The sequence below is a fragment of the Pangasianodon hypophthalmus genome, chromosome 8, assembly GCF_027358585.1.
Source record: "Pangasianodon hypophthalmus isolate fPanHyp1 chromosome 8, fPanHyp1.pri, whole genome shotgun sequence".
In the NCBI taxonomy this organism is placed as follows: domain Eukaryota; kingdom Metazoa; phylum Chordata; class Actinopteri; order Siluriformes; family Pangasiidae; genus Pangasianodon; species Pangasianodon hypophthalmus.
In genome coordinates this window covers 11,162,013-11,391,212 of record NC_069717.1, presented here as the reverse complement: position 1 = coordinate 11,391,212, position 229,200 = coordinate 11,162,013, and the positions used below count along the sequence as shown (strand labels likewise).

Here is a 229,200-nt window from a genome sequence, read left to right as displayed (position 1 = left end):
CATCTACAACCGCAATTTTGCAGCACAGGAATCAAGCTTTTTCCCACGTCAATGGATCTGAACCTTGGGCAACGTCCCCTGTGATGGCAGTGTTCAAATTAGCCATCAAAATAATATTTTCTGTCTATTGATTTTGGAGATTCCTTTAAATATAATGTTTTCTACCGTTTAAAATGGACAAAGTTTATTGTTAATGTCAATAATCTCAAGTTTTACTGCATTACTAAGCAATAGTGCAAACAAAAACTGACAGATAAACACAAATATGCAGGTTAGCATAGCCAATCCACCAACCAGCATGTTTTCGGGAGGTGGGAGAAAACTGGAGAACCCAGAAGAAACCTACACAGCCGTGGGGAGAACATACAGTAAATGCAATTGTATTCTTGTAATTGTAATTTTGTATCCTGTAAATGGATCTTAAAAGTTATCATTACAACTCTGTCTCTTGTCTGTTAGTGTTAGTCTGTCCCTACATACATCAAATAAAATTAGTCTTTCAAATGTACATGTTGAAACCCGCAAACACGCAACTGGAATGTGCCTACCAGTCGCGTTTTTCAAGTTCCAATCCGGTTTTGTGCAGATATGTGCAATCAACTAAACATCTGACAATGGTACAGAGAAATTACTGTAAATAAATAAATAAATAAATAACAGGCTCAAATCCAATGATTCCCAGTCTTTGGCCCAGGGACCACAATTTCCACACTGATAATATTTCCCTTCCATTAAAAGCCATCTTAATTGCAAGAACTGTGCAGAAATTAATTTATTATTTAAATCTAACCTGAAAATTAACAACAGCTAGAAGATAAAGCTTCTGTATTTATTGTAAAGACTACTTTGCCTAAGCTGTCTTTACATTGTAGTAGCTTTTACTAAGACAGATGGTCTTAAAAACAGTATTTAGCAACTTAATAGGTCTGGGAGGTTCATGAGCTCAAAGAGTTTTGGCAAACTGGCATATTTTGATGCTGTCACTCCCAATCCACTCTCATGTATTCACTCAGGTTTATTGATGGTGGAGTGGCAGAACGCATTTTGTCGCAGGGTGCCCTCATGCCTGTGTTACCTTCGGGCTCACGTTTTTAATTATTCTGAGTTATGCTGTCATAGTTAGACCTGCCCAGTTTGCAGAATGGGCACTGTCTTAAACCATTATAGAACAAAAACCTAATAACCTGTTTTCTCTCTCTCTCTCTCTCTCTCTCTCTCTCTCTCTCTCCTGCTGCCTGTTGGGACATGCCAGCCAGGTCCATCCTGACACTCTACTTCTGCTTGAAGCTTCCTACACATGGTCCCACATGGATAGCCTAAAGATTACCCTAACCAAAAACAGTTTATACCCATGTTTCACCTGTTCTTCAGCAGACAACATCACCTGGATACTTTTTGAAGCTAATAACTACGTCTGAAATCATATAAGAAACAGATTTTCATACCGAATATCCTTTCAACACACTCAGTACTGTATGACTGTTTCAAACTGAATTGATTTGAAAATTTCAGCATAGTTCAGCTATATTAACTAATCAGGAAACTTCTCTGTAAGGAATTTACTGACAAGAACTTATGTCAGTATTTCAGATTCCAGATATCCTTTACAATGGGACTCATTTATCAAGCTGGATACAAACAGATTTATTCATAACTCATTCATTCATAAATATAAATTTATATAATATCAACCTGGTATTCATGAAAATCCCATAAATTTGGAAAAATGTTCATATGCTACTCATGCTCCTGTCTATATGTAAATTTATGCATAAGATGACTTGACCATATAATATTCACAGATTACTGCACTTTTATGTATGAAATATACTGTAAAGTTTAAATTGGTTAATTTTGATTAAGTTTACAGCATTTAACAGATGCCCTTTTCCAGAATGACTTACAGAAGTGCTTTGGAGCATCTATCAAAAACACATCCTCATTGCTAGTTCAGTAGGTCTGGACTAAGAATACCATCAAGAACATTTTGGGAAAACACATTGTTTTATATTATTGGCATTCATTTACACAAATTCATAAATTAAGACAAATAAAACTATCACTTAATTATGACTAAAGTAATGCTACTGTATAGGCGGAAGACAAGCAGGTCTGACTGTGCATAGCCGTAAACAAATGCCTCATCTGACAGAAGATTTAGCCCTTGCTTACTATTATTAATATTATATATTATTAGATATATTTACTGGAGTGGAAGTGAGTCAAAATAACTTCCACGTCTGCTTTTCAGCTTTTACTCTCGTCATTCATTTCGATTCATAATAACTTCCACTTCTACAGTGTAGTGTAAGCAGAATTTTTGTCATGCTAAATACTTCTGTTTCACTGGATGCCTTTTCTTTTCTCCTCTGTGCTTTTTGTCTTCTTTGTAAAATACTTATAGCATTCCCTGCGGAACCCAATATTAGTTAACACATCCAGAATCTTGTCAAACTTCTATTTAATCAGTGCATTTTTAGCAACTATGCTTGCTATTGTGTAAAAGGTCCAGCCAATGCCTTGTACACTGATAAAACTTGGTCCAGCAAAGATGTTAGGGTTAGCATGCACATTTGGAAAGAGTACAGCTAGATAATCTGGGGAGTAATAACTGGAAATTCTTATAAACAAGCACAGGTAAATTTGTCAATAAAATGCAGAGTTTGCAGAGTTTGCATGTTCTCCTCGTGCTTCGGGGGTTTTCTCCAGGTCCTCCGGTTTCCTCCCCCAGTCCAAAGATATGCGTTTTTGTCTGGAGTGTGTGTGTGCGATTGCACCCTGCGATGGGCTGGCCCTCCATCCAGGCTGTCCCCCACCTCACGCCCTGAGTTCCCTGGGACTGGCTCCAGGCCTCCCCCGCAACCCTGTGTAGGATAAGCAGTATACAAAATGGATGGATGAATGGATGGATAGATGGCCCGTATCTGGTCTATAAGGTGACACTATGAAACTCTTAAAGATATTTAACACTGCATCTCAGATACAGTGTTGTGCGCTTATTATGTGAAGACTGGGTCTTGTGTTGATGGGTTTTTTTGTCGTTCTATAACAACAGAGACAGCCTGTTAACAACAGCCTCTTAATCTGAACCATGTTCAGTGTACTTTGAGAATGTCCATCATTTTCATCAACACTTTGCAAAACTGTGGGACAAGAACAATTTTCACAGTAATTCAGTCTTTCCCAGATGTAACACAGAAACTAAACGGCTCTCTTTGAACAAAGTGCACCTCTCATAAGCACAACTGATAATCCCAGCTCTCACCTCTAGATGGCACAGTCACCAGGATGCTGATCAGTTGCTATGGTTACCGAGCATCCTCTTATACCAGGTGTATTTTAGTCTGGTGTTTTCAACATTTCTTTGCAAGGTCTTGCTGAATCTTATTTTTTAAAACTACTCTTCTTTGATTCATTTTTGATAGGGTTGCTCCTGACAAACTGTTAATCCAGTAAAGTTCAGTTAGTTGTATCACTGGTTTGCCTCCAAATTTAATAATAACACCAAAAGGTGTTATTAATAATTTATTATTATTAACACCAAAAGGTATAATACTTAAATAACACTTCCTCAAAAGCAATTGGTATCATAAACAGACAATGAATGGTTTAGTCTCAAACACATGGCACGACATGTTACAATTTACCCCATACTATGGGTTAGTTATAACATAGCCCAGGGTTAAATGTAATTTTATGAAATATGAATAATGACAAAATGTTTTATTCAACACTTCAAAATAATCAAAATAAAAAAGTGTGTGTGTGTGTGTGTGTGCGTGTGTGTGTGTGTGCGTGTGTAGTAAGTGAGTAATGTATCATTCATTATATGCTATATAATTTGCTTTTAATTGGCAAAGTGTAAAATCTATAGTTCAGTCAACTTTCTGATAATAGTCTAACCAATTATCAAACCAACTAGCTGTATATGGTGAATATAAAACATTTAACTGACACAGCTTTCTATTTTTATTTCATCCAGCATTATAGGGTTGTCACCACAGCTTAAAATAAGCAGTTCACTGACCTTTAAGTAACCAATGGGTCACTAGAAGATTTTAAGTTGGAGAGGTTTGAAATTTTTTTCAGTGTCTGATAGGTTGTAACACTTTATCAAATATTGTTACAGTTAGCCCAGACTGTGGTAGCCATGAACATGCTTACTTCTAACAGCAGCAACACTGACACTTACTGGCATGAAAGATATTTAGATAGATACATAATAAATGATTGATTTATTGACAAAGGAGATAATGCTATCACAAAAGTTGAAGTAAAAAAAAACTTTCCTACTTAGAATTTTTTTTCTTATAAATCTGGTTGTGTTTGCTACAGGATGCTGCTTCCTCACATAAGCACTAAACTGAGCATGTGCAGCGTGAATTGTGTGATTGATAGCTTGTTCTTTATTGGAGAAATTGAAAGTATTACACACATAGTGATACACACATTAAGTGTTAGCATCCACAAATACTGTGTAGGCTGTAGTTCGCAGCCCATTGTTACATCTTTTTTTAATATTTCTACTATGAAATAGCCATTTAAATAAAAGCTTTTTAACTATCTAAATTGGAAGTGTGCCTTGGATTACTTTTTTTTGGTTTACTGTGTAGGCTTTAGTTTTGACACTGACACAAACAATCAGGATTCCTGAGTTCTGAGTTTCAATTTAAGGTTGAGGTCATAGCTCTGTGCAGGCCTCTCAAGTGCTTTCACACCAGCCTTGGCAAACCATGTCTTCATTGACATTGCTTTGTGCACGGGGCATTGCCATGCTGGAAAATGTTTGAACCTCTAAGTTCCCGTTGAAGGGAAATTGTAATGCTACAGCATAGAAAGACATTCTATACAATTGTGTGCTTCCAGCTTTGTGGCAACAGTTTGGGGAAGCCTACATATGGATGTGATGGTCAAGTGTCCACAAAATCCATTTTAAGACAAATTAGACTAGCTGTTCAAGAAATGCTGCCATATGAAATAAGGGTGGGCTGGTTTGTGCATACAGTAGCTGTAAGCCAAGGCAGTGCAAATGACAGAATTGATATTACTGGAAGAGTTGCCCACATGCTGCCCATAGAATGGAATGGATACTTAGAGACCAGTATGGTTTTTTCAGAGGATGAAATTCAGTTCAGTTCCATTGCATCTTCTTTTAATACTGTGCAACACTAGAATTAGCACTAGCATTGACTATGCTGGTTACACTGCTAAATAATATTTTTTATTCTTATAGACACGAGTCAAAACAAGTAAACACGAGTACCTCCACTCCCGAGAAATTCTTCTTTACTGACTGTTCATTGTGTGCTTTCCATGCTGTGAGCTTTGCCTTTTATGGAGTTTTCTGGGCATCACGAAATGCAAATCAGCTGTGCTGAGATTACCATTTATCAACATGAATACAAAGAAATTCTGCATTTCCAAACCTTTTGTAAATCTGGTGGAAATTTTTAGTTCAATTTGACTTACGCAAACATTTACACACAACTTTACTAAAAGATAAATGAGGCCCATTGTTTCTCATTTTTATGAAAGGTGCCAATATTTCTGGAGGGCACTCTATGTGTAACATTATAATAACTTCAGTGATTATAATAATTTTTACTGATTTTAGGGGTTTATTTACAATTTATTCACAACTTTTAAGTTTTTTATTTGCAAATAAAGATGTAATGTAATGGGTTTTTTAGGTGATATCAATACATTTGTGCATTCAGAATGTACCTTTCAGATAAATGCAGATAAGTGAACACATCTATGAGGAGCTACTGATGTGCTGATGGTCACTAAACAGTTTTTTTGTTTGTTGTTTGTTTGTTTTGCCCAGCCCAATTGACATCAGACTAAGTGTAATGTAGATCATTACACCGGCCATTGGATACAGAGTACCACTATAGGTGCAGAGTTTCAACTAAATACTATAAGTAAGGTTAAATCTAGAACCCTTTTAGAAAGCTAGAACTACTAACTATTTAAAGAAATAGGGGAACCACTTTTTCTAAGAATTCCTTAAAAACTGAAACTCATTTTTTGTTAACGGCACTCATCACAGAGCTGTATGTCAGCAGGCCCTTCAGTGTAAAATATCCATTTAATGTGGCTTTACATCTTCCTTAGCATATGCATCACAGTTTATTATGGTTCTACTGTTCTACAGTTTAGTTTGGTTCTACTGTCTCCCTACATTAAAATTGGGGGTAGAGCCCTCAATCATGTTTTTGTGTAGTGTAGTGAATATTCTAAGCCATGTGAGTATTATTTCCTATCTTCTGTTGCTCCCTCCAAACCCCTACTGACCCAACTTGTTTCTGTATTGTATACAGATGTCAACCTTGGTGTTCATTCTCCTACACTTTTTGCCATTGTGCTTGTACATTGTGCTTTACTATGACCTTAACTTCTCCTTTGCTAACTTCCTGCCCTCTCAACCTCTAATCAGAAGGGTGGGAGTTCAAACCCCAGCACTGCCAAGCTTTAATGCTACTTTAATGTGTATGTGACAATAAGGATGCTCTTCCCTCTTTTTCAACTTTTTGTTATATTATTTAATAGTCTGGCTGGGTTTGCTTCATTGTAAATACATTTTTCATTAATTTCGCGTTTAAAAAGTAAAGCAGAATTAGTTGGCCTACACAGGGCATATTCTACATGAATGAATGAATGAATGAATAAATAAATAAATAAATAACGCCGAAAACCTGCAGGTCCTGACCACTAGAGAGCAATAGCACAACTGTAAACCAGCGGTCGCATATTGATGATGTCACCTAATGCTGACGCTGGTCTTTGACCGGAATATCTACCGTTAGCTATAGTGCGGTAATATAATCACCCATTTATTCAAAATGAGTACTATGTTCGCAGACACAATACTTATCGTCTTCATATCTGTTTGCACTGCGTTGTTGGCTGAAGGCAAGTAAACGTTACTATATTTTACTACTTGTCACGAGTTGAGGAGATAAAATGCAGCTAGTTAGCTGACTAGATGATTGGACCGGTTTAGCCATATATGTCTAGCTAGCTATGTTTGGTGCATTTATAGAGCTTGATGTCTTCCTTACTCCTTTCTTTTTGAAATGACTAGGTATAACCTGGGTGTTAGTATACCGCACAGACAAGTACAAGAGGCTCAAGGCTGAAGTAGAAAAGCAAAGCAAAAAGCGTAAGTATGAACTGAGTTGACTATCTAACTCTAGTTCTCAGTACAGTGACTAATGCCAGGTCATTTGAGTTTATTCTTTTTTTCTATCTGTTTAAGTGGAGAAGAAGAAGGAGACAATTACAGAGTCTGCTGGACGTCAACAGAAGAAAAAGATAGGTGAGTGAAAAGCTGTACATTTACATTTATTTATTTGACAGACATTTTTTATCTGAATGCAGCTTGCATACAGTTGAGCTGAGCAGATGAGGGATGAGAGTCTTGCTCAAGGATCCAACAGTGGCAGGCTTGATGGTCCTGGAATCTGAACTCACCCTTCAGATCAGTACTCCAGAGCACTAACTGCTGCATCTCCACTGTGTAGTTAATATTGCATTTTCCTTTTGCCATATTTGGTGTCATATGTTCTCTTCCGTAGAATGTCAGCTGTACAGAATGTTAAAATAGGTAGAAATAAATGTGTTTTGTTTTGTTTTGATTTTGTCAAACAGAGAGGCAGGAGGAGAAGCTCAAGAACAACAATCGAGACCTGTCAATGGTGAATTAATCATATTTGATACAGCTCCCATATTTGTCATTTATATCTTAGCAGGAAAGTCATTTTCTTTATTGCAACTCTCGGCCTCATTTTTATCACAGGTCCGAATGAAGTCCATGTTCGCCATTGGTTTCTGCTTTACAGCATTAATGGGCATGTTCAATTCGATGTAAGTGGGTTGAATGATTACTGTTTAAATATTAAAGACCATGAATGAGTGGTGTTTTTGCTTTGTTTTTGTCTTTTGTACTATTGAGTAATATGTAGATCTTTTGAATTGCTTGTCAAATTTTCTTGCTTTTTTTCTTTCATCTCAGCTTCGATGGGCGAGTTGTAGCAAAGCTGCCGTTTGTTCCCCTGTCCTACATCCAAGGCCTTTCTCACCGCAATCTTCTGGGTGAAGATTACACTGACTGTTCTTTCATCTTCCTCTATATCCTGTGCACTATGTCTATTAGACAGGTAATGCTCAACACTTGCTCAAGAGAAGAGTCAAAAGAAAGTTATTGAACAGCATCAATTAGGTGTTGACTACAATCTCTGAGAAAGTCTATATTTTGAAACTGCACATTACTGTTACAATTAATACTACTACATTTGTATAGAGTAGTTATTATCTCAGCCGTAGTGAAAAGTACCCTTCCTGTCTCTCATTCAGAACATCCAGAAGATGCTGGGTCTGGCTCCATCTCGTGCTGCCACCAAACAAGCTGGAGGGTTTTTGGGACCCCCTCCACAAGCTGCCAAGTTCTCATAAACTCATTAGGCAATGCTTTGGACAGACTTGATGCAACCAAAAACAATCTTGACAAAAGAGAAAACAATATTTAAATGCAGCAGCTATCAATGCCTGTTTTGACCTCACTGTATATATTTTTTCCATGTTTAGATTTGACCTAATGATTTTACTCAAGCTCTGCATAACTAAAATGGTTCAACACTGGCAAATACATTTTCTTTACTTTAAGCTGTGTTGGATAATTAATCACATTTTCCCCCTACATACAGTTTGAAAGTAGACCAGCTAAACATAGACGGTATCATAAAGGAAAAACTGGGTCACCTGCTCTTAGCAAAAGCAGGGAAATAGATCATGCTTTTAAAATACTTTGATATTAGTTATTTTATAAAGATCTTCTTTATAGGAAATTTGAGACATACTGACCAGAGACTCTTCAAATGTGAATGATAATTGTGCTGTATCAGATTAGAACAGTATTAGAAATAATTGTTTCTTCTAAAAGTCGACATTTTAAATGCCATGTACAGTTTTCTAAAATACTTAAAAATAATTTAAAGACTGTTGAAAGCAGCCTCCTTGCTTTTAAAAGAAGCCCACTAGCTCAGTGTTGGACCCCACAGACTATCCATATTGTTCCGTTTTCTTGCCTCCCAACACCTGTAGCAGATATTGTCTGTTCTTCATGGTTCATTTTAGGCATGAGGTCCCCAAGGACCAGTTTGGGGAACACTGTACTAGTTGATCCCATAGGCTTTGATTTACATTATTTCAATCTGCATGCTACAGATAAGAAGGAGTACTCACCTGGGTAAATAGAATAAAAATCACCAAATGTTCTTTTCATTTTAATTTGAGTACTTTGGTTATGTAATTCTAATTCTTATTTCTATGGGTCACTACATAACTGCACTACATAATGATCAGAATGTAAGTATGGTCTTTTATTAGAGTTTCTAGATTAGTGACCTGACAAACTACTATATGTTCTCCAGTTTCTTTTTTATTTTAAATATAAGACTAATTCTTGGTTAGGACTTTATTTATGCATACCTGTGAATGTGTTGACTAGAATAAGAGAGTAAGCTGTATGGATTATATTGCTGTAAGTTCACTTTTCTAATTGTTTTATGGTGCTTACACTTGGTGAATAAAGTGGTATAGGTATCTCACATGGATTACTTTATTGTCAGTGAAATTCTATTTAAAACAATGTTTGAGTCATGCTCTTGGTCAGATTTACACATGGCATCATCTCATTTATGATGCAGCAAAGATGAAACAGTGGGTTGGGAAAAGCAACAAATATTAGTGTATTAATGCATTTGCATAATTCCTAATATACAAGTCAACATAACAAAGATAGATGACACAAGCATGGTGTCTGCACACTTAAAAAGGATTCGATCAAGTACAGGTTCCCAGCCCTGGTCCTGGAGTACCCCCTGTCCTGTACATTTTAGTGGTTTTTCTGCTCTAACACACTTAGTTCAGGAAGGGCTGTTAATAAGGTGTGTTGGAAGCACATAATGTGCAGAATAAGGGTCAGGAACAGGGTTGGGAGTCTGTGCTGTAAAGGGTTACACAAAAGTTTGCACAAAGAACTCTACATCAGAGGGTTAGGTTCCACAAAAGGTTTCAAGGAGAACTCGTTTAGCAAAGCCCTTTTTTCCCCTAAGAGTGTACATTTGACCCATTTACGACGTGCAACTTCTTTGAAGACGATAATGCAACTGAAGATCATAAACCAGATTATGAAATTGCAGATTATAAAAGTGTAATTTGGCTGGATGATTGTGTGTCAAACCCACAAGTGCTCACGTGCCAGACAGATGAACCAGTGAAAGCGCCTGTTCAGCTTACAGCCCACCCCATTATATAATCACAGCCTGATAACTGGACTGCTGACTGCATGTAACGGGTTCACACACAAGCTGAACAGACATTTCAGCTCCACACCTGCTGACTCTGTAGTTCCACTACGAATCCAAGTCACTTCACACTTCAAGGTAACGTTAAATACCTAAACATTTAATGCATAATGAAACCTGTGCTCGATGCAGGCTGTTATTGTGTAGCGTAATGCGAGCTAGCTTCATCCTGTGAGACTACTTCCGTGCTATATTTCCACGTCACACTAATGAATGTGTACTGCTTGGGGGTTTTGTTGTTGTTGTTGCTGTTGTTGTTGTTGTTGTTGTTGTTTTCCGTGTTTTGGAGAATGAGTAAACTCACTTTTTAGCGACTTTAGTTGCAGCGTAGAACAGAATGGGGGCGTGTTTTATTGCAGAGAGAGAGAGAGAGAGAAAGAGAGAGTGAAATATTTACATTTTTGTACGAATCCATAGAAACGAAATTAGCTAAACGACTGGAAGTGCTGTTCATACCAAATGTAGAAAATCTTAGGAAATCTCTGCTCCCTTCTTGGGTTCACTTCAATAGAATGTAGTGGAAATACTGTATGTAGTGTGCACTTAATGCACTATAGCCAAAATATTTACCAGCTTTATTTAAACAGTTAAGGTGTATATCAAAAAGGGATAAGGCACAGATAATTACTCATATGCTGCACTTCACTTAAAGTGAGGGGAAAACAAAACTTTACACCATACTTATTAGATTTGAGACATTGTGGTTATTTCTTGTCCACACCCTGCTGAAGCCCTACATGCCTGACGGGCCAGGCTGAGGAAGGAGAGAGGGGGAGATAGTTGGACATGGGGCCAAGAACTCTAAACAGAGAAATGCTCCATGCAGACCAAAAGGAACAGCAGTTGTGCAGAAGAATGAATGTTTTCTTGGACGAGGTTGTCTTAGGTTACTGTCAGCACAATCTGTTCCACAATAATACACTGCAATAATTGTTAAGCGTTCTTGGACGGCACTAATAATCAACACTTTCCCTGTGCGCAGTTTAAAATGGCTCAAACACCACTTCTTTCACTGCCTGAGTTTCGCAATGTCTCTACTGGCTGTCTGGTTGTGAAAGAGGCTCTGAACTTCTGGGGTGGAGCTCGGGTTCAAGGCAAGGACACAAAGAACTCTGAGCCAGTGTATGAGCCTGCAACTGGTAAGTGTTTGGCTTTTTTCCATGTGTAGCAAAGGATAAATTTACAGCCATTTCGCATGATGTAGCGTTTTGTGCAACTCACTTGCAACTGATTAACTGCCATATGGCCCATTTTTAAAAATCATTCCAGCCAGAGACAATATCCTCAGTCCTGTGTGAGTTAAACAATACTTTACTGTCTCCAGGTCGTGTGCTCTGTGATTTAATACCTTGCGGGGAGGAGGAGGTAGATCAGGCCATAAAGAGTGCACACTCTGCCTACCTGAAATGGAGCAAACTTGCTGGTATAGAGAGAGCTCGGATCCTGCTTGAGGCTGCACGTATTATTAGGGTAAAGACACTAAAGTGATTCATAACAAAACTCAAGATCCCAAAGGTCATAAAACTCATATCTGGATGTATATTTAAGCTACTGGATAATGTATAATGTATTGCTATATTTATGTATTTCATAAGAAATATTTGTAATGTTAAAAGGTCAATGCAAAAAAGCATTAATCATATAACTGAACAGTATGTGGTTCCTTTTTAGTGAAATACAGTCTCCTCTGAGAGTATTGGAACGGCAAGGCCAGTTCTTTTGTTCTTGCTATACACTGAAGACATTTGGGTTTGAGATCAAAAGATGGATATTTGACAATGGACCAAAATTTCAGCTTTCATTTCCTGATATTTACATCACACATAACACATAGATGTGTTAAACAGCTTTTTGTTTGAACCCACCCATTTTTCAAGTGATTCAAAATATTGGAACTGACAGGTGTTTCTTGTTGCCCAGGTGTGCTCTGTTAGATTGATTTTTTTAAACAGTTAATAGCTCTGAATGTCTACTCTTGGTTTGAGTAGCTATAAATAATATATAAATAATGATATATCACCTCATATTCATCTTTTGATCTCAAACTCAGATGTCTTCAGTGTATAGCAAAAACAATTGAATTGGTCTTGCAGTTCCAATACTTTTGGAGGTGACTGTATTTTACAGGGTAAATATAGTCAAATGAAAATCTGCTAAGATAATTTAAACTTCATGTCTACAACAACTGACTTATGCAGATGCACATGTACATAGTTTCTTTGGATCTAAATAATATACTTAAAACAATGTTAAAACACGGCTTTAGATAAAACAATAAATGATTGGTTCTAGCCCAAAACTGGGGAAGGTATATGGTCTCTGCTACACCACTATTGATAGTGAATTTAATATTTGAGTTATTGTCAGTTAAACTGGCCTAAGGTTGTACCAGCACATTTGATAACGCCATGTGGCTGGCAATTCAGTAAGGTGTAGTGTTGATACACTATGCAGGAATCCCACTGGCCTTGCATATGTAATCTTCTTTTAGGTGGGATTTAGCATGCTGCATTGTAAACTTTATTCCATGTTGCCTTTAACAGGAACGCAGAGATCAAATCGCTATACTGGAAGTGATCAATAATGGAAAAAGCATCACTGAAGCTAAGGTGGACATTGATGTGGCCTGGCAGTGTATTGAGTACTATGCTGGAATTGCTCCCACACTAGCAGGTATTTTCAGATGTAAATTGTTTAACCACTAATGCATTTCTTTATAACAGAGTATTCAGAACATATCTCCTGGACCAAAATAATGCATTTGAAAATACAAGAAAATTTGTCCATAGTTGAGTAATAAAGATTTGTGTGTGTGCATGTGTATCAGGCCAGCACATTCAGCTTCCCGGAGGCTCTTTTGCCTACACTCGTAGAGAGCCACTGGGTGTGTGTGTGGGAATTGGAGCCTGGAACTATCCTTTCCAGATTGCTGCATGGAAATCAGCCCCAGCACTAGCATGTGGTATGTGAGTAATTTTACATGTTAGTTACTCTAGACTACTGCAGTATATCCATTTCATAATTGTGCTAGGTTATATAAGACTCCACTGTGCTTGCCCTTGTTGAACACTGGTGTAGCTGGGACTGACTTTCTCTCTGTTGCATGTTCACTTGCGCAGGTAATGCCATGGTGTTTAAACCATCTCCCATGACTCCAGTGACAGCAGTCATTTTGGCAGAGATCTATAAAGAAGCTGGCGTGCCAGATGGGCTATTTAATGTGGTGCAGGGAGCAGCTGAGACTGGATCACTGCTGTGCCACCACCCCATGGTAGCCAAAGTGTCCTTCACTGGTAGTGTGCCTACTGGCAAGAAGGTAACAAAGCTAGAAGGTTTTATTTATGGAAAAGATTTTGGGGTTCTGTTTTGGTCTGCCTCTGTAGTAATTAGGAAGAAGATCATATGCTGAAGTAGTTACTGATCATTATCCCAAGGGCAGCAACATTCAGTCAACATAATCAGTTATGGTGATTATGAAAAATGTGGATTTTTATATTTAACACATTCTTTACTTAAGAGGTTTACTTATATAGGCCTCTGTTTCTGTGTAGAATGTAATGCTCTGGTGCACCACATAGCACTGTGCACAAAACTGTTTTCAGGCAGCCCAGTTATCACATAAACATAAAATTAAACAAATTAATAATTTAAACACTAATTAAAAAACACTGTTAAAAAAACAGAACGACTGGTTCCAGTTGCATTATATAGGATTCTTGCTTGGGTAAAAGTAGCCAACCAAGTTTTAATGTGCTTTCATGCTGACTTTATGTGAACTGAAGCATAGCCGATATTATAACATATTAAAGTGAGTCGTGCTGTCTTCTTTCCATGCACACCTGCAACACCACAGAATAACTTGAATGACGGCAGTATCAAGAAGAGTCAATAAAGCAATGGTAGTTTCACTGGTGGTCACTAATACACTGCTAGTTTCAGTCAAAAGAGTAAAAACATGATACAGTGCAACATACGGAAAGTGGAGATGCCTTTCAGAGCAGCATGGCGATGATGCACAAACATTTAAAATGAAAACACTCAGAAACTTCTGCTTGGTATACAAAGCAGTTGATGTTATAGCCTCATATTACATTTCATTGAAGGAACTTGATTTTTTTTTTTTTTTAGTTAAATATGTGCAGTAATGTCACAGTTTAATAAGCCTGTTAAGATTAATGATGAGGCATACACAATTTAATACAAATTTCATATTAAATTCCTTATTTGTAATTTAAATGGGTTTTTACTGTTGGGAACAGGGAATAATCATTAGATTAGCCCCAGAGGGAAAAAGTCAGTAACAAGATGTTTCCTAACCCTAACCCTAACCCTCAGTAAAAGTTGTTTCTCATATTTTTTTTACATAATGAACAAATCTGTACACAAACATACATGCCAATTGATTTGTTTCAGCCCCTCATTTATAAGCAATATTTAATATGATTCATTTTTTGTAGTTTAACTCACATGAGTAATCAACTTTTAAAATATTCATTATGTGCAGCCCAAACATCTAGACAATTCAACCGAATATCCAGGGACACTTTTTACAGTTTATCTACTGCAACACAAGTGATTCAGCCCAGGAGCTTTTACTATATATGCTTGCTAAGAGATGTATCCATTGTTAAAACTTTGGATCTTTAGAGAAGTTTGAATTTCATTGAAAGGTAATCCCATATTTGTAGGAAACATCTGTTGAAAAACCTATAAACTGAAATCTTTAAATGGTGTTTATGTGGAAATAGTATGGAGTGGATTTGAGATAAGCATATATATCACTAGAGGGTATGTATCTCTAAGGTATCATTATGGAATATTAAATTGCATGCTGTATTCCTTTGTCTGTAAGGTCATGGAGATGTCCGCGAAAGGCGTGAAGCAGGTGACACTGGAGTTGGGAGGAAAGTCACCACTTATCATCTTTAAGGACTGTGAGCTGGAGAATGCTGTCAGAGGGGCTCTAATGGCTAACTTCCTTACCCAGGGAGAGGTAATTAGGAATTAATATCAGCTTGCCTTAATGTCTAACTTATCATGTGATCACATTTGGGATTATCTTGGTTAAAATACACTATATGGCCAAAAGTTTGTTTACACCTGACCATCACACCCATATGTGGTTCTTCCCCAAACTGTCACCACAAAATGCACACAATTGTATAGGATGTCTTTGTATGCTGTAGCATTACAGTTTCCCTTTGCTGAAACTAAGATTGCCAAACATGTTCCAACATGACAGTGGCCCCTGTGCACAAAGCAAGATCATTGAAGACATGGTTTGCCAAGGCTGGAGTGGAAGAACTCGAGTGGCCTGCACAGAGCTCTGACCTCAACCCCACTGAACAACTTTGGGATGAATAGGATCACTGGCTGTGCCCCAGGCCTCTTCGTGAAATGTCACTTCACCTGACCACACTAATGCTCTTGTGGCTGTAGGGATTTGCCCATTCAGCCACAAGAGCATTAGTGTGGTCAGGTGAAGTGAAATTTCATAAAGACCTTTCACCAAAACCTACTGGAAATCCTTCCCAGAAGAGAGGTGGTTATTATAACAGCAAAGTGGACTAAATCGGAAATTGGATGTTCAAAACTCACATATGGGTGTGATGGTCAGGTGCCCACAAACTTTTGGCCATATAGTGTAGGTTGTTTGCCAGTTATTAATGAGAATCTAGTAAGTTCCCAATTGCCCTTTTTTAGTTGTTCTTGTTGTCGTGTTTTTATGAGTGACCTTAAATAAGTACAGACACACTGCAGGTGTCATAACAGTGTTCTGGCTGATGCAGGTGTGTTGCAATGGGACACGAGTCTTTGTGCAGAGGGATATTATGAAGCCATTTGTAGAGGCGGTCGTGAAGAGGACCAAAGCCATTGCTGTTGGAGATCCTTTACTAGATGGGACACGGATGGGTGCTCTGATCAGCAAACCCCACATGGAGAAAGTGCTGGGCTTTATTAAACAAGCTAAGGAACAGGTACTACTGCACATCAACTCATCAAGTCTTCTTAATAAAGATAATAAATATCTGTGAAAAAGACAGTAGAACACCTCACAGAGTGTGGTATGTGATTCTGAATGTCTGCTCAATATAATTTGACTTGTCAGTGACTTGATACATGTCTAATTTTACTACTACAAAAAGCAAATTTTAGAGAGACGACTTTTTAAAAAGTTGTCATTTTTTAAAAATCACCCCCTTTTCATCCCCTTTAGATTAATGTTAGCATGTAACAACACTATCAGTGTTTTAACTTTCTTTATGTTTAAGATTTACATAGCAAGTTGGTTTGAACCTACTATGAAATTCTTCATAATAGATCAACAAGTTACTATCAGTGTTCAGCACACACAACTGATGAGGATGTGGTTATGTAGAAATTATGTATACTAGAGCATCTCTGATTGATACTATACATAAAATCAAATTGAATGAACTGTGCATTAATATGTCTGATCGATAATAAAATAGAAATCTAATGAGAACAGGTGACTGTACACGGTGGTGATTGTAACAATATAGAAAATTTGAAATGTAGCTTGAATGACTCGCGTCTTGTTTTAGGGAGCTACGGTGCTATGTGGTGGAGAACCATTTGTTTCCAGTGACCCCAAACTGAAAGGAGGCTACTTCTTGTCCCCTTGTGTACTGGGTAAGTAGTGTTTTTATTTGTTTTGCTGTGTCTGGTTTGGCCTCTAGTTTACAACACTAACCTTTGTGCGTGTTACTGGCCAGTGAGGTTGGTTCCATTTTCATGCCTTAAAAGTAGTAACACTGACCAAGTCTACCACCAGTGATGCTGCACATTGCGTTTTTTCCTTCAGGCTTCTTACACTTATTCTGTTCTGAAAATATTTTAGATGTACTGGTATTTCACACTCTAGAGGCATATATTTCTGTCTAAACCTTATAAGAAAATATGAGCAGTCAGACACTGGGAATTTATTCAACTGTTTATGTCTGTTTTTGTCCTTTATAATAATCCCCACTACAATGAAAAAGCAATTATTCTCCATTGCCATTCATATGAGTAATGTTACATGTAATGTTAATTTAAAAAAATATATATCCACTGCCAATTAGCATGAGAAGAGTAATTGGCTTTTTTCACATTATAAGCATGAAACCAAGGGCCCTAATTTAATATTAAATACACTTTCCAGCAATAGACAAGTGAATGTTTGATTTCTTTTATATGTTGCTCCATTCATAGATAACTGCAGGGATGACATGACCTGTGTGAAAGAGGAAATCTTTGGGCCTGTGATGTCCATTTTGCCATTTGACACAGAAGAGGAGGTTTTGCAAAGAGCCAACAACACAACTTTTGGTCTGGCATCTGGTGTCTTTACCAGGTAAAGTCTTGCACCAGTGTCACCTTCAGATGTCAGCATGATCTATGTAAGAAAACTTTTTTTATGTAACCTTCTCTTCTACATTTCAACATTTTGTCTCACATGCATATAGGGATATTTCTCGAGCCCACAGAGTGGCTGAAAACCTTCAAGCAGGAACATGCTTCATCAATAATTATAATGTGAGTCCAGTGGAGGTCCCATTTGGAGGCTACAAGATGTCAGGTAAAGCTGCTGGGAGTTCATTTTACTTTCATCAATTTTACCATAACAATGGCAATGGACAATGGTCTCTTTGTAAACAAATCTTCACATTCACATTTTCTCACTGTGTATACACAGATACTTCTTAAACTGTTTGTTTTGATTCATGTAAATTGCTGTCATGAGACTCAGCAGATAACTGTTTTTTTCTTCTCTCAAGGTTTTGGCAGAGAGAATGGAATGGTGACCATTGAGTATTACTCCCAGCTGAAAACTGTTGTGGTGGAAATGGGAGATGTCGAAAATTACTTTTAAAAGACCATGTTGTCTTCCTGCAGTGTGAAAGTCTTGCCATTCAACAATAAAGCTGTGCTGATGTTTAGTAAATATGAACCCATAGGTGATAGTATAGTAAACTTATACTTGATCATCCAGTTTCAACTAATTCAAATAGTTCTGAGCCAAAACCTATCACTAACATGTGCCTAAAACACTAAGTTCATATTTGCATTTAAGATTACCTTAATGCATTTCTACAGTACATCATTTAAGCAGTATTTGTAGCAAGTTCATTTGTTCAGGGTAGGGAACATCTATGCATTAGTGGATGAATGCAGGCTGCTGTGAAAGAACTCTCCACTTGTGTAAACTGTTTGTTGTGGAATGTCACCTCTTTTTTAACTAAAAATGAACACATTTCTCTTCTTTGGAATTAAATGTGGAAATGTTACAGTCTTGTGTATTTGACTTACATTAATATATACACCTCAAACTTCTAGACCTTGGGCATAAGGCTTTAGACTGAGGAAGACAACATTTGCAGAAAAGAAGAATTGAGAAATTTCAAAAGATAGCCATCTCCAGCTGTCCATTAAGCAATTTAAAACAACTGGTGACATGGTCACCCTGCCTAGAAATAGGCACCTACGTGTTTCATATACAGTGAAGATGATCTAGAAAACTCTTCAGCGTCCAACCATACAGTCATTGGTCATGTGATTGCATCATGGGTTTACCAAGTCTCCATACAATGACACATAATTGCTGTACAGCACAGTGATATTTACCAAGTCTCCATAACTACAGTAAAAACTAAGCAAAATAGTTAACATAAATATAAAGCCGGATACAGGAGGTTGCAGAGCTTTTCCAAATACTTTAAGTTTCTTTAGGCTTACACAGTGCCATGAAAACAAACAAAATGTATAAACTGCAATAAGTGATATTTTGAGCTTAAAAAATACAGGAACATTTTATAGTATCATTAAAAAGAAATTAACACAAAAAGCTTTTAAGTACAGCATTTTATCTACAAAACAGTGGTTTCAAAATTATTGCCCATCCCTCCTTAATATTTTGTGACTCTGCCTTGGAAAGAGTAACAGCACTAATCTTTTTTTTTTTTTTTAATCTTTAATGTCTAATACAGTTAGAGACACTTGTGGAGGGATCCTGGTCCACTATTCCATGCAGCTGCATTTTGTAAAGGGCTTCTTTCTTGCAACACTTCCAACACCAACAGCTGGTGCTTCTGAAAGTTGCATTTAACAGTTGATTTTGAAAATTGACAACCACAAGAATAAGCTACAAAACTACTTTTTTCTGGCAAATTTCCACCTGTTTCATGCATTTTGTTATAGTCCTAATTGTGCTTAATGATATTTTTAACTGATTATGTATTTTTATATCCATTATCTAATTTGTGCAGATCAACAACTGTCTGTCTCTATCGTATTCTTTGATTATGACGAATGAAAAAAGAAAATTCATTCATATATTAAACAAAACACTCAAAACACAAACCACTATTATTTTAAAAAGAAGTTCTAATGAGAGTGATTTGTGTTAGAACAAAGATAAATAATTTATCGTATTGTTTGTGTGGAAATTTTTAACTACTGCGTCTAATGTTTATTTTCTACAATCATTTGTCCACGTTTTTCATGAAAAGCGCAAATCCATCATGTATCCATAAGTTTCAAGAGAGACCAGTGAAAGCCCCGCGGAAACACGGGTCCAAGTAATACGTTCCGCCCTGTTTAGGAAGGACGATACCTCAGAGATATTAATGTACGTGACTAGTAGTTTCTAATAACTGAATTCCTATGAGAAACACTAATAAGCGCGACCCTAGCTTGTGTAAAAAGACCTTTGAAACCTTTGTAACTTCCGGTTTGCTGTCACTCCGAAACGGAATTCGCCCCGAACGCACCAGCGCAATGACGTCACCAACTCGGTTCAGTCCTGGGAATATTTGGTCGGTTAAGGCAAAACCGAAAGCAAGCTCTGCTGAGCTATTGATGTAGGAACAAATGGACTTGGTGAGTATATAATAATTTTTACAAATCACTTTGTCTAATTTTGATCATATCTGATAATTTGGAGTCAATAAACGCGCCTAAGCAGAACCAAATTAACTGTCAAGTAACCTAGCTATAGCTAGCCCGAGTACGTTAGCTGAAAGTGTTAGCAAAGTTTGCACAACATTACATTACCGATGGCAGTGAGACTGAGTTAGTGAACCATATTTACACAATATGTATTCTTAGTAATCTTTCTTAATTATATAAATGGGCCCAAATCAGATAAGATCAAGACTTTTCATGGCATTCGTGTCGTTATATTTAAAATATGAATTATTTAAAATCCAGTAAGATAAGTGAGCTTTATTTATACACTGTCCTCATTAACCTCACTGCTTAGTGGCTGTTTATTATCTCAGCCATGGCACAGTTAATGGTAGCACTTTGCCGTTCATAGCTATGTTTGTATTTGTTTTTATAACAGCAGCTACACAGATTTACACTGAATTGAGACTTCTCTCCTAGACTGCTGGATAGTGCTGAAAAAATGAATGGTAATTACATGTTTTACATTTTTCCCCTTCTCCTTGTCATCATAATCATCACTAGGCTTTCACCACACCATCTACTCATTTTTACTTCCATTTCCTGTATGTGTATCATTTCTTCTTTCAGCATGTCCCCTTTTTTGCATACGGTAGATATAACATTTAAACCACATGATAAGTCTAGATCTAGATTGTAATTTGTTCCCCCTCTTCACTAAGAGGGTGCTCTTAGTCTACTAAGTTGCCCCTAAACCAGTCTACTAGTTCTAGAGAAAATATGAAGATACAAACTCAGATTATACATGAAGTATGAATCATACTTTATTATGATTCATACTTCATGTATGAATCATGAAGTATTCATGATTCATACATTTATTAATAAGAATATATCCAATTTATGGATTTTATTTATTACAGCTTCTACTGATTTTTATTCTCCCACTTAAGAGTTATGTGTATTTCAGAAAGACTATTTACACACATACAAACATAAAAGAAGATAGTCTTAACATGTGCAAACTCTTCTAGTACTGTTGAGGACTAGAGAGATTTTTTCCCCACTGTCTGTCAGAGAGTTTAAGAACTGTCTCAGGACTTGTTTTTGTTTAATGAAGTTGTCAACATATGGTTGATCTGTGGGATTGCAATTTTTGTGTGTTTGCATTTGTAAATAATGAACCAACTAATTAAAACCTATTGAACTTTTTGTATAGAAGGGGATACGAACCAGCCTATGGACGATGACATAAGACAGCATAATCTGCCAAAGAAAAGCAACAACGGTACCTAACATTTATTTATTACTAAATACTCTAGGTTGACATGAGTTTAGCAAATTTAAGATTTAAAATCTTTAATAGGTTCTCAAGTAGGGTCCCTGGAGGACTATTGGTTAGGCCACAGCGCTCTCACTGCTGCAACAGTGTGCTTTCAGTGCCAGTCCCAAGCCGGATAAAATTGGGGAGGGTTGCATCAGGAAGGGCATCTGGTGTAAAAACTGTGCCAAATCAAATACGCCGACCAGTGATCCTCTGTGGTGACTCCTAACGGGAGCACCCAAAAGAGGAACAACAACAATAGGTTCTCAAGTACTTTTGCCAGTCATGTCTGGTTTATCCCAGCTCCCATTGCATTATTGTCTATAGAATTAAATTTTGAATTATTCCGTTTGTATTTACATTCTTTCACTTCACTTAAGCCTGTTACCTTTCTTTTAATATCCAGTAGTGATATTAACAATTTAATTATATCTCTCCATTTGATAGGTGAAGATGCAGACAGTGGTAATTCTGAAGAAGAAGAAGAAGAAGAGTGTTACACAGATGATGGTGATTAAAATAGTGGGATTTTTCTGTTCCATTTGCATTTATTTAATCCACCACACCTTCAGTAACATTACAGCTAGAAAAATAGATACAAAATGAATTACCATCATTTTGCATTTTGCGTCCTTGTTTAAAATGTGTTGTCTACTATATCAAGGCATAGATGAAAGAAGTCAGGACGAGGACTGTGGTGTTGCTTCTTCAGAAATAAACCAGAGAGTGAAGAGCTCACAAAAGAAACATGTTAAACGTATGTACTGTTGAATATATTATGTTATTGAATGTATGTGAGTTTGTTTGTTTGTTGTCAAGCTCCATTATTTATCATAACCTGTCAGCTAAAACAGATTTTAATTACAGGATAAGTTAGCTGTCATCCTGAACATTTGGTAGTCTCATCTAAGCCCTATAACCAGTTATCTACTGAATGCTCTGTGTGGTCATTCACAGTCAGGCAGCTGCACAGCAGATGAATACATTTCTGTTAGATTAGAGGATTTGTGTATATGATGACGGTAGTGATGGAGGACAGAAGTGGGCAGGCTAGAACCAGCGGTGGTTGTAGTCTGTCGTGATTTGTAGATAACCTCTACGTGCATTTCCAGAAAGGCTGTTTTCATACAGTGTATGTATAAACATCAGAAGCTGTAGTCCTAAGACATTTGCAGTTATTGGAGTTTCATTTTTCTGTCCTTGAATCCATTCTTGAAATAATAACCTCATGTTGCATCTTTAATGTAGGACTGGACATTGAGGAACCTGAGGACACTGATACAAGAGTGCATAACCAACAGAAGGAGAGTAAGAAAGGTGTCTAACTTGTGCATAATGATTTACTGAATATACTGTAGGGTGTCTACACATATTACATTACTAAAATGAAAGTGATTTCAAACAGTGATAGAGATTTTGAATATATTTTAATTGATAGACACAGCTGGAGTCAGTGGTCAGTCTGATGCGGAACGAGAGGACCTCGACACAACAGATGGGAAGTGCATCAAAGGCAAGAATGAAAACAATGAAGTGCCACATGCTGGGGAGGGCCCAAGACTGAGGAGGTCCAATAAGAAACAAAAAATAGGTATAATGTACTGCAGTGTATTAATGATTCGGCTATAATATTAACACCACCTGCCTTATATTGTGTAGGTCTCTCTTGTGCTGCCAAAACAGCTCTGACCCATCGAGGCATGGACTTCACAAGACCTGTGAAGGTGTGCTGTGGTAGCTGGCACCAAGATGTTAGCAGTAGGTCCTTTAAGTCCTGTAAGTTGAGAGGTGGGGTTTCCATGGATTGTACATTTTTGTTCAGCACTTCCCACAGATGCTCGATCTGATTGAGATCGGGGGAATTTGGAGGCCAAGTCAACACCTTGAACTCTTTGTCATGTTCCTTAAACCATTCCTGAACAATTTTTGCAGTGTGGCAGGGCGCATTATCCTGCTGAAAGAGGCCAGTGCCATTAGGGAATACCGTTGCCATGAAGAGCTGTACTTGGTCTGCAACAATGTTTAGGTAGGTGGTACGTGTCAGAGTAACATCCACATGAATGCCAGGACCCAAGGTTTCCCAGCAGAACACTGCCCAGAGCATCACACTGCCTCTACCGGCTTGCCTTCTTCCCTTGGTGCATCCTGGTGCCATCTCTTCCCCAGGTAAGTCATATACACACACTCGGCCGTCCACATGATGCAAAAGAAAACGTGATTCATCAGACCAGGCCACCTTCTTCCATTGCTCCATGGTCCAGTTCTGATGCTCATGTGTCCATTGTAGTCACTTTCAGCGGTGGACAGGGGTCAGCATAGGCACTCTGACTGGTCTGTGGCTACATAGCCTCATATGCAGCAAGCTGTGATGCACTGTGTGTTCTGACACCTTTCTGTCATAGGCAGCATTAACTTTTTCAGCAATTTGTGCTACAATAGCTCTTCTGTGGGATCGAACCAGACGGAGTAGACTTCACTCCCCACCTGCGCATCAATGAGCGTTGGGCGCCCATGACCCTCTTCAACAGTTGTCCTTCCTTGAAACACTGATCAGTGGCTGATCGGTGTATATATGTGCGTGTGTGTGTGTGTCTGTCTGACTGTCTGATAGCAATGTTTCACCTCTTCTTCTACTTAACATTGTGAATGCAGTATTTGGGGAAAAAAATAAAAAAAATTTTTTTTCAATAAATATTTTGTGAGCACCCATGATAGATGGTTGATTAAGACTTGTGTTTTGTGCGATTGTACTACAGCACATCTGGGTGAAGGTGACATTCGTGGTCATGTTGAAACAGAAAGGAGCCCAGTTGCTGCTGATACTTCCAGTAAGTATTGTTTTTGAAATGGTCTTATATGGTCATATGGTAGCTTGCCTTATGTAAACAGCAGTTGCTATGCAAATTATGCAGAAATAGCATTGTTATTTTTTAATATAGCATTGTTTTCTCTTACACACAGGGTGGTACATATTACTTCTGATATTACTTTTTCTGCTTGCTGTTGTGGTTTTCTGGTTCCTGAGAACCCCATCTCCACCCTTGCAAAAAGAGTTGAACTTGCTGGAGGTGTTCTCTCAAGAAATGGACAAGGTCCAAGCCAGTTTCCCCAGCCAGCACCGTGAACTGTGGAGGAGAAGCAGGATCCACCTCCAGAGACATCTCAGTCTGACCGATCCAACTGAACCAGTGAGTCTCATCCTAACCTCTGGTCGTGGGGCTGAGAAGTCTCTGGGCTGTCTTGCTCATCAGTTAGCTGCAGCGTTTTCTAACGCTCTCAACTCCTCAGTCCTGGGTATTTATGGGACCACTAAAAGTGCACAAGACAGCGACCTGGTTAAGTTGGACATTGATATAGCGTTGAAAGAGGCCTTTGAAGGCGGCACACAGGCAGCCGTTATTCACCGTTTTGAAGAGCTTCCTCCAGGATCTACACTCATCTTCTACCGCTACTGTGATCATGAGAATTCTGCTTTTAAGAAAGTCTTTTTGATTTTCACTGTCATGCTACAGGAAGATATGGATTTCCCACCTAATGTCAGTCTGGGAATGGTGGAGGAAGTGGTGCAAGAGTATTTAAAAGAGAAGTTTGTCTCCTCTGACAGGACGGCTAGGTTTAACCAGATGGATTTAGACAAGCTAAGTGGGTTGTGGAGTAGAATCTCCCATCTCATCCTACCGGTAGCTGCAGAGCAGAAGATTGAACAGCACGGCTGTCAAACATAAAGGTGACTTTCTGTGAACTAAACTGGAGGCTTATAGTTAATGTACAGAAGTGGTGGGGGAAATCTACAGGGATCTACTGATTCATAGTTTCAACATGTGTGTGTGTGTGTGTGTGTGTGTGTGTGTGTGTGACTGATAATACTTGAATTAATTTGAAAATATGCCTTAAGGTGACAGATTAAAGTTTTTATAGCTTGAAATTATATAAGGTTGAGGAATTTTTAATGAATCATTAGAAGATATGTCATTTGAAATATTGCAATGGATCTGGCTAGTTTAATCATTTCTGGCTTCTGACTACATTTTTCTACACAGCTCTTTTACCCTGAAAGGCGATTCAGAAGGCATAAGAAGTGTTAGGAGCATGTGGAAGGCTAATCAATGTTTTCATTGCAGTTGCACTTCACCTTGCAGGCAGCAACGAGCTCAACAAATTACAAACTGCTCCTATGTGGGAAGAAATGGCACTGTAAATGGACTATTATTCACTGAAAATATTTGGAGCAGTTAGCTGTCTTAATATGTAAAATAACATGACTAGATTTGAAATAAAAGAATAAACATTTTAATTGTTTAATTTCACTTGATCGTTGATTTTGTTTCTGCGGGGTAAATTAATAAATGCAACTTTTTATTTTACAATATATGCCTCAAATTACTAAATGAATTATATGTATGTGATTTGGATATTTGGTTGATGATGACCATAGAATCATTTTCATACCAAAACTCACACTGTTACAGCAATGCAACAAGTTTGATTAATTTCTAAAATACAATGCATAAAACTTAAGTGAAAAAGGCAAAAGTAGCATCCATCTCTAATGTCATTCCTACAGCAGAAGCAGTTTTATAAAAATGATTGTATTTTTGTTCAAGAAATCTTATTTTATCCTTGTATAAATAAATGTATAAATAAACCCATGTCTGGATTCATTTAAGAATAAGCTGTGTTTAATATTACTGTTTTTCACAACTGTGAAAAGCTCTTTATTCATTAACTGGTTGTGAGGTCTTGATGCATGATATCACAAATATCCAATTACTGTATTTATTCTGCACTTCTGTTTTTTTTGTTTTTGTTTTTTTTCTCCCCTCCTTTCTTTCACCTCCTTGCCTCATTTTTGGATTTAACCACTAAATTCTAGCAACTGAAGAATCTGAGTGTCCACAAGCTAATTTGACATGGAACCATATGAGTGGTTCTCAAAGTGATGTGTGTGATTTTTTTTTATATGGTTACAATGGAAATCACAACCCACCTTTATCATAGTCGGTATATTTATTATTGAGTTCTTATAGTTAGCCTGTTCGACTAGCCACTAAGTAAGTCTAATCAGATCCTCAATAACTGTAATCCTTGAGAATTGGTGCTTCTTCTCATTTTGGTGCTTCTTCTCAGTTTGTAAAAAATCACCACACTGTACAGTATACACTGGCCCAGTATGTGGTATACAGTGTATATGCGTGCATTGTGTAGTGTACAGTATACACTGGGCCAGTATGTAGTATACAGTATATACCTGTGCAGTATGTAGTATACAGTATATACTAATGCAGTATGTAGTATCAGTGTATACGAGTGCAGTATGTAGTATACAGTATATACTAGTGCAGTATGTAGTATCAGTGTATACGAGTGTAGTATGCAGTATGTAGTATACAGTATATACTAGTGCAGTATGTAGTATCAGTGTATACGAGTGTAGTATGTAGTATGCAGTATGTAGTATACAGTGTATACGAGTGCAGTATGTAGTATACAGTATATACTAGTGCAGTATGTAGTATCAGTGTATACGAGTGCAGTATGTAGTATACAGTATATACTAGTGCAGTATGTAGTATCAGGGTGTACGAGTGCAGTATGTAGTATACAGTATATACTAGTGCAGTATGTAGTATCAGTGTATACGAGTGCAGTATGTAGTATCAGTGTATACGAGTGCAGTATGTAGTATCAGTGTATACGAGTGCAGTATGTAGTATGCAGTATGTAGTATACAGTATATACTAGTGCAGTATGTAGTATCAGTGTATACGAGTGCAGTATGTAGTATACAGTGTATACGAGTGCAGTATGTAGTATACAGTATATCCTAGTGCAGTATGTAGTATCAGTGTATACGAGTGCAGTATGTAGTATACAGTGTATACTAGTGCAGTATGTAGTATACAGTATATACTAGTGCAGTAAGTAGTATCAGTGTATACGAGTGCAGTATGTAGTATACAGTATATACTAGTGCAGTATGTAGTATACAGTATATACTAGTGCAGTATGTAGTATCAGTATATACTAGTGCAGTATGTAGTATCAGTGTATACTAGTGCAGTATGTAGTATACAGTATATACTAGTGCAGTATGTAGTATACAGTATATACTAGTGCAGTATGTAGTATCAGTGTATACTAGTGCAGTATGTAGTATACAGTATATACTAGTGCAGTATGTAGTGTACAGTATATACTAGTGCAGTATGTAGTATACAGTATATACTAGTGCAGTATGTAGTATACAGTATATACTAGTGCAGTATGTAGTATCAGTGTATACTAGTGCAGTATGTAGTATCAGTATATACTAGTGCAGTATGTAGTATCAGTGTATACTAGTGCAGTATGTAGTATCAGTATATACTAGTGCAGTATGTAGTATACAGTATATACTAGTGCAGTATGTAGTATCAGTGTATACTAGTGCAGTATGTAGTATACAGTATATACTAGTGCAGTATGTAGTGTACAGTATATACTAGTGCAGTATGTAGTATACAGTATATACTAGTGCAGTATGTAGTATACAGTATATACTAGTGCAGTATGTAGTATACAGTATATACTAGTGCAGTATGTAGTGTACAGTATATACTAGTGCAGTATGTAGTATACAGTGTATACGAGTGCAGTATGTAGTATCAGTGTATACTAGTGCAGTATGTAGTATACAGTATATACTAGTGCAGTAAGTAGTATCAGTGTATACTAGTGCAGTATGTAGTATCAGTGTATACTAGTGCAGTATGTAGTATACAGTGTATACGAGTGCAATATATAGTATCAGCGTATACGAGTGCAGTATGTAGTATACAGTGTATACTATTGCAGTATGTAGTATCAGTGTATACTAGTGCAGTAAGTAGTATACAGTGTATACGAGTGCAGTACGTAGTATACAGTGTATACGAGTGCAGTATGTAGTATACAGTGTATACTATTGCAGTATGTAGTATCAGTGTATACTAGTGCAGTAAGTAGTATCAGTGTATACTAGTGCAGTATGTAGTATACAGTGTATACGAGTGCAGTACGTAGTATACAGTGTATACAAGTGCAGTATGTAGTATACAGTGTATACTATTGCAGTATGTAGTATCAGTGTATACTAGTGCAGTAAGTAGTATACAGTGTATACTAGTGCAGTATGTAGTATACAGTGTATACTAGTGCAGTATGTAGTATACAGTGTATACTAGTGCAGTATGTAGTATACAGTATATACTAGTGCAGTATGTAGTATACAGTATATACTAGTGCAGTAAGTAGTATACAGTGTATACTAGTGCAGTATGTAGTATATATTATATACTAGTGCAGTAATTAGTATCAGTGTATACGAGTGCAGTATGTAGTATACAGTGTATACTAGTGCAGTATGTAGTATACAGTATATACTAGTGCAGTATGTAGTATACAGTATATACTAGTGCAGTAAGTAGTATACAGTGTATACTAGTGCAGTATGTAGTATACATTATATACTAGTGCAGTAATTAGTATCAGTGTATACGAGTGCAGTATGTAGTATACAGTATATACTAGTGCAGTATGTAGTATACAGTATATACTAGTGCAGTAAGTAGTATACAGTGTATACTAGTGCAGTAAGTAGTATCAGTGTATACGAGTGCAGTATGTAGTATCAGTGTATACTAGTGCAGTATGTAGTATACAGTATATACTAGTGCAGTATGTAGTATACAGTATATACTAGTGCAGTAAGTAGTATCAGTGTATACTAGTGCAGTATGTAGTATACAGTATATACTAGTGCAGTATGTAGTATACAGTATATACTAGTGCAGTAAGTAGTATCAGTGTATCCGAGTGCAGTATGTAGTATCAGTGTATACGAGTGCAGTATGTAGTATACAGTATATACTAGTGCAGTAAGTAGTATACAGTGTATACTAGTGCAGTATGTAGTATCAGTGTATACGAGTGCAGTAAGTAGTATCAGTGTATACGAGTGCAGTATGTAGTATCAGTGTATACTAGTGCAGTATGTAGTATACAGTATATACTAGTGCAGTATGTAGTATACAGTATATACTAGTGCAGTAAGTAGTATCAGTGTATACTAGTGCAGTATGTAGTATACAGTATATACTAGTGCAGTATGTAGTATACAGTATATACTAGTGCAGTAAGTAGTATCAGTGTATCCGAGTGCAGTATGTAGTATCAGTGTATACGAGTGCAGTATGTAGTATACAGTATATACTAGTGCAGTAAGTAGTATACAGTGTATACTAGTGCAGTATGTAGTATCAGTGTATACGAGTGCAGTATGTAGTATCAGTGTATACGAGTGCAGTATGTAGTATACAGTGTATACTAGTGCAGTATGTAGTATACAGTATATACTAGTGCAGTATGTAGTATACAGTATATACTAGTGCAGTAAGTAGTATCAGTGTATCCGAGTGCAGTATGTAGTATCAGTGTATACGAGTGCAGTATGTAGTATACAGTATATACTAGTGCAGTAAGTAGTATCAGTGTATACTAGTGCAGTATGTAGTATCAGTGTATCCGAGTGCAGTATGTAGTATCAGTGTATACGAGTGCAGTATGTAGTATCAGTGTATACTAGTGCAGTATGTAGTATCAGTGTATACTAGTGCAGTATGTAGTATACAGTGTATACTAGTGCAGTAAGTAGTATCAGTGTATACTAGTGCAGTATGTAGTATACAGTATATACTAGTGCAGTATGTAGTATCAGTGTATACTAGTGCAGTATGTAGTATACAGTATATACTAGTGCAGTATGTAGTATCAGTGTATACTAGTGCAGTATGTAGTATCAGTGTATACTAGTGCAGTATGTAGTATACAGTATATACTAGTGCAGTAAGTAGTATCAGTGTATACTAGTGCAGTATGTAGTATACAGTATATACTAGTGCAGTATGTAGTATCAGTGTATACTAGTGCAGTATGTAGTATACAGTATATACTAGTGCAGTATGTAGTATACAGTATATACTAGTGCAGTAAGTAGTATCAGTGTATACTAGTGCAGTATGTAGTATCAGTGTATACTAGTGCAGTATGTAGTATACGGTATATACTAGTGCAGTAAGTAGTATCAGTGTATACTAGTGCAGTATGTAGTATACAGTATATACTAGTGCAGTAAGTAGTATCAGTGTATACTAGTGCAGTATGTAGTATACAGTATATACTAGTGCAGTATGTAGTATACAGTGTATACGAGTGCAGTATGTAGTATACAGTATATACTAGTGCAGTATGTAGTATCAGTGTATACGAGTGCAGTATGTAGTATACAGTGTATACTAGTGCAGTATGTAGTATACAGTATATACTAGTGCAGTATGTAGTATCAGTGTATACGAGTGCAGTATGTAGTATACAGTGTATACGAGTGCAGTATGTAGTATACAGTATATACTAGTGCAGTATGTAGTATCAGTGTATACGAGTGCAGTATGTAGTATAGTGTATACGAGTGCAGTGTGTAGTATACAGTATATACTAGTGCAGTATGTAGTATACAGTATATACTAGTGCAGTATGTAGTATCAGTGTATACGAGTGCAGTATGTAGTATCAGTGTATACTAGTGCAGTATGTAGTATACAGTATATACTAGTGCAGTATGTAGTATCAGTGTATACTAGTGCAGTATGTAGTATCAGTTTATACGAGTGCAGTATGTAGTATCAGTGTATACGAGTGCAGTATGTAGTATCAGTGTATACTAGTGCAGTATGTAGTATCAGTGTATACTAGTGCAGTATGTAGTATCAGTGTATACTAGTGCAGTATGTAGTATACAGTGTATACTAGTGCAGTATGTAGTATCAGTGTATACGAGTGCAGTATGTAGTATACAGTGTATACGAGTGCAGTATGTAGTATACAGTATATACTAGTGCAGTATGTAGTATACAGTGTATACGAGTGCAGTATGTAGTATCAGTGTATACGAGTGCAGTATGTAGTATACAGTATATACTAGTGCAGTATGTAGTATACAGTATATACTAGTGCAGTATGTAGTATCAGTGTATACGAGTGCAGTATGTAGTATACAGTGTATACGAGTGCAGTATGTAGTATACAGTATATACTAGTGCAGTATGTAGTATACAGTGTATACTAGTGCAGTATGTAGTATCAGTGTATACTAGTGCAGTATGTAGTATACAGTATATACGAGTGCAGTATGTAGTATACAGTGTATACTAGTGCAGTAAGTAGTATATATACTGTGGGACTCTGGTGTCTGACGCATGTTGTTTCCGGAAATGACTGGTGTTCACGCAAATGTGTCCCCCAGAAAACATTTCTCACTTCCTTTTTATCACTAGTTAGTTGTGTCGGATGGAATTAAAGTTTTATTAAAAGTGGTCTGATTTCATGTGACTCAAATGGATCGCGTCGATTCGGAAAGTGACAGTGCTGACTTGACAAGACCAACCAGACAGCTGCGGAATAAAGGTTTGTCTGTACAGAGTTTAAACCAAATTATCATGGTTGACCGTTAGCTTTTTAGCTTGCTTATAGTTTGTGCATGCATCTGAACTTTATGTGTGGACTTAATTTATGTAAGCTAACTAATGGCGGCTCTGTTACTTATTGAAGTGATGGATTTAGTGAATATGTGGATGGAACGGTTGGTCTTTAGAGATTTAACTGTATGTTTGCGATCAGAAAGCAATATGAAAGGGCTCGGCGAATAATACTGGCGAATAATACACTACTGCGGTTACTTTCGTTTTGCGCTTGCTCGCAATAGCTTAAGCCAAACTTGTACAGATGAAGAAAAAAAAAAGCCCAGGGCGCAGTTTGTGTAGCGAAGCCTAGCAGGTATTGTTGATTAAACTGAGTAAATAGACACTTGCGAAGAATAAAGATTAGTTGTTTTTGTGTTTAGTAGTCTTTGCGATTGATCTGAGACCGAGAGGAGCGCTGAAGAGGAAGAGAGACATCGCAGCTGTTCCCACCAATGAAGAGAGTGGCACAGATGAAGGTAGACATGAGTCAAAAGCTTGTAGATTCATTGTTGATTCAGCGTATATCGATCAGATATAATGTACACTCACCTCCATTGTAGCTATTGACCATTTTATCACCCCCTTTGTAGGTATACAAGTAGGTTTCTGACTGTAGCTGCTATTCACATGCCAGCCCTCTAATCCATCCCATAATGCAAAGCGATCATCATGTCACTGCTGCGATATATTCTATATGTATATTCAAAGAAAATCATATTTGTTACAATTATTGGTTCTCTCTCATGGCCATGTCAGAAGCTTGATTCTATGGACCATTTTAGTGTGGATTTGGACATTTGTTTTGGGACATTGTCCAGGCGAAAGCTCCATCGACAGCCCAGTTGTAACAGCAGGCAGATTTTTACTCTCCTTCATGGGGGCCGTGATGCCACAGATCCTAACACAGTTCATATCCTACACACAGATCCTAACACAGTTCATATCCTACACACAGATCCTAACACAGTTCATATCCTACACACAGATCCTAACACAGTTCATATCCTACACACAGATCCTAACACAGTTCATATCCTACACACAGATCCTAACACAGTTCATATCCTACACACATATCCTAACACAGTTCATATCCTACACACAGATCCTAACACAGTTCATATCCTACACACAGATCCTAACACAGTTCATATCCTACACACAGATCCTAACACAGTTCATATCCTACACACAGATCCTAACACAGTTCATATCCTACACACAGATCCTAACACAGTTCATATCCTACACACATATCCTAACACAGTTCATATCCTACACACAGATCCTAACACAGTTCATATCCTACACACAGATCCTAACACAGTTCATATCCTACACACAGATCCTAACACAGTTCATATCCTACACACAGATCCTAACACAGTTCATATCCTACACACAGATCCTAACACAGTTCATATCCTACACACAGATCCTAACACAGTTCATATCCTACACACAGATCCTAACACAGTTCATATCCTACACACAGATCCTAACACAGTTCATATCCTACACACAGATCCTAACACAGTTCATATCCTACACACATATCCTAACACAGTTCATATCCTACACACATATCCTACCACAGTTCATATCCTACACATATATCCTAACACAGTTCCCAGGGCCTTTGGAATAAAAACAGTCCCATAACATCACAGATGTTTACTATACTTAACAGTGCAGATTAGGTTCTTTTTGTATAACCATCCTTCTTCTTATATCAAATGCACATTTAATGTTTTTTTTCCCAAAAAGTTCTGTTTTTCTCTCATGTGACCATAGAACCCAGTTCTAGCCAAAGTACAGAATGGCTAGAATGATATACTTGATATAGGATATCATTCTAGCTAAGTATGTCATTTAGCAAAATCCAGGTGCTTACATTTGTGATAAGATGAAAGAGAAAGCTTCTCTTCTGGTACAACTTTGAGAAGAATAGTTTGTTGACATGGAGGTGGTGTCTGATTGTAGATTTGGATACTTGGTGATACCTAAATGCTACCATTTTCTGCAAATCTTGTAACAGTCATCCACAGAGAGATCTTTGCCACGCTAACCATCATCCTCACTGTGCGTGGGGGCAAAATACACTTGATACTCTCCCAGGCAGGTTCCTTTTAAACTTCTTATTTGTCACCCTATCAGTGGATATTGGAATTTTCAGGCATTTTATAAACATTGCCTGATTTACGAAGAACAACACACTTTTGTCTCTTTTGATTTGTGTATTTTCTTATCTTCCTCATGTTGATGAATGACTAAGGGAATTTGGCCTTTGTGCATTGTACCCTAGTGAAACAGGAAGTCATGGCTAAGTCTGAAGAATGTCAAAGGCTGCCAGCAAAAAAGATATATTTTTTTTACTAGGATTTTTAAAAAATTATTAAAATAAATTGACTTCATTGAATGGCTAATTGACCTCAAAGACTTTTAACAACCCTTTACCGATGGTAACAATAAATCTGGAGTTGACTGTAAATAATCGGTTAGATTTCTCTTAGTGAGTGTATGTTCTACAATAAATGTATTATATTAAATATACAGTATTACAAAATGAATATTTCAAACAGGATCTCCTGACAAGATCTCAAAGCTTCAGACTGCAAAGGATGCAGGAGACGGACATGAGAATGGGGACCAAAATAATACAGTGGAAATGGATGTGGAGGAACATGAAGATCAGAACCAAGATATGAGTTCAGAGGATGAAAGGGATAATTGTGAGGCAGTCATGAAGAGTGAGACTTTTAATACACTTTTATATTAAAATTGAGTTAAATCATTCAGAAACCTGTTGGAGAGTTATTGAGAGGTAGGGATCAAACTCACTGTCTCTGTGTCTGTACCAGCAAAACCTCTCATCCAGGAGAAAAGGGTCATCAGAACACTGCGTGTGGGGAATCTGGAAACAGAGGAGATGAGGGCATTCTTATGGCAGCAAAGAGACACACCTCAAAAGTCACAGGTGTCAGAGCTGCCCAAACTGACAGGGTGTGGAGACAAAGTTCATAGTTCTCAGACTTTATCAAGAGGTTTGTCAACATTCTGTCTTTGAGAAATAACTTTATACACATTTCTTTTATAAGGCTACCATATGATTGCTCCCTAAACATATTTCCATTGAATTTTCCATTTATTTTTCTCATGGCCATTCGATCTTCTCCACAGAACCCTCCAGAACAGGTTCTGCTTCTGTCAATCTCAAACCAGTGGAGAACAGGACAGACATTTTGACAGTGAGGAGCAGCATAAGAGAGTATCGGAACAAAATGGAGGAGAAAGCCAGAGGTCAGAATCACGCTGCATTCAGACTAACAGGCGACAATTTCATTAATCTCACTCCCAGATTGTAGTGACCACAACTATTCTAGCTTGTAATGTCCTGTGTTTTTATGTTCTGAATATTGTGGTGCTTAAATATACACTATATCATACACTATAATTTTACGTAACACTATGTTACCTTTGTCTTGTTAAAATATGTCTAAATTGTTAAAACATGAAAGTTTAATAACAGTGTCTCTTTCCCACCAAGCACAGCTTGGGAGCTAGGTAGGAGCCGAAGTTGGGAGACTAGAGAATAGACATAACATAATCCCTAACACTTCATAACTCTCCAGTTGTGCTGGACATCTTGTACAATATGGCTGGTCTAAGGAATACATTGGAGCCAGACTTTTGGATTTGTTAGTTTAAAGCATCATGATTAATTTGCATAAAATTGAGCAAAATTTCAATTCACTTGTCACTGTAAGTGTTAGGAGGTTGCATAGAAAATAAATGGTCATCTGTTTGCTTTCATGCTTGCTTGTGTAAATGCATGATTAGCCCTTTCATTTCACAGGTATATCTTTAAGTATTTTCTTTTCTTTTTTTATCATTATTGTCCTTTACTTTGTTTTACTGTAGGTGTTTCTGGTGCTGATCTTCAGGGCAGGGACAGGTATCCATATGTGAAAGGTCACACAACACACACCCACAAGACAAATAACCTTCCTGCTGAAAAACAGTCCCTACACCACACAAACACAGGTAGCACATCTCAGCTCTCAGCTTTGTTTGACTGCAAATAGAGATGAACATTTAACATTTTGTCTCTTCTTTGTAGAATTGAGGAAACAAATTATCACAAAAGCAGGTTCAAGTTCCCCCTCAAGAGGTATTACCTCCATTCCACACAGTCAAACACAGCTTGTCTTTTCATTATGTTTAATTAAGGTGCAATAACTGGTGTTATTTCTCTCTACAGCAGATGTATGGGGTGTATGCAGGTGGCTTCAGTGGGCTGTGTTCCTGCTAGCCTCACTTGCATTGGGCTTAATGGGTTATCAACACTTTCCATCCTCTTCCAGAACAACTGAACATCAAAACAGATTGTTGTACAGTGCAACTTTTGAAACCAACTTAGCTGAACTAAAGCCATTATTCCCTAACCAGCGACCGGAACTCTGGAAAAGGACTGAGATCCATCTTAAGCGCCACCTTAACCTGACCGATCCAACTGAACCAGTGAGTCTCATCCTAACCTCTGGTCGTGGGGCTGAGAAGACTCTGGGCTGTCTGGCTCAACAGTTAGCTGCGGCCTTTTCCAGAGCTCTCAACTCCTCAGTCCTGGGTATTGATGGAACCAGCAAAAGTGCACAAGACAGCGACCAGGTTAAGCTGGACATTGACAATGCACTGAAAGAGGCCTTTGAAGGCGGCACACAGGCAGCAGTTATTCACCATTTTGAAGAGCTTCCTCCTGGATCTACACTCATCTTCTACCGCTACTGTGATCATGAGAATTCTGCTTTTAAGAAAGTCTTTTTGGTTTTCACTGTCATGCTCCCGGTTGCTGAGCTAGACTTCAAACTCAGTCTGAATGCAGTGGAAGAGCAGGTGCAAGAGTACTTAAAAGAGAAGTTTGTCTCCTCTGACAGCACTGTTGAATTTAACCAGATGGATGTAGACAAGCTAAGTGGGCTGTGGAGTAGGATCTCCCATCTCATCCTACCGGTAGCTGCAGAGCAGAAGATTGAACAGCATGGATGTGGGGCGTGAAGGTTCTAATAACTGAGGGTTTTCACACCAGTATTGTGTCACTGGAGTGTAATAATTGTATTTGTGCAGCTAAATGGCTGGTGATATGTTCACTTAGCCAGGTTGGTCTTGACCTCTGGAACCTCTAATTGTCAAAACTAAATCTGTGAGGCTATATTTAAAAGATGTTCAGGAATCATATGTAAAATAGTTGTAAGTTTGTTTTTTGTTTTTTGTTTTTTGTTTTTTCTTCAAACATCTTGGACACATACAGTGGGATCTCTGGAAGATGATGCACTTAATGTCATGGCACCGGTGTTGGAATAATGCCATGTTAAATATTCTTTAACATAAAGTGCAAATATATTAATTGTTTTTTAATGCAGATTTCCATAAATCAAGGTCCAACATTCCTTCTTCATTCAGCTTTACCTCTGATTTTTGCTATATCTCTAATATACTCTCTCCAAAATAGTCATCAGGGATATTTACAAGGCTCACTTTCAACTGGAGTGCAGGTGTAAGGGTCAACTCCTTGGACCAGATGATTAATTGACTGAATTTATATTGTGAATTTATTTTTAGTGGTTCATATTATTGAATTTAGCACAAGCTATGTTGAGGTGAGGCTGTTTTTTTAAGCTTTGTTCTGGTTTAATATTGTGCACTTCACTAAATTTATAATGATTAAAACTAGAATGTATTTTTATGTGCTTGTTGGGTGTTTTTCTTGTTGCTGTTATATACTCTGAGAAAATGACTTGTTGAAATAGAGATGTGTTTACTTACAGATTAAACTCCTTTTTCATTGGATCAGATGTGCAGTTTAAGGAAGAAAAAAAAAACTAGGTTCTTTTCTAAGAGTAGAACATAAATCTAGGGTCTAAGACTATGAACGAGATTCTATAAATCTTTAGAACGTATCCACATCTGTGCATCTGTAGCAACGAGCAATTAAAAACGTTCCCCTGTACTCAGAAAACTAGATTTTTAAAAGAACAATTTTTGAACTCAGAAAACTATCTATATCCTGCACAGTAAAATTAACTAGCATGATAACTATTGGAGAACAAACTTATATCATCCCAGCTGCTGAGGGAAATATCACATGAGAGCAGTGGGAACCGGGAATATGGTCACACCCAATAAAGGTTAACCTAACTAACGTATGCTGTGTACAAGTTATCTGAATTGCACTATTGTACATTTGCTGAGACTGAAGTGAACAGTGTAATTTGGTCAGTATCAATAAAATATTATCATGTTGATAAGAGTCTTCCAAAGTAAGGCCCTTGTCAGGTATAACTTACGGCCACCCCCTTATATTAGATGTCTGAAGTGTTTGCTGTTATATCTGTTTAGACTTCATTTTGTTTTATATGCCTTCTTAAGAAAAAGGGCTTGTGTAAGTAGAATAGAATAACTACACTTTCCATAAAAGAAAAAAAAAAACATTTAAGTTTTTAATCTGTGGTGTTATAAAAATATGAACTCAAGCTCAGAAAAAAAAATTATTCAGTAGAATGTATTCACCCTTACAGATATAAGGTCAAGTCCAGAATTTGCTACCCTTCATGAAAACAGGCAAAAATGGATATATATAATGGGGACACTAAAAGCCACACACTGAAGGTGAATATGGCTATTTTTTAAATAATAGATATCATAAAATAACCTTTGTCAACTGATTGCTGATATTCTTACAAGTGTTCAAAAATGACATGCAAATTTATATTCATGCAAATGAGCCTCCATTAATAATGAGGCGCACTCACAAGTGTGTCTGACCCGTTGCGTACATGCCGGAATCACTCCAAGGGCCATACCTGTTCATTTGCTGTGGTCCGAAGGATAGCAGGCAGGGTGGGCCCGTCAGATAGCATGCTCTGTTCACCCACTCTATTTGTCCTCCACACAGCACAGTATAGAAAACTCATCCTGGCCCAAAGTATCATCAGATGTTCCAGTGGCATTGATCCTGAAGCTATGAACCATCTCAAACAATAGGCTATGGGTTTAGTTCCCTGACATAGTCAATCATGGTAAAAATAGCAATAAGTCAGCTATTAAAATTACCTGCAGCACAATGTGCAGCAACAAGCTCTATGTGATGGTGCACATTTAAAGATTAAATTACAATATTAACAAAGATCAAAGGATTAGTGTGTTATATTCAGCATCTTGAATCTATTTCTTTAAAAGGAAGAAAATGGGAAAGAAGTTTGACATAGAGGGAACCTTTTAAAGGCTGCCCACATGGGGTCATGGCCATGAAATGAAGATTTCTTCAATCTTCAACAATTTTATAAATACAGTGTGTTTTCCCATTTAAAAAATTTACATATATAGCCAGAAACAAGCTTTTCATAACATGATGTGACATTTGCCAAGTGTGGTGGAGCTAAGCCTTTTTCAAATCTGAAAGTTTTTCAAACACAAGTATTCACACATGGACAAGAATACTGAAATTAACATATTTTGTTGAGCTGTAATATTTTATTTAGTATAAGAAAAGACATGTAATTGGCTGACCAAAATCATTGTTTCTACTTGTATTCTATCTTAGAAACTGCAAAAGACTGGTTGCAAATTTATTGACGCTTACACAAATTAATAATTGATGAAGCCTTACCAGTTTACTGGACAAATGGTTCTGAGTGCTAAGGGATGTACAGTCCCCTCTGAAAGTATTAGAATGGCAAGGCCAGTTCTTTGTTTTTGCTATACACTGAAGACATTTGGGTTTGAGATCAAAAGATGAATATGAGACAATAGATCAGAATTTCAGCTTTTATTTCCTGATCCATCCATTTTCTATACTGCTTATCCTACACAGGGTTGTGTGGAGCCTGGAGCCTATCTCAGGGAACTAACACTTAATATTTGGTTGCATATTCCTTGCTTGCAATAACTGCATCATGCTGGCGACCCACTGACATCACCAAACTGTTGCATTTTTCTTTTATGGTGCTTTTCCAGGCTTGTACCACAGGTTCTTCCACTTGTTTTTTGTTTTGGGGGGTTTCTCCCTTCATTCTCTGCTTCAGGTGGTGAATGACTTGGCCAGTCTAAAACCTTTCACTCTTTTCCCCTGGAAAAGAGGGGCAGTCGTGGCCTTATGGATAGAAAGTCGGACTTACTACCCAAAGGTGAACCTGAAGGTTGGGGGTTCGAGTCTCGGGTCCGGCAGGGATTGTAGGTGGGGGGGAGTGAATGACCAGCGCTCTCTCCCACCCTCAATACTGAGGTGAGACCCTTGAGCAAGGCACTGAACCCCCAACTGCTCCCCGGGTGCTGCAGCAAAAAAAAAAAAAAAAAAAAAAAAGGCTGCCCACTGCTCCGGGTGTGTGGGTGTGTGTGTGTGTGTACTTGGATGGGTTAAATGCAGAGCACAAATTCTGAGTATGGGTCACCATACTTGGCCACAAGTCACTTCACTTCATGAAGTCCTTTTGGCAGTGTGTTTTGGGTCATTGTCTTGATGCATGATGAATTTCCTCCCAATTAGATTGGATGCATTTCTCTGTAAATTGGCAGACAAAATGTTTTGTAGACTTCTGAATTCATTCTGCTGCTACCATCGTGAGTTACATCATCAATAAAGATTAGTGAGCCCATTCCAGAAGCAGCCATGCAAGCCCAAACCATGACACTACCTCCACCATGCTTGACCGATGAGCTTGCATGTTTTGGATCATGAACATATCCTTTCTTTCTCCAAACCTTGGCCTTTCCATCACTTTGGTAGATGTTAGTCTTGGCTTCAGAACTTTTGTGGCTCATCTCTGTTTTTTTTTTTTTTTTTTTTTTTTTGTTTACAAAATCTAATCTGGTCTTCTGATTCTTACTGCTGATGCGTGGTTTGCATATTGTGGTATGGCCTCTAGATTTCTGCTCTCGAAGTCTTCTTTGAACGGTGGATTGTGATACCATCACCCTTGCCTTGTGAAGGTTGTTGGTGATGTCACTGACTGACTGACTGTTGTTTTGGGGCTTTTATTCACAGCTCTCACAATGTTTCTGTCATCAACTGCTGTTGTTTTCCTTGGCTGACCTGTTCGATGTCTGGTTGTTAGTACACCAGTGGTTCCTTTCTTTTTCAGGACACTCCAAATTGTTGTACTGGCTGTGCCCAATGCTTGTGCAATGGCTCTGATTGATTTTTTCCTCTTTTCTCAGCTTCAAAATTGCTTGCTTTTCTCCCATTGATAGCTCTCTGGTCTTTATGTTGGTTTATCCTTTTTAACAACAAATGCAGTCTTCACAGGCGAAACCCAGGGCTCAAACCAAGCTCAAAACTGTTTAAACAGTCAATCTAACAGGACACATCTGGACAACAAGAAACTCCTGTCAGTTACATGGTGCCATGTTTTAAGTTGTTTAACACGTCTAGATTTAAATATCTGGAAATCATATTGGTGCTGAAATTCTGATCTATCATCTCATATTTTATTTTTTGATGTCAAACGTTTTCAGTGTACAGCAAAAAATAAATAAATAAGTAAAAAATTGGCCTTGCCATTCCAATACTTTCGGAGGGGACTGTAGATTCTCTCTTTTCAGAATAAAGATATATATTTCTCTACAAATACAAAATCAAAATCTACATTGATATTAAGCATTGATAACAGGAATAATACATTAATAAGATATGATATATAAGAATATATGATGTGAAAACACATTCAGAACCAAATCTCAGAAAGCCAATATATATCCTGTACATACTAAATGGAGACAGCTTGAAATTATTGATGTAGAAAAGTAACAAATAAGTAAAAAATTATACACATAATTAAAATATGATGGTCTTTGACTCTTCAGGTATCAGTCGTACAATGGCACAAAAATATTCCTAATACAAGTGCTATAGTAAATGCTATATTCATCCCACTAAAAATTACCAGGCATGTACACCAGTAAGAAACCTGAAAAAGCAAAAAGAACACCATAAACACCTTTTATTTCATCTTCTAATTCTTAGAAGGAAGGCTAAGTGTATAGAAATTAGTGCTAATATGGTAAGGTAGAGTTAACAAAATTATTCATGCTTGCTATCCAACAAACCATAAAAGCATAAGTTCACAGATTGTTATCTTACTCCACAGAGAGTACAGTGTATTATTATATGAAGCATGATTAAAGATTTTGGAATGGAAAGTAAAAGTTAATCTTACCCTGCAATTCTGTTTGCTTGATGCAGTTTGTTGTCGGTTCTTTTGTTTTAGTATGCCATATAAAAAAAATGGACATGACAGCAATTGGCATGCTAAATAAACTCCCATCAGTATGGCAGGCCAGAAGCAGGGGTTTTTGGAACAATCCTCCACAAGACCAACATATATTGCAGCAACTTTAAAAAGTAAGAAAAGCAGAGATGTAAGAATACCAGGAAGGTCAGTAGATAAATGAGACTGATCACGAAAAAGAACTGAACTCAAATCCTCAAACATCTTCTCTGGATTGTGGTAAAAAATATATATATATATATATGGTTAAAGACCAAAAGATACATTTATACAAGACTTATATGTAAGATAATTGTGCTGGCTATGAATTTCTCTAAGACAAGAATCAAACAAGGCATTCTTACTTGTAAAACAAAAGTTTATGGATGCAACCACTCTGAGCACCCAGCAGAAAATCTTCCTTCTGAAATTTGTAACAAAAAAAACCATCTTTCTTTTGTTCTTGGATAAAAGATAAAGATAAATAGACAAAAGAAAAAAGATCAATTTTGATTGCCCTAACTTTTCGTTTTTACAGTGGCATAACCTAGTAGTGTCACACTGAAACAATTTAAGGAAACTCACAATTCATGGCTCGGTCCACAGAGAAAGAATATTAGAATAGTTTGGCACAAGTTCAGGCTTGCTGCCACTCCTGCCAGTATTTTGCCCTCAACCTATACATGTACAGATTCATGTACACACACAGACAAATACACATAGATGGAAAGACCATCGAATTGAATTTTCAACATGAATGTTACTGGACATTATTATGGCTTAACATAAGTGAACACATGATCTTTGACATCTGATGAGCTTACTATAGGTAATTATTTCTTGTTTTGTGTTTTTGTATTTAGTGCATCTATGATATAGTATATTGTTAATAGTAACCTTTGTGTATTTCCCAAATCTTGAATTATGACTATACATTATTTAAAGTTGATGTGGCAGATTAATTGGAGATTGGACAAATGGGGCTGAAAGAATATACCAGTCTGACACCTAGAACTAGCTGGAATAAATTTAGGAAAAAATATTCTTACTTGTTTGTTATCTATCAGTAAGAGGATGAAAGCAGCCAATGAAAATGCCAAAGACAGAAATGATGTCACCTGTAAAAAAGAGTTTTTGAATTTCTGTGTATGTAAAAGAATCATTTTGCATGTAATGTATTTTTAATGTTTATTTATACTGTGTACTTGGGCTAAATAATTTGTTGGATGTGGAATGCATATGTCCTGATGTTTAAAGTAAAAATATTTAAAGAATATTGTAGAAGAATTATAGATTTTACCTTCATCCATGCACATACATGGGTTTTCATTAGGAAAAGACCACACTCAGCAAGAGAAAGGTAACTGAGCAAATGTAGAGTTAGAGATGACTCAAACTAAGATACAGAGCGAGAGAATGATTATTAACCAGGAAAAGTTATAAATACACAATACATTGTCAATACAAAAAACTTTCTGATTTTCTGCATTAATTTCTTAAATTGGGACACCCAATCAAAATAGCAAATCAAAGTACTACATAACTACTAATGACACACTAATGACATAATGTCAGCATGCTGAGATGATCATGAACATAAATAATACTTTTGGACTGGCCTGTTTGTGCTTATTATTGCTTTGAGATTGTAAATGTCAAACATAACAAATAAATATGCTCTTCCCTTTTCACCACTGAATTTGATATCAATGGAAATGCTGAAATTAATATTCGCTATCTTTCTTGCTTAGCTTTCTGCTTCCCTCTGAGTTCCCAGGAAGAAACAATGAGGGAAAAAAGCTTAAAGTCCCACCTAATGTTATTATTGCATCAACAGCTTATTGTGGATGTGATTCCCTACAATATCTTCTTTCCTACATGAATTGCCTTCTCTTTTTATGGTATGCTGTAAATTTTGCAGTAATTTACTGGCAACCTGAGTTGCTAGTAAAGTGCTATAAAATGTACAGTAAACAACTGTAAAACATAATTACAGTAAAGAGCTGTAATATCTTACATGGTATAAAGTAACACTTAATCCAATACATTTCTTCAATCCAGGATATAACTGAGCTGAAGGATCTTGCTCTAGGACCCAATCATGGCAGACTGGTGCTGCTGGGATTTGAACACATAGCCTTCTGTTCTGTGACACCACTGAGCCAACACAACTAACACTATTAATGCAAAATTCTGACAATACCCTAGAAGCCAAAGGCTCACAGTTTTCTACATGCTGCTGTGTATATACACACTGCCCACTTTATTAGGAATACCTGTACACTTACCCTTTCATGCAATTATCCAATCAGCAAATCATGTGGCAGCAGCAGCACAATAACAGCAGCAGTGCAAGAACAGGAATCGAAGGAAACACAGGGGACACAGGCTCCCTCAAACTGGACAGTTGAAGACTGGAAAAAGACCGGGTGATGTTTTTCCAATCTTCAAATGTCAAGTTTAGGTGAGCCTGTGCTTACTGTAAGATTCCTGTTCTTGGCTGACAGACGTGAAGCCTGTTATAATGTTCTGCCAATCCGTCTCAAGATTCCACTTGCTGTGCATTCTGAGATGCTTTTCTGCTCACCATGGTTGTAAAGAGTAGGAGTGTAAAGATTATTTGAGTTACCATAGCCTGCCTGTCACATGGAACCAGTGTGACCTCTCTCATCAACAAGGTGTTTATTGTTTTTGTGTTTTTCTTGTAAACTCTAGAGACTGTTGTGGGTGAAAATCCCAAGATATTAGCACTTTTGGAAATACCCAAACCAGTCACGGAAATCACATTTTCCCAATTTGACATTTGAACAATAACTGAAGAGAGAGATGTAAAGGCACAGTTGCACAGTTGCAGCAGGACTGCATTTTGTCTGGTTCAAATGTTATTGCCAGAGTTTGGTTTAAAAAAAAACAACAACAACAATTTTTGCCACCTACCGCTAGAGACACATTTTTGATGCATAGGCCTGGGAGGCACTAGACTGTCGTCTCCTTTTGTCCAAAAAAAAAAAAAAAAAAAAAAAGGTATTATAAGGCATTAGGCTAGGTTTAAGGTGCTCTAAAGTCTCCCATAACTTCAAATCTGTATGAAATAAAATGCCTTTTTGTTAGAAACAGAACTGAGCATTATTATATTAGATATCAAAGAAACATTAAAATATAATTACACTTAAACGCTGATTCAGTTGCACAATGAAATGTACTGAAATGCACTGATGCCACATACTGAGGAGATAGCACTATACACTTTTTCCAATTTTCCCTAAGACTACTGGTGCAAATCTTACCAATTAAAATGTATTTGATTGGATGCGTCTCTGCCTGTATGAAATTGGGTATTCCACTGAAAGGCAGAACACGCCTATAGAGTGCATGGGATACCATTTTTTTGGTGATACCTGGAACACATTGCTTGGGATTGGGAACAGGTGTGCTTGATTTCAAGGCTGGAGATCTTGAATGGAGTTACTGTATGTGTCAAATAATGCGGTTTGTAATTCTTGACTTAACAAAGGATGATGAGACTTGGAGTTCATGCAGTGACATTACATTCACAGTCCATTTTTCTCTAACACAGCTATCACGGGTGCTGCTGTGACAATTTATACCACTACATTAGCTTACTGAACAACTGAACTATCAAAGCTTCCTGACTCATCCTGCTAAAATCACATTCCCAAGTCTATTTGCATGTGGTGGAATACCTGAAATCTACAGCTCAGAGGGAATAAACCATTAAACCAGTGCCATTTTAACACATTTCAGTTGGTGGTTTCATTTGTATAACATACAAGTTTAAGAAATATAATTTCCAGAATATTATTATTATTATTATTATTATTATTGTTGTTGTTGTTGTTGTTGTTGTATTAAATGCAGTAGTATAAATACACAAGATGAATGTGCATCAAAATTTACATGCAAGAATCAGGGATGATTTTAAATCAGGAAATGACTCCACATTTTGCTGATTTTACCACATGTTTCATTTGTTGGACATGCACAATCAAAACAGATAAAAGCAAAGCAATATGAGACTGGGCAAAGTGAAAGAATAGAATAATAATTTGTAATTAATCACATTTGTAATTAAAGCACATAAATAATAAGAATCATTTAGAAAAATCTGCCTGTCTAATTCAAATAAATGAAATATTAACATCATACCAAAAAGGTTTGTGGTGGAGCAGTTGTTGTGACTATATAAGTGAGAAATTAGAGAGAGCATTATTCAAATTTTGGAATTTTTGGAAAGTAATGCAAAATACATAACAGAACTACAGAACTTAAGTACTATTAAGGTTCACACAGTTCCAAAGGTTTGGGCACCTATGGCCAAGTTGCGTATTTTGTTGATTCTTGAAGTGAAAAGAAATAAACATAACCTCTGCAGCATATTTTTAAAAATATTTTTTCCTGCAAATATTAATGTGCAATTACTTTATATTTTATGAGCCTATAAAATAGAAAAAATATATATATAGTAATTGTTGCATGTGCAACAGTTTGGACACCCTACAATCTCAGAACTTAATTAACTCATTAGGCCTTATTTGATTCATTAGGACTCATTAGGCAGGTGACAAATAGTCATTAAGAATAACAATTCCAAAGCATAATAAATTCTCTGATGCTTTAAACCTTGTGCTAACATTTAATAACCAAGGGGCTCCTCTAAGCAGCTGAATAAGGATCTGAAAATGAAGCTCATTACTGCCTACAAAAGAGGGAAAGGCTATAAAAAGATATCAAAGCACTTCCAACTCACATTTTCCACTGTCATTACGAAATGGAAGTTAAAGGGGAACTGTAGAAGTCAAGCCAAGATCTGGCAGACAAAAAAAAAAAAAAAAAACCTTCAGACAGAGCTGCTTGTATGGCAGAAAGGCAAACAATATCCCCAAATGCCACTAACGGCCTAACTGACACAGGAATGGTGCACCATTTTACTGTGCAGTGCTGCTTGCACAAACAGGATCTGCATGGAAGAGTCTTCAGAAGGAAACCGTACCTGCTACCTCATCACAGACGTGAAGGAAAGTGGCCACAATCACCAAAGGTATGTTTGTAGAAAGGAGCAGCATTTCATGAAAAGAACATCTTGCCTACTGTTAAGCATGGGGGTTGATTTATTATGCTTTTGGGTTCATGTGGCAGCGAATGGCACAGAAAACATTGCACAGGTAGATGGAAGAATGGATTCCAGTAATTATCAGAAAATTCTAGAAACAAATATGACACAGTCAAGAAACTGATGCTATAAAGAGACTGGCTTCTAAAACAGGATAATGATCCAAAATACCTCGAAATCTACTGTGAACTCCTTCAAGAAACACAAGCTGAAGCTTATGGAAAAGACCTCACAGTCCCCTGACTTGAAAATCTGTGTGTTGGTCAGCCCAGGAATATCTCAGAACTAGAAACTTTCTGCAAGGAAGAGTGGGTGAAAATTTCTAAAATAAGAATAGGAAGTATTTGCAATCTGTGATATCTGCCAAAGGGGGTGTTACTAAGTACTGCCTCCATAAGGTTATTTTTTTTAAATAGTTTGAGGCAGAGGTTGTTTACTTCTTTTCACTTCAAAAATTAATAAAATGTGCCGGGGTGCACAAATATTTCTGAAAACGATAGTTTTGCATTAAAATGGATAGATATTGTGTATTAAATGTTGTATGTGTTTACAAAAGCAAACCATTATGCTTATTATTATACGTATCTATGCTATTATAAACCTATTTACAAATATATTCTGTATATTATCTGTATATATTCTGTAGAATAAAATATAGTATATTCTAAATAGGCCATTAAACAGGCCTATTTAGACACAACTATTTAAAGCTCCCACAAGTATAGATAAGCCAATCAATGATTTCTCATTGAATTTATTTGTAAAATAATATGTAAAAGCACAGATGTTTTAAAAGTCCTCAGTTATATTGTGACTTTCTGAATGAGCAGCTATTTCTCTGTATTGTAACAGTCATAGGTCTGTAACTAGTGACTTTAGTAAGAATAACACAGTCTAGCAGAGGTAGGTGTTGTGGGATTGCCTTGAATTAACACACCTGAGGATAATGTTGTTGATGTTGATGTTGATGCCGTTGATGTTGATGTTGATATCGTTGATGTTGATATCATTACGGTGGTTGTTGTTACAGGGTCTGGTGTAGAGGTTGGTGTCGGGGTTGAGGAAGAGATGTCAGCAAGCCAGAATGTATTATATGTAGAATAAAATATATTATGCATTATATGTAGAATAAAATATATTATATTCTAAATAGGCCATTAAACAGGCCTATTTTGACACAATTATTTACAGCTCCCACAAGTATAGATAAGCCAATCAATGATTTCTCATTGAATTTATTTGTAAAATAATATGTAAAAGCACAGATGTTTTAAAAGTCCTCAGTTATATTGTGACTTTCTGAATGAGCAGCTATTTCTCTGTATTGTAACAGTCACAGGTCTGTAACTAGTGACTTATTAAGAATAACACAGTCTAGCAGAGGTAGGTGTTGTGGGATTGCCTTGAATTAACACACCTGAGGATAATGTTGTTGATGTTGATGTTGGTGTTGATGTTGATGGTGATGGTGATGTTGATATCGCTGATGTTGATGTCATTACGGTGGTTGTTGTTACAGGGGCTGGTGTAGAGGTTGTTACCGGGGTTGAGGAAGCAAGCCAGAATGTACTATAACTCTTAACGAATGTAGCCCTGAACAAGCACATAAATGACAGTAATCATAACTCTTCTATAATTTGCTCTTCTGTCTATTGCATAATGTTTATAACTAAACAGAGAAATAACCTGAAAAAATATACTCCAGTTTCAGAAACATTCCATTTGACCTTTACTTCAGCCTTTCGTTGGTTATTTGTTTGTGTGACAGCTTTACCCTGTATAAAGAAAGACGTAAGTATGTATTTTAAATAGCCATATTATTCTTCACCTACTATTCTTCAACAATGATCTTTTTATCAATTTATAATAAAATTACACATAATTACACATGAATTTACAATGTAAACAGTTACGGACAGTTATGGTTATGTCATACCTATAGTAGTGGTACACATGCTTTAACAACCATAAATTATTCTTATTACAATTAAAAAAAAAAAACAGATTTCTTGCTATTAATTGACGGGCTTTCTTCTATTTTGATGCCAAATAAAGTGTTGGGAATAGTATTGTAGAATAAGAATTTTAAGAATGTTGGTCACATCATTACATCCTGCTGTTGTTTTGGTTTCTTAACTAGTGGGAAATTGAGAAGGATCACACTCACATTTATACCATCGCATTGCTGAAGTCTGCTGAGGTTTGGGTCCAACAGAGAAAAAATCCCCTGAGGTGTTGGGTTGCCTGATTTTCGTGCTTCCAGCATAAAACCTCTGAATGTTTCACCGCTGTCAGCTTTCAGTGTTACTTTAGATAAAAATAAGATACATGAATGTAAAAAAATATATAAGAGATGATGTTCTGATGTGTGGTCATGGTACTGTACAGATCACACAAGTCATTATCTTTGTATATGTTCTCAATCATCATGCACAAAATGCAGCATTAAGTGTTTTTCTTTTCACGCCACATATGCAGTATAGTGAAACAATTTTGTAAGAGGGTGTGATGGCCATACAATGTGCTCTTTAATTCTGTACTGTACCTATATCTGTCTACTTAGTTGTTATTATCCACTGAACCCTTGCTACAGCTCATTAAGACACATGTTTATTAATATGACAAAAATATAAACGTAGAAAAGTCTCACAGTTAGGACAAATGCCAGACTGAATTCATGAAGCAACAAATTCGCACGTGGTGATGAAGGGATAATTTTGTGGTGGATTTGGAAATTTGAATTCATCCTTCTCTTTTGGTTCCACTTGGTGACACGGTGATGGACATTTACTTTTTGGGAGGGAGATGTTTTCATGAGAATAATAGTTCAGCCAACAGTGTAATGACACAGCATATATTATTGACTTTTAAGGTGTAGTCTTAAATCTACCTACCTACCTACCTACCTACCTAAGTTTGTTGTGATATAGGCTCACTTCCTGTTTGGCATCATCACCACTTTGTTAAGGTGTCAATGGAAAACAGTTATAAATATCAAAGACCCTTTTCATAACTTTTGTGACAAATAGTCACACTTATAAGTTTAATGATAATGGCACCAAATTTCTAGGACTAATGGAAACAATATATATTTTGGTACCCCTTGAACTGGCAGGATAGGCCTTAAAGCTAAGAAAAATTCATTGGCAGTAAAAGAGAGAAAAAGACACCCACCATCAAAGGATTTTCCCACATCTAGAAGATCAACAGTGATATTATCTGGGTCAACTTTAAAAGGTGGTTCAGTGTCCTGAGGCTGATTGTTGCCGTGACGAACTTCCATTGTTTGACATATATCTGGATCGTTGTCAAAATTACCATTGCTGTAACATTTCACAAAGTGCAATATGGGTCCTCCGAAGTAAATAAAGATTATAACTCGGGGTTTCATCTATAAAGCAAAGAAGAGAAAATAAGATATTATTTAAATGAATGTTGCATTAATTTAAAATTAGATCAATACTAAAACATTTCCAGCTGTGTATTAAAGGCCTTCCTTTTAAGTTTAGAAAAAAGCAAGGTAATTTTCAACTAAACAGTGAACACAGCCAATTTTGTACTTCCAGCCATGGACGGCTGTGATATCATCTGGATTTGAACTTGTGATCTCCAACAGAACAAATGCTTTTTTGTTGCTCTATGTTAGGTCTAACCACTAGGATAAATGTTAAGACCTTCCACAAGTTGTGCACTTCTGTTTTGTCAGCTAGATTTATTAGCTAAATTATATATCGTAATACATATTGTGTGTCGTGCAAATGTTTTCCAGTGCTGTGATATGATATTTTTGTCACTTTTGAGGTTTCCTGTGTATGTGAGCATGCAGATAAGGAGATATTCAAGTGCTTCTCACTACCTCCACTGTATATATATATATATATATATATATATATACATATATATACACATATATACATATATATATATTTCATAACCTTTTACTTAGATGCTGGTTGCATAACAGCAAGTAGCCTGTTTAGATGAATAGATTTGAGCTGTTTGACTTGTTAAACGTGTCTCTGTACCGAGTAGCCCACTTTGAAACTGTTTTTAAACTAATTTTGTTGTGCCATCTGAATGCCTCAAGGTGAAATATACTTGTGTATTACAAAAATACAACACACTGAGTAAAAAAAAAAACATTAAATCTTTTCCTCAGCTAATCACAACATTTTGCCAAAAGGTGGTGACATATTTATCATAGTATGTTTTGTTCCAGTTCGAGGCTACTTACACCGATCAGCCATAACATTAAAACCACCTGCCTAATATTGTGTAGGTCCCCCTAGTCCCACCAAAACAGTTCTGATCTGTTGAAACATGGACTCCACAAGACCTCTGAAGGAGTGCTGTGGTATCTGGCACCAAGACGTTAGTAGCAGATCCTTTAAGTCCCGTAAGCTGTGAGGTGGGGCCTCCATGGATTGGACTTGTTTGTCCATCACATCCCACAGATGCTCGATCGGATTGAGATCTGGGGAACATGGAGGCCAAGTCAACACCTTGAACTCTTTATCATGTTCCTCAAACCATTTCTGAAAATTTTTGCAGTGTGGCAGAGCACATTATCCTGCTGAAAGAGGCCATTGCCAGTAGGGAATACCGTTGCCGTGAATGGGTGTACTTGGTCTGCAACAATGTTTAGGTAGGTGGTACGTATCAAAGTGACATCCACATGAATGCCAGGACCCAAGGTTTCCCAGCAGAACACTGCCCAGAGCATCACACTGCCTCCGCCGGTTTGCCTACTTCCCATAGTGCATCCTGGTGCCATCTCTTCCCCAGGTAAGCGATGCACACACCCTGGCTGTCCACATAATGTAAAAGAAACCATGATTCATCAGACTAGGCCACCTTCTTCCATTCCTCCACCTTCCAGTTATGATGCTCACGTGCCCATTGTAGGTGCTTTCGACAGTGGATAGGGGTCAATATGGGCACTCTGACTGGTCTGTGGTTACACAGCCCCATATGCAGCAAGCTGTGTGTTCTGACACCTTTCTAGCATAGCCAGAATTAACTTTTTCAGCCAAATCCGTGTGCATCAATGAGCCTTGGGTGCCCATGACCCTGTTGCCGGTTCACTGGTTGTCCTTCTTTGGACCACTTTTGGTAGGTACTAACCGCTGCATACCAGGAACACCCCACCCCTGCTGTTTTGAAAATGCTTTGACCTAGTCGTCTAGCCATCACAATTTGGCCCTTGTCAAAGTCGCTCAGATACTTACGCTTGCCCATTTTTCCTGCTTCCAACACATCAACTTCGAGAACTGACTGTTCACCATCTGCCTAATATATCCCAACCCTTGACAGGTGCCACAGTAATGAGATAATCAATGTTATTCACTTCACCTGTCAGTGGTGTTAACGTTATGGTTGATCAGTCTATATCTTCAAGGTAAAATAGTTATGGACTAATATAATAATCTTTTTAACCCATTATCTGATGATAATGATCATAGATCAAGCCTGCAATCTCTTCACGGATAAACACATTTTTTTCCACTTTTTGACATTATAAAAGTTATATTGTTATATTGGATGTAATAGATATAAAGTAAAATACTTTACCTTGAATCAGAATCTCTTGGGAATGGTAGGAGTCTTCTCTCTTGTTTCAGGAAGTTCATCTTTAAGTTTGCTTGATAGACCCAGCCCTTAATTATTTTTTAACCAGGGTGACTGTGTACTTTGTCCCATGCTGCGCTGTGCTTATAAGTTTCTGCAGTGTGAGAATGCAGTGATGTGAGACAGGTGCAATCAGCCATACATCTCTAGATGCAACAAACATGTGAAGTATTCAGCAGCTACTATATGACTGGCAGATGAAAGTTTCTCTGAGCTTTTCAGATGACAAATCTATGGCAAAGTTAATGTCCATTTATTGCTATCATAACCATTGTGTACACATGTACAGAAGGGGAATTTCCCTTGATATGGTTTTACTGGTATGGGCAATAATAATAATTAAAATTAAATAGTAAAAACACTACACTGGGGGTAATACTGAGATATTAAACATGAAAGTGTACCTGTAAAACAGTATACCATTACACTGTGAAAGACAAGGATGTTGGTGTAAACAAAATCACAGAATGCAGCCTTAAAGGTGTAGTTTGTAACAATTAATGGTGTTTTCGGTCCTTTAAAAAGTTCAGGAAATAAATCTGAGGGGTCCGTGGAATTTATTTTACTGTTAAAGGGATCCCCGACTACAAAAAAAAAGTTTGAGAACCATTAAAGAGTACCTGCAGACAACATTGCACTGTAGAAGGCAATAACAGGGAAATATTTTATAGAATGTCCCTATATAGGGTGTTATACATGGAATATGGACAATACTGAGGTTAATTAAACATTAAATATTAAAAATATATATGTCTACACTGACAGTAATAGTCATTAAAGTCTAAATATTAAAGTAGCGCTTCTCAAAGTGGAGTCCATGAAATGTAGCCAAAGGGGTCGTGATTTTTTTTCATTTCATAAGGTGGAAATCTCCACCTATTATCAGTTATTATATTTATATTTGAGTTCTTATAGTAATTAGCCTGTTTGTCTGATCCCTTGAATAAACATATTTAATCCAAACCTCAATAATTCAAAAACAAGTCAGCCTATGAATTAGGAAACTTGGACCTAAGGTGTTCGGTTAGTGGAAAAATCAGAAATAAAAAGCTGTATGGCTCCAATAAATAGACAAAATATTACTGTACACATTTAAATAATATTCCTGACATAAATCTGTAGTGTGGGGGTCTGTGGAATTCCTTTTACTTTTAAAGGGATCCCTGTCTACAAAAAGTTTGAGAACCCTTGCATTATAGAGTAAATGTAGACAACATTACACCATAGAAGACATGATGTTGAGCAAAATGGTGTTTATTAATCCTTCAGTAATTATATAATTTCAATGATATCTTAGAAAAACTGATTTGCAAGAGTGCTTCACAGTGGTTCTGGTGATTTTTGTTGTTGTTGTTTCATGCTTGTGTACATTTTCTGATATATACTACTGAGAATGACTCTGAATTGGAGTTGAAATGTCACCTATATTATAGCAGAAAAGAGTGGAAGAAGGAATGTTTCTATATTAACAGAATCAGTACCCTTCTTGTGATAACCTTAATGCCAATCATGGTTATAACCTCAGAGAAATATTCAAATGTTATCATATTTGTCCCTGATCTGTTGTTGTTGTTCTCAACATTCTGCAATGATTTGATTTTTATTCTACACTGCTGAACGTTTCAAGCAAACATTTTTTTTTCCTCTCAGTCATCCTCTAAAATACTCCTCACACTTTAATCCTCAATAACTATTTCTTTACATTTATCATATGCTGACTGATATACTCAACAGCAAAGCTTGTGCTATAGGGGAGATCTGGCATGGTTCTAACACTTTTTATTTAGCCAGTTTCATGAAAGGTAGGCTATAGACTATGATTCCTATACATCTGCATGTGTTACCCCTACAAAGGAAGGAAACCTAGAAGCAGAGCTTATCTAGTATTTATTAAATGACTTCAAGACTTTCCATCCATCCGTTTTCTACCGCTTTACCTACACAGGGTTGTGGGGGAGCCTGGAGCCTGTTCCATGGGGGACTCCCTGGACGGGGTGCCAACCCATCGCAGGGCACAAACGCACACCCATTCTCACACAACAGACAATTTGGGAATGCCAATCAGCCTACAATGCATGTCTTTGGACTGGGGGAGGAAACCTGGGTATCCAGAGGAAACCCCTGAAGCAAGGGGAGAACATGCAAACTCTGCGCATACACGGTGGAGGCAGGATTCAAACCCCCAACACCGGAGGTGTGAGACAAATGTGCTAACCACTAAGACTGCAAGACTTTATAAAAGTGAATACAACTTAAGTAGCCTAAATGTAGGCCACATTCCTAAAGTTAGAAGACCGCTTTAGAGCCAATGAAACAGGAAGTTAATGAAGTTAATAAAGTTAAAGACACCTGTTAAAACACTACCCCACTATTGATTGTGAACAGTGGTGATAACAGGGAGATCTGACTGCAAGAACGTCTAAAAATGCTAAGAAAAGTAGTTAAATGTAGAAGTTTGTATACTGAATCACCAGCAGTGCTGTAATTCTCTATCTGTCCAACAGGTGGCAGAGTTGTGTTTAATCTCTATGGAAGGCGAAGTCGGTCACGTGTCCAAACAAACGCTCCAATCACAATGCACCCGAGCGCAGCGGTATCATTTCAAACAGTCGGTTTGGTGTGCAGAGCAGCAGCCATGTTGTGCGCTTACTGCATGTCTGCATACTTTAAGTAGCAAGCTGTGGTTTTGTCTTTTAGTTTGTAGATGTTATGCATTTATTGTGCATTAATTAAACATAGAATCTTGCTGAATGTGTCGCTGAAGGTCCTTTTGTCTCGGATGTCAGTGGTACAGACTCAATGGACTCGCACATTATCACACCAGGTCCTTACAGAGCCACTAAACTGGTAAGAGAGAGAGATATAAAAAATTTTACATGCTTTGCTCTTTTTGAAGCAGTTAGACTGTTCTTGCATGCTTCTGATTTTTCATTTACAAAATTTCCTGTAAAAACCTTCCTCTATGCATGTAGTGATTTTTTTGTTATTATTGTTAAAGACCCAGCTATTCACACTACACTACCATCTTAAGTTTTATCTTTTTCTGTTGCACAAGTTATCCTGTCTTCCTTTATCCTGGCTGTCACCTGTTCATGTCTTTTGATTTTAACCTGTTTTTGTATTGTATTTTTATGTATTTTGTTTATGTTGTTTTATGCTTATATTATTTTTCTATGTTAAGTGTCCTTGGGTCTGAGAAAGGTGCTGTATAGAATTAACTTATTATTATTATTATTATTATTATTATTATGCTGTGCTGGAAAGGATCACTACATGGAAAGTATCAGGCCAGGTCGTCATCATCAAACTCCTCTAACTTTAGTCTTCTGTAAATCTAAAAGTCAAATTTTTTTTATTTTATTTTATTTTTGCAGTGGAATGAAGTAACTAAGCTTTTCCGGGCGGGGATGCCTGTGAAGAAGCATCGGCAGCACTTGAAGGCTTATCCGAACTGCTTCACCGCCACCGCAGCTGTAGACTGGTTGCACGACCTCCTCAGAAACAACTGTAACTTTGGACCTGAGGTCACCAGGCAGCAGACTGTCCAGCTTTTAAAGAAGTTCTTAAAAAATCATGTCATTGAGGATGTAAAAGGACGATGGGGTGTGGAGGACTTGGACGACAACAGTCAGCTCTATAGGTATTCCAGATTAAGAGGCTGGCTGTGTTGTGCACTGTTTCCATTCATTTTCACTAACCGAGTTATCCTGGTCGGGTCGCGGTGGATCAGGAGCCTATCCTGGGACAGAGGTGTGAATACACCCTGGATGGGACACCAGTCCATCACTGGGCACTGTGCACACACATTCACACCCTCAGTCACACTTGGGGCAGTTTAGAGTTGCCGATGTGCCTACCAGCATGTTTTTGGTAGGTAGCAGGAACACAGACAGAACCTGAGCTGAGGGTTGAACCAGGGTCCCTGTGCCACCAATCTGTCCTCATTGTAAATGTTTTCTACTTGGCATGGTGGTGCGGTGGTGCAGTGAGTAGTGTTGCCGCCTCATGGCTCCACAGTATATGTGTGGAGTTTCTATGCATGTTCTCCTGATTTTTCCATGGGTTTACTCCGGATTGTCAGGTTTCCTCCTTCCTTGCAGAAACATACTGATAGGTGAATTGGCTAAGATAAATTGCTCCTGGATGTTAATGTGTGTGAATGTTTGTGCATGGTGCACTCTGATAGACAGGCATCCCTTACAGAGTGTATTACCACCTCACACCCAGTGTTCTTGCGCTAGGCTCTGGATCCACTGTGACCCTGACCTGAATAAAGTGGTTACTGAAGATGAATGGACAAATTAATTACTTGGTATGTTCTTGAAATGTTTTGCAGGTTTCCACCAACATCACCGCTGAAGCCGATCCCTGCTAGTTCTCAAGGCACAAGGAAAAAGAGTTTGTCTTTGAAGGACAGAGACAGCTTCTTCAAACTGAGAGGTTCCAAGAAATTTGACAAAGAAATCCAAGTGAGTTTTTAAAGACAATGTGTGTTTATTGACTTCCCATATGTTTGGTTCTACAAATTTCAAATCTTATTGCTTTCTAAAGGAAAATATAGCTCCAGCTGTAGAAGATTCTTCCAACGGCTCATCCTCAGAAGATGCTGTACACTGTAGAGAAGTCACAGAGGAAGAAATTCAGGATATTTGGAAGAATGTAACATTGACACAGTAAGCTTCAGTGGTTTTTTTTTTGTTTGTTGTTTTTTAATTTAAGATGTGATTTTGTTGCACTGCTCTATAAAGGAATGTGCAAGAAAGGGCCAAATAATTTTTGTTTTTCCAGTTTACAGAAGTTGCTGGGTTTGCCATCTCTGGAAGATGTTTTGAATCCAGCAGAAGTAAATTCTCACTTCATTATGTATAACATGACCAAAGTGAACAAGCATGGAGTTGTTACTTTGGAAGATAAGACGGGTAAGAAAATCTGTGTAATAATTAAATACCACTGCTTAAAGATGGTTATTCTGATCATGTTTTTAATGTGGTTCAGCTTAACTATATGGCACAATGGTTTTATTCACAGAGGATTTGCCCCACTGGGTTTTGTCAGCTATGAAATGTCTTGCAAACTGTAAGTATGAATGTAACTGAGATCGCTAATGAGTAATTGGTTTATATCATATAACTATGCATTAAGAACAATCAGTGAAATACATTTACCTTCACTTAATTGGTGGTGCCTCTTTAGTTTGCAGTATAATCTGATGTTCTTTGGTTAGAAAAGTGTTGATGCATCTCAGTGTGTGACAAAAAAGCACAACACACTGAATGATGTTTAGTTTTGGGAGATATACCTTCCTTTGAAATAACAATGCAATATGGTTAATGGTTAAGGCTAACATATCTAATGCTGGAAGTTTTCTGATTATATATTTGTTTTTTCTATCTTTCTTGCATTCTAAAGGGCCAAAGTTTGACCAGCCATCTTACCCAGGCTTTGAGAGGGATGTCTTCAAATCAGTGTCTGACTATTTTCACAGTCTTCCCCAGCCAATGCTGACCTTTCAGTACTATGAATTGTTTGTTAATGTTCTGGGTATGTATGAAATTTAGTTGGGATTTTTTTGATCAAATAGTCATATATCCAGTTGTTTTTCTATACCATCCAAAATATATATTGCAATATTTTTCAGTTGTAAATAGGTTGCAATGTAGGATTCAGTTGTAATGGTGCTGTTGGGTTCTGTTAATGTGTCCTTTGCAGAATAAGGGGAACCTACCTAAATGGTGCTTTATACTCATGAAAATAATATATCAGAATTTCATCCCTCTAAATCAGGAATCTGGAACCTTTTTTGTTGGCAGAATTAAACAAATATTTCCCAGACCCCCTCCCTTTTTGCCAACTATAGCCAACACTGGCGTACACACTTGATTGAATTTCTCTGATTGTAGGTTTACCAAATTTGTAATGTTGTTTAATAAAAATATAGCCCTGTGGTACTGAGAGGCTGATTAGCCCCCATACTTGAAAATAGAGCACTCTCTTATTTTGGGAATATAAATATTTTAATGATATTGGAAGACCTGTGTTTTAAATTTCAAACAATGTCACCTTATGTATTATTTAAAATAGATCACACTGAACCTCATTTTCTCCAGTTTGGTTTGTATACTCATGGAAAGATCCACCCTGAATAACTGCATATAAATATTTATAATTAATATGTGATATTCCATGGTATCCAAGATTTATTTTATGAAATGAAATTCAGTATTGGATTTTTTTTTAAGCTTTTAAAGCATTTAAGCTTTAATTGACACATTGGTCTATTTTCACATTCGTTAATTGTTTCCCACGTTACCCAAAATACTGCATGAGCAAGCAATTTAGCACCAAGATTGCAAAGCACATCACAAATATTTTGTGTCAGGGTGGAAATTTTCTATACTACTGGAGTAGCATATAGAGTCCTGAGAAGTCCTATGTGACTGGCAAGACACTGGCTCTTGACCATGACCTAGGCACTGGCTGTAATCACAGGGGCCAAAACACAGAATGAGAGGGATGAAATAATGGCTGATATTTAACTTCTCTTTTCACTCAACGGCAGAAAGTTCAAGTTCAAGTTTACTCCTGGTCCTTTTGTTAATGTGAACTTTTTAAAAACTAACCCTCCTATGTACCCTGACTCCTAAAAACGTCCCCTTTTTCCTCCCACACTCCTTGCCTGCTTGTTTGTTGCTGATGTTGTCTTGTCTGATCCTTTGCTAGTTTTGTGCGGTTATGCCACTGCTCCCAGTACTCAGCGTGGAAAGCGTAAAAACCTGGAGGAGCTGAGCTGTCCGCAGCCAGCTAAAGCCCCTCATCTGAACTCTGCCAATGCCTTTAGATCCACTGAGTGCCTCTTGCTGAGTTTGATAAGAAAGGAGTCCTTTGAGGAGACTGAGTCCCCCATGAAAGAGGTGTTTGCCACTAAAATTAAGACCCAGTTTGCGGGCTCAAGGGCACACTCCAATGGACGTCCACTTAACAGGTTTCCACTCAGGAGTTGCTCTTTGGAAAGAATCCTGGATGAATCTGCAGATTCATGCCCAAAATGGGAGCTCTTCAGGTCTGCTGAAAGTCTAGCATCCTTCAGGACTAACAGCACTGACAGTTCCTCCCCTCAAGGAAGTTCTCCAGCAGATATGGAGTCTAAACCTGATGGTTCTTCCTCCGTGTCCTCTAACACCTCCCCAAGTGAGACTTGTCCCACTACAGAGACTTCTCAAAGCAACAGCAGCTCAAGCTCCCATCTCTCCTCAGAACGTCAACCCACCAGTCAGAGAACTGCCAGGCTTCGGCCCAGAAGCATCGGGAACTGTCTTGATATATTGGAGCACAGAGAAATGTCAGCAAGTTGCTTTAGCATCAATGCTCCAATAGCAGAAATTACTATGAGACCAGACTTGTCCTCCTCTACTGTTAATCTTAGAGGTCCTGGGTTCGTCCGTTTGCATGGAAGTTGCTTGGATGTCAGCACAGGGCCAAGCAATAGCAGACGTTATCACAGCTCTCTAGATCTGTGCAAGCCTGTTGTGCCGTCTCGTCCCTCAATGTCTTCTGTTGCACGTCGCCTGAGTCCTGAGCAAAGTAAGGCCTACATGTGTCTGTCCACAGCACCGTGAGTCTTCTGCTTGTGTTGGTGTGGCTTGTGATTGTTGTGTGTATAACCTTGCCTTTAATATGCATGCGTCTAACTTCTTAGCATTCGTTTTAACTTTATTTTCCTTTCTTTTGCATGCTGTTTTTCAAATCGGCCAATTTGGTATTTGGGGAGAAAAAGGTTTTTATAAATGATCTGATTTCAGTTGTTTTGAATACATCATAATTTTTGATGTATGGATATTATAAATATAATTTTTTTTCTTCTCTGTGTGTGGGTGTGTGTTTATAAAATGTATTTCATTTTCATGTTGAGGATTCAATTTATGCAAAAGAGCCCATGAGATTTATTTTTTGCAGTCATGCATGCAGTAACAAATTAGTGAAATGCACTTTTGCTGTAATTTATATGTATATATTCACATTACACTTAAATCTATTTGTGGGGCCCTGGAGGACTAGTGGTTAGGCCTCAGCGCTCTCACCGCTGTGGCCCGAGTTCGATTCCAAGCCAGGGAACCGACCCCAGCCACTGGGGTTGCACATGACAGTGCACTCCCAGTGCTGTTCCCAAGCCTGGATAGAATTGGGGAGGGTTGTGTCAGGAAGGGCATCCGGTGTGAAAACTGTGCCAAATCAAATATGCGGACCAACGATCCGCTGTGGCGACCCCTAATGGGAGCAGCCGAAAGAACAACACATTTAAATGTATTTGTATTTGCTGCATAAATTGATCTCCTTGATTTATATATAAAATCATCAAGATATATAATATGGAGAGAGAGAGAGAGACAGGGAGATCATGCAGCAATGGAACAAGAAAGTTAGAAACCGAAGGTGTGTGTGTCTGAAGCTGAAATATAGGATTTATGTTTTTGAGCTGTTTGTATGACTGGTGTGCTCTGTGTTCTGTGTGATTGGCCATGTTGCTAAACTGAGATTGCTATTTCTGTTTTTGTTGCATTTGCCTTTATATGTTGTACTTCACTGTACTTTTGACTGTGGGGTTTCGCAGGCTTGCTGCAGCCTTCGTTGGAGCGTCTTGCCATTGAGGCACTGCAGCTCTGCACCCTTCTCCTTCCTCCGGTTTCTCGCCGCAAACTGCAGCTGCTACTGCGCATGATCTCACGCATGAGCCAGAACGTGGACATGCCTCGGTTACATGACACCATCGGCACACGCACACTGGTAAAGAACAACTGTGTAGTTCAGCAATGTAACTAATAATTTTTATACATTTCATGCAGTAGCAGTTACATTCTCTCGGCCTCTCACGAACGTATTATATTCTTGTTTTATTATGGGAAGTTCAGACACAGTGTGCCCCTTTTTCTGTGTGTGTGTGTGTGATTACAGATGGTGCAAACGTTCTCTCGCTGTGTGTTGAGCTGTGAGGAGGAAGTAGATCTGGATGAGCTCTTGGCCACCAGGCTACTGTCCTTTTTAATGGACCATCATCAAGAGGTACTCCAGGTACCCATGTACCTGCGCAATGCTGTTGAACAACATATCGCCTACCTCAGATCACAGGTGAAGAATCTCATCCTTTTTCACATCACTTAGAGAAGAAATATGTTGCTAACCAGAATGAAATTAGCGTGTTACTTTTTCAGTGCCACTGTTAGATCTTGGTAGTATAATGTGTCACAGATCATGCTTCAATTTAAGTGTGCTGCCTCAGAAATAGTTAAAAGAATATTGAATTCCTTCATATGTTGCACTATTGGCACAATTCACAAAAAATGATTGTATAAAATACAGTAAAGTACACTCAATGGTATAATAAAAAAGTTCCACATTTTTTCAAAATTTGCAAATTTGAAAACCCAGCAGTGAGCCGGATTGTAAAAGAGGCAGGAGTCAGGTTTCAAAATCAACTATTAGATGCTAAGTGCCAAATTGTGCTCTGTGAAAAGATCAAGAGGAGGAACCACGGCATCTTTGTACAAGTAACCCGATAAAACATCTTAAACATAAAGCTTAAAAGTTACAATTTTTAAAAAGATATGCATGAGTCAGTAAAAGCAGTTTAAAGCCACAGCGAACGCTGGTTTTGTGAGAAAACAACGTCTACAGACAATGCTAGATGAAAGAAAAAGAACAGCCCTTACCTTGTGTATTGTTCTTGCTGATCAGCCACTATCATTCTTGACGAGAACACAATGAAAACAAAACCTTACTTTGCTCACAGCTGTACAAAAGTGCTTTTCCAAATTTGAACAAAACCTCTTCTTCACTGCAGCTCTACTCGATGCAAGGTAACTAGTGTAGCTAGCTAATGCACTTCATTTAAAATCAACTAATGTTATAAAGAACCTAATAGCGTAACACATGTATGTGCTTTTCATGTCCACTATGTAAACTGGGGAAATATAAACAGAGCTAAATAAAATGTTCTGTGAGGCCAGTGATTAATACTAAGAAAGTTACTTATTTCAATGTCAGTATTTGGTATCAGCAAGTACCGAAAAAACATGTCTGAAAAAATGGTATCGATGCATCCTTAGTAGTTGATGTTTGTATCTCGATTTTAACTGTATTTAAGACATACCTTGATCTGATTCTTTTTCTTCCTCACAGAAGAGACTCCCTCTTCAAACCTACGCATTCTGCAAACAGATCAGCACTCAGGAGTTTGAGGAGCAGAAGCTGTCTTTGTCTCAAGCAGCTGTTGCAGAGCTGCTGGAGAGCATCATCAAGGACAAAGGCATGTCAGTCAAGGAGAAGAAGAAGAAGCTTAGACTGGTAATGACCCTACAATTGCATTTTTCATAAATTTTCCTGATGGAATACAATGTGAATATTTAAGCGGTTGTTTGTATTCATAGACATGCATTCGTCGGTTTTTAATAATTTTGTCTTCTCAGTTTCAGAAGGAATATCCTGACATCTACTCTCGCCGCTTCCCCACCACAGAGAGCGAGGCACAGCTTTTTGCAGATAAACCAAAGATCAAACCACCAATGTTGATTGGCATGAGGAAGGCTAAAGCATTTAGCATTCGAAACTGAATACCTCTGAAAATACGTGTTGTAGCGGTGTGTACGTGAGTGTCATGTGGTTATGTCATGGATGCTTTAGGAATAGCTCTTCATTGTTGGGGGTCAAACAAACATATATGTTTTTGCGTTTGTGTTAACTCGCCTAGTAAGAGCAGAAAGAGCAAGTGGTCCACATGACTGGGATTACCATTACGTTGTACTATTGCCTGGGATTGAAGTGTTTTTATGTCATGCCGTTTAAGGGACGACAGTTGTTGTTGTTGTTGTTTTTAATGAATTTTTTTTCCCTCACTTTATATATTTGTTATTTATTTTATGCACATAGTTGCCTTGCATTCGTGGGAGCTATAAAACAGTTTCATTTTCCATATTCATAAAATAAAGGGCATTTCAGGGTTAGTTTTAGTGGTTTTAGCATTCTCTGTTAATAGTTTGGGAAATTTTAACTCTGGTGCTTTAAACTAAGCCTGTCTAACTGGAATCATAGGTGAGTAGAATTTTACATGAAATGTTTACAAAAGGATTAACAGCTATTCATTTAAGCAAGGTTGTTTATAAACCAAATGAAGGTTTGTTTAATAACATTATTTGTTGGTCTGTTTTATTTATACTTTATCAGTGTTCCCCGTCTGTTCATGTAAACATTTTTTCCCCAGATTTTAACTAATGTGTTATTACTAGTTTGATTGGTTTGTTGTGAACTCATTTCTGTTTTACCATTTAATATGAATTCAAGCTCAACTGGCACCGTAATTCCAGCATAGTAACTTGAAAACTAAATTCACACTCATGCTCTAGAGGGTTTTTTTTCCCCACTGCAGTTTTTCTATCAGTTTTTCTGAGTGTATGCTTTATAATGGGATACATTTTTAACTTTGCTAGGCAAGTGAACCTTTAGTTTCAACCTGCTATGCAATAGAAATGATTTTTGCACTATTTATCACATCACTGGCCTCACAGAACATCAGATTTTGTCATCTGATGTCTATTTAAATGTCATCATAACAGTTTATCTAACCATTTAGAAAAGTTTTTAGCCTGACAGTCTAGTATTTTTAATATAATGTTTTAATATTTGTTTGAGTACATTGTTTTGATATTAAAATATAATTAAAAATAAATTCATTCAACCTGCTACTGAAGTCTGCTCTGGGCCAGGCCTTCCAAAAATTATTTGCTCTGATTGCTACTGACGTCAGTGTTGATGTGTGATCATGAGCAGTATTCATGATGTGATGCTTTTGTTTACCACACCATTTGATGGTTATTAACCATGCCAGGATTTTCTGTGATGTACAGTTTCTATGGATTTTATGCTATGCAATAAAAGAAAAGGAAAAAAAAATTGTTTGTGCCTTTTGTCCCCAATGAATTTGCTTTAGTGTCACCCAACAGTGGGTTACATGGGAAACAACGTTTTTGGGTGATATTCATGTACAGAATATCTTTATCTTATCCACCCAATTTGTATATGATGTGGTTTTTGTTTAACAAGCTGTCACAAGCACAGGGAAACCAATTTTTACTATGTTAACCAAAGAGAATCCCTTTGGCCTTTCTGGATAGTATAATTAACAAATACTTGATTTAATTTTGCAGAACTTATTTATCTGTGCACATAGCATGTGATGCTTACAATTCACTCCTTTTGACAGTGGGCTCAATTTAGTTAAAGCAACCCAAAAGCCGTATGATACACTTAACAGCCTTCATGACAGGCTTACATGTGCATTTTATAAAGGACTTGAGAATATGTGACAGGCTTACATGTGCATTTTATAAAGGACCTGAGAGTATTCTTTGTAAAAGTTGTTTCCCTCAGGTATAATTCCAACATGGCTAAATGGCAGTCTGCTTTTTCATAGCCAGGCACTCATGCACAAATTTGAACTGAAGAAGTTACGTCACCTACTATTGCAAGTAACGTCATCTCTTTCTGTCTATGCATTATCAGTGTTTCCCACACAGGTAAACTGATGACTGCCTAAATATATTTTGTACTATTAAAAAAACCACATTGTATTTTTTAATCTGTTCCTGGAAAAGAATACGCATTACATCTTTTCATTTTGACAGTGACATGAACAAAGCTTGGGGAAGGGGGAACCAGAGCTCTCCAATCACCCAGCTCAGGACAATAAACTGCCAGAATGTAGTCATGATGAGACATGTTCATGTGGGAACTTGCTTTCCTCTTTATTGGTAGCTAAATACACCAGTCTACAACTTTACTGATAAGTTTTGTTTCCGTCAGCAGGTTTTACTCTTGCATGAGAGACCTAAGTTCTTATGGGAACACACACTCACTCTTTTTCAACACTTGGATATGGTCAAAAAAACACCTTACAGGGTTCCCTCTAGGGAGCCCCTATGGTAGCTAAAATGTGATAAAGTGCCCTCTGTGGTGCCCTTACAGTGGAGAAAACATGTTAGGGGGAAAAAAAAAAAAAAAAAAAAACAGCTCAAATGCCATCCAGGGAAGCGGTGACTCCACATGGGGTCTCATGATTTACAAATGGGCAATGAGAGAAATTCACAATCTCCTCTTTTGTTTTATTTCTTTATTTTAAAAATTGTCATTAGAAATATTGAGGAGAATTTTGTGGATTATTTTCTGTGGATTATACTAGTAAATTTTACTACTGTGTGTGCTATTTTAGTCTTTTTTGCTATCCTGATAAGTTGCACAAGCTTAAGAATTCAGCAATAGTAATGGACAAATTTCCCTGTTCATCTGTCTCAAATTGCATACTTAAACCAGAAAATTCATAATGTCCATTTGGGGTTGTTTGCCCAAAAAGTTCGGGAACCCCTGCTGTTAAGTGATACTTAGGTGATAAATTAAACATTTATAGATGAATTCTTTAGTGTCAGCACTTTGTAACATTCATTAAGCTTCCACCATGGGAGATGGGGTGGGGATGACTGTTTATAGCTGCTATAATGTAAGTGGCAACAGGCACTAACTTGTTTCACGAATGTTCCACAACATAACAACATAATTAAAATGATTTTTTTTTAAAGTATGAAGTGATATTCTTTAATTGGCAAATTGTTGTGGTATAAGAGGAACATGCTGTTATAGAAATATAATCAACTTAGCTGGCACTGTTGTGTCCTTGAGCAAGACCCATAACCTTCTACTTCCCTGTTATATCCTGTTTCAAATACTCTGTTTTGGATAAAAGCATAAGCCAAATGAGCATATGTATATTCTTTACTTGTATGTAAAGAACGCATACTCTTTATTTATTACACACAAGCCTGATAATCTTCTCAATTCTATTTGCATTTGCATAATTATGTTTCAATGTGGTTACTGCACACCCACACATTGAACACAGTGTATAACATGCAAAACAACATGTCATTGGTCTACAAAATTGTTAACACAGAAAGGTTAGTTTTCTTACACATTAATAGTTAAAAATAAGCAGAAGTGTAGAGACTGACTTCCTGCATTAGTTCTGATTTTTAATTTATTTTTATGAAGACTGATTGTTGACTTTTGTCAACAATCACACTTTTGTTTACACATAACAGCAAGGACAACTGAATCCTTCCCATTTCTTTTTGTGACAGAGAATTACTTTTTGAGACCAAAATAAAAATTAATCTTTTGAAATTCTTGAGTCCTTGTGACATTAGTGATTTCATTGGCAGCCAAATATTCTGGTGAAAATATCACAGATTCAGGACAGTCACCTTTACTGCCTTGTTATGAGGGTCAAGAGGTTAGTGGTAAACCTGTAAACCTGGAAAGGGTGAGTTTTATTGATCAACATTTTATTTAAATATTTTATTCACTTTTGCTCATGGAAACCAACAATAACAACAAAACATAAATATTGTGCAGTTGTACACATAAGCAGAACATAACTTTAACAAAACAGCAAATGCTAGTGCCACTTAAAGGCTATGAATATTCAGATCAGTTTTGCACAAGAACTTGCTTAATTTAACTTTCAGAACCAAGCTGATACTATCACAATCAGCGTTCAGTACTGTCACACCTTTTACTGACAGGCATGAGTGTAACTACTTGTACTTGGAGAGCCTGAAGCAGAAATAGGACAAGAAGAAAGCCGTCTTGAGAGCGCCACAGACAGAAGTATGAAGATATGTGCTTCCTCTGGATATCTACCGGGTAAGAGAAGAATTTCTGTTTATTTTCTGTTTTGTTTTGTTTTGTTTTTCATTCCATCCCTCTTACATATTATTGCCTATTATAAAATATTCTAGAACTGGTATATTCAAAATGCTTTCAAGTACTTCACCTGAAGCAAAGCATGCTTCACCTGCTTTGGTTTCTCCTAGATCATCCTAAAAAGGGTTCTTTTGCTTCTCAAGTTATACTCTAATATATTGCCCTCTGATTTTCTTTGTTTGTTTGCACGTTTTCTTCTGACAGGAAGAGGCTGGAAAGAACCCAATCTCACTGCCATACATCATATACAGATATAGCTGTTATGTGCAATGATGGGACGATTTGGCTTGAGCCCAAGATTCTTTTCTCCACACCATGACAGGGTAAATATTCAACATTCAGTGTCAAACATGAACAGTCGTACAGCTATCAATGAGAGTAAACAATTAAAATGACCCAAACAGGTATTTTTTCAAACAAGTCATTAATAGAATACTACTTCTCTATTAAGAACATGTTTGCTTTCCTACTGTATTTCAAAGGAATTTCCTCAGATCAACTGCAGTAAACGCTGTGGAAAAAAAACTTGTGGACAATTCCCACAAACAGTTTTGCATTCAAGTCTCCATCAGTGAACAGTTGATAACTTCAACAAAACAGGCTTCATGTGAAAACTATAAAGAATTTTCCTAGTTACACAATTGCACACTTTGACCATACAGTATACACTGCGTACACATTTATTAGGCAAATGGTATTTCTCAGCTGAATTTTACTGGTGAACAAATACAATGGTCTAAGTTGATCCTAAATATTTATTTCACATAAAAATATAATGTTTAACAAGAAAAAATAAGATTTGTCTTTCTCACGGAAATTTATTAGCATGCACATTTATTATGCAACTAAATTTAAAAAAAATTTCCAATCACTTGTTTATTCTTCAGTCTTAAGTATTATTTAACAACTACCCAACATAAAATAACATATAACAATTAAAAAATAAAATTTTGGTCCTTCACAACTCTTTAGTGAAGAATATAGCCACCATTCTTTTCAATAATGGCCATGAGCCTTCCATCCACTGAATCTGTCAGTTTCTTGATTTCTTGATTGTTCACAATCAATTTTAGCTGAGGCAGCCACCACAGCCTCCCAAATATGGTTCAAAGAGGTGAACTGTCTTCCCTCACTGTAACTCTCATGCTTGAAAATGGCCCAGAAGTTCTCAATAGGATTTATGTCAGGTAAGGAAGGGGGCCAGGTCATCTTTCTGTCATCTTTGATGCCTTTGCTGGCTAGCCAAGCAGTGGTGTACCTTGATGTATGTGAGGGAGCACTGTTCTGCATAAAGATCATGACCGTCTTGAATGTTGCTGACTTCTTCCTCCAACACTGCTTGAAGAAAGTGTCTTCTAGAAACTGGCAGTAGGTTTGGAAGTTGATTTTCAGTCTATCTTCAACCCGAAAAGGTCCAACTAGCTCATCATTATTGATACCGGCAAACAGCAGTACCCCTCCTCCACCTTGCCGGCGCCTTGCGCGAACCAGTACTCTGCGCCCATTAGTGATCCAACCATGAGTCCACCCATCTGGTCCATGTAAAGTCACTCTCATTTCATCTGTCCATAAAGCCTTTGAGAAATTGGTCTTCAGGTATAAGCCTTATTCAGTGTTGGTTGTATTTCAGCCTTCCTTACCTTAGCCATGTCTCTAAGCACTTCTGGACACTCCTGGAAGGTTGTGAAATGTGGTGGCACTAGACACTAACGGGTTCCTGGTAATCTCACGTTTTATTCTGCTTAAGTCTTTTGCAGTCAACTTGCACACATCTTTGTGACCGTGTTGAGTATTCGTAACAAAGCATTTGATTGTCATGCCTCAGTAGTTTTGCAATCTGCAGTGTGCTGATAGGCATTTTAAAAGTTCTGACTTTTCAGTTTCAGTTAAATCTCTTTTTTGGCCCATTTTCCTGAGGTAGAGAAACTGCCTAATAATTATGCACACCTTATATAGGGTGTTAATCACTTCAAGCCACAACGTCCCTCAATAAACAATTAAACTTCATCTGAAAATAATTATATCCAGTTAGCATTCAGTTTGACATAGTTAAAAGTTGGATAATATGCATAGAAATAATGATCAGTGATCATAATACTGACTTGCCTTATAATTGTGCACACAGTGTGTATATTCCTGTAAAGCTGCTTTGTGACAATGTCCTTTGTTAAAAGCACTAAACAAATAAAAATTGAATTGAATTGAGCATAGTAGAAAAGGCAGCGGCTTTCCAAAGTCCAGGCTACCTTCTAATGCTCATTGCCACAGATGTAACTGAGATAGCACATGCTGAGATTGATGTCATCATTTCCACCACTTTCCATAGTATGTACAAGGCCTAAAAAGCCCAGAATGGTATGTATCATATCTCAGAACACCAATTTGTTACTTAGTTAGATATCCTAAAAAACATAATTTATAGGGTCAGGAGGATCACACCTTATAAAATAAAATTTCTAGGGCTCTGCCCTATAGTGACAACCAGACAGAATGTCAGAGACACACAAAACAAGGTTAAAATCATGGCATTTATATACATACCCTTACAGTCGAAGTATCGGAGATTTCTGCTTCTCCTGTGAAAGCTGGTACTCCTTTTGCGTTATGATTTTCAAACATTTGCCCAAAACCTAGTAAAATGTGTAAAGTTACCAAAAAAGTCATTATCTGGAATTTTATTTCTTTGTTAAATATTTTTATATACCTTCCTTGTGTCTTGTGGGAGAATCACTCCATCATCCCAAAGTCTGCCTGATGAGAAGAATGCTGAGCTCTCTACTTCCAGCCTTCACACAAACATATTATACATAAATTCTAAATATTGCATGCACAATCCATACCATTAAATTCAGATCTTGTCATAAAGGAAAAATCCACCATGAAAGCCTTGACTCCCACCTCAAAGCCACCATACTTATAGCTGCAATACTTACAGCTGCTAGAATCCCTTAGCACAATTAGAAAATATTTCAATATAAAAAACATTTAGCGTGTCTCATGGTAGATGTTTCCTTTAACAGCATGAATTCAGAACAGTGATTGCCTCTTACCGTTCATTAATGTGCATGGCCTCTTCTTCATCCTGCACCAAACCTCCTGCGTGGCCTGGGGCCAAAATTGACACTCTAGCATTGGGCCACAGAAATAGGAAGTTGGGGTCAAAGGCCCTTCCACACTGAAAAAATAATAAAAAAGAATAATAAATAATAAAGAAACTGAGATTTTTTTTCTTTGTGATGAATGGTTGTAGACAATATAATGTTGTTAGACACATTAAAACAACATTTTGTGGTACTGACCATGGCAAAGCTGTCACCACCATGGCAGCCTCCAATAACCACAGTGATCTTAGGAGTAGAAGCACAGGCCACAGCAGACATCATGGATCCCTGAGCTTTGAGTAACTTAGTATTGGACTCTGCCTGCAGGGGAAACAATCAGTTATATGTATTTAATCAAAGCTCAAATATGAGTTGTGAAACCAGATTTTAACCTAAAAAAATAACTGCACTAACCATGGTAAGCACAAATAACCTGTTTACACTGGAAGTTGATGTACCTTGTCTTGGGAGAGAGTGTGCAAAGGCTCTGGGGCCGTGTTCTGGAGAAAGATGAGAGGGATGTCTCTGTGCTCACACAGCTGAACAAAATGGCTTCCTTTCAGACAGGCTTCATATTTCAGCTCCCCATTGCTGGCAATAATGCCAACCAAGTGTCTGATGAAACAGGAATAAATCTTTGTGTTGCTTTAAGCTTGCTTTTCTTACAATCTTTTGCTCAACTATTTATGCCAGCCACAAGCCTGATATTATTGCAGCAGTCACTGAACAGGACATTCTGCTACATAAGAAACAGACAGTCAACATGTTAGAAAAGACAAAATCTCTTTTGAGGGAAGGTATGCTCAATAAGCATAATCTAAACCCTCATTCAAAGATGTTTAAACCCAGTGCTTACTCACAGACCTCATGTAATCAGCCTAGGCAACAGGCACAGCAAACTGATGTGTAATGTCACCTTAGATGTAATAATTCAGACGAAATTACTTTTCTCTAAACCCAGAGCTTCCTTACTAATTAATAACTAGAATTTGTAATAGACAAGATTATGCCTGTTGGACAAATTACAAAGATTACACAGATATGTACAAACGTCCATGTTCTTTATGTTCTTAAGGTCAATGACAAACATTTCTATCAGTGTGTGTGTGTGTGTGTATATATATGTGTATATATATATATATATATATATATATATATATATATATATATATATATATATATATATATATATATATATATATATATATATATATCTCAACATAGCCACTCCCCCCTGACATATATATGTGTGTGTGTGTGTGTGTATACCCTTCAATTTTGGCAAAGCCAGTCACGAGAGTGGTACCATAGTAAGCTTTGAACTCCTGGAACCGACTGCCATCAATCAGTCGACTCACAATCTAAAAAGATAAAGAAAGAGGAAGAAATGATATATGTGAATAAGGAATGTGCATGTGCATAGTGTGTGTGTGTAAACCTCACCAGTTTCACATCCATGCTGAAATTGTAGCTCTTTGGTGCGAGGCCCATAAGCTCCTCAGCATTATACAGGGGCTCCTCAATCTCAGCACTGTCCTCCTCTGGGAGCTTGAAGTTCAGAGTGGAGATGACGTTCCTTGTACACTCGTATGCCTCACGCTCCACAGCAGCAAAATGATCAACACAGCCACTCCCCCTGGCATTTGTGGGGTTTTTGTTTGTTTGTTTTTAAAAATTAAAGGCAAAAAGTTGCAACTGACTATGCACTTTATTTTTCTAAAATAGCTGAAATGCTTGTTTTTTTAATGCACTATGTACTCTGCATATATAACTGACAAGGATATATTTTTGGAAATATACATTTCCGTGACATGGTGACAGTTCACAACCTTAATAAGATTCTTGCACTTTGGTTGAAAAGGTTAGACCTTTTACTTCATATAATAATTACAACTGATCAGTACAAATATATGTGCCGTTATCAGATCTTGTAGATGAGGCAGGTATCCTGTCTTTTGACAGTGAAGCACACAAAAGCTAAGTAACAGTAAGAGTAATAATAAAATCTAATAGATGTCAAAATCAGGCTGTATTCCCACCTCACACCCAGTGTTCCTGGGATAGGCTCTGAATCCACAGCAGCCCTGACCAGAATAAAATGGCTCATGAAGATGAATTAATGATGAGTGTAAGCAGGTTCTACATCATTTGGCAGTTACCCCTGTTGTTAAAATAATACATGAGATGACTTTCAAAATTTCCATTCATTGAAAAGGAAAATGTAAAATGCTTTAAGAAAAATGGACCACAACTTTAAATAATTCACTTACTCTGAGTGCAACCTGGCCCCTCCAAGCTCTTCAGGAGTCACTTCTTCACCTGTAGCAGCTTTAACTAGGGGTGGGCCAGCTAAAAACAATGTGCCTATCCTGTTTACCATTACTAACTCCTCCGTCATTACAGGATTATAGGCTCCACCTGCTGCACAGTGGCCACATACCACTCCTACCTGTAAGTCAAAGAAACACATCTTAAGTGACAGCTCTTGTTACTGTTAGCCTCTTATGCATACCAGGCTGTCAAGAAATAAGTAAAAAGTAGGTAATGACTAATTCTATGTAGATGTAAGAGAGTACTCAATACATTTCACCCTTTCCCGGTAATAAAAATTGCTTGTCAATCTTGTATTAATGAATGAATTTTCCCGTCACTGTTTCTGACAACTGAATAAGTTTTACAAGTATATTTTTAGCCACATCCCCTCCTATACACCCCTCAGGCAACATTTTTGCTTTTTTAATTTGTTTAATTATGTGCAAAGTGAAACTAAACCAAATGCAATAGCAAATGAATCAAAAGTATCAATTTCAGTCTAATTAGCAAATGGGCTAATAGCTGGGAAAACAGGCATATTTCACATATTAAATATTTACTTCACTTGAATCTAACCCTGGTGCATTTGCCTCCTTGGTGTGGTGAGGACACAGCAATCCTACTTAAGTGCGGACCAAAATGACCAGTCCACAAATAACCAAGGTGGTCTTGGTCGCTTCCAAGCACACTCTACAGTTTGTTTGCAGTGAGAAAGTGATTTGAGCCTGAAATGGCCCAACTGCAGGAAATGAAACACGCTATGTATTATGGGTTGCAGGCAACATTTTTTTGATGCTAGCCGTTGAATGGACCTGCGAGGCACAAACTGAGTCAAAGGACAAAGCAGTGTGAGGTGTGAAAATGCCCAGAAATACGTGTAAAAATTGCAAAATTGCTTTATTTTACCTGTGGAATCTTCAATGCTGACATAACTGCCTGGTTGTAATAAATACGACCTGCATGATTCTTATCAGGAAAGATGCCTGCCTATTGACAGAACCACTATTTGTAATTAATGTAATGAATAATGACATAACATCAGGACACTGGTGTTTAAGACTTTTTACAAGTGTGTGTTACCTGAAGTGGTAAGAATGCACCACTGCAGTCTGCCAAGTAAACACAGGGCAGACGATTCTGTATGGCGATTTCTTGTGTGCGGACATTTTTTGTTACTGTAATAGGATATGCTGAGCCTGCCTTAACTGTAGCATCATTAGCAAAGAACACACACCACAGGCCATTTATTTTACCAATGCCTGTAAAGAAAAACAAGCAAACAAACAACTTTCACTGACTGTTGTAATGAAACACGGGGAGCATACACGGTATGTGAAGCAGATCATCATTTAGTAAAAACCACACAACCAAGCATTTTTTAATGATGACCATGTACTGTACCTGTGAGACAGCCAGCTGATGGGATGTCCCCATAGGGTAAACCCATTCCAGCAAAGGGAGACAGCTCTAGATATTCATCATCATCCAACAGCATGTGGAGCCTGTCTCTGACTAGAACCTTGCTCTGCATTTGCGTATGTCGGGCAGTGGCGTTTTCCCCACCTCCCTTCAACACTTTCTCCATAAGCGCTAGATACCTGAACAGGTTCAGAAATAATCACATATGAAAGAGGTGTTCACCATAAACAGATTCAGTAAATTACTATTTAGTTAGGATCCTTCACCTTTACCTTACTACTTTAGTATTAAGAAAGTGCCCTGTGTCAAATGGCAGAAATGTAAAAAAAGAAGCTGTTTAGTATACAAAACTCCATCATACCTTTGCTGACATGCCTGGCTGTTCTGCAAATTGGCTTCAATTACATGTCTGTGAATTGGCTGACAAGCACCATCTATTATTGGAAAGGCACTTGGCAAGCTTCTTCTCCCTGCACTTGAGCTTATGCACCGGTGTAATGCCTGGTGTGTCCAGCTCCTCTGCTGAATGGATCTTAAGTGTTTCACTGGTCTGGCTGAGACTAGCTTGTTAAAAACTGTTGGTGTCTGTCTGTTTCCTTCAATCCATGACAGTGGTTGAGAGAAGAATGTGTTTGTGAAACATCTCCCTCTATTAATTTGGAACATCCTGTTAAAGAAATGCACTGTCATCATACTTCACAATATAACATCAGCATATGGCACTTAATATAAGCAGTGGTTAAAATACTGTCACCTTTACTCACCAAATTACTGAGTACACTATATGGCCAAAACGTTTGTGGACACATGACCATCACACCCATATGTGGGTCTTTCCTAAACTATTGCCACAAAGTCAGATGCACACAAATGTACAGGATGTCTTTTTGCTTTGATGTGCTTGATGAACATCCCATTCCAGATTTAGACTTTTACTATTATAATAACCTCCACTCTTCTGAGAAGGCTTTCCACTAGATTTTGAAGTGTGGCTGTGGGGATTTGCTCATTCAGTCACAGGAGCATTAGTGAGGTCAGACACTGATATTTGGCGAGGAGGCCTGGGGTGCAGTCGGCGTTCATCCCAAAGGTTGAGGTCTGTGCAGGACACTCGAGCTCACAGGGACATTGTCATGCTGGAACATGATTGGGATAAGACCCTTAGCTCGAGTGAAGGGGAACTGTAATGCTACAGCATACAAAGACATCTTATACAATTGTGGTTCCAGTTTTGTGGCAACAGTTTGGGGAAGAACCACATATGAAAGTGATGGTCAGGTGTAAACAAACCTTTGGCCATATAGTGCATTTCTCATAATTATGGTATTAAATGTGATATATGAGCTGTGCAGCAATCCATTTCTATGTTAATTTTACCCATATGCTGAATTAATAATGTAAATATTAATAACATTAAGCATGCTGGTACAGCTAGTTTTAATAGAAAATAACATGGTAATGAAAAAAGTTAGGTTAATCCGCAACATAAAGAAAATGCAGAACAATGGCAAAATTGGTAATACATTTTACTATGTCTCATATTTCTATCAGGGAAATATATAAAATGCATATTGTATATATTTGAAAAAATCTAAATATTCTGGGGAAAATATTCAGGGAAATATTCAATTACCTAGTTAGCTACTGTAAGCTGGAAATTAGATACAGAAACGTGTAGAAACGTCTAAAAATAGCTTGGTTAAACATTAATGTCACCAATTAAATAACAAAGTACATTTATTAACAAAACATTTGTTAGCATGTAAAATATAACATAAAATCATTTTTTTTTAAATACCAGGCTAAAATAAGTGTATAATTTTTTTTTTAAATACCAGGCTGTAATTAAATGTGGTATTGCCATCAGACACGTGGAGTTTCTTGGTCTCGCCATCAGACACTGAAAAGTACGTCAGCTGGAGCAGCGAGTACGGAAAGTCAAAAGGGTCACATAGATTCAAAATGTGTTTTTATGAAATTAAGTAATATATGCATTCTAATTGATGAGTTTATTCATTTAACGCTAAGATGTACATTACTCATAATTAATTGGCTTTATGCCTTCCTGTTACAGGTTAATATAATATGGTTCTCTGTGTAAAAAAAAAAAAAAAAAAAAAAAAAAAAAAAAAAGGTATCTAAATTTTTTTTCGTCACATTTGAAGTTATGGGATAGAGTCACTAGACAGAGGCGATACCACTGACTACCTTTTCAGTCCAATAAAGTAGTACAAAGACCAGTGTCCTGATAGTGATACTCATACTTGGAAAAGTCTTCTTGTGTATGTAAAAAGGGGAAACAAGCAGTTTTTAGTGAGAACACGGATATCAAGACTCTGGCATCTCTGACTGTCTGACTCTGTGTGTGTGTGTGTGTGTAGGTGGGTGGGTTCCTACCTTACACATTAATCACGTCCTACAACACTTCATATTTTTAGGGTCATACTCTGGCACATTAAATAAGCACAGTGTATCGATTCTTATATTAGACTCGATTTTTAAAGGATGTATCCATCCGCCTGTCTTTACTATCCACTGTGATTTGAAGGTAAATCACTGCGTGCTCGGTCTCAGAAACGGGTTTGATGAAGAAACACAACAATAATATCAGTTTATATGTAATACATGGCCAGCATGCATTTACTGTTTTAGTTAGAGGGGAAAGTGTACAGAATGCATCGCTCTTCGGTTAGCTAACAGCTAAGGCTGCGCTTAGCAGAACGCTAAATAGCAAACTACTACAAAACACACTGCAGGCTATTCAACTTCCTAAAGAACTGTTTAAACAACTAAATATCATACCCCATGCTAATGTCTGTGAGGTGTATTACCTCTTACCTCAGAAAGTAAACGTACATGACTCCCCTGGAACAAGCTTTAGTCGTATTTTATCTTTTTTCTGTTGTGGTGGATTTTTCCCGCCATCCGCGTGAGCGCGCGCACAGTCACGTACACCTGGGGCCTTTCGTAACTCCCCAGATGGGCCTGGATTTGTTTACAGGCTGCTTTCTAAATGCTGAAAGACTGCAGATTCTGCATCCCCTTCTGAAATCTTCCTGCACCCTTCTTTCTCACGTCTTCAGTGAAGGGATTACATTTTCTATGAAGACCACTTTCAGTCAGCTGAATCTGCCCTCTTCATGTTAAACACACTGTACACAGGAGGAAAGAGTGGAGGATATTTTGAAGTTACATGTATGAGGAAAGAGTGGAGGATATATTGAGGTTACATTTAGGAGGAAAGAGTGGAGGATAAATTGAGGTTACATTTAGGAGGAAAGAGTGGAGGATAAATTGAGGTTACATTTAGGAGGAAAGAGTGGAGGATATATTGAGGTTACATTTAGGAGGAAAGAGTGGAGGATAAATTGAGGTTACATTTAGGAGGAAAGAGTGGAGGATATATTGAAGTTATGTGTATGAGGAAAGAGTGGAGGATATATTGAGGTTACATTTAGGAGGAAAGAGTGGAGGATATTTTGAAGTTACATGTATGAGGAAAGAGTGGAGGATATATTGAGGTTACATTTAGGAGGAAAGAGTGGAGGATAAATTGAGGTTACATTTAGGAGGAAAGAGTGGAGGATATATTGAAGTTATGTGTATGAGGAAAGAGTGGAGGATATATTGAGGTTACATTTAGGAGGAAAGAGTGGAGGATATTTTGAAGTTATGTGTATGAGGAAAGAGTGGAGGATATATTGAGGTTACATTTAGGAGGAAAGAGTGGAGGATATTTTGAAGTTATGTGTATGAGGAAAGAGTGGAGGATATATTGAGGTTACATTTAGGAGGAAAGAGTGGAGGATAAATTGAGGTTACATTTAGGAGGAAAGAGTGGAGGATATATTGAAGTTATGTGTATGAGGAAAGAGTGGAGGATATATTGAGGTTACATTTAGGAGGAAAGAGTGGAGGATATTTTGAAGTTATGTGTATGAGGAAAGAGTGGAGGATATATTGAGGTTACATTTAGGAGGAAAGAGTGGAGGATATTTTGAAGTTATGTGTATGAGGAAAGAGTGGAGGATATATTGAGGTTACATTTAGGAGGAAAGAGTGGAGGATATTTTGAAGTTATGTGTATGAGGAAAGAGTGGAGGATATATTGAGGTTACATTTAGGAGGAAAGAGTGGAGGATATTTTGAAGTTATGTGTATAGATTGAGGTCACATGTATGAGGATGCTGTGTAGTCTTACTTGGGATCCTCCCTCCCCTTATACTATGTATACTCAGTGTTTCCTCTTCCTGGTAAATTTTGAACTCTTCCAGATTTCTTAAACTTTTTATTATTGCCCCAGGCACCCCAACCCCTCCATCAGGGAAAAATATGTACCTGAGTTTATACCTGAGCCCAGGCATTATCCTTAAAGTCTTCAGGCCTATTCTGCTGAACTCTCCATGGCACTACAAAACATGCCTCTTCTTTATGTTACTGTCTTTAGTTGATGAAACATTTCCATAGGAAAATAAAGAATCCTGCATGCCTTTACATCCTTCCTGTCATCTCTGATGACTGCATTATAAAGTTACGTTAACAATGTTGTCACTGAATTAGAAAGAATATATATAATAAAGGATATAATGTCTCTGATCAGAAAAAGTACTCATAATAAATCAGGAACACAAATGGCTGGTGCATTTGTATAAGGGATAAAATTTAGATTTAAACTTTTTGGCAAGAATCCATGTACACGCGTCTATAATTTCACAACATTACAAATTAGTCTTGCCCAATTTGATTCAGGGGCATTTAATAAAACTTCAGCAGGAAGCCTACACTTACTGAGCAGTTAGAAACACTATACTAATTCTGGGTAGGGCCTCCCTCTGCTCTCAAAACAGACTCAATTCTTCATGGCATGGATTCCACAAGATGTTGGAACCATTCCTTTGACATTCTGGTCCATGTTGACATGACTGCATCACACAATTCCTGCAGATCTTTCGGGTGCACTTTCATGCTGCAAATCTCACATTCTACCACATCCCAAGGTTTTCTATTGGATTCAGCTCCAGTGACAGGGAAGGCCACTGAAGAGCACTGAACTCATTGTCATGTTCATGAAACCAGTTTGATACAACTTTTGTTTTGTGTTATGGTGCATTATCTTGTTGGAATTAGCCAGTAGTTAGCAACATGGTTAGCAACAATACTAGGCTGTGTCTAGGCTGTATCATTCAAGCAATGATTGATTGGTATGAACAGGCCCAAAGTGTGCCAAGAAAGCATTCCCCACACCATTACACCACCTGCACCAGCCTGGACTGTTGACACAAGGCAGGTTGGGTCATGCTTTTGGTGCCAAATTCTGACCCTACCAACTGTGTGCCTCAGAAGAAATCGAGATTCATCAGACCAGGCTACGTTATGGTGAGCGTGTGCCCACTGAAGCCTCAGTCAGGTATCTGCATGATTTTATGCACTGCACTGATGCCACATGACTGCCTGATTAGATAATTGCATGAATGAGTATGTGTACAGGTGTTCCTAATAAAGCGCTCAGTGAGTGTATATAAGCCTGGAAAAAAGGTCCACTAGCAAGCAAAAGGCAACACTTTCAAATTACAACCAACAATTTAAAAGAGACAACATTGGTTCAAGACAAGAGTATGTGTATTCAAGTAAGCTAACATTTTTCAGCTTTATTAAAAGGTAAAATTCAACAGACATCTACTGCATTTCTTCCACAGGAGAAATTTTAATATTATTCATGTACAGAAAAAGTAATACAGCAATTAGTAACTGCAACACACACTCTTAGAAAGAAAAGTTCAGTCTAGCACCATGTTTCTTCGTTTTATCGTGAGGGTTGAACATTAAAAGACTCTCTGCAGAACCATACTACTGAGAGTTTGGGTTTCCCTATCGGAGAGGGGTTCAAGTAAACCCATTTAGGAAGGCAATGATCCTTAACTTTCCAAAAAAAACCAAAAAAAACACAGGGAACCCTTTTGATTAGGAGCGTATGTACAACAGTTACTAAGAATGATAGTTTTATAGAGCCTGATTCTGAATAATTTTTAGCGTTTGTCATTTTCATTCAGTTTGTTTTGTAAAAGGCATACATGTCCAATACATTAAGTAAATAAACGGCTGTGCCTACACCTTAAAAAAGGTTACAGCTTTCCTCGGTTGGTGTCTCTGCAGGAACCATTAAAGATTCTACGTAGAACCCTAAAACAGTGTGTTTCCCTTTAGGAGCAGGTTCTACACTGGATGCTTTTAGGAAGCTAACCATCTAAAAAACTCTTAGAAAACACTTTTTTTTCTGGGATTGTAGAGCAGGATTTCTTAATTTATCTTGGGGACCCAATGCCCTGCACAATTTCAAGTTTTCCTTACTAACCATTTATATTTCCCCATACAGGGAACCTGTGCAGATTAGTGGGTCCTCAGGACTGGAGTTAAGGACCCTGGCCCTAGAAGGGCTTCTTTTTCAGACACAATAACAAGCCAGAACAGCATCCTCTACACACACACTCTCACCCTTGAACAGAGGAGGCGATTAAATTTGCCTGCAGGTGATTTGGTACTGACCAGCTTGTTATGAATATCTACAGATACTGTCAAGTGAAAAAATAGCTGCATATACAGTATATCCACACCACAAATAAACATCTCATATTCAATTGCACAGATGACGCCATAGTTTAGTTGGAAGACACTAAAAATTAAAATTTAAAATTAAAAAGAATTAAGCTTTTAAAAAATATTGTTAACAGATATGAACCATGGTAATGCCAGCAAAGAACTCTTTCCTATGCTGAGAGCACTTGATGTTCACAGTAGCATAAAATACATTTATATGTACAAATATATATATTTTTTTCTCCATGCAAAAACAGGGCTCCTGCCTTGCTGGTTTACAGGGGTATTCCTCATGATTGGAAGTAGCCCAAACATTTTTAGTAAGATGTTTTTTTCCATAGATGTTACATTCGAAGAGGGATAGATTTTGGTTTTCCTCGAGATAGCTGGTACTCCTGTTGCTTGATGATTTTTAAACATTTGCCCAACACCTAATAACAAAACAGAATTTCAGTCTAAAATAAAAAAGTAATTATATACACTGTATGTCTATAAGTTTGTTTACACCTGACCATCACACCCATATGTGGTTCTTCCCCAAACTGTTGCCAAAGTTGGAAGCACACAATTGTATAGAATGTCTTTGTATGCTGTAATATTACAATTTACTTTCACTGGAACTAAGGAGCCCAAACCTGTTCCAGCATGACAATGCCCTTGCGCAGAAAGCGAGCTCCATGAAGACATGGTTTGCCAAGTTTTGAGTGGATGAACTTGAGTGGCCTGCACAGAGCTCTGACCTCAACCCCACTGAACAACTTTGGGATGAACTGGAACACTGACTGAGCCCCAGGCTTTCTCGTCCAATATCAGTGCCTGACCTTAAGGTTTTATGCCTGAATGAGCAAATCCCCACAGCCACCCTCCAAAATCTAGTGGAAAGCCTTCCCAGTAGAGTGAAGGTTATTATAACAGCAAATGGGGACTAAACCTGGAATAGGATGTTCAAAAAGCACATATGCATGTGATGTTCAGATGTCTACAAACTTTTGGCTGTATAGCATATATGCCAGATAGCAAGCTATCCTGATCTGTTACCACCAGGGCTCCTATAAATAACACTGTAAGACTTGGATTTATTGGTTAAAAAACAATTCCTCACTTGCTATGCCCTGCATCATCTTATAAAAGTATGTTTGAAACATTAACAGAAGTTTTGTATTATGATTATCCATTTATGAGAAACATGGTATCGAATTTAGTGTGTTTTACCTTCCTTGTATCTTGTGGAAGAATCACGCCATCGTCCCATAGTCTGCCCGATGAGAAGAATGCTGAGCTCTCTTCTTTCAGCCTTCACATAGATATGAAAAACAATAATCCCTTAGTAATATTTTTATATTACTACTAGTTTATAGCAACATTACTATGCAACATTATATGCAACATACAATACAGCAATACTGTAAATCCTGAAAAAAACCCACCAAATTCCAAGTGTTTTTGTACCTCTGCAACATTTAGTAACCAATAATTCTCTAAGTACATCAGAGTTCATGATTGAAATAGTTTATTATAAGTAAATTATAAGTATATAATTAACATATACTTACATATATTAGAATATATATAATGTTTCTTACTGCTCATTAATGTGTTTGGCCTCCTCTTCATCCTGCACCAATCCACCGGCGTGGCCTGGGGCTAAAATCGACACTCTAGCATTGGGCCACAGAAACAGGAAGTTGGGGTCAAAAGCCCTTCCACACTGAAAAATGAAGATAAAGAAATAGATTTTAAAATAGGAAAGATTTTCTTTGTAGTTAAAGGGTTATATGCAGTGTTTTATGTGTGTGCTGTCACACACATAATATACTAAATCACCATTTTGTATTACTGACCATAGCATAGCTGTCACCACCATGGCAGCCTCCGATGACCACAGTGATCTTAGGAGTAGAAGCACAGGCCACAGCAGACATCATGGATCCCTGAGCTTTGAGTACCATAGTGTTGGACTCTGCCTGGGAGACAGAAACATAGAATCAGCTTAAGAAATGGATTCAGTAAATTAATAAAAGATACTATATGGCCAAATATATGTGAACACCTGACCATCACACCCACATGTGGGCCTTTGCCACAAAGTTGGAAGCACAGAATTGTCTAGGATGTCTTCGTATGCTGTAGCATTACACTTCCTTTCACTGGAACTAAGAGGCCCAAACCTGTTCCTGCATGACAATGCCCCTGTGCACAAGGCAAGGTTTATAAAGACATGGTCTGCCGATCTTGGTGTTGAAGAACTCGAGTGGCCTGCACAGAGCCCTGACCTCAACCTTTGATCACACTGATCACCTTTGGGATGAACTGGAACACTGACTGCATGCCAGGCCTCCTCACCCAAAATCAGTGCCTGACCTCACTAATGCTCTTGTAGCTGAATGGGTAAATCCCCACAGCCACTCTCCAAAATCTTTTTTGGCAATATAGTGTACATACATGTCCTGGCTGGCCTTTTCACACTATGCTACAAACACATGGCTAAAGCTGAATTAAATTTGTGTGCATGTTAAAATGTGACTTCATGTGTTTTCATGTGTATTATATACAAATCAGTACAGAATTCCTGCACATACTGATCATACATTGATAAAATGGTAGTGCTACAAAACGATTATTATAATACATTATAAACCTGTCTGCCAGAATTCAATTTGAGTTGTCTTTTTATAACTTTTCATTTGCTCCTCAGGGCATACATTAGCAAATTCATGAGAAAATTGCTCTAATGGCAGTTCATTGTGTCACAACTGTCTCATCACAAGAGCTTGATTCTGAATATAAATTTAATATATTGGCATTACGACTGTACCTTGTCTTGGGAGAGAGTGTGCAAAGGCTCTGGGGCCGTGTTCTGAAGGAAGATGAGAGGGATGTCTCTTTGCTCACACAGCTGAACAAAATGGCTTCCTTTCAGACAGGCTTCATATGTTAGCTTGCCGTTATTGGCAACCATGCCAACCAAATGTCTGATAAAACAGGAATAAATACACTGTGTTGGTAGTATTTTAATATTCACTGAAAAAAAATTCCTCTACCACATCAGGACTTCAATGATAGATTATTTTGGTTTATATAATTGACTGGTCTGTGCAAAAATAATCCCATAATTTCAATTAATTGTCAATTTTCAGTATACCAGATGCTTGTTTTACCCTTAGGAAACCCTTGGTTTCTTACCCTTCAATTTTGGCAAATCCAGTCACAAGAGTGGTACCATAGCGAGACTTAAACTCCTGAAACCGACTGCCATCAGTCAGCCGACTCACAATCTAAACACGTAAAGACAGAACGAGAAATGTTTTTGTGCCACAATTTTTTTCTGCAGTGTTGATGTGTGTATGTTTGCGTATGTGTAAACCTCACCAGTTTGACATCCATGCTGAAATTGTAGCTCTTTGGTGCGAGGCCCATAAGCTCCTCAGCATTATACAGGGGCTCCTCAATCTCAGCACTGTCCTCCTCTGGGAGCTTGAAGTTCAGAGTGGAGATGACGTTCCTTGTACACTCGTATGCCTCACTCTCCACAGCAGCAAAATGATCAACACAGCCACTCACCCTGGCACAAGAGTAAACTAACACATTAGAAACGGCAGCAGCTCATCATATCATACAAGCTTTAACTCTTGGTTTTAGTACATACATACAGCATGCATGGCAGTAATGCCACAAACACAGTATAAAATTATTGTTGTTGTGTATTGACAAAGAAAATATTGCAGTAATGTACTGAGGCAAATCCTATTATACTTATTAATAGCTATTGTTTCAATGTTTCAGGGCCATAATTATCAACGAATGTAGTTAATACTAATTGAATGACTGACACCACATAGTAAAATCATCCTGGCTATATGCCACACACTTGTCATTCAATTGGTATCACCTATTGTCTAAGTTGTTATAGATTATTAATATAGTTATTATAGTTATGAACTTAATTAATCTAAAGCTCAATAACTTACAAGTAGTAAATAAAAGACATAATAGTAAGTAAAAGTAGTAAAACAAGTAGTAATAACCTTAAAATATCTACAATTTTAATCAAACAAGAGCTGTTAGTATGACACATGTTACAAATATAAAACACAGTGTAACTGGGAACTGGTCAAATGAAAAAAAAAAGCTCTTATGGTTACATTAATTCAATATGATGCTTCATATTTTCTTTAATGTGCCAAATATTTGAATTCTTGAATTATATATTTAAAGTTTTAGAAAACTGTTTAGTGAACTGATGACACACAGTGTTCACTTCTATAAGAATTCTTGTTAATGAATAATTTTTAATACACTGCCATTAAACATGCTTAAGGTTAAACCTACACAGCTATTAAGGTGCGATACATTAAACTAACTGAACCCACAGCTCGATTAATTAATTCACTCACTCTGAGTGCACCCTGGCCCCTCCAAGATCCTCAGGAGTCACTTCTTCACCTGTAGCAGCTTTCACTAGTGGAGGGCCACCTAAAAATATGGTCCCTATCCTGTGCACAATGATCGCCTCCTCTGCCATAGTGGGGACATAGGCTCCACCAGCTGTGCATGACCCACACACCACTGCCACCTACAGGCACAAAAATAAAACATTGATCGGAGGCTCTGACTTCACTTCGCCTCTGACAAGCACCAAATTGTGAAAAGAGCTACATATTATGATGGTTATACACTGGGATATAAAAAAAGCTTTTATAAAAAAGATGATACCTGTGGAATCTTCATTGCTGACATTATAGCTTCATTGTAAAAAACACGGCCACCATGGTTCTTATCAGGAAATATATCTGACTGTTAACAGAATTTTTATAACCATTATTGCAACCATAGTGGCTTTATATTGATAGGAAAGCTTTGGAGTTTTACAGTGCATCTTACCTGAAGAGGTAAAAAAGCACCCCCACTGTCAACCAAGTAGACACAGGGGAGCCGATTCTGTACGGCCACTTCCTGGGCCCGAAGCTGTTTCTTTACTGTAATAGGGTATGCTGTGCCTCCTTTCACCGTGGCATCATTAGCGATGAACACACACCACAGCCCATTTATTTTACCAATACCTGTTATAAGCATAAAAATCATTGTATACTGAGAGAAAAGGGGGGAAGGAGTACAGTAAATAGATATGGATGATCAAATTACATGTTATTTCTAGGTTCCTCTTCTAAAATTATTATTAATACTGGGACCTACTTTTTTTATTCTAAAATGTAGGCGTACAATTAAATTGTTGTTCTTCTTATTTATTAATCTTTGTACATTTTCATGAAGAGTGATAATAATTGTGGAGGGCACTGTAGCTGCTAGTGTTGACCAGTTTCATGAAAGATGGAAATCGGTAGTGGCTTTCAGACTGAACAAACTAAAGGTCAGATTTATTTTAAAACATTGGTAAAAATATCGGAAAAAATCCTCAGCTTGGCGGTTCAGTAAAGTACCTGTGAGACAGCCAGCTGATGGGATGTCCCCATAGGGTAAACCCATTCCAGCAAAGGGAGACAGCTCTAGATAATCATCATCATCCAACAGCATTTGAAGCCTGTCTCTGACTAGAACCTTCTTGTTTCTCTGTGTATGTCGGGCAATGGCATTTTCCCCACCTCCCTTTAACACTTTCTCCTTAAGCTCTAGATACCTAAACAAAAAAAAAAATCCCGCTTGAATCAGGTGTTCAATATTAAATCATTCATTTAAAATCCCTGAACCCCTGAGATCACTGAGCCTTAACATGCATTTACTGAATAAGTCTCAAATAATTCTCAAATAATCTGGAATAAATCAGGTATTTTTTTTTTCTATGACACATTTAGTTAGATATCTCTTACCACACTAATGACTATGTAGCAGAGGCATAATTGGGGTGGATTATTATTTAAGTTTGGTTGACGGTAAATCATGCTTTTGCTACCACCCAAAATGGATAAGTGTGTTACACTTATAATTGTATACACTTATAATTGTATACACTTATAATTATTATTTAGCACATTTCCTCATCTCCCCTGAAATTCATGGTTACACCACTGCTACATAGTGACATTGACTAAACACTCTGTAGACTGTGCAGCAGGAAAGGGGTGGTAGAAATGTAAATAATCAAGCTGTTTGGTGCAAATAACTCCATCATACCTTTGCTGACATGCCTGGCTGTTCTGTAAATTTGCTTCAAATACATGTCTGTGAATAAGCTGGCATGCTCCATCTACTACCGGAAAGGCACTTGGCAAGCTTCTTCTGCGTACACTCGAGCTTATGCACCGGTGTAACACTGCCTGATGTGTGCAGGGGGGCTGCAGACTGTGTCTCAGGTATTTCAGTGAACTGATATGAGTGCACTGACATAGACAGCAATTCTTTTCTGTGGTCCTTGACAGTCTTTGGGTGCATAATTGGTTTGTGAAGCATGTCCTTCCATTTACTCGAAATAAGCTGGCAAAATAAAAATACATAAAGTTATTATAGTACAGCAATTTTTGCTAGATTTTCTGATTTTCTTCTGAGCTGTCATCTGGATTCACTGAAGGTTACAGCTATCGGTAATCAAATAACCCTTTGAGCTGAACTGCGATTTGTTTTATGCAAGTGTGTCAAAGGTCATTCGGGTTTTGCAAAAAAAATAAATAAATAAAACTCAGACCTGTTTGATTAAGTGGCCTATACACACACAACACATAATTTATCCATTCTGCATAACTGTCTTACCCTGACATACAACGGTACATGGCTGCAAGAGTCCAAAGTTGTTTTATTTTTGCGCCGTGATACATTCAAACGTGTCTGGAGGGAAACAAAACACCACACGGAACGTTCCGGACCACGGTACGTTAAACGGAACTTTCAGGACATGACCAACAGAGGGCAGTGTATCCTTGTAAAGTGAATGACAACTCTACTGCCATAAGAGTGACATCTGGGTGTCACTCCTACTCAGCTGACAGTTATTGGTTCCCGTGTTTGTTTTTGGTTTCCGAAACGTTCACAGAACAGACGTTTTTTGTTCCCATTTGATTTTCCAGGAAAGTTTTCTTTAATTTAATATAACGTTCGAGTTTCTTTGCGCATTATGGCCCAGAGAACGTTCCCCTAACGTTTCCATAACTTTTAGATAACTTTGCGGTAACCTGCAATGGATCGAAGAATGTTCCCTTAACGTTAGAGAAACGTCCTGTGTTTGCTCGTTAACAGTCCGGATTTAATTATTCTATAACCACAGTGAGTGTATACAGTTAATTTATGTACAGTTATGGTGTGAACGCATGACACACCTTTTAGAGCGTGACGTAACACCTCTCGATTTTGCTCCACCCCCTCAACCTCTGGTTGGTTTAAGTGCAAAGATGGCGTCCATCATGGAAGGGCCGCTGAGCAAATGGACTAATCTTATGAAGGGTTGGCAGTATCGTTGGTTTGTTTTGGACTATAACGCGGGACTGCTGTCATACTACACTGTAAGTATAATCCCAGCAAACGCATGACATTAGTCAGGACGGTAATTTAGTCTGAGGGAGGGGTACAAATCGAGATGGGAGAAAGAGCACTTGAGTTGGGAATCTCAGCTGGGTGGGGCGGGGTTTTTTGAGTGACAAAGACAAGGAGCCAATCGCGGGTTTACTACGGGGCACGATAGCCAATAAGCAGCCAGAACGAGCGATGTTGTGCCCTAGAATTTCAGCGAGGCTACGACGCATTTAATATGTTATGGCTAGATAGTGTTAGTTGGAAGAATGTGAGGGTGGTGGTCTCAGCGTCATGTGACACTTTTTGTCTGGTCTGGACGCGTTACAAATGGCAAAAAATTACATTCCCAGCCTTCAAACATGTCACATTTACAATTAAATGTAGATTTTAGTACAATACAGTATCTAACGTTAAGATAATACCTTAACGTTAAGTTGGTGGCTAATAGAGCTAGCTAGCTATAAAAGTGATGAAGAAGTCTCGCTAGCTGGCTACAGGTTCTGTGCTGTCTTTTGTCTGATATCTGTTATCATATATGTTAGCACTGCTAGTTGAGATAAGAAACGACATAGCTGAAACTCTTTCAAATGCTTGCAGAGAGTTCTGTCACTTGTTTTCAGAACAGATGTTTAAAATGTTCTTTTTTTGCACGTTGTGAATAATTTACTGGGAGACTGAACAACATGTTTAATGTTTGTGAGCAAGCAGTGCTGGATATCTGATTCACCTTTAATGGGAAAGTCATTCAGGGTTAGATGGATAAAATGTATAATAGTTGATGAAAAGAGCAAATATGAGTAAACAGAATCCAAATAAAGGCTTCTGTAAGGTTTAAAGGGGTACATAAGTGCACTTTCTATGTATACAGTTAATATCTATCTGTTGCTGTGCCCAATTTTCAGCCCCCAGTATAACAGAAGGAGGCCATTTTAGGTATCTGTCCAGGTATTATTTTGGTGGTTGACCTTTTTCAGCAGTGATATCAGCATGATAGTGGCTGTTAGGTTTTTTTCAACACTATTCTTTCTGGCTAGTTTAGTAGAATCGTCTACTTTGTTAATCCATCTTGTAAGTGTACAGTTAAAGGCTCCAGCTCATTGCTCCATGCACTGTACGTGGTAATCATCCTTTAGCCCTTCCTGTCAGTTTCTAACCAGGTTGAACCAGGGTGACACTGAGGTGACAACACACTGCAGTTCCTGATACGTCTGTACCAGCATGACACCTCGTAAGATTGCTCTATTGTGTCCATGCTAGTGCTGAGCTGAGGATGGTCCACCACCTAAACAGTGCCTTCAGTAGCTCAGTTAGTAGAGCAGAGCAATGTAGGTGCTAAAATGGCCATCCAAATCTGGCACAAAGGACACTTAACTCTTGGACAGTGGTGACTCAGTGGTTTAGACTCTGGGTTACTGCTCACAGGGTCGGGGGTTCAAGCACCTCACCGTCATGCTGCCACTGTTGAGCCCTCGAAGAAGGGTGTATCATGGCTGACCCTGCACTCTGACCCCAACTTACTGATAAGTTGGGATATGTGAAGAGAAGAATTTCCCTGTACTGTAATGTAACAAGTAAAGGTCTTCTTCTGGTCAGAAAGGTGGTCCATTTCTAGTAATGAATCAGGTAGTGTGGGTAGATGAACCAGTTAAATAAATGTCAGATATTCAGTGTGTCAGGATGTACCAATAAATCTCATGGAAAGAGAGAAAGAAAAACAGCATAACTGAGGGTAAGGTGTTGCGTCACCACGTGCCTTCAGTGCACTTTGCCGTCTGTCAGTCTCTGACAATGTACTGGGTTTGAACACCATTCAACCTCCGTTGGCGTTTTGATGATGATGGTGGAGAGCACCGTCTAACACTTTGCTCAAAAATCTCCCATAAGATCTCAAATGGGTTGAGCTGTGGTGACAGCGAATATGCTTTACGTCATTATCCCACTCATCAAACCATTCAGTGAGCTCTCAGGCCCTGTGGATGGGGACTTTGTCATCCTGAAAGAGACCATTCCCATAAGGATAGAATTGTTTTGTCATAGGACAAAGGGGATTAGTCAGAATGTATTCATTTGCGGTAACCTTCCCTGTAACTGTATCCAAATCCTGCCAATAAAACAGCATAACAGAACCACCAGTTTTGTCACCCATGTGTAGGTGCACCTGAGCTCCAACTGAGCATACCAAAACTTTGTCATACGTTGTACAATCCTTGTTAAGTCAGTTGTAGGGAAGGAGTAGCATGTTGCAAATTCAGATGTCTCTTCAAGCGAAAAAGACATTTTTCATTTGCTCGATTAAATTGCAAAGCAAATCTGTGTCAGACCCAGAGATTCTTGTGAACAATGTGGTGACTGGAATTTGAGGCTAATCTTATTCCAGTGGTTTGCTCAAGAATATACAGTATGAGCTTATAGGTCAGCAATTACTTTTCAGCTTTTTCCTTTTCAGCTCACGGGTTGGCATTCGATTATTTGGCATGGATGGCACTCACAAAATATTAGGATGGATCACTAAATCCCTGGCAGTTTGCAGCCATAGTCCTTTCCACGTCATCTGTGCTGTCTGTTTGAAAATTATTAGGACAGCGTAATACCCATGTGCAAAGGAGTGCAGGACAGATGAAACTAGACATGCATCCATCACTTAATAAGAATTTAATGGATAGATCCATATTTTCAAGTATATATAAGTTGTTGACATGCTGCTCATAATTTGGGAAATAATTTAGTCTCTCTAAAGTTGCCTCACAGAGATCAATATGGCTTTAACAGTGAAGTTAAAAGGCTTTCAACTTTTGCACATTTGTGTATCTAAATAAAGTATTTGTAAGTCACAGTGTAACTTTTGCTCATGACTGACATGAAAAATAAATGCACTAATGTTCTTTTGTCCCTGGTTTTTATTACATAGTCAAAAGACAAGATGATGCGTGGCTCCAGAAGAGGGTGTGTCAGGCTCAGGGTAAGCAATCTGCTTTCACTCATGCTTTGGGCTAAATATGGCTTTTAGAAAAATCAATATTTTTGGTTTGAACATGCATGTTCTTGCACTTTCATGAATTAATTGTATGGCTAATAAAGACAGGACACTCTTTGCAGAGTTTTTTTTATTATTTTAATTTATTTATTTATTTATTTATTTTAAATCTGCTCACCCAGACATGAGCTTTTTCTGTAGTTAATGATAAGTCTGAAAGATTAAAAATGCAAGTTTATTGAGAAGTGAACAAATATTTTCTAGGCCTGTATTGGTGTAAGGAATCTTGACCACTAGGTGGCATACTTAGGGCTCAGTAATATAAAACATTTACAACCAACAAATGAGAGATTTTATTTTATTTGTAGAGTATATCTAACTTCACATTAGGTGTCAAACATTGTTAGTTGACTGTATGCAGGTGGAACATGGAATACATGTGATAATTGATTGCGATGATTGACACGTGATAATTCTTTTTAAAATTAATTTATAAAAAGTTGTTTTGGGAAGGATTTTTGGGGTTCCATCCCGTTAAAAATTGTTTTAACAATTGAATAAGTTTAAAATGTCAGCCTACACTGTTTGTCCTAAGAGACTGAGCACAGCAGTTTCAGGTGTGAGCGTTCAGGTCTGGCCCTGTGGCCTCTCCTGATGCAAAACAACACAGACGAGTGCATTTCCAAATGAAGTGGATTTTCAAATTAAGACCGCAGAGAGGAGAGGCTTAGATCAGCGAGACGAGGGATAATATCGAGGAGCTTCTGCTTGTGTCATGTATTTTGGCTCTGTATTCTTTTTAAAGATATGTGGCTTAAGTCTGTGGTGCTTTCCTTTACAACATGTTCACTGTTCCTTCCTCTTTCAAACTTGCAGAAATGTTGCTTTATGTTTCTAAATACCTTGCAAACTAGGTTTACATGCTGTGTGTGTGTGTGTGTGTGTGTGTATATGCTGTCTAAATGGTTTCTTTTAAACAAACTTCCTCTTAGGAGAGATAACAGTGTCACAATCTTTCCTGTTTTTTCAGGCATGTTCCTACATATCTTTGCCAGCTCATGTTTTTGCTAGTTCACATTTTTTTATTCAGTTCCTCAGTAAACACTTGGCACACTGTTATTTTCTTTGAGCAAGTCAACGCCTCGTTTGGACCCTTGGATAATTATCTGATTTCTGTTTGATATGATCTTCGCTGTGTTAATGAAAGAGTTGCAAGTGTGCAGTTCTGCAGTTCCCAGCCTCCCCAGCCACTTTTCAGCCTTTCCTTTCCATCCCTCATGTTCTTCCCCCTCCTTGTTCCTTGTCCCTATATCCCATGCTCCACCCATTCTCCCCCTCCTCTGTGTGTGTGTGCGTGTGTGTGTATGTGCGTGTGAGAGTGTGTGTGTGTGTGTGTGTGTGTGTGTGGGTCTGTGAGGGAGCAGAGCAGAAAAAGCGAGAGAGAATGACGTGGCCCTCTGTCTGACAGTCTCTCGCTCCGTTTTGCTTGCTCAGGGAGCGGTGATTGGAATCGATGACGAAGACGATAGCACTTTCACCATCACTGTAGACCAAAAGACTTTCCATTTTCAAGGTAAGCCCTCCTCTCAGCACATCTTTCTTTCCTTCTCTTCCGCCCTTTAAAGCTTTTTCCATGCTGCTGGCTTCTGCTGTTTTTGTTGAAGCAATCACATGCTCTCGAACATTGTCTCCAGTGCACCCGTTCCTTTTCACTCGTATGTGTGTTTAGAGCAGATTCTGCCAGCAGAACATCTGCAGCCTTTACTCTCACGATGTCACGCTCTCTCGTACACACATTTGCATTGCTCTCGCACACATCCGACACATTGCGGCTGGTGCGATTAGTCAGCGTATTCCAGTGTTTTGGAAGTGCAGCTCTCCTGCAGCACTGGAGGAAGAATAGCACAGACGATACTTTCCTCTTCTGTACTGCACCGTGGATTTCATATTTGTAATGGCAGTGTCGCAACACCACCCACTGCAAATTCTACAGCTGCGTGGTCCTTGCTCTTGCACAGCTGAGTAGTCTTTAGGCTTTGGTCTAGCAGATGAAGACGCGCACTTCTCGCCACTAGGCGCTCACATGCTCTACCTCTCTCATCTTTCTCAGACCTCCTCCTCTTTCCTTTCACCCCTCCCTTCATCCGGTGGCACTGGGCCGGGCAAGCTGGCAAGAAAAGGGCGCTGAGATCCAGGTCTTTAGCTTTTAGCCTCCACCCCCTCTCTTTTCATCCATTTTCACTCCACACCCTTCCCCCGGGGGCCCTCTCGCCCTCCCCATGCCCTCATCCATTGCCATGTTTCGACACTGTCTGCTGTGGCTGTACAGTAGGAAGGGTAAGGTGATGCACGTCTGCATGTTTGGCTGGAGCTAGTAGGAATAATGCTTTTGCAGTCATAGTTTTGCGCTCACTGTTTGCACTACTGAGCAATAGCTGAGTCATTCATTTATCATCGTTAATGGGACCAAACCTCTGTATGTGCCTATTGCTTATGCTTGAGTTCAGAAATGTGACTGATGTAATGTGTTTCGTTCTTTAGAACGCTGCTGTTCTTATTGGTTGTTAGGAGAGCAGCAAGTAGATGTTTGGAGGTTGTTTTTATTGCATAAACATGCCACATGGATTATCCCAGCATCAGAATACAAGTTACCTGCCTGTTTGGCCACTGTATAGAAAGGCATTTTACAATCTCATACATGGCTGTGACTTTCTGCTTTTATGACATATCTGCTAATAGTTTCTGTAAGTTATTTAAGTTGTTTTATACCTTTCCTGTTTGTGCATGCATCGCTTATTTTACACAAATCTAAGGTCCTCCCTGTGAATAGGACCATTACAGTCAATGACGATGCACATACAAAAGTAATCCTGAAAGTGTGTAGCATCATCCGAGCCCCTCTCTCTGCATCTTTGAATTCCCCCGGGTTTGCAGCTGAGGTTTGGCTCCCAGAGAGCAGTCGAAGGGACTTGTTCTCTCAATTTCTCTATCCCTCCAGTTGTAAGCATGCCCCCTCAGAGACCCTTCGCTAATCCATCTTCTCTTAAAAAGGTACTATTTGTTGCGTGTTTCTTATCCTCAGAACTGCTGTCTCATCAATGTATAACAGTTTGGAAATGGAGAGAGTGTGTGTTTGGGATATGTGTGTGTAAGACTAAATGTAGGATAGTCAAGCTCAGCAGAGACACGTGTCTCTAATAGGGATTTATAAGTGCTGAACAGCATTGAGCAGGTGTGAAACGGGTGTGATGGCAGGATGCAAAGCTACCTGTAATTAGATGAAGCAGCCATCCAGCACTAATAAGATGAGCTGAGGAAGAATGAAGAGATGTACAAAGTGGATGCAATGTACAGGACTTTGGTATTGACCAAAATATATATGGAGCCTCTTGTTTTATAATAACTGTAAGAATATTGAAAAAAGCTATATGATTATTTCTCTCGGTGGTGGAAATTTTTTTTCCCCCCAGCAGTTGCCACAGAGGCATCTCCAAAGAACTATATTTGCTATTTACAGGACCATCTATAATTCATTAGGCTCTTACAGGGCCTGATATTGGCCTGCCTGAAAGCTCCTTTATTTCAGCAGTCTGTGCTGAGCAGTAAGGACTGCCCCATGTTATCGAGAAGCTACTTGATTCATGGAAAACAGCGTGTGAGCTCAATGGGCTTGCTGCAAAGATCCTTTAATGATGCCCTTGTTATTGAGGACATAGTTAACAAGAGGGACTCTCATTCTCATCAAGAAGTTGCGAAATAGAGAATGAGAGGGAGGGATGGATGGATGGATGGACGGACGGATGGACGGACAAAGACACATGGTTATGGTGTAGAGGATGGAGTGTAGGTCTTCTGGGTTATTTATCAGTGACCTTTATTGCACAAGACCAGGGCTGTTGGAAGACAAAGATGGGATTGTAGCATATCCAATCCTGAAAACCTGTCAGTGCTTTTATCCTAGACAATACGGTTAAAATCCTGTACTGAAGTTACTACATACGAAAAAAGAACCACTGCATTTAGGACACCCTTCAGTGTCACAATACTATTCGTAACATTTACTCAGTCACATTCTTCCTTCGTAGCATAAATTAAAACACGTAGAGAAAAAGGGTTTCTCAAAGGTTCTACGCTTGCTAAAATGTTTCTTCCTGGAACTTTCTTTGAAAGAGAAACTTTTGTTGTAGTGATTGACACATGCTGCATTCAACTTAATTCGGAATTGGGAAGTCTGAACTCAGAATTACATAATTTTCAAGCTCTTGCATTTGAGTTACAAAAAAACATGAGTTTAAGTCGTGAAGTGGTGTTTTATTTACCATTGAGCAGCCGTGTTGACATGACGTCATATGAGACTCTGAGTAGGAGGGGGGTGTTTTCTTTAAACTGAATCGTCTTTCTAATAACAACCACCACATACCAGCCTGTGTTGTGCCACCTAAACTGATAATGTCTTCATTCTAAGAACATAAATATGAAACGTGGCAGTGAAGAAAATGATAGAAACAAGACAGAAAGTCTGTCCACCATTTTTTCCCCCCAGATGTTCATGAAACTATGTCCACTTTTTTTTTTTCTTAAGATGTTCATGAAGCTATTGTTCACAACATATAATTATCTTTAATCTTGTGGAGAATGCCTGCAATGATACCTTCAAATTTGGTCAAAATAAATGAATATTTATATTTTTTTGCCTTCAGTTATCATTGTATTAGCAGATGTATAGGACGGTGTATAAAATACAGAATGCGTTTGGCTCTCTTTCTCCTCCCTTTCCCTCAGTCCTTATCATTAGTTGGGTACATTGTGCTCCATGCCCTTATTCATCACCCACCTATGCTATTACACTCTTTCTCTATCTCTGTCTCTTTCTGTCTCTGTCCATTAGATGTGCTCTGTTGTGCTTATAAGAAAAAGGAGAGGTCCAATTTTACCTGGAATATGGTTTATGAAACCTATCTTTCCTGCTGTTTCCTCAGAACATTGTGTAGCCTTTATAATGTTGAGTCTTTGTCTAGAATTTTCCTCCAGAAATCTGTATTGAGCTACCATGGCCTCAAGTCAATGCTCCTGCTCAGATTTCATTTGCATTCATTCAGTGAAGCCATGCTGTTATTGATTTATCACAAATATAGGGAATATAGCATGTTCTTTTTTGCTGACAGGCTTGTAGAATAATCCAAGTTTCATAAACAGTGTAGTAGAGAAGCCGATCATACGATCTATAAGCCATTAGTGCCTGCTAGTACAGGGATGGGCCGTATTTTGTTTTGGACTGTAAATACCACAGGGATCTAGGAGATATTGGTTTTTGATAGGTTACTTAGGGAAGCTTAAATGAAGTGAAATGTTGCACTGAGTAGCATAGAACATTTTTAAATGACTGATTAGTCTTTGTTTGTGATGTTAAATTCTCCCTTAGTTAATGTGACTCATAATGTGATGCTGCATTCTGTTGCATCGCTGTTTTTGTACTGATCATACCTGGAAGTAATGTTTTGAAAGATGCACAGGAAGAAGCTGAGAGGCCTTTTCCTTGTAATGTAGAAATGGATCTGAAAATTTTCCCTGTGGAGCTGAATGCGTGTATGTGAGTGTTTGTGCGAGGGGGCTGTATTTGGCATGCACCATGGATCTGGTTAATGCCTTTAAAAGCTTTGAGCTGTTTTTGCTGAGCTAAGTGTCAGCTATATTTCACATCTTGTTTACTAGTTTTTCTGCCTTGAGAAAATAAGATTGCGAACATGGAGGAAGAACAAAATTGAAAATTACAAAATTGTACTATTTCAGTAGCTGTTTTTGTGTATACCTGATGTCTGGATTTATATCATTAAGTTTAGTTTATTATGTATAGCTGATGAGTTTAAATAAATAAACTCACACACACAAATATTAGATAACTATCTAAATGAAATAAACAATAAATAAAGTAAATTAATTTATAGAATGTACAGTTTAAGCAGAAACAATGTAATAGAGAAAAATAAGGTTGAAAAGCTGAAGATTGAAAACTTAAATAGATCCTAATATAATCCTTAAATAGACGCAAACTGTGTATAGTGCAAGATAAGTGAGATCATAATCCAAGCATTTACTTCTCCCTTTCTATGATGATCAAACCATAAAAGGGCTCACATTTTATTGCAGTGATAATGTATGTTGTCTTCAGAACGCTGTTACATTTTAAGAATGGTTCTAGTTCTTGGGAAGGTCTTTAGTCATGCTGCAGTTTCGGCTTTCTGTCTCTCAGTGAAATTTTGTGTTCCTGTGTGTGTGTGTGTGTGTGTGTGTGTGTGTGTGTGTGTGTGTGTGTGTGTGTGTGTGCACGCGCAAGTGTGTGTTCATCATCAACATTGAGAGAAGAGGTTGCATGTGGATGTGGTTTGGTGTGGGTGTGGGTGTGTGTCTGTAGTCCAGTTTAGTCCTCAGTTCTCTCTTTCTGTCTTCTTGAAAGCAAACAGAGCACAGCCGAACCTTGGTCATCTATCACCTTTACAGCTATATTAAGCTGTGGCCCTGTTGGCCTCGTTCACTGCTGTACCTTGTGCTACACTCTACCCCTGCTTCTCTTTTTTTCTGTGTGTATTCTGTCTCTAACGGGTTATGTTTTGGATGTTCTGCCCTGGCAGCCCGAGATGCAGATGAGCGGGAGAAGTGGATCCACGCATTAGAGGGGACGATTCTCCGTCACGCTCTCCAGCTACGGGTAAGCGCTCAGGCTGCTTTCTGTCCATGTGGAACATTCCTGAAGAATTCTTTTGGAGAAACAAAGTCATTCATCAGGCTTAAACATTAAATAAAAGAACATTTGTGATGAGCCAGCCAGAAATAGCTGCATGTTCCTGTTTAGTTAGTAATAGTAGTAATAGTAATAATTATATTGACCTTACTGCTATATTTTTGACATCTGTTAAGCTTTACCATAATACACACCTGAGATGTCATTATTACACCTAGCTGTGGTGCTCTGCATCTCCCACTCGTGAGCTGAGCGGTGATTGGTCGGTGGAGAGGTGTGTCCATTTAGGTACCTGGAAATCAAATTCAGGATAATATGGCTCAGTTCAGAGTAACCTTGTTCCACATACATTTCAACTGTAAACAATAAATTTTTCCCTTGTCGCATCCAGTACTTTCCATCTTCTATAGAAGTGCTCGTGCTCCTCAGCCTTTTTCTGAAAGTGTAGTCCGTTAAAACAACAGCTTGCAGCAGAAACGGTTGAAATCTCAGTTTAAACATATCCACTCCATGAATAATATTTTACAGAGAAAGTGATCTATTAAACGAATATATTAGTTTCTCAGGATGGTGTCTTAGGTAATTTTTCTCCACTGTGATAAAACTCTCACACTGAATAGCTAGTATAAATGAACAGCTCAAGCAAGTAGATGAGTGTTTATCTGTTTCAAAGTTTCATGTTTGTTTCACACACGTCAATCACAATATTGTTCAATGGATTTATTTACAGAAAACATCAGTCACGACATTGTGTTAAATGCATATGAATATAAAGTGTGAAGCTTTATACCAGCCATGATTCATTATAATGGGCAATTTAATCCTGCAGGATCGTGCACTTTACTTTCATTTTTCTTTCAGTGGACTCCCAATACATGCACAATGTAGATGATGTAACACAGTAACAGTTAAAATGAAAGCTAAAGCATTGTCATTCTGTGATTGGCAGTTGCTAGAATTGTGAACAGCTTTGATACAAGAGCTGCTTGAGACGAGTGAAAACGCTGCTGAAATCCTTTCAGTGAGCCTTGACTTGGTTTATAATTGATCACGCAGGGTTTCTGTTTTTTCCTAGCACTTCCATAGCACACAAAACAAAGTTATGCCTGAGTAACCTTCTGTTTATTATTTATACAGTGAAGCACAGAACTTCCCTTTGTTTGTGCTCTTTCTTGCTGTCTCAATTCTGAAAATTTTGGTGCGGGTCATTTGACTTTGCTCCTAGTGTACATGCTCATATTAAATGCAAGTATGAAGACTTCACCCTATACCAGCGTTCATGCCTGATGCTGTGAGGTGCATGCAGAAACATGCTTGCAGAAGTATAAATCAACCCTAAAGTGCACAGTTGAGAGAGTGAGTGAATAGTGAGTGAATAGTGAGTGAATAGTGAGTGAATAGTGAGTGAATAGTGTGTGAGTGTGTGTGTGTGTGTGTGAGTCATGGAATCCAGGAAATCAGAGCACAGAACTCTTATTTACTGCCACACGACTTCTCTTTTTCCCAACTAAGTTCTTTTCTCTCCTTTTTAAAATGATTTGGTTTGCTCTCTCTGCCTCTCTTGTCATCCCCTCTCCTTTCCTTTAGTCTACTCCTTGTGTCCTGCTCTCAATGTGAATGATTCTGCTGACTGACTCATGCGTGAATCTACTTGCCTGGCAATATGAAGCTTTCCAGTCACATGATACTAAAGCCCCTAATGAGCCAATCCCAGCTCTGCGCACTTGGCCAATCTTCTGTCTGCAGCAGACAGCTATCCAACCAGAGCAACTATTCGTGTTTGTTTGACCCCTTTAGGGCGTTTCTTATCTTTTTTTTTCTTTTTTTAATTTGAGGAAGTCTGTACTTCCTGTCATGAGTTACTTGAAACGGTGTGTGTTTTTCACGTAGTAGTTGAGGAAAATTATTGTAGCTGTTATTGTCTTGGAGGTGGATTCAGAGGTGGCCAATGAAGGAAAATCTGACTTGGGCTAACAGCTAGGGGGTCATTTTTAGTTAGAACAAAGACAGGGAAACTTCTCTAATGTCCCAGTTCAGCAGAGGCAGCATTGCTGTAAGTATGTATGTTGTTGTAGATTCAGTGTAAATGTATCGTATAGTAGATTTATGTATTTTGTATTGTGAATGTGTGAATTGTGTATTTGTTTTGTGTATGACATGCATGTTTAAACCTTCGAATCCATGCAACACACTGTACTATCTGTTTTGCCTTGAGAATGTGTGTGTGTATGTTCTAGTTCTTGTGTGTACATGTGTGTGTACATATGTATGCCACTGCCGTACATTGCATTTTGATTCGATTTAAGTTAAGGATGGTGTTCGGCTCAGGAAACATCCTAAAGTGAGTTCTTGTTTTAACATGCTAAGTAGAGACCAAATTCAACAAACAGCAGTGTTAGCACACGTCTGTTTGATTAGTTTGATTTGCTATTAGTTTGATTTGCTGTGTTGACTCTGGCTTGACTGTGTCTCAGGCTTCTTACTGTTAGGTGTCACAGCCATTTCCTGTTTTTTCTTAAGCCCTACAAATGCAAGTGTTTAAACTGGTTAGTCACTAACATTCTGTCAGCACATGCTTTTGTACTCAGGGTAAAGCATGTTATAACCAAAACATTATGAAGTTTAGACATGCTTCCAGTGACGTTGTTAGATTCAAGCCACAGACTGTATCTGTGTTGGCTGATGACATTCTGAATTATTTGATGCTTTATTTGATCATTATTGGATTATGTTTAAATTGGGTGAAGTAATTTCCTCTTTGGACTATTGCTTCCGACCTAGTTTTAGTGTTTTAGAATTTCATTTGTTTGTGTGTGTTTGAGAGATTTGAGAAAAGAGGTGTGGTCATAACTCTTGACTGTTAATAGTCATGTAGTGTGTTCTTGTGATAAACCCCACCTTATATACACCGATAAGCCATAACATTAAAAGCACTGACAGGTGAAGTGAATAACATTGATTATCTCATTACAGTGGCACCTGTCAAGAACAGCAAGTGAGCAGTCAGTTCTCGAAGTTGACATGTTGGAAGCAGGAAAAATGGGCAAGCGTAAGGATCTGAGTGACTTTTACAAGGGCCAATATTAGGGGTGTTCCCGGTATGCAGTAGTTAGTACCTACCAAAAGTGGCCCAAGGAAGGACAGGGTCATGGGCGCCTGGCAACAGGGTCATGGGTCATGGGTGCCTAAGGCTCATTGATGCACTTGAGAAGGCTAGCCCGTCTGGTCCGATCCCTCAGAAGAGCTACTGTAGCACAAACTGCTGAAACAGTTATGATAGAAAGCTATGATAGAAAGGTGTCAGAACACACTGCGTAGCTGCAGACTGGTCAGAGTCCGCTACATACACCCTTTCATGGCAGCAGTATTCCCTAATGGCAATGGCCTCTTTCAGCTCCCTGCTACACTGCAAAAATTGTTCAGGAATGGTTTGAGGAGCATGACAAAGAGTTCAAGGTGTTGACTTGGCCTCCAAATTCCCCAGATCTCAATCTGATCAAGAATCTGTGGGATGTGTTGGACAAACAAGTGCGTGTATATATATATATATATGTGTGTGTGTGTGTGTATGTATATGTATATCCATCTTACAAACAATCCCACACGTTCCCTGATGAAAATGTGCAGTGTACTCTTTGGTTGAAAGCTTGTGCAATACAAGTAGCTGTGTATCAAAACTACACACATGAAAGACAATTAAGAAAATCAAATGTGTTATATGTGACATTTTTAAATAGTCTTTGCCTCAGATGTTCTGCCCACAAGATACTTAGTGTCCGATATTTCTTTTGTACTTTTCTGACCACAAGCTTCAAAATCTTGAAGACTACAATCTGATTGGCTCTCCACATTTCCCTGCATTAGTTTTCAGTGTACAAAATACACTTTTGAACAGCACAACACAATGGCTATATTTACATGCTACATGATCCGTTAATAACCCGCCTCATGGTTCAATCGGAATAAAAGCGTTCATATAGAAACCTCAGTCAGAATAGAGAAAACTGATCCAATTAAACTATCCAATTAAATGAGGTCGTGTTAATCTATTAAATAGAAGAATAATAGCTAATAACATCTTTTGTAACTGAATACTTTCGCTAACAGAAGCAGTGTGTATGTTCTGTACAAGTGTGTTTGAGTCACAGAACGTTCATTTTAGAATAAACCGATCATGTAAAAAAAAAAACACATTAGACAGTTCATTCATTTATTCATTCATCTTCAGTAGCCAGTTTATCCCTGGAGCCTATCCCAGGCCCAAGGTGGGAGAATTCACCCCAGATGGGACACCAGTCCATCACAGCACCATGCACACACACACACACACACACACTAACACACACACACACACACACTAACACCTAGGGGCAATTTAGCGTAGCCTATCTGCCTACCTGTATGTTTTTGGATGGACAGTGGAAGGAAACCGGAGAACCCTCACAAACATGAGAGAACATGCAAAATTCCAGACAGACAGTTACCTAAACTGTGAAGTGGCAACACTACCCCCTGCGCCACCATGCTAGCTGTTTCACATTTTAATACTTTTAAAAGTAAATGTAAGGTTGGATGGACAGTGGGGTGTGCATCAAATTAAGATTTAGAAGCAGATGCTGGACAAAGACTGACCTCAGTAAAGTTTAGTGTACAATATTTGCTAGAAATTCAGTGAGGATGCAGAACATGCAGATGGTAAAAATGGGGTTAAAACTTTAATAAAGCCTTTATTTCTTGTGTTATTCCCAAACAATGGCTTTTACTGTTGGTAGCAGTAGAAGGTGAGTAAAGGCACAATACCGATGGATAATGTGTGCATTGTGTGTTGTTTTCAACAGCGAGCCCATCCTTTGTCAAGCAAATATGAAATGCTGAACAACTTTACAGTCACAAACTCTTTGACTGTCCGTTTGTCATACTTGTTTGACGTTTTGCTGAGATAGAAATGATTTAAAACTTGTTAACAACACAAGCAGAGTGACTAAAAAGCTGAACACTTTGCTTGGACTCAGACCTCTTGTTGTTGTAGTAATGTTGACACTAAACCACTCCACATGCGAGATAATCTTGTGTGTTTGCTGACGAGCTATGACGAAAAAGTATTCAGTTGGTCAGTCAGATGCCTTCTTTCTCGAATTTAATGACAAAACATACCAGAGGTCAGGCTTGTGAGACTAAATTGTCCCTGAGAAGAACTGTTTCCTGATCCCAACCCCATCCTTAGCTCAGCCCACTTTTGCTCCTAGTGGAGACTGGTGTACTCATGCAGCAGAGAAGACTTTGACCCCTCTTATAAACTGTTTTCAGCTTTTATTAGAAGTGCAGTAAAATGGCAGGGAAGTGTCAATGGCTTTCCTTCATGTCCCTGTGACGAGGTTCCGCAAGGCCAGTTCCTGCCCTGGAGGTCAACATAAAGTCGCTCGAGTCCCTCAACGCAGAGCAGAGTCCAGATTGGGGAGTACTTTATATTTTACTATCAATATTTAGCCAAGCTGTTGCACTGATTCTTTTTATTATAGCTGCTAGTATGTTGGTTAATTTAGCCATGTCTCTGAAACTATACATTCTGTACTGTGTACTATTAGAGCAGGCAGTGACTTACTGACAGACATTTTGACACTTTTTGAACCAGAGAATTTCCTGTTTTTCTGTCTTTTTATGTCTTTTTTTTATGACATTTAGAACAGTTTACTATTTGCATGGCTTTACTGGAGTAAGTAGGTTTGGTATACAGAATTTTAGAATGTGTGTATGAAGATAGAATAGTGTATAAAGTGTCTGTTTGTACCTGAGCTCAAATAGAAATGTGTACTTTTGGCACACGGTTTTGTCATTGCCAACTCCCACCAGGATAGTGGTTTTATTTATATAGTAGTTATCCTAATTTTAACTAGCTTGCTAACAAAATCAGCTACTTGTTTTTCATAATTAGCTAGCTTGCTAGTAGCCTAAACTACTGGATTATACAATATAAATTAGCTTAAAATTAGCTAGCTTGATAGTGTTTGGTTTTAATCACAGGATATACTTGGTCTAAAATTTGCTAGCTTGTTAATAAACTTGGCTAGACATTAAGTTAGAACTCCAGACCATTCTGTTATACAAAATAATGCATGCCTTGGGGATGTGATGTGGCACGAGGCAGAAGCTAAGTGCTGCTAACCCTTGTAAGTGCATTATTTTCATATAACATCACAGTCTGGAGTTTGTTATTCTGCTTATACCACTGTAATTTGCCAATGATTACAATGTTTGTGGAACGTCTAAGGGACAAGTGCTCCCAAGTTAAAGCTGCGGTAAACAGTCTCTCTCGTTCTCACATTCTCACACACATGCACACAAACTGCAGCCTGTCAGTTTACCCAGAAAGCGGTGGAAACTGGAAGGCAGTTTACCGAGAGCACTTACAATTGGTACTCCTTCCATAAATGTTAAATAAATGTCTCCTAACAAAAAAACTTGAGCACATCAGTTATTATAAGAGTTACTTTTTTAAACAACTCATTTTTCAATCCATTTATTAATAGTCTTAGGTTATGTGTAGCGTTCACCATACAAGTCCATTAATATAGAACCAATAACATATCAGTACGAGCGCATTAATATTAGCGTTCATGTTACAATCGGAACTACCTGTGCTGTAATACGAAAATAACGCACGCCTTCTGACAGTCATATTCGAGCATTCAACTGCGCTGTGGAAAGTCAAATGGCTCTTGCTGAAAGGGTTGCATTATATTAGCTACCTACTTAGGTGGAAACGTTATTGCTTAGCAAGTGATAAATTGTGATTTCTGTTTTCTCTCTTCTTTTTGGTTGTTGGCCTTGGTTTCATCAGTGGCCCTTTTAGATCTTGTCATAAAAAGCATCACAAAAAAATATTTCTTAGGTATTTGTATGCACAGTTTATTGAGTGTTAGCACACATCAGTTAGCATTACAGGAACTGTCATTACTAGCAGAACACCATGTTTATTTCTAAGGCAAAAGGGGAAGAGAGTACAAGTGATGTCCGTAACAGCACTGTGTCACCACTGTAACTAAATACCGCACTCTGTAACTTACTGTGTATTTAGACAAGGCTTGTGTGATATTTATTTTTTCATTTATTTATTTTTGGCCTGCTCATTATTATGTACAAAAATTGTGATGATTGTGATGATTTCATCATCCAGAACCAAAAAAGATAAAAAAAACAAGCGTTTCCACTATATCGGATTTAAGGAGAATAAGGGATGGTGTAAAAATATTACCAGCTAAGCAGTCTGTCTATGGCAGACATTTTGATTGTTGTTCTGCTGCTGCTCAGAGTGTTTTGAATGTGTGTGCCAGGAGTGGCCCATGAGAGCAAAATAAAAAACAAAAATCTCTTTCTAATTTCAATTACTTTTCAGTTCCAATTTCATTTATTAAAATTATTTGTAAAGTGTTGGATTCAAAACTTCTTTGTAAACCTATTTCATCTTTTTTATGTCAACTTTTTCTGCGGTCAAAAACAGAAAGTGCCATTTTGACGATTTTAGGCAAAAAAATGTTCAGTGCATCCCTAATAAATATAGTTAATCGATGTTCACGTTATACGTGTCTAATGTTAGCCAAGTCAAACATACACTGATAGATTTTATTCCAGATTAATGAACTGTGAACTCAGAACATTCTGTATTCTCCTTGACAGAAAGCGAGGGCGCTGAGTTCAATCCAGAGCAGAGCATGTGAGAAGGCAGAAATGGGTGGGACTTTCAGGCAGTGTTGGTTAATTTCAGAGTATTCGTCATTACAGATTCATATGTGTTCTGGCTCATCTGCCTTTTCTACTGGGGGAAAGGAAGACTGCTTTTCTGGCATATTTGTATGTGATAACTCGTAAACGCCGCTGTTAATTTAATTTATGGAGCTGCAAAATGTATAAAGGTCTGGAAAATATAATATAATTGCAGTAAACATCACTGGATACTGTGGCAGCATAATATTGTGAAGAGATGATGAAATCATCTTTGTAGAAGCCTTGTTTCCACTTTGAAATCCCCTTTTGTAAATTTACTCTTTTCCAATGGTTATTGCCTTTTTTCCATGAGGGTATGAGGGAACACTCAAAGTCTGGTTCCCAGTTCCCAAGTAAACGTCAGTAGTCCATAGGTGTTATTATAGATGCATTCCACCTTTTGATATGATTTGTCATGAAAGTACACCTATTTATTTATTTATTTTTTATGAGTTACATCTTTTATCCAGTGTATTAGCCTCTGTTCTACAGTTCTGTGTAGCAGGGGTTGCCTTTCCTCAGTTTGATTGCTGTTTGGATGCTATTCTAACTGTAATTAAGCTAATCTCATTAGGGTGTAGAAGGGAACAGGCTGTGGTCAGTACTTCTTGCTCTACTGGCCACTTCTTGAAAGTGGAAAGCAGAACATGGCAAAGGGAAGCACAGCATGGAGGTGTTTCAAGATAGTACTGTGACTCAAAACAGTCTCTCCTGCTCTCGATTCCAGGAGGCAGAGACGACGTTTGTTCCAAGCGTTCAGGACTTTGACAAAAAGCTTGCTGAAGCAGACGCGTATTTACAGATTCTGATTGACCAGTTAAAGGTAAGCTTCATCATCGTTTGCAGGCATTTGGATGAGGTTTGTGATACAGGTTATCTGTGTGTATGTGTTTTATCAGAAAATTACATTATTAGCATACTGTTATTGGGTTTTGTTTTTCATCATCCAGCTTGTCTGTTCTGTTTCCCCTCTCATCTTGTAGCTCTTTGATGAAAAGATAAAAGACTGCAAAGATGACGAGTCGCGCAGAGTAAGTCATTATCATCATCTCGCTTCAGACATCTGGTGACATGTTTATTTTATACAGTGAGGTTTTTTTTTTTTCCTCTGAAAAACTGAGACGTGTGTGTGTGTGTGTGTGTGTGTGTGTGTGTGTGTGTGCGCGTGCGCGCATGAACGTACTTGGTCTCTCGTAGTGGTGTGTGGCCAATGTTTAGCTAAATACTAATTCTGACAGTTAAAGGGCGTTGTATGCTGCATTTTATGTTGCTAAACAGCTTTTACATTTAGAGGAGCCTACAAAGTTTCAGTAATCTGGGAATCACACTACTTTCCACTCTGTACCTTCACCTTTTCACTTCCCTTTTTTTTCATGTGAACTGTTGTTCATGGTTCCTTTATAAGTAAAGGCATTGGTATTGAAACAGCTTTAGACTGTTTGTCCTAATCATGCCCTTTTTTTTTTTTTTTGGTTAAAGAAAATCGAGAACCTGAAAGAAACAACTTGTGTAAGTATGTCCTAGTGTTTTCTCCCCTGTTTGTCCTTCAGCTTCTGAGTAGAACATTAGTGCCAAATTGACACATTGTTTTTTGTATTTATGCTTTATTTTGTAGAGTATGGTAGAATCTATCAAGCACTGTATAGTACTGCTTCAAATTGCCAAGGTAAAAACTTTTTCTTTTTATTATAACTCAGTAGTGCTGTGTGATGATGATAAATGTGTGTGTAATCCTTTGTAACCATAGCGATTAGAGATGGCACAATACAACTTTTTGTTTTCTGATACTGATGCCGATAATGAAACGGATATCTGCTGATGTCGATCTGATTTGCTTTATGCTTTAAAATGAGCGATTTCTGATTGGAAAAACCTCACTTAAGATTGCTCATCTGAAAGAAACATCTCGCCATTAACATGACTTGAACAAAATTGCTTTTTTATTCAAAGAAACACTTTCAAACGAGCAAAAAAGTGCAAATGTGTGCAAAATCAGACCAATTAAAACTGCAATTCCAATATAACACTTATTTATGCCAAATATAATAAAATCTATAGTTAAACATAACCAGTTTTAGTTGGAAATGGAAATTATACTATATGGCCAAAAGTTTGTGGACAGCTGACCACAACACTGTGCTTTTTGAACATCCCAGTTCAGATTTAGTCCCCTTTTTGCTGTTGTCATAACCTCTACTTTTCTGGGAAGCCTTCGTACTAGTTTTTAGAGTGTGGCTGTTGGGATTTGTGCATTAGTGAAGTCGGGCAAGGAGACCTGGAGTTCCAGTTCATCCCAAAGTTGTTCAGTGGGGTTGAGGTCAGGACTCTGTGCAGGCCACTCGAGTTCTTTCACTCCAGGCTTGGCAAACCATGTCTTTATGGAGCTCGCTTTGTGTACGTGGGCGTTGTCATGCTGGAACAGGTTTGGGCTCCTTAGTTCCAGTGAAGGCAAAGTGTAATGCTACAGCATACAAAGACATTCTATACAATTATGTGCTTCCACCCTTGTGGCAACAGGATGTGGGGAAAGCCCACATATGGGTGTGATGGTCAGATGTCCACATACTTTTGGCCATATAGTGTACCTGTAGAAAATATCTAGTCACTGTATAACTTTAACATGAAATTATATAGCACATTATAATAGCATGTTAGATTGTTATTGAATTTGTTCTTTTACTTCTCCGATATCTGATCCAGCATTTTCTCCTGATATTAACCCGACACTGCTACTGGATGCTTTACTGGTGCTATCTCTAATGGCAGTAGTTTTCCACTTGCCTGTAATTGCTCAGATTAGTTTGCTACATTCCTACAGGTTCCATTGTAATGGTTTGGAGAGGGGCTTCTCACATAAAGAGCCAAGAGCCTAAAATATTTATAAAAATATTCCTATTATTGTATTGTAGCATGATGGTATCTCAGTAACAGAACCAACTTATGATTATTTATTACTGACAGATGAGGGAGTAGAGTTATGGAGTAAGTTGTTAAGTAATGCTTGAGTTGGTTCACCCCTGTGACTGAGCTGCACATTCCTCAATTCATGTTTTCTTTTCAAAATTTTAAGGATCAAAGTAATGAACAGCAACACGCAAACGGACTGATAGTAAGTTGTGACTTTCCTCAACCATGGATCAATCTAATTCGACCAATCTTCTGTCTCTTTGCTCTGGAAACTCTTTTTCACATTGGGAAAATTTTATCTGGCATCAAGTGCATGCTTTCCACTTTTGGAAATTGGCTCTGCCACATCTTTCTGTCGCTCTCACTTTCATCACTCTTTGTCAAAAATGATAATTTCAATATTCTGTGGAGTGTGATGTTGCTAGCATCTGTGATGATGTATGACTGAGCCAGTTCTCAGGACATATCCAATGATTATATGACCTCCACATGCACATGACCAACACATAAAAAAGGTTATTGATCCTTCCTTCACTATACTTGCTTACTCAGCCATCTCAGGACTAATAGATCAGAGACTATTTAGTGGCTGTCCACCCCAAACCACATATCACGTCAGTAACAGTCCATATTGGTCCTGGAAAGATCCAATGTTCACATTTGATTTGACACAGATCAGGAGTCTTTGGCATTGCACTCAATTTTGGCTTTAATTTACCTAAGAAACTGCCATTCAGCAATATATCTCTAGATTCCTTAGACTTATAGTAGTTCATTCATTTATTCGTTCATCTTCTGTATCTGTTTATCCTGGTCAGGGTCATGGTGGGTCCATAACGTTAGGTGAAGTACACCCTGGATGGGACGCCAGTCCATTGCAGGGCACCACACGCATACACATTGCCACCTAGTAGCAATTTAGCAAAGCCAATCCACCTCCCAGCATGGTTATGGGAGGTTGGAGGAAATCAGAGAACATGGAGGAAATTCACACAGACACAAGGAGAACATGCAAAACTCCACACAGACCGTAACCCAAGCTCAGGATTGAACCAGGAATCCACTGTGCCATTTGGTTATAGTAGATCTACCTCATATGTTAGAGCTATGTGCAACATGTTACACGTACAGATTATGTTGGTAATGTTACACTATCCAGAATAATATTCAATGCAAATAAAAAGCACTTTTGTGGTAGAATCCTCTAGAACAAGCTACAGTGTTAAACCAATCCATTTAACCTCTTCTCTCTGCCCTCCATGTCACCTTGTTGATTTAATCCAATCTCACCTGCCTCCCATCACCATGGGTCTAATTTTTCTAATTGGCTTTTAATTAAGAACGACAGGCGCTTTCGCCATATGGGGAAACAAGAGACTGTTCCAATTGCAATCAAATAATCAGGTTCGAATTCTTTGAATGTCCCGGAAGAGAAAAACCTCTCCAAATCTCATTCATGTTGATGGCTGCCATCATAACGCTGCATCAGTAAACAGAGAGGTTTCACTCCATGCTAAATTCCCTTCCATTTTCCTGCTGTTGCATGTTTTCCCTTTTTTTCTTCATTTCTTGTTTGTATGGCTGCGTTGAGTTCTGCACTATGGATTCAGCAGGAAATTATTTACCTGCATGATACGTGCAGTCACAGTATTATGGTCTGTGCTTGTCACCATGGAAGCTGAGCTTAACAGCCTTTATATGAGTCTCCTCTGCTCATGTGTTTGTGTGTGTGTGTGTATTGGGGCATTACAAATGTAGAGTGTTGCTGCAGTGATTGTTGTATAATTAGATTCAGTGTGTCTAATGCCATGACCCAAACAAACCAAACTGCAGCTTTATAATTGACCACTGATGTGACACTCAGCAGAATGCAGAATGATTTATGCCAGGTGGATCTCTTAATTGTCACACTGTTTGGTGACATAATCAAGTCGTTTGTGATCTGTTTACATAAGCTGTATATGTTCAAACTGCATATCAAGAATACATCAGTGATGTTAAATTTAGCTTTTTTTCAATTTTAATAAACCTGTTTCATGCTGCTGTGTAGAATAGAATAATATCCCACTATTCTTGTGAATAGAATCCACTGCTTTTTTTATATGCAAGCCAACTTCTCAGGATAGAAATCTGTCAGCCCCAGAGGAAGTGAAGTCCTCCCAAATGAGGAGTAACAGAGTAGCAGAGATGTCCTCTGAGTGTGTGTGTGTGTGTGTGTGGTACCTGTGTTACCCTGCAGAGCACCATAAACCCAGTGGATGGAGTTCACCAGCCCAGCCCCCTGGATGCCTCTGTAGTTAGTGCCGTTGCCATGCCAACGCAGACCACCCTCCCCACAGGTATGCGATATTGCCTTGTACTCTTTCACTTTCTCTCTTTTATGCACGCTATCACTTCCTCTCATTCTTGCCTTGCTGTGAACAAGTAGTTCATGTACAGTAATCCAAAACACATATAAATACACAATTATTCTACTTAAAGTTATAGAAAAACAAATCTATCATTGTGTTTTGGCCATATGTATGCAGCTGTGTTAAGTGGATAACAAGCAATAAAGTGCTTGACCTTTTGTTGAATTCTAGAAAGCCTTTGTGCTTTTCAGTTACAGGAATAAATGTTGTTTTATTAAGCCAATTATATTTTGTGTGCATGTGTGTGTTTGAATGTGTAGATGGGGCTCAGGTGTGTAAAGCAGAACAGAGGCCTTCTTCTCTTCCCATGGGTCCCGTCGTCACGGTGATGGGCAGCCTTCAGACGCCCACTCCCAACAGCACAGGTACAGATGGCAATACCAAGATGTTATGTAAGGGAAAAGTGCAGACATGAGATATGATTAGATGGCTCTACTGCCAGCACACTATGAAAGTGTAAAGGAGTGATCAAAACCATTGCTTGGCTAACTCCCTGAAGAAGGAAAAAATTTTTCAGAAAAATTTAGATTATATATTAATAGATTATATAGAAATATATAGAAATAGAGTTGTATTTCATATTGTTACCCTCAGATCAAAATGATCTGAATCTGATCAAAATGTTCAAATTGAACTCCAAGGAACCATAGGCTTTTCCAAACTTTCACTCTTTCATTCTTTTGTTATGTGGCAGTCTGGAAGGTTTGGTCAGACGTCATGGACTGACTTCTGGCAAAGAGCCAGAATTGTGTGGGGGTTTTTTTTGTTTGTTTTTTTTTTTCCCTGGCTATAGCATACTTCATATTTCCACATCAATGTAGTACACATAAACTTCATGAAATCAACCCTGTTGGTAGAAAACGTTGTTTCTACTTGGATAATTGCTGGGACCATATCATCTACACCCGAATAGGCCACTGGGAATTGCTGAGACCATATCATCTACTTGCCGAATAGGCCACTCCAGACTCACTCACTATTTATTGTTAATGGGTGAAGAGCCTCCTTTATGCCCTTTTTTTTAATTTGGTTGATTTATGTGAAAAGATTTTTAATGAAATGAGGCCAGATATAGTTTTAGATTTTAACCTGTTTCCCGCCATGAAAATAGCCATGGTAGCTGGCATGGCATTAAATTACAAATGAACTTTAACACTGCCATAAATATATTTGACCAAAATGACATAGATATATATGATGTACTCACACACATAGTAGAAGATTGCACCAGAAGATTGAGGGGTTTTCTCAGACTGCCACAGATATTAGCTTAAACATGTTGTTACCATGCAATAAGCCCAAGCATACGTAAAAGTGAAGGAGCACAAGTGGTTAAACATATTTTTCAAAAATTCTTCACACTCATTAGAGAAATTGAACCAAGCACATAATGTTTCATGTTGCAAAAAAATAATTTCTTTACTTTTAGTAAAAAAAAAAAAAATTAAATAGATCATTTAGACCCTAATGGAGTACAATAACTGGGTCTTTTACAAAGTCCTTCATTACAAAGGCTGTCATTATATGACTAGCTGGTAGAACATGAGTTTCAGAATTTTAATGTTAATTCTAGGACTAGTTCTTTTTTTTGTTTGTTTGTTTCTAGTTCACTTTTAGTATCAGTATTACTGTGTTTGATCAGTTCCTTGCATTTGCACTTTCCCATGCCATACAAGTATTCATTTTTGAATCATGTGTAATATGAGTGTGTAGCACCTCTCTGCAGTGAGTCTCAGCTCCTTTCTAACAGTCATTAGTGCTTGCTGAGGCACATTCCCTACACTTCTGCTGAGGTCGTCCAAGAAATTGTGAGCTCGGTAGAAAGTGCAGCTCAGCAGCTCTCAGTGCAGCCTGAGAAACTGCAAACTAAACGGTCGAGGAGGAGATGAGTGGTCCTTGGGTATGCATTAAGTAGATAGGTAGAAGTAGGTGTAGTCCATGTATAATTAATGTCATAGATTATGAAGGCTGTTTTTTTTTTTTCCTGCCAGAACACACTTAGACATGGTTTGCTGCAGCCATGTTGCTTGTATAAAAAAGAATGTTGGTGGTACAAATTGTACAAATTATAAAAATTTAACACTGCAATGCCATATGGGGATTGATAGCCCATCAGACAAGGTTCTGAGCAAGTCGCTAGGTGTTTTTGTGCCACTGTTGGACCCAGGAAGCAATGCCCTTAGCTGCTCAGGGCATTGCTTACTTGGATAAAAGTGCCCGCCAAATGTAAAGAATGTAATGCGAAATATGACTCATTGTATTTAAAATGTTCCATTCCTTTTAATTTTTGGCGAATAGGGAGTGGTCCTTCTGCACCCAGTAGCAGTGTCACTTCCCCCAGTCACATGAATGTGCCGGCCCACACTGTCCCAGATTTCTCCTACTCTAGCAGTGAGGATGAGTTTTATGACGCTGATGAATTTCACCAGAGTGGTGCCTCACCGAAGCACTGCGCTGAGTGAGTTAGAATGTGCACACACACACGTACACAGCTGTTACTGAAATAGTGCATGGAGATAATTACACATTAATCCTACACAAGATATTCCACACACAATGTGATGAACTCAATTACCAAGTATAGTTAAACACAGACCTCCCTAATTACAGCATGATGTTACACACATTCTTGTTTCACACCATATGGCTTTGCAGACACACACTGCGTAGGCAGTAGTGTGTAGTAATGTTTTACATTTGTTGTTTTTGGCTACAGCCCCTCCAGAACCCCTGGTGTTAACAGTGAAGGAAATGCAGCTCTCAAGCGACCTGACACCAACGAATCCCTTAATTCCTCCATGTCCAATGGCACAACTGATGCAGGTATTCAAACAGATACATGTATGGCTAATAATGAATTCTTGTTTTCAGTACCACTACTGATGCTGTACTTGAAAATATATGAGAGAGTCCTTGCTGCAAAACCAAAAGTCCAGGGGGTGGTGCTGGATCTGATCCAACTCCTCCTATAACCCCTAACCCTAACCCACACAGTGCTGTACAGCAATGAAACAGCACATTCAACACACTTATCCAGCCTGGCACACACACTCCACCCCCTGGACTTTTGGCTTGACTCCATCCAATTCTGCCCTGGTAGGAGGAGTTGGATCAGGACCGACTCCACCCCATGGATGCACATGTAAACACACACAGTGACAATGAGTGCCCAATAAGCAACATGGTTATGAAGTTGGCCAAACTGAAAATGTTCACATTTATGCAGTAGATGAAATTTTGAGCATCTGGTGGGACAGTGTTTTCATTATGAACACACCTCCTCTTCATGTTTCAACACACATGGCCAGTGAATTAAAAAACTGCCTGGTTATAGGTAGGACTGTATACAAATATTAAATTGATGTCATTTTTAATCACTTAAAATATCTGTACTGAAAAATGATAGCGCAGGCAATAACTGTAATGTATGTTCAAGCAGCCTCAACTGATTGTGCAATACTGCATGCTGCACTGCAGTACATTTGCAGAATACAGTTGCATCTGCCAGATGGTTTATATGATAAAAATAGGAAATGCATGGTTTCAAGCAAGTTACAGATCTGTTAAATACCATTATGTAATATGTATGCATATGTAAATGCAGAGTGATAACTATAATAACAAATATATTACATTGATACAATAGCCCACACTTTCAAGTTCAATTTTTAACCATACAGCTACACAACATATACAGATAATGATAAAGAAGGTCATTGTGCTCAACACATAGCTGTCAAATACCTCAACTACTCCCTCATAAATCATCCAAATATGTCTGTAAAATGCATTTATTATAAAGTCAAATTTGAGGAGATATATTAATGTGAAATAAAACTTTTAGTATTGATAGCCAGTTCCCAGAAATACTGATGAGATGTGTAAAGTGAGATAATAATTTGAGCCTTGCTCCTTTCACTAATATGAGTTAATATAAAGGGTTAAAGATTGTACAGTAGCCAGTCACTAGAGCATGTCGGAGACATTTTTGGCTTTACTTTTTAATCGCTATCATGTACACCAGCATGCGTACTTGTGAATACCTGAACACAGTGGAATCCCCCTTTTTCATTAGCATAGGGAAAGAACCATTCATTTATTGTGTAACTGGATCCCACATAACAGCATCTTGCATAGTATCATCTTACATCCCATGTATGTCATGTGATACCATGGAAAATGTACACACGCACGCACACACACACACACACACACCTACCCCTAATCCTAAACCACCACCAATGACCTCTTCACCTACATGAATACTTACAGCCGAAAATTGCTAGCAAATCTCACACACATACAAAGATACACACGCACAGGCAGTGAGACACACAGGTACACTGAACCTTGAATATGTGGAGCACATGGTTATATACACTCAATGTTTTTGCTCAGCAGTCTGAATTATTGTGTGCTTTGTCTTGCTCAGATCAGTATGATAGTCATGATGAGAGGGATGACGATGGCGAGGGAGAATCGGTGGAGGAACATAAGAGCGTCATTATGCATCTGCTTTCACAAGTCCGGCTGGGAATGGACCTCACCAAGGTAACTTTTGACTTTACTTCTATCTTCCTACTGTTCTCTTTCCTTCTCTGTCCTCTCTCCATGAGCATGTTACTGTCTTCCCTAGGTGGTTTTACCTACGTTCATCTTGGAGAGAAGGTCGTTGCTGGAGATGTATGCAGACTTCTTTGCACATCCTGATTTGTTCGTGAGGTAAAGTGTTCAGCTGTACTATTCAGAGGATGTACAGAGAATGTGACAAATGGGGTTTTACTGTGTGCTATATATAGTGTGGGCCTAACAGCAACATATTTGATCCACACCAGAGCCATTCTCTTTTACCCAGCATACACTAGATCAGGGGTTCTCAAACTTTTTGTAGCAACTTTAACTATTAAAAATAAAAGTCAATGGACTCCCTTGGTATAGATTTATTTCCGTGCATTATTTAAATACTGTATGTGCAGTGATATTTTGTCTGTTTATTAGAGCCATGTAGCTTTCTATTCCTTTCCACAGTCAATGCACATTAATTTTGTATTTATCTCGTAACAAGTACTGAACACCCCCTCAACTGGGAGTTCCTACTTATAAACTCTTGACAGTTTCTTCAACTCCAAGTTCAGTAAATAACATCGTCAACATGGCTGTTCACGGCATCAGCAGTAAACAAAGTAGCACTTCTTACCTTTAAATTATCGTGTATACAGGTATCTGCTTTCGATCACTCAACATAAAGATATATCAGCTTATTAAATCTTTAACACTGACTTTACAGTTTGCTGTTTTGAGGAGGTAAATATACATCATTCGTCTGTTTTGTTTTTTGTTTTTTTTTCCGACTTTGTAGCTCAAATGCACAGAGGTTGAAATTTACATACACTATATGGCCAAAAGTATGTGGACATTTGATCATCGTACCAATATTTGCTTGGTGAAAATCCCATTCCAAAACCGTGGAATATGGAGTTAGTACCCCATTTGTTGCTATAACAGCCTCCACTCTTCTGGGAAGGCTTTCCATTGGATTTTGGAACATGACTATGGGAATTTACTCATTCAGCCATGAGAGCATTAATGGAGGCTTGTTGTGCAGTCAGAGTTCAAGTTCATCCCAGAGGTGATCAGTGGAGTTGAGGTCCGGGCTCTGTGCAAGCCACTCGAGTTCTTCCACTCCAACCTTGGCACACCATGTCTTTTGGAGCTTGCTTTGTGCACAGGGGCATTATCATGCTGGAACAGGTTTGGGCCTCTTAGTTCCAGTGAAGGAAAATCATAATGCTACAGCATACAAAGACATCCTAGACAATTGTGTGCTTCCAATTTTGTGGCAACAGTTTATGGAAGGCAGACGTATGTCTGTGATGGACTGGTGCCACATACTTTTGGCCATATAATCTAATTTCCAATTCTGACTTCCCACTTCTGAGGCAAGTCAAATGCAGCATTAGTCCATGCTGATGTTTGGAACTATAAGAACTCAATAATAAATATAACAACTTTGAAAATGGCAGGGTGTGATTTTGTGACTAAATTAAAAAAAAAAAAAAAAATGCTTCATGAACTATTGCTTATAGGGCAGTGGTGGCTAAGTGGTTAAAGGCTCTGGGTTACTGATCAGAAGGTCAGGAGTTCAAGCCCCAGCACCACCGAGCTAGTGCTGTTGGGTCCTTGATCAAAGCCCTTAACATGATGGCTGATCATGTGCTCTGACCCCAACTTCCTAACAAGCTGGGATATGCAAAGAAAAGAATTTCACTGTACTATAATGTGTATGTGACAAATAAAGGCTTTTTCTTCTTCTAAAAAATCATATATTTTAGTTGAAGCCTGTTGATTGGGTTTATTTGCTCTTATTTCAGCTACCCCGCTCATGTGTGCTCTTTTATTATCATGTTTGATTATTTATGCCTGATGTGCTCTTGTGTATGACTGGGTGAATCTCATGCTGGTGCGATCTCATGTTTTCTTCTGTCTACATTCAGCATTGCAGAGCAGTCAGAGCCCCGGGAGCGCATGGTGCAGGTGGTGAGGTGGTATCTCTCAGCCTTTCACGCTGGCCGGAAAGGATCTGTGGCTAAGAAGCCGTACAACCCCATCCTAGGAGAGGTATTCTATTGCCACTGGGACCTTCCTTCAGAAACAGAGGAGCCTGCTTCTGGGGTATGTGTGAGGTGATATGAAATATGTATTTAAAAACGCAGCAGGAATTCATCCATTTACATGTTTATTACTGTGTTCACATGTTAGTGGTTAATGGTGTCTAGCTGATGGAAATATTTTAATAATCTTATTGAAATATTTTTCAATAAGATTATTATGCCATCACAGATGGAACTTTGTCAGAGATTGAATTTTCTTGACTTAAAATTATAATAGTTGGATGACAAATTGGATTTGTTTTTCTCCTTCTGGAACTTAAAACACTCGAAATGCGTGTGATTTTAGTGGATTTAGTGTGCTTTGTTCTATATAGCAAACACATAAAAACTTGGCATATGAGACAAAAAGACTTGAAGCATGAACCCATTTCCATTTTTGATTACCCTTGTGTTTTTAGGTAAAGTAACACCCGCAGGTGTATATGTTGTCATGGTGATTTGGAGATCATGATTTTACAGTATCAACTATTCAAATTAAAGCTATATCCTGCCAAAATACCATAGCAACATTTACTGGTTCACCTCAGCAGTTATAACCTGTTGCACTATCTCTCGCCAACATGTGAACACAGCGTAACACTTTAAATAGTGGCTTTTCTCAAACGGGCACATGTGGTTTTTGGACAGGAGCCTGTGTCAGAAGGGCCAGTGCCATATTGTAGCCGGGGTAGTGTGTCATTCGTGGCAGAGCAGGTTTCTCACCACCCACCAAGTAAGTGCTCCATATTTACACCCACAAACCAATTTAATAAAAACAAACAAGCTAGGAAGCCACTGAATTATTAATCGCATTGTGACTAACTCTTGAAATGGACCAAAAATTTTTTTTTAAAGATGTATACATCCAAACATGTATTATATTAATTATTTGGTTAATAATAACACAACAATAATAATAATAATAATAACAATAGAGTTCAGGAGTTCACAATTAGTTAAGAGAAAGCATTAAGTATTAATGCCCTCTCCATTACATGCCTTCAACCATATTGGTAATTGTGTGTTCAGTGGGTTTTGTGGTTAAAAAAAAAATTAACTTGACATGGAAGGATCAGTATTATGAGGATAGATAGTCTTAGTCTTGCACTCAGGAAACTGGAAACTGTTGTTATAGGGACTGTAAACCACTTGTATAGACTTAACTTACAAGAGCAAGAACAGATGTTTTGTCTCTTGAGAACACCTCTGCAGTGATACTTATTTCTGGCTTCACTGTTGCAGTATCTGCCTTCTACGCTGAGTGTATAAGCAAGAAAATCCAGTTCAACGCACACATTTGGACCAAATCCAAGTTCCTTGGAATGTCCATCGGAGTACACAATATTGGCCAAGGTAGGCAAAGACACACACATTGGGTGTCGGTGTTCAGGTATAACAATGATAATGTATATTCTACTGATATTTTCTTGTCTGCTGCAGGCTGTGTGTCTTGTCTAGAGCATGATGAACACTACATTCTGACTTTCCCCAATGGCTATGGCAGGTGAGATTCAACCTTTTATCTATCCGTCCTCTCCTGGCATGAAAAGATGTCCTGTGTTTTGTGTCTCAGTGGGATGCTGTCTTTCATTATCCTGCGTGTGTCCTTGCAGGTCGATTCTGACTGTTCCGTGGGTGGAATTAGGTGGAGAGTGCAATATTTCCTGCTCCAAATCTGGCTACAGTGCCAACATAGTGTTCCACACCAAACCCTTTTATGGGGGAAAGAAGCACAGGATAACCGCAGACATTTTGTGAGTCAATATTAGTATTCTTCAATGCACATCAATTGAAGAATGTGTTTAAAAATAAATATTAATCGTGGTGATCCTGGTATGAAAGCGTTAACCACTATGTTTGTGTTTATGTTGACTCTTACACTGTACTTTATGCCTGAAATATTCACTCCCTTGCAGTGGCCCCAATGATAAGAAATCATTCTGCTCCATTGAAGGGGAATGGAATGGAGTGATGTATGCAAAATGGGCTTCTGGGGTAAGTCAGATGAGAGACCTTAAATAACACACCTGAGTAAATCTAAGTAAAACTTGAGATTGTAATATTGAAAGACTTTATTTACACAAAATACACACTGTAAGTGCACTTTAAAATACACTCACCATCCACTTTATTAGGAACACTGGCACACCTGCTCATCTATGCAGTTACTCAATCAACCAATCATGTGGCATGAGCACAATACGTAAAATCATGCAGATACTGGTGAAGAGCTTCAGTTAATGTTCACATCAAATATCAGACTGGGGAAAAGGTGTGATGGCTGTGATTTTAACTGTGGCATGGTTGTTGGTGACAGACGGGCTGCTTTGATTATTTCAGATACTGCTGAACTCCTGGGATTTTCACACACAACATTCTCTAGAGTTTACACAGAATGGTGTGAAAAACAAAATACCTTGTGTGCAGAGGGTCTGCAGGCTGAAACACTTTGTTGATAAAAGAGATTAGAGGAGAATGACCAGTCTGGTTTGAGCTGACAAGAAGTCTATAGTAACTCAGATAAGCCCTCTTTACAACCGTGGTGAGCAGAAAAGCATCTCAGACAGCACAACACATCAAACCTTGAGGTAGAAGGGCTACAACAGCAGAAGACCACATCAGGTTCCACTCCAAGAACAAGAGTCTGAGGCTATCATCGGCACAGCCTCACCAAAACTGGACAGTTGAAGATTAGAAATAAAATCACCTGGTCTTTTTTCTAATCCTCAGCTGTCCAGTTTGGGTGAGCCTGTGCTCATGATAGCCTCAGATTCCTGTTCTTGGCCTGTATCTGCATAAATGAGCAGGTGTACAGGTGTTCCTATTTAAGTAGACAGCAAGTGTATATTATATTTGCTTCTTGTGTCTTAGGAAAACTCCGTGTTTATTGACACAAGGAAAATCAGCATTATTAAAAAGAAGGTGCGGAAGTTGGAGGATCAGTTAGAATATGAATCAAGGCGGTGAGTATCTTGCCTCATTCACAGTGGCAGCATTAGTATTTCTGCTTAGTCTCTCCCTAGTCCTATGTTATTTGCACTGATGTTTATCTCTTTGTACAAAAACTAAATTTTTTCCTCCCCAATTTGGTCATTTGCCAGTTCCCACCCACTAACTTGTGTGCTGCATCAAAGCACATACACTCAGGCGAAAGTGCCCTTCTCTGCATGCATGAACTCACAAAAGCCCACGCTTGGCTAGTGTCACTCTGACTGACAGCAGAGAAAGTAACCCCATCCCTCCCACACAGAGAATACGGCCAGTTTTGCTGCCTAGGCTCCTGGCCCACAGACATCTGTGGCATCGTTGATCTCCTGGTGATATGGGGAGCACTTTTCTTTTGTGCCACTCAGAAACCCTCTTTCATTCATTTTGAATAGTACACTACTGCATGGGTTCTCAAATTTTTTGCATCCTGGTGCTCTTTTAACTGTTAAAAAAAAAAAAAAAAAATCCCCAGACACCCTAAGCACACATTTGTTTTATGAGGATAACCCATAATCTGCGTTCATAGTTATGAGTATAAACTATTCTGGGTATTTATTGCAGCCATAGATCTTTTTATTCCTGAACTTTCCACCAACAGAACTTATTAGATCCAAACTGACATTATTTATAGGTCTACTTGTTTTTGAGTTATTGAGGTTTAGAGTAAACCATTCAGTTCAAGTGACTAGTCAAACAGGCTAATTATTTTTCATTTTTTTCATGTAACCACAGACCTGGTTATGCTTCACAGACAGCTGGGAGCCCCCAGACCCCACTTTCAAAACCACCACTTTACTGAATACTTGGGCGTATCATTAAAAAAGGCTCAATTCTAATCTGAGAGAGATTTTAATATTTTGCACAATTTATCTTTTGTTAAATTTATATTGTTCTATTTGTCCACTTGTCCATTTGTTCATAAGCTGAGAAAGTAGGCTGATATTATGGCTGCTTCTCTAATGAAGATTTGTAATGCCAGATGTTTTTCATTTGGCCTGTCAGGCTGTGGAAGGATGTGACGTTGAACCTTAAGCTGAAAGACATTGATGCCGCCACAGAGGCCAAGCACCGTCTGGAGGAGAAACAGCGGGCTGAGGCCAGGGAGAGGAAGGAGAAGGAGGTTCAGTGGGAAACTAGAGTGAGTTTGCTTCCAGTCTCTCAGCGCATTGTTGCTTTCAGTTTGCGTTTTGATAATTTTGTTTGTACTGTATATAATTTCCCCTTTTTAACGGAGTGTTTTTGGAGAAAAAAAAAACAGTGTCTGATGTTTGATTGTTTTCCTTCCTTGCAGCTGTTCCATGAGGATGGCGAGTGCTGGGTTTACGATGAACCTCTTCTGAAGAGAATGGCCTCACTACGACACTAGTACAGCCTCTCTGAAACAATCGAGTCTAAGAAAGAACTCTTTTACAATTCACGTTTCATGTGAAGCCTTGGAATGACTGATGAATGAACATTTAAACAGCTTTGCATTTTGGAAATGAATGATAAGAACTAGACTCTATACAAGTAAATATAAAATAAAAAAAAATTACTCCTTTCTCGCCAACTGCACCACTTCCACGCTCCACTGCTCCTTTAAGATGGAAAAAATCCCACACCACAGAAATACACTGAGGTAGTTAATGGCTCCTTAACAAGCCAAATGAACGCTCTTGTTTTGACAGGGTGGGTCATTCCCACAGGCATGTTGTCTCCCACTGCGGGGTAAAAGGGGTTTTAATCGAACAAACTGAAAGCAGCGTTCTGTATCTCAGGGAATCAGGTGAATGAGGAATGAAGGCTGTATCTCCTGATGTTTTAAAAGCCTTAGGTGGAACTACAACATGGAAGAACTTGGCTCGCCTACAGCTAGCTACAGATATTTATACATACATATATAGAACTTACAATTATATATTATATAATGTCCTTTTTTGCCTTTTTGTTCATCTGCAATAGTAATGGTTTGAAAGTATGTACTTGAAAATGTCAGCATAACAACAACCATTCCATTTACTTCCTCTCTGTCAATCATTAAATAGAAGAAAATCCCATGCTGTTCTCTTTTTAAAAGGTTTTGCATCACATCATGTGTAGCTGCAAACAAGGAACAGTTAAGGAAACACAAATTAAAAATGAGGAAGCGGTTACATCTGAAGGAACTCAATTTGATACACAGTCATGCAAGTCCATTCCAATTCAAGTACTCTTTGTTTTAAATGTATAAGTTATTATAAATTTAACGCTGTCCAGTGGGAGTATGAATGCATAATTATGCAACATATGCAGGGTATGCCATGTATTAAGCCAACTGTTATCTTTAAATGCCCCCAATAAACATCTTTCATTTCCTCTCTCTCGCTCTCCCCCTCTCTCCCCCCTCCCTCCCTCCTTCCTCTAGATTTGTCTTTTTTATTCTCTCTACATTATAATGAAAACAGATGTTACCAAATACCTAAACTATATCTAATACCTAAAAAAAAGGCTAGTGGTAATCTATTATGAAGATGTTTGAAATTCAGTTTATTGTCATCAGAAGGATTCTACAGGTGTAATGTGAGTCTGAAAGTAAAGCTATGCTGTAGTAAAACCATTAGGATCCACATTTTGACTGAGATTGTGTTGAACTTTGCACTGTTGGTGATTTCATGAGCAGAATGGTGTTGAGAAGGATTCATCATTTTCAACAAGCCTAGTGAATCAAGGTGGACAGGCAATGGATTATATATATATATATATATATATATATATATATATATAAACATTTTCTTATGTTTGTAAATTTGAAATTGAGGCCTTGCCATATACATACATTTCACTGTCATGCAGTGTTGCTTTGCAAAAGCAATCTAAACTGTTTTCCTCTCATTTGACATAACCACTGATTGTACCAGATTTTCATGTTTATTGATGCAGAATATTAAATCTCAATGAGAACAGCTTGAGTTTTGATTTTTTTTTTTTTTTTTTCCCAAAATACTTAGGCCAAGGTATATGTTAGTTATAAAACTTAGAGAACAGCAGCTTGTTATATTGTACTGCTGGACTGCTCACAGGGGTGGATTTAGTGATTTGGGGGCCCTATTTCAGTGTTTTAATATAAATATTTAAATTTTCAGCATACATTATTTAGCATTAATAATTAAAAATACATATCATTTGCATTTTTTGGTTGCCTACCTTTGCCTAGAGCTAAGTCCACCCCTGACTGCTCAAATACTAATGATGATTGATTGAATGAGTCGACTCTTTGAGCCGACTCGCATATCTAATGAGCTGTAACATTAAACCAAGGAATCTGTGTGCGACTGAGGAAGCATGCCATGAGGGTCTGACTGCATGGTGCTTGTTACAATGGTATTATGGAGTGCAGTGTACTGGGAAAGTGAATATCAGAATAAATAGACAACAGTCTTTCAATTTGAATTCTACTTTTAATGAACGTTATACACAGGCGAAGCAGTACAGTAATACCGATGCAGGAATACATTTGGGAAAGCAAACATGTAGCACCTAGCTGATTTTACACGTGATTTTATAATAATTTGGCTGACAAATATGCAAAGACTAACCACAAACCAACTGCTCTGACTCAAAAGCAGAGATGGAATTCCCATCGCTACAAAATACAGTCCAGCAGTGAAGCACTGCTATCTAGTGTCTGTAGTTTGTACTGCTAGCTAAAGCGCCATCTTGAAACTTCCCACAAGTCATTGCGGCACGTAGTATAAATGCTCGCGTGCCCTTTCCTCCGGTCTCATTCTACCATGGCGTGTGATGGTGTGTGAGTGGTTTTTTGTTGCTAAAATGCTATTGTCTAGTAATAGTTATTATTTTTTCTCCTGTACGTTTAAGTAAATATGTCCTTAATTAAGCTTTCTTAGATATTGTGTTTTGTGCAAGCGCTTTTTTAATTTTAATAAGTCTTTGCGGGTTTCCTAGTCTGCTAGCTTAGCCTTTAGCTACACGTGTGTCTAGGTCTTAGTGTTTTCTGCAATCAAACCATAAGACTTTCTGCTTTAATTGTAGACTCTTTAAATGTGGATGCGTTATTTTTCTTTTTTATTGTGTGCGATTTGATTTAAACTAGCTGAACGATTACTCTTCGCGCCTGTTTTAGCTCGCTAACTTGCTAACTCGATAGCTTAGCTTGGGTGTTTCAGTTTAAAGCTAATTATGGATTTCAATTCCTCACGTCCATATGATGAAAATTATGTTGGTAGGGACATCTGAGCAAATCTGATGAATGCCAACATTTCTGATTTTGCGTGTGGTAGTTATTATTGGCTTTTCTGTAGTTCATTTCCTGCATCCCACGTGGCAGCCATGCAGCACAGATTAACTTCTTTTCCTCTGTCTGTTCTGCAGAAGGAGCTGGATTCAGCAGTTGGTCCTGGCACATCCGGCTGTTGGTAAGTTCACATCCACTGTTGCTATTCATCAGCTGTAATATAATGTACCAAAAACTATAAAATGCAGTGTATTGGTTACCTCTGCACATGAACACTACCAAGCCTGTGATGAAGAAAAATGAGTAAGAGTAGTGGACAGAAGTGGTTTCTGAAAATATATTTCTGAGGCTTGAATTTGGCTTGTGTACATCGTTACCTTGCATGTTACAGGGGTTAATTGTTGGCTTATTTGCTTATTACAGCCTTTAAAAAGAATGGCCTGCTATAAATGAAGGTATGTGCTGTTAAAATCTTTTTTCCTCTTATTGCCCGTGATGAGTGAAATGAATAAGAGTAGTGGACAGAAGTGATTTCTGAAAACTTGAATCTGAGGCAGCTTGATCATTTCTTCTTCTGATATTAACATCGACAGGAAAGCTAAATCTGCTCCTTTTCTTCTTGCAGTGGCTGATGGAAATTTGTATGCTGTACTTGTATACAGGTATGTTTTGTGTCCTAAAAATTTTCCCTTCTAATGTGTGCTCTATGATGACCCTATTTGCTACTCTTGATCCAAGACTGATGAAATTGCAACCACCAAATATTTAATCTGAGGCACTGTATTTATCTGCTGGAGTCCTCCTGGTGTGTTCTTGAAGTAATTTTTCCTTCCTTTTTCTCCTAGGATGACTTGATTTTCCACTAGGATGTTGGACTGATGAAATGAGAGGTAAGCTTCTGGAGATTTATTTAAATGCTGCAAAGGTGTCTGCTGTTTATGATGATTGTTGTTAAGACAATGGGAATCTCTCTGAATAAGAGTGAAAGACATATTTGTACTGAAACAGTAGCATGTCTATCAAGCATATTTTTTTTAATAAAGTATGCACATTGTAACAAGTGTCGTCTTCCCCTAGGGTGCCTGTGTCAGGTGCATGATACGGCCCAGTGAAGTTGGCTGAATGGTAATGATTTAAGGTTTATTTTTCCCAATGTGCAATTTTGATGCAAGTGATGATTGCATAGTTCAGCAGAACCTCCATGTAGAACCAATGCACAATGTCTTTCGCTCCTAGCTGATGCATCAGTTCTCCACTTGTAGGCAAATGTAACAGGATTGTGCTTTTTGAACATGGTTTTTCTTTTTTTTTTCTCTTTGCAGTGATGAAGCTGCTGAGGGGCCTATGCTAAGGTGAGTTTAGACCTCAAGTTTTTAATTGTATAACATGATACAGGTGATGATTGCATAGTTCAGCAGAACCTCCATGTAGAACCATGCGCAATGTCTTTCGCTCCTAGCTGATGTATCGAGTAAAGACAGATGCATGTGATCACTGCCTCAACTGGCTGTTAAATAATTTTTTTTTTTTTTTTTTGCAGCATCTAGATGGTGTAGATGATGCTGACCTTGTCTTTGGATGTCCTCCCTCCAGGTATGTAGTCACTTGGTTGTGTGATCTCTCTGCTGTGATCTGGAGAGGATGATCTTGAATCAGGTCTCTGATCTTGTTGAGGACACTAAGTCTTGATGACTGATCTGGATTCAGATGTCTGAGTATTCCATAGCTGCAGTAGTCTTGCCCTAATCATCTTTTCTCCCCCATAGGTTGGCTGCTTATGCTTGATGCTTGAATGGTGAGTTCTAATACAGATTTGTGTATTTTAGTGCCCATGACCAGTGGGATGATTTAATGTCCATTGACTTTCCCATGGAGATTGGATATTAGCTCTGTCTGATATGGTCATTTAGGTAGTCTTTAGACCTCATGGGTAATATTTTCTGTTCTAACAGGAGTCTACTCATTGATAGGTGAAGCTGTTGGCCTCCTGTAAACTTGAGTGCCCTGTTGAGGCAAGCCACAATCTCACCAGGTTTGTATGCTTATTTAACTTATTAGCCCACAATTGGGGTTCAGTGATGTCTTACAAATGTCTGACCTGAACACAAATGTGGACAGTCTCTTGCTGATGAACCCCTGTCTTTAATCCACTGCAAGCTGCTTTGACTTACCCTGACTAAACATAATTCTCCATTACATGCAGATTTGAGTTGCGGTCCATTGGATAAGTTGACAGGCTGGCAATGTTCAGGTACGTAGTGTTAATGCTTATAAATTGTTTTGCCTGCAACCTGTGATGAAGAGATTCTGCCAAATGAATCTGCTGATTATACCCTTTTCCGTTCCATTTATTTCTGAGGTTGCCATGGCTACCTCTGCATTGTGCTAGTCATGTAAACTTTCCTGATGACTGATTTGATTTTATTTATTTTACACAGTGGCACTCAACCCAAGTTTGTGTGAGATCATCTGGACCTGGATGTTCTGATGTTATCCAGTACCAGTTGACTGGTTTTTAAGTTTAATGCCCTTTGAATCATGAAGGTGGGGGATGTTGATGGGCTGTATTTTAAAATTGTCTGGAATCAATTGAATAAAATTGAATGAACTTTGAATGTCTCCTTTTTTTTTTTCCTGTACAAAGTTGTAATCTTGTTAAAGGTGACATGGTTTTAAACCTGTTAAACTCTCAGGACTAGCCAGTTGGTTCGGGCTTGTTCACTTCTGTGCATGCATACCTTTCCTGTTATACTGTAGTGGCAGAATACTGGAAACCTATAACTTTTATAAATGATTAAACAGGGTGATGAATTGAGCAAATAAATCTGTAGTCAGTGACTAATTGTCTGTCTGGTCACCGGAAGTTACATCTTCATTGTACAACAAATGAAGACCACGACTTGTTTAGGAGCAGATACTGAACTCCATTTCCGGTTAATTTTAGTCCATGTTCTTTCAACTGAATTACTTTTAATAAATTTGAAAGCTGGTACTGGGTGATCTATCTGGCCAAAACGAGCTTGATTCTTTTATTGACATTGGCTCAGAGTGCTGGTGCCTACATAAACCCCAAACATAAGGGGGGAAAGAATGTAATCTTTTAAGGGGCACTGAGGAATATCTTCTAAATATGCAATTTATTAATATTAAGTTTTTTTTATTATTTATTTTTTGCTATTTAGTGTATGTAATATAGTGTTCTGTGTGTAAAAGGAAGCCGCCTACGGCTAGCACGAGGCTTGTCGTGTTCTCTGCGACTGCCGGAAATGACGTCAGTGTTCCGCGGCAGCCTGTCCTGTGTAAATACTGATGGTGCGTTTTTACGTCCCCGGTAGGCTGTGACAGGAGGTCTGAATGGGCACAGTAAGGAGGCTTATTTGTAGTTCAGTGTATACACGGCATTCCTATCGGACCTGATGATTGTGTTAGTCTTTTTCTCCGCGCTTTTTGCGGTGTCCGTTAACGCGGATTTGTTTCACTTTGACAGCATCTCAAATGCGTCGACCTATTACTTTAACTACCTCTACTGCCATGTTTGGGAAGGGGAGTGTCAGCCGAACCAGGACGATGCGACCCAGCAAGGTAGGAAGCGAGGCCGTGCTGTAGACTGGGCTTCAGCAGTCTGACTGAACCATGCGGAAACAGAACCATGGCTTTCATTTAGAAACGTGTTGGGCTGCTCATTTGCGCAATGATCTAATCATTCAGTGTTGAATTGTCACAATTTCCTGCTGTGTTCAGTGCCTACAGGGGACATGTGGTCGTGGCTTGCTCAGGATTATACGGGCATGGTGACCAACTGGTACTGCAGCATTGGACAGTGCTGTGACTCAGGAGACTGCAGAATTACTAACAACATCACAGGTAGAATGTTCAACAGCACATTCATTATTTTTCAGCCAGTGCATATCAACCCTCACTCATCACTGTTATATGTTCAGTTGAATGTATAGATTTCGTGTATACACTGTATGGTTTATATATATATATATATATATATATATATATATATATATATATATATATATGTCACTTTAATAGGAAGTCAAAGTCCACTTTAATAGGAACATCTGCTCATTTATGCAGTTATCCAATCAGCCAATCAAGTGGCAGCAACATGAAGCATAAACTCAGGCAGATACAGGTCAATGTTCACATCAAATATCAGACTGGGGAAAAGTGTGATGTCTGTGACTTTAACCGTGGGATGGTTGCTCGTGACAGACGGGCTGGTTTGATTATTTCAGAAACTGCTGAACTCCTGGGATTTTCACACACAACATTCTCTAGAGTTTACACAGTATGGTGCAAAAAAACAAACAAACAAAAAAACATCCTGTGTGCAGAGGGTCTGCAGGCTGAAACACCATGTTGATGAGAGAGATCAGAGGAGGTTGACCAGACTGGTTTGAGCTGACAGGAAGTCTATAGTAACTCAAATAAGCACTCTTTACAACCGTGGTGAGCAGAAAAGCCTCTCAGAATGAACAACACATCACACCTTGAGGTGGATAGACTACAACAGCAGAATACCAAAACAGGTTTCACTCCTGTCAACCAAAAACAAGAATCTGAGGCAGTAGAGATTCACCAAAACTGGACAGTTGAAGACTGGAAAAAGACCAGGTGATTTTTTTTCTTATCTTCAGCCATCCAGTTTGGGTGAGTCTGTGCCCATGATGGCCTCAGATTCTTGTATTTGGCTGACAGGAGTTAAACCTGATGTGGTCTTCTGCTATTGTAGCCCGTCCACCTCAAGATTCAATATTTTGTGCATGCTGAGATGCTTTTCTGCTCACCACAACTGTAAAGAGTGATTATATGAGTTACTATATCCTTCCTGGCAGCTCAAACCAATCTGGCCACATTCCTCTGACCTCAACAAGGCGTTTCTACCTACAGAACTGTCTCTCACTCAGTGTTTTTTTTTTTTTTTTTTTACACCATTCTGTTTAAACTCTAGAGACTGCTGTGTGTGAAAATCCCTGGAGATGAGCAGTTTCCGAAATATTAAAACCAAAAATTCTGATGTTTGATGTGAACATTAACTGAAGCTCCTGACCTGTAGCTGCACGATTTTATGCACTGTGCTGCTGCCACATGATTGAATGATTGGATAACTGCATGAATGCATGAGCAGGTCTACAGGTGTTCCTAATAAAGTGGATAGTGAGTGTGATTTTACATATATATATATATATATATATATATATATGTGTGTGTGTGTATATCTGCAATAGCAGCTATTTTTCTTGAACTGTGCAATTAGGTCTAGAGCGGGATCTACAGCTAAAACTTCATGGGCAGCACCTGGCTCAGTCGGTGGTCCTGAAGGCCATTCAAGGCTTCATTAATAACCCTGAGTCGAACAAGCCCCTGACCCTCTCCTTCCACGGTTGGTCAGGCACAGGCAAAAACTTTGTGGCCCGGCTGGTGGCCGATAACCTGTATCGTGATGGAGTGAAGAGTGAGTGTGTACGTCTGTTCATTGCCCCATTCCACTTCCCACATGCAAGACTGGTGGACGTGTACAAGGTGAGCCATTCTCACAATGCCTTTGTGCAAACTTTACTATTTACTATCAGTGAGTCTAGCTTCACACAGATTGTGTGACCTCCTTTGGTATTAGGGAGTTCTGTTCACTATAAGACTGGGGGCTGTAATGTGTGTGAGGAAGGTATGTTGAGTAGAACCCCTCGTTCTGAGCTGTAGGGTGTACTCTTTTGATTGTGCCTCTCTCCAAGAGAGCACAACCAGGACAGCAAATTTGGTCAGTAACTGCAGGTTGGAGCGATTATTCTCATGCAAGCAGAAAAATGGCTAATAAGAGGCAATGTGATCAATGCCTCTATCACTTCATCTGATGATGCAAGTGTCAACGGCAGGCCCTAGCCAACCTGCTTGTAGTTCATCATGTGCTGGGGAGACCAGGACTGGTATAGCAGACAGTCCTGTAACCCTCACAGCACATGCTCCGCAGCTCCAGGGTCCCCAGTAAGATCCTCAGCTCGGGTTGTTGTCGGTGTGAACTTTCACATGTTCTTCGTGTGGGTTTCCGGTTTCCTCTCCCCTCCCAAAACATGCTAGTAGGTGGACTGGTGACCCGTAGGTGTGAGTGTGTGAAAATGTGTGTGTGGTGCCCCACAGTGGACTGGTATACCATCTAGGTTTTATTCCCAACTCTTGCCCAGTGTTCCCGAGATGGATCCCTTGCAACCCTGACCAGGATAAAGCGGTTACTGAAGATGAAAGAAGTATATGTTAGTTGCAGATAATAGCAACATAAGACTTGATTGTAATTTTTTTTTTTTAATTTATTATGCTTCTAGTGTGTATGTTTTTAGAAAATTTTATCAGCATCTTGTGCATTATGTATTTTAACACCTGTGTTGTTACATTATAAAAACTCATATTCATTTTTGTGCATGTGTTTTTAGGGCCAGCTGAGGGAGGCTATTAGAGACATGGTCCTCCGTTGCCCACAGACACTCTTCATTTTTGATGAGGCAGAGAAATTGCACCCTGGTCTTATTGATGCCATTAAACCCTATATGGACCACTATGATAATGTGGATGGTGTTAGCTACAGAAGAGCCATATTCCTGTTCCTCAGGTTGGTGTGTGCCAAAAAAATACTGAACTGGAAGGAGTTAGAACAGCATATTATTTATATTATGAGTCTCCAGTGAGATATTTTATAGAGAGATTTCAGGAGTGTTGCTATTCCAACTATATGAAGTGAGTGTTTAAGGTAATTATATGAAGTCTGAGGCTGACAGCAGTGTTTGAAATAAGAAGTACTAGTAAAACAGTATAAAAGTGCATACTACTACCATGCACTATCAGTGAAAATTTGCATCCCGTTTGGTTTATGGGTGAATAAATAGAAAGCATACTTCTAACCACTAAGGGAAGTGGTTAATTCTGTGAGCACCTATGGTCTCGGTAATTCTCTGAGCAAGAATTTCATTGTTTTTTTTAACACTGTATTGTTTTAAAGAATATGTTAAAGAAATTTTAACTTATTCTAATGTGCCTCATTAAGGTGTCAAATTACTAGTTTGTTAAGTTTTATCTATTGCATGGAAAGAGTTTTCACCTTCATAAAGATGTACAACTTTTTGCACTCAACTCAATTTAAATCTCATTCTGTAGTAACATTGGTGGTGCAGCTATTAATGATGTAGCACTGGACTTTTGGCATTCGGGGCAGAACCGGGAGGATATTGGTATGGAAGATCTGGAACATCGACTGCGAGCAGAATCCATGGAGGCTGAAGGCAAGTGCTCTCGCAATTAATACATATAATGGAACTTAGAATAAACACAAAACTCTACTTTTCCTTTCTTTTTAACCTGATTGACATTATTGATTACTTGATGCACTTCTATGTAATTCATAATGGTCCATTACTATTAAAAATAGGTTTCTGTAAGCCTCAACTAAATTGATGCATTATTAGTGATATTTGAAATTGCTCTCTCTCTCTGTTCTAGGAGGATTTGCCCAGAGTGAGCTCATGTCGGGGCACCTGATTGACTTCTTTGTGCCATTCTTGCCTCTTGAATATCGTCATGTTAAACTATGTGCTCGGGACGCGTTTGTTATCCGTGGCGTGGAGCCTGATGAGGCGACTCTAGACGAGGTGGCTAAAGCCATGCTGTACGTACCCAAAGAAGAGAAACTCTTTTCTGCACAGGGTTGCAAATCCATTCCACAACGAATCAACTTCTTTTTACATTAACAAAATAACACAAGGTCACTAAGCCCACATGAACAAGTTATGGCATACGTAACAGTGAAGCTATAATGAGACTGTTACCAGATTTTTACATGCCACTTCACAGGTTCAGGGTTCCACGGTCGATCCTGAGCTCGGTTTACTGTCTGTGTGGAGTTTCTCATGTTCTCCCCATGTCCATGTAGGTTTCCTCCCACTACACGAAAACATGCTGGCAGTTGGATTGGTTATGCTAAATTGCTTGTAGGTGTGGACCATCGGCGTCCCATCCATGACATTTTCCCTCTTCATGCCCAGTGTTCCCAGGATAGGCTCCAGATCCACCGTGACTCTGACCAGGATAACGCAGTTACCGAGCAGCCTTTTTTTCCCTGAAATGTGATATCCAGCCACTTTTTTCACTCCAGGTAAAGTCCACCCTTTACCCCCATCTTCACTGACAGCAGCTGTGACACACTGCCACACAACATATTTTGTTTGCAATGTAACTCTACTGCTAAGACTTCCAAAAAGCATTGACTGCACTTCTGCTAAAGAACATCAATTTCAGATTCACTGAAATTTCTCTTCTTTGTTACCTTTTGAGCCAGTTTTATCTGTGTGAACCTCTGTTGCCAGAAATACTGATATGAAAATTAGTTAAATAATGGGCGGTGTGGAGAAACGGGTTCAAATGTGATTAATTCCACGAAAATGATTTATAAATGACCCTGCACAACGTTGTGTGCATATATTCAACCAGGTTTTCCATTCCATCTCGTGAATTTTACAACTATATTGATTTCTGGGATTCTACTGTAGTGATTCTAGCTAGCTAGTGTTTTTACAAAACAAAACAAGGGACAAGTCACCTGTTTGGCACACTTTGCACCACGGCAAGGGGGTTAACCAAATTCATTAAGGGCACTTATGTACTGTACGCTCACTAGAAGATGGAGGAAACAACAAAATGTCGGATCACATACTTGTTTTCATAACACGCTTTCCCGTGGAAAAGCACCATAAATGTATAGGTCAAGTGTGGCAGTTATTTACTTTTTTTTTTTTTAAATGTACCTTTACATTTTGTTCTATAATTATTTAAAGTAAATGTGCTGTTTATGAATGCCTTAAATAGAATCATTTGGGTTTTTGTCACTTTTTATGGATGTAGGATTTTAAGGTTCAGAAGACATGAAGGTAAAGAAAAGCAGCTGAAACTGTAATACAGACCATCATTTCTCAGCATTACTGTTGTTTCTGTTACAAGAAAAGTCTATTTTTCTAGAGAAAATACCAGACTGTGACAGCAATAAGAACAATGCAGAGTCTGGGGTCGGTGTGTACCCCTTAGACCTCTAACCTCTAACTTGTGTTTCCATACACTATGGAATTGCACGGTAGTGTTTACAATGTCATTACTGGGTTTAAGAGAAATCTGTTGAAGTGAAAGGATTTAATTTAAATGTTCTAGATGAAAGTACATCACCATGTTCAGTCATTTTGGTTGACATGAAGCTACAGTGTGTCAAAAAAATATTCCAAATAAAAATGTACATGTGCATGCTGGTTTGCTATAATAGTAAGCTATTAACGCTTTATATTTAAGGACTTCTAAATTGTCATTGTTATGTATATTTTGAACATTTTATAACACTGTATTTGGCTTTTAGACTTTTGTGTCAGTAACATTTTCACCACTACGTCACCAGCTGAAGGGTCTAAATCTTTTGTTTTAATTTTAGCTCTTGCACATAAAATGTTTTAGACTGGAACCAGTTTTGTGTCCTTTCTTCTAACTAATTTTTCTAACGCTCCAAAAAGGTACATTTTCACATATATGAGATTAGAAAATCATTTGCTAGAATATAGTATTTTATATTAAATATTGTAATATAAAAATTTATATTACGATATAAAATTTTATATTTATATATATAAAAAAATGATTTATTAGTACCAAACAGTAGTTTGGTACTTTAATGTTTTATTTTTCACATGACTTTATGAAGTACTATAAAGAAAACAAACTTTCCTTTTCATATCAGTGGAAATCTGGATAGTAGATGTGCAAAAGTTAGCTTTTATGTCAGTAATTTATAAAGACCTTTAGAAATCTTTAATGGCAAGCTTTTTTTTTTTTGGATTGTCCATTAACCACAGTAATGACAGTAAATATTTAAAATAATATGTTAAAAGGAAAAAAACGGGTATGAATTAAATAATAAAAGAACTACTATATATAAACAGTATAAATAATAGGAGCAGCTTGGAAGTAATCTTTTCTAAACTCACATTTCCGTCTGATTCCCTTTTCCATCTCAAAATCGTTATTTCATTTCCTCCTCTTTCGATTGCTAGTTAACTGCATGGTTAGACTGAATTGGCCAAAGTTAGCTGTCGATCATTTGTATTAATGCTCTGATTGGTCAGAATCTGTAATCCCGCCTCTTCGCGCTCTGGGCCAATGAGAGCAGGCCATCTGTTCTGAGCCCAGAGGAGAGCCTGGCATAGAGAAGAAGTGCTCATTGATTTAGAATAGCACGTTGTTGTGATATCGCTGGTATTAATGCGTGCTTTGGTGGCATTCTATCCGTTTTTAAGCTAATTCACGTGTTGTCTAGTAGTCTGTTGAGAGCATATTTGTTTTTGACAAAATGACAACGCTCTCTTTGCTTTTCCTAAGCTTATCAATGGCCGTAATAACTGCAGAACCGTCCGTTTATCTCCGAGAGCAGTTTGAAGACGGGGGTAATGTGTTTATTTTTCTGTTTACACTACTGTCTGAATGCATTCAGTAATCATTCAATATGCTGATGTATGTGCTTCTTTCTTTTAAAGAATTTATCTAAAGTTAAACGTCGTGGTTTTCATGTAATTCACGCCACTTCTGTGGCTATGCTACTGACATTTCTCTTAGCTGCTAATAACAATAACATTAACATCTACCGTGGTTTATGTGTGTGCGCGCGCGTGTGTTTGTGTGTGTTGTCTTTCTTCTGTGTAAACATGCAGTCTGAAACAATGGAAGTCTGAATATGAAGGAAGAGCTGCTTTAAAGTTGCATATTTATACAGTATGAAGACAGTATGAAGGAAAACGCGTCACACTTTTCCTCCAGATGTTAGCTAAGCATACAGATGCTTCTCATTAAGTAAACCTTCTGCTGTTGGTTTCTCTTGGTGTAGATGCTTGGAAAAGCCGGTGGCTGGAATCCACCCACAAATCCGACTATGGCAAGTTTGTGCTGTCTGCTGGCAAATTTTATGGCGATGCAGAGAAAGACAAGGGTGAGATTGTCCTTTCCTCTTTAGTGCTGAAATCCTCATCTTCTGGCTTTGATGCACAGTTTGTGAACAATTCATCAAATCTGTAAAAATCTGATATTTTGTGCTGCAATAAAATGCACCAATCCAAGGAAAAAAAAAAAAACTTGGGTGATGGCATGATTAGGGTGCTATTTGTGTTACATTTATAATTTATGTTTATTTACATTTATGTAAAGGTAAAAGACATTTTAACACTTGTGTTCTGTTCAAGGCAAAAATGACCCATTTTATATTAGTACTTAAAATGTAAGCATATATTTTAATTTTACTTTTTGCACTTGGGTCATTTTCTCTTCTGAACATGAAAAAGGACAAGTTTACTTTTTGGTGCATCTGCTTTACCTTCTTCTATTTATTCATATTTATATTACACAAGTTACGTTTGGGCCAATTCAACTCACAAATAAAATGGATTATAAAAATGGTGAAATATTAATTGACACCAGCTGCTTAAAAAAAATAATAAAATTGGTGAATTCATTTCAGTAACATCATGTCTTATTTGCACTCATACAGCACTCATGATAGCACATCTGCTGGTAGGAGTATCCCCAGGCATGGAAAGTGTTTTTGTGTCTTTACTGTTCCCTCAAAACATTTATTCATTTATTCATTTATTCATTTATTGGACATTTCAGCTTCCAGATGTCTGACCCGTTGCTACGTAGCCAACAGAACACAAGGTGTAAACATCTGTTGTGTCTTTAACAACAGCCTATGTGCATATTTCAGATAAATAACTTAAACTATGAACAAAACATACGGCACTCAGAAAGCAGCATTTTTGCGTATCACAGACCACAATAGTTATACTTTACCTTGAAATATAATCATTAAAATACTTACTACCTGAACACATTCACCTGTATTGAAATATTTGGAATATCCATAAATTGCATGTTCAACAGGAAGTTGCATCCTTGCAATTTTCTGAAGATCATGGGGAGAAGAAACTGAAGTTCTCTCCTTCTCCTCTCCTTTGTTCTTTATTTTTAATTATATTGGTAAATTGACTGACGTGGCAATTCAATAATACAAACTTGTTACACAAATTGTAACTGGACAATAAATTATTAATTGTAAAATATTTCAACCCCATTACTTATTATTAACATTATTACCTGTTTAACAGAAAAATGCAGCCATTGTCATAAAGGAACCATGTAAAAGTGAGATTGTTGCCTGAAATGGCTAACACTTTTTTTTTCTGAATGGTGAAATGTACGTTTTCTTAGATTCAGTGTTAAAATGATTTTAAGGTTTCATTTTTAAGAATTCCAAGTCACCACGATCATGGACCCCCATATTGTAGAGTGTCAAACTCAATTTTGTGTCCTGGCCACGTTGGCACTTTCATGTTTCCTCAAAGGTTGTGAGGGTAATTCATTTCTTTGGATTATTGCAAATGCATATGTTGTCTAGATTAACTGTTTAAAGCAATAAGCCCAAGCCTTAAAGCAGAGTGCAGGACATTTATAGAAAAAAATGTTATTGGCTCACAACTGTATAAACTATTTGGCCAAACTGGTAAAATTTAAATAGTGATTAATGCGGTATTCAGTTTACCAAATATTGAAAGTGTACCATTTTTACACACTTTTGTGCTATTACCAATAACTTTTTTTTCCATATAAAAAGTTTTTATATAGTTATATATATTTTATATAATTATATAATTTTGGATAGACTAGTATGGATAGACTAAAGAAAGAATCAAATTGTATTCAGCCTGTGGGCCTAGAATTTGACACTCATGTGGTAGAGCAAGTTTAATGTGCACACACTTTATACACTGAGAACTGCTATAGAATATCACTGAGCTAGATCTTATCATGTTGTCCCACAGGCCTTCAGACCAGCCAGGACGCTCACTTCTATGCCATTTCATCTCGGTTTGAGGACTTCAGCAATAAGGACCAGCCACTGGTTGTGCAGTTCACAGTGAAACATGAGCAGGGCATAGACTGTGGAGGAGGCTACATTAAGCTTTTCCCATCAGACCTCAAGCAAGAGGAAATGCATGGAGATTCCACATACAATATAATGTTTGGTGAGAAAGCTTACATTTTTTCATAACCTGGTAGCTGATACTAAGAATAAAGAATTGAGGATATGTATTAAATATAAACATAAAATATGTTCTGTTTAAGGTCCTGATATCTGTGGCCCTGGCACTAAAAAGGTTCATGTCATCTTCAATTATAAGGGCAAGAATCATTTGATCAACAAAGACATCAGGTGCAAGGTAAAGTCAGTTCTACGTGGTATTCCCAGTATGCTAATTCCACGATTTTCCGATTAGTTGTAGGAAAAATGACCCTACTAATACTGTGATGTTGATAACTAGGATGATGAATACTCCCACCTGTACACACTCATCGTTAATCCAGACAACACGTATGAGGTGAAGATTGACAATAAGAAGGTGGAGTCTGGATCTCTCGAGGATGATTGGGACTTTTTGCCCCCGAAGAAGATCAAGGATCCAGATGCAAAGAAGCCTGAAGACTGGGATGAGCGGGAGAAGATCGATGACCCTGATGATAAAAAGCCAGAGGTGAGGTGTTTAAGATTAAAAATTTAATTAAACATAAACTTAGAACTGCTTTTAAGACACATACAAACCCACACCTTATGTAGTAATTTGATTAAATTCTCCCCAGAGAATCAGTCAGAATATGATACTTACTGTATATTATTAAGTTCTCTTGGACGGCTGATCCTGATTATATATCTGTAGTTTGGTGTTTGGATCAAATTTCTTAACACGCTTCAAAAGCCACTTTTTACATTTAAGGAGCAACATCACCTGCACACCTTTTGTCACATTTGCGTGACATAATCATGAGTGGATCAGCCATATGGAGACTCTCGCCAGTAGAGTTCTTGCTTGCCATTAGCCAGCTGTGGGTTAGGGACTGGGCATTTTATCAATATTAGATGAAGGTTTGAAAAGGGCAGATGTCGACATTTTGAACTACTTTTATTGACCATTAATCCCAGCTGATAATCAGAAGTGACATGTACAAAACAATCTGATAACTGCAATCAGAATTTGGCAAAAATTTCATCAATATCCATCAGACAGCTTAAAGTGTTAAATCATTGTTAAATCAATCAACTCAACTGAGTTGTGTAGCAGTGCTGGTTGTTTCTTCTCGATTGAATATAAATTTTTCATTGTCTTATTAAGTATGTATTATTTAAATATCCACTTAAAATTAGTAGTTTCAAGTAGTTTTCATTTAGCAGTGAGGTCCTCTGCTTAGTTGGGGTGCCTTTCTGTGCACTTTATGCTTAATTTCATATATCCTAAGCTATTTTACACACATAACAGTTACTGATCCCTTTGGATCTTCTCTAAAATTTGTCTGACTTTTTGGCTTTCTGCAGGACTGGGACAAGCCTGAGACCATCCCTGATCCTGATGCCAAAAAGCCTGATGACTGGGACGAAGAGATGGATGGAGAATGGGAGCCCCCCATGGTTACCAACCCTGAGTACAAGGTACACAAAGTTCTCTTTTAATTAAGAGGATTTAAAATATTACACCTATGTTGATTTTCCAAGGGCACTGTACAGAAATGGAATATAAAAAATAAGGGTAGGTATATTAGTACAGTTGACATGAAGCAGATTCTGTGGTAGATGCCCCGGTGTAACTCTGGTAGATGCCCCGGTGTAAAAGTTCAATTTAAAAATGTACACTCTATATATAATTTTAGAACTGATCTTTTTTTGTGCTATATATAAACATCAAATGCATGAATTTGAGATTTCCATAAACCTATGTCATAAGTGAATACTGCCTTCAGTTGTGTCTCACTGAGTGTAGCATTTCATAGAGTTAACAAACGTACCAAAGAAGCACCCAAATGTATATGCACCAAAAAATGAAACTTTCATCATTCAACAAATGTGTGTTATCTTTAAAAACTTACAAAGTAGAGTAAGTGTGTTGTTGCTTTTTACTTGAAAACGTGTAGCATAGTAGAACAGCTCTTATTTGAGAATGTTTCATATAATTGGTTTTCCCCTTTCTTAGGGTGAATGGAAGCCAAAACAGATCGACAATCCTGCCTACAAAGGTAAATGGGTGCACCCTGAAATTGACAACCCTGAATACACTCCTGATCCTGAGATCTACAAATACAGCAGCATTGGAGTGATTGGACTGGACCTGTGGCAGGTATAAATCCTATTATCTCCTGTTATGACAGTTTGTTTAATGCTTAATGAGATGGATTAAGGTGTGATGGTCATATTATATTATGATTATTGTTTTACATAACATATATAATAAATAACTTCTCTTGTAAGAGAATAGCTCCTTTTACATTCACTAACCCACACTACTTTACTGTTTTGGAACAGGTGAAGTCTGGCACCATTTTTGACAACTTTTTCATTACCAATGACCCAAAACTGGCTGAGGAGGTTGGCAATGAGACCTGGGGTGCAACAAAGGTAAATTCATACCTGGTTCCAACAATTTAAGCCTATATATTGTTTTAAATAGTCTTTCATTAGAAGTAGCTAGAGTGAAGGAGCATTCTAAATGCATTTACAGGATGTATGATGGGTATGAAATGCATCGTCTCGAAACTAAACTAAAGAGCTTCCATACAGTTAAAAGCATTTATATCACACTGTTAAAGCAATTATAAATGTATACCCAAAGTTGATCATAGTTCTGATGGTGTGTTCAGCTTGTTGTTAATTATATTTCAGATTTAGCTGCTGATGTTGCACATTGGTGACAATAACACTGATATACAGTCAGGTCCATAAGTATTTGGACAGTGACACAATTATATTTCCCCTCTGGAAACCACCACAGTGGATTTGAAGTGTAGTTTTTCAACTTTAATTCAAGAGGTTTAACAAAAATATTGCATTATCACATATATCTGGAGCATGCCTCTCCTCTGAATACTAATAAAGCTATTCTACAGCTATTTTTATCAAGACTATTTATTGCCCTGATTTGAAATGTGTCGTGTGTGTGTGTGTGTGTGTGTGTGTATGTATATGTATATACATGTATGTATATATATATATATATATATATATATATATATATATATATATATAATATACAGTAATCAGTGCATAATATAATTAATTGGATGGCAAGGTGTCGGTGTATGTCAGGGTTTTTTTTTTATCCTATCTGTTCTGCTTAACAGGATGCTGAAAAAAAGATGAAAGATAGTCAAGAGGAGGAAGAGAGAAAGAAACGTGAGGAAGAGGACAAGAAAAGAAGTGAAGAGGCAAAGGATGAAGAGGATGAAGAAGACAAAGATGAGGAGGATGAAGATGAGGAAGAGGAGGAGGAGGATGAAGAGGAGGAGGGAACAGACTCTAAACTTAAGGATGAGTTGTAAACTTGAAATGAAACTCCTGCCTAGTCTCAGTGGACGTATATGGCAGAGAAAGTGACTGTATTGGACATTCCTTTGTTTCTCAGCTCAGACATTTAACATGTTCAGTTCTGGTGCTGCAGATGTATTTATAACTAAACCATACTTCATTGAGCTTCTTCAGCATAACCAAGTGGTGTTCAGAGGAACTGATATAAGAGGAATTGCCCACCTTTGTAATGAATACAGTGAACATGATGGTTTGGGGTAATTATGCAACATAGTTAAGAAGGCTGCAAAAAAGTGATGGTACACAAAGTCTCTATGAACCACTACTGTTCAGCTGAACTCACCATTTTGTCCTCATTCAATTCTGTTACTGTATTTTCTGAACATTTACGAGCCTCAGATTCCAACAGATTGCTGTTAATTTTCCATCCATAGTGCAATATGCTTAAATTATGTATGTTCTATGTACGTATCTGTGTGTGAGAGCGAGAATCCTTGTAAGTTTTTTTTGTTTGTTTGTTTGATTCCAAATCTAACCTCAAAGTGAAGATAAAATTGTAATGTTGATACTTGACATAGCCCTTATGCCCCTTGCACACGTGTGAATTTTTGTTCTTATAAAGAAACTGCAAAGCTGATTTATTGGGTTAGAAAGATTATGTAAAATAGCTGTGGTTTGATGTGGCTCTTGGAATAACTTGTCTCAAAACTGCTTGAAATTTAAGATGCAGTTAACTTGCTGGCCTAATTTGCAGTACTGATTCTGGCTTCAATTATAGCCTTCTCCCAGCAAATATACTTCACCCATGTGAAGCAATAATAAAGTATAAAATAAAGTGTACACAGATTTACACACATGTAGTTGATCAGTGAAGACACATTTGGTCTTTTAATGTTGCTTCATTAGTTTTGCACTGGAGCTTAAAGTGCTGACTAGTTAAGGAAGCTTATAACCTCTATTTTAACACTACAAACTACGTCACAATCATCTCACATGACTTGATCTGCATCACATTGTTCATCATTCAGTCTTAAGCTGATTGGGTTTCTGACACTCTTACACTATGATCTATTTCTAACATGAGTGTCACCTTTATTAAAAAAAAAAAAAAAAAAAGGTTTGATTAATAATTTAGTTGAATGCAGACCACAAAGTCAGAATTTGGAAACATATATATATATACATATATATGTCAATCATGCCGTTTATTATTATATGACTAATATAACTGTTAGCAATATTAGCCTTGTAGCTCCAGTGCAAAACTTAAGCAAACTTTGGGCTCCAAATGTGTCTTGGTTGGTTGACTATATTTGGGGTGAGGGAACAAATTATGTCAATTTCATTCTGATCCAAACTATCAATGTTGCATCTGTTTTGCACTTTGTTTTTGTACTTGTTTTTGAACAAAGTAGAAAATTCTGCTATGAATTTGGGCCTAGTGTATGATAAAAAAAAAAAAAAACTCTTCACTATTTTTATCACAAGTAATTACTGAAAAATAAGCCAGTCTGAATTCCTGCCGTTACTGCAGCATTCCAAATACATTACACTAACAAAAAGCGGTTGTTCATGGGTTCTTTGGTAAGTAGGGGTTCTTAGCTGCCAAATGGGTTCAATTTGGAGCCCTCTCTGCAAGTTAAACCCCTGTATTGTAGGGTGCTAAGAGGTACGAAGAAGGGTTGCCCAGGGGGATAAATGAAAGAAGTCTTTAGGGTTCTAGGTTTAACTCTACACATCATCATTCAAACCACACAGTTCACATTTTCCAATAGTGTATAATTAGTCTCTTTAGTAAGTCTTCTATTTAACCAGCAGGGGTCTCCATACTTTCTTGTGGCCACAAATTAAAAATGACAAAAAGTCATCTATTAGATAAAATAAAATCTGTAAAAAAAAATCTGGGAAATGGATTGTGCTTTCAGGCTTTAATGCCAGAATCCAATTTCTGACTTTTAAATAAAGGTGACAGTCATGTTAGAAATTAAGTTAAAACTAATAATTTTCTAACCCTTTTATATAGCTATTACTGATTTGATCACCTTTTATTGTCTATGTTTTACTCCAGTGAAAGATTTATGCCAGGTTATGCCAGTGTTAGGGTCTGTTCAAACATTAAGAGTAAATTTATCACCTTATTCAATAGTTAACATATTTCAAAAGTCTATTGTTTAATAATGTTTCCTGGTTGAACTTCTTCCTCTCCAATATTACAGTATCCTGGCCTTGGCAATGATCTATGAGAGCTTTGCATATCTAACATCTGGAAAAATCCAGCTCGGTCTTCCTAGCTACCAGCTGCCAAAACCCAGACTGAGCTGGTCAGACTGGTATCTTTGCCAGCTGGTAAGTGCTGGTAGAAAGGAAACAGTTTCTGAATTAGTAATGCTACATCATAGACAAGTTAGTTTTAAGAGTAAGGTAACTAGAAAATCTCAAACATATACTGATCTGTGTAGTCTAGTAATAGGTAAGCTGCCATTACTGTCTATGCAGTTTCTGTGCATGTTTGTATGGACACCTTCTGGGTTCTCCAGTTTCCTCTGACTTCCCAAAAACATGCCAGTAAGAGGATTGGCTATGAGGGTGTGTGTGTGTGTGTGTGTGTGTGTGTGTGTGTGTGTGTGAAGGGTGCCCTGTGATGGATGGGCGTCCAATCCCCACCCTGTGCCTGGGCACCAGATCCAGTTACTGTAGATGAATGAATGAAAATAACTTACCAGCTGGCAAAAATGGTCTGCCAGTTTGTCCAGCTTGGCTTGTGTTTTGGCAGATGGTAGCTGGCCAGAACAAGCTGGATTCTTCAGCAGGGTTACATATGGCCCAATTTGTCAGTGATTCGTCACGGTTTATTGCATGCCTATAGTTCATTCTCAGATCTGCACTACAGCTGACTGTGCATTCAAGTGCTCCTGGAAAGTTCGTATTTACGAGTTGGGAAGTCGTAATTACGACATCAGGTGCGTTCGAGTGACTTTGGTTGCAGCAAGATGTCGGTGTACCTTCTGTTAATTAACTACAAAACAAGACAGCAAGGTTTTTAACTCTACTTCTAGAAAATGAACAAAGATGCACATCAGGTGTGTTTTGCTTTTTTAAGTATCAATCTATGAAGCCACTGTAAACTTTTTCATTACATATTATATCGTAATTGTACAATGCTATCGTATTTTCTGCAGGCAATTAGCTTGTTTTTATTGTAAATAAAAAAAAAAAAACCCTGACAGAGACATGTCACTGCTAAATACCCATTCAATTTCCACCATGTTTTCTTACTGACACGCCCCCAACTCGGAAACTCGAAGCGCCAAGAAAATCCCTAGTTTCCCACTCGTAATTACGACTTTGTGGTGGCACCATAACGCACCATAAGTCCAGATCCAGCTCCGGATGTAATCCAGTATAGTACGGGATTCCAGCTCCGGGTTTTCTGGGTGCCTTTATTGGCCTCATCGCCTATCGCAGAGCGCAGGATGAAGTAGTGGGAACAGAAACATTATGGCTGCCAGTCTTTCCTTGACTCAGGTACCCATGGTTTTGTAATCAAATGTAACATTTCTCTTCCAAGGTTTTTTTATACTTATTATCTTAAACACGTCTTCCCCCTGTTGGGCGTACATAAGTTTTTAAGTTGGACACTGTCGCGCTTTGTGTGGTTTGAAGCTGTTTACATTCAGTGCTTGGGGAAAAAGTTTCTAGCTTAGCCTTCTGTCTAATCTTAGGGACTGCGAAAAGGGCGTAGCTAGTTTGTGTCACTTTTAAAATGGGTTACAAGTGTTCGCCTTGTCCTTTATAACAGCATGCAATTACTACTTTACTTTTATTTTACGTCTAAAAGGCTTAACTTTAAAATATCGCAGCTTGTAAGAGAACATGGACGTTGTTTTATCATTGTTGTAATGATGTGTGTAACGTTAGCAGCAGCAGCAGCAGTTTGGCTTCACGTCCACCACAACTACGAAGCAGCTGGCTAGCACAAGGGTTAAACCCAAATGAAAGTTGCAAAGTGAGAATAATTAGGGAAAAGGGTTAACCTTTTGTTAAGAAGCGCAACATTGGTATAAAATAAGCAGTCAGTGCTGTCAACTCTGCTGGAAAAGGCGGTCAAACGTCTCCACAGATTCCTTGCTCACAGGATATTAGTTTTGAATGTAGAGCCAGGAGGAAGTGCTGCTGTAAGCTCTGGCTTGCTTTGTAGCTAGCTTTCTAGTGTCGAAAACAAAACAAAAAACCCTTCTGTAACTGTCAAACTATGGCAGAACCTGGGTGAACTTTGTTTTCTATTCTTTTCTATTGTCTGTTAGAGAAAATTTGATATCACTAAAGAACTTTGAGGTTTTTCGAGTTGACTAGCAAGCTAGCGCACTTACTGCAGGATGCTAGTCAACACATGCTAACCTGTATCACCTAATTAATACATTTTTTAAGCTAACTAGACAAGTTGAGTTCCCCTAAGTTTCTAATAAATAGACAACTGCCTCATACATACTTCTAATTTTAAGTTATGCACAGTTCATCCCTTGAAGTTAGTATGCTAATTAGAAGTGTAACTTGCCTGCAGGGAGCTGAATACATAATTAAAGTGCATTCATTTCAATGGATCTATATATAGACAGTTGACATATTAAAGGGAAAAAGTGTTTCAGTAAGGTGTTGGGCCACCAGAACAACTTCAGTGCTTCTTGGCATGTATTGTACAAGTCTCAGGAACTGTACTGCAGAGAAAAACACGATTTTTCCAAAAGATATTCCCTCGATTAGTGTTTTGGTGGAGGTGGTGGAGAGCGCTGTCTAACACACTGCTCCAAAATCTCACATAGATGTTCAAATGGGTTGAGATCTGGTGACGGAGAAGACCATGGTGCATGATTTCCATCATTTTCTTAATTGTTTAATCATATCATGCAGTTCAGCTGTTTGGAAATGTCTCCGCTGATTAGGTTTCTCCATTTATTTATTCATGATTTTCCTTTAATTTGTCAGCCGTGTGTATATGTCATGCTTAGTCAAAGGTCAGGAACAGAAGATGTCAAGGAAAAGCTGTATTTTTGTGCAAATATGTAACCACAAGTGAAGAGAAAAGTGAATCTGTGCTTTGCTATATTTATTTATTTTTTTTATATTGCTGATCATTTCAAGTATTTGGAAATGTGCCTGCTATTCTCCTAGGTATACTTAGCTTCATGTTAAAGAAGCTGTTAAAGAAGCCCAGCCATTATAGCTCTAGAGCTGTGCCCTGGAAGAAATGAATTAATATTCATGTTGCCAGTGGATATCTATGCATCTTTACTTACAAGTGTTTATTGTTGACTTGTTAGAGATGCAATAACTGAAACAAAGATTATATGATAAGTAGTAGCAGGTGCATTTGCATTGACCGGATCGCGTGACGTATTCTCTGCTGTTTATTCAGCGTGAAAAGAAAAAGGGTTGTTCTCTTTGCAAAATATTGCCGGCCAGAAACACTTTAGCATGCATCAGTGAACTCTTGAAGGGTGACGGATCTTCTGAGCTGAAATCAACAGCTGGGATTCTGTTCAGATGTCAGTCAGTGAGGACCGCTGGAAGACAGCGATGCAGTGCAGAATGTTCAGCTGTCAAAGTGTCGCTGTGTATTTGCAGATTTAACACCTCTAACTGTGCAGTTATTAGACTGTGCTCAGTAACTATATGCTTGGCGGCCTGGGAAACCCCTTCACTTGGTCAAGTTTTGACATTTTCTAAAATTTTAGGCCTAGTTCTGAATACTGCAGGCTTCTCTTAACTGTAATTGGTGTCAAATCTCAATCACAATTAAATTTATAATATTTTAAAATCTGGTTACACCCAACAGTGGGGGGAGAAAAGTGAAAATTGCATTTTAAGATTTCATTCCCACTCCAGTGAACAAGTATTTATTGATTTGCTTTACATTAAGTTGTATATGAATTACATAAAATAAAATAAAATAGCTGTAAAAATAATAGTTATGACAATTTGTGAAGGAAAAGGAGTTATTGCTTTGATGATTAACATTATCTGCATCAGTTTCTCTATTCTCTTCTCCTGAGCTTGATGGATTTTCCTGGGTTCACTTAGAATGAGGAAGTAGTATGTGTTCGCGCTGCTGCCGCAACCTCTGTACCGGCGCTGGGGAAGAAAGCGCCAGAGAAACACACAAAGTCAGTGTTTGAGTAGCAAAGCTCTTCAGAGTTTACTGAGACAGACAGGGAGTATTTATACAAAAAAGTGTAGTATACTGAGTTATCTATATGCAGTATCTGCAGAAACAAAGGCGTCAGCAGAGAACAGAAGTGGTGGTTGACGTGTTTCACAAAGTGAGATTATGTCACGGAGTGTCCGGGCTCAGGACGTGTTTATCAGAACAGAACAGAAGAAGAACAAAAGATATCACGAGGTCAGCACAGAGCGTGCCGACATATATTCATAATATATCAGAGCTAAATCAGACGTCGTCAGACATGCCATTTGAAAAACAGGAACCTGAGTGTTACTCTTAAGTCAGCTGATCACTGTTTGCTCACAATTGTGATAAAATATTCATTAATTACTGTAGTGAGTTTTGTTCTGTTGGCTAACCCCCCCCCACCCCCCCTTTTTTTTTTTTTTGATAAGCATTCAAAAATTACAGCTTCGTCCTCTGCCATCTCTACTGTGTCAACAACGGTGCATGTCCATTGCAGATAATTTGACACGTAGTGGATATGCCATTTACCAACTCAATCTTTTAAACTTATCCAGACATCACATCCTTCATTTGAAAAGCACACTTAGGTAGCAAGTTAGCAATTAAAGCGTCATCTTTAGTCATGTTATAGGCAGGAAGATTTGTCTGTTTTCTGTAATTCAGACAAATAATCTGATGGGTTTGAACCCACCCCAGACCAACCTACCTTTATGATGCTAATATATACACGAGGGTGTCTTTATTAATAGTAAGCCAAAGTGTCTGGCCTTGTCTTATAGACTCTGAGGGACTTCATCAGTTTTTTATTAGGCATTGAAAGACATAAATGTCTGTCGCCATGACTGTATTGTGTAGTTTAAGATGGTGAAGAATTAAATATGAGCGTTAGAACAAGAAGAACATAAAATCCATGAAGTGGGACCTTCACAAGAACAAAATTAAATTCAAGCAAATCTTTCACTTTCATACTCAAGGTGATGAATGAGTGATGTATTTGTATGTGTTTGAAAAATCTAATAAACAAAGCCTCGAAGGAAAAAAAATCTTTAACGTTCATCAGAGGTAGTCAGTCAGTTTGTAATGAAACTGGTCAGTTTGAATGGGATAAAACATGTCATAGCCTAGATGTACCAAGTTTAAGTTACTACTTGAGGTTCATCAGGACTGCTATTATTGTTGGGGTTTTGAGTTCACCAAAATACAGGTTAATTTGGCCTGGAATTATGACTTTAAAATTAGATATTGCTGATTTGTACTGGATTAAAATGACAGACCTTCACTAATAATCACTAATCATCATGAATTATGTCCTCTGTAGGTAAAACCTAAGAGATATTTTGTGTCCATATTTTGCATTGAACCTTGAATGTAACAGAAAATGTCTGCAGTCATACAAATTATATTCCAAAATCATCTTAGATTTATTCTTTAAACTGGATCAATATTAGTAATAATTATATCAATATTAGCAGTAATTGTATGCTTAAAAGATTTCATGTAGGCAAAATCATGTTCATTTCAGTTCCAAGCTATTTGTTCAAAGGGTGTTTTTGTTTGTGATTACATTTAGCTGTAAATTGCAAATTTGTGTTTAGTACATTTCATTTTATTTTTAGTCGGTGATGTCGACTTTTACTTTCTGTATCAGAAGGTTCTGCAGTAATGGGTTGGTCTGTGTGAGGCCTTTTTGAAAATTCACACCCATAAATTCTCAGCTGGTTGCCAGATGGCCTTGCTTTTTCTGCATATCCTCATTATGTTGCAGTTCCTCTGACAGACATGCACATCAAACTGATTTAATAGTTTAGCTGCATTACATTTTAGGATTATGTCTGCCATATGGCTCAGTAAGGAGCAAACATTTTTATTGCCTTAAACTGATCTTTTCTTTTTTTTTTTTTTTTTTTTTTTTTTTTTTTTTTTACAGCTTTCGAGTGGGAATCCTGTGTACGACAAGTACTATCGACAAGTAAGCATGGAGACCTCTTTTTATTCACAATGGGCCACATTTATTAAGCTGAATATGAACAGATTTAAAGGATTTTTTTTAAATCCTTTAAATTCGTAAAATTGTTTGTATCCTACTCATGCTCCTGACTGTGTAAATTTACACATAATAAGATTATCTAATGTAAATCATGTCATTTGCACAAATTACTGCACTTTTATAAACTGCTTAATTTTGCAATGAAAATATTTTGTGCTTTGGAGTCTCTATCAAAAACACATCCTCATGCTACTTCAGTAGGTTAGTGATTAAGAATACCATCAAGAACATTTTGTGAAATCCAGTCGTTTCATATTATTGGCATTAATTAAAGAATATAAAAAAAAATTAACAAAGCAAGCCAACACACACCTATAAATTAAGACAAATAAAGTGAATCATTCAGGTGTAACAAAAGAAATGCTTCTGTATAAACGGAGGATGGGCCGGTCTGTCTGAGCATAGTCTTAAGCCATAACAAATGCCTCAGCTGACGGAAGATTTAGTGCTCACTTTTTATTATGAATATTATATATTGTTAAAAAAATTTTTATTGGCATAGAAGTGTGTCACATTAACTTCCACTTCTGCCTTTCGGCTTTTAGCAACTGTCTGAACACTTGAACTTTTATGATGTTTTATGGGCATAACTGCATGCAGATCAGCTGTGGCGGGAACACACTTCGCACTTTACAGGCAGTCATTATACACACCTGCGAGGAAAGAAAATCAGTGTTTCCGAAACGTTTGTAAATCTGGCAGAAAATGTTTATTTACAAAGATTGATAAATGAGGCCCAATATTTTTCTATATTGTTTTGAAATGAAATATGTCTAGTTTATTTGTACAGTATTTTACAGTAGTAAGAGATAAACTCATCATCTGTGGATTCAACCAACAGCTCTTTGAACCTATCCTTTCTGTAACAAGAGGCCTCATCAAATAAATAATTCATTGAATAAATGATGACCTGTGGTCATGCTATGGCTTCAACTGCTGAGTGAGAATGAGACAGCAGTGAGCATGGCCTTTACCCATCCTGGCAAAGATTTCCCATAATGCATCTGTGCATCCTATCTGAACTGATTTGTTTTCAGTGAAATGCATGTGTCATCCTGCACACAACAGATAGCTAGACAGATAGCTAGGACTATACACTGACTCTAAATTGCAGGCCTGGTGGATTACAGCACTGCACATTTCACACGCCCATGCCAATCTTAACACACCCATTTGACCGATGAAGAAATTAGCTGATAAATTGATTTGGGTGTGTTGAAGACTTTTACCACTGTACCAGCTGAGAAATGGCAGAAATATTGTTCCATTGTTCTGTACCAGTTTGACTAAATAAAGCCTGTCTGAAACAAGGCTGTACACATATTTAAGTGCTTAAATCACTGTTGAAGAAGGCTTTTGACAAGTATTTAACTCATATAGTCATAGAGAGTCAAATACTGTACTGTTTTAATAGATTCCTGGCTCTAGTCATATGTTAAAGTATACTAAAGAATTAACACAGTGAACATTAAATCAATGATGCCATAGAAAAAAATGCCTTAATGATTTGCAGTATTGTCATTCAGTGGTTCCTTGTAGTTTGTTCATTTCAGGTGAGCTTTACACTTTTCTGCCCCAGAAATTAGCTCCATGGAACAGAACTCCTCAGCATTATTACATTAGCGTATGTAGTTTCAACAGAGGGTGTGGGGTTGATGGGGATCTCTCCTGAATGTTTGAGCATTGACTCCTTAAATAGGTTTATAGCTCCCATATGAGAGGAAAGTACAGTATGAGATAACATGCCCCTCCTCAGCTCTGTGTCTATGCTTGTGTGCAGGTCGATCCATCTGGCAGTGGGCGAGTAGCAGCCACTGACGCGGCCTTGTTCTTGAAAAGGTCTGGTCTTTCAGACCTGGTCCTTGGCAAGGTAATATTGAACACAATACACATATATAACCACTTCAAGGAGACAGGCAAAGTGCTGTGGGAAGTGAAGGTCAATATATTGATGCAAACATGCCTAGATATAGCAGAACCTTTGCACTAAGGACACTTCATCTAGTTTATATGCTTATTTTGTATTTGTAGCTGGATACATATACAAAAGCAATAACGTTTACTCATGTAAGCTTTTCACCATGTAAGCTAAGCTAGGAAATATGTGTATGTGTGTTTTATACAGCCATGGGAAAAATAATTTACACTTTTCTTCAATTCTATGTTGTTTTTTTTTTTTTGTTTGTTTGTTTTTTAAATCAGGGCCTAAATAACAATTGTGTGGTCCTCATCAACTTCTGTAAACAAACAAATAACCTCAGATAACACAAAAAATACAAGAGAGTCATATTAAAAAAAAGCAAACCAACATTCAGAAACCAGGTGGGAAAAAATAAATACACCCTTCCTACTATCACAATCAGACTAATTAGCAGCCAGTTGTTACTAACGAAATGCACACGATTAATTAATCATTAAGAAATGTGACTAGTTCTATAAAAGCAGAACGTTTGGTAGTGCGGTTTTCTGGAGTACTCAGGTTTGTGTCTACATCATGCCAAGAAGAAAGGACATCAGCCATGACCTCAGAGAAGCAATTGTGGCTGCTTATCAGTCTGGGAAGGGTTATAAGGCCATCTCCAAACAATTTGAAATTCAACATTCTACAATGAGAAGGATTGTTTACAAATGGAGAGCCTTCAAGACAGTTGCCAATCTTCCCAGGAGTGGGCGTCCCTGCAAATTCAGTCCACAGTCAGCGATTATGAAGAAAAACCCTTTCTATATCATGTGACCTACAGACCTGTGTAAGCACATTAAATGTTTTGGTTCAGGACAGCGCAATCAGAAAAAGACTAAGGTTAGGAAAAAGCCCTTCTCTCCAAGAAGACTATGGCAACATGTCTTTGGACTGATGAGATCAAAGTGCAAATTTTTGATCATCGTGCACATCGTGCAAATTTTTGATCAAACTGAACACACTGTTTATTGGTGATTATGGGTGATTATTTAGGCTTGTTTTGCAGCCAAAGGACCTGGGAAATTTGCAGTCATTGAGACAACAATGAATTCCACGATATGGTCCAAAATAAAACAAAGAATTGAAGGAGGGTGTTCTTTCTTTTTCCCATGACTGTATGTTTATTATTTTGCTCTTTATTGTATTTTTATAGGCAGTGGCAAAAGAAAATTCTTGCATGGTTACATGCATTGTATATATGAGAATTTGGCCTTTACTCCCCTTTTATGGCTCAATGGTCATACACTATCCAAAAGTAATAACAGAGCCCAGTGATGGAACCCTAAAGGCAAAATGCTACATATAATAAAGGAAGAAAGCAGTTCTGTAAACATATTTCACAGTGTAGATCTTTATCATTCTGTCTTAATGAAATAGTGATTAAAAAAAAGTGATGTGCTATTGTAAATTCTAATACTTGCTAGTTCCTATTTCACTGTAGTTTGTCTACTGAGTCTGGTCTAAGTCTATAGAATCCTTGGTGCTTGAATCCAGAAAACTACTATATACACATGTAGGTTGTGGATACATATAAGTGATAATCTTCTGGTTGTGTCTGAAATATGATTGCCTATTTTTCTCTTCCAGATATGGGACTTGGCAGATTCGGAACGCAAAGGCTTTCTGAACAAACAGGTATCTCTATTTCTGATATATTGCTGTGAGAATGTCTGAAAGATTTTAACAATGAGTATACTAATGTATGTTTTCCTCATTGTCTTTCTAGCAATTTTTTGTTGCACTGCGATTAGTGGCTTGTGCTCAGAATGGCCTTGAGGTTGCCCACAAAAGCCTCAGCGTGGCTGTGCCTCCACCAAAGTTTGTAAGTCGAAGCTTTGTTTCCGCTTGAATCTGCATCTGATTGTGTTTTTCAGCACACCCTGAAACCCTGATGATAGGAAAAAAAATTATACATGAACAATTTTGCTGACATTGCAGAAATTATATCCTCTTTAACAGGAATTCAGCCTGTGTATGTGAGGTAATATTTCCTCTCTCTGGTTTTTTGGCTAGCACGACACAACCAGTCCCCTCCTCCCGGCAGGCGTGCCTATTGACGGTCCATGGATGGTCAAGGTTAGAGCTGATCCAAGCTTTTAAAATTTATTAAGACATTTTAAAAAAAATTTTTTTCTCATCTTATGTGAGAATTGATTGTTTATGTGCCTTTGTGTGGGTATATGTATGAATGTTTGTGGTATAGCCAGAGGAGAAGCTGAAATTCGATGCCATCTTCGACAGTCTCACACCGGTGGGTGGCATGCTCACAGGCGACAAGGTCAAACCAGTGCTGCTGAACTCCAAGCTCCCTGTAGATGTGCTGGGCAGGGTAAGCCACAACAGTTTCCTCAATTCAGGGTGGTGTTTTTGATTTGGTAAGGTCCACACATGCTTAAAGTTGCATGTGGAACTTTAGCCACCAGGTGGCAATATTCACCAGTACTGTATCTTGATTTCTAATCGTCACTTGAGCTTGTTTGTTTTGTTTTTACATTTTAAGTGTTCAGGCTGTAACTATGACAATGAACTGACTTAAACCTCTGTTGCAGGTTTGGGAACTTAGTGATATAGACAGAGATGGAATGCTGGATAAAGATGAGTTTGCAGTGGTGGGTCCTGTGCTAACTGATACATTCCCCATGTATACTCTTATACATACACTTCTCACCCATAATTTAAATGATCTGCAAAATATGATATAGTTGCAGTTTTACAACTTTACAACGAGGTGTGGTTCAGAGTCTAGTGTATGAACTGTCTTGAGAATTGCTTTCCATTTAATTATATAATGGTTATAATGTTGCCTGTTTTAATTGTGCTTTGTTTTGAAGGCTATGTATTTGGTGTACAGAGCTCTTGAGAATGAGCCTGTGCCCATGATTCTGCCCCCTGCACTGGTTCCACCATCGAAACGGAAAAAAGTGAATTCACCTCCTGTCATGCCACTCCTCCCTTCACCGCCATCACTCAAAGAAAGGAGTTCCACTCACTCTGGGTCTCAAACATTGCCAGCTAAACCCACACCTCCACAGGTCAGCAGTCATATAATAACTTACAGCTTAAATGCTATTTAATTTAAGATAGGAAGAATTTAAACTGAAAGGATTCAGCAGGTAGTGTTGGTTACGCATAGCTCCAGGGTCCCTGTTTCGAATTACTGTCTGTGTGGGGTTTTATTACTTGGATATTTCTATTACTTAAATAATGTGGACATCTGTTGTAAAACATAAAACATCTTTCTATTAGACAGTTTACATTTTTGCTCTCTTCCAGCTCCCAACGCACCTGCACCAGATATTCAGTGTACTTTATTGCTTGGTTAGGCATATTGCAAGCTAGGAGATAAAAGCAAGGGACACCACAGGGTTCCTGAAGACCAGTCTGGAAATATTTGCTTTTTACTATTCTGTCTCACTGCCCTTTCTGTGTGATTCCAGTGGGTTGTGTCTCCTGGCGATAAGGCTAAGTATGATGAGTTGTTTACTAAGACCGACAGTGATATGGACGGGTTGGTGTCTGGGCCGGAGGTGAGGGACATCTTTCTAAAGACAGGACTGCCCTCTGCCACACTTGCTCGCATATGGTGAGGCCACTCCCACAAACATTATAAAGTGAGGAGTTTACTTGTGCTCTGTTAAATAAGACCTCCATCAGTAAGATTCAGAAGAATCAGTAATATTCTCACCGTCTGGCCTGATCTAGACATGGTTAGCACCTTTAGCAGAAGTGTACAAATTCAGTCCTGTGGTGCCATATTACTAAACAATCTAAACATTGCACATAGTTGCCTGATGGACGTACGGGTTCAGTGTTTTTTTTTTCCCCCCCTATTCATTAATCAGAGAAAGAAAAAACATTGCTTATTCACAAAATTTTCCATTTTGTTCAAGTTGTCTCTAATATATGTGGGGTTGATGAAACTTTCTGTATTAGATGCATCAACAGAGAGCACAGTCCAGTCAGTTACGGACTGTTTTACTACTTGTATAAAATAGCTTGAGTGTTTGCCAGACAAGTCTTTTAAGAATCAGGGACAGACAGGGGATTGGGAATAGGAAAAAAAATTTACAAAATACAATACAGCTCTGTCAAAACATGTCAGTGTTAGTACAACAGGTCGCCTTGAAGTTAAACACATGCTGAGCAAAAGTGGGTGAAATTTTAGTCAAACTTGCTACGTCAGACTAGATCAGGAAAGGATAAGGACTGTGGCTACATAAAGTACGCACTAATTTGGGTAATGTTACATCTCAATTCATATACATTGTCTGTATTAATATCCTTATCTTCTATAGTTGTAGTTTTTGAAGTACTATATAAACATAATGTTTGCATTATCTTTATAAACATTTGCAATGCATGCTGTCTATGTTGAACAGGGAGCTATGTGACATTGGAGACATTGGGAAACTGACCAGAGAACAGTTTGCATTGGCTCTCTATTTAATCAATCAGAAGCTCTCTAAAGGCATTGACCCACCCCAAACGCTCTCTCCGGAGATGATCCCTCCATCTGATAGGCTATCGCGGCAGGTAAGACACACCCCATTTGTACCCACCCCATTCATTTGCTTTACATATTTAATTATTTTTATTATTTAATCCCCTAGCTAAAAGATAAAGAATCAAGACATAGTTTTGTGGCACTGCATAAAGAGACCTCTAAGAATAACAAAAATGTAATCTAATATTAAATCTGTCTTTCTACTAATCATGCATTTCCTTTCTATGTGGGTCTTTTTTCTAGCTTTCTGCTGTCTATCTGTTTGCCTGTCTGTGTGAGTCTGTTAACTCTCTCTCTCATTAAACCTGTCTGTTGGACCATGGTTTTTTTTTTTCTTTTTTTCTCAAAAACCTTCTCAGATTTGACTCATCACACTTTCCTATTTCATTAACTTTTATTAGATCAATATTGTGTTAGTTTGTTAGTTGTAGCCTAATATGCTGTTCCAATTTTTTTCCGTCTCATTCCTTGTCCTTCACACCTGGGGTGTGTATGTGTAATTTTTGCATTGCAAAGCTCTTGTTTTCCAGAAGGTGTTTGCCCCTTTCTCCAATTAGCTTGATAATATTGTGTACAAAATGCTTACCCTATTCTGTTGGTATATGTGAACTTTATGAGCTTAAATGAGCCTTTTATTCTCTAATCTCCTCTCTCACTTTTTTTTGTTTGTTTTTTTTGTTTTTGTTTTTGTTTTTCTGACCTGTGCAGAATAATGCCTTGTCATGTCAGGCTGCAGACTTCTCTGCCATTAAAGAGTTGGACTCCCTCAGTAATGAGATTATGGACCTGCAGAGGTGAGGAGTTCATGTTTTACTGCTGACTGTGTATTGTGAGCTAGAATTGGTTTATTATTTGAATTAAGTGTGTATGAATTGTAATTCCTCTAGTTATTTCATCACACTAGTTAGTTTTTTTTTTTTTTTTTTTGCTTTTGTTCTAAAGGTTGGGCTTGAAATATGAGGTAGATGGGTCATTCTGTCTGTAACCCAGTATTACCTTTGTATGTGCTACTTTATTTACCATACAAACTGTTCCCACACTGAGTTTTTAGAACTGCTAATTACTAAAGAGGCAAGTTTCTTGTTAAAGTTTCAGATTAGAAATTCATCTATTTGTCTTCATATAAGCACCTGGAGAGAAGAGAAAATGGTTCTTTTGATTGTTTGCTTTTCCAGCCTCCTTAGGGTGGGGTTTATGAGTGTTGCCATCCTACTTTGAATAGACATTAGAATAACACGCACTCATGTGAAATGCTGATCCCTGGCTGTGAGTGAAAGGAGTAAACAGAGACATGAGACATTGTGTGTTGTATTAAAGGTAAGATAGATTGTGAGGCCTGGAGTGCGCACTTTCAGGATGTTGACACTGCGTTCTAGAGAGCAACAAGTCTCCTGAGGGTCACCTACCACATGAGGGCCAGTGTCGAAGAGGAATATAAGGGGAGGGACGCTCATTTGCACAAACATGCTCTCTCTTTGAGAAAGAGCAGGACCTGACACTGATCACAGCTAAGGCTTCCGCAGGCTCACTGTGGAGGGGTGGGTCAGGTAAAGCAGGATTACTTTCTCCTCTTGTCTGAGACTGCAAGGAGTGAGAGAGCAAGGCAACAAGGGAATTGGTGAACGGAGTGGAAAGTGTTTTTTACGATTAAGAAAGACAGGTGAACATATTTGAGACATCAAGGAAGGAGAAGGGATTCAGGATTCTTGAACATGGACCCAAGCAGCTAAAATGATGCATGTTGTTTGGGATTGCCTCAGTTGTTTATGGCAGCAAGGTACCTCTGGAGAAAGGTAAGCAGCTCCTCCTTCTCCATGCCTGACGCCTTGCATGAAGGAGGTGGGAAACAAACCTAGTCTGCCTTTGAGAATGTTACACTGCACTGTTATTAACAAAGTAGGTGGGTGGATGAAGGTCTCTTATAACAAGATCATGGCTATTTCTGACTTGTTTGTGTCACTCTTCATGTCCCTCCCTGTATTTTTTTATTTTTATTTTTATACTGTGCAACAGAAGCTATTTTCTGTTGCACACAGTCTGAAGAGTCTGGCCAACTTATCCTTTGTGTGTGTGTGTGTGTGTGTGTGTGTGTGAGAGAGAGAGAGAGAGAGAGAGAGAGAGAGAGAGAGAGAAAGTTGACTCATGGTAAGAGTTTTGTGAGTTCAGGTTTTAACTTCTATTGCAGGTGAGTTCCAGGAGTACAGTGACAAGCTGCACTCAAGATGGGTTCACTACTTTTTGGTTTGAACTTCTCATAAAAATAATGGCTCAAGAATAAACCAGAAAAATAGAAAGCACAGTTTTTCATTTGCTACATTCCAGAATATTCATTCATGCTCTTAAGAGGAGCTTTTCCAGCAATTATATTGTAAGTTCATATGTTCATCCAGGGAAACCGTACCCTTGGATGAGACGATTTGGCAGCTGCCTTGATCAGAGCTGAGTTCTTGCACATCAACATAAATTGACGGTTGGACATTCTTTTTATAGAAGATTAAAAACCACGCAATAGTGAAGCCATCTTGAGTGCATGTTGTCACTGCATTTCTAGATTTAAACTCATGTGAAATGGAAGTTAAAAATGGATCTCTTAAATCTCTGACTGAGTCACCCTCTCTCTGTCACACACACACACAGGACAATTCATGTTGGAACTACCTGATTTCTATTTTTTTTTTTTTTTTTTAAATTGGAGCATGTGCATTAGCTCATTTTAAACAATGAGAGAATGCTAGAAGCCTGTCTGAAGAGAGAGTGCCCACTCTTCTCTCTCTCTCTCTCTCTCTCTCTCTCTCTCTCTCTCTCTCCCTCCCTCCCTCTTATTCTGTCACCCCCAGACAGCTATCTGCCCATGTGCAGTTCTGGCATCTCTCCCTTCCAACCCTTATTATAAGCGCACTCATGCAGACTCTCTTATAGACTCTCTCTGGCAGAGGCAGGCATGGTGCTAGAGGGAGAGGCAGTCCAGACAGTGGCCACCTGGCTACCAGTACCATCTCTTCCTGCAGTACTGAAATACTCTTGTTTTTGTTGGTCTTTCAGGGAGAAAAGCTCTGTGGAACAGGAGATCAAGGAGAAGGAAGAGAGCATTAGACAGAGGACCAATGAGGTGCAGGTAAGGGATGTATTTTGTTAGAGAGCAACAGTAAGATATAAGATGTAAATTTATCTGTAATTTTATTTTCTCTGTTGTAAAAACATAGTTTATAGATTCTTGTTTAATGTTCTGTTGACACAAATATGCTCTGGGCAGATGCCTGCCTCTCGTTATCTGCAGAATGAGTCCTGCTTGACTTCACTTTGTGTCGCTCTGTGTCTGTGTCTCTCCTCTTGTCTGAAAACGTGTGGGTTTCAAATAACAGTTGAAGAATGTACAAGGGCGTTCTGTTGTTCCATATAGTAGCAGTGTGATTCTCTGTCCTGAGCACCAGCAATTCCTTTCCCCATTTTCCCCTCTCATGGAAATTGCATTGTTTTGGGTGGATTAAAAAACACAATCTCTCACTGCATTTGATTCCCTTTTATTTGGATTCAAGGTTCTTTATTGCCACGCAACCGTTTTGTTGGAATTTGGTTTCAGTAGAGCTCTGTGTGTGGACAAATCAACAATAAAGGATAAGCATTACAGTACAGAGCAACACAATAAGTACAAAAAAGCCAGGACCAAATGAGTGTTGGTTACAGAAATATTGACATGTGATTGTAATGAGTGAAGATGTGTAGAATACTCCAAGCAATTCAACATTATTTCAGTACTGTAGACATCCCAAAACTTGAAGTGATGCCTCCTTGATTCTTTGATCATACCTCCTTCAGCTTATGACCTGGAAAGCTACCGAAAGTCCACCATCTTTAAAGAAGTACCAATTCTTAAAATCCGCTCCCAGGATTCAGTGAACAAGGAGAGAACTGGCTTTTTGATCAGGCCCACACAGTATACGGAAATGATTTTGTGCTCCATCTCTCCCACAAAACTCATTCCAATAAATGATAGAAGAATAAGAATCAAAATTAATGATCTTCATTAAATAAACAATGGGTACACACAAAAAATCCTTGCATGAAAGTTAATTAGGTTATATTTCATATATGTTTTGCTTTATGGTGACCTCAGATGATGAGAAGAATCTTGTAAAATATCAACATTTGAATATGTCCATTCTGTGCTTCCTGAGAGGGAGGAGAACCAAGAAAAGGAAACGAGGCAATGTAATTAAAGAAATGAGAACCACCCATTGTCTTTGAGGGAGAATAAGATTCTTTCCAGTTAATCTAGTTAGATATAATTTCCATACCGGGGACCACGACACAATACTGCAGCATATCTTATTTCACTTCTTGAAATAATGAGGTAGGGAGGAAGACAACGAAACAGCCCCTTGCTGGGTGGCCATATTGATGCTACAGATGCTCCTTTTCTTTTGGGGTTCTCCTTAAAGTTGTAATTGGGTCAAATACAGATTCGGTATCCACTTTAGAAAAATAGGCTTGCTTTAAAATTTGTAATGGACTCAAATAAGGACTCCTTATTAAAGTGCCCCAGAAATCAAAACTGGTGCTTCAGAGCTTTATGTACCTCCCCCTTAATGTTATGGTCACCAGAGCAATAGTACATCTGAAAAAGGTTTTGTGGATTTTATAGCTCATTACTTCTGGAAAAAATAATCAAAGATTCCTGAATTTTTATATCTGGGCAAAGCCTTGCTATGGTCCAGTTAAATGCTCTCTAGTTTGCTAAGTTACTGTCAGGTTTGTTTAGTTTCATTGGGGGTTTGCTGTATCCAGAAAGATACTGACTGTTATGTAAGTCAGTCAAGCACTTCAACACGCTGTCACTCTGATTTCCTGTTTCAGAAGGAAATTAATCAACATACAGAAAGAAATCACAACTAAGAAGCCATTTCATGATGCAGGAGGTCTATGTTGAAGGGGGGAAAGTAAACTCCTGACTGCAGTGATTTAATCTGCAGATCTTGCTAGGTTTTGTAAAAATATTTGTATCAGTAGATATTAGTTGAACATTGGAAAAAGCCTGAATACATGACATTTTCAAGCTCAAGGCTAACAACCAGTTTTTTCCCTGTGTCTCTGTGCTTATTCATTCTTTGCCAGGAAGACAAGGACATCAATTTTGTCAGGATAACTGAGAGATCACCTTTCCTGTCAGTAGTTGACTCATACACGCTTATTTCAGCAGTAGCTCAGTGCTCTTTGGTTTTGGTTGCCAAATGATTTTTTTTTTTTTCTTTGGATGAAACTCTTTTGTTTCACTGTGCATCATTGACACAGTTTGAATCTTGTAAGGTGATTATTCAATTCAATATTCTGCTTGTTTAGTTTAGCACAGTCTTTCCTATGGCATAAAATTGTCATGTAACTACTGATGAGAATCATAAATAATAGGAAGGGTACATAAAGTAGAAGCAGCATACTAAGTATCAAAAGCAAATGAAAAGATGGTTTTTTCTTTGCACACAAGAAAAAACAGAGCTTGATAAATTGCTAATATACAGTGGTATACATTATAGACCCAAAACTCACCAGAGCTATTGAGAGTAACACAGGTTTCTTCCTTACAAGCATTCCCGTAACTGTGGCTTTTTTAAGGCACCATAGTTATCACAGTTATCTGCACTTTTGAATCACCCCTTTCTGTTTGGCCTCAATTTCCTGGAATAGAGCTCAGGAAGAATTAAATTTGCTGTTGTGCCTTGAGTCTCAAGCAAAAGGAAGACATATTAAATATTTGCCTGGCATTAAATATAGTAGGTTTTTGGGTCTATATTATATTGTGTGGTTTTTTTTTTTTTTTGCTTCTTGCCATCTCTAGGACCTGCAGGATGAAGTGCAGAAAGAGAGCGAGGAGTTGCGGAAGCTACAGGCAGAGCGACAGGAGGTGCAGGAAGCGCTGGAGAGACTGGATGAGCAACAGTTGTCCCTAGAGGCGCAGCTCAAGCTCATACGCCAGCAGTGCAGTCAGGAGAACCAGCTGGTGGGTGTGAGAAAGAGAGCACGAATGAGTCAGTGCTCTCTGCTTTGACTGCTGTTCTTAGCTCATACATTTTATTCAAATTACAAGTGTTTCTCAGGTCCAAAATTCAGACGTTTTTTCTTCTATGTAACATGATGTGTATGATGATAGCTTTACTATCGCAACAGTGTTTTGTGTTCTTGTGTATCATTTGTTCAATCAGTTGCTTGTGTGTGCGCGCTTGTGTGTTTGTGCGTGCATGTGTGCATTCTGAACAGATCCAGTCTCTTCAGGCAGAGCACTCTGAGCAGGAGCAGAGGATAGGAGACTATGAGGATGAGTTGGTGAGGGCGAGAGAGGAACTGCTTTGTCTCCAGGAACAGACCCGCACTCTGGGGGAGAAGGTGCGCTCAGCCCGTGCTCAGCTCTGCCCTCTACAGGACGCTGTTACAGAGTCTCACACACAGATTGCACAGGTTTGCTAACTCTCCACCAGATTTCTATGTATCTCTTGTTCCTACTCTTGGTATATCTGTTAGTGTTATCTGTTAGTGCACTCTTAATTTTTTTTTTTTTCTTTTTTTTTTTATTGTGATTAAGCATTTTTGCTTCTCAAACATGAACAGTTGCAATATTGACAAGATTAACTAAAGTGAATTGGCTGATATGGATGATATTTTTTTAAACTGACTTGCATGGTGTATTAATCTGTGAGTTGGTTTTTTTTTTTTTTTTTTTTTTTTTTAACCACGTGGTTGAATACCATGGTGGCATATTTACTTATTTGTTTATTTATTTTACATTAATTTGTTCATTTGTTTTTATTTTGCCTTTTTATATTTAGCATGTAAGACATCAAGATCTAGTTTTTCATTTATTTAAAATGGAAAAACTGGAATAATGCTGTTTAGTTCCTGTGTCAGGTGAATTATGTCAAGTGAAATCAATAATGATTACTTTACCCATTGTTGTCCAGCCCTAGTCTTGGCTATTTTTACAATATATTTATTACAAATTTTACTATAATGTGAAATATCTTTTTTTTCCATATTTGTAAAAATTAACATTACCAAGAAAGCTCATGCCACATTCCCCACTCTGTTTGCTCATCTTTCTCTGCTTCCTGTCATGCTTTTGGCTTTACTTCCTCTCATATAAATTGCTCCTTTTCCCTTTTCAATCACATTGTGTGTGTGTGGCTTGCATTTCTCTCTCTTTTCACTGTATGTGGGGTGTGCTGTAGATGCAGGAACGACTGGCTGATCTAAAGACAGAAGAGCGAGAGGTTGCAGCCCAGCTTACGTGGAAGGTCTTAGTAGAGGAGCCTCCGATTGTCAATGGAGCACCGCCCCCTGCTGAACAGCCCAAGCTGCTACAGTGGCCACAGCCTACAGAACAGCCAGCAAAGAAACAGGAAGATGAGGATGAAGAGGAGGAGGAGGAAGAGCTGACTCCCACAGATGAGCCGCAGGAACTGAAAGTGACTGAAGAGCAGCTTGAGGAAGAATCATCAGAACTGTTTATCAGTCCTAAGGAGCTTAAAATTGATCCTGTGGAAGACCCCTTCACCAGCGTGATGTCCACAGCCAGCAGTCTTAGTGCAGCTTGGCCTCAGAACGATACGGTGAGACATTTATGGCATATTATAACATGGTTTTGTCACCTGCATGGCATCAACATAAGGAGTGTACAACAGAATGTGATGGGATGCATTGTGTTGCTTTGGTGTTTTCAGGAACGTTCTTCTCCTGCTGTAGAATGGGAGCTAAAGGGAGTGGAAATGAAACAGCAGGCCAGCACCAGCATCACAAAGGTCTGCATTAATAACAGATTTTTAATAGTTAATCAGTAGCCAGAATAATGCCTAGCCTAACCTACAGAATGTGTTTGAAGTACAAATGTAAATGGTTCCCACAAGCATTCAGAATGTGTGTGAAAGTTAACAATTATCCAGTGCATTGGTAATGCCAAGTATGTGTAAGTCATAATTACTGGATCTGTTATGAATTGAATAACATGGAATAATTTGCCAGTTTAGGATGTACACATAGCTTGTTGATGATAATAATATCTGGTTATGTTGGTCCCTTTCAGTTAATAGACTGGAGAGTTTATAAATTGTGCTTAAGGACAGCTGGTCTGTAGTCAGTAATTGAATATTTAAGTCTGATAAACTGGCAGCTGATTAAAATGCTTGGGTATTTTTCACCATTCGGTAGAATCTCCTTTAGATAGTATTACTACTGATTCATTCAGAATGCGTGTTTGATTAATGTGTAGGTGGAGTCTCCAGTTCCAGAGCAGAAGGAGGAGTCCTCCCAACCCATAAGTGCTCAAAGTGAGAGCTCAGCATCCATCCCTGCAGTCGACTTCTTTCCATCTGATCCCTTCACTGACGGTAAGACACACATTTTGGTGCATACAGAGTTTATCACATGATCAGCTTAAAAGCTTTAATATTCCCTCCTGTTAAGATATAAAATTTATTGTATTTCCGTGCAGGTGACCCTTTCAAAAGTGATGACCCCTTCGCAAAAGACATTGCAGGTGAGCAGTATATACCTGGCACAGTATTTTTATGTGAAACCACAAAGCTAAATGTTTGCTTTACTGTCCAGATCCATTTGGCGGTGACCCTTTCAAAGGCACAGACCCATTTGCCACTGACTCCTTCTTCAAACAGTCCTCCTCAACCACATTCTCCTCAGAAGATCCATTTGCTTCTTCTGACCTGTTCAGTTCAAACACAGGCTCTGCAGAACCAGACCTGTTCTCCTCCCACCTTAACAACACGGCTGCATCTGATCCATTCTCTAAATCAAATGCAGTGGCAGCAGATCCGTTTAGTTCTAGCAGTGGCAGCACAGCATTCACTTCCAAAATGGATGACCTTGATGACTCTGATCCATTCAGCTCAGCAGCTGGGGCAGGGAATGACCCGTTTGTTGGGTCAGAGCTGTCGTCAGTAAGTACTTTCCCCATCCCCCTTGGTTATTTATTTATTATTTATTTTGCCATGCAGTATCATTGCGTTAACAAATATACCCACAGAAAACCACATCTGCCAGATCTATTTCACAGAATTACATTTCTGAGTTTTTAATTTTAGTTTATTTTTTATTTAGGTCCCACTGTAATAATATGGGTTTACACTATCTCTGTTGTTTAGAAGGAAACACCAGCAGTTGCTAATGACCCATTTGCTCCTGGAGGAACAGTGGTGAAGGCTGACTCAGACCCTGGTAAGAGAAGACAGCCTTCTGCTGGAGACAGACTGTATTGCGCTTACTTATTACCAAATGCCTGAGGATTTCCATCTGTATTAAACATAGATCACAAATCTGTGTTCTATCTTTCATCCTGTAATTGGAGTTACCCCAATACCCCCAGTATAAATTGACTAATGGTTTAGTTGCTCCATTTTTAATAAGTACATGTGTGTTTGTAATGTAAAACAGAAATGTCATTATTTGTATTGTTGTGTGTTTGTGTTTTAAGTATGATCTGTGTATGTTTGTCTTTTAGATCCCTTTGCCACAGTATTTGGTACTGGTACTGAGTCCTTTGTAGGAGGTTTTGCAGACTTCAGAAATTTGGAAAAGGTAAATCTCATTCCTCTTCAGATGACTGAGGTTAATTTGCCTTGTTGATTGTACTGATAGTTAATTTTTTTTTTTTTTAGATTATCATATTCCTAAATTGCCAGACTCTCCTTTAGGAATGCTCTGAAATCAACCTAATGAAATATTTCAAAATTCACATGAATCATTGAGTATGATTGAAGTAACACTTGAATTTGAATTGAACTGTGTCTGATTCTGTGTCGGTTTATGTGCCCTTCAGTCTAATGGCGCTGACCACTTTGCTTCATCAAGCGCACCTAGTAAGAATCTATTTAAGGAAGAAAACCAGTCAGATGTGCCTCCAGCATTACCACCCAAAACTGGCACGCCTACCAGACCACCTCCTCCTCCACCAGGTCAGTCCAGAGAGAAGTCCAAGAATCATGTCTCTCTCTCTCTCTCTCTCTCTCTCTCTCTCTCTCTCTCTCTCTCTCTCTCTCTCTCTCTCTCTCAGGATGTGTTATGTTGCATAGTCATAGTGGCCCATGTTCATCCAACATTTAACATTTCTCTCACAGACGTTTTAGATCTATGGAGTGAAAGTTAGAGATTAATAATAGTCATAGTCATATGAAAAAAATTATGTAAAATTTAAAAAATTAAATTGGTATTTTAAATTGTGATATTAGGATTTTTCTCTTTATGAGAATATTGGCCCTAAAACACAGTCATTGTGAACTCTTCCTTGGCACACCTACTGATCTTAAGTAACAGGTACATATGGACATATGGTGTGTGTGTGTGTATGTGTGTATGTGTGTATGTGTGTGTGTGTGTGTGGTCTGTTCTACAGGTAAGCGGTCGAACATCCACCGATCAGAATCGTCAGACTCAGTTCAGAGGCGTGGAATGGGGGAGTTTTCCTCCCTCCCTGCTAAAGACACTGTGCCAGACCCTTTTGCTCCCTCTGCCCCCTCCCAAGTCCCGCGCGAGCCTGACCGATTTGCCACCTTTGACAAAGTGAGCACCTCCCCTGCCCCCTCTCCACCTCCTGAAACGCAGTAGCAACATTAACCTTTCACCTTTAACCTCTGCCGAGTGGCAGCCTTTGCCTCTCAACCCTCTCAAATTTCAGGTTTTATGTAATGGATGCTGTTAATATTTTATCTTGTATGTTTATTATATGAAAAGGTATTAAGCATAATGACATTTGATCTTAAGCATTTGATCATTTGATCTTGCAGACATTTGATCTTGTAAGAAATAGAAAATATACCAATTTTTAACTCATGTTAAAGAGATGGATAGTGTTAAAGAAATTATTTATGCTCATATATCAGTGTTACCTTATTATGCCTTACCTTATTCAGCCCAATCTGTACATTCTCACTGGCTGTGGTTAGAGAGGTGGGGCTGCTTGCTGGCTATTTTACTTTTATTATAGTACTGTGTGTCTGTTTCTACCATCATTTATGAGGCTTGAGCTCGTGCTGCATGTACATTGATCTACCGTTCCCCCTTCCCTTGCTCTGCATGCACTAATCAACTCTGTCCACCTGCCTTGATTGCCTACTTCCTATAATATAAACTTTTCCGAGCTGTGATTGGCTCAGGTACTTCCTGACTATGGAGTCAGACCCACTGTATCCCATGACTCCCAGCAGGCACACGGTCTCCACCTCCACCCTCTCCCTAAGGACGGTCATGAGTACGAAATATAAACTACAGAAAGTATGTTCAATAAAATTTTTATTAGGAGGTTAGTTATCATTATGGCTCCTTTTTGTGTGGTCTTTATTTTAGTTAGTTTCTTTTTAGTTTCTTTCTTTTTTCAGCTAGTTAACATTATTTTAGTTCCAATAAACAGATTGTTTCTGTAAAATTGAAAAAAGCTGAGTTTTACTTCATTTATAAGACGTGTTAGAGTCATACTCGGTTATTTAGAATACATTAAAAATGCATGGTCCAATTTTCCTAACTTCATTAAAGGTAAACAATGTGAAAATGTGCTCCTGGATATGGGGTTTTACTCAGTGGTGAGAGGTCAGGTATTGTGGCTGTCCTTGAGCTGGGAAGATGTCTGTCCTCTCTGATCAATCTAACTGCGAAAGCTGTTTTGTATGTTGTAACACGCTGTGGTGAAGTCATTGGTTTGCTCCTTATAAACAATGTGCCTGAAGCTTATTTGGTGTATGTGTCGTCCATCTTTGTACCTTTAATCCTGTCTCTGTGTGCATGGACTGCATGCTCAGCATGGTTAATGTATGTATAGCCCTAAAGTTAGTGTAAACATAATTAAGCACTTCAGATGTGTTTGAGATCATTCTATACTTTAGAGCCCTCCTATATTAGATTATAATGCCACTGCAAAGTATTAGGTTAATATCAGTAAATATGTGGAATTTGCAAAATAAAACCGCTACAATAGAATGGATATAAGGTATTGTGAAGGGATGGAGGGTTTTAGGAGGCAGTGTGTGGGTCTTTGTAGGAAATGGGATGGGACACAAGATAAATTAAGTGTTTCATATACAAATTGATCATGTTGGTTAGGGTAGGTAAAAGTAAGAAAAAGAGGTCTCTAATTTAGCATTGAAAAAACACTCTTACATTATACAACATATACATATCACTAGTGACATGCCAAAGGCTTACAACAACTGGTCATTATTAAAGACTCTTTTAAAGTTTTTGCATCCGAATCTGCCACTGGAGTTCATCTTAAAGATATTCACCTACTGCATTTCATGAGGCTCTGTTTAACTGTGATCACTATGAAAAGAAATTATTCTTGTATGTATTGGCAAATAATTCACCTGAATCATTTTTCAACAAATGAAACCTTTTGTGTATCACTTTAAGAGTATTAGTCTATATATTTTTAATTAACCAAAGCTATTGCCCTTAAAATCTTTCCATGACAGTTCATGGAGCAATTAATATTTTTCCTTCTGTTTTGACCAACTTGCACTTTTGTTAGTTGCTTCTATTCAGTCATTTATTTCAGATCTGCAATCTTCAGTAAGGAATTGCTGTAATGCTCAAGTGTTTCATACTGCAGAAGGCTTTGCTCCTTCTAGACTAAAAAAATATACAATATATTCTTGATATTATTTATTTTGAAATATTGTTGGGCATTGATGATCTGCTAGGATCATCAATGCATCATCTGCTAGGATCAATTCATCATCTGCTAGGAGAAGACAAAAATTACTACTGGTGATGACAAATTATTTAATATGCATTAATGACCTAGATGATTTATCATCTTGGTTTAGATCACCAGTATTGATTGACAGCCCTTTTGTTTGTTGGTATCATTTCTGATGGATTATTGTGTGTGTGTATGTGTGTGTGGAGCAGTACCCCACAGAAGAGGACATGATCGAATGGGCAAAGAGGGAGAGTGAGCGAGAGGAGAGGGAGCGTGTGGCCCGACTCACCCAGCAGGAGCAGGAGGATCTGGAACTAGCCATCGCTCTCAGCAAATCAGAACTCTCCTGACCTGAACCGCCCTCGAACCACACTGCCGAGGAAGAAGAGGAAAGGATGAAGAGCTAAACTTACGGGTGCTGGGATTTCACAATCCCACTAGTTTTAGTGCAGTCTAAATCTCCCCTCCCCCTCCCAGTTCCTCATCCACTACCTGTCAGTACGTCATCTCTCTCCATGTTGCCAGTGACTCTTCTGAAAACAGTGTGGGTTTGGGGGAGAATTGGTGAAAAGGTGAAGGACTAAACACAACCCGTGGTGTGTTACTTTCAGCTATGTTTTTTTGTGTTTAAAAATCAGTCAACTTTATATATTTCTAACTCAGTCAAACAATTGGCACTATGAAGTGTCACTGGCACATTAACACACTTTCCCCACTTGCTACACTTCTTGTCATTGCTATGGATTACATAAATTGGTTTAAATGCAAATATGCAAAAAAAAAAAAAAAAAAACTTTGACAGGTTTGACGTTAATCAGAAAAACCTAGCCCTTTTAACCTAGTGTGTTTATTTTGCATGATGTGATAATGATAAAACTGAGCATTGTGAGGTTATAGTCAGGAATGAAGGTGTAAGAAAATATTGTCAGTGAAAGTGCCCTGGATATAAATACAAAATTAGTGGTTAAGTTTAGAATAAGTGGTTAATAAGTTTATAGTAAGTGACATGAAATTAGATATCTTTCATGACATAAGAAAATACAATTATAACGTGATAGAAAGAGTTGCTCCATGATCAATACTCATTATTTTGGTATGTGGTGTGCCCAGAACTTGTTTTTCTATTGGATGGCTGTTTATAAATTGGTTTAGTGTAGGCAGGTTGGAACCCAACACATTTTGAGCAGGGAAATCACTAAAGACACCTGCAGATGTGTCTGTACTGGACTCTGGCCCTCCTGGACTGGAGTTGGAACCCCTGCTTTAGCGTATGGAAGTAGTGTTGAAGCCAGGGCACTTCACTGATTTTATGGGATTCCGTTTAGACTCAAACACCTGATTGAATTTTTAAGGCACTCTAACTCAAAGTAGTTCTTGTGCCAGAAGTTTGCCTCAGATATGACATTCAAAACCCAATTGGAATGTCTGCAGAATTGAAATAACCAGCTTTAGAGGGATTGTTTGTTTCTAAATTTTTCAATAGTCCTTTAGTTCTCCATGCATATGAGAATTTGTAAAACTACAGTATATAAATATCCGTTTATAAGTATGTATGAAAATGTAATTGTACTATACATATACACTATGTGTGCATTCTCTAATCATTTCTCTAATCATATCCTTCACACATAATATTGCAAAATGCAAAAGAAGACACTATTGTCAGAGGCAGTAGGACATGAAACAATATTAAAAATATATATATAATAATATAAACAGTAAGTAATTGGTTTCCAGTGCCTAAAACCAAGGAAAACCTACTTTTGGGAAATGCCTCTTACATTTCTATTAACTTATCTATTTCTCTAAACCTTAATAAACTTAAGTTGCTGAAGGCTAATAGAAGGAATGACTGTGCAATATGTCTAAGAATGTCAAATTAAGGGGAGTTTTTCTTCTGATGTCAGAGTGGCAATGAATAGACCTTTAACCACTAAACATTTCAAAAGATTATAGATTAATATTCACCCTATACAATTTAAGTGTCGTGGTCATTGATTTTCAATTTTTTGTTTCTCTTTAATTGGATATTACGGAATTACGAATGTCTTGTGCCATTTCAGCTGGTTACAAACAAGTGAACTTCTGTAGCACTGGAGTTGTTAAACCATCCTCTGTGCCTGTCCTTTGGGTTTAAACTCAAGGCCATTGTCTACATTCTAAAGTCTTAAGTGACCACAAGAACAATATCTTACCCTTTTGGACAATAGATGCACTTTGTCACGCAGACTTTACATATGAAAGCATTGCTCACGCTGACTTGTATCAGATGACTTTTCAAATGTCATTGGATCAAGAATGCCCTTTTGCTTCAGATATTTCCATTATTCTTAAAGATCTGTCAGTCTTTAAAAAAGAAAAAGGTAGACATTTAAAAAAAAGTGCAAGTTAACCTGACAGTTTTCTGACCAATACAACATTTGCCTCACAGTTGATAAACGTTTTTATGAGCATTATGAACACAGCATTATACCCTTTAAACCAGATTGAAGTATTGCTTTAGACATATTGCTTTAGCACTCTGTTTTAAGGAAAGATTTGGGTTTCTGATTGTAACTGCTTCTCTGAGTCCTGTTAAAATGATCTGTGCTTTTGCTCATCATGTATGTATGTATAGGCCTTTAACTCTCCTGACGCGAAACCACTTGTGTATTGGCGTTCTACAGACTTTTTAAAACTGGCTTAATGTATTTTATTTTTTTAACTTTACAGAATGTGTCCCTTTTAACAAGGACAGAGGTTAAATATGTTAAGTAACATGTAATTAACGCTAAAGAATAAATATGAACGTTTCAAACATTTTTGGATGTTCCCTGCTCTTAAAAATGTAAAGAAGTTTAGTTTAATAGAAAGCATCCAATAAATACCAAATCATTCACCTTTATACAATATTGAGAACATTTGGATACCTATTTTATTTAAATGTTATGTGCTGTTGCTATAGCTGTTGCAGGAATGTGATGACCTACAGATCACAAAATTATCATATATAGACTATGTGGTATTTAGTCCTCATTCAGACAGAAACTAATCTTGTACATTAAACACTTTGTATGCATTAAAGTTTAACTGCGTAAGAATATTGAAAGTGTTTTAAAACCTCAAGAGAGAAAGAGATAATAATGTATAACACAACAGAGCAAGATATTACAAGTAAGTTAGATACCTGCTTTGTAGATTAAATCACAGTTGATCTTTACAAGCTTGATAGTCCTAGAATTCCTGTTCTTAGACCTGAGATGAAGGAAATTTTATTAGATCTACAAATTTGCTCAAGCAGAAGACAGCAATGATTTGTATCCACAGATTCATCGCTACATGAAATATTCAAATGAGCACAGAGCTGTTAAATTTAGGGATAAATTCACAGTGATAAATTTAAATATTTACAATATATTTTTGTGAATCCATTTATTTCTGTAAAGCTGCTTTGTGACAATGTCCATTGTTAAAAGCACTATACAAATAAAATTGAATTGAATTGAATTGAATTAACATATTAACAGTCTAGTTATATGATTCCATTTGTTTTTATTCATTATAGCATATATACCACTATATACAGACAGGTATTTTAAAAAAATAAATAAATTTAAAGAAAAACTGACAGCTCTGTTATGTTGTACAGCATTTTGCTGGCATGGATTGGGTCCACTTGTCTCCTGAGAAACAAGAATCATTGCAAATCAATACAAAGATCTTCTGACTGATCACCTATATCCGATGATGAAACGTTTCTATACTGATGAGAGTGGTCACTTCCAGGATGAAAACGTCCCCATCCACAGGGCATGAGGGCTCACTGAATGGTATGATGAATATGAAAATGATATAAATCACATGCTGTGGCCTTCAGTCATTAGATCTCAACCCAATTGAATCCAAAGGCAACAAAATGCCCCACAGCATAGCAGAGCCCCTAGACCTCCTCACTATAGGAGTCAAGCAGGCCTGTACGGTTCTCTCTTTATACACCACGCATGCGCTCAATCACTTATTGAGAGTGTGGTGAAGGATGACTCATCTGACCTTATCAGTTTTTCCTCTGTAAACTACCACTAGTGGTTTTGTCCTTCTGAACTCTCACACGTCTATTTTCTTGGTAATTAGTTTATGTACTGAAACCCTAGTATAATTTTCCTCTCTGTGTAGTTGTTGATAGCTGCTTCTTGCTGACAGTCTGACCACGTCCTGCATTAACATTCTCAGTTACTTGTAGAATAGTTGCTCTTCTGCTTTTAAATGCATATCACACTAATGCATAAGCATCATGGTCATTGCAGATGTAAATTAAACTACAATTTCTAATCTTATTTACTGATTTACTCAACCCTAGTCACTAATGAAGCTCCTGCCATCATGTATTTGCAGCACTGTGGCCAGGTTGGTTGAGTGGTTCCTCTAAATTCCCCTACGATGTGAATAAGTGTGTGAACATATGTGTGCATGGTGCCCTGCGATGACCTGGTGTCCCATCCAAGTTGCATTCCCACCTTGTCCTCAGTGTTAATATACTGTATACAGTATTTCATCCTTGTACGTGTTATTTTTCTGGAAATGGCTTAATTTAGAACTCATATGTGGATATGTGCAGCTTCTTCAAGTCTAAGTATTGTGAACAGCTTCTACATGACATATCCTTCTTCTCAGGTTTATAAACCCAGGTAGATATTGCTAGAAGATGCTATAAGCAGTACATTTCAGAATTATTGGCACCCTTCAAGCAAATCATCAGAAGATGTTCAGAGCAAAGATTAGTATTTTCAGCTGAGTTAGAGAAATATATATCTTAAAAAAAAGGATTGCAACTTCCTGTTAGAGTTTTTAGCGTTATCAATCCCTACCTATCATCAGTGATGCTGAAAACACATTAAGAGTAGCTATGAGCAGGTATAGGGTTCAGTGTAAATACTAAACCTCTGTGGTGTAAGTTAGAAGCTTATAGGACAGGTAACTAGGGCTCTTTAAGACCGGGGAAGAGACGCAGCGCTACATTCCGGAGCATTTGATGAAGGAGCGCGTGCGTTTCTGCAGCCACACGCTCACTGTTACTCCAGGAGAGTGTGTGTGTGTGTCTCTGTGTGTGTGTTTACTGATTGCTTGTGTTTAGCTCCTTCTGAATGCTCGGCAACTGCTCGTGTCCTGTCTCGATCGTATCTGATTTATCCGTTTTCCTTTGGAATGAGTTTTTGGAAACGCAAAAAGAATGACACCAAAAGGTGAGTTTGGAGCTGCGTTCACTTGCGCTTGTATTTCTTGCATTGATTTAAACGGTGATAAAAACGATACCAGATCTGTTAGGAGTCGACTCGTAAAGATGACTCAGACAGGAAGACGACGTGTTGTAATTGAATTAGCAATCTGAAACTTTCCAGATGATTAAGCAACTCTAAACTCCTGCACCTCCACTGACTTATAATAATTAAAAACAAGCTGTTTAAGCTGCTCTGTAAGCTGTGTGTTTATGAGGCTTGCTGTGATTTCATTGTGATTCGTTTTCCAAATAGCCAGTGCGCGCGTGCTAGTATCTGTCCGTGTGATATTACAGGATATTTAAGAAGATTATTTATGGCCATCATCATATCATTACAGGACATTACACTTTATTAACTGTTGGAAACAGGGATAAAGTCAATCATGTATATAACTAATGGATTATTCCCATGTAAGATATCACAGTATCAGACAGCTCTTCAATGAGGAAGTACACAAACACATGAAGGCTCATGTAAAAGTTCAAAGACAGATCACTTTCTGACAGTCTTCCTTATAGTCAGCATACTAGAGGGAAGCAGTTACCTGAGACCAGCTTTCTGATAAAATGCTGGTAGATTTTTTCTGTACAATCATACTGCATCAGTCTTGTAGTTTTTCATCCTACAGTCTGTAAAATAATAATCCTACAAGATTACAGCATCAGAAATGCTCAGTTTGCTTAAAAACATTCACATCATGAGACATCTCTGTTGCTGTGTTTGGAAATTCCTGACTTCACTGTTGACTAAGCAGAATTTATTGATCTTATTATTGTTGTCATTTTGGGTGATTTGTGTTCATGTGTTTTGTAGCCCCACCCCTTTCAGTAAGAGAAAGTAATTTGATTGGTTGCATCCATAGTAACAATTAGAAAATATCCTTATTAAAAAAATAAAAAAATCATTGTTGAGTAGGCTCTCAGGTTTACTCAAATGTGCCATAGAAAGGGTGAGCAGAGATGACTCCAAGAATCCTGAGTAGGAGGTAAAAGGGATCCTGAGGAAATTAAAATTGCCTGGGGGCAGTTAGTAAACCCAGGAGAGGAGTTCCCATCACCTCTCCTGGGTTTACCATGACAGAAACAAAAATATGTTGCTTCAGACAACAATTATTTTTAGGTCCTTGATTATTTTGCATGTGCAAAGAAGCTTTACTGGACTTTTTCTGGATTAATAGTCAAAAACCAGAAGGTACAGATGTGAACAGAGTTAACACAGTCAAATCAGTGTAGAATAGGAATTAGGCAGGCACTAAAGCAAGAAAAAAAGAAAGAAAATATGCAGCCAGGATTATTTTTTTCTTTACGATTTTTTAATTTTATTTATTTATTTTTAACGATTTGGAAAAACACTTGGCATACTGTTCGTGCTACTCAAATATAGAATTATGTTTCTCAGCACATAATATTCTGTTATTAATTGTGTTATTAATGGCTATTACTGTGCATTTACACTACTTTAAGCTGATAGGTAGTGTTTCTTAGTTGAACTTTAACTAGAATTGTGTGTATAATTAACATAACACCGGAGGAACTTTTTAAACATAGCTCAAGCATATGATCACTAATAGTGAAATAATGCATTTCTTATATTTGAGAAATAAACTATGCTGTTTATAGGTTTTCACTGTGATTTAAGTCTAAAACCCTTTGTAATGTGTTAAGGAATGCAGTTGAAAAGGATGAGGAACCATTCTACGTGACCTCCGCCCCAGAGTCAGTCTGTGCCCATTAATTATGTTATTTGAATATTGGAAGTATTTTTTTTGCTCCTTAATGCTGAGCTAGAATGTTAAATACGATTTTCAGGTCACCGATCATAGAGACCAATGGACTGGATCCTGTCATTACAGATGTCAGGTAAGAAACTTTTAGTTTTCTACTTTACGTAATGAGTTTACTTTAAAAAAAAAAACATTCAGGGAACTATTGTCCTGCCTACTGAATGTGGGTTATGCTCTTATTCTGAGATTTCTCGGGGGGAATTGCAGGTGAAATGGGGGTATTGCGTTACTTACATAAATACTGTCCATTCAAGTGTTCCTTTAGCACTTTCCTTTAGTCTTGGCTTTGCTTTGTCATCTAAACCCTCTCCTACCTATTTTAGGTTGAAGCTACCAGACAATAAAGTTGACCTCAAAGCCACTGGAACATCTACACTGTATGCCTAATTTAGTTTTTACAATTAATTTGTTACCAGATTGGTCCCAAATACTTAAGTGATTTGATTTTGTTTGCCTAATTATTTAACCCCATCATAACCCAATCTGTAATTTTGCATTTATTAATAGTTAGTGTTGAAAAGGCAATTGTGTCAATGTGCTTAGTCATATATTTACTGCACAATATTCTTGCCTGGTCCAGCTAACTGCATGAGAATCACTGATACAAGCTAATTCACTGAGTGTACAGTGACGGTGTCTCTGTGTTGTAGGCAGCATATTGATCACACACCAGAAAAGATGACATCCTGCTGTTTATTTTTCAGTAATTGAGCTATTTTCAGGCGAGCTTTCACATTAGTCTGTGAACCCATCCTGGATTTCAGACACCCCTCCACCCACCAGTACATGCATCAAACCTCTCTGTTTCCCAGTCTCATTCAATCTTGTGTAATGGGAAAGATGATATTCCTCTAATGTCCCGTCACCTGGCATGACGTGTTGAGACCTAGACTGACCTGACTGTAAACAGGGACATAGCCAGGAATTCTGAGACTCCTGAAAGAAGTCTCACCTAACCTCTATCACCTAACTAAGCACCCCTTAATTAAGTCGCTTTAATTTCATACTGCATTTTGTATATTTTAAATATATTCAGACATCCTACTAGAACTTTTATGGAGCCCTCTCTAGCTGTGGGTCCCAAGAATTGTCACCACCTTCTGCCCAAGATCCTGCCAATTAGATTGGATAACACATCTAGATGTAAATATCAGGAAAAGAAAGCTGAAATTCTGATCTATTGTCTTATATTCATCTTTTGATCTCAAACCTTGTTTTCAGTGTATAGCAAAAACAAAAGAATTGGCCTTGAGGTTGTAAGACTTTCGTAGAGGACTGTAGTATTGGTATATATTATCAGTACACCCCAGTCAGCCATAACATTAAAACCACCTGCCTAATATTGTGTAGGTCCCCCTTGTGCCGCCAGAACAGCTCTGTTCCGTCAAGGCATGGACTTCACAAGACCTCTGAAGGAGTGCTGTGGTATCTGGCACCAAGAAATTATCAGCAGATCCTTTAGGTCCTGTAAGTTGTGAGGTGGGGCCTCCATGGATTGGACTTGTTTGTCCAGCACATGGCACAGATGTTCGATTGGATTGAGATTTGGGAAATTTGGAGGCCAAGTCAACACCTTAAACCCTTTGTCATTTTCCTCAAACCATTCCTGAACAATTTTTGCAGTGTGGCAGGGCGCATTATCCTGCTAAAAGAGGCCAGTTCCATTAGGGAATACCGTTGCCATGAAGCGGTGTACTTGGGCTGCAACAGTGTTTAGGTAGGTGGTACATTTCAACCCAAGGACCCAAGGTTTCCCAGCAGAACACTGCCCAGAGCATCACACTTCCTCCACCAGCTTGCCTTCTTCCCATAGTGCATTCTGGTGCCATCTCTTTCCCAGATAAGTGACGCACATGCACCCGGCCAGCCACGTGATGTAAAAGAAAACGTGATTCATCAGACCAGGCCACATTCTTCCATTGCTCCATGGTCCAGATCTGATGCTCATGTGTCCATTGTAGGCGCAGGTGGACAGGGTTAAACGGCTAGGCGGTCCCATGTGGAGCAAGTTGCAATGCACTGTGTGTACTGACACCTTTCTATCATAGCCAGCATTAACTTTTTCAGCAGTTTGTGCTACAGTAGCTCTTCTGTGGGATCTGACCAGATGGGCTAGCCTTTGCTCCCCACGTTAATGAATAAGCCATGGGCTCCCATGACCCTGTTGCCGGATCACCGGTTGTCCTTCCTTGGACCCCTTTTGGTAGGTACTAACCACTGCATACCGGGAACATCCCACAAGACCTGCTGTTTTAGAGATGCTCTGACCCAGTCGTCTAGCCATCACAATTTGGCATGATTCTGATTCTTCATTACAGCACTTGAAGTTCTAGCTTATAATTCAGTATGTATTATTCGGTATTATTCAGCCACTACTATGAATTAGGCCTATGGAGTAACTGTAGTTAAACTAACAGGGAAAGTATGTAGTTATAAGAGTAATGAATGTGAGTCAGGAGTCTCTGATGGGCTCTGGGAGTTGTTAATATATTTATATTTAGATTTACACTATTTGACAGATACACTTATACAGAGTGACATACAGAAGTATTTTGTTGTGTCCATCAAAAACAAATCCTCAGGCTAGTACAGAAACAGTGCAAGTCAGGTTTTTTTTTATTAGTGCTAATTTAGGTGTTTAGTGTGGAGATGGATCTTCAGTTTTTGTTTGAAAACAGACTAAGCTGTTTGGACAGCCTGGGGATGTTCATTTCACCACCTGGATGCCAGGACAGAGAAGATTCTTGATGCGTGTCTTCTTTGTATCTTGAGGGATATGGGTCAAGTTGAGCCATGCTAGAGACTTGAAGGGAATGCAGAGTGGGGTTTGATAAATGTGTTTAGGTATGTGAGGGCTGGTCTGTTTTTGGCTTTTAGGCATGCATCAGTGTTTTAAATCTGATGTGGGCAGCTACAGGAAGCCAGTGGAGGGAACACGGCAATGAGGTGATGTGGGAAAAATTGAGGAGATTGAAAACAAGTTGTGCAGCTGCATTCTGGATCAGTTGCAGGGGTGGGAATAATATTTATCACTGACTGACTGTTTATGTAAATGTATTTACTACATATAAACACAGATAATTGCTCAAGTTTGGAGCAAGTATGCCATGATCATAGTGGTTCTTTATAAAGAGGCTTTCACCACAAAACAAACAGCATCAGAAGAGTATCTTCACTCATATGTCTCTGTAAAGGTGCATCAACTCACTATTCTAATTACTTCTCCCTCTCTTACAGAATCCTGCATACCAGCATAATATCTGACACATTTGATTCCCTTGTCAAACAGCAAAGCACAGTATTGATGAGTGCTTGCTGTGCTTGATTACTCAGTGTGAGTGTTTGACACAGACAGTGCCCAGGGGAAAAAATCTCAGCCAGTTAGTCCACATCAATTGCCATGGCTCACATGACTGACTTTGTATGTGTCTGTTTGTGTGAATGAACCTGCATTTTCTCTGGCGTGTGTGACGTTAGTGAAAGGTGGGTCAACATACAAACATGCACACAAACACACCCCTTAAAGTTAAAGGCCTCTGACACACCAAGCCTTCTGTCAGTTGTCAGCTAGTGCTGAATCTCTTGTTGTGTGTCTCACTGTTCTTGTCAGCACCGATTCAGTCGATTAAGCATGTTGAATGATGAGACAGTCTTTCCGACTGGCTGCTCAGCTAAGAAAAAAAAAGCAAACAAACAAAATCTTGAGTGGGTATACACAGACTACCTCATTTTTTTCTTCTGTGGTAGCTGGCTATATTTGCTGCATAATAAAATATCATTAGCCATCTTGGTCTTTAATATGTTATGTAAGTATATGTCCATGATACTACTACTGGTGGTGTTCTATGTTGACATATTATTAAGAACAGTGCTTGTGAGTGGCACAAACAGAAAATTGTTTGTCCTATCATTGGGAGATTCAGCTTCACTCCAGGCAATGCCAGAGTCATCTGTGGCTGGGAGTCCAAGAGTACATAATCGGCTGTGCTCTTTGGGGAGGAGGGATGATGTTACTCTCTCCCCTGTCAATCACAGCAACACTAACCAATCCTGGGCATCTGTGAATATGGAATAGTGAAGTTCTGTGCCCTGTGATGTAGCATGAGCAGCAAAAGATGTGGTGGCTGGCTTCCCTTGTCTTGGAGGGAGCACATGCTGGCTGTCACCCTCTTCACCCACCAATTTGGGAGAAAATGGGGTAAAAAAAAAAGAACAGTAGTATATGGTTTGTATTTCTGATATAGTATTTATAAATAACAAACACAGACTACTGCCCCCTTCTGGTATGGAGTGTTGGTGGTGAAAGTGTGTGCATGTCGGCCATCAGCTGTAGTCTTTGCTGTACGTTTAAGCGTAATGATGGAAGCTGATCATTTGGCCCTGGTTAGCTCTATCTCTTTTATTCTGGCGCAGAGGTTTCTCCTACAGGACTGTCACTTGTATTGTTGAAGTTGTATTGATGTTGTATTGAGAGCAGTCTTTAGTAATTTATTAGATCAACATCTAATATTGTCTAGTAAAACCTTCACATACAGTTGAATTGAATTCTAATCTGGCTCTTAAATTGTGACCTTTCAGGTGCAATGCTATTTTTCTTCTAATATTCTGAGATGTTAAAGCTTTGAATGCTTTGCACCTTTATTTCAAAACTACATGGAGGACAGCTGAGGCTGGCCTTGTGCCATGTTGTGCTGTTCTTCTGCGGTTGCTGCTGTATCCACATCACTGCAGTAAAACAGCAGAGAGTCTCTCTCTCTCTCTCTCTCTCTCTCTCTCTCCCTCCCCCTCACTCTCTCTCTTGCTGTCTCATCCATTCACTTTCACTCTCTATATTTCTCTGTTGCTTTAGGCTACGTCATTGCCTTACACACTCAATGTGCAGGCTGCAGTTAAGGCATTTTAGCCCTGAGTCTTATGGTGAACTGCTCTGTAATAAGGGTGGCCCTTGTAGGCTGAACACAGTGGTCAGATTGTCACTTAACTGTGTAATATCTATTAAATTAGCTAGGCTTATTATTTGGCTAGTGTACTGTGGAAAAAGACTCCTCCTTCCCTCTGCTGCATTGACCAATCAGACACCAGACTGCAAAGTGTGGTATGAGTGCAGTGCGGCGAGGAGGAACAAACGATCTGAGCTCTGTGTGTGTGTGTTAGGAAGAGGAGGAGATGATGGGCAGAGCGAAAGAGAGAAACAGGGCTGAGTGAATGTTTTGTTGCTCTATATGTGATAGTCATCCTGATCTTATTAAGGTCTGCATTCTCCCGGTGCTCATTCCTATTAGAGACGGAGAGAGAGAGAGAGAGAGAGAGAGAGTGTGTGTGTGTTTGTGTGCGTTTGTGTGTGTGTGTGTGAGAGAGAGAGAGAGAGTGAGAGAGTGAGTTAAATCAAGTATGTGCATGTGTGTCGAGGTGAGGGAAGCTGCTGTTGGGAGCTCCTGAAGGGGCCTGATCTCAAACACACTGTGAATTATTCTTCTGCATTTGCCTTCTCGTACCTCCGTCTTCTTTTTTTTTTCTTTTTTTTTTTTTTGTCTTACTTCTTTACATCCTTTACTGTGCCAGATGAAAATGTCAAAGGGAGGAGAAACTCTGTCAAATGGGTAAGAAATGCGACACTGTTGATGGGACACTGTGTATGTGTGTGTCCTGCATGAGTGTGAGACTGTGTGGGAGAGTTCATGCTATGTTATGCTATGCTATGTTAAAAATGGACTCATTTGGTGTTGGCTTTTGAAATTTTATCCATTAGATGCCTGTTGTCTAGCTTCCATTATTGCCGTGTCACTATACATGTAATGACCTAGAATCCATTCTTAAATCCTGGAGTGCAGATCCTAGCTTTTGTAACTACCTAGAGAACATCTTGCACTATGTGTGTGTACAAGTGAGAATCTGTATGTCATTGCACATCACATCACACTCAGCTTGTTTGTGTTAGTGGTTCCGGTAATCAGTGCTCAGATGGCCCCTCTGAGAGAACAGCATTTAAGAGCTGCTGACTTTAATCATTTATGCTACACAACACCTAGCAGGCAAGGCAAATTTAGAAGTGTATGTCCTGTTGACTTTTCCTGTAAAATGATGTTTGTACAAATGATATTGCCATGATAAAATTCTCAGCAGGAAAGAGGAAAAACTTTGAAGTAAGTCATAATTAGTAACATTTAACTTTTGTGCACGCCTAGTTATGTATCGGCTGTTTATTTATGGGCACCTTGTACAATATATATGTATGTTCCATCTTTTTATTCTATCTCACATCTACACTTTATATGTTGTCGGACAGGGAAAGTAGCATTCAGCTAGAAGAATTCAGAGGAAATCATCAGCCTGTGAGTCACTCAAAGCTAATTATGCACAGTGAGACTTAACAGCCATACAGAACTTCTTCTGTGGGGCTGAGGGCCACCTGAGCCATTAAATATGTTGCAATTGTGAGAGCAGAAGAGAGCACAAAGACCGGGTCTGTCTTTCAGCTGGAGTGGATAGACATAGCCGCTATTCAGTTTCCCCTCTTGCTTCCACTCATCCACTTTTATTGTCCTGTTACATTCCTTTTAATTCTCAATTCCTGTGTGCATAGAGAAGAGTCATAGATGGTTATTACTGCTGGGATATTTCATATGGAGTGTGCTCTAGGAGTGAATTCCTACACTAGCATGTCCACTTCAGCTTGTGAAGGACCTGGTGTGTAGCTGATCATTCAAACACTTGTCTTTTTATTTATTTCACCATTATTAATCAGTTATTCACTATCAGGATAAGGAAAATAGAGTAGCACAGTAAAAAAAAGATTTTTTTTTCATGTATTGAAAGCTAGCAGTTAAATCAGTTTATGTCTTGAATATACATGGAGTTTTCTTAACCAAATGTTTACCAAACTTAGCTATATTAAATTATACATTTGCAGCATTTGATTGATAGCCTAATGGGGTGCACTGTAGTCTCTATAAAAAAAAAATCATGCTAGCACAAATAAGTCAGGATTTAAGCATTGCTTGATTTAAGAGGAGTTAGAATGATTTGGTGCTGTAGCAGTACAAGCTCAGGATTCTTTCTTTATTGCCCAATATGTTACTAGAAGAGTTTGAACAGTTTAGATAGGGCTAGCAACATAGTCTTTTGATGTTGCTAGTAAGATGATATAATCTGTTCACTAAAGTTAGCTTTTGCAGCTAGCTAGCTAACTGAAACTTTTTTTTATTATTACATGCTCAGGAAACATTAGTTCAATTAGTTATTTAAAGTTATTTATATAAAGTTTACAAGGTTCATAGCATCTCTCCTTCAAAGTTATTTGACTTTTATCAAAGCAACTTAGTCTCAATCTTGAATGCTCCATGGCTGGACTTCTTACTGCTGTTCTCATAACCACATCCTCTACACAAAAATACAAGCGTCTATTATGGGTTGTTTGCAAAGTGAGTCAAATTGGCACTTTATGTTAAAGTAGGAATTTCTTGGTGACACTGATGGTCGACTCTAACAATAGATATAGGTTTGGCAATTTTTTACAACCATGTCCCCTACACATTACAAACTACACTGCTCATATCCCACCACCCAGACACAAGGCCTACTAACATGACTACCAACATTATTTAATTGTTTTTTTTTTTTTTTTTTTGCTCTACTGGAGCAAACTGAACAGCTTCTGATCTGGGTAGCAGAGAATGCAGTAGCCTACATGGGAAAAATATGATTTTTTGATGGTTTTTGTACATCTTTTGTACATTGTGAACCTATGTGACTTCCCAGCATGATGCAATACAGTTTTCTTCTTAGCACAGTCCTGAGCACTGTCCCCCTTTTGCACAAGCCGTCATACACGTGTATCACAAAGTCACCTCAGCATGGGAACACATCTCCGCTCTAGTGTATATGAAGGCTATTTCGGTCTCTCTGCCCTCATACTAACAGGAGAAGGAGCACGGATGTTCTGTAGTGCATGTTACACACACACACACACACACAATCTTGACTTGAAATAACAGAAAATGAATTATAATGGATATAAACCATGAAGCGAGCTGTGCACAGGAGATGCCCTTACAATTTAACAGATCTAGAATGTTTTTGGAAGAAAGAGTGGGAAAATATTGCCAAGTCAAGATTTGCCACACTGATAGACTTTTACCCAAAAAGAATGAGTGGTGTAATAAAATCAAAAGTTTCTGATTATTTTTCACTTAATTTTTATATGTTGTAGTTTCACATTGAGGGTAGAAAAAGCTTTGACATTTATCTTGGTTTAATTTTATTTACATCACAAAAACCTGTTATTTTAACATGTGTCATTACACAGCCTGTCATTACACAGCTTGTAGACTTTTTATATCCATTGTATATATCTAATAGTTTAATTAATGTGCTGCAGCTACCTTAAATGCTCTGCAGGTAAACAAATGATGTTGTACTGACTCTGAGAGCAGGATCATATGAGGTTTATGGTGTATATGGTGCATACAGTGGCTTGCATAATTATTCAAGTATTCCCCCTTGAGCTTTTTTTTACACATTCATCCAAAACTGAATGGTGGTGGTAGCATCAAGTTGAGTGTTACCCTTGGCCCTTGATTATGTCTCTGACTAAACTTTACCTGGTCATTGACTTTTGGTGGATGGCCATCTCTAGGCAAAGGTGTTGTTGTGTCATATTCTTTCTGTTTTTTAATACGGAGTTTAGTGGTGTGATGTAGGATGTTTAGAGTTGGAAATAATCCTGATTGATACTTTTCCAGAACTGTCTCCTGAACTTGTTTTGATGCTGCTTGGTTGTTTATGGTGCTGTTTCTTTAGGTATTTTCTCAAAAAATCTCTGGGTTCTCCCAAGAACAGGTGTATTTATATTGAGATCGTGTGACACTATTTGCACACATGTTGACTCCATTCAACTAATTATGGGACTTCTGATCACAACCGGTTGCACCAGAACTACTTTCGTTGTTTCACAGCAAGGGGAGTGAATATTTATACAGTCACAACTTGTATGTTTTTTGGTTTGCAAATCATTTTTGGCTATTTTATGTAAATTCATGACCTATAATACCAGTTACATTTATTGTAATTCCAGGTTGTAAAACTACAAAAATGTTCAGGAGGTGAAATCTTATGCAAGCCAATGTATGTTGCACATTTAACACCACCAGTTAAACAAGGAGCATGCTGAGTTGCACTGCATTACAAAAGATTAAACTGTATTAGTGTTTGAGTTTTCCCCAGCACGAATCTAATACAATCTAGTGTAAAGTTTTGTAATGCACTACAGCTCAGTGTGTGCTCTGTATATTATGGGACATTCACTCTCATCTATGACACTCATGCTAATTGTGTATTATTATTTCACCTGGCTTTCTGCATAGTCTCTTTCCCCTCTAATCTGTCTTTTTTGTGTGCATCTCAGCTCAGAAAGATCTGATCTGTCAGTGGCTCTGGAGGACTGCATGGCAGCGCTGGATTTATTCCTGCATAATGACTTTGACAAGGCACTGTCTAGACTCAAGAGCAGGTGAGTGTGTGAGACTTTTTGGCAGACAAGCGTTGACCACCATGTGATAATTGTGACCCTTACGGAATAATAGATGTAGATGAAATAAAGATGTGCTCTATTCAATAATGTACCTCAAATATATGGAGCCCCCCTGCAAGCCAGCTGATGGGAGGCAGTCCTGGCCACAATTGCATGCTTCACACTGAAACACACACAGAAATTGGCGTGCATATGGAATTTATATAAGAAGTGCATTTTCAGTAACACTTATTGAAGGAGACTCCAGTTTCAAATGCTGTTCCTTTGGTCTTTAAGTGAGAGGAAAACAAATGGGAGCTGAATGTTGAGAATGTTTACAGCTGCTTTACTAAGAGCAGAGTATAATTTGTCTTATTTCCATATTTTAAATGTAACTTTAAAGAGATAAAAATAACAATGTGTTGTATTTTTTAACAAAGAAAATTGTGTAATCATTGGTAAGTTGCTGTGGTATAAATGATATTTGTAAACGCTTTCAGGTCGTGCAGTTATAGGAATATAATCCTCCTAAATCAAGCTGTAAGGGATTATTTTCCTATAACAGTCTTTTTTCTATAACTGCACAGCCTGGAGTTCTTGATTTCCCCACCATGTGAAGACTGCCAGGAAAACCACTTCTCACTCTGCCAATAAAACATTCACAGTCATGTTTACAAGTAGCTATTTACAGATGCTATACAAAATAAGAATTTAATTAGAAAATGATACCATGTAGAACAAATCTTATAATTAGCCGCAGGGGTTTCCTGTAGACCACTCTCTCAATTCATTGTCAGTTCCCACCCACTACGTAGTTCATTTCTATCACACAACAACCAGAAGCTAACACATGTGTCCTCTAAGGCACATGAAGCTCTATCTGTCCTGGGTGCTCATGATTGGCTGATATTGCTCTAACTGACAGGGGAAAGTATGGCCATTTATGCTCTCTTGGACTTGTTTGGATGGCTGTGGGATCATCAGGATTCAAACTCACAATATCCTGATGATAAGGTGAATGTTGTTGTACCAGAAACATGGTAGAGATGTTTGACTAACTTTGGCACAACAACCCTGTGAAACTTGCCTGTATGTGCTTGTGTATCCAACAGCATATCAATAAATAGTATTTCACAAAAAGCTTGATCCCCTCAGATTCTCTTGAGAACATGCATCAACTGACATGCAGAACATATCTACTTCATCTAGTATGTGAAACCAGTTGCACTGATAGCAATTAAAAATGTAGGGGTGCATGTGTGTTTGTGTGTTTATTTATACCACAGTGCTGTTGAAGTCTCAATTCTGATTGGTCAGAAGGTGTCAGAAGATTAATTTTCTGTGACAGCACAGCTCTGACATTAAGGGAAATCACTGATAAGAACTTGTTTGGGGGACATTCCGCATTTAATGTAGCTATAGACTGATAAAAGTATGGTGTCATTGCTTAATTAATTTAAAAAAAATGTAATCATTGGCAAATGTTGTAAGAGGAACAAAACACTTCAGGATGTGCTGTTATTGGAAAATAATCAACTTCAGGGTGTTGTGCTGCATCAAACCACCCCAACCCTCATTATTTTCCTATAACAGCACGTCCTGAAGTGTTTTATTCTGTACGTGTTATGAAATTGAGGTGGTAATTATTACAGACATTTATAGGTCTGTGTCCTGTCTGTTCTCTTCAGCAGATGCTCCTGTTGGAGCCTCTAAACTTGCTGTGAGTCTGTTTTTCTAGGTGACACTATTGGGCAAGTCTACTTCCCCTGTAAATAAAAAAACCACAAAGAGGTTATCAAGTGGGGATTTAAATAAATGAATAACATGGGGTTTACTGCTCTCTTCCACTGTGGAACCTCTCTTTGGTTTTTGGTTTTCCCCAACAGTAAAACCAGATCCAGATGTTGTTGCCAAACTTGCAGTGGCTGGAACTTGTTGAGACAATCTGGGTGCTAATCGCTATGTTGCAGCATTCAGTCTGGGCTGGAGAGAGGATTTTAAAGCACATTAACTGCACTATTGTACACATGAACATGCATGCATGACAACAGAGAAGAGATCAACATGTCTCGACAGAAACCAAATGAAAATGAAACGGGATGATGACCATTAAAGTTAGTAGTGGTGATAAACCTAGTAGCTGTTAGACCTTCTCCAGGCTAAAACAATAGTGATGCATTCTGATTAAAGATAAATTAATGTTAATGTCCTTAAGAAATGGTCCTTACTGTTGAGAGTGCATTACGTCTGCCTTTGGGTGTGAAAGAAGAGAGATTTTTCTGAGTACAGATTGAGACTAAAGTGCTGTGTGTTTGTTTGGCTAGCTGTCCTAACTTGCAAAAACAGGGAAGGTGCAGTTCTTACTCTTACATAATGGATTTGTTCCAGTAAGTCCCAGATGAGCTCCTCCCCATTCCAGTCCAGAGTTAATGAATGGTAAAGGTATGCATCTGTTAAATTATGTGAATTTGTGAAGTTACAATTCCATTTAATGATTTATTCATTTGGCAGAAGTGAGGCAGAATAGAACTCAAGGATACTTCAGTATAAGTTTTACTTATGAGATTTTTTTAAAAAGCAGACTCATGCTCAGTGTATGATACCTGCATGCTGAATGCGAGATTTGATCCTGAATTTGAATTTGATTTGATCCTGAATTTTTTTACTCACCTGTCTGAATGTTTATGAGATAATCATTTCTGAACTGAAAAGAGGCCTGTCTAATCAAAAGTGTGTGAACATCCATAGTATATTCATAAAAGATTTTTTTTTAATGGAAATAGATGGATGGATGTTGGTGCCAGATGTGCTGGTTTTCAGAAAGTGTTTTCAGAAGTGATTCAGAAACTGTTGGTCTCCTGGGATTTTTACACACAACAGTCACTACACTTTACACAGTATGGTGTGAAGAACAAAAAATATCATGTGAGCTGCAGTTCTGTCATTGGAAATGCCTTGTTGATTAGAAAGGTCAGAGGAGAGTAACCAGACTGGTTGGAGCTGATGGGTAAATCATGGTAACTCAAATAGCCACACCCATGGTGAGCAGAAAAGTATCTCATATAGCACATGAACCCATGTGGCAGATGGGCTAAAACAGCAGAAGACCTCATTCATTCCTGTCAAGAACAGGGATCTGAGGGTACAGAGTGGGCACAGGCTGTCTGAAACTGGACAGGTAAAAATTGGAAAAAGATCGGGTGATGTATTTCATCTTCAACTGCCCAATTTTGGTGAACCTCTGGCCACTGTAGCCTCAGATTCCTGTTCTGGCAGATCTGCTGTGTGATAAACTTTGTGTGTGTGTGAGGGTCACGCCATCACTCAGCTCTCTTGTAGTCTGGCTGCTGTTTTGTAGGTCATATGATTTGAATTGAGCAAGATTAAGTGTGATGACACATTGGTCAGGAGTTCAGGCCAGCGCTTTTTCATATTTACGATGGTTTACACTGCAACAACGACACTAATTCACACACTAATTCTCAATTCAGTGGAATTTCAGTTTTTGAGCTGTTTTTCCAGTTAATCTGTTTGTAATTTTAGGGCTGGTAACTACAGTAATTTAGGTAATGATTGACATGAAAAAAAATACTAAGTAAATGGTAAGGCTTGATGTTATGACAATATGAAATATATTGAAATATGTATATTAATTTTAGCATCATGATGCATTTTTCTGAGTATCATGGGTATAATCACGTGTCAGTGATTTTATAACTCTGTTGTTATTTACAGTAAAAAGGTAGCTGATTGGATTTTTAAAAATATTTTTGTACTGGCACTAGTGAAAGTTAACTACATTTCCTTAAATGTTTTTCTTTTTTTTTTTTTTTTGGCAAAATACGATGATACAACATGTATCTTGATATAGCTTATCTTCAGGCCAACCTACTAAATGGTCTTTGTAGATGTGTCCGTTTTAATAATTGCAGTATTATTTTCTCCTATGTATTGCTTACACTATTCTTATTAGTAAACTTTTGTCCTTTTGTGCAGTAAATTAACGACAACTGTGCTGGTTTGTTTCCTTTTTGCTGAATGTGCTGCTGAGAATATATTCTGAAGGCATCCTCGACAGGCTACATTAAGCTGTAACAGTGTGTATAAGGGTTTTAGTGAATAGGAGTGAAACGTGAACCATGCAGACATTCAGCATTCCTTTGTGCGTTGACCCCACCAGCATTATTCCATCTTTGTTTCAGAAAAAGAAACTGGGTTAAACTGGCTTAGCCAGTAATCCTGCTGCTGAGCATTTTGGACCTGCAGTGTCACATTCTCTCCAGTTCACACTGGCCTGTTTCCTAGCGAACTCAACCCAACACTTTGCTCAGTAATGATGGTGCAGTAGCTCTACCTTTGAATAGCCACATTTTTAATGCAAAGGAGCGGTTTCTAGCATATTTAAGGTGATATATCCCTTATCACATCATAATAATGACCATGATCCTTTGAAGGCATTGTGTTACACCGTGAACTTTGTATTATTTGATACAGAATATATATTTTGAGCGAATGCGCTGTATTAGTTTAGGACGTGTACTTCCTAAGGCTCTCTGTGTTCAGTCATTGTGTTTATCGCTTTGTCTCAGGTGTATTTTCATGTGCTGAGTCATCTCATCTGATTGTTGTCATGCTATGAATAGATCAAATCTTTCTTTGTGTGTTCTCTGACAGGAATAAAGAGAGTATGTATCATGCGCTCACGTATGCCACCATTCTGGAAATGCAGGCAATGATGACCTTTGACCCTGAGGACATCTTGTCAGCAGGAAACACCATGAAAGATGCTCAGGCTGTTTGCCAGCGGTAAATGCACTGTCTCTTTCTATATATTACTATAAGGTTTACAGTGAAATGAATAAATTAACAGACTCTACATGCATGTGTGCATAAATCCTAAACTACATCAGAACAGGAACATTTTTTTTTTAATTATTTTAACGTTGTGTCAAATACAAGTAGCATCTGCGTTCACATTCACATAATGGGATTAAGTACTAATATGAGAGACTTCTTTCAGTTTAAGTAGCCCCAGGATTGTCAGGCTCCAGGATTGTCAGGCTCCTCTGTGTCATGTTAGTGATATAATCACAGAATAATGCATGGCGTTGGGTGTCACCAGGGTTTCCTCAAATCAAGGGGGTTGATGGAATTTCTGAACCAGCTGACACAGTATTTGCTCGAGTGTTTGTGTGAAAATGTGCAGTATGTATGTTTTTCAAGAGGGACATTTACTCAGGAAAGGCCTTACAGTAAGTGATGTTGATAGCGGCTACACACACAGGGACAAAACCATAGCAATATACAGACAGGGGACAAAAAAAAAAATTTCAACTACACACCTATGGGAGAGATTGGACTGATATCCTGGACAGCACATCATCAAAACACCAGTCTTGTTTGTGGAAGCCCAAAACCTTATTAAGCCATTTGATATTGATTTTTCCCCATTTAATTTCTCACCTGTCATTATATCTGACATTCTTACACCATTAATCTCAGACACCTATGCAGTAGCATAACCCAGTTCTGTTAGAACAATATTATCACAAATTGCAGGTTCTTTCAAAATACAGAGATACTAAAAAGGATTGATACTGGGTCATATAATGATTTCTGGAGCAGCTCTGGACCAGTTTCTCCTCCTTGACATCAAAAGATATTCATGATCAAAATTCATACGTCACCCGGAGAAGCTTTGCCAGAAAGACTTATTTGGATTCACACAATTGAACGTTTGTTAATGCTGGGACAGAGAACTGTTAGCACTGTCTCAACTTCTGTTTAGACTTAAGAATCATTTTACATTTCTCATTCCTAATTCACCTGGGAGATTTAAATACAATGTGAGTCACATTATTATGCCTCAGGCAGCCTGGAAGATTTCCTCCTTCCCAGAATGATGACATGAGCACTTCATGCTGCCTGTAAAACTGATAAAAGCCAAACTGAATTGAAATGGTTCATACATTAGTAAGCTCAAAGCCTTTCCTTAAAGGAAATGCTCCTCAGCATATTTGGCAAAATTGAGCATGTCTTGGTGCTGGTCGATATAGAAAATCTAGTGTGTACTGTAAATTGTAAACTTTACTTTGAAAATATTAGGAAACCGATTGTCTGAAAGTTTTCACTTTGTTCATTAGTTTCAGTTTGTTTAGTAGAACATTGTATAGGTAACCCATGTCATGGCAGTACACGTAAGTCTTGTTAACTCTGACTTCTAAAACAAATCAGTTCTTAAATACAAATCAGAAACTTAAATATTCATGTTAAATAGTCAATACTCAACACAGAACGTTCTCTGCTCAAATCTAAGCATTCTCTTTAGTAGACAAATATCAAGACACGGATTGCCTTAAAAGTTTCAGGTAATCTGATTTAAAATGTGTAATATGGGATTAAACAAGGAGTGAGAACAGTTTAAGGTTGTTTATTCATTCTATAAAAACTGGTCTCTTTAAGGATCATCCTGTTATTTCATCCAGTGATGGCATGAAATAGCTTGTTTGTGAGCTTTTTAGGCTACATGCATGCTGGTCTAGCATAAGCAGTCTAGGAGCTGCAGTGGTCCAATTTTGATGACTGTCTCTTATATAACTGAATCAACATTTCAGTAAATTAAATATATTGCTTGATTTGCTTATATATATATATATATATATATATATATATATATATATATATATACATATATATACATATATTAAAAGACACTATGTGTTAATGTAGGATTAACCTATGCTCATCAAATTTAGTTATAATTTAATTAAATGCCTCTGGTGATTATAGACAACAATTTTTTTTATTCTGGTGTGATGAGGTTATCACTGTTATTACAGGTATCGTAAGAAGTCCTCCTTCAACAGCAAAGCCTTTACAGAAGGTGAGTGTTCAGTCTTTATAGTCTTTATAGTCTACACATGCATCTTGTACATTCATTTCAGAGACTGACTAGTTACAATTATGCCAGATATATGCTGACATACTGTTTATATTACACTCATATAAACAGTCAAGCAAATCTTGTCTGTTGCTACAGCATGGTACTTGTTTTTTAAAGGTGTTTGACAGTGTTTGTGTTAATACAATGCTGTGAGTCTGACTGTTGATTTTTCAGAGGAGCTGCATGCTGAAGTGTGTTATGCTGAGTGTCTCCTCCAGAGGGCAGCACTGACCTTCTTACAGGTTAGTCTCAGTTCGCTAAATGCAAAATCCACCCTGAATGAGTTGTACATTAATATATGTAATCTGTATGTTCTCTTCAGTTGTGCAAAAGATTTATTTTATGATAAAATCTGAGTTGACTTTTTCCAGTTTAAACCACTGATCTTGGTGCCAGTGGGAATTCATCTCTACCTAAAGTGAGCGATGCAGCAGTGCTTTAATCCTTTAATTTGTCCATTTGAACACTCTGCATCAGAAAGAAAGAAACCAAAGTCACTAAGCACGTCACAAATATTTCAATATAAACATCTTTCCTCCCCATATTTTAGGGTGGAGTTTTCCTATATTTGATGAATGTACATTTTGCAGTTTAAGTTTTGAGTTAAATATATAATCAGGATAAGCAAGCATCATTAACTATTTTTAATCTGTGTATGCAGGACGAAAATATGATCAGCTTTATCAAAGGAGGAATTAAAGTGAGGAACAGCTATCAAATATACAAGTATGCAGTGTTACTCTTGCTTCTCTCTCAATGCAGTCCATCAGGTGATTTTAATGATGGTTATTGTATACACTTGAACACCAAAGATCTTTTTTTTCTTTGAGTTTGTGTGTCCTCTGTGCTTTCAGGGAGCTTCATACAGTCCTGAAATCCTCTGATTATGTTCATGGTCAAAGTCATGGCCACTTTGAGGGAGGAGTGAAACTTGGAGTGGGAGCTTTTAATCTGGTGAGTGTAGTTGTTTGAAAGTAGCAAACAGTTTGGATAAAGAAAGGAGTAGATCTGCATTTGACTTTCCCTTTTTTATTGACAGATGCTTTCCCTGTTGCCCACGAGGACCCTGAGGATGCTGGAGTTTGTGGGTTTCTCTGGTAATAAGGTGAACTCACCATTCTGTGGGACTTATCCTGTATCTGGTTCAGAGATGTGTGTATTTGGGGTGTATACCATGTTAACTGTGTTAACTGTGCATGTGTGTGTGTGTTATAGGAGTTTGGACTGCAGCAGCTCCAGGAGGGCTCTGCTGAGCACACGTTTAGGTCTTTCCTGTGCAACATGCTGCTGCTTTGCTATCACACCTTCATGAGCTTCATACTGGGTGAGACAAACTCAGAAATAGCAAACTGAGTGTTTTAGAAGCACGCAGACCAAAGAATTCCAAAACAACAAGATAACACTCGGATGCTTTAAGTGTGCTGTGTCCATATCCATAATCATATCTAAGTTTTATGAACAGAAAGTGTTTTTCTTTGTGTGGGTATAATTCAGGGACTGGAGAAGGAGACGTCAAGGATGCAGAGAAACTGCTTCAGCCGTACCTAAAACAGTATCCTAAGGTATGGTATATTTGCTATATGTTGCATAGTTCTACCAGAATGTGTCCAGAACATAGACAATGCAAAGATGTTGCATATTAAAACATGAAGTTCAAAATATGCAACCATGAGCACATGACAACTCTTGCTTCATGCTTAGATATATTATGTATAAATATTTATTCCAGAAGGTCAATGGGCTCTTCCTCAAGCGTTTCTCCGCAAGGTTCTTTGTATGCTTAAGGGTCCAACGTTTAAAAGGGTTTTATGTGGAAACTTTTCTGAAAATAAAACCATTCATCCAGCAGCACAAACCAGAAAACTCTTTATCCTGCTAGATAGCATCCACAGGCCAGAATATTTGTGAAGGTGTTGGAGTCAGATGTTCACAATCAAAGCTAAATAAAAATATTAGATTATAAAAAAATTCTTTGGGAGAATGATGATTACATGGTACATGATCTGAGTTGGAGGGGTTAAATTCTTGCTGTATTTGTGTTTAATTCTTTCTAACTAACACACCTGATGTATCTTAGGATAGGCTTTGTAGGTTTAATTATCCATGTTATATAGAGTGTTAAAGCAAAGAAAACATGGAGAAATCCAGAACATGGGGTTCTCCAGAATGAATATGAAAACATATATGTATTGGATCTTGCATGCTGATTCACCTGAGGGAAACAACACACCTCTAATCGTTACTCAAACTCTTAAGAGAATTTTCTGAGAACACTAGGACAACATTAGCAAATCTTTTTCTGAATACTGTTTCTAGGACCTGCTGGTTCCTGCTGGTTTGGTCTGTATATGAGTGTTTTTTCATAATGTTCTTACAAATATTTGGTTGTAAGAATGTTAACACAAAGGTTTCCTTGAAGTTTTTGTCCAATTAAGAACATTGTGTGAGCAATGTTTTAAAGGCATTGTAAAGCAAACCATTATAACAGAACATCACTTTTGCATTCTTTCTGAATTATACCTCAGCACTGTTGATTTCTTGATTAATTTTCTGTAACAGAATGACTCTGGCTGCAATGCAAATCACAGGTTTATATTAATGTGCTTGTTCTAATTGATTTTTAAGTGTAATCATTAATATGGTGATGGTTTCTGTAAGGGGATGCTTATTTTGCATTTTTGGAAGGAGTATTAAGTGTCAGCAGTTTTTGTAACAGGCAGAGGTAAGGCTGTTGGAGGCTTTTTTGGTTTACATTTCAAGCTGCATTTTTTTTGTCTTATTAACTTCAAGAGAGAGAAAAAAATGGAGGCTGGTGAGAGAATGACTGTTCATAGTTGCTAAAATGTTGGAGATAATAGGAACTAACTTGTTTTGCGGGCGTTTCCCAAAATTAAACATAACTTTACTCGGTTAAAAACTGTGATACTTAATAAAACATTGTTAAGTGCTGGTAAATTGCAGTGATATAAGAGGAATAAAACATTTTGGGACATGCATTACAGCTGAAGCTTCTTATATAGATTTTATAGATATATGTATCTTATCAAAGATAAGAACATACCAGTAACATTCTCTGCTGGGGTGGTATCTAAAATCACACACTGTGTGTTTCATTTTGAAAAACTCCAATTTTCAAAGCTGGTTTGCCACCTACATAGAGCTGTGCTGCTCACATTGAGTCCTGAATTTAATCCTTTTCAGCCTGTATATTTTGCCCTCCTGTGTTCACAGGGATCTATCTTCTTGTTCTTCGCTGGTCGAATTGAAGAAATCAAAGGCAACCTAGATGCTGTGAGTTCCTCTAATCTATAATCTGTTCATTCTCAATTCACTCCATGCACTTTATTCATGTGGGCATACATGATGTGACTTTGTGTCTGTATGTGCTTGTGTGTGTTTCAGGCTATTAAACACTTTGAGGAGTGCTGTGAGGCCCAGCAGGACTGGAAGCAGTTTCATCACATGTGCTACTGGGAGCTGATGTGGTGTTTCACCTATAAGCGACACTGGAAGATGGCTTATTTCTATGCAGACCTGCTCAGCAAAGAGAACGCATGGTCTAAGGTGACAACCCATAGCATTAAGCTGAGGAAGCACTTTCTCACAGGGCTTTAGTGCAGCAGAATTGTATTTTTGCAACTCACTGTATATGAGAGATTTTACTGTGGAATTATGTTTAAAATAATATGTAAATAAAAATGTGAAGGTGATGGGAGTAGTAGTTGTCATCATGAAGATGACTTCATGATGAAGCTGTGATCATGTTGAGTTTGGGTTGTAATTTTTCTGCAATTTTTTTTTGACGCACATTCACAAACCTGTTTTTTTGCAGGCCATGTATGCATATATGAAAGCTGCCTACCTTAGCATGATGAGTACAGAGGAACGTCAGCCATTTGGGGCGAGCGATGTGGCATTATTCAGGTAATGAAAAACTACAGAGTGTATGGCTTGGGAGTTAACGTGGGGAATGGCTTCTGGTTTGGTCAGTATGAAACACAAAAGAGGGAGCATAAACATAACAGCTGCCTACTGTCATGTTGTTACAAAGAACATCTTGTTCGAATGGCTTTGTAAGTTCACAATGGTTTGATACAGAGTACACTATTGTCATTTAATGTGTTTCTGCAGGCAAGTGCCTGGGCTAAAGCAGAAAATAGCTGGAAAGTCTCTACCCACTGAGAAGTTTGCGATCCGCAAAGCTCGCCGCTATAATGTAGACAACCCCATTCCTCTGCCTGCACCTCCACTGGTCAGTATCTGTGCACTGTATGCTGTGTGTTTATGGATTTACCTGCTCCACTATAAAAACAGGTGACAAATTAAAGGAAGCATGAAACATTTAATAAGGCATTGGGCCCCCACATGGCACTAGAGCAGCTGCATTTCACCTGAGCATTAATTCTACGAGTCTCAGGAACTGAACTGGAAAGATAAACACAATTCTTCCATAAAAGATTCCCTCACCTGGTGTTTTGATGATGAGCACCATCTAGCACATTAGTCCAAATTTTTCCATAGGTGTTCACTCGTGCTGAGATCTAGTTATCCTTTCCTCTAAAGGGACAAGTGGACCCAATTCATGCTATTAAAAAGGCCCTCTAGAGCAGACCTAGCATTTTCCCATTTAATTTGTCAACACGAATAATTAAATAATAAGCTGAGAATGTATTAAAGATTAGTATTATACCTTCAGAGTTCTGTAATTACAGGCATACTACAGGGTGTCCCAAAAGTCTCCATTCATAGGAGAATTTAACACTTTTTAGCAAGATGTAACTTTATCTACAAAATATCCTCTACATGATTGCCATTTCTTTGTAAACACATACGGAGTCATCTCTCCGACTCATAATGAACTCGTGTTAACACATCTGGTGTTATGCATGAAATTGCATGTTCATCACAACCTTGTGACAGCTTCCAGATCCAGCCATGAGAATGATTTCAATATGTTCTTCTTTTGTCAAATGCATTCTTAAAGGCTATCTGAAAAAATATATATAATATCAACTAATTATGAAAAAACTTGGAAGACATTTTGATAAAAAGTGTTAATTTCCCCTAAGTATGGAGAATTTTGGGACTCTGTATATCATATGAAAACCCTTTAGGAACTGTCAGTTGTCAGACATGTGTCTATAAGACTGTTAGGCAGTCCCTTGCTTAGGGAAATGTTTACAGATTAAACAAACTTGTACAGCAGGACCAGCAGTGTTGTATGCTTCTGTTTTTTTGTTTTTATTATTATTTTTTTGCTCATAAGCCGTTTTTTTTCCCTGCAGGAGATGATGTATATCTGGAATGGCTACACGGTGATCGGGAAGCACAAAGACTTGACAGAGGGCATGTTAAAGACACTGGATGATGCTCAGCAGAAACTTGAACAGAATCCAAGTACTGTCTCAGTTCAGCCATTTGCATGACCACATAACCAGACACTCGAGATTTGCTAGCAAAACACAATGCTCTTCCATACCAAGTCCAGTACAGTATAGACTGTAATGTGCATTACATTAGTGATTTTTACATTAACATTAAGTTGGATGCTTATAAACAATAAACGAGATGTATGGCCATTCTAATGGCTCAATAATACCACAAATTATGGCATAGTCTATGTATAATTTTTTCAAGGAGAGTGCTGTTGATCATTGTATCCTGTGGGTTCTCCTTCAGGGACAGAGTTCTCCATAGATGACCAGTGTGTGCTGAGTCTGCTGAAGGGTCTGTGTCTCAAGCACCTAGGCTACACCGAAGAAGCTGAGCACTATTTCACTCTTGTCCTCTGCAAGTGAGTCATTCTGTACTATATGATCACTCTTTAAATGAGAGTTCACTGCCAAAAAAGAAAGATGTTTCCCTTGTTTGTATAAAGCAGACAATTCAACTTTGATGGGAGGCTAGCCCATTGCAGGGCACAATCGCACACACACTCTTTCACACACTACGGACAATTTGGAAATGTTAATCAGCCTACAATGCAGGAAACCCCTGAAGCACTGGGAGAACATGCAGACTCCAGTGGTGCGAGGCAAACATGCTAACCACTAAGCCTAATGAAAATTGGCCAAGTGGTTCTCATTAATTGTTAGAATTATTAGATACTTATAGGAAAATGGTTAATGAAAAGTCAATTCCCATTCGAAAATGTTTTTCAACAGGGGTAGTAGCAGACTAGGTAGCACTGCGGCTTTACAACTCCAGCATCTCTGGTTCAATCCTGAGATTGGGTTACTGTCTGTGTGCAGTTCTGCACTTTCTCCCTGTGTCCGTGTAGATTTCCCCCGGTACTCCAGATTCTTCCCACTTCCTAAAGTATGCCTGTAGATTAGCTAGCTACTAGCTACTCTAAATTTCTTCTTGTGAGTGTGTGTTTGTGTGTGTGTGTGTGTGTGTAGCCCCACAATCACTGGCATAACATCAGTGTTGAGATATGGTCTGGATCCACTGGAACTCTGATCGAGATAAAGCAGTTAATTCTTAAAATATTCTCTCCTTTAAGTTAACCTAGTCGAGTAGTCGTACCCAAAGTTACAAGCATAGCATTCTATTAGTAATTAAACTCCATTTTCCTAGTCCAAGTCTCTTGCTGTACTGGTCTCAAGTAAATGACAATGTGCATGTTTTCAGGTTGGAGAAATCTGAAGATGATAGCTAATGAGCTAATCTTTTTAAAGATTGTTTGAGGGTTAAATTTGGTGGAATTCTCTTGCTGTACTGGTCTCAAGCAAATGACATTGTGCATGTTTTCAGGTTGGAGAAATCTGAAGATGATAGCTAATGAGGACCTCCTGTGCTGTTATCACCAAATGCTATTACTTAGAACATTGTGTTCTCTCTGTCTTTTTCCACCCAGTGAGACACAGATCAAGTTTGACCACTACCTTGTACCAAATGCTCTGTTGGAACACGGCCTGCTGTGTCTGGAGCAGGGCAGGAGAGAGGAAGCCATTAAACTGCTAGAAATGGCCAAGTAAGCAATGAATCCACAGTAGATACATCGGCCCTTAACATGTCTGGCACTTTGTTTGTTGATCCATGTCATCTTGTGTACATATACTTATTCATATATAGACAGAGATATATGATATATGAGATATATATGAGATATGTTTACTTTCAAACTATTCCATATAATCAATTGCAAAAGTTTGTGTCCCCTATATTTTTTGGATAAAAAAGGAAAACGTGCCTAAATTTTACAGTTTAAAAATAGAATTCTGGGATGTTAATAATAAAAATGTGTGTATATCCTACAACATGACAACCATCCAAAACATAATCAAAAACAGAAAAATAGTTTAAAAAGAACCAAAAGCAAAGAAGTCCGAGTTTTGAAGTTTTGAGTTTCTCCCTCTCAGTATGACAGAGTTATAACAGAAATGTCATGAAGAATGTGTGGTAGGTGAGCTACAGGGTCTAACAGCTGCTCAGGAGTGTACAACAAGGTTGGAGGTGGCTATAAAGGCAGAGTGTGGGCATATTTAGAGAATATTTATCTCACATTCAGAAAACCTCTGAACTGATATCATTTTCATTTTTTCATGGAACATCTGTGAAACAAAATATACATGTTTCATTAATGACTAAGATATTCTCATTTAGTTTAATTGCTCCATATCAATCTATAATACGGCTGATTAATGTTATATGGCATATGTAGTAGGGGTTTACAAAGCCTATATCTGAATCTGTTTTGTTCTCCAAATATCCATATCTGTAATGGGCCTAAACCTGAAGTGTTTTTTTTAATGAACAATAATACTCTGACCCCAGAAACACTGGAAAACAGTGTCTTTGAATTCTGGCTCTGGCAGTTTTTTAATCCTGCTTGCACAGATATCATTTTTATTTTTTTTTTATTTTTATTTCTGTTTATTGTACCTGCCAATAACATTTCTAAGACATTTAGTTGGTTCTATGTCCCAAAATATAAACAAACCAGTAGCCTAATTTAAACCACCACAACCCTGACCAGGCAGTTACTAAGGATTAATGAATGATATAAATGCATCACGCAGCGCTGCACGTTATTGGTCTTTGTTTATCACGCGAGCTTCATATCTGATCACTCACTCACACACCCATAAGGGAAAAAAAAAACCTCACATGACTTTTTGCTGTGTCTTGATCCCAGTCATTATGGACAACTCAGGTTTTAATCACGTGTCCTGTGAAACTTTCTGGAAAGCTTTCTATGAAAAAAACCCAATGAATATTGCACCTTCTATTCATGGCATATATACCCTTCACGTTTTCCTAACATGAGCACTGTTCCTTTTCTCTATAGGCAGAACTATAAAAACTACTCGATGGAGTCACGGACTCATTTCCGGATCCAGGCAGCGCTACAGAAAGCACAAGCCATAGAGGAGAATGGGGAACCCTGCTCTCCCTCAAGCCCTTAACAACCATGGTAACAACAGAGTAAGAGAGGTCACAGGGTCAACATATGCCATGCTCAGGCCTAAGGAGCCGTTTGGAGGCTGCACCAGTGCAGAAATACAAACAACAGACAAGCGGGACTGAGCATCTGATGAGAGAAACCTCAATCTCTCTCACTCACACATATGCATTAACAGTTACACACAAAACGCATTTCTATATATCAGAGACAATAATTACAATACATGGAATCCCAGATGCATGCAGTGTGAAGATACAGTCCAGCTCTGAATAAGAGGCAAAACATTGTGCTGATAAAGAAATACTTGTGCCCAAGGCTTAGAGTAATTTTTGACACAAGCATAATCCCAAGGATGTTTCTAACTCATTTGAGTAGCTCTTTGTTTTTACATTGGTTTTGCGCTCTGAGGCGCTGACGGTCTACACTGTGGCCAGCTTGTGACCTCAACAAACAGACCATGCCTATTGGCCAATCATTATTTATTGTGAAATAAGCCTTCATCTTTATGCACATGTTATTATATCATTCATTGGATACATAGTCAGTGGCGACTTTAATAGGAACACATGTATACCTGCTAATTCACCGATTTATTCAATCAGCCAATCATGTGGCAGCTGTGAAATGCATAAAAAGATCAAATCATGCAGATACATGTCAAGAGCTTCAGTCTCAAATAATATACTTCTCTGCTCATCATAGTTGTAATGAGTGGTTATTTGAGTTACTATAGACTTCCTGACAGTTCCCCTCTGATGCCTCTCAACAATAAGGTGTTTCTGTTCACAAAACTGATGCTCACTGGATGTTTTTTTTTTTTTTTGCACCATTGTGTGTAAACTCTGTTTAGTGTAGTGTGTCAAAATCCCAGGAAGTCAACAGATTCTGAAATATGCAAACCAGAACCAGGCCTTCTGGCACCAACAACCGTGCCACAGTTAAAGTTACTGAGATCACACTTTTCACCCATTCTGGTGTTTCATGTGAACTTTAACTGAAGCTCGTGAATCTGTATCTGCATTTTTTTGTGCATTGCACTGCTGCCACATGAGTGGCTGATATTTGCATGAATGAGCAGGTGAACAGGGGTTCCTAATAAAGTGGTTTGTGAGTGTATATGGCTAATCTATTTTCTTTTGTTTTTCTATGTGTGCATTACACACATTTACCTGGAGAGAGAAAATGCCCATCTGGATCAGATAGACAGAGCTCAGAACTGTTATATTAATTATATATTCCTTATATAAAAACTCACAAATAAAATGACTCAATTTATTAGTACCAAAAACCTCAAATTATTCACCAAAAAGAAACACACAACATTAGAAATTATGAAATGCATTGTATACAGTAGGAATATGAAATGATGTACTGTTTATCAGTGCCACACAGCAGCTCGGTCAATGAAATATTTTACTTATAAGCTACTTGATTTTAAATTGTAGCAGTGCTACCACATCACTATTATAAACTGTAATTAAATTAATAAGCTTTATTTTTTTTATCAGAGCTGATAAAAGAACTTTTTTTTTGACTGATTCATGTAAACCTGGAATTTTCCCGTTATCAGATTACTTAAGTACATGTAAATGCGAACTAATTCTCTAATTATGTTGTACATTGATATCATTGTTTGCTTGTTGGACTAGTGTACTTTAGCATTTACTTGAGCCCATTTTGATTAAAACTTGTATTTTTTTTCCCATACTTTCCCCAGAAGGAACATGTGCATAACAGTAATTTTACTGTTAATATATCTCGCTAGTCTGAAAACACAGTAAGTATAATAGCAGCCTCATGTCTGTCTTCTCGTTGTTGTGCAGGCTGCATCTCCATCACAAGTTACAAACTATGTAAATGCAATATTGGGAGTGTGTGGGTTTCTTTAGTGTTATTTCTTTCTAGTATTAGTTGTCTGTGATATTGGCTTTGTGAAATTGTCCCAGTATAAGTGGACAGCTGAATGTGTCTTTTAGAAAGGCAGTCTCCTTCATGTGGACTTAATCAAGGCGCAAACAAACGCCAAGTCTTTCATATTGGAGGACGGCAGAAAGGGCCTTCTGCTCTAGCCATGGCGAGGGATGCATTGAAAACCACTATAGCCTTATACTAAAAACAAAGAGATTTAAGAAAACTTGAAGTAGGATTTTTGTTAGGTTAACGAATGTTACTATATGTCCAAGAGCCTTGATCCTGTCAAATGAACACCATGGCAATGCAGTCTGTACAAATGTCTTTTAATTACAAAACTGATATTATTAATATGAAATCTCAGAGAAAGGTCTATTTTAAAGTTTGTGTTTACATTAGTTGCATTATGGATTAAATTATACATTATATTTTCTTGTGCTTTATCTCCAAGAGCAATGTTTTTTATTTTTTTGTGCCTGGTCATTCATACACAGTCAAAGCCAGGCCAAACTGAAGACCAAGTCTTACTGTTGTAGTAGATCTACAGTGTTTCTGTTAATATTTAGACTATTTAAACCCATTTGCCTCTCAGTTGCTGTATTTAGTATCAGTGTGGAGATCAAGATGAAATACTTAATTTTTTATATGAAGGACTTTAATGGATGTACAGTAAAACTAGTGAAATTCATATTTCCTCAAGGTGGTGGAAAAAGAAATTTGATTAAAAGGTGATTACATTTACAGTGTCTCAGTTTTCATGAATTCTATTTTTCCTCTGTGTACACTAATTTTACAGATAATGGGTTGTTAAGTCAACGAATTATGTTGTGTATAGCTCCTCTGCAGATCAACATTCCTAAGAAAAATTAATGTTTGTTTTATAATTTAAGATTAAATGATGACATTCTCTTCCACCCAATTTTTGTCCTTGAGTCAACAGAGAATAAGATTTATTATTTAGCCTCTATTTATCAGTATTGCAGTGCTTTGATTTATACATAATGTACTAGGGGTGTAATCCTCAGTCTTCCATACGATATAATTTCGGTTTATAAGGTAACAATGCGATATTTTACGATACCACTGAACCTGCTATGATACGATATAATTTCGGTTCATAAGGTAACAATGCGATATTTGACGATACCACTGAACCTGCTATGATACGATATAATTTCGGTTTATAAGGTAACAATGCGATATTTTACGATACCACTGAACCTGCTATGATACGATATAATTTCGGTTCATAAGGTAACAATGCGATATTTGACAATACCACTGAATCTGCTATGATACGATATGAGTTAGATTCATAAGGTAATGATTTGATATTTGATGATACCGCTGAATCTGCTATGATACGATATGATTTCGATTCATAAGGTAGCGATTCGATATTTGATGATACCGTTGAACCTGCTATGATACGATATGATTTCGATTCATAAAGTAATGATTTGATATTTGACGATACCGCTGAATCTGCTATGATACGATATGATTTCGATTCATAATGTAGCTATTGGATATTTTACTATTTGGCTATTAAGATTTATCATTAAATCGCAAATGATGATGATATAGAGAAGGACAGAGTTACAGGCAAATCAACTTGCTAACCTATTTACACATCAGTTTAAAAATATTAATTATTTTTTTACACACCAGTTATCTGTCCTTTTTCAATTATAATCGATTTATAATAAATTATAAACATTAATAATCTATTTATAATCAGTTATAATTGATAATTGATTTAAGATTGCTGCCTTGATTCATTTCAACTGTTGCTTTTTAAATCCAAATTGTCCGACTGTCACACCCCTGCCATGTACATATACAGTGCCTTGCATAAGTATTCACCCCCTTTGAACTTTTCCAGGTGTTGTAGTGTTACAGCTATGTTCTCTAACAAACTTTGCCCTCAGAGGAACAGGTGTAGTTCTTTTGAGATCACGTGACACTTAAATAGCACACAGGTGGACTTCATTCAGTTAATTATGTGACTTCTAATGGCAACTCATTTACTTAAGGGGGTACATAAATGTGAAAACTATTGATTTCCCGCTCAATTCAATAATTTGGGCCATTTTTTTTAGATTCATTATACATAATCCCGATTAAATCCATTTCAGTTGTCATGTTGTTAAGTTCAATGTCGAAAAGTTCATGGGGGGTAAATACTTATGCAAGGCACTGCATAATAATAATAATAATAATAATAATAACAACACAGGAAAAGTGAAGTAATTGACTTTATATATATAAAAACTTTGTAAACCTTTAAAGTTGGTTGATTTCAGGAACATGAACATCTCCAGTTGACTTCCTGGTTGAAGAAGAAGCCATTTGATTGGTAGACGTCATGGGGGGCGGAGTTTACTGTGACTGAAAGACCAAATGACCATTGAGAGAGACAACATTTGATATTATGGAATTTGTCAAACAAGGAGAAGGAGCATTTACAGTAGCTAGCTAAAACGAAGATTTTGAACTCATTTAGCTGATTTTTGAAGGTGGATAGGTTTTTCTTAAGGACAACACCTTCCTTTTTCAGCTGTTCTCGCTGCGCAAGGCTGCTGCTTATACCAGCTCTTTGTGTCGACATGGTTTGTTTTTGTTGAAGAGAGAGAGAGAGAGAGAGAGAGAGGTTCTCCTGGCTTTGACTAGGAAGCTGTCGACGTACATTAAAGTGTCAGAAATCGGCATTTAAGTGACCAAATCGTGTCAGGAGGATAGAAAGTAGCGTCAGTTAGGACATTATATCTGAACAGTGAGGTGTTGGAGGAGTTGGAGAGGAAGGAGATGGGCAATTGTCTAAAATCTCCTACTTCAGATGACATCTCTTTGCTTCATGAGTCGCAGTCAGACAGAGCCAGCTTCGGCGACGGTACTGATCCGGACCAGGAGCCTCCACCGCCTTACCAGGTAAGAGGCCTTACTCGGAAATAGCAGGAGAGTCTGTTCAGGGTGAAATGAAGGGTTTGTTTAAACACGCAGTGCAGAGCAGCTGCCTAACTCACCTCTTTGTTCCTTATCGAGCCACTCGGATATACTCGGAAGTAACGGGGTATGCTAGCAACCGTATTCAACAAGAACATTTCACACTGTTACAACACAAAGCACAACATGTTAAAAAAAGAGAGGGAAACATTTTAGCTAGAGATATCAACGTTACATTTTGGCTGTATTGTCCTTGTTTATATTGTCCCAAATTCCTTGTGTTGTGTTGTGTTGTTGTGTAGTAGCTCAAACAGGCTAGCTTACTAAATTCTCTTTGTCTGGTGTTTTTTTTTTTTTTTTTTTTCCTCGGATGGACAAGGTGTTTAAACTTGGCACAGTTTCTAGACCGGCCATTTCACTGCCACTGTTTGGTTTTTGTTATCTACCTTAGCTCGGTGGCTTATTAATTCACCACCCTTTTAACACACACACACACACACACACACAAAGAGAGCTAATGCTACTCATTTATGGACTTTATGGTGTTGTTTTTTTTTTTTTTTGGTTCATCCCCCTTCTTCTGTGCTTCCTATTTTGCATGCACTGACTCAATGGCAGGAAACTACTGTACAGGTACCAACAGTTTAAAAAGCACAACAGTAGTATTTCTTGTCCAATTATATAGCTGAAGTGAGTTTTAAAGGAAAAGTCCACCATAAAACACATTCAGTATATCTGTGTTGAAATATTTGGGATGTGTGTAATAATTCTGGTGTTAAGTTGTTGGTTGGAGTTGTGTGTTTGTTACAGAAGTTAGCTTTTGTTTGCTATACTGATGTCACAGGAACAGTAGAGTTTAATAGGAGAACATTTCTTGAGATGCTTGAGATCTCAAGCGTAAGGGATAAAAATCAGGTTAGCTCCTAAAAAAAGTAAAAAGAATTGTAGCTTATCAGTTAGTAATGTTTAGCAGTATTCAGTGTCATATCAATGAGAAATTAGAGACAGCAAAATTTGGACCCAGAGTCCCAGAATGCAATGCAGCTATACAACTCCATTGTGCTGAGTTATTTAGAGACTCTGCTTGGCTTGTGAAGTGATCTACATTACAACAAGTACAAGGCGTTAGTGGTGGTATCAGTATGAAAGTTGAAGTGTTAGAACTTGATCTGGTTGATCAGAGTGTACGAATGAGGAGGTGAGCGAGCTGGACAGAATAAAAGACTAAAACACTGCTGCACTGGTTCGTTTAGGTAGAGATAAATTCCCACTGGTGTCACTATTAGTCGGCAGTCGAACAGCAGTGTGGATAATGTAGGAAACATTATGAAGAGAAAATAGACCAACGTGGTGTAATCAGCCATATATGTATTAATTTAGGAGTAATCAGACATTGTTAGGTGTTAGCCCTTGTTTGGTCCAAGATGAATCACTTGGTATCTCATTAAACGAATAAAGTGACAGTGAGTTGTGGGCATTTTCTTTCTTTACCCAGCATCACATTAGAAACTTTTGTGCAACAAAAAATGTTGCATCACTGTCCAATATCTGCTTCAGACAGACACAACTATTGGTATGGCCAGTATATTTCATTGGCTTGGGTCCTAAGAGTTTAATCAGTTTCGTACAGCCCTTTTGGTTTAGTACCAGCAGCCTATCAGTGAAGTGGTCCTTGTGTAATTAGTCCAGGCGCCACTTATTTTTTTTCTCCAAATATTTTGCCAGATACTGTCCTGAACATTTGAATATTATCTAAGAATAAGAAAAGCTAGAGAGTGAGACTTAATAAAAGAAGACCAGCAATAGAATACAAATCTTATGAAAGCGTCTACTGTGGGACAAATTGTCCAAACAATGAAATTGTTTAAAATATATTGTATATTTTCTTTCAAGTCTTTACTATCAGTCATCATTGAGGACCAATATCTGTCTACCAAAATACAAAATACGTAACTTATGGGGATTGCTGTAATCATATCATCAGTTTGGCCTCGGTACTGTTATAACCATAACAGTATGGTTAAACTTTATTTAATGGGAATTCATGTTTGCATCCATGACACTGAGCGTTACTGTGTCCACAAACTTCAGATAATTTCATGTGGTATCATAATTTTTGTAGCTGCTTAGCTATAGTGACATACATTTGTGACCATAAATACTGACACCCTTTCGCTTTTTCCCCGATAGTATGCTAATTCTTAAAAAAAATACTTTGTTATTCACATGTGTATGTCCTTTGGTTGTATTGGAATAACACACACGCACAAAAAACACTTTTTCCATGCAGAATATTATCGGCACCATTTAGAAAATGTAAGAAATAATTGGCTTTCAAGCAGGTGATCCTCTTTTAATTTGTAATTAAACTGACAGTTGACGAGTTACAGGTTTCGGCAATATAGAAATCAAACTTTCAACCAGTTTAAATATAGAAAAGTTATCTCTCCGTTTGTGTTGTGTGTCTGTACCACACTGAACATGGAGAAATGAAAGAAGAGGAAAGAATTGTCTGATGATTGAGGGGAAAAATGTGGAAAAGCATGGACAATCTCAAGGCTACAAGTCCATCTCCAGAGATCTTAATGTTCCTGTGTCTACTGTACATAATATCATCAAGAAGCACATGGCACTGTAGATAACCTCTCTTGACGTGGGTGAAAAGTGGATGAAGAGGAAAGTTGATGAGAGATTGCAGCTAAGGTTTGTTCAAATGGTGGAGAAAGAACCTTGATCAGTTTCCAAACAAATTCAGGCAGACACAAGGTCATCATCTGTCATCATCTGAAAGAAAGGGGGCTCTATGGTAGGAGACCTAGAAGGACCCCACTGCTGACACAGTGACATAAAAAAGCTAGATTGAAATTTGCCAAAACCTACCTGAAGACACCAACATCCTTATGGGAGAATGTCCTGTAGGCAGATGATATTTGTTTCATAGAAAATGAAATGAGGCCTTCAAAGAGAAGAACATGGTTCCTATGCTCAAACATGGAGGAGGTTCATGGATGTTTTGGGGTTGCTTTTCTGCTTCTGGCACTGGTTGCCTTCAGTGTATGCATGGCATCAGGAAATTCAAAAACTACCAATGAATTTTGGAGCACAATGTAGGCCCCAGTGTCAGAAAGCTGGGTCTAGATTGGAGGTCATGGGTCTGTCTTCAAATAGGACAATGACCCAAAGCATACTTCAGAAAGCACCCATAAATGATTTAAGACAGTGTGCTGGACTGGTCTGAAGTGCACAGTAAGGAGTCCAGATCTAATTCTCATGAAACACATGTGGAGAGGTCTTCAGAAAAGTAGTTGGGAAAGGACGTCTTTCATATCTGGGAGATCTGGAGCGGATTGTAAAAGATGAGTGGGCCAGAATTCCAGTAGAGAGGTGCAAGAAGCTCATTAATGACTATAGGAAGTGCTTGATTTCAGTTATTCTGTCTGGGTGTTCTACCAAATATTAAGTTGACTGTATCAATAAATTTGTCCATATCATTTGTAATGGATATACAATATGAAATTCTGAGTGGAAAAAGAAAATGCTATTACTGAAATAAAGATTTGTGAAAAAGCTACTTTTGACATGTTCAACTTTTTTTGCAATGAATCTAATTATTTTAGAGCAATTTGTGTTATTTGGAAGAAAACATGCAAGAGCGTCAATATTTCTGGCCACGACTGTAAAAACTTGAGTGCTCTGCTGAAAATAATTTTACTAGCTATAAGGTAAATCTATGGAAGTTGGAGGCTTAATAGTAAAAGTGTTGACAATTCTACTTACATTTTTTTTTAAATTGATTTAATGACTGAATTTTTGGAATTTTTGGACACCAAATATTTTTATGCGGCCATAGTATGGTCATATCATTAATTAAAATCAATTTAAAAGAATACATTTTTCATATGGCCCATCTACAAGCTAAGTGTCTAGGAAGCTAATTGTCATTTTTACAAATGAAGGCCTGAGTTTAATGTCAAGATTTGCGCAAGTTGTAGACATCATTTTTGTATAGTAATGTGTTATAGTGTTTATTGTTTTAGATATTGTTTAGATGGCTGCTTGTAGGGAATGTTCCAATGACATGTGGGTTGATAATTTTTTTCCACCTAAAACTAAGGTGTGAGCTAAGCAATGTGGGATGTTTACAAGTAAAATAAGGTTTTGGGAATTAGACAGTAAGAAGGAAATGAGAACACTTCTAGGAACAGGAATGAAAAAAAGTGCCACATTGGTCAAGTTCTGTTTTTAGAATTTAGCATAACTGAAGATTAAAGTCTATGTTATTATCTATGTTATTCACTAAATGCCATTATATTGCATCTTGAAGGAACAATTCTTTCTTGAGGAAACCACTGATCTAATGTGACTAGAGTTTGATCTGAACACTGACTGTGTTCTGCATTTCAGTAGGCTATAAACAGAGTTCAAGTTCTGTGAGAAGGTGCGATTTTGAGAGCTACACTTAAGTCAAAAAGAAGCTGCAAGCGGATTTGGCACTGTGGTGTAGCACCAGATAAGTTGACACTTGCAGAGGTTTGATGGATAAGATCTTGTAGACAAGACTTACGCACTACAGTTTCTTTGCTCAGATTTTACAATAGCTAATAAACAAATAAAGGTAACTATGTGTTATTTGAGAAAAGGCCTAGCATAGGACTCTGTTTATAATTTGGTGGTTTTCCTGGACTAGGTTCTTTTGTGCTTAGTATAAGGAGAAGAATTGTAACCTAAGTGCTGTGGATGAGACGGAGGGGTGAAAACACAGGAAAGTAGACAGCATAGAGACAGGACTGCTGCTTTGTGCAGTATATTGACAGCAGTGTTCAACAGAAGCCTTTTTTTGGCTGAAAGTTAGGAGGTCTGTTAGAACTGTGTGGTGCAGACAAAGAGGGAGCCCAGGCCAACTCTAAAACCCAAATCATTTTCAATCTCAGCACATTCCTGTGCCGGCTGCCAAGAATGCTTGACGTATTTCTTTTTTTCCCCCGCCTTATCTGGAACGCTTAGAGGTTCAAGCAAGCTTTTTAGCTTTACTGATATAAATCTTAGGAACATTTTACCATGTTAAGAGAAACATTAAAAATCATGTTTCCAGCCTCCTGACAACAGACCAAAACAAAGTCTATGACCTCAACAGTGAAACCCCAGTCTGTTGTGTCTACTTATGATGTATATGCTTCAGACCTATACACCTGTCCAAATGCAGTGAAAGCCAGACAGATGATCCTTTCTGTGCTCTCATTTAGTCTGGAATCTCTGAAGGTAAACAGGGTTCCACAGTCCCAGTCCCAAAAAATGAACAACGTAGCAGGAGGAAAAGAGTTTGTGTTTGTGGGCAATATGTTACTGGACTCCTCGGGCTTCCTGAATCCTGCCATGTTCAGCAGTGCAAATAGAGCCTTCTTCCAGCTCAGTACACATGTCTGTAGCTCCACAACAACTCTCCTGAAGCCTCAAATGGCAAATAAGAGACAGACATACTGGATGAGTATTGTCTTGTCTGAGTTGATGTGACAAGGTTTTTGTGGGAGGGAAGTTGTTAGGGAAGAAGTATTTGGAGAGCAGTTGGCTGGAAATGCTGACTCATCTCAGCAGACTGGGCATAGTGGGTAGAGGGTAAGTGTAATTGTGAGTCTGAGAGAGAACATGAATGTGTGTCAAAAGGATTGTTAGAAATGATGGAGCTTCCCTGCAGCCTTACAAATGGTCCCAGTCAGCCCCCTCCATTCCCCCCATTCGTATTGAATGCATTCTCACTGGCCGGTCTCCAGCTGCCTGTTTGTTTTACAATTGGACTGCAGTGCACTCGTCTGCCTGTCCCTCCCGCACTCTTTCCTCTCTTTTACAGAGAACACACGCTGTGTGGGTGTGAGAGACAGCTCAGCTAAAGCGTGGCACGCTGGATATAATCAAGCCAAAAACCCCTCTCTCGCTACAGGCTTGTTTATTTTTCCTCTCTCCTGCTCACTACCTTATGTCGCGGTCTGTCTTTCATTTTCTTCTCTCCTGGAGACTCGTGTACACGCACATACTTTTATTTACAAAGACTAAGGAAGTTAAGCCTGGTTCAGATCTGGTCTTTCAATAAAAAGTAGACAGTCGAGACAGCTAGCAGTTCACATTTAGCATTTTCATGTCTCTTGAATGTGTCTCTCACAAGCACTGGATAAAAACAGTCCCTCATACAGATCTACAATGATCCGGGCCATTTCCTAGTCTTGAACAAGAATACAAACTTATAGTCTATTCTATTGTTACTAATGCAGAGTGTTTTTAGGTCTTTAAATAACCCAATGAATCTCACTCTCACATCTAAATTATTATGATAAATCTCTTAAATATTATTTTAAGTTGTTGAGGGATCACATTTTGTATCACGTACAGCTACAGAGCTCTAGGAACGTGATCTAAATAAGTGTTAAGTGATACGCAAGTGACAAGCGATACGCGTTTTTCTGTTTTTCTGGAACAACCAACAGGATTGTTCTGTTTCAAGCTCATGGATAGAGATTATTGATTTGTTGCTTTCTAACCAATTAATTAACGTAACGTCTCTCCCTTTAGTAATCCGATGCAGCGTTTTGCTTCGTTTAACAGGGCTGACAGATGGCGGAATAAACAGGGCCAAACTCACTAGTCCACCATCGTAACTATCATCAAAAATGTAGCTTGTTGTAATATTTTAAAAAGCATTGTCATACAATTTCCCCCCCAAATGAAGCAGTATTAAAAACATGCAGTTTGCCTTAATTCTTCTTTCACCAACAAACTAAAATGTTTCCCTATTACAAATAATGCTGTGAATAAACCAGCCCACTGATCCACATGATGATCATGCATTAATGTCGAGAATGGAGATGTGATGAAGATGTGTGTATGATTGAAAACCAGCCCTCATGGTCCTATTGCATGTTTAAATATCTAGCTCTGTTATCTAATGTTTGCAAAATGACAAAGCCCTACCCATGGACAAGAAAAATCAACTCCGGGCAATTCAAGTAGTATGAGTGATCAGATCACATGACTCATTTGACCTCGTGTGTCCGACTGATGCTGAGTAATATGATGATATACTATTGATATCGTGATAAATTATGTCATTTATACATTTTTCGGAGATATTGTGAGATCAGGATATTGCAATATCTTTTTATTTTTTTTTAGTAACAATTTAAATCTTATTAACTGGTTTAATTTTGCAGCTGAAGTAAATTTGTACTGAATCTTTCATATGTTAAATGTAAAATGATAATTTTTTTTACAGACATTTATTATTTCTCCTTTATTGTTAAAGAATTTATTTAAATAATAATTTGAGTCTTGTGCAGAGGTTGCTACCAATTTTTCACACACTGTTGTATGCTTCATGAAAGCAGTTAATTTACGGAAGAGCTGGTCTTTTGATTGTGGTGATGGAGTAGCTTTCTTTTAAAAAGTAGCTGAAAACCTCATTGGGAAAATCTAAGATATTGTTGGACACATCACAGGCAAATGTTATTCCTTCATAAATTAAGAACCTATCATTTTCCAGTATGCTGGGATTACCAACCTGACAGATTGCACGTGTAAGGGATGCAGTTCAGTACCTGGGGTCTCGTCATTATATGCCAACGTATCCAGTGTTATAGCAGAGACAGGCAAATATTGTTTACAATAATCACTGCCTAAAAATTTAGATCAGCTAAGAATTTTTGGTAGAATACCATGGGCCAACGGTACTTGTGATCCACCTAAGAACACAGTAGCAAACAGGCATCAACAGGCACCTTTATGTTCCCTGAAGTCTGAAAACATTGATTTTAATAACTAAACATGTATTCTAGGAATAGGATTCTAGGAATACTTGCTAAGTTTCTTGTGTAACCCAACTGCAGCTCATGCTGGCTACACTATGTGTTAGTTTGTGGACACCTTATCATTACACCCATATGTCATTTTTGAACATCCCATTTCAGATTTAGTCCCCTTTTTTGTTATAATAACCTCCACTCTTCTGGGAAGGCTTTGCTCATTCAGCCACAAGAGCATTAGTGAGGTCAGACACTGATGTCGGGTGAGGAGGCCATTCCAGTTCATTGCAAAGGTGTTCAGTGGGGTTGAGGTCAGGGCTCTGTGCAGGCCACTCGAGTTCTTCCACGCTAACCTTGGCAAACCGTGTCTTCATGGTGCAGAGGGTCATTGTCATGCTGGAACAGGTTTGGGCTCCTTAGTTCCAGTGAAAGGAAATTGTAATGCTACAGCATACAAAGACATTCTATACAATTGTGTGCTTCCTACCTTGTGGCAACAGTGTGAAGAAGGTCCGCGTATGGGTGGGATGGTCAGATGTCCACATACCATTGGCCATATAGTGTATCTGTTTACTTACAATGTTCTACCTGTGTGTAAGATCTGCTAACGATACAGCTTAATAGTGAGAGCTGATCAGTTAGTTGACTAGCTATCTATCCTCTCTATCTTTTTAGTTGAATAAACAAAGAGTGTTTTCTGTTAGTTTATGCATATGCTTGCCTGGTGTAAATATAGGCTGCTGGAATATTTTTCTAATATTACAATGGCTTACTAGAGGGAGTGCAGTATTGGAGGCATTTTCAAATTCATAGAATCTGGATTTCTTGCGGGTAAAAGTATATGTATGCCTCAAATAGTTTATCATTCAGTATAGGAAAATGTCACTGTTTGCAAAACATGGTTTGGGAGACTTGGGTATGCCAATCATATTCACTATAAGCACATGTTGGTCCCAAAAATCCTTCCTAAAGTGTACTGAACAGTCTGCTTCTGTGTGCTGATTGATCACAGGCATCCAGGAAATCAAAGCATCTCTACAGCCCACAAGTGACAGTAGAAAATGTATCACTGCTTTGATAATTTAATCAAAATCATCTTCCTGCAGTGAAATTTCTTTCCGAGCAATAGATTCCTGGTGTCTTTCCTGCTATCATATACAAACTATAATCACTTGATTGAAAATTAAACTGCACATCATAATGAAAAATCAAAGTGCAAGGCTGCACCAATAACTTTAACACACTGTCACATTTGCTGGTGAGTTTACATCTGTGGGGAATGCCTGAAATGCTGCATGTGTAGTTGCACATGAGGCAAAGTGAGCCTTTTTTTTTTTTTTGGTTGAGGTCATTTATTTATTTATTTTTTTAAATGAAAGAGACATTTGTAGAGAGGTTTCGGTTTCTCTGAAAGCACGCAGGCTTCACAAAGTACCATTTACATTTGATAAAGTTGTGTGGGCCACGTAGAAATGATCTACTCTGCTTAACTGCTTAACTTCTTTATCACCCATTATCTGTTTTTTTTTTTTTTTTTTTTTTTTTTTTTTTTTTTTTTTTTGGTTTTTAAATGAATTGAAACCTCTTCAGGGGTGGACCACCCGTGAATTCATTAGCGAGCCAAGTAGGCAAGTTCAATGCGCTTGGCCATAAGTAATTTAAACTCAAAACTAAGATGAGTTAATTATGTCCATTAAGACTGACTATGGAAAATAAGCATGTGCTTGAATCCCTGGGAAGGCTGACTTTATGTAGCTCTAGTCTTTATACTCTACTCATGTCTCTGAAGCATGGTGCTTGTACCCTCAATAAAAAGGCAGAAAGTCTTAGCCTGTTATTTTGGCTACAAGTTGTGGTGCTCTGTTTTCAAACCAGGCATATTGGTTAGAAGTGTAACAACTCACGTTACTGCTGGATCTGTATGTATGACTGTTCATTTAAAAAAAAAAAAAAAAAAAAAAAAAGCCCTTGCTGATGTGAAGCTGAATATGCTGCTGTTTATTTAACCTTCTCAGATAAAGACTCCCCCTGTTTCACTTCACTTCTGTCTGTGTGTGTGTATACGAGTGTCTGAGCATTGGAGGGGCACACTGCAAACTTCTTACTTGACATAAGATGAGATTGTTTGCTAAGTATGTAGTTATTTAGCGTAAAATAAGTGTAAATTGGTAATAATAGTTCAATGTTTAAAATTGCTGTACAAATTTTCTTATTAAATATATAAAATTGATATGATATGTGAGCAGTTAACAGGCTTTTATTAGACGAACTCTTTTGACGGACGCATGTGCCTGCCAAAATATTGCGATTAAAATCTTTAAATGTTTTCAGACATGTTTCTTATAGAGTCATCAGTTACTCGTCTCTCGTCTTTATAATCATATGACAACGATAGGCAGAATCTCAGTTATGAGGACTTATGAGCAATTCTGAATTCCTCAGAATAAGCCTGAGGCTTCTCTTTAACAGGTAACGACACTTTCTGAGAAGCTCAGTTTTCCAAGTAGGTCTGTGTCATCTGGCTGTATGATGATCTTGCTGTGGCTCTGCTTTGGTCTGACACGCATGCACACACACAGAGGAATGCAGCTGATGTCATGTTCATTGTCTTGCTGTAGTGCAAATGGTGGTGGGGGGGATTCAAAACAGTACTCTTTGTCTACACCATGTCCGGCCCAGACAAGAAAGATCCCCGCCTCGTGAGAGAGAAGTGGACCCTGTCTCATTTCAGCCCCCCTTGCCTTTCTATTCTCAAACACACTACCACCCATTGTCTTAGTAGGACAATCTGTCCAGTATTTTGGGTTCAGGAGATGAGCTGAATACTATAGTTTTCATTTTCTATAGTTTTAGTCTCAGGACTAAATAAGTAAGAGCTTGTGTTTGACCCAGGAGGGTCTCCGTGCCTTCCTGCTCCATGATTAAGTAATAGGAAGGTGTCAGTTGTGAGAAGCCAGTGAGAGATCATGTTCTTATTCTCGTCCTTACGTTTGTCCACTTATAAACACACACACACACACACACACACACACACACATACACACACACACACACGACAGCACTGATCAGCATTCTTGTCCCAGGTGTGTGTGTGTGTGTGTGTGTGCATGCACCTGTCATACAGCTGTCAGTATAATTCAGTCTGCACTCTTCTGTCTGTCTACAAAACACACTGGGACCTTTTCTTTTCTCTCCAGCTGCTTTTGGCTGTTTCAGCTAAACCCTGCCACGTGTTCCAAGGTCATGGGGTCTACTGTACTGGCATATATAGACTATTTTTACAGTGTCTATTTGCATCCTCTACTGTTGGGATGAAAATGTTGAATTTCAAATGAATGTATAGATCATGCAAATGATATTTAAAATGTTTCATGAAAAATGTGAGTTTTTGTCGTGGTTTATTGTAGTGTGTAGGTTTTCAGTTATTCTGAGTATATTGATTGCATATCTGAGTAGTGACCAGTGTCACAAAGCTGATTGTGTTTTGTATGGTTTTGGCTGTAATTTTATTACAGTAGACTGAGTAATATAATGCCTGAGTAATATCATTTATAAAGTTCTCTGTCTTATTGCTTTAATATTTAGCCTCTCAGTATGTTACAATGATTATATTATTCAAGTGCTTTGCTGATTAGCTGCATCGACTTTCATTTTATGGTCTCTTTTAGGATGCAAAGCTTTAACCTTGTTACATTTAGGCCTGTGTAGCTAAATATCAATAGCCAATATGATGAGTCAGGTAGTTCTATCCAGGCTACGTCATGTCTTTCCTGCACTGGCTCTTGCACCCATATTTCGAAAGTGCAGAATTGCCAGTGCCAGCTTGTAAGCTAAAATGAATAAAATGGTATTGAGAAAGAGGCTCAAAGCTTTCACATGATCTTACTGAGTGGTTTGGTGTGAGAGTTGCTGGCTCACCTCAGGAAACCTGTTTCTCTGACTGTGCCATGGTATTATTAATGCCTATATTGTGGATGCATAATGACATCGGCATCTCTGTCAGGAATATGCCAGGGTGACGTCAATGTATTTTACATTTGAGCCTTGGGCATATGTCTTTAGTGTAGTGAGAAATTATTTGGTAATATTTCCTTGACCATATGTATGGCAATTTTTTTTTTTTCATCTGTTAGTACAACTTTTTAATCATTCAGCTATAAATGTTGAATGTTCCTGAGTAACTGATGTACACTGCAATAATTTCTGTTCACTCTCAAAATGTGACAGCCCTATTGACACCTGACACTTTAGGATTATACGTGTTGTGTAAAACTTCCTTGTCTGTTTTTAGCTGTTTGTGTGGCAGGTCCTCCCAAAGAAAATGCCAGAAGGTTTACCTGGCTATAGAAGTTAAGGTGTAGATATGCCAATACAGTAACCACAGGAATACAGAAGCTAACATTAGCACCTCACAAAGGTAGTAAAACCAACATGGTGTGTGTTTGAGCAGGCAGACTAACTTGTTTGGCTTGACGTGGCAGCATGTGATTATGGCCTGCCGTGTGTGTGTGTGTGTGTGTGTGTGTGTGTGTGTGTGTGTGTGTGTGTGTGTGTGTGTATGAGAGAGAGAGGAACCTGATCCCCTGACTTTTGATGTGATCTCTGATCCTCGGACAACTGTAGTTCACTGACAGCCCTCCTGCTACTGTACTGTCCAGCTCTGAGTCTGTCACTCAGTCTGTTATTAGTGTCTGTTATTATGTATTTCCCTCCTAACAAATAGAGTGGTGCATTTTTTCATACATTTCAGTGAGGAAAAATAAATTGTCTAGGAGAATTTTAACCAGGGTTCAGGACAGGGGTAAAAAAAACATGAATCATCCCAGGTGCAGGTTATGATTAATCAGGTAATATTTATTGTTTATATATATATATATATATATATAATATATATATATATATATATATATATATAGAATGTCTATTGGGCTACAGACAAACTGGTAATTATAAAAAAAAGTAATAATAACAAAAAAAAAACAGTGGAGTACAATTTTAGCTACCTTGCATGGAGGAAGGACACAGTGTTCAAGTGGCTCGGGTTATTAGAAATGAGACACAGACATTTCAAATTCTGTAAGCTCCTAGCATTTATGTTCCTTGATTCTGAAATTGACATGATGCAGAAATAAAATTGCAGTGTTAGCAAGGTATTGGGTTTTCCCCCACTGCTGGCTGTAGAGAATGCTGAGTAGACATCTGTTTGAAAGAAGCCTCACTTTGTCTCTCTCAGTTAGGCTGTTTCTCAGTCTGGCTTTTTTGCAGTGCATTTTGAGCAAGTTTCCGTATTTGGGATGAGGCTGAACCTAAATGAAATATTGCCACCTAGTGGATCAATGTGTAATTTTCCACTCAGTATGAAGATGCTTACTAATAACCATAATCCACTTCATTACTGAAATACAATTTCATGACAATTATTACTCATTTTCACATATTGGTTTTCACAGACAGAAAGAATGTATGGAGTGGTGTTTCGGTACTGTAAGTGCACCCATATGAGCCATAATACTTGTTAGAAAGATGTATAATGATTGTGTGTGTGTGTGTGTTTGTTTAGGAGCAGATCCATGTACCCGTTTACCACCCCACTCCGAGTCAGACGCGTTTGGCGACACAGCTGACTGAGGAAGAGCAAGTGCGCATCGCACAGAGGATTGGCCTCATTCAGCACCTGCCCAGGGGGGTGTTTGACCCTGGCAGTGACGGCACCGAGAAGAAGATAAGAGAGTACGTAGTCAGTAGCTGCTGCTGTGTTTTGTTTTACATGTGTTTTGGGGTGGGGGGTGTTCACATGAAAAGAAATGGTGCTATTTGAGACCAATTCTGCCAAAGATTTTAATGTATATTTGCATAAATTTTGACCATTTTGTTGTTTGTTGCACTTAAAAACTGGAGGGAAAATTATTTAACACTTTTACATCTTGCTACACGACTTGTGAAATGGGCAGGCTGCAACATAAATGCAGATCTTGCATAAACGCAAGGCTTCACTTGAAGAATCAGTGAAGACACTGAGTTTACTGTGTTTCCTGCTTTCTGTGTAGGTGTGTGATCTGCATGCTAGATTTTGTGTATGGGGATCCGATCCGGTTCCTGCCTTGCATGCACATCTACCACATGGATTGCATCGATGACTGGCTGATGCGCTCCTTTACCTGCCCCTCCTGTATGGAGCCTGTGGATGCTGCACTTCTGTCCTCCTACGAAACCAACTGAAATTAATCACCTACGCACGCACACATGCACGCACACACACAAACACACACACTCTCTCCCACACACACTGTCCCTGCCCTTCTTTTTGGAACTATCCCACCTATAGACAGGGGACAGGTCAGAGCTATTTCTCATAGCATTATGGGATAGTACAGGACTGCTCTCCTGGGTTGTCCTGCTGGACAGGGAAACCTGCAGGAGCCGCACGAGTGAGACTCTTTACAACATCCTGACAACCCGGACCATTCTGCTGTGCCACCCCTTACACTGGAAAGCAGAAAACAGTTTAAAAAAAACAAAAAGTACTGAAAGAGATGGAAGGGGAAAATGCAATTTGTGTTTTCACTCCCTTTCTCTGTGTGTAATGCATTGGGGTGTGACTGACTCTTTTTTTTTTCTTTCATTCTTTCTCTCCTGTTTCCAGTAAGGGCTTGTCAGAATTTCAGCTGAGAAAAAAAAAAAAGATGAAACGTGCTTGCACCTAAATTACAAATAGTGAAATTTGCACTTCTCACAGACATCTTTCCCCACAGAGCGCCTTGTTCTACATGTATGGGCGTGTACAACTCATTGAACTCATTCCATTCAGCTCACAGCCTCTTGGTTTCCTTTAAGCATACTAACCATATCCAGTTGCTGCAGGACATGCTTTGGTGGAAGCTGGGAAGTAGAACCCTTAGGCTGAAAAATTGTCCTTTTATTGTTTTAGGGGATAACATACAGTGCAGTCCAGCTAACTTGATTGTGACTTTTCTGTGTTTTGGCACATGGATTTGAAGTGAAACTTACTATGAATTTGATGCGCAGATTGCCAGCTATAATTTGAGGGGGTGTATATTATGTGTGCCATCCATATTGGGTCAACCTTGTAGAAATTATAGCTTTATAGGATTTAAATACAGTGGGTGTTTCCAAACAATAACTAGTTGAACAAACTAATTACTGTTTTAAGGTTTAATAAATTTACCAGTACATTAGTCGTTTGCTATTGTGGTTCAGAATATGTCCAGTAGGTGGAAACATTGCATTAAGGTGGGCCTACCAGTGATACAGAGTGGGAGGTGATTAAATAGGTGGGGCTTAGTGTATGAGCAGTGCATAGTCATAGGGATCTTCTCATTTCTTTAATTGTGCTTTGTCATTTCCTTTCCTTGCTTCTTAGCTCCTCCCTCTGAGGAACTGAGGAAAGGGTGCAAAGAAAGGAAATGAGGACCGGAGAAATGTGGAACAAGTGTATTTGCCCAGTGAGACTAGTTTGCTCACTGAATTATAGAGAATCCACTGATTTCATCTGCTGATGGCATCTTGCTCAGTTGTATAGAAAAATAGGAATCACATTCTGAATCAAGCTTGGTTAAAACATTATTGCATGGGTACACACACTTAAATGTTGATATTTTGGCCTCAACCTATGATTCACATTGTTTGAATGTGCATGTGAAATTTAAATCCATATTCTCCTAAATACCCGAGCAATGTGATAAAATGGAGAAGTGATGTTCTCTTGGTTGTGTGGGACAGCTAGCATGCCGTGTTTGGCAAGTCCAAAGCACTGCCTCTATTTCCTTTTTGTAAGCCCATATCCAGTGCTGCCACATTCATATGATAAAGAGCTACAAAAATATTGTAAAATGTTTATCCAATTAAAAAACAGGCTCAGATTTGTTACAATGTGATAGATACTGGAACCATTTTCTTTGCCTGCAGCATGTCTGGAAAGCCTGTAAAAATGTAAACATTTCCTGTTTCACTGGTAGGCCAAATAGTTTATTAAGGCAGGCTGCTATTTGCCAGCTCTTAGAATTTGGTCTTGGGGACAAATTAGATCCTGCACAGGAGAAGAGTCTGCATAAACCAACCAAACGCCTTAAAATATAGCCTACTGTGGCACAATGACCTGAAATATGGCGCTAAAGCAGCTTTTGAGGTTTTCAGAGCCAAATGGTTGAGTGTTCTTGACTGTTCAAATGAATCACTCTGCCTGTGTCAGACTGACCGTCTTATTTACTAAAGAATGAAGGTAAAAGCATGTAAAAATCTGCGAAAGACTGTGACAGAGTTCTGTAAGAACTTTAGAAGAAAGATATATAGCACATAGTGATCACTATTAATTGCACGCTTCAGTTGTAAGATGTTAATTTCTTTCGGTCATCTGAAGGACCAAACGACATGAATTAATAGGGCTGTGAATCCTGTATGATGAATCCAGTATCGCTGTCTGTCACTGTCCAGTTACTTACAAACTGCACGTCAAGAGCTCTTTTTGATTTTATGATGATATTGCCTTGGAATACAGTAAAGACTCTGAAGCACTGCCCTAGTGCTGTTAGATTAGCTCAGCTTTTTTTTCCATTTGAGTGTATAGTTTTCTTTTAATTATGCTACAGCTTGTCTATTACCAGAACCAAATAATTTATTTAAATGTAAGAGCAGGCGATTAATTAAGTTGTGGGGATGAACTGTAGCCCTTTTTTTTTTTGTTGTTTTTTTTTTTTTTTGCTATGAGCATTAATAATTATTCAAGAATGAGTTGTAATTACTAGGAATAATTGTAACTATTGGGTAATAGTGTATGAAGTTTCTTGTTTGTTAGTCAGCGATTACTAGGTGCAATAATACACTCTGGTGTGCATTAAAAATGAATTTCTGGGCCCTTTTTTTGTGTAATCCAAACCCTGTAATTCATAACTACTAATCCACACCATAATGACTCAGAAACCGGAAACGAGTGCAGTCATCACATGATAAACTTTGTCACTTTTATTTGCAGAGTGTCTGTGTGTTATTTTTTTCTTCTGTGTGCATCTGACTTCATGTTAAAACATATACATTACAATTGTATTGTTCTTATTGTACATATAGATTATTTTATGACTGTAATTTTTATTTTACTCAAATGTTCAACATTCGAAGTCCATCAAGCATTACCATAAAGAGTGCAACTCTATATGACTTTTGAAAAGAACTGATCCTTGACCCGTCACCATGGCTCTGGTTCAGCCAGCAGCAAAAAGCAGTACTTCCTTTGGACTCTATACTGTGTCTCCATTTGACCCTTTCTTGTAAAAAAAAAAAAAAAAAAAAAACCGCTTAATAAAAAGGTACAAATGTGAAATGAAAACTGAGTGATCTGGACATGCAATGACAAGAAATTCAACTCACATTTTTATCTGAAATGTCCCTTGATATTCTTGTTTGTTCAGATAGAAACCCTTCCTTCTTTTCTCCCATGTTTGATGGTGAAGCACAAAAGAATACATATAATGTTCTATTTTTCTAAGCTTGGTGGTGTTAGTTCTATAAAAGATAGTCATTGTCATGCTTAAAGGAAGTGGAACCTGATTTTATGTGCTGTTTCTCTGCTCTTGAGATAGGGGTGTTTTTTGTCCTGTTACCAAATGCCATCTCTAAATTTCCCCAAACATGTAAACAAAACCGAAACACAGATGTGGCTGCTATTAAAGTTTAGTTTTTCCATTTTTTGTCCTTTTCTTGAACAAAGCGTGTGTGTGCATGGTGTGTGTATGTGTGTGTTCATTATTAATAGCCAGCTAATTGTAGACTTAAGAGGATTTATAAACCTACTGTATGTAGTTCCATGTTTCTAGGAAATATCCATCAGAGTGTTCTTATATTCTAATCATTTACCTTAGTACATTCCTGGGTCAGCCTATTCATACCTACTTCAAGTAACAGGTTTGTTCATCTGGTCACTTATGCAAAATGAAGTCTTTTTTTCTACCAAGTTTTTTTTTGTTTCTCTACACCAAGCATGGAACATGTTGCCTTAGACCAGTTGAGCAATGAGGTTTTTCCTGGAGCTCTGAGATTGGCATCAGGAGGGCAAAGGAACAAAAGTGAGACCAACAGCACTGCCACACAGACCTCGCCTTGCTTTCACAATGCGCATGGACATCACCGCCACTGCTTTTAGTATATGACAATTCAGTGTAATCTGTTTTTTTCTAGTAAAAATATATGAGGATGTGTTAACTGTGTGGTCCCCAGTTTATGAATATTATGTATTATTTAGCATCTTGTGTGCATTGCAGGCAAATTATACATTTTAATAATATAAAATAATACTAATCTATAGGTTTTTATTTAAGCTACATGAAGTGGTCACGAAGACTAAAGTCATTTTTATTAGATCAATATTACAGTTATGTGCATTTCCTGTGATGGTTATGTAAACATCTCTTCCCTACAGTGTTGGTCAATTTCTGTTATGATTTAAACCCATGACTCATTCTTGACTCCAACTTCAGTAGCGTTTATCATCCACTAGATGGGGATAGTTGTGCTGTTATAGTTATTTCTACTGAAATGTTTTTGATATTTAGATCTATTTCCTGCCTTTCTTCTTCCTCCAATCTGTTCGTTTTCAGAGTGCAGCTGCAAAGGAGTCTTATTTTAAATTTGCATGTTTATTTATAAGAAAAATTTCCTTTGATGGTAGAAGTCTGACCTATGATCTGACTGCCATGTTATTAGACTGCCTGTTTGACTTAGGCCTCCCTGCCTGGATCAGAGCCATCAGATTTGATCCTTGTGGCCAGCAGATGTAACACCTAATATTAATGTTGTCAGACCTGTGCCTTTTAACATGGATGGTGAGATGGTGGAAGAGAATCTTATTCTCCATGCGCGGGCCTTTTCTTGCCATAGTGACCCTATGATAGGGCCTATATTATCTTATTTCTTAGAATAAAATGATGATTCAGCTTAGATTTAGGCTAATATCAGTCGTAGCCTAAGCAAAAATCTTCCTCCATGTTGCATGCGGAATCTGTGCTGCATTACGTGACATCCGTTCACACTAATATCTTTTTGCAGTTGTACTCTTTATCTTTTGCTCATTCAGCCACAAGAGCATTATTGAGGTCAGGCAATGAGGCCTGGGGTTCCAATTCATTCCAAAAGTGTTCAGTGGGGTTGAGGTCAGGGCTCTGTGCAGGCCACTCGAGTTCTTCAACTCCAACTTTGGCAAACCATGTCTTCATGGAACTCACTTTGTGCAGAGGGTCATTGTCATGCTGGAACAGGTTTGAGCCTCTTAGTTTGAGTGAAGGGAAATTGTAATGCTACAGCATACAAAGACATTCTATACAGTTTTGTGCTTCCAACTTTGTTGCAACAGTTTGGGGACGACACATATGGGTGTGATGGTGCTCAGGTGTCCGCATATTTTTGGCCATTTTGCTAGGTAGTATTAACTTCTCATATCTCAGGTTAATTGTACATTTTATATATATATATATATATATATATATATATATATATATATATATATATATATACATACATACACACACACATACAGGGTGTCCCAAAAGTCTCCATACATAGGGGAAATTAACACTTTTTAGCAAAATGTCTTCCAAAATTTTTCATACTTACTTTAGATATATATTTTCAGACAGCCTTTAAGAATGCCTTTAACAAAAGAAGAATGTGTTAAAATTGTTCTCATGGCTGGACCGGGAAGCTGTTGCAAGGTTGAGATGGACTTTAACAGGAAACATGGCAAGCACATCACACATGACACTGCCAAACTTATTAACACATTCAAAAATAATGGAAATATTGTGGCCCAACTGAGAAGTGAAAGTCCACGAACATCCGCTGATGAAGGCACAACCGACATGATGTGTATGGAGCATTCTGCGACACCCTATACATACATATATATATACACACATACATATATATATATATATATATATATATATATACATACATACACTTACACACACACACACATATATATATATATGTGTATATATACATATATATATATATATATATATATATATATATATATATATATATATATATATATATATATATATATACATACACATATATATATTATATATATATATATATATATATATATATATATATATATATATATATATATATATATATATATATATAGTCATTTCTAAAGAGTCTAAAATGATGGAAGCACCATCATAAAGTTGTAAAACAGTTACATATGCCTGTGATCTTGACAGGTATGAACTGATAGCTTAGAGCTATTTGCATTTTGTTCAAATATTTATTACTCAATAATAATAATAATAATAATAATAATAATAATAATAATAATAATAACAAATGCCAAAAAAAATTATAAACCGATAGATAGATAGATAGATAGATAGATAGATAGATAGATATAACATAATAATGTAACATACCAACATTGCTGCCACGTTGTGTCCACAGTCTTCTCTAGTTGTTGCACAGATGCCTGTATGTAAGAGGGGAAGCACGGTACTTGAACTACTTGGTGTCCTGTCAATCATCTGACCACAATCGACTCCCCTTACAACTGGGAAGAAGCAGGCACATGTGCGGTCTCTGCAGTCTTTAGAGAATATTAACTGTGTTGATTGTGCAATACTTCACCACCTCATGGCTACTTGACTGGCATATCACATTCTCTGAAACAAAGAAGGTTTTCAAGTGACTGCCTATCTGTTAGCTGTGGGGGAGGGTCATGAATTTTCAGCCTTAACAAATAAGGTATTAACCAGAAGACTTCTGAGGTCCTTAAATCATTTTTAATTGTCTTACTATAAGTTGTACTTAGGCTATATCTGCAGCTAAATCAGGATGTAGGCCTACTGTAGGTCTATACACACAACTGCATGAAAGAGAGCTCCTGTCACTTATTACACATGTAAATATCTTGCTTACCATGACATAATTTTTATGTTTTAAAGTTTTAAGTTTAATATATTTTTAAAACAGGAGCCTTAATTATTTTTTTCTGAGACTTCAATTTTGTGTAAAGGTTTTGACATGGAGTAAATATTAGGACAAGGCAAAACAACATTGAGCAATTATGCAGAAATAGCAAAAAGTACACCATCATCTGTGCAAGCAGTGCAAAGCCTGTGAAATATCAGCGACAACACTGCTGCAACCGAAGAACCTCATAATAAATTGGTCCAGTAAAATTAACTGTATTTTTACCTTCTGAACAAGTCAAGGTCAGAAAAAAAGAGAAAGAAAGGGCTATAGGAAAAAAAAAAAACAACAAGCTATAGAATCCACAGTTGACATTATATAAAAATGTAAATTAGCTAACAGTGTGAAACCAGTTTGTGTTTCCTTTTCAATATTCTATTTTTGCACCAATACAAAATACCCCACACTCATAGGAAAAGTGTGTATTAAAATGTGACTGTAAACATTTCCTTGTTTCTTGGGTAGTACCCTTATCTTTTGTACCTTTAATATATATCTTTCACCTGAAACTATATATATATATATATATATATATATATATATATATATATATATATATATATATATATATATATTAGTGTAATGTTTAAAAAAGGATTTAAAGCACATAATTAGACTGTAATTACTTTTTAGAGTGAAGATGTATATACGTGTATGTATATATATATATATACATGTGTGTGTGTGTATATATATATATATATATATATATATATATATATATATATAGCCTAAGCTACACATGTACACTCACATATATACACACACACTAGTGTAATGTTTAAAAAAGGATTTAAAGCATATATATATATATTTATATATATATATATATATATATATATATATATATATATATATATATATATATATACACTAGTGTATATATAATAATAGTATATATTATAACAAAGATTTAAAGCACATAATTAGACTGTAATTACTTTTTAGAGTGAAGATGTAAATGCTCACTATATGCCCTTTCTATTAAAAAAAGATACATACTAAAGGCACGAAAGGTATACATTACTCTATTGGCAAGGAATGGTACAGGTTAGTACCTCTATTTTCTGAGTGTATAGAAAAGGAAATAAAAATCAGCATTAAATACAAAATGTGCACAAACTAGAAATGAAAAATGACTAGAGTCATATAGGTCTATAGTCATAAAGTGTATATAGGCTATGACTGGTTTAATACCAGAGTAACCTTATTAATGTCAAATGAATCCTCAATAATTTGACAAGTATGAAAAAGTAACCTTGAGGTGACTGGACTGTGAACATACTAAAGGACAGACAAGAGGGAAATAAATGAAGGGTTACTTACATGCCCTGGCTGTGAAGGAGTCATGACTGTAATCCACTCATATGACAGACAACAAGTAAACAAACATTTCCATAATATCTCAGAATCAACACAGGTGTTTCTGACTACAGCAGAGCTAGCAAAAGCTAACGTTTATTATGCTGGTGTTTGTAATGTGGGCTGCAAACAGCTTAGGCTATTATAGTATAGACAGCTCAGGTTTCGAATGAATGAATGAATGAATAAGGCAATAATATTTATATATATATATATATATGTATATATTATAACACACTATCTAACTTAGCATATTCGTTTTGACTGCTAACGTGTATATTAATCGGTGATGGAGCACATGGGATGCGTCTAGTCTCGTTGCTGTAAACGGACTTACCACAGCTTTATCGCAGCCGCTCAACCAGGAAGAGGCTCACCTCACTCACATCTTTAGTCACAAGTCAACTTTTTCGAAAAGCCTAAATTCAGTGCACTTTCCATACGAATTTTCGCAATTTTTTTTCATAACGCGAGAGGTTATATTTACTCGACAGCACCAGAAATGTCTTGGCACAGAACGGCAGGCTGTAGCCTGATGCTAAGGCTATTTCCTCAGTCCGATCTAACGGGTTTCTTCTTTTGTTTTACTTCCTCAGCCAGAAGCTGTCGGGCATTTTTATAGATTATTCACTCGTTTTTTTTGCTTTTACTCTATAAAATGTAAAGTAACAGCCTGAAATTATAAAAATAAATAATAATTAATCAGGCTATTGATGCACATAAGATAAAGACATACAGCGTTTTCAGGTAAAATGGGAAAGTTAGCATCAGCTGCAGGATGACCACATCAACTGGCCCTTTTTACTGACTTTTTAGTTTTCAGGAATGAAATAAACCCCCCACTAATTCATTTAAAGCTGTTTTCGTTTCAGCAAAGAAAAAGTCATTTGCGCTTAAATAGCCGTGATGTGCAAAAACCAAACTGACACCTCTTTTCAGTTTGATCCTATAGACGCTTGTGATCTGATTCATTACACACTGAAACCAAAACAGCTGCGTAGGATTTCAGTCATACA

The 229,200-nt window shown here is 38.0% G+C and overlaps 14 protein-coding genes and 8 non-coding genes across 51 annotated transcripts; 19 read left to right on the top strand and 3 right to left on the bottom strand.

The window, feature by feature from the left end:
• The first annotated feature begins 6,741 nt into the window (after nucleotides 1–6,741).
• On the top strand, nucleotides 6,742–9,611 carry tmco1 (transmembrane and coiled-coil domains 1). Its single transcript, XM_026927310.3, has 7 exons — nucleotides 6,742–6,915; nucleotides 7,088–7,165; nucleotides 7,262–7,321; nucleotides 7,654–7,700; nucleotides 7,802–7,869; nucleotides 8,018–8,162; nucleotides 8,359–9,611. The coding sequence occupies exons 1-7, from the start codon at nucleotides 6,846–6,848 to the stop codon at nucleotides 8,455–8,457; spliced, it is 567 nt and encodes a 188-aa protein (XP_026783111.1). The 5' UTR covers nucleotides 6,742–6,845; the 3' UTR covers nucleotides 8,458–9,611.
• Nucleotides 9,612–10,289: 678 nt separating this feature from the next.
• aldh9a1a.1 (aldehyde dehydrogenase 9 family, member A1a, tandem duplicate 1) lies at nucleotides 10,290–18,661 on the top strand. Its single transcript, XM_026927016.3, has 12 exons — nucleotides 10,290–10,448; nucleotides 11,353–11,509; nucleotides 11,695–11,840; nucleotides 12,914–13,043; nucleotides 13,198–13,332; nucleotides 13,490–13,686; nucleotides 15,223–15,363; nucleotides 16,160–16,348; nucleotides 16,937–17,024; nucleotides 17,586–17,727; nucleotides 17,840–17,952; nucleotides 18,152–18,661. Exons 2-12 carry the CDS (start codon nucleotides 11,359–11,361, stop codon nucleotides 18,244–18,246), a joined length of 1,527 nt encoding a protein of 508 aa, XP_026782817.1. The 5' UTR covers nucleotides 10,290–10,448; nucleotides 11,353–11,358; the 3' UTR covers nucleotides 18,247–18,661.
• A 1,306-nt stretch (nucleotides 18,662–19,967) lies between these two features.
• zgc:112962 (uncharacterized protein LOC548348 homolog) lies at nucleotides 19,968–26,264 on the top strand. 4 transcript variants are annotated; one of them, XM_026919725.3, is made up of 10 exons: nucleotides 19,972–20,252; nucleotides 20,719–20,788; nucleotides 21,499–21,567; nucleotides 22,051–22,113; nucleotides 22,268–22,360; nucleotides 22,852–22,920; nucleotides 23,042–23,194; nucleotides 24,360–24,431; nucleotides 24,565–25,330; nucleotides 25,644–26,264. In XM_026919725.3, the coding sequence occupies exons 2-9, from the start codon at nucleotides 20,782–20,784 to the stop codon at nucleotides 25,326–25,328; spliced, it is 1,290 nt and encodes a 429-aa protein (XP_026775526.3). In that variant the 5' UTR covers nucleotides 19,972–20,252; nucleotides 20,719–20,781; the 3' UTR covers nucleotides 25,329–25,330; nucleotides 25,644–26,264. The 4 variants fall into 4 exon arrangements, with proteins under 4 accessions (XP_026775541.3, XP_026775526.3, XP_026775534.3 ...); XM_026919740.3 differs by having other exon boundaries at nucleotides 19,968–20,252; nucleotides 22,852–22,911; nucleotides 24,565–26,264; XM_026919733.3 differs by having other exon boundaries at nucleotides 20,722–20,788; nucleotides 24,565–26,264.
• A 5,614-nt stretch (nucleotides 26,265–31,878) lies between these two features.
• Nucleotides 31,879–37,881, top strand: LOC113530023 (torsin-1A-interacting protein 2). Of its 3 annotated transcripts, none has more exons than XM_034306672.2 (8): nucleotides 31,879–32,082; nucleotides 32,519–32,614; nucleotides 34,721–34,870; nucleotides 35,000–35,182; nucleotides 35,319–35,438; nucleotides 36,060–36,182; nucleotides 36,259–36,309; nucleotides 36,400–37,881. In XM_034306672.2, exons 1-8 carry the CDS (start codon nucleotides 32,013–32,015, stop codon nucleotides 37,191–37,193), a joined length of 1,587 nt encoding a protein of 528 aa, XP_034162563.2. In that variant the 5' UTR covers nucleotides 31,879–32,012; the 3' UTR covers nucleotides 37,194–37,881. The 3 variants fall into 3 exon arrangements, with proteins under 3 accessions (XP_034162563.2, XP_026775505.3, XP_026775496.3); XM_026919704.3 differs by having other exon boundaries at nucleotides 31,880–32,082; nucleotides 32,522–32,614; nucleotides 34,721–34,888; XM_026919695.3 differs by having other exon boundaries at nucleotides 31,881–32,082; nucleotides 34,721–34,888.
• Nucleotides 37,882–40,190: 2,309 nt separating this feature from the next.
• Nucleotides 40,191–53,239, bottom strand: LOC113530800 (putative ferric-chelate reductase 1). 3 transcript variants are annotated; one of them, XR_008302179.1, is made up of 13 exons: nucleotides 53,103–53,239; nucleotides 50,706–50,922; nucleotides 49,699–49,838; nucleotides 49,218–49,306; nucleotides 48,949–49,124; nucleotides 48,469–48,564; nucleotides 46,568–46,599; nucleotides 43,701–45,391; nucleotides 43,450–43,518; nucleotides 42,986–43,077; nucleotides 42,766–42,824; nucleotides 42,350–42,525; nucleotides 40,191–42,100 (listed from the first exon to the last, which is right to left on the bottom strand). XR_008302179.1 is itself a non-coding variant. In XM_026921520.3 (13 exons), the coding sequence occupies exons 2-13, from the start codon at nucleotides 50,920–50,922 to the stop codon at nucleotides 41,993–41,995; spliced, it is 1,350 nt and encodes a 449-aa protein (XP_026777321.3). In that variant the 5' UTR covers nucleotides 53,103–53,239; the 3' UTR covers nucleotides 40,191–41,992. The 3 variants fall into 3 exon arrangements, 1 of the variants encoding a protein (XP_026777321.3); XM_026921520.3 differs by having other exon boundaries at nucleotides 43,701–43,796; XR_008302178.1 differs by having other exon boundaries at nucleotides 42,986–45,391.
• A 2,485-nt stretch (nucleotides 53,240–55,724) lies between these two features.
• Nucleotides 55,725–65,093, top strand: depdc1a (DEP domain containing 1a). 2 transcript variants are annotated; one of them, XM_026919517.3, is made up of 12 exons: nucleotides 55,725–56,006; nucleotides 56,534–56,799; nucleotides 57,496–57,628; nucleotides 57,711–57,832; nucleotides 57,948–58,078; nucleotides 58,188–58,235; nucleotides 58,569–58,700; nucleotides 59,880–60,740; nucleotides 61,768–61,940; nucleotides 62,109–62,282; nucleotides 63,333–63,497; nucleotides 63,620–65,093. In XM_026919517.3, exons 1-12 carry the CDS (start codon nucleotides 55,959–55,961, stop codon nucleotides 63,761–63,763), a joined length of 2,397 nt encoding a protein of 798 aa, XP_026775318.3. In that variant the 5' UTR covers nucleotides 55,725–55,958; the 3' UTR covers nucleotides 63,764–65,093. The 2 variants fall into 2 exon arrangements, with proteins under 2 accessions (XP_026775318.3, XP_026775404.3); XM_026919603.3 differs by lacking the exon at nucleotides 59,880–60,740 and having other exon boundaries at nucleotides 55,727–56,006; nucleotides 63,620–65,091.
• A 1,768-nt stretch (nucleotides 65,094–66,861) lies between these two features.
• LOC113538016 (methylcrotonoyl-CoA carboxylase beta chain, mitochondrial) lies at nucleotides 66,862–79,265 on the bottom strand. 8 transcript variants are annotated; one of them, XM_026932941.3, is made up of 15 exons: nucleotides 79,015–79,120; nucleotides 77,633–77,661; nucleotides 75,156–75,461; nucleotides 74,777–74,973; nucleotides 74,456–74,634; nucleotides 74,282–74,362; nucleotides 73,333–73,511; nucleotides 72,506–72,698; nucleotides 72,332–72,423; nucleotides 71,521–71,677; nucleotides 71,261–71,383; nucleotides 71,012–71,136; nucleotides 70,666–70,747; nucleotides 70,503–70,591; nucleotides 66,867–67,894 (listed from the first exon to the last, which is right to left on the bottom strand). In XM_026932941.3, the coding sequence occupies exons 2-14, from the start codon at nucleotides 77,650–77,652 to the stop codon at nucleotides 70,505–70,507; spliced, it is 1,821 nt and encodes a 606-aa protein (XP_026788742.2). In that variant the 5' UTR covers nucleotides 77,653–77,661; nucleotides 79,015–79,120; the 3' UTR covers nucleotides 66,867–67,894; nucleotides 70,503–70,504. The 8 variants fall into 8 exon arrangements, with proteins under 8 accessions (XP_053092037.1, XP_034162203.2, XP_053092035.1 ...); XM_034306313.2 differs by lacking the exons at nucleotides 77,633–77,661; nucleotides 79,015–79,120 and adding exons at nucleotides 76,428–76,445; nucleotides 76,630–76,734; XM_034306312.2 differs by lacking the exons at nucleotides 77,633–77,661; nucleotides 79,015–79,120 and adding an exon at nucleotides 79,133–79,265 and having other exon boundaries at nucleotides 66,865–67,894.
• A 1,151-nt stretch (nucleotides 79,266–80,416) lies between these two features.
• si:ch211-198n5.11 (methylcrotonoyl-coenzyme A carboxylase 2) lies at nucleotides 80,417–88,249 on the bottom strand. Its single transcript, XM_026927870.3, has 13 exons — nucleotides 88,091–88,249; nucleotides 87,518–87,817; nucleotides 86,827–87,023; nucleotides 86,270–86,448; nucleotides 86,102–86,182; nucleotides 85,783–85,961; nucleotides 84,758–84,950; nucleotides 84,572–84,663; nucleotides 84,204–84,360; nucleotides 83,230–83,352; nucleotides 82,972–83,096; nucleotides 82,601–82,682; nucleotides 80,417–81,819 (listed from the first exon to the last, which is right to left on the bottom strand). Exons 1-13 carry the CDS (start codon nucleotides 88,153–88,155, stop codon nucleotides 81,733–81,735), a joined length of 1,860 nt encoding a protein of 619 aa, XP_026783671.3. The 5' UTR covers nucleotides 88,156–88,249; the 3' UTR covers nucleotides 80,417–81,732.
• A 436-nt stretch (nucleotides 88,250–88,685) lies between these two features.
• osbpl9 (oxysterol binding protein-like 9) lies at nucleotides 88,686–128,104 on the top strand. Of its 8 annotated transcripts, none has more exons than XM_026913230.3 (35): nucleotides 88,687–88,836; nucleotides 91,755–91,805; nucleotides 93,315–93,393; nucleotides 98,450–98,526; nucleotides 107,048–107,143; nucleotides 107,304–107,351; nucleotides 107,800–107,829; nucleotides 107,936–107,986; nucleotides 109,391–109,429; nucleotides 111,467–111,566; nucleotides 111,899–112,003; nucleotides 113,937–114,096; nucleotides 114,355–114,461; nucleotides 116,071–116,189; nucleotides 116,275–116,360; nucleotides 118,133–118,310; nucleotides 118,937–119,021; nucleotides 119,531–119,641; nucleotides 119,729–119,792; nucleotides 119,902–120,042; nucleotides 120,205–120,283; nucleotides 121,160–121,251; nucleotides 122,279–122,414; nucleotides 122,568–125,032; nucleotides 125,627–125,670; nucleotides 125,913–125,944; nucleotides 126,115–126,151; nucleotides 126,335–126,379; nucleotides 126,567–126,614; nucleotides 126,812–126,841; nucleotides 127,030–127,082; nucleotides 127,256–127,284; nucleotides 127,442–127,521; nucleotides 127,693–127,740; nucleotides 127,928–128,104. In XM_026913230.3, the coding sequence occupies exons 1-24, from the start codon at nucleotides 88,726–88,728 to the stop codon at nucleotides 122,640–122,642; spliced, it is 2,220 nt and encodes a 739-aa protein (XP_026769031.1). In that variant the 5' UTR covers nucleotides 88,687–88,725; the 3' UTR covers nucleotides 122,643–125,032; nucleotides 125,627–125,670; nucleotides 125,913–125,944; nucleotides 126,115–126,151; nucleotides 126,335–126,379; nucleotides 126,567–126,614; nucleotides 126,812–126,841; nucleotides 127,030–127,082; nucleotides 127,256–127,284; nucleotides 127,442–127,521; nucleotides 127,693–127,740; nucleotides 127,928–128,104. The 8 variants fall into 8 exon arrangements, with proteins under 8 accessions (XP_026769039.1, XP_026769031.1, XP_053092032.1 ...); XM_053236057.1 differs by having other exon boundaries at nucleotides 122,568–125,038; nucleotides 127,460–127,521; XM_053236055.1 differs by having other exon boundaries at nucleotides 122,568–125,038.
• LOC113537264 (small nucleolar RNA SNORD74) lies at nucleotides 125,451–125,529 on the top strand. The gene has a single exon (XR_003403743.2). It is a non-coding gene; the product is annotated as a small nucleolar RNA SNORD74 (small nucleolar RNA).
• LOC113537299 (small nucleolar RNA SNORD75) lies at nucleotides 125,771–125,840 on the top strand. Its single transcript, XR_003403749.1, has one exon. It is a non-coding gene; the product is annotated as a small nucleolar RNA SNORD75 (small nucleolar RNA).
• On the top strand, nucleotides 125,977–126,045 carry LOC113537293 (small nucleolar RNA SNORD75). The gene has a single exon (XR_003403748.1). It is a non-coding gene; the product is annotated as a small nucleolar RNA SNORD75 (small nucleolar RNA).
• Nucleotides 126,420–126,499, top strand: LOC113537327 (small nucleolar RNA SNORD79). The gene has a single exon (XR_003403753.1). It is a non-coding gene; the product is annotated as a small nucleolar RNA SNORD79 (small nucleolar RNA).
• LOC113537270 (small nucleolar RNA snR60/Z15/Z230/Z193/J17) lies at nucleotides 126,652–126,737 on the top strand. Its single transcript, XR_003403744.1, has one exon. It is a non-coding gene; the product is annotated as a small nucleolar RNA snR60/Z15/Z230/Z193/J17 (small nucleolar RNA).
• LOC113537275 (small nucleolar RNA snR60/Z15/Z230/Z193/J17) lies at nucleotides 126,876–126,960 on the top strand. Its single transcript, XR_003403745.1, has one exon. It is a non-coding gene; the product is annotated as a small nucleolar RNA snR60/Z15/Z230/Z193/J17 (small nucleolar RNA).
• LOC113537286 (small nucleolar RNA SNORD78) lies at nucleotides 127,560–127,622 on the top strand. The gene has a single exon (XR_003403747.1). It is a non-coding gene; the product is annotated as a small nucleolar RNA SNORD78 (small nucleolar RNA).
• Nucleotides 127,778–127,851, top strand: LOC113537331 (small nucleolar RNA SNORD47). Its single transcript, XR_003403755.1, has one exon. It is a non-coding gene; the product is annotated as a small nucleolar RNA SNORD47 (small nucleolar RNA).
• Nucleotides 128,105–128,253: 149 nt separating the features above from the next.
• tor3a (torsin family 3, member A) lies at nucleotides 128,254–136,506 on the top strand. Of its 4 annotated transcripts, XM_053236064.1 has the most exons (8): nucleotides 128,254–129,071; nucleotides 129,231–129,353; nucleotides 130,759–131,024; nucleotides 131,927–132,102; nucleotides 132,645–132,769; nucleotides 132,987–133,152; nucleotides 133,417–133,638; nucleotides 136,399–136,506. In XM_053236064.1, exons 1-7 carry the CDS (start codon nucleotides 128,906–128,908, stop codon nucleotides 133,604–133,606), a joined length of 1,212 nt encoding a protein of 403 aa, XP_053092039.1. In that variant the 5' UTR covers nucleotides 128,254–128,905; the 3' UTR covers nucleotides 133,607–133,638; nucleotides 136,399–136,506. The 4 variants fall into 4 exon arrangements, with proteins under 4 accessions (XP_053092039.1, XP_053092040.1, XP_053092038.1 ...); XM_053236065.1 differs by lacking the exon at nucleotides 136,399–136,506 and having other exon boundaries at nucleotides 133,529–134,985; XM_053236063.1 differs by lacking the exon at nucleotides 136,399–136,506 and having other exon boundaries at nucleotides 133,417–134,985.
• On the top strand, nucleotides 135,387–142,549 carry calr (calreticulin). The gene is made up of 9 exons (XM_026929932.3): nucleotides 135,387–135,961; nucleotides 136,399–136,500; nucleotides 138,386–138,589; nucleotides 138,690–138,784; nucleotides 138,887–139,096; nucleotides 139,933–140,046; nucleotides 140,585–140,728; nucleotides 140,914–141,006; nucleotides 141,729–142,549. Exons 1-9 carry the CDS (start codon nucleotides 135,868–135,870, stop codon nucleotides 141,924–141,926), a joined length of 1,254 nt encoding a protein of 417 aa, XP_026785733.3. The 5' UTR covers nucleotides 135,387–135,867; the 3' UTR covers nucleotides 141,927–142,549.
• Nucleotides 142,550–145,289: 2,740 nt separating this feature from the next.
• Nucleotides 145,290–172,097, top strand: eps15 (epidermal growth factor receptor pathway substrate 15). Of its 3 annotated transcripts, none has more exons than XM_026915529.3 (25): nucleotides 145,290–145,437; nucleotides 150,027–150,068; nucleotides 151,927–152,016; nucleotides 153,694–153,741; nucleotides 153,833–153,928; nucleotides 154,120–154,182; nucleotides 154,310–154,435; nucleotides 154,656–154,715; nucleotides 154,938–155,138; nucleotides 155,544–155,689; nucleotides 156,486–156,639; nucleotides 157,319–157,404; nucleotides 159,653–159,725; nucleotides 162,441–162,602; nucleotides 162,860–163,057; nucleotides 163,831–164,205; nucleotides 164,317–164,394; nucleotides 164,862–164,979; nucleotides 165,084–165,128; nucleotides 165,200–165,546; nucleotides 165,751–165,823; nucleotides 166,107–166,183; nucleotides 166,425–166,560; nucleotides 166,998–167,164; nucleotides 169,508–172,097. In XM_026915529.3, exons 1-25 carry the CDS (start codon nucleotides 145,411–145,413, stop codon nucleotides 169,646–169,648), a joined length of 3,129 nt encoding a protein of 1,042 aa, XP_026771330.3. In that variant the 5' UTR covers nucleotides 145,290–145,410; the 3' UTR covers nucleotides 169,649–172,097. The 3 variants fall into 3 exon arrangements, with proteins under 3 accessions (XP_026771330.3, XP_026771339.3, XP_026771323.3); XM_026915522.3 differs by having other exon boundaries at nucleotides 145,291–145,437; nucleotides 163,825–164,205; XM_026915538.3 differs by lacking the exon at nucleotides 166,998–167,164 and having other exon boundaries at nucleotides 163,825–164,205.
• Nucleotides 172,098–174,037: 1,940 nt separating this feature from the next.
• Nucleotides 174,038–203,849, top strand: ttc39a (tetratricopeptide repeat domain 39A). 3 transcript variants are annotated; one of them, XM_034306564.2, is made up of 21 exons: nucleotides 174,038–174,517; nucleotides 176,218–176,268; nucleotides 176,362–176,412; nucleotides 176,660–176,713; nucleotides 185,740–185,844; nucleotides 190,519–190,650; nucleotides 192,684–192,727; nucleotides 192,962–193,029; nucleotides 193,449–193,513; nucleotides 193,642–193,741; nucleotides 193,827–193,892; nucleotides 194,003–194,111; nucleotides 194,282–194,349; nucleotides 196,019–196,078; nucleotides 196,190–196,351; nucleotides 196,620–196,711; nucleotides 196,919–197,039; nucleotides 198,073–198,184; nucleotides 198,467–198,581; nucleotides 199,647–199,763; nucleotides 201,081–203,849. In XM_034306564.2, the coding sequence occupies exons 1-21, from the start codon at nucleotides 174,480–174,482 to the stop codon at nucleotides 201,196–201,198; spliced, it is 1,848 nt and encodes a 615-aa protein (XP_034162455.2). In that variant the 5' UTR covers nucleotides 174,038–174,479; the 3' UTR covers nucleotides 201,199–203,849. The 3 variants fall into 3 exon arrangements, with proteins under 3 accessions (XP_034162455.2, XP_026777636.1, XP_026777722.1); XM_026921835.3 differs by lacking the exon at nucleotides 176,660–176,713 and having other exon boundaries at nucleotides 174,040–174,517; XM_026921921.3 differs by lacking the exons at nucleotides 174,038–174,517; nucleotides 176,218–176,268; nucleotides 176,362–176,412; nucleotides 176,660–176,713 and adding an exon at nucleotides 177,822–181,936.
• Nucleotides 203,850–205,473: 1,624 nt separating this feature from the next.
• rnf11b (ring finger protein 11b) lies at nucleotides 205,474–223,537 on the top strand. Its single transcript, XM_026926293.3, has 3 exons — nucleotides 205,474–206,039; nucleotides 219,402–219,571; nucleotides 219,889–223,537. Exons 1-3 carry the CDS (start codon nucleotides 205,917–205,919, stop codon nucleotides 220,058–220,060), a joined length of 465 nt encoding a protein of 154 aa, XP_026782094.1. The 5' UTR covers nucleotides 205,474–205,916; the 3' UTR covers nucleotides 220,061–223,537.
• Nucleotides 223,538–229,200: the final 5,663 nt, after the last annotated feature.

What these genes read in the sequence shown, in the direction of transcription:
- tmco1 (XM_026927310.3), top strand. Translation starts at nt 6,846, where the DNA reads ATGAGTACTATGTTCGCAGACACAATACTTATCGTCTTCATATCTGTT. An exon ending in CACTGCGTTGTTGGCTGAAG is followed by an intron (nt 6,916 to 7,087) that starts GCAAGTAAACGT and finishes TGAAATGACTAG; the next exon opens with GTATAACCTGGGTGTTAGTA. An exon ending in ACAATCGAGACCTGTCAATG is followed by an intron (nt 7,701 to 7,801) that starts GTGAATTAATCA and finishes TTTTTATCACAG; the next exon opens with GTCCGAATGAAGTCCATGTT.
- aldh9a1a.1 (XM_026927016.3), top strand. Translation starts at nt 11,359, where the DNA reads ATGGCTCAAACACCACTTCTTTCACTGCCTGAGTTTCGCAATGTCTCT. An exon ending in AGGCTGCACGTATTATTAGG is followed by an intron (nt 11,841 to 12,913) that starts GTAAAGACACTA and finishes TGCCTTTAACAG; the next exon opens with GAACGCAGAGATCAAATCGC. An exon ending in AATTGCTCCCACACTAGCAG is followed by an intron (nt 13,044 to 13,197) that starts GTATTTTCAGAT and finishes CATGTGTATCAG; the next exon opens with GCCAGCACATTCAGCTTCCC.
- zgc:112962 (XM_026919733.3), top strand. An exon ending in AGAGTGTTACACAGATGATG is followed by an intron (nt 22,114 to 22,267) that starts GTGATTAAAATA and finishes TACTATATCAAG; the next exon opens with GCATAGATGAAAGAAGTCAG. An exon ending in ACAGAAGGAGAGTAAGAAAG is followed by an intron (nt 22,921 to 23,041) that starts GTGTCTAACTTG and finishes TTTAATTGATAG; the next exon opens with ACACAGCTGGAGTCAGTGGT.
- LOC113530023 (XM_026919695.3), top strand. Translation starts at nt 32,013, where the DNA reads ATGGATCGCGTCGATTCGGAAAGTGACAGTGCTGACTTGACAAGACCA. An exon ending in TTCTCAGACTTTATCAAGAG is followed by an intron (nt 35,183 to 35,318) that starts GTTTGTCAACAT and finishes TCTTCTCCACAG; the next exon opens with AACCCTCCAGAACAGGTTCT. An exon ending in AATGGAGGAGAAAGCCAGAG is followed by an intron (nt 35,439 to 36,059) that starts GTCAGAATCACG and finishes GTTTTACTGTAG; the next exon opens with GTGTTTCTGGTGCTGATCTT.
- LOC113530800 (XM_026921520.3), bottom strand. Translation starts at nt 50,922, where the DNA reads ATGAAACCCCGAGTTATAATCTTTATTTACTTCGGAGGACCCATATTG. An exon ending in TACTGATAGATAACAAACAA is followed by an intron (nt 43,078 to 43,449) that starts GTAAGAATATTT and finishes GTACATGTATAG; the next exon opens with GTTGAGGGCAAAATACTGGC. An exon ending in CATAAACTTTTGTTTTACAA is followed by an intron (nt 42,526 to 42,765) that starts GTAAGAATGCCT and finishes TACTTTTTAAAG; the next exon opens with TTGCTGCAATATATGTTGGT.
- depdc1a (XM_026919517.3), top strand. Translation starts at nt 55,959, where the DNA reads ATGGACTCGCACATTATCACACCAGGTCCTTACAGAGCCACTAAACTG. An exon ending in TCGCCTGAGTCCTGAGCAAA is followed by an intron (nt 60,741 to 61,767) that starts GTAAGGCCTACA and finishes GGGGTTTCGCAG; the next exon opens with GCTTGCTGCAGCCTTCGTTG. An exon ending in AGAAGAAGAAGCTTAGACTG is followed by an intron (nt 63,498 to 63,619) that starts GTAATGACCCTA and finishes TTGTCTTCTCAG; the next exon opens with TTTCAGAAGGAATATCCTGA.
- LOC113538016 (XM_026932859.3), bottom strand. Translation starts at nt 76,688, where the DNA reads ATGGCGAGACCAAGAAACTCCACGTGTCTGATGGCAATACCACATTTA. An exon ending in GGGGCCAGGTTGCACTCAGA is followed by an intron (nt 72,699 to 73,332) that starts GTAAGTGAATTA and finishes CACAAATGCCAG; the next exon opens with GGGGAGTGGCTGTGTTGATC. An exon ending in GTGGTGACAGCTTTGCCATG is followed by an intron (nt 71,137 to 71,260) that starts GTCAGTACCACA and finishes TTATTTTTTCAG; the next exon opens with TGTGGAAGGGCCTTTGACCC.
- si:ch211-198n5.11 (XM_026927870.3), bottom strand. Translation starts at nt 88,155, where the DNA reads ATGTATCACGGCGCAAAAATAAAACAACTTTGGACTCTTGCAGCCATG. An exon ending in GGATTTGCCAAAATTGAAGG is followed by an intron (nt 84,361 to 84,571) that starts GTAAGAAACCAA and finishes CTGTTTTATCAG; the next exon opens with ACATTTGGTTGGCATGGTTG. An exon ending in ACACTCTCTCCCAAGACAAG is followed by an intron (nt 83,353 to 84,203) that starts GTACAGTCGTAA and finishes TCTGTCTCCCAG; the next exon opens with GCAGAGTCCAACACTATGGT.
- osbpl9 (XM_026913230.3), top strand. Translation starts at nt 88,726, where the DNA reads ATGGCGTCCATCATGGAAGGGCCGCTGAGCAAATGGACTAATCTTATG. An exon ending in ATGCAAAATGGGCTTCTGGG is followed by an intron (nt 120,284 to 121,159) that starts GTAAGTCAGATG and finishes CTTGTGTCTTAG; the next exon opens with GAAAACTCCGTGTTTATTGA. An exon ending in AGGTTCAGTGGGAAACTAGA is followed by an intron (nt 122,415 to 122,567) that starts GTGAGTTTGCTT and finishes CCTTCCTTGCAG; the next exon opens with CTGTTCCATGAGGATGGCGA.
- tor3a (XM_053236064.1), top strand. Translation starts at nt 128,906, where the DNA reads ATGATTGTGTTAGTCTTTTTCTCCGCGCTTTTTGCGGTGTCCGTTAAC. An exon ending in AGAATCCATGGAGGCTGAAG is followed by an intron (nt 132,770 to 132,986) that starts GCAAGTGCTCTC and finishes TCTCTGTTCTAG; the next exon opens with GAGGATTTGCCCAGAGTGAG. An exon ending in GAGGTGGCTAAAGCCATGCT is followed by an intron (nt 133,153 to 133,416) that starts GTACGTACCCAA and finishes ATGTCCATGTAG; the next exon opens with GTTTCCTCCCACTACACGAA.
- calr (XM_026929932.3), top strand. Translation starts at nt 135,868, where the DNA reads ATGACAACGCTCTCTTTGCTTTTCCTAAGCTTATCAATGGCCGTAATA. An exon ending in CGATGCAGAGAAAGACAAGG is followed by an intron (nt 136,501 to 138,385) that starts GTGAGATTGTCC and finishes GTTGTCCCACAG; the next exon opens with GCCTTCAGACCAGCCAGGAC. An exon ending in CTGATGATAAAAAGCCAGAG is followed by an intron (nt 139,097 to 139,932) that starts GTGAGGTGTTTA and finishes GGCTTTCTGCAG; the next exon opens with GACTGGGACAAGCCTGAGAC.
- eps15 (XM_026915522.3), top strand. Translation starts at nt 145,411, where the DNA reads ATGGCTGCCAGTCTTTCCTTGACTCAG. An exon ending in AGAGGACCAATGAGGTGCAG is followed by an intron (nt 159,726 to 162,440) that starts GTAAGGGATGTA and finishes TGCCATCTCTAG; the next exon opens with GACCTGCAGGATGAAGTGCA. An exon ending in CTTGGCCTCAGAACGATACG is followed by an intron (nt 164,206 to 164,316) that starts GTGAGACATTTA and finishes TGGTGTTTTCAG; the next exon opens with GAACGTTCTTCTCCTGCTGT.
- ttc39a (XM_034306564.2), top strand. Translation starts at nt 174,480, where the DNA reads ATGAGTTTTTGGAAACGCAAAAAGAATGACACCAAAAG. An exon ending in AACAGCTATCAAATATACAA is followed by an intron (nt 193,514 to 193,641) that starts GTATGCAGTGTT and finishes CTGTGCTTTCAG; the next exon opens with GGAGCTTCATACAGTCCTGA. An exon ending in TCAAAGGCAACCTAGATGCT is followed by an intron (nt 196,079 to 196,189) that starts GTGAGTTCCTCT and finishes TGTGTGTTTCAG; the next exon opens with GCTATTAAACACTTTGAGGA.
- rnf11b (XM_026926293.3), top strand. Translation starts at nt 205,917, where the DNA reads ATGGGCAATTGTCTAAAATCTCCTACTTCAGATGACATCTCTTTGCTT. An exon ending in AGCCTCCACCGCCTTACCAG is followed by an intron (nt 206,040 to 219,401) that starts GTAAGAGGCCTT and finishes GTGTTTGTTTAG; the next exon opens with GAGCAGATCCATGTACCCGT. An exon ending in ACCGAGAAGAAGATAAGAGA is followed by an intron (nt 219,572 to 219,888) that starts GTACGTAGTCAG and finishes CTTTCTGTGTAG; the next exon opens with GTGTGTGATCTGCATGCTAG.